The sequence below is a fragment of the Suncus etruscus genome, chromosome 10, assembly GCF_024139225.1.
Source record: "Suncus etruscus isolate mSunEtr1 chromosome 10, mSunEtr1.pri.cur, whole genome shotgun sequence".
Classification (NCBI taxonomy): domain Eukaryota; kingdom Metazoa; phylum Chordata; class Mammalia; order Eulipotyphla; family Soricidae; genus Suncus; species Suncus etruscus.
The window spans coordinates 31171882-31460239 of record NC_064857.1 but is presented as its reverse complement, the minus strand read 5'-3'; the positions used below and the strand labels follow the sequence as shown (position 1 = coordinate 31460239).

General features: G+C 35.8%; 2 protein-coding genes across 2 annotated transcripts; one reads left to right on the top strand and one right to left on the bottom strand.

Annotated features, from left to right (window-relative positions):
* The first annotated feature begins 25728 nt into the window (after nucleotides 1-25728).
* On the top strand, nucleotides 25729-27538 carry BHLHE22 (basic helix-loop-helix family member e22). Its single transcript, XM_049782186.1, has one exon. The coding sequence runs from the start codon at nucleotides 26379-26381 to the stop codon at nucleotides 27480-27482; it is 1104 nt and encodes a 367-aa protein (XP_049638143.1). The 5' UTR covers nucleotides 25729-26378; the 3' UTR covers nucleotides 27483-27538.
* Nucleotides 27539-45125: 17587 nt separating this feature from the next.
* Nucleotides 45126-280963, bottom strand: LOC126020116 (cytochrome P450 7B1). Its single transcript, XM_049781592.1, has 7 exons — nucleotides 280784-280963; nucleotides 262975-263213; nucleotides 89895-90031; nucleotides 73493-74080; nucleotides 72828-73031; nucleotides 57160-57335; nucleotides 45126-45413 (listed from the first exon to the last, which is right to left on the bottom strand). Exons 1-7 carry the CDS (start codon nucleotides 280961-280963, stop codon nucleotides 45126-45128), a joined length of 1812 nt encoding a protein of 603 aa, XP_049637549.1.
* Between the last annotated feature and the right edge of the window lie 7395 nt (nucleotides 280964-288358).

The following is a 288358-nucleotide window of genomic DNA, read 5'->3' as shown; positions in this document are numbered from 1 at the left end:
AGCAGGTACTTGCTTGGCATGCAGCCAAACTGGTTTTTATCCTAGACAACCCACACAGTTCCCCCAGAGAGATCCCTTGAGTACAAAATCAGGGGTAAGTCCTGAACACCATCAGTTGTGGTCCAAAAACAAAACAAAACAAACAAAATCAAGACAAAACAAAAAAACATCACTAGAAACTTTATAGAAAAATTACAAAGAAAAATCATCATTAGGTTTTAAATTGTCATCAACCCACAGCATGCCCTTTACATTTAATACTTATTGCTACTCTTCAACCCAGATAGCACTGATCTACTCTTTAATCTTTATACACTTGCCTTTTACATTTATATATTATTCTGAGGAAGCCTCATGCCCCAATCCTCAGGGATGGGGGAGCATGAGTCTGGAAGCAAACACTGGCTCAGAAAATAACCTACATAATACTAAAAGAGAATAAAACAGGTTCAGGAAACTTCCACCACAAGTTTTCTGCTCAATAGCAAAAGATACCAGCAGTCAGATAGACTAGCTGTGGAATTGAAACTTCTCCCTATAACCTGAGTTCTTTATTGGGAGAGAAGTACCATTCCTATGGGTAGAAAACAGGTAGGGGTAAGGGACCAATACAGAGTCCATCAGTGGCAAGAACAAGCAAAGATGAATTATCCTAAATAGAGTGAAAATTGATTACTCCAACAATATTCAACTTACATATAAATTTATTCTACCAGTCCTCCTTTCATATGTATTAAACATGTTTCTGATATTCTGTGACAAATAATAACTGCAGATAATGCAATAGCTGTACGCAACCACTGTATGTACATAGCTTATCATATTTTTACCTGGGTATATTTAGATGGTTCTCAGAAACAATAATTCTAAGTAAAGATATAATTACTTAAGATTATAATCATTTAACATATAATTGATTCCATATTTCTCTGAAATATTGTGACAAAGTACTTATTATTGCTGCATAGTTATTTAGATATATCACTATTTAGAAATATCAATAAAAAGTAAAATGCCATATATAATATAATAGCTTTCCTTAGAATACCATCTTTAACACACAATGATTTAATTAAACAATACAAAATTAAATAAGACAGAGGAGAAGAAAAATACTTAAAAATGTAGTCCATGGAGAAGAGCATAGTTTCAAATGAGATTTGAAAAAAGAGGGTGAATCAATGAGGCAGAGTGACACTAGAAAGCTGTTTTACTCAAGAGAAGATCTAGACAAGGTCTCTCTTAGACAATCTGCTACATTCCCTGGGATCTCATTAAAACATTAAATGCATCAGCATCTCAAATAACACTGAATGATAATGGTGATCATTGGTGAGACACAAAAGAGCACTTAATTACCCTTTGGGAGAGTAAATGAAATCATTACAGAGAATTGTTTGAGTCATATAAAAGTTGATAAATGTAATAGATTGCAACTATCAGTGAAAATCTCTACTCCCCTTCTGTAGTAGTTGAGTTACTACTACAAAGCACTGGCTCAAATAAGAGCTCTATTTCTCTTGCCACCTTGCAACTAAGAGACCAAGTGGCAGATTCTGGCAGACATAAAAGTTTCATTGTCAGAGTAAGGTAGATAATTAGTCTTTGCGATCTGATTGGAATGATTTACCTACCCTCAAGGCTTTGGAACCAATGTTGAATGTATTGGCATTAAAAAAAAATCAGAAAGAAATTAGGGGAGATGATACTTGGATGAGATCACAAACATGTGTTTGCATGTGTGAGGTTCCTAGTTTGATTTCCAGTGCTTTGGGTTCCCCATCCCAGCACCTCTGTGTTTGGCCTTGGGAAGATTAAGAGCAAGGAGCTGGAGAGATAATACTCACATAAGGTATTCACATGCATGAGACAATCTGGGGGTTAATCCTTATGGTTCTCAGAGCACTCCATAAATTATCCCTAAGGGCACATAAAATAGGAGTTAGCCCTGAGCATAGTCAGGTGTGGAGCAAAACTTAAATAAATAAATAATTTTAAATCAGTTGAAAACAAAACATTGAGTTCATTGTTCCCACCGGGAGCCAAAAAGATGCACTTTGAGATCATATGCAAAGAGATCACTATGTAGCAGTCAGGTGTTTGCCCTGCACGTAGTTGACCTGAGTTATTTTACCCCATATGTTCCTCCCAAGCACCACCAGGAATATTTTCAGAGCATATAACCAGGAAAAAGTATTGAGCACAACTAGATGTGATCCTAGTCCCCCTCTCCCTACACACATCCAAAAATAAAAGAATTCAAAAGAACACCTGCAAAGTAAAAACAATCCAAAAGAAGTGTCCAAGTAAGAGCATCCTCTTTGAACCAAGAATGGGTAAGAAATAACATTTTATTTTTAAACTGTAGATATTTTCTGTGGGTGGCATGTTACTATTTTTATTAATAAAAATTATATGTTAACATCACTACTATACATGTTTTAATTTTTCAAACTGGATTTTTTTAACAAAAAATCACTTATTAGAATACGTTGTTATCACTATGCAAAGAGTAGAGAGAAGGGAAAGGAATGAAAGAAAAGTTCAGTTGGTGATAATTCCTGTGCAAAATAAAGAAGATAAAGCAAATGTAAGAGAGCACTGCTGGGAATAACAAATCATTTATGCTTAAATGAAGATTGAGAAGTTGAAGCAGACCTGCCCACCAAAAGCAGCAGTTCAGTGCTCCACAGAGAATCTAGGAGTTTCAGAATCAAAATCTCTTCTCAGTTCCCACTTGTGATTTTTTTTAAACCTTCAACTACAGTTTTTAAAATTATTTTTGACTTCTTAAAGAACTGAATAATGGCTAGATAATGGCCAGAAATGTTATCAAGAAGTCAAATCTCACCTCATAAACTCTGTGCCTCCATTGAGAATCTGAATCTTTTGGTGGTCAAGAGGTTGAGAAATTTGATGTGGAGGCAATGTCTAAAATATAGGAAAACTGTAGGCTATTCTGTTTACAAGGGCTTTGTTCAATATATTACTGGAGACATTATTTTCCTGCTGTGGCAGAAGTTTATTGAATGATTGCTAGCCAGGTTTTAGACATTAGTTTGACTGCAGACGAACAGAGGAAAAGCAGGCATAAAATGATCGGTGGCAGAGGTATATGAGTTAGCACCATGATACCCTTCCTATCCCCTCTATTAATCTCTTCTGTTTTGGATTATGATTTTCAATGGAAATATTATGGCATGAACAGTTCCTCCTCCTCCATATTTTATGGACTATAATGCACTCAAAATGCCATCATGTATTAGGACACATCTCATAAAGGAACAGAGTGGTTTCAATTTTGAGTAGACAGTGAGGATGTTCCAAGTGTAGAAAGATAAAATATATTGTTTTAAAGACAATATTCAGGTTATTAAGTATTTGACACAGATAAGACAAGCAGTAGAGATAAAGAAAGAAAAGTCAGCAAAGGTGCAGTGTATGGTTCCCTGAAGAAAAGACTAATGTGGAATTTGAGGAGATGTGTAGATGAGTCCGCTGAGGAGAGGGACCTACTTGATGATGATAATGAAGAGGATGAAGATTGAGGAAATATCAGATGAAACCCTTGGAAACAAAAAAGAGGTGGAAGATGGGATCAGGGCCAAATGGAGTGCATCTATCCTTATACTGTTTGTGTCTGTTCTTACAACTGGGGTTGAATAAGGATGATGAAAAAGAGACTGAGGAAGGAGAAGAAGGCAGACAGAACCAATGTCAAGGATGACACTTAAGCACATGCTGTGGTTCAGAAAATTGTGCCATTATTTCCTTATCTAGGAACTTGTCGAAAATCAAAATTTTTACTAAATTCTTTCCCCTGTATCTTCAGCACATCCCATCCTGGACCTTCCCATGTTCTTTAATTTATATTGCTTCTACATCTACTCCTATTTTACTTCCTTTGTCATTCTTGTAGTTAGTTATGTTAGGGTTTACTCTATTTTGCATTCTGTATATGTATATGATTTTTATCAATCTCTCCAAAACAAGTTCTTGTTATGCAAGAGTGCAGTGCCTTTCATTCATGCATAATCTCAGTAGTTGGTTTCCTAACTTCAAAGGCAATCTCAGTAGGTAAGTCATACTTGAGCAGATTTTAGTTAGTGACATGTACATTTTACCCCACATAAGAATGCAATGTAGGGGGGCGGAGAAAAGTGATAGTGCAGTGGTAGGGCATTTGCCTTGCACATGGCTGACCCAGGATGGACTTCAGTTTGATCCCCCACATGCCATATGTTTCTCCAAGCCAGGAGAGATTTCTGAGTGCATGGCCAGGAATAACCCCTGAGTATCACTAGGTGTGGCCCCAAACCCAAAATAAATAAATAAATAAATAAATAAATAAATAAATAAATAAATAAATAAATAAAGCAATGTGGGGCTGTTCAACACAAAGCTAACAATGTATTTGTATTCAATGAGAGTTGGAACATAAATTATACTCTTTGTATGATAGTCTTAATATTTTTTTCTTAAATTAATACTGTGGGTGTTTTGTGAACAGCCTGGTTTAGAACACCTCCTCCAATAAGCCAGTTCTTATTAAGCAAAGAATTTAGAGAAAAAGGTATTCTACTCATTTTAGATGGTGGCTAAGATAAGAGAAATTTCTCTCAAGTGACTGGAATTAAATTTCAAAACTAAAAACCATAGTTGTCTTCCAGAAAGCAATTCACTGAAAGTTGGTAGAAAAGTCATACTATAGTGGATGGAAGACTCAAATGTAACTGAATTTAAAAAAAGAATAGAAAATGCTATTTCTAGAAACTTGAAACTAAAGTAAAGAAAGACAGGAAAGTAATTAGAAGAGTTTGTAAAATTAAAAAACAATTTAGCTTATTTTTTTAGGATTAGTGACTAGTGAAAATGATGAAGCAAAACATAAAAGGTATAACATCAAGTAGAATTCCTGAGAAAATGAGTGAACATGGTATAATATTCATGTGGAATTTTCAGCCCTGCATCTCAGGAAAGGTATCTACCTCTAATAAATAAAAGGACAAAGCAGGTGTTGCTGAAAACTGGAAGAACAGCCACTTGCTAACATAACAGAGACTGCAAATATTTATAATATTTAATATAATATAATAATAATATAATAAATAAAAGCAATCATGTTTCCATTACTAATAAAAAGAAAATGAGAATATTGTCAAAATAATGTACAACCAAACATAAATAAAATCATATAGGACCAAGTAAAATATAAAATAGTATAGAAATAGAGGAGTTAGGTTCCCATATAGAGATGTAAGTATAAATTTAGTACACTAAACTATTGGAAGATATTATACTCACAGATATGAGCAATTGATTTCATAGTTATCCTGAAAATATTGAATAAAGGGAAAAGAATATTTTCAGGGGAATACATTGTGCTAAAGAGTATCCTTGTTCTTAACATATGCTCTCATTTATTCCACATCACAATTACATAATATATATATTTTGGGATTCTGAGGCCAATTTCACTTATGGAGAGGTATTTTCAGTAAACAATTTTTGAAACACCAGCCATGTGTCCTATTGTTCAACTCAGTTTAACCCTTCCTACCAGAAGTTATCAGAGCTTAGATCAGCCTTACAAAGCTGCTTCCTATCTCGGTTCAAAAGCTAGTTCTAACCCCATGCTATTTATCTGGAATTCAGACTTACCAGCAATAAATCAGAGGTTCCCAATATCTTATTTTTTTTTATTTATTTGCTGGAATGATTCACAGAAATAAGAAAACATTTTGTTACTGATGATAATCACTTTATTATATAAAGAATTTAACTGAATTATGATTGGGATTATAGAAAAGACAAAACCATGGAATTTACAGCTATATGGATGAATTTGGAATGTATCACGCTGAGTGAAGTCGGCCATCAGGAGAGGATCAGAGGATTGGACTGATAATACAGCAGTTAGGGGACTTGCCTTACATAAAGCTTACTCAATTTTGATCCCCAGGCCTCACCTGGTCCCTTGAGCACTGCCAGAAGTGCGCCTTTATCTCAAAGCCAAGAATAAGCCATTAGCATATTAGGGTGTGGCCCCAAGACAAAACAAATTAAGACATAAAATAGGAAAAGGGCAGATACAGAAGGGTCATTCTCATGAGGAATATAAAGAAGCATAGTCAGATAACAACAAATGATCAAAGGCAACAGAATCCGAAAACTTGTCACAAAACTAAGCTCACCATGACTGGGAGAAGAGGAGCACCTGAGAGTGGGCACCCAGAGACAATGTTGGAAGGAAGTAGATAAGTGGAATCTGGTAGAGGGTGTGGCGTTGTATTGGAGTACGATATACACAAAACCCTGAGGCCAACAGTACTATAAATCACAATGACTAAAAGAAATTTAAAAAGTTTAATGCAGAAACGGCCAAATAAAAAGGATACATAGCCACAAAGTATTTGGGACAAGTGTGGATTTCCTATGCCCTCTCTAGGGGCACCTTTCTCCTTTGGTTACCAACCTGAAAGTCATCTATACTTTCTTCTATTGAGTTTCATGGAGGCTTCACTACAATGTTGTGGCTGATTATATCACTGATTATGGGCAGTTGATTTAATCTCTCTGATCACATTCTCTTCCCTCCCTCTGGGCCTGGTGTAGGTGGTGGGAGGTGATGCAGTCAGTGCTACTGAAGGGAATGCCAGGTTCCTCCAGTCACATAGTTTGTTCTGCAGAAAATTAATCATTTCCTCAGCAGCTTCCAGAAGTTATCTTAAAATAATAGATGTCTTAGTCACTGTCATCATTTAGGGAAGTCCAAGGATTTTTTAAGAGTTGTGAATCACACACAGGCTTACACACTTACAGAAATAAGGCACTTCCTTGCATGCTACCAACATGGTTGAACTCTCACACCCCATGAGATTCCCTGAGCACAGACACAAGAGTAATCCCTGAGTACTACCAGATGTGGCCCAAAGAACAATGACTTGTGAGTCAAGAGCTGTGGATAAAGATCAAATATGTTTGAGAATATATATGATAAATATTTGTTTTGTCATATGAATGGTATTTATATTTCTTATAATTTTCAATGCTACAGAATTGATGTTTTTTAACTTGAGTAAATATGAATGCAATTTGCTGTTATTGAGCAACAGGGCTCGGGTATAAATCCCTATCTTTATGATTTGAAAATTCACATTTTCAAAAAAAAAATAAAAAAAAAAGAAAATTCACATTTTCCTTATAACTATAAGGAAATACTGATAAAAGAATACTGCTATTGTTTTAAGCACTGAAGAAGCTTTCCTTTTAGAGACAAATAAACCCAAATTGATGTATTTTTTTTACATGTTCTTTTCACCTTTGTGTCATTTATGGACCAGTGCTAAGTATAGGGATGGTATTCAATAATAATTGTGTACTAAGTTCAATTTCCTCATGCCTATTTCAATAATTTCAGCAGAGTAAAATGTAAATATTATGAAAGACAGAGAGAAAATAATTTTAAAGAAAAGTTTAATAATGATGTATCAAGAATAATGAAAATATAAAAGTAATTGAATAGTGCAAATAACTGCAAGGCTTAGACTCAGGAACTTGATAATAGTACCTAAGCTACTGTCAGTGGGAAAGAATTTTATTTTTCTATTTGATGCCAGATCTAAGATTTTTAAGTGGGTACACTTAAAAAGTCTAAACAGCATATTGTTGTCAGTTAACCACTATCAAGTATTCTGGAAACACTTTGTTTTTTCCAAAACCTTTATCAAACTTTAAAATTACACTTCCATGTTCACACTGAAAACAATGATTTTTTTGCCTGATTTCATTTTAACTCTTTCATTTGAGAAGTCTTCATTTGAGAATTCCAAAGCATTTAATTAACAGATTTGAATATTACAGATTCAACAACAATGAGTTAAGAGTTTGGAAGCAAAATAATGCATATTCTAACAAAAGTTCACAGTTTTAGGTATCATAGGAAACGATAATATGCATAATGCACAATAAGCAGCATTTGCAAACTACACGTATGGAGCGTGGGTACATCTGGTACAATATTTAATTTTAATACTATCTTTTGTAATGCACTTAGCATGTCAAATAGTATCAGTAATTTCAGTCTCCATCTTAACAAAATATGTAAGTGTTCACTCTAAGACTATAACCAACAAAACCCACAAACCAAATACCATAGGAAAAGGAATGCTAGAATTAAGTTAAAATACCAAATTTTATTTTATTTTATTGTAGTGTATTTTATTTTATTTTGTGAGTTTGGAGGCCCAGGGTTACTCCTGGCTCTGTGGTCAGAAATTACACCTGGTCTTACTTGAATCAAATAGGGAATCAAATAGGGGTCAGTCCAAAGAAAGGTAAGAACCTTAAATATTATCTTTTTTATTTTATTTTTTATTTGGAAAACTGCTTTTACAGTCATATGTTTTATGAAAGAAATAAAAGAAAAAATGAGGGGGGATAAAAGAAAAGGAGAGGGAATAAAAAGGAAGGAATAAACAAAGAAAGTTAAAGGAAGAAAGAATGAAGAAAGAAGGGAAAGAAGAAAAGGAGAGGGTGAAAGGGAGGGAGGAAAGATGAAAGAAAGAAGAAGAAGGAAGGAAGGAAGGAAGGAAGGAAGGAAGGAAGGAAGGAAGGAAGGAAGGAAGGAAGGAAGGAAGAAAGGAAGGAAGGAAGAAAGGAAGGAAGGAAGGGAGGGAGGGAGGAAGAAAGGAAGGAAGGGAGGAAGAAAGGAAGGAAGGGAGGAAGGGAGGAAGGGAGGGAGGGAGGAAGGGAAGGAGGGAGGAAGGGAGGGAGGGAGGGGGGAAGGGAGGGAGGAAGGAGGGAGGGAAGGATGGAAGGAGGGAGGGAGGGAGGAAGGGAGGAAGGGAGGGAGGAAGGGAGGGAGGGATGGAAGGAGGGAGGAAGGAAGGATGGAAGGAGGGAGGGAGGGAGGAAGGGAGGGAGGAAGGAGGGAGGGAGGGAGGGATGGAAGGAGGGAGGAAGGAAGGATGGAAGGAGGGAGGGAGGGAGGGAGGGAGGGAGGAAGGAGGGAGGGAGGGAGGAAGGGAGGGAGGAAGGGAGGGAGGGAGGGAGGGAGGGATGGAGGAAGGGAGGGATGGAAAGAGGGAGGGAAGGATGGAAGGAGGGAGGGAGGAAGGGAGGGAGGGAAGGAAGGAAGGAAGGAAGGAAGGAAGGCAGGAAGGAAGGAAGGAAGGAAGGAAGGAAGGAAGGAAGGAAGGAAGGAAGGAAGGAAGGAAGGAAGGAAGGAAGGAAGGAAGGAAGGAAGGAAGGAAGGAAGGAAGGAAGGAAGGAAGGAAGAAAGGAAGGAAGGGGGGAGGGAGGGAAGGAAGGAAGGAAGGAAGGAAGGAAGGAAGGAAGGAAGGAAGGAAGGAAGGAAGGAAGGAAGGAAGGAAGGAAGGAAGGAAGGAAGGAAGGAAGGAAGGACGGACTTCAAATTTAACTAGATAAAAGTTAGCTCTAAATAACCAAAGAGGAATGATCCTAAATCAAAACACCTCAGGGCCGGAGAGCTAAATTGCTTGCTTTGCATAGAGTCAACTCTGGTTCAGTCCCAGAAACTGCAGGAGCAAACTCTGAGCACATATCAGGTGTAAGCCCTAAAATCTGCTGGATATGACCCAATACCCAAATAAAATGAAGTAAAATTTAGAAAATGACCTCTATGTGCATAAATTTATATAAAATATAATAGCTTAAGATATACATGATTATTAATATGAGTTATCCTATGAATTTAATATTATTTGTACTTAACAGTAGTATAAAATTGAAGTATACATCACCCAAATTTTAGATAAAACTTTTGTTATCAAAACTAAGAAGAAAAAATAGAATGGTTAGAAATATAACTATTTTTCAACAATGTTTAATTTTCAAAATACTACTTATTGATATTATTGAAAGTGTCAACTTACCATACTTAAAATTTCTCATTATTTTGTTATGTATTTTGTTAGTTGAATAATAACTTTGGGACATCAAGGTTTACATTCTGTCCCAAATTTAATAACCCTTCAGATGTTTTGTCTTAGTTTTATTTTAAAATGAATGATACTTGCCTCCATTCATTTTACCAATTCTCCCACCTTCGAGAATTCTTTATTTTATTAATTGTATAGTTGACTGAATTTCAGCACCACTTCTTTTTTTTTTTTTTTTTAGGAAGAATTCAACAATGTTGAGTTTGTTCCTGTTTAGAAATGACAGCTTCCTGACTTCATGCCTAATGGACAGCATTGATGGGATCACATGCACTGCCTCACTTTAAATTTTCTTTAACTTTATTGGATTTGGACATTAAGCATTGCTATGAAGAAATCCAAGAATAGATTGGTTATTCCACCCTCTGATAGATATCAGATAGAAAAACACATACGTTTTTATGGATTAAAAAAACTGAAACTCAGTGAGTTTAAAGTTTAAATAAGGAGAAAAAGAAACAAGTTCGATGACTTCCTAAAGTTTATAGTAGAACTATCAAGTGAAAGTTAGGATTAACTAGTTATGCCTCTTATTTTTTCCCTCATAAACTCCATGTCTTTATGTATCAGCGATCTTGATATATTTAATTAAGTGCTCTTAAATGTGAAAGAATAAGCAATAGGGTCTTGCTGGATATGGGTCTCAAATATTTTTCTCTTTAAGAGAGAGATAAAGCTTGTAATTATTTGCAGTTATAAGCTAAAATAAAATCACAATGAAAGTGAAAAGAAACTTATAAATATGTCTTATAATTTATAAAATATAAATATATGTTATATATCTTCTTTTTACAATTTTTATTGTTATATATATCTTTAAATTTTATATTATATATAAAATTTTGTGCCACAGTATGATCAAAAGAATTTTAAAAATCAGAGAAATAGGGGCCGGGCGGTGGCGCTAAAGGTAAGGTGCCTGCCTTGCCTGCGCTAACCTTGGACGGACCACGGTTCGATCCCCCGGTGTCCCATATGGTCCCCCAAGCCAGGAGCAACTTCTGAGCACATAGCCAGGAGTAACCCCTGAGCGTTACTGGGTGTGGCCCAAAAACCAAAAAAAAAAAAAAAAAAAAAAAAAAATCAGAGAAATAAAAAAGCTAGGATGTTTGAAGGTATTTACCAGTCACTTTTACAAAGCTAAACAACTACATGAATGTTAAGTGTTGTGATTTCAATGCATTTGAGCAACAGAAAATCTATATATTCGAATTTACATATTAAACTTAAAAATTAATTTTTAGGGGCCCAGAGAAATAGCACAGCGGTGTTTGCCTTGCAAGCAGCCGATCCAGGACCAAAGGTGGTTGGTTCGAATCCCAGTGTCCCATATGGTCTCCCGTGCCTGCCAGGAGCTATTTCTGAGCAGACAGCCAGGAGTAACCCCTGAGCACCGCTGGGTATGGCCCAAAAAACCAAAAAAAAAAAAAAAAAATTTTTTTTAGGGGCTGGCGAGGTGGCGCTAGAGGTAAGGTGTCTGCCTTGCAAGAGCTAACCAAGGAAAGGACCACGGTTCGATCCCCTGGCATCCCATATGGTCCCCCCAAGCCAGGGGCAATTTCTGAGCACGTAGCCAGGAGTAACCCCTGAGCATCAAACGGGTGTGGCCCGAAAAACCAAAAAAATTAATTTTTATAAAATTAAAAATTTATAGATGATTTAAGTGTTTGTTTGTATAATGTTACATTATACCATAAATTTTTCTTTAACAACCAAATGAATTTACTAACCTACCAGGCTACAATTTTTTAAGTACTTTTTCCAAAGTAAACTGTAAATGTGATTGTAAGAGCAGTGAAGTACACATTTAAGAAAGCAAGATTCTGATTCAAGGAAGTGTACTTTCTTGGAACAAAAAGAAATAAATTAATTGCTTTCAACCAGTAGTATGGAATTTCTTTTATCTTTGATGATACCTAGTGTAATGGTTTCTGCTACTGAAATTATCTTGGAGACTGAATATGAACCATGTCTACAAATCCATATAATTACCACTAGGTGGCAGTGGCGCCATCCAGGGTAGCATTGACCTCGTGCAATTTAGCTTCCAGTTCAAAGCAACATCTTTTCTCCTCTACAGTACCTAGAGTTCCCAACAATGTACATTTCTTGTTCAAAATACTTCAGTTGTTAGTAAAATAAAACCTATTTCATAAAATCCTGATTAACAAAACTAAGTGTATATTTTCCCTAAACAATAAAATATCATTATGAATATTTAAAGAAAGGTAAAGGTACTCAACCATTATTAGCTACATCGCTCAGCATCCAACTGAACTGAATCAATTTAAATCTGGTAGATGCATTGCTGGAATGTTCAAATAAGTTTTTTCATCATTTACCTTAATTTAGTTTACAAAATTACTCTGATATGCTTCTCAAGGTTAGGTGCTTTTCCTCTTTGGGTGAGTTTTAAGCTCCTTGCTGCTTACACTTATCAAGCTAAAGATCACATTTTTATCCTACTAATGATCTTTACAGCAGAGTTATTCATTGCAGGACTTTAAAAAAATAGACTACAGGGGGAAGAATGACAATATAGTAGAGATGGTGTTTCCTTTGTGCTCAAGTAACCTCGGTTTGATCTCCAGCACCCCATAAAGTCCCTCAAGTTTGCCAGGAGTAATTTATGCATCCAGAGCCACGTGTGGCCTCAAAATATAAGTAAATAAATAATAAACTACGAGCTAAAGAAAACTGTATTTGTAGTAAATGTATAAACAATTTGTATTTTTATATATAGTTTTCCCTCTTAAAGCTCTCCATGTTCCAAGCTGTCATCTTTGTTATGAGTCATACTAAGAATCAATGCTTCCTTAGATCCATTGTCATTTGTAAGTCTCTCAAAAACATTTCTTCTTGTGAAGCATCTTTCAATATAGTGGCTTCCTCCTCCCCAATCTGTATAACTTAATAGCTTAGATATTCTTTATTGTTGTTGTTTGTTTGGTTTTTTGGTGCCATACCCGTTTGATGCTCAGGGATTACTCCTGGCTAAGAGCTCAGAAATCACTCCTGGCTTGGGGGGACCATATGGGACGCCGGGGGATTGAACCGCTGTCCTTCCTTGGCTAGTGCTTGCAAGGCAGACACCTTACCTTTAGCGCCACCTCATCAGCCCCAATAGCTTAGATATTCTAATAAATATTTAGTGGCCTGAGAAGTAAAAAAGTGGATAGGACACTTGTCTTGTACCAGGCCAACTGAGGTTCCATCTCCAGCACCTCTTGTGGTCCCTAGAGCCCACCAGGAGTACAAAGCAGGACTAAGCTATGAGGGATGGCTTGGAATGGCATGCCTCTTTCCCCCAAAATGTCAGTAGTTTTCAGATCTCTTCCCATCTCTCAGATAAGAACTTTTGTTTTCTTGTCTTTCATTATTCCTCAATATATGTTAAAGTAGACATAGATTATATTAAAGATTTCATAGATAATGATATCTTCACACCTTACCAACATCTGTTTCTATGAAAATAGTGTCTATCTTCATTAAAGAAAGAAGTCTTTTTTCACTGTAGTGTAAGACTGTTTTCAACAGGTCTATTTCTGTACTGCAATGTCTTTTTAAAATTAAAAAAGAAACCCATCCATTTTTAAGAAGCCATGCAAGACCAATATCAGTAACTAGAAAGTATAGGGAGTTTGAAAGAACAAAAAAAAAAATGAAATGAAAGATCTAGGACATTAAGTGGTATGCAAATTGCATTCTTTTAAATGGTAGCATGATCAACACAAATGCTATTTCTGGATCTTGGCACATCAAACTGCCCACAGATGAAAAATGACTTAATTGATTTGACCACAGTCCCGAGTCTAAAGATCTCAATTGGCAAATATAAAAATAGCTTGGTGCTATTTACATTTGTATTTGTGGTTGAGTAAGGAGTGATTTCACTGTAATGCTCCAAGTCTAGGTAGCAAGCAACCCACAGATAGAGTGGCGAAGTAGCATTTCTTGCAAGCAACAGATACAGCTGCTGGTCAGAGAATTAGTAAGAGCAGAGGACACACTGATCTTGTCAGCTCAGTCCCTGTATATAGGAAATACAGCTGTCAGCAGCACCTTCAAATTCACATCACAGTATAGTGAGAGTTTATATCTTTAGAGGTTAAGCAGTTAAGCATTCATAGAGATTTGTTGCCTGTCCCATCACCTTTAAATAACCTTCTTAAAAATCTTTTTAATAATTAATTATTATTCTGGATGTCTAATGTTCCTGTTAATAGCTTACGTTTCTTCTAGGAATTTTTTCTAACCAAGTATTTCTACCATGCAACAGAATAAAACTTGTAATTTTTTAGCCTTTACTCTGTAGCAGAATAGATAAAGAAAAAATGTATAGAAGGGGAAAAATATGACACAAAGAATAGAAAATTTCTCCAGGCCTTGTAGGAAATGTGATTCGAAAGCAAGTGATGGAGAAATGTAGACTATCCACTCTCACTTCACTAACCAGTAATCTGAGCTATGGGGTTATGTTCATATTTTCTAAACTTTGTAATATAAACACCAAACTTAATTCAGGGGGGAAAAAATCTGCCATCGCTGATTACCATAGCTCGGATCACAGACATTTAAATCAAAAGTCATCTAAGTTGGAAAAGGTTTAAGTTTTTTCAATAAATTATTTTTTATAATGACTATAAAAGTTATATAGTATACTGAGGCAAGCTGGAGCCTGATACTTTACTGTATGTGAATTGCAGCAAATACTTTCTGAGACATAAAGCTGACAATCAGACATTGGAGTGTGGCTGGGAAATAGCAGTCCCTGAAAGATTAAAGTCAGAATATCAGTAACCTTGAAGGCAAAGCCATTGTTCTTTCACTTTTGAGCCAAAGTGGTTTAAAATACTCACATAGGTAAGATCAGTGGAATAAGGTCAGATACTTAAAGCTCAAAGAATTCTGCCACACGGTGCTGTGGTGATGCAAAACTCTATTCATAAAATTATTTCATTTACCAAGTAAAAGGGGGTGATATTTACTGAAATTTAGTCAGTAATAACATAGCAATATCATCACCATGTATTTTTTATCATCCTATGGACGCTTGCCAACACCAATGGAGTGGTGAAGAAGAATCGCATGTATAAAACAATAATATATAGATTCATAAGTCACGATATCTTACTTCAAAGAAAAAGAAATTTAGTGGCTAACAAAAAAGGGTAGGCATCTGTGGTGATGCAAAAATGCATTATTCACAAATGCCATGATTACTTTGGAATGAATTCTGCTTTAGAGACATCAAGGAATGGATTTTAGGTAATAAAATCAGGGGAATTAAACTATGGGATGGGCCCCACTAATGAGCAAAACTATTGTTATATTTTGTTCTTAATTTTGGGTCATATTTGGTTATGCTCAGGGCCTACTCCTGGCTCTGTGCTCAGGGTGAACACCTGGAGGGACTCAGGGGACCCTATGGAATTCTGGAAATGGAACCTCATGCCACTTCTTACAAGGCAAGTGTACTATCCATTGTATCTTCTCTCAGATCCTACCATTATTATTTTTAAATGGAACAGATTAAAATTAATACATTTATTTATTTAATCTCATATTCTTATGCTATTTTAGTTGTTATAAAAATGAAACTACATATTAACAATAATTATCTCTTTGTCACCATAATCACTTTCCATTTTGGTCTAAATAATCAAAGTACCAAATAATAAATTCTGCCCTTGACCTTTAGTCCCTTTTCCCAAGAAGAACAAGAACTGTTTAATAAACCTTTATTCAGAATTTTTTATTGCATGTCATCAATCACCTGCCTTTTATATTGGGTGGTAGACTCTCAAACAGTGCTCAGAAGGCCTGGGGGCCCATTAGCAATCTAGTCCAACCAGGCTGAATTCCACAAAAGGGCCTGGGGACGCAGGGCTTCTCAGGCCCTGTGGTGCTCGGGATTATCCAGGTCACCCTGGGTGATGCTCTAGCTACCTCCAGGGCTACATCTACTAGCACTTGTGAAATTATAGTGTGAAAGAAACACAATCTGGTTTATTAGGCATAAATAATACTCTGACCACCACATACATTTTTCTAAATACCAAAATCCAAGGTTATATTCTACATCTTATTTTTTAACTTAATTATCTATGTATTACATCAGTGTATAATATAGATGCATCTCATTTTATCTCTATCCTAGTATTCTATTTAGATTTAGAATATAGGCATCTCATTATGCAATTATTTGCTGCAGAATTTCAGGGTTTGGTTGTTGGTGCTGTTTTTGTTGTTTTGTTTTGATATATATTGTTTCTTTCAGGGTTTATTTCTTTCTTTTAAACTTATCTCCCGCAATTTTTTTTTTTTTTTTTTTTTTGGTTTTTGGGCCACACCCGTTTGACGCTCAGGGGTTACTCCTGGCTATGTGCTCAGAAATCGCCCCTGGCTTGGGGGGACCATATGGGATGCCGGGGGATCGAACCGCGGTCCTTCCTTGGCTAGCGCTTGCAAGGCAGACACCTTACCTCCAGCGCCACCTACCCGGCCCCGTCTCCCGCAATTTTTATTTTATTTTATTTTATTTTATTTTTGTTGCATTAAATAATTAACGATGGGGCTGGATGGCAATGGATGGCGATGGATTTCTTTCTGCCATCCCAGGCCACGTGGCTCAGCAACCCCCATGAACCGGCAGGTTCCAGGCCCAGGTAATTGGCATAATCAAGACTCACTCACATGCAGGCATTAGGAAGCATCATCTTTATTCATGCCCTGACCACCACAGGTGTGTGGCCTATCTCATAACCTTTCAAGCATTCGGCCATTCTTAGCCCTGCATCTTATAATTCAGCCATCTTCCTCCGAGAGCCCTTCACTCCCAGGCTCCAGGGTTTATGTACCTATTCCAAGACCCCTCCCAGGAATGGGCCGGGTCTTGCAGGTAAGGTCCCACCTAATATCCGGTTCCCAAGACCCCTCCCATAAATGGGTGGGTCTTAGGTATCTGCACCAAATTCAGGGTCTCAGGTACACTACAATTTTTTTTTGGGGGGGGGTTCACTCCCAGCTGCACTGAGGGATTCCTTCTGGCTCTACATTCAGAAATCACTCCTGGCAGGTTCAGGGGACCATATGGGATGCCGGGATTTGAACCACCATCTTTCTGCATATAAGGCAGATGTCTTACCTCCATGCTATCTCTCCAGCCCCTCGGGGTTTATTTCTACCACTTAATAAAATTCAGGTATATAGATAGACAGGTGGGTAGGTTTTATTTATTCATTTATTTATTTATTTAATTATTTTTTTTGGTGGGTTTTGGGTCTTACCCGGCAGTGCTCAGGGTTTATTCCTGGCTCCAGGCTCAGAAATTGCTCCTGGCAGGCACGGGGGACCATATGGGACAACAGGATTCGAACCGATGACCTCCTGCATGAAAGGCCAATGCCTTACATCCATGCTATCTCTTCGCCACCCTCCCCAATGTTGTGAAATTTTTAACCTATAGAATTTAGAAACATTTTTAAAAGTTTGTACTATACTTTTGTTAGTCATCCTCAACATCTTTTTCTTTTTCTTTTTCTGTTTATAAGGTCACACATGACCACTTATAGCTTGTTCAGTGCTAAGATCCAACCAGATCAGTACAGAAAATTTAGTTTTATGATATGTTGTAATTATGGCAATGTGTTTGAATTTTTGTCTTGCTTATGACTGTTTTTCTACTTTAGGATGGTTACAGCCATATCTTTAAGTATTGTAATATTACCATTGTGTTATTTTAAGTATTTCTTAAGTCACAGAGAATTGATATGGATCTCCATATAAAACAGTCAAACAAAGTTTAAGTAGACTTTATTTTTATCTAGAAAATGAAACCTTAATCTGGCTAATAGTGAAGCTAATTCAAACAAATATTTGGAATATCTAAATAAAAATAGACTTCGCATCAAATCCACTTTGCATCAAATCCAATTCTTTATCTATATGTTAATTCATTCACCCAGATTACAATATGGTGAACATACTAGAACTAACTAGAAACAAACCTTAGTTTAAGATAAAAGGTGAATAACCACTTTAGAAGGTTAGTAGGGATATAAAGGAGACCATAAAGATAATAGGGGCTAAAGCCATGGACAACCTTCAAACAGAAGTTCAACTTTGTTGGTACTTCTCCCATGCCCCTCAAACATGGTGCATACTATTTTAAAAATTTCTCTAAATTCTCCTAGCTTTTGGTAAAATATAAATCAGTCATGATTAAAGGCATCTAAACAAGTTTTATCTGCAGAAACCAAAGGAAGCAGAAAATGCCTATACAAAGAAGTATTACATTAAAAACACATCATTTTAGTGTTTGCAATAGTCTCAATATTCAATAAGTTAGAAAAGTCATGCTTAAGAGATACATTTTTATCCTGAAGTTAAGTAAGATTAAGAATTTTGCCAAATATGGCATAGTTACTCTTCTGAAAATTTGTTATTTCTATTATTCCTAGTCATCTCAGACCTATTAAAGCAATTACAGAGAAGTGTAGTGTATATAGCAAGGGCATGTGTAAAGTTTAGTAAAGTTATTTGTAAAAGAAAAGAAGATGATCTTCATGAAATATGCAATTTCTACATACACTTAATGCCTGAATGTATTCTTTAGCTTCAATCTACAAACTTTTTATTTGATAACTCAACTTTTCATTCATAAATAAAATAGATAGATGATAGATAGATAGATAGATAGATGATAGATAGATAGATAGATAGATAGATAGATAGATAGATAGATAGATAGATAGAATTTTTCATACATATGTAGGGCCCAAGAGGCTTTAAAGTCAGTTTTGAAATCAAACTTAAACTCTTCATGCCATCTATTAGTGTTTGCATTCTCACAGGGTCATTAAACTACAATAGACAGAAAAGCTGATTCCTTTATTACCTATTGAAAACAAATGATGGCCCTTTCAGGCAGCTTGAATACAGCCTTTAATCATTGGGAACCTTTTATTAGCAAATGTTTTCAAGCTACCACATTCTTGTACAGGTCCTTGGCACTTCTTACTTTCATTTTTATTATATTTGCTTATCACTGAGTGTATATAGCACAAATATATATAATGATATATATGTTTGTGTTTATATTTTACTAAGTGGACAACCCAATCAGAAAGTCTCAGCCAAATAAAGAAACCCAGATAACTGTTTCATAAACATAACTTTGAAAGATAATGTGCAACAAGACTGCACTGCTAGAAGAGATGAAATGACCTCATCAAAAAAATGTTTGAAGTGTCAAACTTATCTATGTTAAACTTCAAGATTTAGCTGTGAAGAGTTCTCTAGCTACCCATCTGTTTATCAGTTCCTCCTACTTATAATCAAATTGCTTTCAATTTTTTTTCAAATAAAACAACAACCACACACTCACAATGACAGAATAAATGAGTCCAAATATTTGGCTTACTAAATATTCATTTTAATTATTCAGATAAAATTAATCTTTCATTTTACATTTGTCTGTTTAATGTACAATTTTTGAAAGGTATTCATAATATTTTGTGTAGTGCAAAAAGCATAGTTACTTTTATTTGTATTTCAGTCATATGACCTGTAATTATAGATGAGAAGAATTTTAATTAGGATATATCTTTAAGTCTTAGCTATAAAAGAGAGTAAACATGAAAAATATACTTCAGAAAGATTTTATTAAGTGTCAATATTTCTTTAGGTCCATTAAACTTGAAAAAAATAATTCCACTTCACATAGTATTTCAAGTTCAAAGAACTTAAATATGATATTCTGAAAGATATTGAGAGTGAGACAAAGTTGTATTGATAGAATACATGCATCATATGCTCTGAGAATCTGGGTTCCATCCAGCACCCACAACCCAAAACCACATAAATGTCAAGGAAATACAGTAATAACTGGGAGAATAAGTAGAATAAGTGGTAAAATCCGTGGTTTGATTGTGTGAGACCTTGAGTATGACCTACCTACCTATAACCCCAAAGAAAATAGCAAGTAGGTTCTTAGAGATTGTGGAATGAGAAGACTATTAAAGAAAGTGAAGGGACACTGAATAAAATAGGACAGGCTATTTCCTAATGATTGTCAATTTTGGCAAGTTAGTAGGTAATTCATGTTTCAATCAATCTTTTCATATTTCTCTACCTTTTATCATATAGGGTAAGCATCAAATCACAAAAAGTTAATAAAGAGAACTGCTCTTACTGTTAATACCAGAAAGAAATATTTTGAAGGCTAAGTCCTGAATAACCACTGAGCACATTTCACTAGTCAATTTCTGAAATCACTGGAGTACTTGAAAGTTATAATTAATATTTACATAAATAACAGGTCTAAATACTTATCTAGAGATTAATCTATAATTTCATTTATTCTATCAAATTATGTATTCGTGACTAAATAAGACATAATTTATAATCTATATTTAAATTAATAACTATATCTGAATCTGTAAAAATGGTGTGCAAAAATATTACACACAAACTTTGTGAATAACTTAAAAGATTGTTCCTGACAACTTTTAACAATCATAAATTTCCACTTCATTTTAAAACCATAATAAATTTATCACCGAAATAATTTTCGAAATGTAAACTAAAGTGATATTCGAATATTTCATATTCAAGTCATCTTTGGCATCAGCTGTTCAACTCTCCTTAGCACCAGCAGATGGAGCTGTGGGTTTTAAATCGCAGAAATAAACGTCCCAACGCCTAGCTGGTCTCTTAAGTTTATTCCTTCGTTAATTCGTTAAAAGTGTTCACTTTTTATTAAGCAATTTTCTTTTTTCTTTAATTTTTTAGTTCTAAAACTGTCCGATTCTGGTGAGGAAGGAACACAAATAAGTAGCAGTGTCTTGAATGCAAAATTTCTCAGCATCAAAGTAGAGCCTGATTCTTAGACTCAGAACTAGTTTTTTTCTATTCCCCACATATATCGGCCGCAATTCTCTGGAAACGGGCTGGGAAGGGTCTCTGGCATTAGGACCAAATTTTTGCATTCAGTGCAGAGACCCGGTTAGAGTTTGCGGGAAAACCCACCCAAGTCCAATGAACCCAGTGTTGCAAACTCGGGGTTCTTTTGGCCATTCTTTTGGAGTAAATCTCAGGCTGGGAAAGCGGTTTCTCAGAATCTGGCGGCTTCTCACAGGAAGTGTTTTCAAATTGAGGCAAATTTGAAGCTTGAAGGTGGCAGAGACCACAAATAAATTGTAGTAGATCTGGGAAAGGGGAATCTTGCAAAGAAAGAACTTTTCATCAACAGGTTCCAACTCTTTGGCGGTTGAAGGAAGTCCTTGTCATTGCCAAGTACTTGGGAAATGGCATTTGGGCGCGGTGGCCTGGGGTGCTCCGGGTGCCCTAATTCTGCACCCCCTAAGAAGTCTAAGGTGGCCTCTGGGTACAAATAAATCCATGGCAAAATGCCATGGATAGGTTAACTTAGGGAGTTTTCCAGGCTTAAATCTCACAGTCCTTAGAAGGCCGGCTTTCCAAGGTCTAGCAGGGGTAGGGAGGGGAAGATGTGTGTGTGTGTGTGTGTGTGTGTGTGTGTGTGTGTGTGTGTGTGTGTGTGTGTGTGTGTGTGTGTGTTTACAGATAATGAGTCCATCCTCTGCCTCCTCCTGAGCAGCAGGTCCGGCAGATAGCTCCGGGGTGTAGAAAGGACCCCGAAGTAGGCAAACAGATAGAACAAGATCAGCCTGCAGAATTGCCAATGGTGCACCTGGAGATTTCATTGCATTTTGGCTTCCGCGGATGAGCCTCAGCCAAAACCTAAGAGCTTCATAAATTGCTCCTCCCCGGGCGTTCTCCTTGGAAGGTCCCTGGTTGGGGGATCTCTGCCACCGGGGCCACATTGAACTTTCCAGTCTGGACAGGTCAGCAATGCGGGAAGCGCAGTAGAGCTTAAGGTTCCACTAGCTCTGGGTGAATTTTGCTTTTTTTCCCAAGCGAAAGTTCGTGTTAGTTTTTGTCAGATTTTGCTTTGACTTTATGAGAACGTTCTCGCATAGATGAAACACGTATATAACAAAGACAAATCTCTTTTTTGTCTCTTTTTAGAAAACACACAATTCATAACATACAAAGTCACGAGAAAGAATAACGTGCATATTGAAGCTATAAAAAAAAAAAGACTGACTCTGCTCTTAGAAAGTTCATTGGGTCGTGTGTTCCGTTGTATTTTACTAAATTCCCTTTTCGAATTTTAAGGAAATCTTAGAAAAAGACTTAGAAACGTAATGACCTTTTACAAAAACTGGTTTGGCCCGAAGCTCGACGCTATCAACTGAATGCAGTGCTGTTTGTAGAATATTTGAGAATTGTTTTCAAATCCGCAGGTACTTTTCTCCCGAGACATCCAAACTGCCCCGAGTTTTGCACAACAGGCTGCAGAGTCGGTAAATTTGGTACCCTGGAGCGCGCGGCGAGAGATGCTTGCATCCTAAAAATCCCTTGCATCCTAAAAAGCCCCTCTTCACGTCTCCCGGCCCGCCCCGCCCTGTAGTCTTTAGCTGCCCCCCCCCAACTGGGTTACGAACCCGGGGGACGGTTCCCCAAGTTTCCTGTTGCTCAAGTACATCCCTAATTCACGGTGATCTCTGAAACTGTACAGAGCCAAAGGATCACACTTTCAACTCTGGTTCTCACGGGTCATTTGTGGGTCATTTTCAGTCACAGGCTAATTTCCCACCCTTTCTTTCCCACCCCAGGCCACACGAAGGTGTTTATTAGGGTTTTTTCTTTCTCTGCTGCTTTTTTTCCCTTTTGCTAGCTTTGTGGCAGAAGCCTCGGTCCTTTGCACTCTTGTTGGCTGTGTGGGTGGTGGTGAAGGTGTGGGATAAAAGAAAATTGAGTCCACAAATTTTTCTGGGATCCTGTAGCCCAGATGGGCACGAATAGAGCCGAGGGTGTTAGCCCTTCTAATGGCCCCAAAACGAGGCGGCGAGTTCCCACTGCCCTGGAACACTGCGCCTAGGCCACGTTTTAGGACTGGCGACTATTAAACCAGGTAAAGAGACACCAGGCAGATGTGTTTTCATTGCCCTGTAAGATAAATGCAGCGTTAAGTGCCTGACAACTTCCCAGAAGCAATCAGCAAAAGTTTACGAGTGCATAAACCTCAAAGACCATTCCCCGACGGTGGTTATAAGGCCCGCATTTAGAGCTTCTATAAATCTCCCCAAAGCTAAGTTGTTCGTGATTCTTGGGCAAGCCACCTCCTTCGAGGAGACCCGGGGGGGGGGGGTCTTCTTCAAACTCCCAACAGTTTTGATACTGAACGCAAAAGTTTGTTCCACAAGTGTGGAAGGCCAACTGCGCAGAGAGGCGGAATGGAGAGTAATGGAAGTGAAGAGAACCCTGGAATCGAGGACAAGTTAAAGGGGACAGGGGGCAGAAAAGGGCCACCTGGTTCTCCCAGGTGATTTATCTAAAAAGACAAAAGGAACAAATACTGCTCCCGGATAGGTATGTAGTGTTGCCATGTAGCTGTTCATTTGCAGGTTTGGGTGTCCGGCTATGCGGTCCCCACCCTGTTGCGTGTAGCCCCTCTTCCCTACCTAAACCTGAGCACCCCCTCTCTCCGACCCACACACTTATCCTCATGTCTTTCGCCTTCTAAGTGTTCCCTGCGCGGAAGATAGAAAGAACCCTGAAATAAAATGCCAGCTCACTAAAAAATTCCAAGCTGGATTGAGGGGCACTGAGCCAAAAAACCGGGGTCCTGTGGCCACGCCACCTAGAGCCACTGTGGTGCTTGCTTCTGTGGTGTCAGGATCAGTAGCCAGAGGACTGACAGTGTGAGGTTCGTCCCAGGCACACACGGCTCACCTGTGTTTATAGAGAACCTTTGTTTATGATCTCAGTGCAAACAAAGCTGCTAATTGAAAAACAATAAGGGGAGCATGTCTTTAGCTTCCTAAAGAGAGAGGTTAACAGCTGGGAGCGCCAGGGGAGGGAGAGGAGGGGAGGCAAGCAGAGAGGCGAGGGGCCGCCCAGCGCGTAGACGTGCTTTGGGGTCCCCAGCGAGACACGTGGGCTGGCTTAAGCCTTCCAGAAGCGCCATCCTGGGTTCTCCCAGCAGCTGCCTATTCATTCTCAATCTTGGGGTCTCCGTAAATCCAAAGACGCGGGAGTCACCGAGGGAGGCGTCGTATTTCTGTCCTTGTGAGATTGCATCTCAAGCCATTCTTTTTGGAAAGTTACTGCTTGGGTCCCTTTCAATCTTTGCAGGTGAAAAATACAGATGCTTCTGGGTCGCGTTTTCCCCGTCCTTGATGAAATAAGGCGCCCAACTGTTCTGATATTACCATTCAAAAACAGGGTCTGTGGCGAACCTCATTTGTGAATCTATTACAGAGATTAATAGATTATTTCTCCTTTTTCAACTAATTCTCAGTGGGGAAATTTAACCATATGGTAAGGAGAGAATTAGAATTTCATCACATTAGAGCAAAATGTAATGAAAAGAGTCCAACACCTGGGGCCAACTCGGAAAGCCACAATTAAAAGGTTTTTAATGAAACCAGAGAAACCGAAGGAAAAAAAATCCATAGGCTTCAGAAACTGCCACATAAGCGAGATTTATAGGAGATACTCAGGAATATTGTTTTTACTTATGTCTTAAGGATGGAAAGCAGTCGCTAAGTACCATGTGTTCCCTCGCAGACAGACAGCGGGGCTTAGGTGCCAGAGGACAGTCAGCGCCGCTCAGCACCCGGAGAGGAACGCGTGGTCCCCCTCCTCTAGTCTCTGAGAACAAGCCAGGCCAGTCCAGATGTCCCCAAAAAGCTTCTGAGGAAACTCTGGGACATTTCCGGGCCAGCAAATAGACACCAGTCACTAGTGCCCCCCCCCCCTGTGAGACAGACAACGTTTGGCACCCGATGAAGTGGACTCTTGTGAAACAACTGGATCCAGCAAAGTTTGAGAGACCTAGCCTTAACCATTGAAGAAGGGCAGGTGTTCTCCATCACCATCAGGGCAGCAATTTGGGGGAGATTGCTGAGAGGGCGGGGTGCACACCCGTCCCCTCTTCTAATTTTGTTCCTATTTAATGGCTTGCATAATCAACTTACTTTTCATTTTCTTTCTTTCTTCTTTTTTTTCCCAATCCGGGTAAAAATAAGTACTTTGGGGGAGTGGGGGGCCAAGAAGCGGGGGACCCTGTGAAAATAGGCAATGTTTTTTTTTTTTTTTTGGAGGGGGCAATGACTATGCCTTGCTACTCTTTGGGAATCTTTGAATGTGGGGGGGGCAACCAGCAAGGACAGACAGCACTTATACCCCCAAGAAAGTCCCATCTCTACACTCCAGTTGAGCATCCCCCTCCCAGGAACAAGGGTGGGTGTCATTTTCGGGCCCGAAAGGATAAATTCAGCCAGAGGAGCGACAGCAGCAGCAGGCAGGAGGAACGGGCAGCAGGGGGGTGGGGTGCGGTGGGTGGGTGGGTGGGTAGGTGGGTGGGGGGCGTCTGCTTTTTCCGGAGGACTCGGGGGGTGGGGGGGCTGCAGTCAGTCGCTGCGATTTGCAATTTGCTGAAGGAGCAAAGAACATCCCGGGGCTCTAAGTAGGGCTTTTAGTGTGCTCATTGATGAGTGAAAGTCGCCACACATGTCAAGCGAAAGGCAGTTGTTGGGTTACTAACAGGACCCAGCGCCTTGCAAACATATGCGCTAAGCTGTGGATACAGATGGCGGGTAGAATAATGGAGCAGGCGCCTTTTATAAAAAAAGCTCTAGCTGCTTGCCTTGTCTTCCAGACCTGGGGACTTGAAAACTATTGAGAGACGCGCGCGCGGGGCCAGAGAGAGCGCCCCGCGATTGTTTGTTACCCGTTTTTAATCCTATTAATTAAAACGTTAACCTGATTGGGTAGCCAGCGCGGCCATTCCCAACAGGCGAGTGAGTCTTCTCCATAAGAACCTACTCAGAGATAATGATGTAAAAGAAAAAAAAAAAAAAGAAAGACTCCCCCGTCTTGCGGATAGGGCCGGGAAAGCTCCAGAAGGTGAAGCCAAAAAAAAAAAAAAAAAAAAAAAAAAAAAATTAAGACAGCCAGATCCACCGTGCAGCAGCGAACGCGGAGCTGAAGGCAGAGCGGGTCTCTCCATCCACTCCACTCCCCGCGCGCGCGCGCCCAGCCAGCCTTCCATCATGCGGGGTAACGGTCCATGGTAAGCCCCAGCAGCGGGCACCGTCGGCTGGAGACGAAGAAGACGAAGAAGAGGAGGAGGAGGCGGCGAGCGCGGGGGAAGGCGAAGAAGAAAAAGAAGGAGAGCGAGATAGAGAGACAGAGCGAAAGCGGCTAACGGTACCCGGAGCGACGCGCGCGCAACGGAGGAGCCCAGCTTGGGCGCGTGTGCGCATCGCGGGCGCTGCCTGGGAACCCCGGGAGCCGGCGAATCCGGGTTCGGAACCGGCCACTATGGAGCGTGGGCTGCATTTGGGCTCGGCAGCGACAGCCACCGTGGGGGACGACGACCTATTCCTGCACAAGAGCCTGAGCGCAGCCGCCACCGCTAAGCGCCTGGAGGCGGCTTTCCGCTCCACGCCGCCGGGCATGGACCTGTCCCTGGCTCCGCCACCCACGCGGGAGCGCCCCGCGTCCTCTTCATCCTCGTCGCCTCCGCTGGGCTGCTTCGAACCCGCAGACCCCGAGGGTGCGGGGCTGCTGCTGCCACCGCCTGGGGGTGGAGGAGGCGGCGGTGGCGCCGGGGTGGGCATCCCGGGGCTGCTCGTGGGCTCCGCGGGCGTGGGGAGCGAGCCCAGCTTGAGCAGCCTCCCCGCCGGAGCCGCCTTATGCCTCAAATACGGGGAGAGCGCAAATCGGGGTTCGGTGGTGGCGGAGAGCAGCGGAGGGGAGCAGAGCCCCGATGATGACAGCGACGGCCGCTGTGAGTTGGTCCTCCGGGCTGCAGCCGGAGGCGCAGACCCCCGGGGGTCCTCGGGCGCCGGAGGAGTGGGCGGCGGTGCCAAGGCGATTGAAAGCTGCTCCAACGCGCATCTCCAAGGCGGCGGCTCCAGCGTCCCCACGGGGGTCTCCGGAGGAGCCGGCAGCGCGGGCAGCAGCAGCAGCGGTGGCAGCAAGAAATCCAAAGAGCAGAAGGCTTTGAGGCTGAACATCAACGCCCGGGAGAGGCGAAGGATGCACGACCTGAATGATGCCCTGGACGAGCTGCGCGCCGTTATCCCTTACGCGCACAGTCCCTCGGTGCGCAAGCTCTCCAAAATCGCCACGCTGCTGCTGGCTAAAAACTACATCCTCATGCAGGCGCAGGCCCTGGAGGAGATGCGACGCCTCGTCGCCTACCTCAATCAAGGCCAGGCCATCTCAGCCGCCTCCCTGCCCAGCTCCGCAGCCGCAGCCGCCGCCGCCGCCGCCCTGCACCCCGCGCTGGGCGCCTACGAGCAGGCGGCCGGGTACCCGTTTAGCGCGGGGCTCCCTCCGGCTGCGTCCTGCCCGGAGAAGTGCGCCCTGTTTAACAGCGTCTCCTCCAGCCTCTGCAAACAGTGCACGGAGAAGCCTTAACTCCCTGCCCCCACCCCCATGCACCCCATCAGCATCCCGAAAGAAAATAAAAAGGAAAAAAATCAGATTGATCCCCCTCCTCCCCAACTAAAGGAAAGTGGAAAGCTCTTTATTTGTACCCCTTTATTTGAAATGGGGTGCTGCCCTACTCTTCACCCCTTTCTTTGAAATGGGCTCAGCTAGGGGTGAAAGGCAGCCGAAAAAAAAAAATACCACAAAGCCCGGAGACCAGAACTAAAGCTGAAAGCATCCCAGAGACGAAGGATGGAACGCGAGCGGGACTTGGAGCCTGGACAGCCCCCCCTCCCCAGAATCTTGGTCTGCAGGGCAGGGAGGGAGGGAGCTAGGGTGGTGGAATTGGGATGGAGTGTGGATGTCTTTTTTATTTTTATTTTGTTTTATTTTATTTTTTGGCTTTCCCCAGAAAAGTGGCAACTTTCGTGGCCATCTAAGACAGCGAGGAAGCAGAGTTTTTCCTTGAAGGTTCAAAATAAGTTGAGAATTTAGTCCCTCGTTTTATTATTTTTTTTTAAGCGTGGAAAGTATGACATGGCAAAAAAAAAGTTCTAATCCTACTCAATAATTGTGAATTTGGCTACTGCGGAAGAGGACAGGAGGAATCCGGGGTTGTGGTGGTGGCTCCTGGGACGACTATTCATTCAGACAAATCAGAATGGGCACTTGAAAATGAATTTTGATTCTGAGCCAGGAAAGAAAAAAAAAACTTGAATTGTAAGACTTATTTAAATGGAAAAAAAAAAAGCAGAAAGAGACAAGTTGCTATGAAAGACTTGTATTTTTTATTGTTTCTGAACTTTAATCCTGTGAACAAGCTCAAAAGTTTTGGAAAGAATGATATATTTAAAAAAAAAACTGATGGTGGCTGAAAGAATTGCATTTGCAAATATTTGTATGCACCTTGTTACTTTCCACTCTGCGATGTTATATTAACAATCCATGGTATTTATTTGTTCTTCTTCAATGACCCTTTCACATCAATAGTATTTATCATGTGTTAAGGTCATGGGTCTGTGTGCAGATTTTTTTTAAATGCCTCAAATTCTGTTGATAGATTAACTTATGCTGTGTGCCAACTGTTTAAAAGGTTTACTTGCCAACAAGAGATATATTGATGTATCTGAGCTGCTTAGGTTCATAAAGAAAAAAAAAAAAAGGTCACCTGGATATATTCAGTTGCATCATCCCTGTATTCTAATTGAGCTTTAATAAATTGCTTCAGTCCAAAAATTACAGGAAAGGTGTATTCTTAATTGACGAATGAATTGATCTTTTTTTTTTTTGGATAGGGATTCCTTTACATTCTAAAAGGGAAAGACATCACAGCAATAGATTCTCTAAGTAAGAACATGCTAAGCAAATATTTCCCTGCTGTGCTTTTTTTTTTTACAAAAAAAGTTCTAATTTAATTGTTTTTAATATATGTACATATCTAAGTTATTTTAACTGTGAGACTTATTTAAGTTAAAGGACTGGTTTGATTTGCCAATGGTGTGAAATCCTTTTGTTATTTTTCTAAAAAAAATTAAAATTTAAAAAGTAAGAAAACTAAGGAAGAGCAAGAAGCTATTTATCCAAAGTGAGCTTTCAGTTCTAGCTTGCATGGCTGTTTGCCTGCCTTTCTAGCCTATGGAAATCAAGAAAACCTTTTTTTAAAAAAAAAAAAAATTGAGTCCTGCTATTTTCCACTCCTTGAATATAATACAAATTCAGTTTGTCAGGTTGGATGGTGAGTTGGGAGCTGTGATGGATCTATTGGAGGGTTTTGGATGTGTAAACAATGATATATATAAATATATATTAAGTAGGTCAATCAGACTATGACAGCTATGTACGACCATTTGTATGTGTATCTATGTCAGAAAGAATATTTATTAAAATATTTTGATCAAACATTTTATTATACTGTGCTTTGTGGAAGGAGCAATCACCTCTCTTCTGTGTTACTCTGCTAGAAAGGTAACAAAACAGAAAGGAGTTTCAGAAGTTTTGGCAAGGATACACAAATTGAAATAGTTCTTAGTCAGTTGTCTACTTGTCAGAGAAATGTTTACTGGACCCTGAGAAAAATGGGACCAGTGGTGAGATATAAGAAAGGTCTGAAGTTTTTGTTATTGGTGTGAACTTTGAAGTTAGGTTTCTTTCCCACTTCTATATCATTTTTAACAATCCAATTGCTCAACAGAACAAGATCAAGTTTCTGGGAAAGTTTTATCAAAATTTCTCTCTCCAACAGCCTGAAAAGCAGAGTTAAGAGGCGTATTTGGGGTCTCTGATAATAAATTCTGTTGTAATTTTACACTTTTTGTGTGTGTGAGACAGGGGTATCAATCTGATTGAATTATAAGCATAAATAATGCCTCGGGATTTTCAACATTTATTACTGTATTGCTTGTAATGAGAGTTTTAGGGATTATACTTGGATTGGGTCAGCACTGACTCTGGAAAATAAATCTGTTTATATTTGGGCCTAGTGATCCAAGAAGGGTCACTCACAAAAGGTTTGGTTTCCTTTACAATCTAGATTATGGTGCTAATGGTGATGTTGTAGTGTTGATGAAGTTGCAGGGAATTCTCTGTAGGCAGGATGCTAAATGCATTTTTGTCTGCAAAAACCTGAGCTCATAATGATACCCCTAAATGCCATCAAACTTAGTGGGGGGTGAGGGGGAATATTTTCTGCTCCACTTGCCATCAAAAAAGATTAATCAGAACCTGTAACTTTTCAGAAAACATAATGGCAAAGGGCCTTCAAGCTAGAGCCCTCCCAGTCTGGGGAGTTGGGGCAGTGGGAGGGAAGAGGCCAGGGCAGGCCCCAGGCAGGAGGAGATCAGTCTTTCAGCATTTACCAGACAAAGCCTGGGTGCGTCTAATTATGATTATTAAAACAATTTCCATGACGATGTCTAATATTATGTTAATTTGAAAACAACTGTGTATGAAAACTGTCGACTATAATACCTAAATTCATTTAATGAAACACATCGTTAAGGCAATTAAACCTCCTGGATGTGATTAAGAAACATAATTACGACACTGTTCTGCGCCATAATTGGGTGTCTTTAATCAAGGGGTAAAGTGATCAGCAACACAGCCATTAGTTTGTATTGTTCTGGCCATGCTGTCCATCATTCTGATTAGGAATTAACCACAGCCATCATCAGTTGGATTTTTTTTTCCCTTTTGCATACTAATATTGTAGGGGACACATTTGCTACAAGATTGACTGCTTAATATTTCTCAATATGAAGAAGACCTCTGGAATACTTTCCCTGCAACCTCTGGACTGTCTAGGGACTTTTAAAATCTGTAAAGAGAAACAGCAAAATCTTCAACTTCAAAATTAATTAAAAGAAATACACACCATCTTTTAGCCTGTCATAATTCGATTTTCTGAAAGAGAATTGAAATAGATAGGGGTGGGAGAGAAAGGCAAGACTATTTAGAACAAGTTGAGATGTCAGAACATATGTGCAAATATAAAAAGCAGCAGTCAATGTTTATTTTTATTTAAAAAATAACAAACAGTTCATTTTTTTTCTAAGTCCAGAAGTTGAACAGCATTTTCTTCTAGACCAAACCTGTAGTTGAAAGGTATAGGAGAGGTGGATTTAGTAAGTACTTGGTTGTGGTTGATTGGCTCTTCCTGCTCAAGACAAACCATTACAGAATTCTGTCCACAATAGCTTTTCATTTCTTTTTTTAAGAAACCTGGAGAGTGGAGAGAGAGGGGGGAGGGAGAGAGTTAGAGAGAGAGAGACAGAGAAACACAGAGAGACAGAGAGAGAAAGAGAGAGAGAGAGAGCTTTTTTTCCCCCACCCAGCCAATTCTCAGCCAGCTTAACCTCCTGCTCTTATAGATCCCAGATGTTCTTATAACATGAAGCACTGGATGACTAAACACCAGAAGGATGAGTATGGTCTTGCTGTAGTACCCATGAGCCTGACCAGAATGATCTGGTACTTAAGACTGCACAATATTCATGAATACTTTGTGCACTCCAGAGTTAAATCTTGGATCAGGACACTCCTCTCCATGCCTTGGCCTTGGCAGAGTCCTCCTCTCTCTCCCCAATGCACCTTGATGCCCTTCTCAATTGCTGAGTTTCTTAGAGAACACGTGTAAATAGATTGAGGCTAAACAAGCGCCCAGCTCAACCACTTTCTTTTCTGTGGAGTTGCTTTTCTAACTTCTAATTCCAATGTCTTTCTCTATCAACTACTTTCTGTTTAAGTTCAATGTCCAGCTTTGGCACTGGGCACAGTTAGAAGTGTCAAGGATTTTGCTGAACTCCTACAGGACCAACAAAACATCATTTTCAGCAAGTAGTTCCTTCCTCTTCCTCCTCCCTCTTTGCCTGTGTGTGTGTGTGTGTGTGTGTGTGTGTGTGTGTGTGTGTGTGTGTGTGTGTGTGTGTGTGTCTGCACGCGCGCACGTGCATGGCGCGTTCTTGGGCGCGCTCTGCGGTGCGTTCTCCACCTTGGAGCCTCTGAGTGTCCCTTCCAAGACCTGTGTTGATCTTAAATTCATCTCCTTCCTCTTGTACCAAACTCAGCACCCATTCTTAGTACTAAGAGTTCACTAGGGAAGGCAGATGCTCTACAGGTTTCCTTTCTTCCTGTACCCAGAGTCTGGACGTTGGAACCGAACCCTTTCTCCTAATGTCCTGCTCTCTGAGACTGCTCCAGCCACAGTGGCATTGACTTTACCAAAGTAATGTCTTATGAAAGATATAATCATGTGTTAAATTGAATCCTCCGTTTAACTGTTAATGGTGTGCTCTGGGCACATTTACGTATTAGATGCTATGGTAACTAATTACCACTAGGCAAAGGGAGACTACATTCCCCAGACTTTGAAAAATAATGAGAGTTCACTTCCCGGCTCGGAGCACATTGTGGCAGCGCTGTCCCATGGAGCAACAAGAGCCAGAGGAGAGGAAAAGTGAGCGTTGGGAAGGGGGAGGTAATGAATCCTGGTCAGTAATGGAATTAGTGACTCTGATGGGGAAGGGGGGTTAGGGGGTGGGGGAAGGAGGCCAGCAACACAATGGTGCCTCTAACTGAACAAAATTAAATCGTAAAACACAAACAGCAGAACATAAATAAGTTTTCTTGCAATTACGAGGCAGGTCAGACTAAATTATCAGCCTGCCAAGCACTTTTTACATCAATGATCTTTTTTTTTTTTTTTTTTTTGTGGTGTGGCCAAAATGAATGAGCCCATCTCCTGCGCGGTTTGCTTTGCCACTTTAAACTCCTGTGCCCTCGCATTTGCCAAGCCAATGAGCTGTTGGTTGATTGAAACTGAGTCTTTTACTATTAGAACTTGAACCAGAAGAGTAAGAAACTATAAGACTAAAACAACTCCCTGTCGAACGTTTTTTTTTTTTTCTCTTCGCTGGATCTTCTGGTACCTCACTCCCCATCTATTGATAACTTTACAACCTAAAGTTGGTGCTGAAGAAATAGGGGTCTGTTTGGCCCTAAGTGTCTACACTAGACACTTGGGAAGGCTGGAGAGAATCCGAAAGGGAGATTTTCAGACATTCCTCAAATGGCTTGCAGAAAGAACCACATCCACAGCATGCATGCCTAACAAGCTGCTAAGCTCTGACAGCGCTAGGGTAAGGAGGTGAGATTCGAACCCGCTGACCATCCCTTCTCTGGGTACTTCCTCTAAAATGGCTTTCCAGGCCCATCCTGCTGGCGCAGTGCCCTCCAACCTCGAGTTCGATTGACAAAGAAGACTTCAAGAGCTTTGTGCAACTTTCACCTACTAACCCTAGAATTGACTTGTTTCCCCCTTGCTGGTAGTCTGGCTTGCTCATGTTCTGAAGGTCAGGTATGTCTGGAGCACCCCACAGTCACGCCAAACCCCCAAGAAGTTAGAAAGCAGATAAACAGCTCGCTCTCCCTAAGGTTTGGTTTAACTGAAATTCTACTTCTGTTTTCTGAATTATTTGTCTTAATACCCTTAATACCAGGAAGTTTCTGGACAAATGAATGCAGGATACTCAGGTATCTATGAGTGCCTATTCGACTGGTTTTCTGTTCCCCATTCTTGTTTAAATCGGACACACAGAACTAGAGTAGAGACTCCCGAATGAGAACATGAATGAATTGGGAACTTTAGACTGGAAAGGGAAAGATTTTGCTCTCTTCCCCCTCCTTTCTACCCCTCCAAATATGGTGGACAGGATCATCTTACAAGGCACTGGGTTGCATTGAGGGGAGTTGGCTTGAATGGCTTGAGCACAATGGGCTCTGAAACTCCTTCCCAGCTTGGGAAAGAGTTAATTCTTTCCCAAAGAGCACAGTTGCCCTTGTCTTCTCAACCTAATTCAGAGATGCAGTAAAATATGAAGCAAATTTATGATCTGTTTCAAGCATTTTATTGCTGTATTTTTAAATTCATATATGCACATATAAGAACTATGATCTGTGAATAATTTGAAATGTTATAGTAGAATGATACATCTTAGATAAAACATAACCATATCTTTATATAATTGTCTCAGATTAAAATAAAAAAGAAAAATAGATTTGTAATGTGGACCAAACTGAAAAAGTAATGACAGCCATAAACTGCTAACCAACCATAAATTAACATCTTCATCAAATGCTAAAAAGGTTATCAGTGGTTATATAAAGCAATTATTATTTCTCTTTCTATATTTTAGAATAAAGTTCAGGGATATTTGAGTGATCCATTATTTACAAATGCTATGTGCCTTTAAATTTCATATTTTACTAGGGGAATGATTGCAACTCAAATTCGCTATGTTAATAGAACTGTTTAGAGATGAGAATTAAGAGTTAGACATAAAAGTTTTTCATGGCCTAACTTAATTTTAGGTATTTATTCTTCTTTGACAATTATTAAAGAACTTGGTATAAATGTTTCTTGTTCAATAACCTTAGACTTCCTAGAAAAGTGCAGAAATGATACGTTATTATGCACTTAATTGGTTAAAAAATATTAACTCGTGCACTTTGTACTCACATAAGAACAGCTATATTTGGCATGTTACAGTCTTCTCTGCAGAAGTCGGGTTGAGATTCAGGTGCTAAGTTGAGTCTATGTCTCAAGGTGAGACTTTATGACAAGAAAAGAGTTTCTCAGTCAGGCCTCTACAAAAGTCTCAAGAGCCATGGAGGAGGAAAGGAGAAATTCCTATTCAATTCTCCACCAATCAGAAAGAAGGGCCTGGGAATTATTTACTGAAAATTTCTGTTGGAGATGCAGAGGCATTATGCTTCATGAACGAGATATCTTAAGAGTGAACTGAAATAAATCATGAGTTACTTAAAAGTTATCTTGCAATTTAGATTTTTTTTTTTTTGGTTTTTGGGTCACACCCAGTAGCACTGAGGGGTTACTCCTGGCTCTACACTCAGAAATTGCCCCTTGCAGGCATAGGGGACCATGTGGGATGCCGGGATTTGAACCACCGTCCTTCTGCATGCAAGGCAAACGCCTTACCTTCATGCTATATTTCTGGCCCCAATATAGATATTTTTAATAAAAAAAATAATTCTTTGGACACAAACATCTGGATGGCATACACTCTTGATTCATTTTTGCTACTCAGTTGTTATGTACACAGTATTTTGCCCATTCTAGTAGTTTTATGGAGAACTGTCTCCCAGGGGAATATTAAGATTTTCAAAAAAACTCTCATCATCTTGCAAGCATAGTTAGTCTGAGAACCTTTTTTTATTTTAATTCTTTTTGGTTTTTGAGCCACACACAGATGTGCTGAGGGATTATTCCTGGCTCTGCACTCAGAAATTGCTCCTGGCAGGCTCAGGGGACCATATAGGATTCCAGGGATCAAACCTGGGTCCATCCTGGATTGGTCACATGCAAGGCAAATACCCTACACTATGCTATCACTCGGGTCCCTAAATGAAAAAATTTTTTAGAAGAAATCAATAAAAATAAAACTTTGACTGGGTTTACTAAATGAATGTTTTTTATAACTTCTTTAAGTCTAAAATTACTTCAAAATAGTTTTCTAAAATGAATACCTTATTTCAAAACATAAGGAAGCTCCTTAGTGTGTATATATATATACACAAATACTTAGGGGGCATCAAGAGTGCTCAGAACTTATTCAGGGCTTACTCATGGAAGGCTCAGGGGATCATACAGGATACTGAGGATTATACATAGGTCTGCTGCACACAAGACAAATGCCCTATCTGCTGTTCTATTGCATCAGCCCAACGAGCAAAGATGTTTTAAGGGAAATAAAATGCAAGGTCTCTAAATACATTATATGTAGTCAAAAATATATCATGTATGTCCATATAAAAATTAAAACTTAGAACTTGATTTCAAAAACAATCCTCAAGTAACAGTAAACTATATCAAATGTACTTAAGTGATCTATTATAATGTTTATTCTATTTAGATATATATTAAATAAAAATGACCATTATTACATGATCATGACTAACTCAAAACAGTATTGAATTCTTTTTATTGAATAGATAAATGAATATTTTAACAAGAATTGAAGGCAAATATAATCGTTTAATAAATTTTTCCATTTGACATATTTTACCTCAACTGTTTTTTTTTTTTTTGCTTTACTCAACAATTTCTTTTAATATCTTTAAGCACCATGATTACAAACATGTTTGTAGTTGGGTTTTAGTTATAAAAAAGAACACCCCTCCTTCACCAATGCAACATTCCCACCACCAATGCCCTTCATCTCTCTCCTCCCTGCTCCTTGCCTGTATTGAGACATGCATTCTATTTCTTTCACTCACTACCACTGTCATAATAGTCAACTGTTTTTTGTTTGCTTATTTGTTTGTTTTTGGTGGGGTATACACAATGGTGCTCAGAACTTACTCCTGGTTTTTCACCCAGGGATCACTTCTGGTGGTCTCAGAAGACCATAAGGGATGTTGAATACTGAATCCAGATGAGCTGCCCTATTTTTTAAAATTTTTTTCTTTATTTAAACATCTTGATTAAATATATGATTGTGATTAGGTTTTGGTCATGTAAAGAACACCCTCTTCACCAGTGCAATGTTCCCACCACCAATGTCCCAAATCTCCCTCCATCCCAACCCACCCCCACCTGTACTCTAGACAGGCTTCCAGTTCCCTCATTCATTCACATGATCATGGTAGTTCTCAGTGTAGTTATTTTTATAACTGCACTCACCACTCTTTGTGGTGAGCTTCATGAAGTGAGCTGAAAGTTCCAGCCCTCCTCTCATTGTCTCTGAGGATTGTTGCAAAAATGACTTTTATTTTTCATAAAACCCATAGATGAGTGAGACTATTCTGCGTCTCTCTTTCTCCCTCTGGCTTATTTCACTCAGCATGATAGATTCCATGTGCATTTATGTATAGGACAATTTCATGACTTCATCTCTCCTGACGGCTGCATAATATTCCATTGTGTATATGTACCAAAGTTTCTTTAGCCATTCTTTTTTTTTTTTTTTTTTTTTTTGGTTTTTGGGCCACACCCGGCAGTGCTCAGGGGTTACTCCTGGCTGTCTGCTCAGAAATAGCTCCTGGCAGGCACAGGGGACCATATGGGACACCGGGATTCGAACCAACCACCTTTGGTCCTGGATTGGCTGCTTGCAAGGCAAACGCCGCTGTACTATCTCTCTGGGCCCTTCTTTAGCCATTCTTTTGTTGAAGGGCATCTTGGTTGTTTCAAGAGCCTGGCTACTGTGAATAGTGCTGCAATAAATATAGGTGTGAGGAAGGGCTTTTTGTGTTGTATTCTTGTGTTCTTAGGGTATATCACTAGGAGTGGAATAGCTGGGTCAAATGGGAGCCCAATTTCCAGATTTTGGAGGAATTTCCATATCACTTTCCATAGAGGTTGGACTAGATGGCATTCCCACCAGCAGTGGATAAGAGTTCCTTTCTCTCCACATCCCCGCCAGCACAGATTGTTCTCATTCTTTGTGAAGTGCGCCAATCTCTGTGGTGTGAGGTGGTATCTCATCATTGTTTTGATTTGCATCTCCCTGATGATTAGTGATGAGGAGCATTTTTTCATGTGCCTTTTGGCCATTTGTATTTATTTTTTATCAAAGTGTTCATTTCTTCTCCCCATTTTTTGATGGGATTAGAGCTGCCCTATTTTTTCTCTCACTCAGGCCCTTACCATAATTGTTCATCAAAATGACTAAACTGACTAGTTCAGATGAAGATGTATATCTTCACAATCTATGGCAAGTTGATGCAAAATATAAATGACTCATGGGACTGTTTTTTAGAAATGCCAAATGTCCCAATAAATACTGTATTTATAATTAGTAAAGGAACCACATTTCATTTGCATAAACAACACTCTATGATATGGTTTATTTAGTATTTGTATTTCAACTTCATGAACAAATAGAAAACTGTCCAAGTACTTATTATTTTCTGTGATACAATGTTCTAGAGATGACACAGACCACATTTAATAGACTCACATTCTCATTGTCTTTTGTCTAGCATATATTTTCACAAAATATTCATGATTATTATGAATTATGAACTCTAACAAGGTCAGTCTGGTTAAGGTAAACATATTTAAAAAAACTAATAAGTCACAGAAATTTCTCAGATATGTTTCTGTTTCCCACCATAAAAAGTTGAACTTTTAGGGAGAGCATCAGAAAACAAAATTAAGTATAGTAATGGGGGGACAGTGGGGACATGAAGATATTCATAGAACAAGATTACTTCCCAAATAATATTCCAAATAGTTTGCTATTTGTAATACTATATTTTGTTACCCTAAATGCTTCAAAGAAAAAAGGAGACACAACCACTCATCTCTTCTTTTAAAAATGATTTATTGACTTATTATTATAACTTTAAAAAGTAAAATATCTACAAACTACATGCATTTCTCAGATATCATATTTGAAATATAATTCACTTTCTCTTAATTCCATAAAATACCATTTTAAAATCAAAAGACAATGCTAACCAAACAATTCAGGACAATTAAAACTAGAAAATTTCTTTTGCTTGAACATACTATTGACAAATTATCTTCTATTTAAAATTGAACAATAGGTTTCATTCTAATATTATTTCTAAAGAATTGACAAAATAAACATTTAAATTAAAATGACTTAAACACCAATGATCACTGATTTAGATTAACATTATGAAAGATGAGTTAGAAAATAATAATTGCTTTAGATATATTAGAGTTTTATCTGATTGCTCATTATAATTTAAAATAACACTACAGGAAATGTAATCTAGGCTTGGCAACTTTTTTTTAATTGAGTATGTGAGGATGAATACCTAATAATGGAGTTCAAGTAAATAAGAGTTTGCTAAATTGACAAATTTTATAGGTTAAATCATGTGTATTTCTTAGTGTATGTAATTTTTATCTTGTAAATCTTGGCATTATTTTCTATTTAAAACCCAGATTATTTTTGTACTTTGATCTTTAAATTGGTGTTAGTATTGCAACACTAAATTACAAGATGCAGGGCCAGAAAGATAGCACAGCAGCGTTTGCCTTGCAAGCAGTCAACCCAAACCTACAGAGGTTGGTTCGAATCCTGGCTTCCCATTTGGTCCCCCATGCCTGCCAGGAGCTATTTCTTAGTAGATAGACAGGAGTAACCCCTGAGCACTGCTGGGTGTGGCCCCAAAACTAAAAACCAAAAAAAAAAAAAATTACAAGATGCTTAAGGAACTGATACATTGATTACTTTCTATGATTAAGTAAATTGAAGTAATCATGCTGATTTTGTATATGGAAGTTCCTTTGCACCAGCCTTTGATCCAAAATTTAATAATAAAATGGAGATATAAAGCATGCTGAGAAATTCAAAGAAGGTTATGATACAGGCTCCCCAAGATTTATAATCGGCCTGCTTTATTTAGTGATAGTTTTTATCTCTTAATGAGTTCAAGGTAGTTCAATTTTTTTAAACTAAATGTTTCACTGCTGTTGGTCATTGATATAAAGCAATATTATTTGCCTGAGAAAAATCATATACATTGGTATCTACCAGAGGGGCCCAAAAACTATATTAAGAAAAGACATTGCACTCCAATGCTAATATCATCAATATTTACAATAACTAAACTTTGAAAGAAATAAAAAAGTGTCTAATATATAAAAAACTATGGTACATATACATAATGAAATACTACTCAGATATAAAATGAAATCATGCAATTTGCTGCTATGTGGATGGATCTGAAGTGTATCAGTGTGGCTGAAGTTAGTCAGAAGAAGAAGGACAGAATTGGAAGTTTACCAGAGAAGGGAAAGTGGGCAGATGGCACTGAGACAATACTAGAGACAAGTGGACACTCCGTTGTAGAGTGTCATGCTGTAATACTTTATGCATAAAACACCACTATTTGGTTTTGTAAACAATGGGACATACAATAACAATTAAAATATTATTATTTACTTCTTATAATTTGAAGCTTATAGAAGGCTTTAGTAATAAAATGTGATTTTATGACAAATACCGTATTTTCCGGTATAAAAGACAACTTTTGAAACAAAAAAAAAGTCAACCGAAAATCGGGGTCGTCTTATAGGCCGAGTATATCCCGAAAAATGTTTCAATATGCCGCTAAACAAAAATTGTCTGAATATTGCTACAAAACGAATTTTCCAACTCGATCCTGCACCAATCACTGCCAGGCTGCTTGGACGGCTTCTCTAACTCATCCAATCCAAGCAGGCTTTTTATGCATGCAAATTAGACAATGTTCTGTACCGAATCTACACTGTCAAAAGCCTGCTCAGATTGGCCAGAGTCAGAGAGGAAGTCTATGACAGTATAACCTTTGAACATTTGCTTGTTGTGATTGGCTCACTGTGGTACATACAGCTGCAGTACAGGAAAGTTTTGTCTGATACAGCGAATATAGGCCTAAACCTATGTTTTAACTGCAAAATTAGGGGGTCATCTTATACACCTAGTCATCTTATATGCCGGAAAATACAGTAGCTTAAAATATGTAGAACATCAATGACTGCGTTTGCTTTGGGTTCATTTTATCATATGATTACATACCTGATATATGATATCATATGACATCACATAACATATAACATCATATAACACCATATAACATATATGTTTTATTGTGTGTAATTATCACATAAAGTGAAATACGTGATGGAAGGTTAATAAGAGCAAATGATCAATAAAACATTTAGTATAAATTTAAAGATATAAATGTATTATTTACAACTACATTTTATAGTAACATAACTGTACCTGTGTGGTTCTGCCTTATAAATGGTCTTTTTGTGAAGAGGAATAATCTAGTGCATAGCATCATTTTTGAGCAAAAGAAATAGCCAATGAATGTCCGATGAAAAATTAATAACTGATGAATGACTAAAATTACTTATTTAGGAGCTGATGAGGTGGCGCTAGAGATAAGGTGTCTGCCTTGCAAGCGCTAGCCAAGGAAGGACCGCGGTTCAATCCCCCGGCATACCATATGGTCTCCCAAGCCAGGGGTGATTTCTGAGCGCTTAGCCAGGAGTATTCCTTGAGCATCAAAACGGGTGTTGCCCAAAAAATAAAAAAAATTTACTTATTTAAAAACTAATGAGGACATATTTAAATTATAAATATTCTTTTTGGGTCATCCTAAAAATTATCTGTGGTCTGGGCTGCTCAAGTGATGCAGAACAAGTTAAGAGGTAGGGGCCTGACTGCTGAGTGTCTAGGCTTGGTGGTGTTGCTCAAGGACTACCAGTCAGAGGATTGGTGGCTACCAGGGATAAACTTGCTATAAATCAAACTAAGGACTTCTTATATTCTGAGCAAATAGTCCATTACTTTGAGTTGACTCCACAGAATATTTTTAAAAATACAAAATGTTGTATTTACATATTACATTATACTTTTCAAATTAAGTTCACCTCTCTTAATTTGTTTAAATCTCACAAGAAACCTAGTATTGAGTGGCCTTATTTTTATTTTTCAGATAAGGAACTGGAATACTTAGAGGCAAAGTGACTTTTTGATTGTAACTATCTAGTTTTGACACTTCTAAAATCTTGGACTTTTACTTTACTTCTTTATGATTTTTTTCTCTTGAGGCTATACTTGGTGACGCTCAGGGGTTACTCCTGGCAATGCATTCAAAATCGCTCCTGTCTTGGGAGCACATAGGATGCCAGGGATCAACCAAGGTCTGTCTTAGATCAGTCATGTGTAAGGTAAACACCCTGCCTCTTGTGCTATTGCTCCAGCCCTTCTCTATAATTTTTTAGAAGATTAATAAATAGATTTTACTAACAGTTTTTGGTGGGTCTGCACTCAAGAATCCTTCCTGGTGTTGCACAGGAAACCACATGGGGTACCAGGGATCGAACCTGGGTTAGCTATGTGCAAGGCAAGTGCACTACCTACTGTACTCTTGCTACAGTCACTATAAATGCCTTTTAGTTACTAATTTCAAGCCATTGGTAGGTCATTGATTTGGTTCTACTCTTTACTACTTTGTATATATATTTTTTTTTAACATTTTGATATGTATTTTAACTTTCTATTCTTAATTCCTACAAACTAGAATTCACTAATTGTCTTTATAAATTAAGCAGAATTTGACCAATATAATCCATGAAGTTATGTCTAATGTTATTTTTAATCATAAATGTTATGATTATGTTATTTATAAATGTTATTCTTTTAAAATATTTAAACTAAATTTTTTAAGTGAACTGAGTTAACTCTCAGTAGCATCAGTGATCAGATAAAATCGAAGATAAATCCATTCTAGAGAATTAACTTTAAAGTCAGATTTTAAACATTTTCCAGAAATTATATTTCAAGGAATATGGGCTTGGTATGGTGAGAAATGAGTGAGAGTTAAGCAAAAGTCAACCATATTTAGGTCTTCAAATTATTGTGATTTGAAGATATCAAATGAAGAATATAAAGTCTTCTACATAGTTTTTAAGTTAGTAAGAGCATATGAGTATATGATGATGGAACAGCATATTATTATAAATGACTGGAAAGAACAAGAGAATTCTCAAACTGAAATGAAAGCCACTAAACTCGGCAAACTAGGTAGAATTAAAACTCTAAATACCTTGACCCCTGACTCAAAAATTAACATTGGAGAGACCCTACAGAAGAGAGGGAGAAGACTATAGGGATCTAGAAACAGATAGAGCATAACAAGCAGAAACCATTTCAGAAAATTGAAGGCTTGGGGATCTGAGCAATAGCACAGCGGTAGGATTTTGCCTTGCATGCAGCCGACCCAAGTTCAATCCCCGGCATCCCATATGGTCCCCTGAGCCTTCCAGGTGCAATATCTGAGTGTAAAGCCAGAATGTAGAGCCAGCACTCTACCCTGAGTGCTGCTGGATGTGACCCCAAAAACAAAACAAACAAAAAAAAGAAAATTAAATGCTTAATCATGAATTAGGCGAGGAGGAGAAAAAGGAGGAGAAAGAAGAAAGGGGAAGGAGAAGAGGAGGAGAAGGTGGAAGAGAAGGAGGAAAGAAGCAAAGAAGAAGAAAGAGAATGAGCTATTTGGAATAGGGTTTATGGCAGTTCAGTGGAAAGGTGACTATGCACTGCAGTGGGAGGATAGATGGGAGGAACATTTATTATCAGGCTTTGTCCTCAATTAGTGGTACTGTCTACAGTTTTCATTATTGAGCTAAATAAGTTGGAGGCATATTAGAGAGATGTTATATAGATGTTAGAAGCAATAACTCCGAGCTTGGGTATTACTTCGAGCTGATTCCCTTACCCACTATACTATCTCTGGCTCCTAAATAAAATACATTTTATATCAACATGTCTTAACTAAGGGATATGTAGCTATGGTACATCAGTGGGGAGACTATACATTCTAAAAGACTGATTTTATTATTAATTACTGTATTTCATGTTGGTATTTAAAAACTACTTTCCTTTATACATTTGTACATTTCTGAAATATCAAAGGTTCCAATTAATAAGGCAGAATGATCTGGATTTTAATACTTGCTTTGTCTATGTTTATATGGCACCATCATTTATATCAGAAGTAAGGCAATCCTACGTTAATTGTTATAAGGCATCTCTGAATCACGGACACAATACTTGTTCATGGTATATTAATTTGTACTTAGCACATAATACTATAACTCAAAATATGACAACGAAGGGATAGTAACAATAGTACAGTGAGCAGGACACTTACACACAACCAACTTGGGTTCCATCTCTGGCACCCTAGATAGTTTCCCCTTCCCAAGCTCTGTCAAGAGTGATACCTGAGTGCAGAACTAGAAGTAAATCTAGTTATGCCATTTCTGGATGTGATTCCAAACAAACAAAAAAATTAGAAATAAATCCCAACTCTAATGGTTGAGCTATCAAGAACAAATCTTGTTATCTAGCTTCTATTTTCAAATTGGAGGCATTTAGGAAAAAGATGATTTGTAATACTAGCCTAAAAGTTTTAGTTTACACTAAAACCAAATGCTACAGTCAATAAAGTATTGATTTTAATTTCCATATTTGATCTTGCTCCAATAAATCTGATTCTAATGTCTAAAAGAATTTGTGGGTGTATAACAAGTTTTGTGTTATACATTAAATTTATCAGTAACTTAAATGTGAGTTGTCTTTATAATAGGAATTTTTTCTATTGAACAAAGTAAGAAAGAACATTTATGGATGATTAAATATTAAAATGAATTTGAGTCAATTAATCTATTGCAAAACTAATTTAACGTAAGCTGTCCTGGCAATATAGATTATATTTGAGAGGTACATTTTCATCTAGCCTAATTCAGGAAAATTTAATTTCTTTCTTTAAGAATTTAAAACGGGGCTGGAGAAATAGCATGAAGGTAAAGAGTTTGCCTTGCATGCAGAAGGTCAGTGGTTTGAATCCCGGCATCCCATATGGTCCCCTGAGCCTGCCAGGAGTGATTTCTGAGTGTAGAGCCAGGAGTAACCGCTGAGTGCTGCCGAGTGTGACCCAAAAACAAAACAAAACAAAACAAAACAAAAAAACAGAAAAAATAATTTTAAATGTTAGACTGTACTATTTCCAGTACAGATTTCCAGTTGTACATAAAATATACCATATATATATACATATATATATATATATATCGAAAGGACTATAAAAGAAAATCCACAGTGCCAAATCTATTACTGTAAAGATACATTTACTATAAGTGAAATTCATAATAGGTTAAATCAGGAAAGCTACTTTTATGCTTATTATTTTGATTTTGATGTCTATTTTATGTCACCTGCTTTGTATTATTGAGTTCTGTATCCAAGTACAAACGTGAGTAATAAGAGATCAAATACAAATTATATTGTCCCTGTTTATTATTATTATTAAATTAATTTTAGTGACATTATTAGTGTGCAATATGGTACAATTTCATGTTTTAGCTTCATTTATTTCTCTACATATTACCACTCCTCTCCTACCAAAGTTTTAGTGCCATACAACCATCAAAAGGACTCTTCTGCTCATCACCCATAATCACTATAGTTGCCTCTAAATTTCACAGAAATTGATATATTTAAAAACAAACAAAAACAATTACAACCACAGGATTTAAAACAAATAGATAAGCTGAGAATTGATTTTCCCCCTTTAGCTTCTTTAAGATTTTACTTTATACCTAAATAGGACATCAGAATTTGGACGCTGAACACCAATAAAAAAATAGTCCTGATTTAGTTCTACATTTGTATCGCTAATTATTTCTAAGTCAAAATAAGTTAAAAATACAATCAATAACAGCTTTATTTCATTAAGTGCCACATATCTGCCTGGACATTTGCTGATTCCAAATCCAAATGGTAATAGGTAATAGCGCAGTTTTTTTCCTCTTTTGAAAAAGGTGGTTTTCATTTTCCCATCTTCTACAAAACGATCATATCTAAACTCCTGTAAAGAAGAAACAAAGTTAAAGTTTATATGAAAATGTTTGAGTTACAGTTCACAATGCTGTCATATCTCCTTTCCTTTCTTAATATACTCTTTTTAATCTTTATTTTGGGGGGTACACACCCTGTGATGCTCAGGGGTTACTCCTGGCTATGCACTCAGAAATTGCTCCTGACCATATGGGCTGCTGGGGTAGGAGGGTTTCAAACTAGGTCATCTAGATATGTGCAAAGAAAACACCTTACCACTGCGCCACTGCTCCAGTCTCTCTTTTTAATCTTTTTAATAATTAAAACTTGACTAAGTATAAATCATGTATGACTTTCAAAAAACTCAGTACTAAAAGAAAAATTATTTTTCCTTGTCAAATAAATTCCAAACACCTATAAAGCTTTACACTCCAAAAACACTCCCTTTTCCATGTTGACTTCCATAAGTACAGAAATATTTTCTTTTATTTCCCTGAGATGCATCCTAACATTGTCATTTAATAGTAGCACTGGGTAAACTTTTTCTTTTTTTTTTTGGCCACACCTGCAACACTCAGGGGCTACTCTTGGCCCTGATATCAGAAATCGCTACTGGCATGCTCAAGGGACCATATCCAATGCCAAGGATCCAAACCGAACTCATCCTGGGTCGGCCACAGGCAAGGCAAATGCTCTAAGCACTGGGTAGACTTAACCTGTTCTTACACTGCCCCCATTTTTTTATTTGGGGTTGAGGCACACCCAGATGTGTACAGGGTTTACTTCTGGCATGGTGTCAGGGATCACCCCTGGCAGGGGATCATATAAATTGCCAGGGATCAAACCCAACTGTGTGCAAGCCATATGCCCTACCCCTTGTACTAGTTCTCTGGCTCATTGCTTCCATCTTTAACATACAATGATAAATCTTATTGGCCACTGAAATTTGCCTAATTTGAATCCCTTAGATGTTTCTATTCTACCCATTAAGCTACTGAGGGATAATAACTATGTGTTTAGAGTCCAGTTCTAATATTTGAAACAAAGAGATAAAATAATAAAGTCCAAGCAAAGAAACAGAGATTAAATAGCTGTTGTACTGAGAAGTAAAGATGTATCAAATTTCTCCTATAATAGTTCCAAGTGGAATAAACTTTCTCTGGGTTAGTTCTAGGGAAGCAGGTATTGCTGTAAGTGTTTCTTAGTAAGTTGTAGTACTTGTTACAGAAAATAACGAGACAGGTTTATCTATGGTGTTTGACCTGCTATCTATTTTTTTCTCTGCCTTCTTTTTTTTAATTTTTTATTTTTAATTATGAGAACAAAAATGCAAAGAAAGAGGACAATCACCCATAAACAGAATTCTCAGAAGAAGTCCCCTTGCTGATATCTTAACTTTGAACTTTCAGCCAAAGAACATTAAGATAAATAAAACAGAACCCATGTACAATTACTTTGTCCCTCAAGTCCCCAGATTGTAATACATTATAATATTTATTAGCAGCACACAAAGCAATCTAAAGCCATAAAACTTATATAACTCCTTAAACATTAAAGGCATAGTATTTTTTTACATTTCCATGCACATGCATATTAGTTTAAGTTAACCTCAAAAGTTTAAGTGGTTTTTTTTTTTAAGGATTACAGTCAAAGAAGCACAGTAAAAATGGTGTTAGAGTGGCAATTATTGTTTGCATAGGTCCAACAAAATATGAGGCACGTGGAAAGCAAAAACCTTGGCTTAAATACAAGGAGACCCTACCCCTAAAGTTTCCTAGCATAAGACCAACTCTAGGCTCCAGGCAAGCTAGTTTGTCCAATCCAAGACATTATCTGTAGTGCCAAAACTTATTTTTCACAGTCTCTGTTGTTGGTATCATGTTTCTGTATTAAAGATCCTGGAATCTGCATATCCTACACTGACATCAGGAAGTGGAGTGTCCTCTAGTTTCACCTCACAAAGGTCAATGCAGAGAGCCTTGTTCTGTAAGCAGGACATGTTGTTAAGTCTTCTCAGTGTTAAGGGAGGTCTCTTTTGAGCAAGTTGATATCAGAGCAGTGGTAGGGTCTTCCCTGGTAGAGTATTGCTTCCAGGTGATGTTATAGACAAACTTGGATGTTTTGTGGATAGCTTCCCTGGTGCAGGGGTGAATGGAGAATGCCCATTCTTCTGAGGCCTGTGCCGGCCATTATGTCAATGTTCAGGGTGTAAGGTCTCATTGCACTACAAGATTTGTGTGTTCCAATCTCTATTAGATAAGATCTTATTTGTATGTATAGTATTTTCCCATTTCAATGTGCCTATGCAAACAAGGAACAATGCCACGTGGCATTATTGGCGCATATGGGGGCCATAAGAACAAGTCCAACAATCCTTATGACATGATTCAATCATAAGCATTAAACTGGGGGACTCTTTCACCAAAATTCCTTATTGAACAGCTCACAAAGAGAAGAAAAGATAAAAAGTGGTTAGAATCGTCACTGTATAAGAGAATATTTAGTAAGACTTATAGCTGTCAGAGAAAAAACACATAAAATATTCAAAAGACATAAGTGTCCATTTTAAGTCTTTTGAAATAGTTGGGGGTTGTTAGATCCAAGGCACGGCTTTGGTCTGTGATTAGGATTGTGCAGTACTGAAGATAAAAAGAGTAATGTGGGTTACTGATAGATGTGGGATGAGAGTTAAGGAGTAAAAATGAGCTGTGAAGGGGTGTGTGAAAGGGCAGAATACAAAATGGACATTCTGCATTCGCAAAAGAAAACTTAAAGATAGGGAATACTCTTTTTTTTTTTTTTTTTGGTTTTTCGGGCCACACCCATTTGATGCTCAGGGGTTACTCCTGGCTAAGCACTCAGAAATTGCCCCTGGCTTGGGGGGACCATATGGGACACCGGAGTCTTGGTCCTTCCTTGGCTAGTGCTTGCAAGTCAGACACCTTACCTCTAGCACCACCTTGCCGGCCCCGGGAATACTCTTAATATATACTGTACACACACACACACACATACACACATACACACACACACACACATATATACTGTGTTTTGAACATATAGACTGTTGAGAAATTGCCAGTGACAACCTTAGTGCAACCTAGCAAATCTCAGCACACCCCAAGTTAGGACCCACATTGTCTGACCGCCTGGGCTGTCACCCAGGGAAGGCCTGGAGGCCGGGGGCAGAGAGGGGATGACTGGGGGCCTATCAAGGCCCCCAGAAAACCCGAGTTAGGGAGAAGGCCTTCGACATGGGGTCTCCCCAAACCCCATGCCTGGCCTGACATCTTAATTTACTCTCATTTGAGATGCCAATGGAGACTGAATGACCTTATCTCAGTCCATGATAAATTAAACTTTTGATTACATTAATGCATGTGACTTACAAGAAAATGACCAAGTGTATCCTGTACTTGATTCCAATTAATATTATACATCCTCATCACACATCTATGATAGAAATTATATCATATCAAAGATAGGGTTGGAGGAAAAGTAAAGTGAGTGTGATTTTTATTTTCCATGCTGCTGGCCTAGGTTTGATCCCTGGCATGTAATATGGTCCCCCTGAGCATTGTCAGATATAACTCAAGGTAAACAAACAAACAGACAATAACCATCTAAGCAATAACCATCTAAGAGATAAAAAGCATTTTTAGTTAGTGTGAAAATTCAACAATATATGTATGGATTTAGAAAGTATAAAAACTCTATAATACATGTATATATTTGGACAATATTTAAATGATCTAATTTTCTTAGTCAATATCAGTGCTAAGAACAGCAGAATTTATCTCTTTGAAGGTACTGAGAATAATTATCTTTTATGTAGGATATTTATTATGATAAATATTCAAGATTAGGAAATATACTTTGGATAGTTTCTATTACACTAACTTACAAGTTGAAAGTCTTCGAATCAAGTGCATTTTCTCACTAACTAGGTATTTATCTGGATAGGATTTAACTAGAACTAAATTTAAAATATCTGTTTATCTCTTATTAATAAATGAGGAAATTCTTTGTTAACCTATAGTTAGTTACTAGAGACTGAATTATTATACAGAAAAAAAAGAGTTGCTATATAGCATGCTATCTTTTTTTTTTCTCCCCTATCACTGTGGCCTGCTTAGCTAACTTAGGTTCTGTTGTTTTTGCCTTCTCATTGAATAGTAAGAAGGAAGCATCTGACTCCCCTAAAACTCCTGGTCTAGATCACCTCAATCTAAATCAACTTTGCTATGAAATAGTTTGTTAATGAAGATTTCACTATAGCTCCACTATTTAAGTCAGGAAACATGCAAAAGAAAAACTGAGCTTGGGAGCTGGAGTAATAGCACTGCTGTAGGGCCTTTGCCTTGCATGCAGCCAACCCAGGACGGACCATGGTTCGATTCCTGGCATCCCATATGGTCCCCTGACCCTGCAAGCGGTGACTTCTGAGTGATCCCACCCCCCAAAAAAATCACAAAGAAAAGAAAAACTGAGCATGGGAATGACTTCATAGTGTTCCAATAGCATGGAAAATGTCAGGGCTCTCCAGTCCTTTATGAGTGATGGAGACTGTGATACATTTTCAGAGGTCTTGGTGACCAACACTTAATGTGTGAATGCTCCCTTTCCTGTGACTTATGATCAATGCTTATATTCAATTTTCTCAAATTTCTAGCCTCTCAGTAATGCCATTTTTAAATTGTTTCTTATCTTAAATTTTTACCTTATTTTGAATTTCTTCATAATATATATCTTTAATGTTTCTATACTGTTATTAATATCCTAAACAAGAAGGAACAACTACCAGAAAGTTCCAAGATAAACATCTGGGCATAAATACATTGTTGAATTAAAATGTATTTAATTATTTATTTAAAATTTTTATTGCCAAGCAGAGTGTTTCCAAGCAGAATCTAATAGAATGAAAGACCATTGATGGTTTCAAGAGAAGTGACCTGGTTTTTAGTCAAGATAAAAGGAGGATAAACAGTTTCACCCTTGAGATTTTGTTGGCCTTTTGTTTACCTTATAAGCAAAAGGTAAAGTAGATCATAATATAGCTATCAAAGTAGCTTCACAGTAATTTGGAACAACTTAAATGAAGGATTTGACATATTGGTTAAAACTTTATCCTAACAATTCTAACTTCATGTTTAACAGTGAAAGAAGTTCAGCAAATGGATGTGCATAGAGAAATCATAAGAAAAGCATGAGATGCTGTAATCTTCTGTTGTTTCTCTAATGACTACGGTGGTTGTATATATATATATATACATATATATACATACAAATATATGTTAAATTAATAAGTATATACATGAGAATAAAGCATATTTTATATAACTTTTTGGTTTTGGTGTCACAAGAGGCAGTACGCAGGGCTTACTCTCTGCTCTCTTTGCTCAGGGATCATTCATTGCTGTGCTTGGGGGAGATATAGGGTACTGACGATTGCACCCAGTGGGTTGCATTCAGTGCAATCACCCTGCCTGCTGGACTCTCTCTCTGGCACTGTAAAGTATAATTTAAAAATTCATTCCAATTTCTCATGAAACTACAGCTATTCAATGAGTAAACAAACATGTAAAGAATGAAGAATAAACTTCACAACCAGAAAAGTTATCATAGTTAGCTGATGCCCCTGATTTACAGTCATACTGTTCTCACAATATGACAGAACACAGAAAACCCTTTTTATACTAATCCACGGTACGTTGTGGCTAGTTTGTATCAGCTTCAGAAAATGCCCATCTATTTTCCTCAATTAAATTTTAAGGGTTCAAATGCGTGTACGTGTTTACAGTAATAAAATAATCAAAATCAGGGCTAATCAGAGTACTGAGACTAGCAAATTGTTGGTTTCAATGTAGTAGATATAAAGTGTTAATGAAATGGTATTGTAAGACCTTCCTAAACATGAAGTATTTAGCTAGATATAGCTATGGGAACACAGCCATCTTATAGGGTCAAGTTCAATGTTTTAGTTTTGTTTTAGGCTATATCCTACTATTATCAGGAGTTATCCCCGACTCTTTGCTCAGGAGTACTACAAGGGATGAAAAGGGGGTTGCTTGGATATATGCAAGAGAATTGCCTTTTTTTTTTTTGGTTTTTGGTTTTTGGGTTTCACCCAGCAGTGCTCAGGGGTTACTCCTGGCTCCATGCTCAGAAATTGCTCCTGGCAGGCACGGGGGACCATACGGAATGCCGGGATTCAAACTGATGACCTTCTGCATGAAAGGCAAACGCCTTACCTCTATCTCTTCGGCCCCGGGAATTGCCTTTTATACTATACTATCTTTAACACAAGACCAAACTCTTAAAATATATGAATTCTCGGGCCCGGAGAGATAGCACAGCGGCGTTTGCCTTGTAAGCAGCTGATCCAGGACCAAAGGTGGTTGGTTCGAATCCCGGTGTCCCATATGGTCCCCCGTGCCTGCCAGGAGCGATTTCTGAGCAGACAGCCAGGAGTAACCCCAGAGCATCGCCAGGTGTGGCCCCAAAACCAAATATATATATATATATATTATATATATAATATATATATATATTATATATATAAATTCTCAATCACAGGAAACTTTATGTTTTATCTTTGTCACTCATTATTCACATCAAAATTGCCTTTGGCATAATAGATATTGAGTATGTTTATTTTCCTGAAATATGCTGGTTGTATAATGTCTTGTCCAGTTTGAAAAACAGTGAAATTTATTTAGGACACTTGTTATTTAAAATGACTAGTACACATTCTAATAAAAATGAAAATGATCAAAATAATATGGATATAATTTGTATTGTGATTTTGAATTTTTTCCAAGGGTTTTTAAATTCATTTACCACTTTGTAATCCCTATGTCTCTGAGACATGGCAGATTTGCATGAGGTCAAATAGGGTCTTTCAGCATTTGAGGGTTTTTTGTTTTTGTTTTTTTGTTTTGTTTTTTGGGCCACACTGGTGATGCTCTGGGGGTATTCCTGGCTATGCACTCAGAAATTGCTCCTGTATTGGGGGACCATATCGGATGCCGGGCGATTGAACTGGGGTCAGTCCTAGGTTAACGTGTGCAAGGCAGATGCCCTACTGCTTGCGCCACTGCTCCGGACTCAACATTTGAGTTTTTGATAATATTTCCTTCAGTGTTTTGTTATTTCACTGTTTTCTTACTTTGGGATGCATTGTCATTATAAAAATGTTATCATATTAGGATATGCTACTATCTGTAGTATCTTCAGTTCAACTGTATTTATAGGCCTTCCTTTACAGTTTAGCACCTCTAGACTACGACAAAATAATCAGAAAATTGTCTTTATTGTCTCAGATTTTTGAATACTGCATTCATAAAAGACAGACCATCATCATTTGCTAATTATTTAAGGGCCAGTTTAAATTCTGAGGAATAAACCTAAATTTGCCAGGCTTCGGAAAAATGAAAATGATTACTTTCTAGTTAATTAACATGTTATCTAGACTTTCTTAATATGTCGAACATAAAGAGGAAGGAAAAATTGACAAAGGATATTTCCTTTGCTCAATTTCTCTGGCTAATTGTGAGAGCTGTCTGAGTGGCTGATATTATCATCAGCTAAGCAACCAATATTTAGGAAAGGAGTAATTGTTAAGAGTGGTTACATGTTGGTAGCACAGGGACCTAAATAGGTTACCAGTTTTGCTTAGCTCACTTTGTGTTCATACTTTACTTTTCTAAACATTTAAACATTTTAAGCCTTATTCAGGAAGCTGTTTATTAAAAAATATCTTGGCCACACCAGGTCCAACAGTTTAGAGGAGCTGACAGTTCAAAAGTCAACAAATAGGTCCGGAGAGATAGCACAGCGGCGTTTGCCTTGCAAGCAGCCGATCCAGGACCAAAGGTGGTTGGTTAGAATCCCGGTGTCCCATATGGTCCCCAGTGCCTGCCAGTAGCTATTTCTGAGTAGACATCCAGGAGTAACCCCTGAGCACCACCAGGTGTGGCCCCAAAACCAAAAACCAAAAAAAAAAAAAAAAAAGTCAACAAATAGTCCCATTTTCAGACTTTTTGGCATTCCTTTCATGATAGACCTTATTTTTTTTTTTTTTGGTTTTTGGGTCACACCCGGCGGTGCTCAGGGGTTATTCCTGGCTCCATGCTCAGAAATTGCTCCTGGCAGGCACGGGGGACCATATGGGATGCCGGGATTTGAACTGATGACCTTCTGCATGAAAGGCAAACGCCTTACCTCCATGCTATCTCTCCGGCCCGATAGACCTTATTTTTGATGGCATTGTTATCTTTATAGAAAAATAACTCCAGGTCGTGAGACTCAATACAATATTTGTCCTGAACTAACAATTTTAACAGAAGTGTATTTTCACTTTTTTTTTAAATTTTATTTATTTATTTATTTATTGATTGATTGATTGATTGATTTTGGGCCACACCTAGTGGTGCTCAGGGGTTATTCCTGGCTCTACGCTCAGAAATTGCACCTGGAAAGCTGAGGAACCAACAATATGTGATGCCAGGAATCAAATCAGGTCCCTCCCAGGTTGGCCTCATGCAAGGTAAATACCCTACCTCTGTGCTATCTCTCCAGCCCCATATTTTCACTTTAAGTATCTTTATCCATCCCAGTATCCTCCTATTTATTCACCCTCTATGAACACCCTGTTAAACGTTTACTAGGCACTGAGAATACAAAGAAGGTGATGACAGGCTATTTTCCCATATGGATCTTACAGCATATGGTTGCAGAGACAGGTAAGCAAATAATTGCAAATGCCATGTGGTATGCACCAGGAAAAAGGTACACAGAGAACACAGAGTGGGCAATAGCAAAAACTCTGAGGAATGAAGTGGAATAACTGATACAATCAAAGAAAAAAAGTAATTAAGGATAAATCTTGTGAAGTACTTGAAGCTTGCTATGTGATCAAATGAGGCCACTTCAGGTAGAGAGACAGAAGAAGAAAGATCATGGCCTGGCTTTCTTCTATGCTCTGTTGTGGTTGAATGTCCTAAAAGCTGCTTCATTTGACTAAAATAATCTTAAGTGCCACTAAGGATTTATGCCTCCAAATACAACTTTTATTTGTATAATTAGGCTTCCTCATGCTTTTGGCTGGTAATGAACATTTCCTTATTGCTATTCTAAATTGCTAAGAACAAAAGGAATCTAAATGGTTTCGCATTATAACATTTCTATGTCCATAATTATAAACATTCTGCAATGACCTTAAAAAATAATGCCATAAAAACTTAGCTAGCTAATTTTAACCATTTCATTATAATTAGCCAATGTTGTCTATAAAAATTAGAGAGAGCCAGGCTAATGGTGTTAAATCACCATTAACAATCTTGTAATTTTGTTCTTTTATAAATATAGGATGAGGCAAATCTTTCAAATTATTTTTAAGGTTGGTCAATTTAAACGTTGGGAATTTCTACTTAGCATTTAAATCAATATATTTTCATTATTAAACTTAAAAAATTTTTAAGTTAGATGACTCTATACTATCTTTGTTGACAACATAAATAGAATATAGAAGATGCCCCCCAATTACTACCATAAAAACAGTGGTGATTTGGTGAATATTTTTATTTCTTGTCACTTCAGTGCTTATTTTGTTTGATTTTGGGCTACATGTAGTAGTGCTCAAAACTTATTCTTGGCTTTGTGCTCAGGGATCACTCCTGGTGGGCTTGGGGAACTACTTTGGTGCTGGGAATATAACCTGTGTTGGCTATATGCAAGGCACCCTACCTGCCTTACTATCACTACGTGTCCCTTACTGCTTATTTTACTATTGATATGAACAGCAATGAAATTATTATGCAGCTGTCAGAAGAGATGAAGTCATGAAATTTTCCTATACATGGATGTACATGGAATCTATCATTCTGAGTGAAATAAGTCAGAGGGAGAGAGAGAGAGAGAGAGAGAGAGAGAGAGAGAGAGAGAGAGAGAGAGAGAGAGAGAGAGAGAGAGAGAGAGACGCAGAATAGTCTCACTCATTTATGGGTTTTAAGGAAAATAAAAGTTATTTTTGCAACAATCCTCAGAGACAATGAGAGGAGGGCTGGAACTTCCAGCTCACTCCATGAAGCTCACCACAAAGAGTGGTGAGTGCAGTTATAGAAATAACTACACTGAGAACTACCATAATCTTGTGAATGAATGAGGGAACTGGAAGCCTGTCTCGAGTACAGGTGGGGGTGGGATGGGATGGAGGGAGATTTGGGACATTGGTGGTGGGAACGTTACACTGATGAAGGGGGTGTTCTTTACATGACTGAAACCTAATCGGAATCATATTTGTAATCAAGATGTTTAAATAAAGAAAAAAAGGTAAAAAAAGGAAATTGTAGCACAATAAAAATAAGCAGACATTAAATATATAAAATTGTGACTAGATTAAAACTACTCTAAAATATTTTAAAATATTAACATGTCCTAATTTTAAAATATCTACTTATAAATGAATGTTTCATGTTTGCAGATGTTGCAGATAAAAGTGATATCTGTAAAAAGCTCATTTACTCACAAATACCTTACTTCAAATTGGTTAACATCATAGTGTTGCTTTTTCTGAAACATGAAAATCATATATATATTCTCTCCTCTCTTTAAATTTTTTTCTTTTGGTGACAAAATAGATGCAAATTATGGTTTTGAAGTCTGTCCTCTTCCTATTTCAAATTCAGTAATATTTTAATCCAGTCTGACTACAAAATATTTTACTTAGAAATCGTATTTAAAAGTGGTTTACCGATGAACTGTTCAAAAGAGTATAGAAGTTTTTCTGTGGAAAAATATCATTTGATATAGAAATGACACTGCAGCAAATCTACTTCAATAGATGCCCAGGCAGAAAATCAGTACATTAAATTTGCATGCAAGTGGTGAACCTCTGAAGTAGTATTAAGGGATGAACCAAGGTGGATTAATTTCCAGCCTTTGATATTCATTAACTCCAGCTTCAAAAAAAAAAAAATACAAGAGGATGACACAATTACCCTCAGAGCTTCACCCATGAGCATCGGCTTTAGAATTTCAAGTTCACAATGCCACCCTAGTGGATCAAGAGGAGGGTATGTACCCTAAGTAAGTGGTGAAATGTATATAGATCTAATCATGATATTTGATTTACAAGAGTCTGCCCTTTTCTGAAATGACCATGCAAAAGAGCTATTGTTATTTTTGTAATTTTTTTAAACTTGATTGATTGATTGGTTTTTGGGCCACACCCAGAGGCAACACAGGGCTTACTGCTGGCTCAGAAATCACACCCAGCAGGCTGAGGGACCATATGGGATTCCAGGAATCAAACCAGGTTCCTCCCAGGTTGGCCACAAGCAAGGCAAATGCTCTGCTATCTCTCTGACCCCTATTGTTATTTATTATCTAAAATTGCTTATAATAAACAGGAAAATTTTCTCATTAGGAAGAAAAATAACTCATGAAGCTGTCTCAAATTCTTTCTGGAATTTGGTGGTGAAAGAAGGAGCTAGAAGTCATGAAGTAAATGAACTCAGAGAAGTAGTACAAGAGACAAGGTACTTGTTTTGCTTGGGAATAATCCTGGCATCAGTGGCATTGCGAATGATCCCCTGAGCACCACCCCAAGTCACTTCTGAGCACTGAACTAGTAATAGCCCCTGCGCACACCTGAGTCTAGCCCATACCACTGTAGGCCACCCTCCCTAATGACCCTGCTAATAAGAAAATAACTTATGAGGAAGAGTTAGATGCGTACAGTATCTAAGACATGCAGTGACTTGATGTTTTCTTACCTCTGGAGCTTCAAAGATTTCAGGGTCAACATGTATGACTGGAGGATAGATAGCTACTAAGTCTCCCTTTCGCAGAGTATACTTTCTGGTCTCAAAATGTAGAGTCATATCTTCTTGAACAGCACGAAAGATGCCTGATAATGAGCATAGTCGTAAAGACTCTAGAATGGTGCTTTCTGTGGAAAGCAAAAGAGCAACAGTTATTAGAATAAAAATGCAAACAACAAATAATAAAACCAAACAACAAAAACTACCAACCTCAGTGCAGAAAAGTGCTCTCATTTTGCCATAAAGTTTACTGCTGATTACTTTGGTTGAAAAAAGAAGCACTTTAAGACTCAAATCCATTTGGCATCAACCTCCTGACAGCGAGAAGGGGAAGGAGCAAGACAGCCCTCACTTGGTCCAGCACAGCTCAGGGTTGTTTCACAAACAACCAACAAACAGTGCTGGATTTGGGCAGTCATTAATTTTGATTTAGGTTGGAAAGAATGGGTTGCAAAAAAGGAGCGCTGAGTTATGAGCATGCAACTGTAAATTGAAACCATTGTCTAGTCAAAGTATACGTCTGGTGAGCTATTTCACCAACCTTCAGAACAATGATACCTTGGAAGCAGAGCTCAAACATTTAATAACCACTTAGGCAGCTAATAGTAAAGTAATTGTAATAATGCTTTCGGAGACAGCTTCACACTTAATACCTTCATTTGAGCTGTAAATAAAATGTGAGTCAGCATTTGCTAGAAAATTTAAAAAGGAAAAGACTTCTACTGAATTTCAAATAAACCCATATTTTTTTTTTACCATCCAGGGGAAAAAAAATAACAGCCATCATCATAACCTGGAAGATTCCAGAAGCTGAATGTCCTTGCTTTCCCAGTGGCCTTCACCTTTTGCTCCTAGCACGACAGATTTTATGGCTAATTTCCGGCAATTTATCCTGGCAGTTTGAGGAAGAATTCCTTTGGGAATAATATGCATAATTTGCATAAATCATTCTGATAGCATGCATATCAGCATGTAGCTCCTGTCTAGGTTTGCATCTCTGCTTTCATAATCAAAACTGACTATGTTTTCACCAGTGTGAATGGGTCCTAGAATAGAGAACTTGATTCTTTCTAATCAGCTATGTGATAAAAGGTTCAAATTGAGTTTCCTTCTCTCTTAACCTGGTAACGAAAGATTATATTTGTGATACAATTAGCCCCACTCCCCCACTCCCATCACAAATACAAACACATAGTCTGGTTTCTGGGTGTTCAGCAAAACTCTGAAAAAGAGTTCTCAATTATTTCATTAGAGGTGTAGAATAGTCATTGAGGATTAAAATCAGCCAGAAAATAAAAATAAATGCTACTTCATGAAAATTCAGCAATGCTCACAGTTTGTATTGCACTAATAGGTTTGAGTGTCTTTCCCAGGAGGGTTTTTTCCTAAGCATGCATTTGTCTAAAGAAATGAGGTTGTGGTCAGCTCTGTGTGGCCAGTGTGGTGATTCAATGTGACGTACAGTGAGGCTGTGCATATTCTTTTGGACTGCCTTCGTTATTATAATCATGAAGAGTCACATCAGTTTGTTGTTTGACGAGGCCAGAAAAGAACTTTGGTTTTGGAATATGGACTCTACCAAATAGCTACAAGGCACCTGACATGACAAATTTCAGCTGGCAGGACACCACGAACCAATGTTTCTATGGTGAGGAGCAAGGGTAGGCTACCCAGGCACTGCTGCTGGACTGTTCGATGAATTCACAGCAGCACAACATCAATTTAGCCTGTGGTGTGAAATGGTGGCCGACATATGTAGCAGTGTTGTTCGTCCAACAAGTCCAGTAGGAGTGTGGGAGGAAGAAATACAAAGGCAAAATCATCGTGGGGCGTCTGCTATGACAGACAGGCATTTAACAGTCTGAAAAACATGGTCACATCCCATTGGCCATGTGCTTACAGGAATGCACGGCAGCTTGCACCCACTGCAGTCTCACAAATGACAATTGGACGAGCATATCTTATGCATAAGTTAATCACAATAATGGGGCACAAAATGTGGCTTAGCGGTCAGATCGTAAATGACAAATCTATTTTACCTTCCAGTACCAGTTATGTGGGCAAGATGAGGTTGGCTCTTGTGCTAAGCCATTATGCCGATAATCATTAGATGACAAAAAACTAATGAGTTGCATTCTTATCAACGATGGAGAGAAGAGCCTCTGTGACTCTGGGTTACAACATTCAGGCAGAAAAGCCAGCGTCTTTCCTACCAGTCCCAGTAAGAAGGCAGACAGAGCTATATGTTGAAAAGAATGACAACTATAAAATAAAAAAAAAAAAAGATTGCAGCCTCTACTTGTAGTTGTCATAGTTGAGCAGACACCAGCCAGTGCCACTGACAGACCAGCTGGGCCCTGGGAGGACTTCCACGCTGCACCAGGAGGTACAGTAAATTATCCTGCACGGTAGAGCAACATCTGTTTCTGTGCTAGTGCCGAACAAACAAGGCAATTTAAAACATACCAAGGGATAACCAAGCAACAAATGAACATGACCCTCATTTTTCCCCCCTTCTCACACACGAGGTGCTAAACTTCATTGTGCAAGCATTGCATGAAAGAGAGGCCAGGTTGGTATTTGATAAGGTGTTGTCAGAGAGATTTTTACATATTTCCAAAATGGAAAGGAAAAGCTTATAGTATTGTTATTCTTAGCATCTTCCTTCCCCCCCCTTCTATCTTCATTTCTTTTATACCAAAGCTAGCACTCAGTTCTCAATTTGCTCTAGAATTAAAAAAAAAAACTTTCCATATACTTATAAATATTCAGTCTTTAAACCTAATTTGCTATACTTAGTTCACATGCCTTCAAGCATTTGTCTTCCAATTTCCACTGAATAAATGCGTACTAATGAGCACTAGAGCAAGCTGCTGAGGCAAAGCTGGGTGACTTGGGTCTGGCCTGCCACCAGCTTGTGATAGGCGGGCAAATTGAGTTAAAATGAAAAGTCTTGTCAGCTAAAATTCAACATGGTAGCCAAACAGCAAGCTGTCAATCATCCAGCCAAAACAAGGGACTGCAGGTAATAAAAGGTCATTGTGATCATTAGTGCATTTGGCTTTCATAGGCAAGTTAATTTTAATTAAACATGATCTCTATCTGTAAATGTTTTATAAAACTTATTGTGCATAATGGGTTGCTAATTCATACGAATGTTTAGCAGGTAATAGAGCCCTCTATTTATTAAATGCATTGTAGAAAAATGGCCATCAAGAATGCAAATATTTGGAGAATAATTCACACCAGGTAGTCCAAGGTGCCAAGGACTGCAATTCTGATTAAGATAAGATAGCCTATGTTTTATTAAGAGCTGAGTTTTACTGACCAATACAGTAATTATTACTCACCAAATAGGAATCATTTGCTTCCCTTTCTGGGTTTCAAACCATCTTGATCATTTTGATTAAATATAACTCCTAGGCAAATATCTGTGTATTTAGTGTTGGGTGAAGATGGTTTCCAATATCATTGTGAAGGAAATGGCAAATGAAAGTGAATTCCACTAAACAGGGTTTTCTCTTTTTACTTTTCCCTTAGATCCCATTTCTGGCTATAATAATTGACAAATGATTTTCATTTGCAGATTTAAAGTGCTGAAGCAGCTTATGACAATCAATAATGCATGTTACAATGCAAACACAACTAAGCTTATCCACATTTCTCTCTCACTCATACATGTCTGTATATGGAATGAATGTACTGTGACATGGGCAGGCTGTTAATTTGGGTCATCTTAATGAATGGTGCAGACTGTCATATTCTGATTAGCTATGGTGATCAGTGGATCATAGTGATGGTTGAGGTGAAATGAATAGCCAGGCTTTTTGCAGTCTGCTGGAACTAAACAGTTGAGAATTTTTTAATAGCACTGTAAGGGGGACCTGGAAAATATGTGCTAGAAGGTGTGGTAAAAAAGTAATATTTGAATCTGTATTCATGTTTTTACATAATTACCTGAAGAGAGGTGAGAAATAAGATAAATCATAATAATCAGATAATTTGAAACAAAATAATTTTAACTCAACACTTGAATTGGGGGGTTGTTGGGCCACACACAGCAGTGCTTAGGAGTTACATCTGGCTCTGCACTTAGGAAATCACTGCTGCCATACTCTAGGGACAAAATGGGATGCTGGGGGTGAAATCAGGCCTTGTTTAAAGCAATCGCCCTGCCTTCTGTACAATAGGTCCAGCTCCAATACTTGCATTATTTTTGGGCCACACCCATTTGATGCTCAGGGGTTACTCCTGGCTAAGCACTCAGAAATTGCCCCTGGCTTGGGGGCACCATATGGGATGCTGGGGGATGGAACCGTGATCCTTCCTTGGCTAGCAATTGCAAGGCAGGCACCTTACCTCTAGCGCCACCTCTCCGGCCCCAATACCTGCATTTTTAAAGTGAAGTAAAAAATAACTCTGAATTTATCTGAATGTATAAGTTAATTCTGATGAGATGCCTTGACCCTTGGTTTACTATTAAAAATACAGATATAAATTAAACAATCAGATGTTTTATGCAATTTGCTGCAACATGACAGAAGGCATTATATTAAATGAAGTAAGCCAGAAGAAGGATAAATGACTGTATGAAGAAATGCAATAGCTTAATTGGGGTTGTTGACAACACTCTAGCCCCAGAATATGAGTAGAAGGAAAGAAATTGAGCAGGGGACAAGAAAGACACATATAAAATGATAGGAAACAGGGGCTAAGGAGCCTCAAGTACATTAGTGATGTTAAGAAAGGATAAAATGAAATATCCAAGCTAGAGTCAATAATAATGGAATCATGAGACCCAAACTTTAACAGCCAAACTTAAAAAAATTGTTGTCAGGGTGGAGCAGTGGTGCAAGTGGTAGGGTGTTTGCCTTGCATGCGCTAACCTAGGATGAACCATGGTTCATCCCCCAGCATTCCATGTGGTCCCCAAGCCAGGACAGATTTCTGAGTGCATAGCCATGAGTAACACCTGAGAGTCACCGGGTATGGACCCAAAACAAAAGAAAACAAAATAATGGCTGTTAAGATGTCAGGCTGGGATGAGGGAGAGTGGCTTGGGATGAACTCTGGGAACATTGGTAGAAGGAGGTTGACACTGGTGGTGGGATTGGACCTTATTCATTGGATATCTACAACCCAGCTATGAATAACTTTGAACTTCACAATGGTGTAAATAAAAAAATCAAATGTTCAATAAATGTTTATTAAGGTTTTATTCTGTCAGGGTACTGAGCTACAACTATAGGTGGAAAAAGACCACATAATATATAATATGAAATTGAATTTGGCTTTGTGAACAATATAATCAAAGTTGGAATATATCTACAAACAATCAGGAATGTTCTCCTAATATCCTAATGAATTTTTTTTTTTTGCTATTTGAGCCACACCCCTATGATGCTCAGGGATTACTCCTGGCTATGTGCTGAGAAATAGCTCCTGGCTCGGGGGACGCCTAGGATTAAAAACCCAGGTCAGTTCTGGTTCAACCTCATGCAAGACGAATGGCCTACCACTGTGCTATTGCTCTGGCTTCAAGATCCTAATGAATTTCTGTTGCATAATTCCATTAATGACATTGAGAATGTTCATTTTCCTTAAAACATTTTGTTTTCTCTTTTCAGGAGGAGCTGAAATTGCCTACCTTGAGTTTCTGCTCTTTATAAATACCAAGGCTAAAAATTTCTAATCTCTCTTCTGTGTAATAGCCTTTTAAAAACAATGACTATTACCTTGCCATTTTATATTGTATGTCAGAGATAAAATACAACATTTAAATATTTTGCATTCTAAAAGAATTGAATTAGTCAATACATCTCTTAAAATAAGGCAGAGCTGGGTTTGATTTCCAGTTAGAAAAGTAGAGAGGAGCTATATTTTTTACTTTTATGACATGTTCTTTTGGATGTCTTTTGAGATTAGATGAGAAGCAGATTTTAAAACTAATATAATCACTGATTTATTTCAAATTTTCTGACACCTCAGAGGCTATCAGTCCTGCTATCAACTAGAATCATCTTAGTAAAAAAATACAACTTCATTTCAGACCAATGGATTCAGAATTGTGGCATTAAAATGAAGCCTTCAAATTAGTCATCTTGAACTTTGGATACACATTAGAATTATCTGAGGGCTTTCAAAGCCATCATCAGATACCCAAGGCCAATAAAATCAAACCCAATGGAGTAGGACCCTCTATGATACTCCTAAAAGCTCCCTATATGATTCAGATGAGGTTGAAAACCATTACTTTAAACCTTTTCTTCAAAGCCAAATATCCAACACTTATGCTTTTTAGACCTAAATCTGTTAATTTAATTCTAATGAATTCCCTTTGAGTTCTTTAGCTTTAATTTCTATCAGTTACTGTAGTATCTCTTAGCTTTGTGCTGCTAAAAAATCTGATAAATGTCCAAATCAATATCTTTCATGCTCTAGTCAATATTTTCTTAGGTTACCCATATTCTATATTCAGGTTCTATTTCATTGTGGAAAATGCTTTTCCCTGCTCTTTCATGCTAGCTTTTGTCTTTATGACAAACAAAAAGAGCATTTTTGTGTAGTAAGTATGATACTTTAATACAAAGTTAGGTTGGTTCATACACAAGCAGAAATAAACAGAACATTATAAATATTGTAGGGATATTACTGACGCTAAATATTATTTTGGCGAGAACAACAGATAACATTTATTTAAACCAAACTTTTAGGGGCCAGAGCGATAGTATAGTGGTAGGGCATTTGTATTGCACGCAGCTGATCCAGGATGGACCTCAGTTCTATCCTCCTGCATTCCATATGAGCCCCTGAGTCAGGAGCAATTTCTGAGTGCATAGCCAGGAGTAAGCCCTGAGCATCACTGGGTGTGGCCGAAAAACCAAAAAGTAAAAAAAAAAACCCATACTTTTAGTAAGTTATTCACTTACCTTATATATGTATAATATATATGTGTTATATAATATGTATAGTTCATATTTTACAAAATTCTAGTTTATGTAACATGGTTATAAAAGTATTAATGTTTTGGTTTTGATATACAAAACTATTGGATCCCTCACCACAAAGTACTCTAGATTCTCCACTACTATCCCCATGATAACAATCTACCTCTTAATACTCCATCCACACACAACTCATCACAGTGCTTGAAAACTTTTTAAACATTTTATGTACCCAGAAGGGACCACTTATACTAACAGCCTGGGGGCAAAGGAGGGAGGGTATGGGACGCATGCTGGGAACAGGGGTGGAGGGGGGAACAAAATTGATGGTGGGAATGCCCCTGATTCAATGTCACTATGTACCTAAAATATTACTGTGAAAGATTTGTAATTCACTTTCGTCAAAATAAAAATTATTTAACAAAAAATTTTTTTGTACTGGGACCACAAAGAAAGAATTTGGAATTAGAAAACTTAGAGATAGCACAGCAGCGTTTGCCTTGCAAGCAGCCAATCCAGGACCAAAGGTGGTGGGTTCGAATCCCATGTGTCCCATATGGTCCCCGTGCCTGCCAGGAGCTATTTCTGAGCAGACAGCCAGGAGTAACCCCTGAGCACCGCCGGGTGTGGCCCAAAAAACAAAAAAAACAAAAAAACAAAACAAAACAAAAAAAACTTAGTACATCTGAAGCCTACATTTGATCTTATGGCAGAATGCTTCATTGGTAGTGTCCCCCTGTTTTTAGGCCAAAGATTTTTCCTTTCTATTTTTCCCATCTTTTGCTACACCTATATGAAACAAACAAAATACCAAAAACACAACAGCAAAAATCACAAAAACAAAACAAACAAAAAACGTGACACACAAATTCTTTATTTCTTTTCTTTTCTTTATTATCTTTTCATTTCTTATCTTTTAAATAGTGCTCCCACATTTTACATAGAATCTTGGAACATGGCTTACTTTGTTTACCATATATTTCTGCATTTTTCTATAAAACTAAGGGGAAAGGAAAAAAAGATAGGCTGGGGGCCAGGGCCAAGTGGTCTCAGGTGCATTAATGGAGAAAAAATAAGGACAGAACTAGATAACCAAGCCAAAGTAAAAAACAATAGAATCAAGAGACCTAACCTTTAACAATCTAAACTTAAATGAGCCTATTATACTTGCAGGCCAGGGAGCAAAGGGTGGTGCTACAGGATGCACTTTAGGTTCACTGGTGTTAGGAATGGCCCTGACTCACTGTATATCTGAAATTCAACTCTGAAGGACTTTGTAGATCACAATGGTTTCAATAAAATAAAATAAAATAAATGTATGCACTAGGATTTATAATATATATATATTTATATATATATATATATATATATATGGTATGGGATAATAATTTCTATCATCCTAGCCAAGGATTCTTCATTATTTGGTACTGTCTATTCCCTTGTTTCATATCTAAATATACTCCGGTTATCTGATGTTATTCTTTTCCCTTTCACTAGTTCATTTAACATGATAATAAACAGTTATAGCCACATTGTAGATAATTTCAAGATTTCCTATTTTCTTTTTTTTTTTGGGGGGACCACATCCGTTTGATACTCAGGGGTTACTCCTGGCTAAGTGCTCAGAAATTGCCCCTGGCTTGGGGGCACCATATGGGATGCCCGGGGATCAAACCGCGGTCCTTCCTTGGCTAGCACTTGCAAGGCAGATACCTTACCTCTAGCGCCATCTCGCCGGCCCCATGGATTTCCTTTTTCTTATACAGAGTAGTATTTTACTGTGTCCAAACATCCTAATTTCCATATATATTCACATTTAATTGAAAATTTGGGTAGTTTACACATTCTGATTATTGTATTTAATACTACAATGAAAAATATATATCATATGTCTTGTTAAATGAATATGAGGTTTGTGTGTGTGTTAGATGTTCTAAGAAGTGGAATTGCTAGATCAAATATAATTAAGCTCCATTCTTTTTTTTCTTTTCTTTTTGGGTCATACCCTGTGATGCTCAGGGGTTACTCTTGGCTATATGCTCAAAATTGCTCCTGACTCGGGGGACCATATGAGACATTGGGGGATCGAACCAAGGTTTGTCCTAGATCAGCTGCATGCCAGGCAAATGCCTTATCATTGTGCTATTGCTACATCCCCTAAGCTCCCTTCTTAACTTTGAAAAATCTCCATATTATTTTCCACAGACTGAACTAGATGATATTCCTACCAACAGTGAATCAAATTTCTTTTCCATTCTTTGTATATACATCTTCTTTGAGATTTTATTTCTTTTTTTGTTTTTGATTTTTAGGTCACACCCGGCAGTGCTCAGGGGTTACTCCTGGCTCTACACTCAGAAATCGCTTCTGGCAGACTCGGGGGACCATATGGGATGCCGGGATTCGAACCAATGACCTTCTGCATGAAAGGCAAACGCCTTATCTCCATGCTATCTCTCCGGCCCCCAATTTCATGTTTTTTAATTTTTCTAAACATTTCTTAAATTTGAATTTACTAAAAATTAGTGAGGATGTACACTTTTTCACATGCTTGCTACCTACTATTATATGTATCTACTTTGGGGAAGTGTCTACTCACCTTTTCTCCCCCTTTTTGATAAGATTATTGTTTTTAATTGTTGAGATCTGTGAATGTTCTCTGCATCTTAGGTATCAGGGCTGAATCTGGTGTATTATTTACAAATATTTTCTCTCATTCTGTGCAATCTTCTTATTTTAGTTTAAATTTCTTTTACCACATACAGTTTGCAAAGAAAGAACCAAAAAGAGAGCCTCCTTCAAGAAGCAAGAGAAATGTAAAGCCTCCATTACTAAAAAAAAAATAAATAAAAAAATAAAAAGTAAAATTCACATCAGCTTTCTCAAGTAATAACCTAAAAGTAAAAAAAGATTACAATGATATATTCAAAGTACAGATGACAATAATCCGTACCTGAAAGTCTGCCCTACAAGGTTTTCACTCACATTTGAGGTGGTGAAATAACATAAGATAAACAACAGCTGAACATTTTTTGTTCTAAACTAGTTCTGCAAGGAGTACTGAATAGACTCATCTAATAAAACAAATTGAAAATAAAATAAAATCCTTATAGAAAAAATAGCAAAAAATTCTTCCACAACAATAATTTCTCTAAATGCCAATGACTTGAACACTCCAATTAAAAGGTTCAAAGTGGGGGCCGGGCGGTGGCGCTGGAGGTAAGGTAAGCCTTACCTGCGCTAGCCTAGGAGACGGACCGCGGTTCGATCCCCCGGCGTCCCATATGGTCCCCCTCGCCAGGAGCGACTTCTGAGCGCATAGCCAGGAGTAACCCCTGAGCGTCACCGGGTGTGGCCCAAAAACCAAAAAAAAAAAAAAAAAAAAAAAAAAAAAAAAAAAGGTTCAAAGTGGTCTATGAATCAAGAAACAAAAATCCAACTTTCTGTTTCCTGTAACAGACATATTAGAATTCTCATGATAAATATAAGCTCATAAAAAAGGTTGGAAAATTCTTATGCACTAGTAGACTAAAAATGCTGGAGGCCATCATTGGTTCAGACCAAATAGTGTTCAAGATAAAGAAAGTAATGAGATAGAATGGACATTAAATACGAACTAAAGAGTAATAGATAATTAGAATTAAACTCATATCAACACATATGCATGAGAAGGACCAGCAAACTATCCAAAAATAATTACCAACAGACCTGATGAGATAGTATGACAGCAACACAAGAGTTGTGGTTTAACATCCAATTTTCATTAATGGAATTAACCAGAGAGATCAGTCAGAAGAATTCAATAAAGAAATAAAATGCCTATATGAGGAAGTGCAAGATTGTGACTAATATATATATATATATATATATATATATATAAACCTTTCTACTCCATAGCACATTCTTCTATATTCTATATAAAAATTTCCAAGGAATGATCAAAGATCATATACTAGAGCACTGTTTGAGTGTACACAAGGTCCCAAATATAGAAATAATACCAAGTATCTTTTTAGACTACAATGCAAGGAAGGAATAAAATAAATTAAAAAAGAACACTGGGAGAATTGCTGGCATTTGAAAATGAACAAGATTCCATTAATTAACAACTGTATCAAATAAAAAAATCAAATATTAAAAATATTTCTCAAAATGAATGACAATGAAAAGACATACTATTGGAACCAAAGGAACACAGCAAAAGCAGTACTAACAGGATTTTTTTTTCCTAACAGGATTTTATAACAAAACACATTTACACCAAGAAATATAAAAAGATGAAATTAAAAAACTCACACCTTGATAAACTAGAAAAGGGAACACAACAGGACCAAGAAGCATAAATTAAGTAATAAAAAATTAGTACAATTAAATCTTGAAGAAAGAAGTAGTAATCATTGAGATTTGTTTTCCATGCATCAAAATTTTAATTTTGAGAGTGTCCTTTCGAAAAAAAATTATTTTTAAATTTTTGTGTCACATCTGGTAATGCTCAGGACTTACTACTGGGTTTGTACTCAGGAATTATTCCTAGTAGTGCTCAGGGGATCATATGGAAAGCTGGGTATTGTACCTCGGTAGGCCATGTACAAGACAAATACCCTACCTACTGTACTATTGTTCTAGCTCAATCTTTTCATTTTTTTAATCGGTGAATTATCTTTTATCTTTTTTTCCCCTTTACTGGCAACCTGTATGTCTACCGTAGGTATTTTTTCTTTTAGGAAAACAAAAATTTTTACTTTTCTCTGAATTTCTCAAACCTCTGCTCTTTAATTATTTTTATTATTGTAGTTAAAGGTAAATGCTTAAAATAGTGTTAACGATAATGATCTTTATGTACAGTAATAGCACCTCATCACCACCAAAGTGCTCACTAACCCTCCTCAATGTACTTTATTACCTCTAGTATACATTTTTATTTCCCCAAACTTCTGATCTATAAGTAACCTCCATATTAAATTTTAGGTTTCAAATAATAGTTATATAAAACTATTTGTATTTACTAAGATAGGCAAAACTTTTATTAGAATCTTTCTATTAAACTTTAATAGATACAAATTTTAGTGAGGACAAATAAACTGAATCTTGCACTATTACATGAATACAAAAATATAGTTATATTTTTCTTTTATAAATGTATATCCTACTCCTTTATCAAAAGAATCTCAAGGGCATTGAGAGAAGCACAACTCTATTATAATATGATTAATCTGCACTACATAAATAAGACTTAATATTTAAAGGTAGCATGACTCAAGGATATCAAGTTAAAAGAAATAAGTCTGAAAGACATGTATAAATCTGAATGTTCTCTTGTGGTATATAAAACAATAGATCTAGGGCATGAAAGATATCAAAGGTGGAAAAAAACATTAACTCTAGACTTCAGAAACAAAAAATCCAAGGAAAGACGAAATGTAGATGGGTAGTACATGAATATAAGGTTTGGAAGTAATATAGAAACAAAGATCAGGGATCTGGACTAATTTATGTAAAAGAGGCAAGGTGTCTGTATACATCTAAACTATTACATCCAACATTACTGAAAACATGGGGCCCAAACTGCAATAATAAAACTTAAAAAGGAATCTATCAAAAAGTGAGGTTGGGATGTGGGAGGAAATCTGAGGTCATTGGTGGAAAGATGGTTCACAAGATGCAGGAACTGGAAGTGGGAACACTGTATGCCTGAAACCCTATTGCAAACAACTTTGCAAATCATAGTGACTAAATTAAAGTTTAACAACTAATTAAAAAAACTCATCTAGGTGACTAAAAGTGATATAAAAGAAGTGATGAAGTATCTTGGGCCCTTTGGTGATAATGAATATGCAATAACTATGTACATAAAAATTTTCACTTTTGTAACCTGTTACCTCTAAAATACAGCTGAATGTTCAATTTACACTTTATGTCTTAACTTTTGCTGACATTGTGTATTAAAGTTAGAAGAGATCTAAAATATACTAGGCCTGCAAGACTGAGCCCTTACTATCAATAATCTATGCATGATAATTTATGTCATGATAAAACTATGTCCCCTTGAACTGTCTACAATCATTCCAAATAAGAAAAATTTATTTTGTTCATGAATAATACATCTATTTCTATGGCATTTTGATTTTCTTTTTCATCCTTGTTCTAATAATCAACTTATGCTCAGAAAAACTTTTAAAGTCGATTTGCTATAGTATTAACAAAAATATCTTTCTTGATTATAAAACAGCAGAATTCTTTCATTTGTTTCATTCATGTGACCTTTTCACTATAATAATAAAACTAAATATTAAAAAAACACCTATACTTAGAACAAAACTCTTAAAGAGTGTAGAATGGTAAATATATACACTCATACTGAATAGTTCCCAAATCTTTGACTTTCACTTTTTATATTCTCCAACACTAATACAATCAAATATTTAATTCCTCATTTGCATATGTTTAGTATATAGAAAAATTCATAATTTAGCTGTGGCCAGATGCAGAGGTTATATGTTGTTTAAATGTTTCTTGTAAATTTTTCTTAAATCAGGCAGAAAAATGCCAATCTTGCAAAAGAAAAATTGAATATAATTTTCAAAACGATTAAATTCTCATAATGAACAACACTGGCCTCTGCTGGTATTCAAGGTTTTGGTGATCAGAAGTCTACCGTCTAGATTGCTAAAGACACTGCCTCTATGCAAGTTGATCTATTACTAACTTAAAATTGTCTTTACTTATTACTAAGTATAACTGGACAGAAAATTTATGAAAACTCCAAAGACAAAAATCCCTAGTTCTATCTATAGACTCAGTCCAAATTCCTAACCCCAGAACTTTGTTTCTTCTGATAAAATTAGTGAAACATTTTTTGTTTTAATTCAACATTTTGAAAATTATCTTTTATTCCAATAACAAAGACATAAAAAGTAAGGAGTAAGGAAATAAATTTAAACCTTAATAAAAAGAAGAGTAACAGGGGGCAGAATGATAGCACAGTGGGTAGGGTATTTGCATTGCATGTACCTGATCTGAGTTAGATTGCTTTATTTTCCTTAAACTCGAATTATTTATGCACTTAACCAGTGTTAAGTGCAATTAAAATTGCTTGAATATATGGGAATTTAACCTTGGTCTTCACTGAAATTAAACATTTTCTATCCTTCAAATACTGTCTATCCAAAATGAAGATAACTACCCATATTTTTTGCAAGATTTCTGCATTTGTTCCTCAGTAATAATGCACATAAAATAAAACATTTGAATTGAAATAAAATTGGAATTATTTTCTTGTTTTTACCAAATTATAATTTCTTTGGTAATTCTAGTATATTATTCTTAATATATCCCATAATTATATTCTATAATATATAATTCTATATTATTTTATAAACTACAAGGTAACACCTGTTTCTTAGTTGACTTAACAAGCTAGACAATACAAGGCAAGCTTCATGCTATTGCTTCTGGTGGATCCAACTCTACCAGTGAAAACAATCCCTAGAACCACTATTTGTAAACTGCTGTCAATATTGATCAACACCTATAGAGAGCTGTTGCTGACAGACAACATCATCACAGAACCTGGGACATAATTAATAGATAAGAAATGGAGGACAACAAAGGTTAATATACTTGCCTATATAGTAAAACAATATGTATGTGTGTGTGATAGTGAGCGAGCAAGTGAGCAAGAGGGGGGGGGGGGAGGAAGGGAAGGAGGGAGGGGAGGAGGAAAGGAAGGAAGGCAGGAGGATGAGTGGGAGAGAGCCAGGGAGAGAATACTTATTCTTTACTTTTACAAAGTGACTTGGGATATTGTATAATAAGGGATATCATAATTCTGAAGGATTTGACAAAAACTCACTGATATGGGACTTAACTTTGGGGACTAAAGTTAATCTACATAATGAAAGTGAAGAGTCTATTAAAACTAATAAAAGATAATGCAATAACCATCATCAAAAGCTCATAGATGTATAAGACTATAAAAATTTTAAGAAATTAAGTTATTCCTAACTTCAAGCGTCTTTGAAATAGGTACCAGGAATATGATTCACTGAAAAAAAAATCAAATACTTTTTTAAAAGTGTAGCTTTCAATTATTGCCTTTTCCCCTTCTCTTCCCTCCCTATTTTTTCTTTTATCTACTTCCTATGTGTGTTTATATCATGATCTTTCAGTGAAAATTTCTTTTAATGAGTTTAAAATTTATACACACCATTCAAATCTGTATAAGACATCCTAATCGCAGTCTGCAAGAAAGGACACTTTAGGGAAGAATAAATACATTTTGTGCATGGGTTGACTTTTGAAAATAATTTCTTCTTTGAATCCTCAACTACTGCTTTTCTTGTCAAGATAGTGCAGCAATATTTAAAAAGCATTAGCATACCAACAGATGCTCCGAATCAAATGACTTAATAGGCATAAACTTTTTTTTCCTCCAAATAATTGCAAAGCTTTGGTTTAGCCTTTTGCATACCTTGCATAGTTAATTACCTAGGTCTTAATGTTTACATGCAACGAGAATATCTACAGCTATAAACTACATAATTTATAATTGATGTAAATGGGTGTTATTATGTCAATTAGGCAGCTGTGTCCTCCACCTCTTGGTAAACAGCTCTGAGTGATAAACTGAGTTTGTGGAGAGCTACCTTCTTTTCGTAACAGATAAAAATAAATTACCTAGGTAGATCAGGCTGTCCAATTGTTCTCTGGTGAGGTAGATGGAAAATTCAGATCTGTTGTGACCTGTTGACTGCAGCAAATGGTCAATTTCATTACGAAGCCCCGCCATAGCTTCTGGGTGCTGGAGAACATAATACAGCGTCCAGAACAGAGCTGGAGCAGTGTTTGCCACAGAGGCCCAGAGAAAGGCTAAATGATGTGCTGGGAGAAAATAAGTGAAAAGGAAGATTAATAGCGTTTATTACACTGATTAGATTTGCAGTGTGCTAATTAAAAGATGTTAGGACACAGACCCAGCCAAGGATCAGTGCATGCTAATGAGGACCAATAGGCTTCTGAAGTCTAATTTTCTGCTTAATGAGAATAGTTTAAAATGTAATGTGTGTGGGGGTAGGGGTGGGAGATATGGGATGAGATAAGAGGAGTAAACGCAGCTTAGTTATACTTTTTCTCATTATCCGCCATTAAGTATCTTGTTTTACCATCTTAGCAAAAAAAAAATCAATTATCACAGAGGGTTGTTTCAGAGTAAAACATTTTTTTTTCATTAGCCAATTAGAAAGAGCATAAAAAATTTCAAGGTCATCATTTTGTCTTTTTATTTCAAAGGTCTACTGTAAATTATTTTATTTCAGACAAGTAATCATTCAGAAGTTTCTTACCTCCTATTTCAACGTCCTCAGGTGAATAGTATTTCTCTAGGACAGTTTGCCTCATTTGAAGAATTTCTGACCATGCCTGCATCTTAGAGAACTGTTCAGATGCAAAACATTGTATAAGTTTCTTTTTAATTGACTTGATGTTTCCTAGAAACTCAGAGGGTATGCTTGATAATAAAAATGGAAACTTGCCATCAAATTTATAAAAATTATCTTTTATTTCAGTAATCATCTTCTGATCACCATCTAAACTTTTTCCATAGAGGGTTAAAAATGTGGTCTCAAAAACTAGTGAAGTGCAGAAGGAGAACATTTGTGCTGTGGTCCAAGTTGTGTTTTTTAATAGTTGAAGTTCAAAAGTTTGCTTCAATTTCTCCATCATTTCTTCTATGAATGTGTCCAAAGGCTTCCCTTGTAGACATCGATAGCAGAGATGAAGATCTTTATCCAGAGAATCATTGGTAATCAATTGTTTGATATCAAATACTTTTAATGATATTTCATTAGTAAATTCTCGAAAAGTTAATTGTTTATAATTTTTCTCCACTATCTGGAACTGGAAAGGGTCCAAGATAAATGTTATGTACTTTCCTAAAAGAAATAAGTGAGAAGTTAGGGTACTTTAGTGGGAAAATATAAGAACTAGAATTTAAAAATATTTTCATCAAAAATTGTAAAAATTTAATAACTAACATGCAGGGAGGTTCAAATTTTAATAAGAATTCATCATTCTGAGATCAACTTTATATTTTCCTTTAAAAGAGAAGGACAAAAAACTTGAGAAGCTTAAAATGAAATATTTTTAGTCCTTAATATGCACAAAATAAATTAAAAATTTAAAAATTGTATCCAGATATTTATACTACTTCACAAACATTTTAAATGATAGTTTCTAAATCATTGATTATACTTCTAATATCCTCCTTCATCCAACAGTAATACAAATGAGTTTTTTTTGGGGGGGTCACATCCGGCAGCTCTCAGGGGTTACTCCTGGCTCTATGCTCAGAAATTGCTCCTGGCAGGCTAGGGGACCATGTGGGATGCCGGGATTCAAACCACCGACCTTCTGCATGCAAGGCAAACACCTTTCCTCCATGCTATCTCTTGGAACCCCACAAATGAATTTTTAAGAGAACTTATAAACAAATCAAATTGGTAAGATCTTATACTATTAATTCTATACATTTTGATACATGGGATTAGTTTAACTTTGGTTAGATGAAAAATTTATTTCTATTTTCAATTTTTGGGAGGCTATACCTGCTGTTGCTCCAGGTTTATTCTTGGCTCTATAGTCGGGATTACTCTTGGTAGACTCAGGGTCCATATATGGTGCCTGGGATTGAACCTGGGTCAGCTGTATGCATGGCAAATGTCCACCCACTGTACTATGGCCCCTAGATACAGTAATTTTATCTCAAATTCAGTCATATAGTATAAAGTCATTCAGTATAAAGAAGTCACAAATACAATTTTAATTCAACACTAATAGTGAATCATTTTTTCAAGATGACATATGCCGGCATCTTCATTTCTGTAGATGAGAAAATCCACAGTGAGGAAAATTTAGTAACATGTCCAAGCATATGTCCAAAGTATTCTGGATTATGACTAAACAGGACATATAATTAGAATCCATACACTAGTGCCCTCTTCTATATATTTATGCACTCAACATTTTTTGATGTTTAGCTATTTAATTGGATTCTTTTTCTTTGAGATATAAAGCATTAAGGGCATCATTATGGATAACAATATAGTAGCTCTGTGAATATAATATAAGGAAAGCAGAAAACAACAGTTGGTCTAGGCTGGAATCAACAACAAGAAGGGCTCTCGAGGTGTTCTTTGCTCCTTCCATATATAAACCAATTAGTCACTCAAATATGTATTGTCCAAAATTTTCAGATTAAAAAGTTTCTGGTTAGGAAACTTGATTTTTACCTAATTTTGTTTCATAAGGCTTATAGCTGGTACCTATGAGTCTATCTTATTTTATTATATCTTTATGTTAAAAATGGGGTGAGGAGTGCACCCCAAATACTGTTGAGGAAACTAAGGTACCCTTCTTGGCAATCTTGGTCAACTAGTTAGTTCAATATGACAGCAGGATTTGGCGGGGGCCAGGGATTAGCTGGGCCACTTTAGTAAGAACTCAAGGCCTCCAGTAACACAGCTGTCAGCACACTATAGACCTGGCTGCACCCAGTAATGCAGGCTAGAGGTAAAACGAGGGTTTCAAAGCTCTGCAAGTCTACTTTAAAGGTTTACAATGTTTTAATTAAAAATGGCTTTACTAAGTTATTGATATTAGGTATATGACATTTTTAACACCAATCCCACCACTGTGTCAACTCACATCATCAGTGCCCTCATATGCCATCGTCCCCCATCCCCTGAACCCCTTTCACACCCTCTTGGAAGGCACATTATTAAGTTCAATTATATCTCATGTTTTCAGTCTGTGCTTTGGATATGTAGCTATATCATTCTCCTGGATCACTAATAGAACTAAAGTCCTAACTCCTGTCATCCTATACTTCCTTTTCTCATCTTCTTCATTCCTGCCCTTATTTACTATCTTCTCTCAACTTCTACTCCATAGGTTCTGGGATCAAGGATGATCTAGGCATCCCCCATTTACTACATTACATTTCTTCATCCAGTTATTCTATCAACCACAATTAAGTGAGATCATCCTATGTTTGTGTTTCTTCTTCTTCTGGCTTAGTTCACTCAGCTTGCTATCTTCTAGTTCCAACCAAGATGCAGTCAATTACATGATTTTATTATTGTTTTTGTTTCCCCTGAAAGTTTAATTTTGACAAATGTCTCAGTGACATGTATTATGAGGTACTTTCTGGGACATATTCATACTTGTGCAGTATCTCTTTCAAAATTTACAAGGACATTGAAGAGATTCCACCCTTTTCCCTTTCCCTTACCCTAAGCAGAGCTAGGGCCAGAAAGATAGTATAGGGACCAGAAAGAGAGCATGGAGGTAAGGTATTTGCCTTTCATGCAGAAGGACGGTAGTTCGAATCCTGGCATCACATATGGTCCCCCGAGCCTGCCAGGAGTGATTTCTGAGTGTGGAGCCAGGAGTGACCCCTGAACACTGCTGGGTGTAATCCAAAAAACCAAAAACCAAAAAAAAAAAAAAAGAAAAAAAAAAGATAGTACAGAGCACTCGCCTTTCATGCAACTGATTCAAAGATTCACAGATTCAGATGTGACTCCTGGCACCACATATGGTCTCTAAGCTTGCTAAGAATGATCCCTGAGCACAGAGAAAGGATTAATTCCTGAACACTACTGAGTGTGGTCCAAAAACAAAGGAAGAAAAGGAAAAGAAAGAAAAAAGAGAAAGGAAGGAAGGAAGGAAGGAAGGAAGGAAGGAAGGAAGGAAGGAAGGAAGGAAGGAAGGAAGGAAGGAAGGAAGGAAGGAAGGAAGGAAGGAAAGAAGGAGTCAAATCTAATTCATGCTGCCATTTTGGGGTGTGTTTGGGTCACACCCGACAGTGCTCAGGGGTTACTCCTGGCTCTACACTCAGAAATCTCTCCTGGCAGGCTCAGGGGACCATATGGGATGCCAGGATTCTGCATGCATGGCAAACTCCCTATCTCCATGCTCTATCTCTGGTCCATGCTGCCATTTTTATGGCAGAGATTGAATAAGAAATTAAACCTAATTCACTATTGAACAAGAAATCACCCCTGACTCGCTTACACAGTGCAGATTTCTTCTCAACAGAACATTGTTTTAAGTTTAAGATATAGGCAAAACACTCCAGGACATTGAGACTACAGGCATATTCAAGGAGGAAACTGCACTCTCCAAGCAAGTAAAAGCAGAGATTAACAGATGGGAACATATTAAGCTGAGAAGCTTCTGCACCTCAAAAGAAATAGTGCCCAGGATACAAGAGCAACCCACTGAGTGGGAGAAACTATTCACCCAATACCCATCAGATAAAGGGCTAATCCCCCAAATATACAAGGCACTGACAGAAATTTACAAGAAAAAAAAAATCTAATCCCATCAAAAAATGGGGAGAAGAAATGGACAGACACTTTGACAAAGAAGAAATACAATTGGCCAAAAGACACATGAAAAAATGCTCCACATCACTAATCATCAGGGAGATACAAATCAAAACAACTATGAGGTACCACCTCACACCACAGAGAATGGCACACATCACAAAGAATGAGAATAAACAGTGTTGTCAGGGATCTGGAGAGAAAGGAACTCTTATCCACTGCTGGTGGGAATGGTGTCTAGTTCAACCTTTATGGAAAGTGATATGGAGATTCCTCCAAAAACTGGAAATTGAGCTCCCATACGATCCAGCTATACCACTCCTAGGAATATACCCTAGGAACACATAAATACAATACAAAAACCCCTTCCTTACACCTATATTTATTGCAACACTATTAACCAAAGCAAGACTCTGGAAACAACCAAGATGCCCTTCAACAGACAAATGGCTAAAGAAACTGTGGTATATATACACAATGGAGTATTATGCAGCTGTCAGAGAGATAAAGTCATGAAATTTTTCTATACATGGATGTACATGGAATCTATTATGCTGAGTGAAATAAGTCAGAGAGAGAGAGAAATGCAGAATGGTCTCACTCATCTATGGGTTTTAAGAAAAATGAAAAACATTCTTGCAATAATAATTGCAAGAGAAAAGAGCTGAAAGTTCCAGCTCACCTCAGGAAGCTCACCACAAAGAGTGATGAGTTTAGTTAGAGAAATAACTACATTTTGAACTGTCCTAATAATGAGAATGTATGAGGGAAATGGAAAGCCTGTCTAGAGTACAGGCGGGGGTCGGGTGGGGAGGAGGGAGATTTGGGACATTGGTGATGGGAATGTTGCACTGGTGATGGGTGGTGTTCTTTACATGACTGAAACCCAAACAAAATAATGTATGTAATCAAGATGTTTAAATAAAATATAAAAAAAGATATTACCTAATTATCACCACAAAGAGTGGTGAGTGCAGTTAGAGAAATAACTACACTGAGAACTACTATAACCATGTGAATCAATGAAGAAACTGGAAAGCCTGTCTAAAGTACGGGTGGGGGTGGGGTGGGATGGAGGGAGATTTGGGACATTGGTGGAGGAAATGTTGCACTGGTGAAGGGGGGGGGTGTTCTTTACATGACTGACACCTAATCACAATCATATTTGTAATCAAGATGTTTAAATAAAGATATTAATTAAAAAAGATGTTATCTAATTAGAAGTACTTTACAGATAGCATTCAATGATGATCTTTTATGGGGCTTTCCTTTGTATGAAGTTTAAATGATTATAGAGGGTTTATTTTTTCTGAAGTATTATTCTTTTATTTCTTTTTTGTTTTGTTTTGTTTTTTAATAATATCTTTATTTAAACATCTTGATTACAAATATGATTGTGATTAGTTTTCAGTCATGTAAAGAACACCCCCTTCACCAGTGCAACATTCCCACCACCAATGTCCCAAATCTCCCTCCATCCCACCCCGCCCTCACCTGTACTCCAGACAGGCTTTCCAGTTCCCTCATTCATTCACATGATCATGGTAGTTCTCTGTGTAGTTATTTCTATAATTGCACTCAGCACTCTTTGTGGTGAGCTTCATGAAGTGAGCTGGAAGTTCCAACCCTCCTCTCATTGTCTCTGAGGATTGTTGCAAAGATGACTTTTATTTTTCTTAAAACCCATAGATGAGTGAGACTATTCTGTGTCTCTCTCTCTCCCTCTGACTTATTTTACTCAGCATGATAGATTCCATGTACATCCATGCATAGGAAAATTTCTTGACTTCATCTCTCCTGATGGCTGTATAATATTCCATTGTGTATATGTACCACAGTTTCTTTAGCCATTCATCTGTTGAAGGGCATCTTGGTTATTTACAGAGTCTGGCTATTATGAATAGTGCTGCAATAAATATAGGTGTGAGGAAGTGGGTTTTGTATTGTATTCTTGTGTTCCTAGGGTATATCTAGAGGTTTTAATACTTAGAAAGCAACAGACATTAAAGTTTGTAAGAGTGATCTACACTTTCCTCTTCACATCACCATTCTTGTATGTGTGTGTGTGTGCGCGTGCGCGCATGCACATGTCTGTGTACTGATAAGTAGCTACCTTTTATGAACAGTTTCTCACTTGTTATTTATAATAATTCAATCAGCATCATGGAAATTAAATTCAGTTTGGTACAAGATTTGAGATAACATTCTTTTGTTGTTGTTGTTGTTGGTGGTGGTTTTAGGGTCACACCTGGAAGAGCTCAGGGTTTATTTATTACTGGTTCAAACTCAGGAATTGCTCTCTGTGATATATGGAAGACTATGGCATGCCAGGGATAGAACTCTTGGCAAAGCAAACACCCTACCCATGGCTCCAACCCTGGGATGAAGTTTTGAATAATTTTCAATATGATCTTTTTTTTTGTTTTACAAGTTTATAAAACAAATAATCTTTTAATATCCATGAATATCCTTGCATTATAATATTTTTCTAAAAATAAATAACAAATTTTATTTATATTATTTCTCCTTGATTTATTTAATACATCTGGGAATGAGAGAAAGGCTCTTTATTTATTTTAAATTTTTTTAAATTTTAAATTTTAAATTTTTTTAAATTTTAAATTTTAAATTTTTTTAAATTTTAAATTTTAAATTTTTTTAAATTTTAAATTTTTAAATTTTAAATAGGATAAATTTTATTTATCCTATTTCTCCTTGATTTATTTAATACATCTGGGAATGAGAGAAAGGCTACCTATAGTTACTTATCCTAATCATATCCCAAAACTGTCTTTTTGTTTGTTTTGTTTTGGGGCCACACCCAGAAGTGCTCAGAGGTTACTTCTGGCAGGTTTAGGAGACCATATGTGATGCTGGAGAATGAACGCAGGTCAATCGCATATAAGGCAAATTCCCTACCCACTGTACTCTTGGTCGGCCCCTCAAACCTAGGTCTTTAAATTAAACTATTCTTTTTAATTTTTGTCCTATAAAAACAAAATGGATTCAACTGTATTTGTCACATTTTATGACACATGATTTACCATAGAATTTTAATTAAATAAATACCAGCATCTGCCTGACAAATAACTTAAAAGGAAAATTAATTCTCTTATTTTGCAAAAAAATATCATTTAAGGCAAAACTGCATTTTCACAGGTGGTGAATCATATTTTTTACTGTCACTAAATAAAATTATTTGGCTAAATATCTTTAAGATTATTTAAATTGTTTACTAGAAGTTTTACCAATTTTTTACATACAGCAAAAAGAGGAAAAAGCAAGACAGAAAGATGAAACCATTTTTAGCCGCCAAGCACAATCTACTGGTTAATGGGTTTACTTCAGTCAAGGTTGTATGCAATGTAGAGTTATTGACTACATTCACATTGGTTCCTGTCCCTCTCCTTCTTCTCTCTGCTCTCTATCTTCCTCTCCTCTTCTCAGTCTCCCTTTCCCTCTTTCTGATAGACGAGAAAGGATGAGTTTTACTTCAAGTGAAAACAATAAAGTCTGAATGTAGAAATTGATTATGGTTACCAACAAACCAGTGTAAATAATTTCCTCAAGTAACTAGTCATTTATAAATTTATTTTTTAAAGTTATTATTGATGGCCTGGAACTATATTGTATAGCAGGTAGGACAATTGCCTTGCATGTAGCTGCCCTGGAATCAAACCCTGGCATCCCACATAATCCCTTAAACCCACCAAGAGTAATTCCTGAGTGCAGAGTCAAGAGTAACTCTGAGCATCATTGGGTGTGTCCCAAAGGGGGGAAAATGTTACCATATTTTCTGGCGTATAAAACGACTTTTGAAACAAAAAAAACGTCAACCGAAAAAAAAATCCGGTGGTCGTCTTATACGCCGAGTATATCCCGAAAAATGTTCCAATATGCTGCTAAACGAAAATTGTCTGAATATTGCCAGAAAACGAATTTTCTAACTCAATCCTGCACCAATCACTGCCAGGCTGCTTGGACCGCCTCTCTAACTCAGCCAATCCAAGCAGGCTTTTGATGCATGCAAATTAGACAGTGTTCTGGATCCGAATCTACACTGCCAAAAGCCTGCTCAGATTGGCCAGAGTCAGAGAGGAAGTCTATGACAGTATAACCTTTGAACCTTTGCTTGTTGTGATTGGCTCACTGTGGTACATACAGCTGCAGCATAGGAACGTTCTGTCTGATACAGCGAATATAGGCCTAAACCTATGTTTTAACTGCAAAATTAGGGATTGTCTTATACGCTGGCAAATACGGTACTATTGATCTATTCTCATCACTATTACTCAACATGAGGAACTCCTGGCCCATAGCAATTCACTAAGGAAGTGATATTAAAGTGTTTTAAATTAGAAAAGATAGTCAATTTATCAATAAATATTCAGAGATGATATGATATTAAAGATAGAAAAATCCTCCACTCATCACCAAAATTCTCCTAGGGGCAAAATGTACACAATAAGGTGGCAGGATACAAAATCACTATGTAGAAGTTCCTTGCATTTCTACTTGAAAATGATGAAGCTGAAGAGAGAAATAAAACAAACCCCTTCAAAATTGTGCCCCCCTAAATCTGACACCCAGGAATCAATTTTACAAGGGAAGTTACACGCTTATACAAGTAAAATGATAAATCAGTCTAAAAGAAATAGAAGACACAGAAAATGAAAACATACTCCTTCATGGATTGGAAGCATTACCATTGCAAAAAAGACAATCCTTCATAAAGTACTACACAATCTCCATCAAAATCCCAATGTTATTTTTTAGATACATGACATAATATTGCTAAATAATATATGAAATGATAAAATTCCTCCAAATAGTCAAAGCATATTTAAGAAAAAAGAAAATGGAAGCCTTTTATTCCCCTGACTATAAATAATCATATAAATCTATAGTAATAAAAGTTGTGTGGTACTGGGACAGAGACAGCTCAAATATATATAATCAGTTTATCTTTGACAAAGGAGCTGGGTGTATAAAGTGGATCAAAGCAAACCTCTTCAACAAGTGGTGCTGGGAAATTGGGTTAACTACATGCATAAAAGAAACAAAATCCAACAACATTGTAGTCCTATCTCACACTACATACAAAGGTTAATTCAAATTGATTAAAAACCTCACTACTAGATGTGATTTTAAATAGTATATCAAGGAAAAGTTAGGCTGAACTGAATTTCAGCGGCATCACCTAATATCCAATTAAATATCATTGGTGAAGAAAACAGAGGCAAAAATTAAAAAATAACTTCTCAAATTAAAGTTTCTGCACTGCAAAGTAGTAACAACTAGAATTAAAAAAATAACACTGAGTTGAGTGGCAGAAAATATTTGCTTAGCATACATGTGACAATAGACAAAAACCTTAGATTAATAAGGTACTCAAAGAACTCAATAGCAATTAAACATTCCCATCAAAAATGGGGGGAGGCTGAAGAAACATTTCCTTAAAGAAGACATAAAGATGAGCCATGGATTTATGAAAAAGTACTCTTCATTACTGTTATTAGAGAAATTCAAATCAAAACAATAATAAAATATTGTTTCACATTAATCAAAATCTATAAGGCTGTAAAAGAGTATAGAAAGCCTAAGACTTTCTCTGACCTTGCATGAGTTCAACCCAGATTTGGTCTTGGGCTCCTGATCATCACTAGTACTGTGACTTCTAAGCACAGGGCCAGGAACACCACTGTATATGATCTCCAAACAAAAAGCAACAAATGAACAAGCGTATAAAAATAAAATGACAGTGCTTATGGGATTTATTTAGGGAGCGTGGCGGACCTCACCCGGGGACGCTCAGGGGTTACTCCTGGCTATGCGCTCAGAAATCGCTCCTGGCTTGGGAGACCATATGGGACTCCAGGGATCGAACTGTGATCTTGTCTGTCCTAGGCTAGTGTACGTATGCAAGGCAGACAGACATCTTACGGCTTGCGCCACAGCTCCGGTCCTGCTTGTGGGATGTTTTAAGTAAAAGAATTCACATCTACTGTTAATGAGATTGTCACTCCTGGCAGGGCTCAGGGAATCATTCAGGAAATAAGAGACTGGATGCTGAACTGGATCTGGACTGGATATTGACATGCCAAGCACCCTAACTATATACTATACTGTCTCTTTAGCCTCCAAAGCTGTATTCTTGATACATTAATATTAAAATAGTGTTCTAAATTATGGTGCCTAAGTAAATAAGTTTGGACAATAGAGGTGTTTTGTAATTGCAAAAGAAATCATTATTAACTAGAGTAATTAATAGTGCTGATATTCTCACTCTTTTCCAGCTTCTTTTGCTTTGTGAACTATATTTTCCATTTCTCATTCATATGTGAATTCTTGTCACTGTCAAGCATTGTGTTGCGCCTACTATCTTCCTAATTAAATGCATATTGCTTCGAAAGTAGATATCTTGATTTTCTGGATTTTACTTTTCAAGTGGGTTTGGAAGTACTAATAACCCTGGAGATGTTAGTTGGCTTTCCAACTTCTAATCTTCAGTATAAACAATTTAAACTAAGTTTTCCAAAATTAATATTAATTTAAACCATCTGTCCACCATCTGCTAATGTGAGATGCAAAACCAGAGTTTCTTTGTAATCCTTAATCAGACACTTAGGAAAACACATATACATTCATAAAATCAATTTAAATTTCTTAACAAAAAACATCTTAAAAGTTCTACTGAAGGTCATGTAGGCTGAGAAAAAAATTAACTTTTATACCAGTGTCTTTTTTAGTACATGGTTGGCAAGTGTTAAATAGGCAAGTTGCCTAGTTCACAAAGATCAGAAGGCAGAAACAATATCTTGCTTTGCCATGTATTCAAAAGAGATAAGAATGCTGTTGGCAGATAATATGAAATATTGATTTAAAGAATTTTAGAATTTTTATTTGTCTGAAAATATAAAGATTAAAATGGGGTTCACTTCTGATATATGTACATAAACAAAGTAAGTTTGAGTAGTATATTTACAATGGAGTACATTTTTCAATTATTTTCTTTGTCAAAAATGTTAGGGCCTAGTGAGATACTTCAGCGGGTAGTGTGTGTTCTTTGCACTCAGCTGAGTTTCAATACCTAGCATCCTTATGGCCTTTAGAAACACCAGTAGTAATTTCTGAGTGCAGAGTGAGGAGTAAGCCCTGAGCAACACTGGGTGTGGACCAAAATTAAGCAATAAAATATTTTCCTGTCTAGAAGCTGACTAGATCGAGAGATACTCTAGCATTTGCATATGTCCTACCTGTACGTTTTACTTTTAATAACATTATTTTTACTATTTTACCAACTCAACATTATTTTTACAGACAAATAAATTCTTTTAAGAAGGCGAAGCTATAAGATGCAAAGCATGTCATTAATTATTAACAAAAATTACAATGAATCATACGTGTAATACATTTTATATCTTGATTATGTAAGTTAAATTTTGATATTTTATTTTCAGAGATTTAATGAACAAGACAGAACCTTGAGGATTCAACAGAAGTATTTGACTCTTAGAAATAGTAATGTTCAAACAACAATCAAGAAATAAGTGTGAATTTAAAAATAGTTTCCATAATTATGAACTTGTAATCTTTTTGGTAAGCTGATTTTCAATAAAACTTATTGATGTTTTCAGCTACAAATATTGGTTTCAAAATTGAACATGAAATAGATTTTTATTTTATGAAAATAACCATTTCATAGTACTCTTCTTACTAGGAAGATGTCACTAGCTGTTGACAATCATGTACAGTGGTGCTTCCCTAGGATGACATCTAGGGAAAATGACTCTGCTGTACCACCACACAAAACCAATTAGAGGACTATTTTCTGTGACAGGTCACGAATTTACATGGTTTCACATGAAAAGATGCACCTTTTAATTTCTTTATTAAGATGACATCTACGTCCCTTGAGGCTTTAAGGATGACAATCATTTGCTCATCATGAAAGAATATATACTCAGTAAAGTTACATTAGAAGACAAAGGTGGAAGACTGTTGCTCATTTCATATTTCCCATATGAGATATTATGTAAATTGATAATCAGAACCTTATATATGAACAGGACTTCTTAACTGGAATGTATTTAAACTCTAGTAAAGTATGAAGGAACAGCTAGTATAAATCCAGCTATAGTTAACTTATTTACATTGCTTAAATATATAACTCTGGTCAAATTATTTAGAAATTAGAAATTCATGGGTCCAGAGAAATAGTATAGTGGGTATGTGTTTGTCTTGCATGTGACTGATCTGGGTTCAATCTCTGTCTTTTCATTTGTTCCCATTAACCATGCCAGAAATAATCCTTAAATGTAGAGCCAGGAGTACATTCTGAACACTGATGAGTATGATTCTCAAACCACAAAAATGTAAGCAAAAGTAAAATCAAACAAAGAAAAAAGAAATTAAAGAAACCTCTCAGTCTCTAAAATGAAAATATCAAACATATTTTTATATTTTACATATATATTATTTGAAAACTGAATAAAATTATTCAGTTATCAAAACCTATTACTTGGTCATTTGGTTTGTTTTATATAATATATTAAAATGAAAATGGAAAATTTCAATAATTTGTTGTATCTACATAGGATTCAAAAAAATTTTTGGTTACCTTGGCAGTGCTCAGGGGTTACTCCTTGCTCTGAACTCAGTGGTAATTCCTGGTGGTGCCTGGGGGACCATATGAGATGCCAGGAATTGAACCTGAGTCACCCACATACAAAGAAAATGCCCTGTCTGTTGTGTTATAGCTCCAGCTTCAGGATTCAAAAGTGTTAAGAGTGAAGAAGTTAAAAATAAGATGACTTTTTCTTTGATTTTTTTCCCTAGCTCTGCACTCAAATCACTCCTATAGGTGCTTGGTACCATATGGAATGCCGGGTTCAAACTCAAGTTGACTGCATGCAAGGCAAGGGCCTTTCCTACTGTACTGTCTCTCCAGCCCCAACAAGTGACTTTTAAAGTAAAAAGTATTTCTTTATGTACAGTTAAAACTTCATTAAAACATGAAATACCAGTTATGGGCTTTATTTAAATTATAATATGTATTATGCCAGCTCTAAATTATTGGGAATTTTCTTATTAAATATTCATTTTGAAGTCAGTGTTAAGCTTTGAACTAAGAAGAGGAGTTAAAAGATAACAAGGAAAAGCAAGGAGATGGTCTAGTAGCCTGAAGCATATTCTATGCATGTGCAAACCCAGTATTTACATCTCAATACCATACAGTATGCTCCCAACACTATTATGTGTATTTCCTTCCCCCCCAAAAGCCAGTAGATTAAATCTTGCAAGCTGTTACAACTCTGAATGGAACGTAAGGGTATCAAGCAAAGTAGAGTGAAACAGAAGTAAAAGGACAAATACTTGGTAATGATCTTGCTCAGATCTAGAGTAAAACAAGCAAGCAAGGGATTAGACAATCCCCAATAAAAACAAATGGGATATTGCAACAGAATTTTGAACTGAGGTTGCAAAACTGGGGAAGGCGCTGGAAGAAGATGTAAGATTATTGCACGTTTACGTAAGATATGACAGCATTGCATGTTTAAAAATATGGAATCTGTGTAAACCATATGACCTCAATAAAATTAGAGCAACTCTTTGAAACAGACAGTAATAATTTTGTAATTGTCAGATACTAGAATAATAGTGTGATATTGGAGTCACTGGAGTCAGAAAATTTGTACCAAACTTAGTGTAAGGAGGAAATAGGGCCAGTCATTTGGGAGGGAGTGATGTGAGATTATGGTCTCAAATAACAAGTTCATAGAAGTTACCTGAATAATAACATTTTTTTAAAAAGAACAGATGAGAAATCACAGAGCTAGCTACAAAGATATTAGCGATTGTTGAGGAACTTCCAATAATATGGTGTTTTAGTGGTAAGTACATACAAGTCCAATACTAGTCAGACAAAAAATTGAAGAAACAGGTGGAGACCTAGATCTCTGGTTTTAGAATTAAGCCAGAACATATTTTTTTTTTATTTCTACTTTTCAGAATCAGACTGCATAGAATTATCATTAGAAAAAGCTCACCAGATTTCAGATAAAGGAATAAGTTGCGATCAAATGAATATGAGAACTAAAACATCCTGGCAATTTCATTCAGGTGGATTACTTTTTTTCTTTCCAATTACATTAAAATGGTAGCATTAAAATGAAATTACTCTATACATAAGAGGTTGCTTTAGATAATTGGCAAGGTAAAGTAAAAAGAGATTACTGGTTCTTTAGGAATAGATCAAAACATTTCAAGGCTGGGTAGAGAAAGATAAAAGAGGTCATGTAAAGAGGCATATATGCATAGAACACCCAAATATGCAGAGTAAGTAAAAGAACCAAGAGATTCAGTGTCACTTCAGTGAAAAATAGTGTTTGAAAAAAATAAAAATGAGATCAGCACTGTTAAGACAGGGAGAGAGACCAATGACCTCAGCAGGACAGAGAACTAGGGACTTGGAGTAAGTCTCTAGGAGATAATAAGATAGATAACTACAGATGTGTGACAAGAGGCAATGAAGAGAGAATAATGAAACACCAGCTCAAGTACGGGATCAGAATGTAAAGGTCATAAGAATACACAAATGTACTGTTTTGATTATTTTTTAAAATTGGAGAAAATGTGATCAGGTTATTTGTGAAATATGTATATTTGGGTAGCATAGGTAAAACTTTCCCCAAACTACTTCTGAGTGAGGTTTTACTAATTGTATTCAAATTCTTTGATAATGAAAGAAAATAAAAGTGAACTGTGTTACCAGAATATACTTAGAGACAGAGGGAGAAACTCTGCACATCTAACTAGAAGTGAGAAGACTAAAAAACGAGATTATCTAGTCTGTATACCTCAGGCTTCTAGGACAGATGGGACAAAAACAAATGAAGAACAAAATAGCTAGCTCATGTTATAGTTTTGGAAGTTGTGTGCCAAGGATGACTATAGAAAATCCCCACAGATTTTGGACATGTTCTCCTTTGCATTTGGACAATGTAGCTCTACCCATGAAATGAGTCTATATCACCCTGAACCTGCACTTGCCTGTGATGTGCATTGACTAGAGTAATGGAATATTTCAGAAGTGAGATTTTATTTCAAAAAAAAAGACATAAAGAGGTCTTGTGGCCTTTTATCTAAAAAAACTGGCTACTAGGTAGAGAAGTCTTCTAGAGAATAAGAAGAAGCAAAATTACATGAAAAAGAAGGCCCAGTTAGGACTATGGTCATGCTTGGTCTGTGAAATTATTGTGCATAAGCATTCAACTCTAATTAAACACTCATGATAACACAAAAGTGACCCAGGTAAGATTAGTTTGCTGCTTTAAGGCATTAAATTGAAAGAAGTTTAATATAATAATTGGCTAATTGATGGTCAATACTACTGGATAGAGTAGGCCTTCCATGAAGAACTAAGATAACAGGCCTTTCGAAAAAGTGGTTGTGTCTACAACTCTGGTTCAAATTCTCAGCACCATATAGGGTTCCCTTAGAACCAAGCACTTCTGAGGGGCCCACCTCTCCCAGCCTCTTCTCCAATCAAAGAAAAGATGATGAGCTAAGAGCATCCAAGCATTTCTTTTCGTTTTAACCCTAGCATAAACATCTACAGAAGGCTCAAGGGAAAAGAAAGAAGAATGAATGTGAAGTATGTAGATGTTTATGTTAGGGAAATTTGCTTACATAATATGAAACTTGAACATATCGAATTATGTTTTCATGAAAAATATTCCAACAAAAAAGTAGACCCTACTGCAAGTCATAAACTGCTTTTTGTTTGCTTTTGGACCACATCTTGTTGTGCTCAGGGATTAATCCTTCCTCTTCACTCTGAAAATCCCTACTGGGGCTGGGAGGATATATTGGATATATAAGTAGAACCTGGAGGAATTTTAAGTCATACACACTGTACACTATTTACAGTCTAACCATAAACTTTTAATAATATTAATATTGGTATATCACTTATAACATCTAATATATGAATTAAGAAAACTATCAATGTGAAAACTCCCTATACAAACTGATCAATTTAATATAAAATTAAAACTACACTAAATAGTAAAATGCATGAATACATCTTAACATGAATTTTGGTTGTTTAACCATTATTAGGACTAACTAAGACAAAACCAATGTAGTCGGGTTCTCTAGGTACTCTCAAGAGACTTCTATACTGTTTTTGAACTTGAGAATTACAATTCTCAAAAACATTCCTTTCTTTTTTAATTTTACAAATAAAGTAGTAATTTAGCAATACATTATACCTTACATAGAGAAAAAAGAGCAACATTTAATAACAAGTGAATAATTATGACATATGTACAGTATTTATAGAGCTAATGCTTACCACCAATGAGAAGAGTGAAAATGTCTCCATGTTTGCTTTGATAGGTTTTAAAGAAACCAACAGGATCTTTTTTTATTTTCAGGGCCTGTCCAATGTAAGGAAGCCATCCTTTAATCAAGGGAGGTTCACCAGGTTTCCTATTAGAAAAAATAACACAAAATATTTTTTGTTTTGATAATATAAGACAATTAAATTTCAGAGGTTTTCCCCAATTATCTAATTCAAATACTTTCTTGAAGAAAAATCTATATATACAAGGACCTATATTTATTAATCCTTGCCTAGTCTGTGTGGATCTGGAGTAGATATTTCTTTATTATTATCTTTTTTGGGGGGTAGGGCCATACCCAGTAGTGCTCAGGGGTTACTCCTGGTTATGTACTAAGAAATCTCTTCTTGTAGGCTCGGGGGAGCATATGGGATGCCGAGGATCAAACCCGAGTCCATCTCGGGTTGGCTATGTGCAAAGAAAATGCCCTACCATTGTGCTATCCTACCAGCCCCTAGAAATATTTCTTATGCATACTTTTTATAAGAATTAATTTCAAATAAACAGAAGGCCTAGTTGTAAAGTGCAAAATTATAAAATAAACACAGGGAGTATCTAGGTAATCTTTCTTTTTTTTCTTTTGCTTTCTTTTTTTTTTTTGCTTTAGCACCTGGTGATGCTCAGGGGTTACTCCTGGTTATGAGCTCAGAAATTGCTTCTGGCTTGGGGGACCATATGGGACACCAAAGGATCAAACCATGTTCCATCCTAGGTTAGCATGTAAAAGACAAACACCCTACCACTTGTGCCACTGCTCCGGTCCTGTATCTAGGTGATCTTAAAGCTGACAATGACATTTAGATGCAATACCAAAAGGATGATCTATAATACAAGAAGTCACTGAAATAAAATATTTCTACTCTCACATTTACTATTGGGGCCGAAGAGATAGCATGAAGGTAAGATGTTTGCCTTTAAGCAGAAGGACAATGGTTCGAATTCTGGCATCCCATATGGTCCCCTGTACCTGCCAGGAGCTATTTCTGAGCGTAGAGCCAGGAGTAACCCCTGATGCCACCGGGTGTGACCCAAAAAACAAAACAAAAAAAATTACTATTAAGAGAGAAAATGTCTTGCAAAAACACATCTCTGAAGACTCAATAATAGAAAATAGAAAATCTTTGAATAGATTTCTTATCAAGAAAGAAATATGACTAATAGACACATGGAAAGATGTTTCACATTAAACTATAAATTTTAAAATTAAAACATTATTGATTATCACTAAATACCTACTAATATGGCTAAATATAGACAAAGTTCCAAAATCTGACAAAGATGTGAAGGAGTGATGGGCACAATCAATACCAGTGGTAAAGGGTAATGGAACACAATGAGAGTTTAGCAATTTCATAAACAACTACCATCACCATTTGCCCACCAATGGTGACCCTTTGTATTAACTCAAATAAGTCGAAAATCTGTGTCTACAAAGAGATCTATACACAAATTCTATTTAACTTTATTAAAAATTGTCAAAACTTGGGAACAGTCAAAAGGTTCCTTTGTATGAATGTTCAAATGGTGAGTGGATATTCAAACCAGGATTAATTCATCTCAGGGTGTATTGTTTGGTGATAATAAAAAATGAGCAAAAATGCATAGAATAACATCAATTTCTTGATAAATGCAATTCTGAAAACTTTATACACTGTGTGGTTGCAACTCTACATTCTGAGAGGCTAAATCATGCAGATTGTGTGTGTAGGAAAATAAGTTTGCCAGATGTGAATGAAGAGTGAAGTAAGAAGGAATAAAATATTGAGATTTTACAGTAGGGAAACTATTCTGGTGCTATGTAATTAGAGATGCATATGCACTACACACAAAGTGAATACTAATGTAGACTTTATAAATCTCGTTATAAATATTGGTTTATACTTATATCAATATAATATATCCAACATAAAATAGTGCCTAAATTTGCCTCAATTGTACCACATTAAATAATTAGATTACTAATTTGGATTAAGGGGAAGTTAAGTATTTGGAAACTTTAATTTTTCTCAACGTTCTGTAGATCTCTGATTTATAAAACAAAGAGTACACATACATACAATATTAATTTTAAGCAGTGAATGTATATACTGGTACACGCTTTGTAAACAAGTAGAAAAAATTTGGGAGGTACTCTAATATTACGCCCAACAACAGAGAAGGTATAATGCTGCAAATTCAATCCCATCCTATGTTGCTGAGTGTGATCTTCAGCACTACTGGTGAGATCACTGGTACCACGAGTACAAAATATATGGTAGCACCACCACCAAGTGTGTGACCCTGGATTGTGTCAACACTGACAACAGCAACAAACAGACAAAGGAAGGCTTTGAAGGGTCTTGGATAGAAGACTAACCAGTGACCACCTACAGAAATCTTTCCACCACAGAATTTGGTGTACTAAATTCTGGAGGTACAGGTGAAGGATTTTTTTTTCTATCATCTTAAGAGTGAATGGACACCCCTAGAAAGAGAGTAGTAAGGAAAGTACACTCTCCAGGTACAGGCAAGGTATTGGGCAGAAATAATTACCCTGCAGTACCACTGAGACCAAGATGTGCATTTATGCACAAGAAACTCCCATTGAGCTGGTAGAGGAACTCAGAGCCTGCAGGGAAACAAAAGATTTTCTCCATGGCTGGTGACATGGTGCCAAGCCTGTCCTGAAAGCCTGAGGACAGGACGCACAGCTGCATCTCCAGACCCTGTTGCCTGTTTCTAAAGGGGTATCACGGGGCTCACTTAAAACTTTAGTGAGGCCCAAAGCAGCAGATACATCAAGTGGAATGAAGCTGATGCATAGACAGATTCCTGAGAGACTGCAAATAACAGTATAGTCCCCCAGGCCCCTGTAAAGTGAGAAACAGGTGGGTGTTCTTTCCATTGCAAACAAGTGTCCCAGTGCCTGCTAGTGGCTCCCTGGTCACCAGGAACAAAGAAAGACACACATGCATTGTGCTGCCCAAATGTGAACAGACAGTCTTGGTTTACAGTCTGTCCAGAACTGAGAAACAGCCTGGTCACTGCTTCAACATTGGTTTGGGTTTGAGTGACTGTGGGAGGAAGGTGTACCAAAGGAGAGAACTCTGGGTTAGATATATGATTGATGACGCCCAGGCTACCCAGAACTACAGATCAGTAATGTGCTCAGAAATATAGCAGCTGTCAAAACAAGGACATAAATAGTTCCTAAATAGATAAATAGTTCTGAACATAGGGACTCATGAACTTTGGGATAATTCTGACCTGAAACAGCCTTTCCTTACCCCCTAACTTGCTCCCTCCCCTTCCTTCTCTCTATTTTTCTTGCTTGCTTGTGTGTGGCAGTTGATTACTTAGGGCTTACTTCTGACTCTGCATTCAAAGAGCAATATGTGATGCTGGAGATCAAGCCTGGGATAGCAAACACCTTACCCATTGTACTTTATCTCTAGCCTCAGGATGAGCCTTGATTTCACCGGTAGTGTCCAAGAAGCCCCTTTAAAGTTGGTAAAAGAACATCCATTACTGCTAGAAATTAGTAGAGTCACAAGTATCAGTCTGATCTTGAGAATGGGAACACTTGGTCACTGTTAAGGGCAACTCAGAACTGTTTTAGCTCCCAAGAAGAAACAGGAACAATAAAAAAAATAAGGAATTAAGCAACATCACTGGAAAGTGACAAAAGTCTATGAAGGTCTGCAACTACTTCAGGTCTTTTCTAAGCTTCCTCAAGAAAACTTTAGAATAATTCTCTTATTTTTAAGTTATCTGAAGGAATCATGTGAACTAATATATGTGTAAATAGAACAGGAAAAAAAAGCCAGGATAATTCCAGGAATATTAACAGTACCAGGAGGGATAATATTAGAATGACAAAAATTCCAGGGGAGAAAGAGAGAAAGTGGGGAGAAAGGCTGGTTGAAGAAATAATAATAGATTAGGATTTACCCAAACTGAAGAGGGAGACTAGGGCACTGATCGATAAGACCCCAAAAGTGGCAATCCAAATAAAACCAAAAAGAGTAATGTAAAAAACTATTATAGTCAAAATTACAAGAACCAAAGACAGAGACAGACTCCTAAAAATGCAAGGGGAGAAAAATTAGTGCCATATCAGGATTCTCAAATGGAGAACTTAAAGAGAATGAAATAGTACATTCAAAGCACTGAATGTAAAAGACCCAACAAAGAATCATCTACATTGTAAAATCATCAATCAAGTTTGAAGGAATGTTAAAAACATTTTCAGACAAGTTTTGATGACATCTTTTGTATCTATAAAACTGACTTAGGAATATTCAATAACTTCATATTTAAAAATGTGCCAAATGAAAAAAGCAAACAAAACCCAGTAGAGATAGAGCCAAATTCCTGTATGTCAGTAATTTTTCTAAATGTCTATGAACTGAACTCATCCATTAAAAGACACATAATATCTTCATGTGGATAAAAAATAAAATGCAATGCTCTGCTGCATAAGAAAAATACTCAAACACTCATTATGAATACCAGCTCAGACTACTGGTTGACTAAAAGCAAAGGAATATCAGAAATGACTTTTTTTTGGTATCAGATTAAGTAGTGTTTAAACTAAAGAAAGTAAGAATATATAGAAATGTCATTATATACTGATTAAGAGATCAAAATCAGTAAGAGTATCCAATAAGTAAGTATTCACCAAATGAAGAAACAGCAAAGTATATTACAAAAACTGCTAATATATATGAGGGTCCATAGATGCTTGTCTATTAGAAGTGGTAGAATTTAACAGTAGTTTACTATAGCAGTGAACAGAGGTTCCTTTTTCACCAAATACCTCTCTATCTCCAGCACTGTTTTCAGACTCTTCAATATAGGTAGTTCTCATTAATATGAGGTTATATCTCATTGCCATTTTGATTTGCAGTCCCTGATAATCAGTTATTATAAACACCTGTTTTTATATTCTACTGATTTCTGCATGACTTCTTTGGTGAAATGTTAGTTTAGCTCCTCTCCCCATTTTGATAAAGTTGTTTTTGTTGCTGCTGAAATTTGTGAGTGTATAACATATATTTGGTATAAGAAAGATGTATGTCAGCCAATGCTTTCTCTCAGTGGAGTATATATTTTATTTTACTGTATTTTCTTTTGCAGTGTAGTATTTTTGGTTTTATCATTTTTTTCCAGTTTTGAGCTTAATTTGTGCGTAAATCCAGGATTAAATGGGACCAGCTGATCATCATCTCTGCTAAGTAAGATACTCAGATAGGCAATTCACACTGATAAAGATATTTTTTTGGCAAAATTAAATTGCCTTGATGCATCTTGATTGTGAAACAAGTGACCAGGGAGATAATTTATGAGTCAACTAAATGCTGGGATCCAGGTACTATTTCACCAAAACAAAATACCCAAGCTTGAATCATATCAACATGGTTAAATTTGAAGTGATGGAGACTAACAACACTCTATCTTGTCATGATTTTGCAAATTGGGTATTTGTCTACTTAGTGGAGTGTACTCAGATGAAAGTAAAAGAGGACCTAAGTAAAATCTGCCGGGAAGTACTCACTTTGCTGTATAGCCAGTAGACGGGTGTTGTTTATGGACCCAAATATAGAAATATTGCTCTTGGATGCCTACAGGAATATCAAATTAGCAAACACTAAATTCAAAATAAAATCATTTTGAAAATACATTAGATACCTTGTGAGACAACTTCCTCAAAATTTCCTGAAAATGTAAGAGGATCAGTGAATGTGCAGGTTAAGATTTACACACTCTTCGGTAGTTAGTGGATTTCTACATTTAGACAAATTGAATTAAAAGGAGGGAAGCAGGTATTGGTAGAAAATATTGCATTTCCTTCTACTTTTTAATGAATTGTGAAGGCCAGCTCAAGAAGTATATTTTCATCTTTAATACCGGCATGAAAACCAGTACCTGACTAAAAGAACCCTCATGGACTGAGCTGATGATATGTTTGAATATAGTATAATGGTGAGTGAAAATATGTGATATGGAAATGAAGACTGTCCATCCAAAATCTGATTCTGGAAAGAAAAATATGGAGAACCAGATAACACTAACCATGCAAAGTCTATTAATATTCAGATAATTTTTCTTTTTTTTTTTTTTTTGTGGTTTTTGGGTCACACCCGGCAGTGCTCAGAGGTTATTCCTGGCTCCAGGCTCAGAAATTGCTCCTGGCAGGCACGGGGGACCATATGGGGCGCCGGGATTCAAACCGATGACCTCCTGCATGAAAGGCAAACGCCTTACCTCCATGCTATCTCTCCGGCCCCCAGATAATTTTTCTTGAAAAACATTTCAACTTACTATTCATTTATAGATTTTTGTATATTTTCAGTAGTTTAGCATAATAATCTATATGTGTGAAGATATAAATATCTCCAAAATATTTTTTAAAGATATCTCTTACATGTGAAATATAAAGAATCATAGTAAGGGTAAAACAAATGGGCAGTCATTAAAATTGAAAATTCTGCATATAAAACTGAATTTATATAAATAAGGGTATGAAGTGTCTGAGAAGGGCCTTTGGCATAACTGGCAAAGGAAGATGGGCATTCTGAGGATAGGTGTGATGTTAAAAAGACATATATGTATATGAAAGTTATAATTAACAATATTATAAATCTAGTTCTTAAATAAAAATGGTAAAATAGTAAGTGCTTGTCTACAAGGCAGTTTGGATAAGGGATGGGGGTTGGAGGTGGTAGGAAGCTGAGGAAGTTGAGGAAAGCTGACACGGTGGTGGTATTAGTATTAGAAGATTGTATTCATGAAACTTAATTATGAATAACTGTGTAAATAACGTTACCTTTGTAAAAAACTAAAATTGGGCCAGAACAATATCACAGCAGGCAAGAGCATGTGGCTGACCCAGGTTTGATCCCTGGAATCCATTAGATCCCCTAAGCCTACCAGGAGCAATTTCTGAGTACAAAGTCAGTAATAACTCCTGAGCATTGCCAGGTGTGGCCCCCCAAAAAACAAAAAAAATTAAAATTAAAATATTTGTATAAATATTTATACAATTTATAATATTTATTATATATTTATAAATTTTATATATTTATATATATAAATATATATATAAATTTATATATATATTTATATATATAAATATATATATAAATTTATATATATTTATAAATATATATATTTATAAATATTTATTTTCACAGTATACCTTTACACCAATAAAGCAGTTAGTTAACCTTGCACATAATAGTATATTATATTTCCTAAAATATATAGAAATATAAGTGAAATGAGAAATATTTAGCATACTTTAAGATACTAAGTAAGATTCATCATTTTGGGGTAGTGAAATTTCAGAGCTTCGCTCATCAGTATCTTCTAATTGCATTCCATTGTTGTATTGCTCTTAAAGAGTGCTTCCCACTTAGTTTGGAGACTATATTGAACATCTTTATTATTATACATTGTCTATCTAGTATTTGTTGGCATGGGGTTGTTCTTATTACTGGATTGAGATGATTGTATATTTTGAATGAATACCATAAAGTGACATGTCCTTCTTAGTACATGGCTTTTAATTTCTTTTAATTGCTATTTTGTTGTTTAAATGAAAGTCATGCACAGAAGGCACTGTCTTCTAAAAAAAAAAATAGCCAAAAAAATACACTCTAGAAATCAAATGCATATTCTAAAAATGAGTCCAACATCCTAAGGCAGTGAGTAAAGAAACAGTTTGAGATTTACCAGAAGAATAAGCAAAGCCCATTCCACCCACATTCCAAAAATCAAGAGCAGACATTGTGTGGGCAGACTCTAACTGTAAAAAAATATGGCTGCATGATCCACCCGGGATACCCTCAACACTTCCACAGAATTCCAGGCAACTATCCTGTGACAGACAGTTAAATTCTGTAACTGGAGAGAAGGGTATGATTTACAAGTGAGGGAGCAAATGCTAGACTTGACAAATACTATCTGACATTGCTCTTTAAAAGCTTAGTTGAAAAAGTCTGTGGCACAGAGACGAAGTCTTCACCCTCTCAGAAAAGCCCAGTACACTCACATATAGTTAGGGGTAAGTTAGTTTTCTAGATCATGATAAAGCTTTAGGTTTCTTGACTCATGCTGAAAATTATCGGCTAAATATTTGTTTACAGTAACAATAAAAAGCTAAAACAACCTTTTTGTTAGGATGAACATTAATCCATCTCCATCTAGAAAAATTATAACATTCATTAGCATAAGTAATCTCTATTGTACAATGTGCTTAACCTTCATTTTTTTCCTCAGGCCTATAATCTCACAAATCCACTAGTGCTCTGTGAACAGCATCTGGTATTCAAACAATCTGTGCCACACAAGGAAAAAAAAAACAAACCTTGATAAAAATGCCACTTTTCAGTTCATTCATGATAAAACTTTGCTTTACATTAACTTTTGTACCATTCTATTATGTCTGTTACTCTGAAAGTCCTAATAAGAGAATGCAATAAATGTTTTGGCTTTAGCAGAATGGCAATTAATTTAAAAATGGATTGAACCTGCTAATAGCACAGAAAGCTCATATTAAAGCACTTTTAGTCAAAGATTTAAATGTAATGGCAATGTAGAAACAAGAAATGTAGAATGCTCACAAATTTCTCCGTCACTGGCGTAGGAGCAGAACAAAGTCAATATGAACACAATGAAATGTATTTTCACACCAAAGTATATAAATTTTCAAGTTCTGTCTTAGTCAAAGCTTCACGAGTTATCTATGCAATTGTGAAATCTAAACAAAGCTTTGACTTTGGAACTCAATTACATTAGCACATTATACTAATGCCTTGATCAAAGCATATACTAATATTTTGAGTGATTTATCAGTGCTTCTATGGATTAGAAGCCAAACTAAATCTACATATTTTAAGTATTTTTTTATGCCAGAACAGATATTCAGGTTGATAGCAATGAAAGAATCAAGCATATTTTGGAAATTTTTTAAATTTAACTGAGACTTAACTAAGTCCCACAAAGAAATACCATAATACTTGAGAATATTTATTTATGAATATGGCTGTTGGTTAATATCACATTAATTTAAGTCCTCAGTCTCATGTCAACTGCTACTATAGCCACTAGATTAGTTTTGCCAAACTGTTTAACTCAGATCTCAGGTTCCACTAACCTCCCACTAGCTCTTTGACTTGAGCCAATTTACTTAATCTACAGGTTATTCATGTAAAAACTGATGTATTACTGCCCTTTCCTCATGTGAGAGTCAGTTGATGCATACAGAGAATTGAAGCCAATGACACAGATAGAAATTACTCAGAATATTAGTTGACAATAATTAAGATAAATTATTATCATTACCATTGTAATCATTATCTCAACACATCACTTACTGGAATCATCCAGGATACAAATTTTTTCATGGTTTTCTCCTGATTTCTTTTTTTCTAATAGTTTTTTAAATAGAGACTCAATTTTAAAGCTATTTTTTTATTTGCTTGTATACCTTATTTATTTTTCAAATTTCGACTTAGATTTAGGGCTGCCATATACAATTTGATTGTCAGGGGTTGTGGTACAACCATCTTTCTACTATGATATAAACTACATTGTTTTTTTAGCTTTATATTCTCAGAATGAACATATTTAAAGAACAAAAGTAAATTAGAAAAGTACTGGATCTTCGGAAAAAGCCAAGCTGAGAATGTTTAATTGGCTTGGACTATTCTAAAAGAGGGAAATCAACTCATAATTGAAAGTTATTTTGGCTACTAGTTAAAATATAAAGTCATGCAACTAAATTTCTAATTTTTGAAATTATCAAATGCTGTTTTATTTTACATAGGGACTTGATTCTATGGAAGAGATATAAATTCTGTTAACTCATAGATATTAATTCACATAACTCACATGATGAAATAATTTGATTTTAAAATATTTAATAAAAATCAGATTCTATAGTTTTATAAGAGAAAAGCCTATACACTATGATAATTACAGATAGACACACACACACATATATATATATTAATTCACATAACTCACATGATGAAATAATTTGATTTTGAAATATTTAATAAAAATCAGATTCTATAGTTTTATAAGAGAAAAGCCTATACACTATGATAATTACAGATAGACACACACACACACACACACACACACACACACATATATATATATATATAAAGAGACAGTCTAGTTTTCAAATGTCATTTCATAAAAGCAAGCCAATGAAGAAACCAACACTAAAGTTTTCAAGCACAGCTTATCAGAACTATAGCAAAGATAATTCAAGGGTACTCCATTTTCTAGATTGGGAAGCTAATGAAAAGTTTATGTGGTACATTCTATATATTTTTAATAAAAAATTCATAACTATAGTATAATACTAAAAAAACGTATTAACCATGGCAAAAGATAAAGTACCTCAACAATTGTAACAAGCATGTGACATTAAATAAGGAAACGTCTGAGAACTAAGCGATAGCACAAGAGTAAGATGTTTGCATTTGCCTTGCACGCAGCCAACACAGGATGAACCCAGGTTTGAATCCTGGCATCCCTTATGATTCCCTGAACCTGCCAGGAATGATTTCCGAGGAACCCATGAGTGCTGCCGGGTGTGACCCAAAAACCCAAAAACCAAAACAAACAAACAAAATCTAGTCTTGAGTTCAAGAACTTTCCAAGAGGTAAAATATTCTTAACATTTTTATATAATTAAACATAATATTTATAAACATAATATTTATAAATGTTTATATTTTACAAAATATGAATACTAATGATACATATTTTATAAGTATTATGCATAATTATAAACACTGTATTCATAAATATTATGAATATATCATAAATATATTTTATATTATATAACTATATTTTATATAGTTTAGAAAGTTACAATAATGTTAACATTTATGGAATTGATATATAAATTAGTATTAACCCTTCCACCCATTCCCAAAGTGCCCATAACACTCCATCACTTTCTCTATATCTTTGTTTTTCAGAATTGCTCCTAATTTTGACCGATGATTTTTCTAGTCAAGACATTAAAAAGAGCATATTACAACTCCAGATAACCCACCGTCCTTAATATTATAGTGCAAAATAGAAAACACAGCAATATATTTACATACAGAAATCACTATACTTTGCCAACTTCATTTATTTAGTGTTTGGACTACAGCTGGAAATGCTCAACTATTACTCCTAGCTATTTGATCAAGGATTCTTTTTGCCAGTACTCAGGGGACCATATGTGATCCTAGGGATTGAACCCACATTGGAAGTATGAAAGTTATCTGCTATTTTCATTGTACTACCCAAGGCACCTAGGTTTGCAAAGTTTCAAGATCTATTAAATCGATTACAGTTGACCTTTACAAATTTTAAGCATAGTCCTTGTAACATTTTTGATCATGCTACTCCTTTCATGTGTGCATTTCTTTTAATAATATATTTATATATTATAATTATAATATATATATTATATATATATAATAATATAATTATACCACAATACTTATATCATAATTATTGCTTAGGTGTTTGGGCAGTATTCAATTGTTTTGTATTCCTAGTTTTCTACATAATGCCACCAAATCTAATCAATCTCTTTTGGTACTCTCTAAAATCTCTCAGTATGTCAAACATATGATCCTCTAATTCTCATACAATTCTTTATTTCTCCATCATTTTTTTCTTCTTCTTCTTTGTTGTTGTTGTTGTTATTTGTTTGTTTGTTTTTGGGCCACACATGGTAACGTTGAGGAATTACTTCTGGCTATGTGCTCAGAAATCCCGCCTGGCTCAGGGGACAATATGGGACACCCGGGATCGAACCAATGTTCATCCTGGGTCAGCTGCTCCAGCCCCTTTTTAGTTCTTCTAATGAGCAAGTTTACTGATTTTACCACTTTCATAAATTATTTTTAGTTTCTGATTCCCAAGATTTCTTTTGAATTCCTGTTATACCTCACACAAATTGTGTTCCTGTGTTAATTTATAAATATAATTTCTTCTTTCATTGAAAAATATTAAGCATTGTTCTAAAGAATTTTTTCCCTGTTCCTGAATGTTCCCTTTGTTCATTTGTTATGGTTTCTATCTTCCACCATGGAAGTTTTATTTAAAGTTTCATGATCTTTAGCTTCTTTACACATTTGAAAACAAAATTGTATTAGTTTTTCTGGCGAACTTCAACATATTATTAATGGGAAGGTGACTTAATCATTTAGATGAACTACCTATTTTTAGTAGTTAAGTGGATGAGAGCATATATTTTTTATGACATGTAAGTGTATTTTGAGGCCTTTAAGAATGGAACAAATTGAGGGCAGAGAGATAGAACAGTGGTAGGGCAATTGCCTTACACGCGGCTGATTTAGGACAGATGGTGGTTCGAAACCCTGCATCCCATATAATCCTTTAATTCTGCCAGGGGCGATTTCTGAGCACAGAGTCAGGAGTAATTTTGAGGGGGCAGTCAGTTGTGACTCCAAAACAAAAAAACAAACAAAAAAGAATGGAACAAATTAGGCAAATGCGATTATATCCCGAAACAACATTAATTTTAAATTTGTATCAATTGTAATTTTTTGAAATTACTGTGAAAGTCACTTGAAGCAATGTTTGTTCATAAAACAAAATTAGAGCTCATTCTAATAATTCTAGATGAGACTAGATGCTATCATAAAATGGAAAGCTGATATTAGAAGAGTATGCAAGCTGTCAATTAAAACTTCATTACAGGGCTTTCATTACTTTCTGTACTGCCTTAAGTTACTTCAGAACTGTTATTAGTGTCAATAATTTGTTTCAGAGGATTAAAGGCTTAGAGTGAACTGGGAACAACAACACAGACATAGCTGTTGAAGAGACAGTTCAGCGGGCACTTGCCTTGCATGTGACTGATCCAGGTTCAATCCCTGGCATACTATATGATTCTGCAAATCAATCTCAGGAGTGTATGCATTCAGCATACACACAATTCCTTTTTTTCCCCTTCATATCCAGTGCTGCTCAGGGCTTATTCCTGAAGTGCCGAGGATTGAACCTGGGCTGGACAGATTTAATTTGCAAGGTAAACACCCCATCTGTTGTACTTTGTCACCTGTATTTATATTTTAAATATGGATTTAGACAAAGTAACATTTCTATAAATACTAATGATTTCTTTTAACAGTCTACTTTCCAGAGGACATGTATCTCAACACCTACTGCAAGATAAAGCATTAAAAAGGCAAGGATTTCAGTGTCTTTCTTTCTATTTCCTAGAGTACTTCCTTACCCTCCTCAGAGATAATAGAATTAGACAAAACTCTGTTTTTTCTTCTCTATAAATAGGACATACACTAAGGAATCATAGCCACTATACGATATGTAAATAAGCATATATGTATGGACAACAACAGATAAAAAGTACATGATGCATCTTTAGGAAAATGCAAATTTAAAACTAAAATGAGCTACTACTATTCACTTGTTAGAATGGTAAAAAGCATGAACAAGAATTTGAACTCAGGCTGAGAATGGGAATTTAAAATAGTTCAATAACTAAGGGAGAAGAGCTTGAAGTGACTTATATTATTCAATATACATTATGTACATGATAAAGAAATTCTGACTTAGGTATCATTACTGTGAGAATTGAAAAAATAGATTTACATAAGAGATTTACATATAAGTATTAAAAAGCATATAAATAATACCCCAGATATTTTAAAAAAATATGACTCATATAAATTATAGAAGATTATCCAACAATACAATACAGCTGATGCCTACAACACTGATAAATTTTAGAGGCAACATGTTAGGAAAAAGCACTCAGACACTTGATTCATTTACGTGGAATTTACAGGAATTATGTCAATAGAGGCAAATAGCAGATAAATTTCCCCTTGAGTCTGAAGGATAGGGCAAGGATAATAGCAAAATAATCATAATTTGTAATTGATAAAAGTCTTCTAAACTGCATTGTGCAATTATTGCAGATCTGTAGCATTTTACTGAACTTATCGAATTAAACACTTAAGATAGGTGAATCTCATGGTCATATAATACATCTCAAATTGATAAAAAAAGAGCATCAGGCATTAATTATTATGTTTATATTTCAATTATTATGCATTGAAGTATTTACATAAAATATATAACATAAAGACTATATTTAATCTATTAGTATTAGTTAATAAAAAGAAGAAATCACTTAAACAATCTAAACATTAGGGCTAATTTTAGATATAACTAGCAATTTTAGTACCTTTATTAAATGTAAAGATAATTATATTATCCTTATGTTATAATACTTTTATGAAATCTTGTTTATGAAAAATTCTAAAACAGAACAGAATCATGAAATAGAATGAGATTTGGCAAAGTTATCATATGGTTTATAAGTAGAAAAAAAGGCCAGAAATTTAATACAACAGGTAAGGCACTTGCCTTACATGAAGCTGATCCAGGTTTCATCCCTAGCACAACCTATGATCTCCAGAGCACCACAAAGAACACAGATCCAGAATAAGTCTTGAGAACCAGCCAGTGTGACCCAAAAATCAAAACCAAAAACAAATAAGAAAACAGAATCCAAAAAAATACTTGTGACAAACTGCAGAACAACAAAACACAATAACAACAAATCAGACAAGGTTCCTTAATTTTCAATTGAAAGATTTAATTTCTTGGTACCATACTCTGGAAGAAAAGATCAGCAAATCTCAAAATTAAAAAACGCCTGACTTTTCTGAAATAAGATCTGTTTTTTTATTCTGATGTTTTGCACTTGCAATGAGCCCAGAGGTGATAATCCTGTAAAGTAAATAAACATAAGATGTTATCTCCCATCGGGCAACTTCTGTTTGTGGCTAAATGAGCCAAGATGAAGAAACACTTCAAATAAAAGACTCAGCTGGAATAACATAGCAAAGAGGCTGCTTAGCTTGAAAGGGAGTCTGGCACATAGCCACTGCGATTCATAAACTATAATGTAATAAACTTGTTTGAACAAAAATCTAATTTCCATATTCAATACTGGTTACCTGAATGAGCCATATGAGAGCTAATTTTTGGAAACAGCATTAATTCTCTGGAAACAAAAAGAGCCGCTTGGTACCAGCCAGAGTGTGGTAACTCAAGGGCTTCAAACTTATAATATTCCATTTATAACTTTTTCCAACTCCAGATTTCACGGAGTACCTCTAGAAATTCCTTACATTGAGTTAGTCTAGTTTAATTTCTGTTTATTTTGAAATAACCTCTGATTGATGAAAATAGGTTGATGAAATGAGAGTATGGAGCAAAACAGTCCAACATGTTAAAGTCTTCATGTGATTATCAAAAAATGCTGTATTATTCACTAGAAAGTGACAGAGAGATGAATAAATAGATTTATAGCACCAAGTTCTTAGAAAGGAGCACTTCTATTTACCTATTAGAAATTCAGTCAAACTAAATCTTACAACAATCTCAGTAAATCTTACAAACAAGGAACATAAGTAGGTGTAATTCTTGAAATATATGTATATATATATATTCTTTAAATATATGTATGTGTGTTTAAAGTAGACAATTTAAGGAAATATTCCTTAAGTATATCTTATTCAACCATCCACTGCTTTCTCTGTAGGATCATTTTTCTTCAATGCCCCCTATTTTCTTTGGCAAATGTTACTTTCTCTTTACCAATTTTCTTTGGTCAGGTTACTTTCCTTGGCTAATAAAATGTGTATAGGAATTGGGGCCGGCAAGGTGGCGCTAGAGGTAAGGTGTCTGCCTTGCAAGTGCTAGCCAAGGAAGGACAGCGATTCCATCCCCCGGCATCCCATATGGTCCCCCCAAGCCAGGGTAATTTCTGAGCGCTTAGCCAGGAGTAACCCCTGAGCATCTAATGGGTTTGGCCCCCCCCAAAAAAAACAAAACAAAAATAAAATAAAAATGTGTATAGGAGCCCATGCTTCTTCTCAGCAGAAGCTTTTTACAGTTTTCTGTTATATTGCCCCATTAAGTTCTTTTGCCACTTGCACAAGTGAAAAAAGTATCTCATAGAAGAATCTCTTGAAAACTAGAACCTGCAACGAATACCTTGACTCATGATAAACATAGATTGAAGAAGTCATACATTTTCAGTTTAAAGTACTGAATTATTCATTATTGTAGTATTACTTAGCCATGATGACTGATATAAGAGCAAGACAAAAAATATATTTATTTTGGTTAGTGAACTAGATAGCTCTTAGCTGATTTCACATGCATTGCAAAGTAAATGTTGATATAACATCATCCTAGAATGATGTTACATAAATACTTTGTACATTGTATAATACCAGGGGTGGCGAACAAGTTTGACACAAAGAGCCAAAATTTTCAACTGTGAGAGTCAGAGAGCCACACCACGCAGTGACCTGCCCAAAAAAGACAAACACTCAAAAGCATATAATTTTGCCACGTTGAGTGAGGGTAAACATCCTGCAGTGATGGCGAGGGTGTGCTGCGTCCTCCACACTAAGAACTAACTGCAAGATGTGACCCAACATGTGACACACGGGTTCCCCGCTTGCTGGCCTGTGCAGTTGTTTCCAAGGGATGGGAGATGGGGATCCACGCTCGGAGATCTCTCCTCAGAGGTCCCTCCTCAGAAGCAGCAGAACAAAATCCAAACTTGGCAAAGAGCCACAGTAGACAAAATCATGAGAAGAGGCAAAGACCCGCATTCATTTTGGCCGTAAGCCACATAAAGCTCCAGAGCCGCGTGTTCGCCACCCCTGTATAATATAATACACATATATGTACAATATGAGAATAGAGCGCAGAATGATCATGCAGTGTGAATGATGCTTGTCTTTCACATAGTCTACCAAGGTTTGATCTCTTGCACTCAATAACATCACCTAAACCTGTTAGAAGTGACCCCTTAGCAGAACCAGGAGTCACAAAACACCCTCCCCTCACCAAAATAATAACCAAACAAATTGTAACACAAGGATATGCAGTTATAATTTCAGTGACACAAAGCAGTATAGTATTCTAAATTATTCTCTGATGTTTTCTTCTCTATTCAATTAAATTCACTAATTTACTTTTAGACACTTGGGCCACAATTAATGGTACTCAGGTGCTATTTCTGAATCTATGTTCAAGAGTGAATGACTCCTGGTGGTGTCTAAGGTTCTGGAGTTTTTGAACAGGGGTCAGAAAGAAATAATGTTAAGAACCCTGTCCCCTCCCTATACCATCTCTTTGAACCAGGAACTCTTTTTGCTAAGGAGAGCAGCTTGTTTAAGTTTTATTTTTTGTCCACAAACCCGGCAGTGTTCAGGGCTTCCTCCTTGTTCTATGCTTTTGGGATCACTCCTGATAGTATCCAGGGCATCATTAAGTGTTGTTGGGAATTGAACCAGGGTTGGCTCTGATTAGTACCACATCTTCTGTACTGTCATCAACTCTCCCTGTTTGTTAAATGTTTGATGGAACCCATTAATTTCATTTTAAGCCCTACTAAACGGCCGTACTCCATTATCCTACTTTCTATCCAGTGATTAACTCACTGCATGATCCTTAAATGTACATTCTTATTACATTTTCCACCTCAATTTTATGTATTTGTATTTTTACCCTAGATTCACCATAGTAACTAGAATTTTTTTTTTAATATTCTGCTTCCAGATCTCAGAAATTGATTTTTATTTAGTGTAGGCTGAAACCATTACTTTAAAGTTGAAGAATCTCGGTATAGTCTCCTCAGAGGAAGACAAGATAGTAACTCACTGGTGCATAGTGAGCTTAATGCTTGATGATATTACATCTAAACGACCCATCCTACATGATCCAGGAAGGTTTTAGACTCATATTTTATGTACAAGTTATAGTCTGCTATAGAATATTTAAGAAATGAATTATAATGTACATTTACGTATCAAATTCTATAGGAACCATTAGATGCACATTTGTTTTAAACAAACACTCATGCCTTAATTCTGCCACTTTAATTTAGCCTCTGAATCACAGAAAACTCGGGGATTGCCCCTTGTATTATTAGACCATTCCTTTTAAATGCAATGATGCCAAATGAATATTGGCTACTTGTAGCAATCTCAATTAGCAGGGTGTCCCATTAATCATTGAATCAATCAATTCATTACTTCACACAATTACTCTGTCCTCAAATTGTGTCGGGCAGAAAGCTAGCTGACAAGAAGGAAAAAAAAGAAAAGATACAGCATTTTCTCTCTAAAAGCTGGCAGTTGATGCAGGTTCGTGCAATGTATATACAGAAATATAACTAAGATACACTGCCACTAGAGTAATAAGAGGCTGTTATTATGAATTATTTGCTCTCCCTCTTAATTCACTTCTTAGTTTGACACAGAACTTATAGTAAGCTTCTTTAACTCAATTATACTTGTCACCACGCTGTTGAATGGAATACCCTATTCTATACAATTGCTCCACTTTCCTGAAAATGAGGTCTCCATATAGCATCACCAAAGAAATTCTATTGTTTTAACAAAAATATTGTGGTATTTAATGATTTGTTCCTGTTTGTGCCATGCAAAATTATTCTCAAATTCCTATTTGCATATGTAATGTTTATAGTGAATCTATACAAACCTATGGCATATAGTTTTATCTTTTCACACAGGTCATTAACTCATTGTTTGACTTTAGGATTAGTTGTTTGTTTGTTTATTTGTTTGTTTTTGCCTCACATTGCTTGCTATCTGTATCTCCTGTGAAGTAGTATCATCATGATATTAAGTGATAGTAAATTATTTTATACTTAAACTAAACACAGATTATTTAATTTTTGTTTCTTTTGTGATGCTTAGGGGTTACTCCTGACTCTGAGCTCAGAAAGAACTCCCAGCAGGCTCGAGAGGCCATATGGGATGAAGGGGACCTAGGTTCGCTGCATGCAGGGGTCTCAAACTCAATTTACATGGAGGTCACAGGGGAAAAAGTTGGGGTGATCCTTGAGTGCAAAGTCAGTAGTAAGCCTTGAACATTGGGAGATGTGACCCAAACAACTAAAACAAAACAAAATAAAAAAAAAGATTCCTCTAGGGCAGGGCCACAAAATGTTGTACAGAGGGCCGCAAATGGCCCGCAGGCCGTGAGTTTGAGACCCCTGAAAATGCCTTTCCCATGGTATTATTGCTCCAGTCCCAGGTTCTTTAATTTTATCTTACTCTTTGCTATAACTGACAACTTCATAAAAAGTTTCCTCTAATAATTGTTTATAATAATACAATAAGCAGATTATGGTAAAGCTAACATAGACTTATGGGGATAATTGTCTTTTCTTTTATCTAAATGGCACTTTTTCAAAAGTTAAGTCCTCAAAAGCATAATGCACATTTAATGAATGAATTATAAGCAAGCAAGTGACTATTTAATTCTATACTTATCTATGAATGTTAACTACCAGCCTTTCAAGGTGATCAAATATAATTACATATAATGATACCTTAACATGAATAAGCATTAGACTTCCACATTTTCTAGACTCTGTAAATATGTTTAAAATAAAATAACTTTTATTTTTAAATAAATATGAGTATAAGCTAATAGAAGTTTCTTTTGAATAATAACATTTCCCAGAAGAGGTGTTTCTGGGAAGTGGCATGCTGGGTGGTCTGTACAGCTTAACTTTGTCCAAACTATTAATTTGCTCCTAATAATGAATGAAAATAAATAGGTATAACTAGATATATTACTATAAACTGCCTAACATCCTAAAATAAGACACTCAGATCATTTATATTTAAAATATTTAAGCTAAAGAGAAAATAATTTACTAATCACCTAGCAAATGTATTTTGTAAAGTTTCAGTATCTTTAAAAATTATATTTTTAGTATTTGAAAAATAATTAATTAAAAATAGCAACTAAAAACAGGGTTTTTATTTCCCTTTTGTCCCTGTACAAGACTTTTATCCAAGAAAATATACATTTTTTTTTTAAATTGTGGACCACACCCGGTGACCCTGAGGGGTCACTCCTGGCTATGTGCTCAGATATTGCTCTTGGTTTGGGGGACCATATGGAATGCTGGGGGATTGAACCGTGGTCTGGTCTGACTCAGCAGGTGCAAGGAAAATGCCCTACTGCTGTGCTATGGCTCCAGCCCCAAGAAAATATACCTTTTTTTAATGCTCTTGGATATGTCTACAATAGAACCCAGAAAAGGCAAATGACTATAGGATAGTTTACTATTTTCACTGAGTGTAATTATAAGTAACAAAAAAGTTAAATGTAATTACAAATTCTGATTTATTATTTTAGAAATATATATCGAGAGTATATTTCAGATATGAAAAATTATGGAAAAGAGGAAGAATGATCGAGATGGCCCACAATGTATTCTCATGGCCAGAGTTGGGGGAGCTCTTAGTGGTTTTTATTGCTCCAGAACTTAGTTCTTCTGGAGTGGTTTTCACTCCCTCTAACAGCACTTGGAAGATGCAGTTAATTCTACCCTGAAGCCAGAAAAAGGTAGTTGGCAGATTGAGAGGCCTTTTACTTTGGACTGCAGGTTCCAAATGATTGTCAAAAATTATTTTCACAAAACAAAATGGTATGTTGAAAGTAATTTATGAAAAAATGTATGTACATAATGAGATTCTGGAATTTAAAACGAAGGATGCAATGTTTATTGAAAACCTTGACTGGAAATGTTAGTACCTAACAGCACTGGACCTTTAATTCTGAGCTTACACCTCCTCTCTGTAGTCCAGGAACAAAATCTCTCTGTATCTAGATCTACTTAATGCAAAATAGGTTTATAATATCTCTGACTTAACTAAAGTAAAATAACTAAATGTTATTTTATAAAATAGAGCATTCAAGTGAACGAGACTGTTTCTATCACTTTATTGGGAATCACAGATAACTTAACCTGAATAAATATTAACAAATGAGAATAGAAAGATTCAAATATACTGATAACAAAACTGTTATAAATTATAGAAATAAAATATAAATCTGGACTTCTTTACTCCTAGTCTGTTATTTTTTTCCTAAATTGCTGAGAATTCCAAATTTTATTTCTTCAAACACCACAGGCAAATGTTAATCAGATCCATGAAACACCTGCTTATGCTATTTATACTATCTTTATTCAAATGGACTTACCTATTTTTAGACATAGAAGTCATTACCATACAAGAGAAAAACAAAGTATTGTTACTATATTTTATTTAGATATTTCTAATCTGCTGAGAACTACAAGTTGAGTTTGTTCTTGATTAATGAAGATTAAAAACTAGGGAGATAGTTGAGGGATTAAGGTGCATATTTTGGTTGTGTTTGAACTAAGCCCAATCCTGGCACTAAATGATACTCTGAGCACCAATTATTATGGCCTTGAAGATACCCAAGCATGACTAAAGTGTCTCAGGCAACTCCCATCTCATAGGTCTGGGTATCAGCACTGAATTCTTGGACACTAACATTGACCTAGTTTGCTGACTGAGAATCACCAGGAAAGAAGTGACTCTGTTTCCATGATTACTACTTGGGAGGTCCCCAATAAAAAAGGGAAAATGAAGAAGTATTAGGGGGAGGAGAGACTTCTAAGGTTTAAAGCAATTTGTAAATGGGTCAACTTTCTGACAAGATAGTCACAAGGATATCATATTCACTATTGCTTCCTGCTGAGAATAGACTCAGAACTTTGAGAAAAGTTGTCTATGTTTTGTAGCCTCTTTGTAGCAAACACCAGAGAGGCAGGAAGGTCTGAAAGCAAGCATGTCTTTCTAGAGACCAGCACAGTTTGTCATTCACAAATGATCTCAACATATGAGATTGAAAGAAGTGTTCTCATTTTTTTAAACTTGATTGATTGATTGATGATTGATTGGTTTTTGGGCAACACCCAGCAGCACTTAGTGGTTACTCCTGGCTCTGCACTCAGAAATTGTCCCTGGCAGGCTGGGCGACCATATGGGATGTCGGGAATCAAACTGAGTCCCTCCTGTTTTGGCTATATGCAAAGTAAACACCCTACTGTTGTGCTATCTCTCTGAATCCGAAAAACAAGTTCTAAATGAGATCACATTACAATAGAATAAAAACACTAACAAATATGCAAAGCAATTCTAAGATAATTCCCCATTGTACACGCCTTTCACACAAAACTAAGCTTTTGCTTCTGAATTCTACTTTATTTTTTTTTTTAATGATTGAAGTAATGTCTTTTTGTAACATTATGTGAGTTTCAGATGTCTAGTTTTTAAACTTGTGAGAACCAAGATCCTCCTGGGTCTATGATAAGGGTCCTAAATAAGACGAGTCCAAACCTTAGTAAAAGTAGTTTTATTCTGATAATAATTAAAAGTAATTCTTCAGGCAGATTAAAAGTTTAGGTACTTTTCCAGTCTTAGTAAAGCTTCCACTCTGAGGCAAGGCGCCAAAGTAAGGGATTTAACTCATTTCTACTCTGAGCCAAGGTGGAGGGAGTTAAATAAGAAATAAAACCACAGAAGGAATGCAGGGATGTCAAGATCCTTCCTATTCTGTTAGATAGAGGAACTATGTGGGTATGGAATGTTCCACCTGATAATGCCCCCTTGACAACAAAAATTGAGTCAGATGAATTATAAATAAGTTGAAACACCAATGTTAAGAAATAATGTGCTTTGTGTATCAAAATGATAAAAGCCAATCATGTATGCGATGAAAGTTATAGACCAATCATGTATGCTGTAAGGGTTGAATTGCTTGTATTAACCAATGAAATGCGTATGTTATTAATGCTTGTGGTATCTATATAAACTGGATAAGATTTTGTTTCGGCATTCTTGTCTTATAACACTGGTTGGATGAGACTTGGGCCTGACTAGTTTTATAAACTCCCTTTTGCACCTTGCATTATTGGATGCCATATTTGACTCTCAGCACTGACTTGATTATCAACTCAAACCCTAACAAACTCAGTTGTACAACTGATCCATAAATTCAATTTCTCAATGTTAGAAAACTATTATTATTCGGTCAAATAGTAAGGGAATCTCACACATTAAAATGATTGGAAAAAATCACTAAATTAGTTATCTTACATGCATTATTAAATTTTCATGTAAAAAGCTCAAAATTGGAAGCAAAATATAAAAGAGATGACACAGACAGGAGGCACAGGAATTCTCTGAGTCACTCTGCTTCCTGTCCCAGTGCAGGCAAACTGCCCTTGTATCCTTCCTTACTATTGAATATTTTATTTACAAAGATTTGTCATTTCTATAAAGCAGTGTGATTAAAAACACAGAAAATAAAGACAAATTAATATGAAACCCTTTAGTCAAGCTTCAAAGACCAAGGAAGCAAATTAAATAGGTATCTGAATAATTTTGTACAAAACATTGACCAAAATACAGTGTATTTTTCTTTTATAAGCTTTCCTCCCTCCCTGTTCTTCTCTTTAATTATTTTGTTGAAGATTGAAATTCATACAACCTGGATTTCAATGTTCACACACTGAGTTGAAGTGCTCACCAGGATTGCAAATGGCAGTGCTGCTAGGATAACGCTTGTTGGGAAGGGCACTGTTGTGTTTGAACTCAGGGCCCCATGTAGACAGGGTAAGTGCTGTAGCAATGAATTATCCCTGAACTCAGTCCTTCTTCTTTTTTTTTGTTTGAGCTTCATTGTTTTTTGTCTTTAAGACAAATTCAAACTGGTCCTTTAGGAAGTCTTAAATTTTTCAATACAAAGTGTTATTTAATCTAAAATGATGTCATCAGTTAGGATTCATTTATCCTGAGACTGGAGTTTGATCCTGGCACTACATGATTCCCTGAGCCACTTATGTCTGGAAGTAGTAACTCCCAAGCACTTACATAAGGAAGATCCTTTTTGTACTGCCCAGTGTGGCCCAACTTAACCTCGACTTCCCAGATATTTCTTTGATAATTCTATTTAGGAATGACTCTCACTATCATCATCATCATCATCATCATCATCATTTTTTGTAGTTAATCCCTACTTTCAAATACTTATTTTCTAACATAAATAATATTACGGGGATAAAAGATTGCTATAAAACTACATATCTATAAACTGAATAATTGATGTAGTTGTGTAGGCACCAGTTACAAACAGACTCTGCAAAAAATTATAACTGGACAAAACATTGTTTTTACCATAATATGAATTTCATTCACATAATGAGCTGAGGATTAAGAGTAGCAAAGTGTGTCGCTTTTTTCACAATAATATACCATAGTAACAAATAAAAACAGTTTTGTTGGGAAGTGGTATTAATTAATTAAATTATAGCAACAAAAATTTTGTGCATACTGAAAAGTGCAAACTGCCAGCAATGAAAAAGTATTAGACTACATAATCAAACCATTATATAGATGTGTTTTAGTGAAGTGCTATTAAATGCATATTCCATAATTTTCTTCCCTAATTTTATTGTATTTCTTGAATATTTTATACCATTAAATTCACACATTTTTCTTTAAAATGTGTTCTGTGGCTTCCACTAATGAGGAGAAGCAGAGTTGTATACGTGATTTAAGTGATACAAAATACATACAATGCTTTTAGAATATAGTCATAAGCAAGGACTAAACAAATGTTAATATTACCTTATGTTTGTTTTGGGACCACACCTGCTGTGCTGTGCTCTGCCTTCAGGTCTGACTCTAGAGAGGTTCAGGGAGCTATCTGGGGTGCCAGGTATGGGATATGGGTAGAGCGAGGCAAGTGCTCTACTGCTGTAATATCTCTCTGGCCCCATAAAATGTTAATTATTATTTATGAGTATAATTTATAGTATTATCTTTTATTGATGCTTAGATTGTTCCCTGCTTTCAGTACTAGATGAGTACCCCTAACATTCTATGCTTATAATGACTGTTTTAATAGACTCATAATCTTGGCTACTCAGACTCAGTATAAGGTTCTTAGATTATGACTCCTGCCAAATAGGAACAGAAGTAATGGTTAATTTGGGTTTAGAAGGAAAAATGGGAGATCAAATTCTTAATTTTTGAATTGAGGTATTTATAAGGGAACAATCTGACAAAATTATTTAAATAACAAAAAATGATATATTTCATGTTTGTAAGAGATTCAAAGACTTAGTGGACAGTTGGAGAAACCCACAAACATTGAGAAGGGAACAGATCTGAGCACCACTGGATGTTATTCCCAAACAAAAAGAAATATATTAATATATAATAAAAATAACTGTTAAACAACAGTTACTAAATACTTACAACCAATCCCAAACCCATATTAATGAGAAGAGACTATTATTGTTACAGGTTAGTAGACTGATTTAAATTTCTGGTACAGATTTAAAGATTTACAGAAGTTAAGTAACTTGTCCAGGCACTTAACTAAACTGTACCCATAAATTTTCACTTTATATAAATCACTTTATAGAAATCACTTTCAAGAATATAGTGAGTCTATAGAGCTCGCCAAATGTAGACATGGCAACTGGATTTGTCAACAAGCATTTATTATCTATCAACTTCTGTTGATCAGAATTTAGAAAGGGTTTTGAGCATCTCTGGCCCAAGAACTAATGAGGTTGTACCCAGTACTGTCTAGGACTGGGGTCTTTGCTGAAGGCTCCATATTGAATGGACACTGCAGATTTCTTTCCATCTCACCTCTCCATAGGCTTCTTAAAGACAAAGGATTTTGGAAGTAGTAATTTAAGAGAGAAAGAGGGAGTGCCCAAGGCAGAAGTCATAATCTTCTTTTGACAATGACATGCAATTATATCTGCTGCATTCTACACGTTAGGAGTAAACCTCTTGACTACATTCAAGAGAACTTAGAAAAATCTCTTTCCCACTTATTTTCTTTCCTTTACTATTGTTGTATGAGAGCTGAGATTTCAATGCATGCCATGATGTTTGCTATTGGGTTACAAGCTATTATGGAAGTGCTAACGCACATGCATACCAGAGATCACACTCATTTTGCTGTGGTGTTTATGCACATTATGGATACAGTGATTTCAGTTTCAAATGCTCACACATATGCTTATTGGAAGGTCACACTACTGGCTCATCCATTGCTTTTATTTGTAGTGCTAACACATACCTGGCTGTGTATTGGGCTTTCATATGGTTTCATAGCACAGGGAAAATCCAGACATCAGAAATGCTCGGACTGCACTCAATGCATTCTGGAAGCATTGAAGATGTAACTCAAGGTCTCACTCTTACAAATTGCACATTAAGCCACCTTCAGGTCAACACCAGGGCAACTGTCAGCTCCCCAACATCTTTGACCAGCAGGAATCAAGAATTGCCTAGAACAATCTTATAAGGACAGTTTATTACACGATTCCATGCATATCAAGTTATTTCAATGGTAAGGATTCAAAATTTACGGACTAAGAAAAGCACAGTACATTTTATTGTGCAAAACTCAAGAATCTAGGTTATCATGACCTAGGAAACAAGATAATTAACAGCATGAGCAACTAAAAGATTAGAAAAACACACTGAAATTTTCTGAAAATTTAGGCCTTAATAGAGGCCTGTAAGTGTGAGAAAATATAAATACTTAAAATTCTTCAAATTAATGGAAACATGGTGACCTTTAATAGCAGCATGTAGAATTTCATATAAGCATAATAAGTAAAATTGGATAAAACTGGTAAGTATATGATAGAAGATTATTCAAATAAATTATATACTAACAGGTCTCAATAGTGTGAAGTCTGCCCTTACTAAAGGGATTTAATCAAATGTTACTGACTTTTTTCCTATATTAATATTATGGCAAGAACTGAACAGGATTTTACAAATGTTAGCAAGAGAGCAGCCTAATCCTTTATTCAAAACCATTTTAGTCTTATTAAAAATTATTTCTTGCAAGTCAAGAAATCTGATATAGAAACTAGAGAGATAAGGTAGTACAGTGGGTAGCTTTGCTTGCATTTGACTGACTTGATCTCAATCCCTGGCACCAACAGGATCACTCCTTTAATCCATGCTAGGAGAAATCCTTGGGTGCAGAACTAGGAGTAAATTGAGCATAACCGAATGTGCTCCCAAACAAACAAACAAAAAACCAGAATAAAACCTCTGATATAATTGATTAATCTTTGTTTATAAGAAAACTATTTTCTAGATATAGTGAAGTCAGTGCAGTTGATAACCAGATGGATTGAATTGTTGTGGATGATTTCTATTAAACTGCTGAATGTATAAAGAATCCTTTAATATACTTAAATTTTGCCCAAGTAAAGGGGGTGGGGATCTCATATACATTAGAATTCATGGTTCCTAGAAGACTGATAGTGGTTTGTGAATTCTAACTGTGGTTTCTGCATTTGTTCCAATTTTGATGAATTCCAAGTGACCTCTTCTTTTAAATTATGATACGCAATTACAGTGGTTCAATGATAGGAACATACAAAGCATGTGGATTTCTTTTGGAAGTAAATAGCTTCACATGAAATGCACACTTTAAAAACAACCTAAATATCTAAGACAAAGTCAATGATAATAGAATCAAGGAACCTTAAATGTAAACAATCTAACCTTAAAGGGGCCTGTTATACTTGCAGGCCAGGGGGCAAAGAGTGGTGGTGTAGGATGCGCGTTGGGAACATTAGTAGAGGAAGGTTGATACTGGTGGTGGGAAGGGCCCTGACTCACTGTATGTATATCTCAAATTCAACTTTGAAGGATTCTGTTGATCATAATTGTTTCAATAAAACAAAATTAAAAGAAAAAAGAAATAGAAACTTTTACTACTAGTAGTGAAACAAAGTACATTCCTGTTAAATTATTCCCATTTTCAATATGCCCATTTCAATGGTTTGCACATTTTAACTTTTCACTATAAAATATCTGGTCTACTAGCCCATCTCATAAGTGATGGCCCCATTTTCCTTCCCAGCTAAAGTTTAACGAAAGTTTCCTACTAATTAATCACTTTGCTTTCAATCTAACTCCTATAAAAAGAAAAAAAAACTAACATTAATGATAGTTACTGCTGGATTATGTAAAAGGCATTCTAAAATAATTTTTAATAATTTATTCATTCTTTGTAAGGTGAAAATGTAAATATTCTTCTACTTAAAAGACTCAAAGAAGCTATCTAAATTGCTAAAATCAGAAGTTATCCTATTTTTCGCATTCTTCCAGAATATGAAAATAAACTACTGAATTGATTAAAATCCTTACTGGTTCCTTGGAACAAATCAAATGAAGCACAGAATCCTTATCATATTTAAATATTCATATTTATAATATTAATAACAATAAATCTATGTACATGCTGCAAGTCTAGAACTTATTTACATGGCTTCATCTTTACTGTATTCCTCTGAGATACAAGTGCTTTTCCATTGAGGTAGATGTAGAAATGAAATATTGTTGTGGATTTCCAAGGACAGAGAGCTACTGTTAAGTGGTAGCAATGGGAACCAAAATAGTTCTGTTTTAATTCAGTCTTGTATTTCTCTTTTGCCACTCTTCCTTACCGCCCAACATGACTAATATGCAATTTCCTCTTACTCTGTTCTTTCTTTTGTCTTTTATTTTACTTCTCATTCAAATAATTCTGGAGCACAGAATCATTCTGAAACAGGATCTATAAGATCATATCTATAGGATTAATTCTTTTTTCCCTGTCCTGTTATTTTTGTTTTTGTTTTGAGGAGCCACACCCGGTGACACTCAGGGGTTACTCCTGGCTATGAGCTCAGAAATCGCTCCTGGCTTGGGGGATCATATGGGATGCTGGGAGATTGAACCGCCGGCCAGTCCTAGGCTAGTGCAGCAAGGCAGATGCCTTACCACTTCGTGCCACCACTCTAGCCCCTTTCCCCTTGTTCTTACCTGTGCCATATTTCATAGGTATCATTAAAAACATGACATCAATAAGCTTTCTTGCAAGAATCTTTTGTATGAGATATGTAAACCCTCAGCCATAGATTATAGAAATAAGAATTACAAGAAAAGAAGGGGAATGAATGAGGAGGCAGACTGCTGATAATATAGGACAATGACCAGGAATCTTGGATATTTCAGAAGTATGGTGTTGATGTAACCATGCATATCAGAACCACAAGAGTCAACACTAGTGAAAATATATGATCCAGATTACAGTAAAAATGTTTAAACACACACAAATCTTTTTATGATATTTTTCTCCTGACCCCATTATTGTTCGAAGAGTATAATCACTTTCTTTTCAATGACAATGTGCAAATATTTGTGAGTGGGCTGCTATATTATTTTATTGCAAATGTTAATAATAGTAATGAAGATTATAATATTTTTCTTGAAAAGTATTTATTATTTACAAAAACGTAGTCATTCCTGTATGCCAACTGGTGTGTTTTATATTTGTATACACAATTGTTGTATATATAGGCATATATATGTATATATACCTAGCATAATACTTGACAATACGTTTTAAAAAATTTGCTGCATAAATGAATAACAAAATAAATGGAGCCTTTACTCAGGAATGTGCAACAGCTGAATCAACAACAGCCATTTCTGAAAGGGACTATAAAGCTTTTGATATACAATTTTCTCTTTATTTTTAATTAATATTTTATTTTTAATTATGAGAACAAAGATGCAAAGAAAGAGGACAAGGTAAAGTTACAGTGGAAAGACAATCACCCATAAACAGAATTCTCATTCCCATTGCTGATATCTTAACTTTGAACTTTCAGTCAAAGAACATTAAGAAAAATAAAAACAGAACCCATGTACAATTACTTTGTTCCTCAAGTCCCCAGATTGTAGTACATAATATTTCTTTTTTTTTAATTCATAATACACAATTATTTTTTTTAAGATTGTAACACACTATAATATTTCTTAACAGCACACAAGGCAATCTAAAGCAATAAAACTTACATAACTCCTTAAACATTACAGGCATAGCATTTTTTTTACATTTCCATATTCATGCATATTAGCTTAAGTTAACCTCAAATCTTAAGTGGGTTCTTTTTAAGGATTAGAGTCAAAGGAGCACAGCAAAAATGGTGTTAGAGTGGCAATTGTTGTTTGCATAGGTCCACCAAAATATGAGGGACATGGAAAGAAATAACCTTGGCCTAAATACAAAAAGACCCGACCCCTGAAGGTTCCTGGCACAAGACCAACTCTAGGCTCCAGGCCTTTCACCATTCCTGGACAGGACACCATGCTTTGAAAACTTAATTAAACTGTCCAGGAACCCTTCTACCTCCTGAAAACTAAAAATATAAACTTCTTCTATGTAATTCTATGTAATTCTTCTATGTAATCCTTTACTTCTTAGGTTCTTTGATGATTTCAACCATTCTCCATCAATAAGCAAACACATGATGAAAAATGCACAAGGCTGCCTAACAGAGAGAATTAGAAAAGAACTGGGACATTTTATTTTATTTATTTTAATTTTTTTTTGTTTTGGGACTATGATCAGGGATTACTCCTGGATCTGCACTCAGGAATTACTCCTGGCAGTACTCAGGCAACCAAATAGGATGCCAGGGCTGAAATCAGGTTGGCCATGTGCAAGGAAAATGCCCTATCTTCTGTACTATTTTTTGGCCCATTTTCATCTTTTGTTTCTACCATGTCTTATGTGCTGTTCTTTTCAACAGTTGTTTTACTACAGTGAGAAAATTGAGTTCTGTTTTATTCCTACATTCTGAAGACTGAGAATTTTCTCTTTGTGATCTCACAGTACTTTGCTTCTCTCCTACTAGAGTTCTAGCCACCTAAACTTTCCTCCTACTATCTCAAAAGTCTGGCTCTCAATAGTACTGTTTCCACTACAGCTGTCTCTAGTCATACTCACTCTGTTCCTTCAAGAAAGATGTGAAATAATTTGGGAAGTTAAAAACATTGCTTGCTTATAACTACTGTGTCTTAGGCCACATATTCTTATGTTCCTAGGTTAGCTGCATATGTATATGTTTATGTGTGAGTGTGTGAGGAGAAACAAATTCTAAGTCAATACTTGAGATCTTACTATCTAGATAACAAGAAAGTTCACCAATTTTCAGTTATACCATATATACTTATGCAAACATAAGCACACATAAAGCTATTGTGGCTGGCTCAATTTTCATAATATCTATTACTTAGAGATCCCATTGATGTCAGACACTGTGTTGAATGTTTTGAATACATTTGTAATTTAATCTTTACAATCAATTACCCCGGGATGCATCATCTCTTTTAGAAACGTAAAAAAGTTGTTTTATCCTTCCACACACTGCTGGTAAACTGGGATTGGAGTAAGGCTGAGTCTCCACACTTACTGCTTCATAAATTGGCATTTGGCTAGGAATGTACATATTGAGTGGTTGATGATTCTCTTCTACCCATGTTTCAGTGACTCTAACTTGTTGAGTAAAAACGTAAGGGTACATGTGCAACTACTTGCAAGATCTCCAATGCTTGTAAGACCTCAAATCTTCAGGCTGTGTATGAGCTTCAATTTTCATTGCATCTGCTTTTTATATATGTCAGACTGTCCTAAAGATATTTGAAGCATGGGAAAATTTAAGACTACATAAAGAGTTGAAATGCTAACACAACAATTGTATAATTAGTTAGTCTAAAGAAACTCAAGCCAACTACAATTTGGCTTTATTATGCACAGAATTAAATTTTTCTTGCCAATCATATTGGCATCATCATTTACAAAGGAGCCCAGACTTTAAATAGACAGTGAATTGAACACTGGAAACTTAAATAATTATTTCCTAAGCTTCATCGATGAAAATTATCCATTACTGGTTTACTTTGTGAGTGGGCTGCATGTTAATATTTCTTAATTTAGCAACATTTATTGAATATCTGCTGTCTTATAAGTACTGGGCCAAGTTGCCTATAAAATACCTAAATTAAAAACTATTATTTTTTCCTTTTTCATGAATTATGTGTATGAGTTTAAATAAATCAAATAAAGTGTATGTCGGGGATGATCAGGAAGATTAAGGTTATCTGGAGTATTGTTACTTTTGAGTTTTAGTTATAAAACATAAAACTAGTTTTTTGCCTCCGCCCCTCTCCCTGTCACGTCTGTGAGGCTTCTAGAGGAGGCACCAGGGGTTCCTGGATACAAAGTGTGAACATCCTATGGTGGTACCTCGGTGCTCAGTCACGCGAGGCACCATACTCTGCTTGAAGCATGAAAATGGCCAGATAAAACTCTTTAACATACCCTTTATCTCTAGATTATGCCTTCTTTTAGGACCTGAAGCACAGGACCAGCCAGATCACCAAAGCAACAACTGAAACCTACAGATTTTTACCACAGGGCCCAAGCATCGAACCCTTTCAACCAAACTAACATGCCCTTGCTCTCATAGCCTCTCTTCTCATTACTTCATATTTTTGTTGTTTTTGGTGTTTGATTGTTGGGTTATTTTGTTTTGTCTTGTTTTTCCTATTCTCTCTTCTTGTCTCCCTCTTCTTCCACCTTCTCCTCCTCACTATCATCAACTCAATCTATGTCAAACAAAAACCACATGGTTACCTCCTCTATAGGAAAGGAATGCTGATATATAGGGTGCTGTGGACAAAAAGGAAAAGGGTAAACACCTATATAGATAGACCTCACTAACATAATGGTCAGTACTCGAGACACAAAACCTATATATACCCAAAATTTGATCTTTTAGTTTCCTTTTCTTACAAGTACTATATTTAGTATTCAGTGCACCTCTTTCATTCCACACCTCTCTAAATTAATATACATCTAAACTAACTTCTATATGTTTATATGTGTATAGGAGCACACAGAGACAGAAATTCTCCTTAAGGGACAAACCTAAGCCACAAACAACTCATACCTATACCCTATGTAACCCCTCCCATATACTATCCCCTCTCCCTCTTCCAGAAATCCGACTATTTCTTCACCCCTCAATCTCACCCCCAATAACCCTACCACACTTTAACTCCTCACCCTCAGCTCTTAATCTACTAGGCACCAAGAAAGACCTCCTACCACAACGAGCCAGTACCCACTACCCAAGTGAAGAGACACCCACTCAAGCTCTCACCTCGTTCCCGCCAAGAAAATATAACCAACACCCTGACAGACTCATGCAGTGTGGCCCTCCTAATCACCTCTCCCTAATGTGGACTGTGGCTTGATACAGTTACTAACTCCAAAGGACCCCACTGCAAGAACTCTACCCAAGACCTCCCTGCCTGGACCCCACACCTCACAAGAAAATCTCAAAAGACAAAGGGGAACCCTATTCTTTCATCATAAGTATAGACCTATATAAAACTAGCTCTTATCCTGTTTCTCCCCAAATGTAAAGTGATCTCCTGCATCACTTTCTCCCCTTTTTCTTTGTTTTTTCTTTTTTATTCTTGTTAGTTTCTTTTGTTTGTTTGTTTTGTCTTGTTTTAGTTTTTTAATTTGATTTGATTTGGTTTTGCTTCTTTTGGGTCACTCCTGGCAGCGCTCAGAGGGTGCTTTTGGCTCTATGCTTGGAGAACGTCCCTGGTGGGCATGGGGGACCATATGGGATGCCGGGTTCTGACCCACCGCTCTTCTACAGGAAGGACAGATGCCTGATCTCCATGCAATCTCTCCTGGTCCCACTTTATCCCTTTAATTACATCTTTTACTTAATCTTCTTTTTTTTTTTAAAGAAACTTTTTTTCCTTTAGATATGTGTGAGCATATATATCTTAGTTTTTGTCGGGAGTCTGGTTACTTTTCTCTCCAACCCCCAAATCTAGCAGCAATATAATGTAGCACCACTTCCTCCTGCAAAGACATAATAAACAAAGGGGAAATTGTATGTATAAAAACAAGCTCTTATCTACTAGGGATAAGAACTCACACTTGTTTACAACACAAGGACATCTTCTACCCTGAATGTATGTCATGTGGAAACAACTTAGGCTCCAGGGAACTAGACACTGACTGTTCAGCCTTAACTCCTGGATCCCGGACATAGATACGACAGAGTTCTCCGCAACAGCTCAAGGAACCAAATCCCCTCCAGGGCATTTACAATGCTGCTCTGACACCAACATGAGCCAGTTCTAAATTGATAACCTGACAATGAGGAAATGGGAAAAACTTGATCTAAGAGCAAGTTGTCCTTCCTCATCAGCTATTGATAAGACAAAATCAGAAAACACGTACTACTGTGAAAGATATGTAAGCCATTATGGAAAAAAATTGTGTTTTTAATCAGAAACTTTCTTTGACTTACATGTATTATTATATCAATTATATTATATGTTATGTTATGTCACTATATTATGTTATGTTAGTTTACCTCATTTCCATTTTTGTGCATTTCTAAGTTCAGTTTTCCAGTAAGTTAAAAGATATAAACCCTTCTTAGGAAAAAACTCAAAAAATAAAATGCATTCCTCTTTAAAAAAAAAAAAAACACTCTGTTTAGCACCACTATTGAGTAGCATCTTGATTCTCCTTTTAAAAAATTTCAAAGAAAAAATAAAAAAATATTATATTACTTAAAAATCTACTCACTATTGGAGCTGGAGTGGTAGCACAGTGTTAGAGCTTTTACCTTGCATGCATGGTCCTGGGTTCAATCCCTGTCATCCCATATGGTCAGTCCCCCAAGCCAGGAGTGATTTCTGAGCCCAGAGCCAGGTGAAACTTTTGAGGGCTATGGGGTGTGGCCCAAAAATAAAAAAAATCTATTTACAAACAAAGAGATTTAGTTTAAAAATCTTACTTTTGGTGAGTTAGATTTTGATTAAAATAAACAAACTTGAATAAATATAACTGCTCTTATCTATAAACACACATGCCCATATGTGCCTTTTCTTTTCATTTCAAACAATTACGGCAGGTAAAGCGCTTGGCTTTCACATTACTGACCCTGGCACCAGATGGTTCCTCAAGGAACATGTGGAGTTCCTGAGTCCCTTACACAGATAGTAAATTCTCAGCACAGCTAGGCACAGTTCAAAGATCAAACATAATGAAACAAAAACAAAACAAAAAGTCGAATTATTTTAGGTGTGCATGTTTAAAGTTATTGAGTTCAGTCTAAACAAATATACTTAAAATATCTGGTATGCCTCGCTTTTGTTTGTTTGTTTTTGGGCCACATCCAGTGGTGTTCAGGTGTTATTCCTGGATCTGCACTCAATAATTACTCCTCGTAATTTGAGAGGAACATATGGAATGTTGAGGACAGAATCCGGGTCTTCCATATGCAAAGCAAGCACCCTATCCATTCATTGTATTATTGCTCCAGCCCATGATTAGCTAGCTTTATTATTACAAATGCATTTTAGATATCTCTAAAAGTGATGTCTTCCAGAGACATGCAGATGGCAATAGAAAAGTTTGTAATGACCACTAAGATTCTTATTATGCACAATGGTTAGTATTAAGAATGACACCAACTTGCAACATCCCTATTTAAAAGAGTAAGTAGAACTTTACAGAATATAAATAAATAAATAAATAAATTAAATAAATAAATAAATAAATAAATAAAGCAGGGTAGTATCAACTATTTGCTATATAAGCCCTTCAAAAGAATAAGTTAATGGTACTCCTGGAGTACTCACAGGACCAAATCAGGTGCAGAGATTGAATCCAGGTTGACTGTGTGCATTTAAGGCAAATGCCTTATCTGCTAAACTACTGCTCCAGCCTCACATCCAAATAACACTGTTGGTTATTAAAAGTTATGTCAAAATACATTCATGCCAATTCAGCATAAAAAAACACTTACCTTATAATGTTAATTATTCCACTTTACTTGATGGCCTTACAAAAGAATATTTATATTGTAATTATCTTTTCTCTATTAAGCACCTCACCAAACACTTTCAAAGTTATTCAAAGTTCTACAGGGGGAAAAGTCAGTTTGCCCAGGAGGTACCCACCAAAGCAAAGATTTTGGATTTGTAAAATGACTTCCTCAATTCAACACAGTTATTTATCCTTAAAGTGAGGAGAGTGTTATCGATGATAAAGAATGTAGAAGGAGAGGTTCAGGAGAGATAATAAAGTAGCTAGAGCAGTTTCCAGGCATGCTGTGAACCTGGGTTTGAAAATGCCATCATCCCAGATGGTTTCCCAAGTGCACCAGGTATGAATCCCGAGTGCAGAGCCCAAAAGTAACCCCTCATCATCACTGGATATACCCATCCCCTTCCAAAAATATAGAAAGGAAAAATGTCCAAAATATACCACTTGGTGCTAAATTGTCCAAAAAGAATTATAAACTTGAAACAAACAAACAAAGGTGTTAAAAGTGAGAGCTTCAAGATAACTAAGCAATATAAAATTAGGTAGAACTATACAATCCCTCCAAGTCTGACATTAAATTCTTGTAGCAGAAAAGTATGAAATTTAAGAAAGCATGTTGGTCAGAAAGGAAGACATCCCCCCCTAAAATGACAGTCATCTCTGTCCTAATGTTATCTTACCTACTTAATAGTTGAATTTATATTGATAAACAAGAAAATAGGTTCTTAGGAGGCAAAAGATATATTCCTGATAAATTCTTGTTTAGTTAGGTCACAGGACACAGTTACAACAGTGACCTCTAAAAACTTGAGCTGCTGACTCTGACAGGGGTTATAATAATTATTATCTGATACTTTTCTACTGAAGAATACTGTAATTCGTTAGTCTACTTATCAATTTTGAAAGGAACTTGCTTATAGGAGTGAAATTAGGACAGTATGTCCCTTATCCATATTACAAACAACTGTTATAAAAGACCTACCTCTTCTGGGGATCTCTGAAGCAGAATCAGTAGACCTTTTTATATTTTAAATTAGTGCTTTCTTTAGTTCTCCATTGTAATCTATAATCTAGCTATAGAATACTAGCTAATAGGCATTTTTAACTGAACTTGTAAACCTACTGTTAGTAAGACCATCATGATGTCATTTTATATTGAAATATTAATATAAAATCCTATGTATAATTCTAAATTCAATCTCAACAATCAGCTGCTTAATCTTCCAATGTAGTCTTATACTATAGGAATAGTTTTACAGGGTAATTACTTTTTTCTCCTAATATCAGCCTTCCTATCATCAGCAGTGTTTGAGATGTTTGGGGCTTTACCTTTGATGAATGCATGATATGCCAACTTCTATGGGTCTGCAGATTCATCACATTCTAAATTTATAGGGATGTATGCAGTGTGATTTGATAAATTGTTTTGTTTTGCTTTTCATCACTCACACGATATTGAAAGGACGCTCCCTGTATATCTTAGACATCATCTATCAAAAATAAGACTTGAGGGAGAACAAATAAAATGCAGTAAAAACTTGTTGAACTGATAACTGTATAATATGAATGTGTCATCCCTGAATATGAAGGACCACTATATGAGGCTCATATTTTATGTTTTTAGCAATTTTACATATCTGTATCCTAGTGGTTTAAACTGTATTTTGGTTTGATGTTTTCAAAGCTTCCCAAGTATCTTCACGAGAGAGACTACTATAAATTAAAGTGATTATTCATCTTACTAAATCTATTCCCTTTTTACTGGCATTTGCTTAGGAGATCCATGTTTCCTTATGATGAATTGGTTGGCAACTCTCTTGATGCACTAGTACATGAAATAAGAAGTTGGAATTTGATATTCATTTTTGCTTCAGTTTATCTGTAAAACTAAACCCCAAGTAACCTGGAGTACATTGGCCATAAAATGGTTAAAAATGAATTATAAAATTTTGCAATTGCTGGACTTGATTATTAAAATCAAGGTGTGATTAATTATTGCATTTATTAATTAAAATTCTATTCACATTTCATCAAGAGAATGACAAGTTTTTCCTAATTAATAAAATGTTCTCTCTCCAAGGTCACTAATGACTATGTGTCCATGAAAATATGTTTGAATCCCAGAGGAAAATTACTTTACAAATTACTGGGCTTAAATTTCTTATCTAAGACATAATGCATGACAATCAATAGCCCTGTCAAACAGACTTCCTGGTTTAAATATTTAACTCCCTTTTTATATCTTATTCTTTAACATAACCAATAATAGAAACTCTACCTTGCTACACAGTGCTCAAATAAATGAGCAATCAGAACAGATAAATTATAACAACTGCAAGATTTCAAATTTGCCTTTCTTATAAGTAATGTTTTCAAGACTGGTCGTATTCAGGGATGTTAATAGCATGGGATAAATGTGAATTCTTACACCCTATTAGTCCTATTTAGTCATTAGTAAGAATGAGACAGATCTTACTGATACAGAAAAATTTCAGACACATTGTGAATGAAGCAATTTTTATAACACTCATCCCAAACCATTTAATTTATATGAATGCTTTTTCTCATTATGTAAATATAAATAAATATAATAAATAAATATCCAGGGACTTCAAACTGAATTTCAAATAGGCTTTGGGGTAAGAATAATGAAAGATGGCAAACTCTCCTCATTTTCATTTTAGATACTCTATATCAATGAAAGGGGGAAAAACACCTTTTATTTAACCTTAAAAAGGAGTCACTACATTTATACTTTTTCACAAAATTATAAATCTAACGATGTTATTGAATATTTTACTTGCAAGCTATATTTTAAAGTATTAAGGTTTTGTAGAATCCCTATATTCCCTAGAGATGTTCTCCCTCTTTCTCTGTCTCTCATTCTCTTCTTTCTATGTCACTCAATCTTTCACAGACATACAAGTGTGCTTCAAATTTTCCTTTCTTTGTTTCACATATTAGAAGTAAATGCTAGGTTTTAGGTGAACAGAAAATTTGTAGGGACAGTGATGGAGGGTCATGGCCACTTGGAAGGTATGGGTATAGTAATACTGTATATAAATACCATAAATTTTGACACTACTGTAATGTAGTAAACTATAATAAATAAAATAAAAATAAAGATAGTTGAAAAATTTTAAAGGTTAAACTTCATTTTGAATTTTTTCATAATGATAGTATAATATGTCCAAGGCTAGTCTCCATTGGAATGATAAAAGCATAGAGTAAAATTCTTCAGTAAAGTGTTATTAATTTCATATACATATAAAGTAGGATAATTAAGCAAATACTAGTGGATATATGTGAGTTACTCTCAATACAGCAAAAAAGTATTTAAAGTTCTATCATTGGACGCATTCATTCTCCTTAGAAAGAGTAATAAACACATCACTATTTAAAAGATATATAAATACGGTGAATGACAAAGCTGTATAAAAAATAGCAAGGTTTACAAGTGGTTGGAGATTACAAGTGGTTGGAGAACTACATTTCGGTGGGGTGAGTTGAGAGGTCTTCACCTAAGTGGGGACTTTTAAGCAGAAACATAAGAAGCTAATGGTCTTAATATGGTGTTTTTTTTATAGAACTTGCAAAAAGTGATTTATATACCATGCATTCAAGATATTTTTAATTAATGGTTAACACATTCATAATATTTTATAGGAGATTGACCATTCTAATTTTGGATAACTAAGAAACTAGCCAAGTTTGGGACTTCTGTGAGAAGAAAATCTCTCTTCTAAACTGAAATTACATTAGTATGGAGTTGGAGATTCTTGCTTCTAACTTGATTAACGAATGTGATGACTGATTAAGTTTTTCTAGGTATACAATCCTTTTATCTGTACTAATTTTAAAAACAATACAAATATAACAAAGCTAATAGATAAAGAACAAAGAATCCATTCTAACCTAATCTGTCTCGACAACCGTATTCTTCCTCTTTTCCTCACAGCATATAAATGTTCACCTTAAATCGATTATACTCAGTTGATTATTATCAGGGAGAAAATAATTCTGCATTTCATCATTCTGATTCATAATTTCTACTATGTGGTCAATCACATAGTTATTATTAAGTGGTATATAAATATATATTTATTAATATAGAGGGGTGTATAGAGAGGACAGAAGTGCAGTTTGGGATTTCTCCAAATTAACCTAAGAGATGCCCTTGTCATTCTAGAGTTGTCACTCATATCAATGAGGAAACATCTAGTTCAAAGATTTCAGATGGAGCAGTAAGACACATGGTGGTGGAAATGTTGCACTAGTGAAGGGGCAGTTTTCTGTTTATGACTGAAATCCAACTACAAATATGCTTGTAATCATGGTGTTTAAATAAAGCTTTATATATTACAAAAAAAGGACACAAATCTTACTCCCAAGGAATACCTACTGGACAATTATTTCCAATCATATGTACTCTAACTTCAGAATGTGAGAGTATGAGGCGAATGGTATGCCAGAGAATGAAATAGTGGGGCCGAAGAGATAGTACAATGGGTAAGATGCTTGCCTTGTATTAGGTCAGCCTGGGTTTTGATCCACCCAGAACTATCAAAAGTGATCACAGAGTGCAGAGCCATATGCGATTTAAAAATAAAAACAAGATCAAAGTAGACAAAAATCTAGGCAACCATTAGATAGTAAGTTCCCTTTTATTTGTGCAGTGGAGTATTTCTTAGAGCACAGGGTTTCAAGTGATATAAGGAATTGGTGTTTAACATTGCTTAAATAAATTCTTTTCTCTTTAGTTAGGTATAATTTATAGGATCAAATATGAAGAGTATTTTCTCAGGTTATAGGAGAAATTGGAAACAAAAATGAGGTATACTGACTAAATTAGAAGTACATTTTAGGGGGCTGGATAGAAGCATGGAGGAACGGCGTTAGCCTTGCATGCAGAAGGACAGTGGTTCGAATCCCAGCATCCCATATGGTCCCCCCAGGTCTGCCAGGAGTGATTTCTGCGCATAGAACCAGGAGTAACCCCTGAGCACTGCCAGATGTGACCCAAAAACCAAAAGAAAAAAAAAAAGAATTACATTAGAAGCTATACATAAGAAAAGCTGGGTGTTCTAACTGCCACTCCAACAGTATTGTCTGCCTTCTGTCAGTTCAAGATTGAAAGATCTAGAATGGGTCTTTCATAAAGCCAGCTCAGAATTGAATTTTGGAAATGATGGAGAACAATGCGGCACTTGCTAGAGTGCCGCAGAGAGAGCACAGCAGTAAGGCGTTTGCTTTGCACCCAGGCTAATTCAAACAGACAGTGGTTCCAATCCCGGCTTTCCATATTGTCCCCCGAGCCTGCCAGGACTGACTTCTGAGCGCAGAACCAGGAGTGACCCCAGAGCACTGCCGGGTGTGATCCAAAAACCAAAATCACTCCCCGCCAAAATAAAGACGTCTTGCTAGAAAAATCAGATCACTATTAAAATGATAACAGAGTAAGTGAGGTCTGTGCTGATGGTTGTAGCTCAGTGGTCACACTGAGTAAGTTTTCCTTCTTATTGGGATGTGATGTAAATAATGTAAGTTGAGGCAAATGCTCTGAGCAGAAAGGTGCTTTAGAACATTTTCAAACAGACACAGGAAATAAGGATGACCTCAAGAGGCTAGTGGGATAGGGAGTGTGCGCAGAGATAAGAGGTGGTGCTAGAGACTTAATGTCATACTTGCCCTCAGGATCAAACAGAATACCTTGCAAACAGAATTGAAAGGGATTTCCATGGTGGAAGGACTATTTGGGGGTGAGTTCACAGGTGAGGATGAGAACCATTTTCCCCAGGAATAAAGAGAAAGGGAAGCAGATATTATCTTTATTTAAAGTTGAGCATAGACTTTTGGGGGGTATTGTTTTGTTTGGGGGCCACAATCAGCTATGCTCAAGTATAACTTCTCATTTTGCACTTAGAAACCACTGCTTTCTGGAGCAAGTGGTATTATATGGGATGTCAGGAATTGAACCTGGGTCAGCTACATGCAAGGTAAATGTCCTATCCACTGTAATCATAGACATAATTAAAATGAACTCCAGAAAAAAGTTATCATCATTTTAATGAGAACTAAACCAAAGAGAAACACTTTCCACCTAAAAAAATTCCTTTATTGGGGCAAGAGATTAGTATAGCAGGTAGGACACTTGCCTTGCATAAATAAGGGTTAAATACTTGCTGTCACACCTGGTTTTCCAAGCCCCACCAAGAGTGAACACAGAGCCAGAAATGTTTAAACCTTGATGGGTATGCCCCCAAATAAAATGAACAAAAAGAAATCATTTTCTTCTTCTATAAATAGGTATTTCTATTCTTAGTTAAGGCACATAAAAATGTCTTGACAGAAAACCTCTATAGCTCTTTCCCTAAGTTTCAATGATATTGCAGTCAGATACCATTAAAAAAAGTTTTCTTTTACATTTTGTATCATCCTGCTGTGGTTCCTCCTATTCATATTCACACTAATTCTAATAACATATACTTATATATTAATTATACTACTATTGCTAATAGAGGCTCAAGAAAAGTAATTTCCTCTATGCTAACCCAACATTTTTATTATCAAGTATGTCCAAAATATTCTTTTTTTCTGTCTGGGAAGAAGCAGGCACTTGGTGCAAAATCAGAAAAGAGTTTTGCTATGTACCTACACTGACTGAGCCACATTTTCCAACTCAACTAAAGATTTTTATTTATTTATTTATTTTTATAATATCTTTATTCAAGCACCATGATTACAAACATGTTTGTAGTTGGGTTTCAGTCAAAAAAAGGTTCACTCTCCTTCACCAGTGCAACCTCCCCCCCATCAATGCCCCATCACTCCCTCTTCCCCCACCTACTCCCTAAATTCAAGACCCACAATCTATTTCCGTCACTGACTACCATTGCCATGATAGTTGTCAGTGTAGTTATTTTTCTAACTGAACTCACCACTCTGTGGTAAACTTCAAAAGCATGGGCTGGTCCTTCAAGCCCTCATGTCTATGGTCTCTGAGTATTATTAAATACTGTCTTTTATTTTCCTTAAATCCCTCAGATGAGTGAGACTATTCTGTGTCTTTTTCTCTCCCTTTGTCCAAAATATTCTAAGTCCCACTATATATCCTCTCTCTGATCTCAAACACAAGTGTGTATACGAACTTTCACGCATGCACATATCTTGACGGTTCAAGTCACCGACTATACCTACCTTCTCTTACCTCTGGTCTTTTCTTGAAATCTCCTGAAATCTATCATTTTTTATACTCCTCGGTGCCTCAAACATGTTTTGGGGACTTTCTTTTTTGAAGCTCATCTCCTATTCTTTCTGATGCATCTGCCTAGAAAATAATATTTTCCATGTACATTTTATCTAATCCTCACCTTTGTTCAATCTTCCCCTAGCCTTCAACTCTGTTCAGAAAATGCCATTAGCATGTTGTGTCTTAAATGTAATTTCAGATAGCTTCCTACTTCCTCCATGCCTCCTGGGTTCTTTCCCATTAATAACTTTCTACCTTGAGCAAGTTGGCACGGTTACACCTGCAGTTTATATTCCCTTTCTTTCTGTCGAACTGCTTCTGATTCTGTAGCTGCTACACTGACACTATAGCCTTTTCCTGTGGGTGAGAGTCAACAATCATGTGTCTGAATTTCTGCAATTTTCACCATTGCAAGTTAAATGTGGGAGCCCAAGCGGAAAGCATAACTCACACAAACCAGTATTTGGAGCAGAATTATTACCTGCAGGTAATTCATGACTCTATTAATTGTTTGTTCTTTCCTGCCCTCTGTGAGATATTAGCCACTATTGAGTCTTTAACCATAATAAACAGGCAAAGTGATAGTGAAAACAGGTCCTTGATTAAAAATCCATGCCCTAAAAAACTGCAAATTAAATCATCAGAGTAGATGGGATGGGTTTTCTCAGCAAATGTACCATAGAGCTAAGTTTAAGACAAGTGATGCTAAAAAGGTAAAAAAAAAATGTGCTTTAAAATGTTTGTAGTAGATTTTCTTTTAAAATCTCAAAAACAGTGCAAAATATTTGACTCTGAAGAATGCCAAATGCTAACTTGAGTGCTCCTTTTTTTTTTTCCTTTGCCCCCTCCCTCTTTCCGTGACTCCGGAACTAAGCTAGGTTTTAGCACCTTGTTGACACGGCCAAGAAGTGAATGATAGACACTAATGGGATTTTTAATCTTCAACCTAATTAACTTAGTTAAAATTAAGGCTTCCTAGGAAGAATCAGCACAAAAAAAAATTAATTAAAGCGATGGAATTTTTGCTGAATTTAACAGCTGAATACCAACCACAGCTCGAACACACAAAGACACCGACCATTTTGAATCCTTTCCATTTTTCAGTGGTGTGCTTTTATGCTTCCAATTTCATAGAGACTCTTGCTAAAGTGGAGAGTATCCACCTTGTGATTGTACAAGCCACACCATAGGACAAAGATTCCTGTTGATCAGCAACCACACACCCTTGACCTTGTTGGACTTAATTTGCCTGGAACTGGAAAGGTATCTGTCTTATGACAAGTGTTTAGGTAGATATCTGTTGAAAGAATGCATGTGTGAATGCTTTAGTTTAAAAATTAATAGTGGTAAGTGATGACATTGAAGTTTCAGCTTTCTTTGCTCACCTTGTGCTGCATTTTAAGAAAATGAGCAAAGACAAATAATATGGGCATCTTCTTTCTTAAAGAAGAGAAACAAGCTAATGTTAAAACATTAGGAAATATGTCTGGCAATCTTTCAGAGAAACATCGCTCAACAAACTACCCACTCTCTACCACTACAAATAAAAATTCATGTGTACTTTAAGTAACAGATAAAATAAAGTAATATCTTTGTTTTGGATCATAAATAAAGTATTTTGGATAAGTTTTTTTTTTCATTTCATTCTGGCTATTGCGATGCCTATAAAATTTATTGCAAATTTCCCTGCCTCAATCTAATCACACAATAAACACAATTTAAACATTTTTAAACTGGAGTTCTTAAACATAAATAGCAACTACTAAATAATGTTTTATATCACAATGATAGTTTTAATCCACTGAGTTAGATAGAACTTATCTGTATTCTCTTTGGTTTCTCTAAACTTGGCCATTTGGTATCTTTTTCTCTAACTCCAAACTTAGGAGGAAACATATCATTAAGTAAATATTTTTATGTTTCAATTTATAAAGCAAATTGGATTTTTATTTATAAAATAACTCATTTTTAACATGTTTTTAAAAATTAAATTATTAACAGTGCAAGATAATGTATGCACAGAATGAACAAAACAGACCCTCTTGCAGGCCAAAGAGATAGTACTGCAGGTAGGGTGCTTGCCTTGCACTTGGCCAACTTGGGTTTGATGCCAGGCACCCAATATGGTCCCTTGAACACTGCCCCAACTCTATGGTTATGGCCCCAAACAAACAAAATAATTCTACCAACCAACCAACCAACCACCACCACCACCAACACCACCAAAAAATAGCAGTCCCTCTTGCAAGAGATCTATAGCAGTTATGGGAAAATTACAATTCAAAGCATGGTATGAGGTAGGCATTGCTTTACAGAGGTGTCTACAGATGGCAATGGGGGCAGTGAGGCTGTGACAAGGACACACCTGGGGTATGAAGAGAGAATTGTGGAGGTTTCACTGGGCTTTGTTTCCTTGGAGGGTAAGTAGAATTTTTAGAAAAGAAATAGGGGACTGTATAGAAGAAACTAATACTAAACGAGCATAGAACATAGGTTGGGAATGGAAGACAGAGAGGTCAGGCTACATTCTGGAAGTCAGTTAGAAATCTCTGAACCAACTTGAAGGGTAAAGTCACTTAAAAATTTTAATTAATGGTAGGACAGGATCTACATGTATGTAGATATGCATGCATGCATTTTTTTAAAGGGGCAGAGTGAGTTCAGTGGATAGGGGCACATGGTTTGCATGTCCCAGACCCAAATTAAAATCCTATTAATCTATGCCCCCCAATACCACTGAGTATAGCCTCCATCACTGCCAAATGTAGCTTTGGTGAATTCCCACACCCCATGGAGTTTGGGTGGTCTCTATATTACAGGGGGTGAGTAACTTCTGCATCCTAAGGCCTTAGCACTAAAATGACAACTGGTTGATTGAGATCCCAGGGAGGACCATCTGAGTTCCTAAGAACTGCTTTTGAGGTTTATAAGAACACTCTACCCCTTCATGCCCCTGGCATCACTTGTGAAAAGCAAATAAGTGAGAAAAGACTGCAAAGTTTTATACCAGAAATCCTCTACCAGGGTCACTTCAGTGAGAAAGAACAGCAGGGAGAGAGTTGGAGAGACTAGGAACATACTCTATCTTTAGGACCTTATGTTTCATTAGTAGGCTTCTTTTACTGGTCTCAGATAATGAAAGCAAAATGGTATCTCACACCTACTTAAAGACCTACTGGAAGATATCTACACATGTTTAAATCTACACATACATATCTTGATTTATCAATTTTTACTTCTTTTTTGGTTATTTTTGTTTGTTTTGGGTCATACCCAATGGTGCTCAGGGGTTACTCCTGGCTCTGCGCTCAGAAAACACTCCTGGCAGGCACAGGGGATCACATGGGATGCCGGGATTTGAACCACCGTCCATCTTGAATCAGCTGCATGCAAGGCAAATGCTCTATCGCTGCACTATCTATCCAGCCCCAATTTTCTACTTCATTTGAAAAGTTTTTCAAACAGTATTTTCTATTTTAAAATTTTACTTAATAAAACTTTAAATTAACTCATCATGATATAGTTATAAAGTTGTTCATAGTTGACTTTCCATCATATAATGTTCTAAAACCAATTCCTTCACTGCTTATTTCCCATCACCAATAACACCAGTTTTGCCCACCACCTGCTTCCATGGCAGACATTTTTCTTATCCCTCTCAAACCCCTCTCTCTAATTCTCACCTTTTGTTTTCCCTTTTAGGCACTATGGGTTGCAATTACTAATGGTATATCATGCATATCACTTTATCTCTTTTCAACACTCAGTTCTTTTCCAGAGTGATCATTTCCAGCTATCATTACCATAGTGCTCCCTTCTCTGCCCTGCCTGCACTCCCCTGCTATGTGTGGCAAGCTTCTGGCCCTCCTCTCTATTGTCTTTCAGTATTAATGCCATACTATCTTTTCTATATCCTACAAATAAGTGTGATTGTTCTATGTATGTCCCTCTCACTCTGACTCATTTCACTCAGCATAATACTATCCCTATCGATCCATGTATAAGAAAGGGCGACACTTAGCAGTGCTGTGAGGTTATATTCTTGGCTCTGAGTTCGGAAATTACACCTGGAAGGCTGGTGAACCATAGGGATGCTGGGAATGAAACCTAGGCCAGCAGCATGCAAGGCAAACGCCCTATCTGTTGTGCTATTATTGCTCTGTCCTCTGAACATAGTATTTTTAATGGAAAATAAATTTGTTTATGTTCTCTATTTATTGCTAAATATACTATCATGACTGTAATAGTGAAGAAAACAGAACCTTTGTTTAAACTCTGTCATTAGAGGTCAAAGATATAGTATAAGTACTTTAGGCACTTACTTTGCATTCAGCCATTCCTGGCTCAGCCTGAGCATTACCATGAGTGATTTCTGATTACAAATCTAGGAGTAAGCCCTGAACACCACTAAATGGGAACCTTAAACCAAAATAAGTATAAACAAACAGTTAATCAATTAATGAACTCAATAAATTTAACCCACTGAATTTTTATATGTTTAAAATGATAAGCAAGGAAACTGCAAATTATAGTGTGTAATATTTTGCTTTGATTATGTAAACTTTAGCTCTTATATAAACCATTTATTGACTAAAATAATATCTATAAAATTAAGTCTTATTAGATAAATATTAATAAAACACTTATTGATATGTACTTTGATATTAAAATGTAATGTCAAATAGAGACCTGCTTTTTAAAGTTTGATCACCGGGATTGCATAATTGAATGTGGTGTTCTTAAAAAAAATATGGCAATAGTAAAACATTTCTGAATGAAGAAGAACCAAAAATTAACTCAAAACTAACCACATAATAATCCAATGTTTTTTAATCTAGGTGTTTCTGGTTGAAATTGCCTATATTGTATTTTTCAGGCAAAAAGGAACCTTACATCTCTAATTCCAGAGACCTTACTGTGACAACTGCCATAGAGCAGAACTTCTGGAAACATAATGAAAGACTCCATCCTAGTCTTTGACCTAGGATTCATGCAAAAACCAAGACCAACTACAGAAGACTAATTAAAACAACAGTGATGGAATAGAACTTTTAGAACCATAAAGAAAGACTCCATCCTAGTCTCCATCCTATGACCTGTGCAAATATCAAGACCTCTAGTTACAGAGACCTGATCTTATCATCCATGACTGAGTGGATAGTTTCCAGAAACTACAAAAGCACCTAAGGGAGAGTAAACAAACATGTACAGAACCTGGAATTATGCACATGACAGTATACTGCAAGGGCAGAGAAATCCTGTATCCCTTAGGCCAAGGGAATTCCCTTTCTAATCTCCCCAATATTTACTGTGCCTAGGCAAAAAACAAGCACAAATTAATTTTTTATTGTTATTGTTGTTGTTTCTGTTTTTTATTTTGTCTTTGTATTGTTTTGTTTTGTTTTGATTTATGTTTTTGAGCTCTGTTTTGTTTTTATTTCGGGACCATGGTAATTGTTTGGTTGTTGTATTTATTGTTGTGGTGCTTTTTGGGTTTTTAGTTTGAGTTTTTTCTTTTATTTGCCTTTTCAGTATTGTTGCTATGTTTTTCCTTTTTCCCTTTCTTCTCTTAAACAGATATTTATAGCCTCAAGAAGGACTCTGCCCATTTTTTGCTTGATTTTTGCCCTCCCCTTTTCTTTTTTTTCCTTCTTTTCTTCTTTCCTTCAAAAAAAACTACATAACTTGAACCATCATGCTCTGCCTCTCAAACTGAGGGGGAAATAATGGAGGTAACCAATTCCAAACAGTTGTATGAATATTGAGTAGAAATAAAAAATGATCAGACTTAAACACCAAATCCAAAGCCAACGACAATAGAATCAAAACCCAATCAACACCAAGCTAGACACAAAGGGGACCACTTACACTAGCAGCCCAAGGAGCAAAGGAGGAGGATATGGGATGCATGCTGGGAATGAGGGGACAGAGGGAGGATAACATTGGTGGTCAGAATCCCCCTGATTCAATGTCACTATTACCTAAAATTTTACTGTGAATGATTTGTAATACACTTTGGTCAAAATAAAAATACTTACTAAAAACATTTAAAATTGGGACCTGGATTTGAAAATGTTTAAGAAATTCAGATAAGAGTAATGTATATTAAAAATACACTTTGGATGCTAAATACACTAAATACAACAATAATTATTTTAATAAGTAATATGAAAATGTGAAAAAATGAAAGTTCCTGACCAGAGTATTTAAATTTTTAGACATAATTTCAGAATTATTATTATGATTCTAGGCCTTGAGGAAAAATATATATTTCCTAAATATATTTACCTAAAATAGGACATAGCAGCTCTTAGAAATCTTTGATACTATATATATATATATATATATATATATATATATATATATATAGGCAAACTAGGAGCTTCCTGTGGGCAAAACTGCATTTCTCTGTGTTTGAGGCACGGGAAGGGGAAGCATATCTGGCAGTACACAGGGCTTACATCTGGCTTAACCCTCACAGATCACTCCTGGTGGAAGACCATATGAGGTATCAGGGATGTAACACAGATTACCTGCATGCAAGGCCAGTACCCTACCCACTGTACTATCACTCCAACACAGGGGCTACATTTCTCAACTCCTCAGTCCTATTAATTGCGTGGAGCAGTTTAGGTGTAACAGTGTCAAGACAAGAATAAACAAATAATTTCGAGCCAAATAATGAACTTCTCACATAACATCTCATATTTTTCTTTAAAAAAAAATAACATGGTTACCAACAGCTTCTTCAATAGGCAACTGAATTCTTCTCTTAATGACTGATGAATGAGTCTTTATTGTCCCAATTTGAGGCAGCACTATTTTAAACTTAAGATTATAGTAACTGTATATATATATATATATATATATATAACTATAGTAATTATAGTGTTTAGAGTGGTGAACAAAATTCTTCTTCCATGTTGAGTGTGTGACACACCATATATATCATCACACACACACACACATATATATATATATATAACTATAGTAATTATAGTGTTTAGAGTGGTGAACAAAATTCTTCTTCCATGTTGAGTGTGTGACACACCATATATATCATCACACACCTCTAAGAAAACTGGTTAAATCATTCAGAAAACATGAACTAAAATGGAATTACTCTTCTTTGAATCATTTCCAGTGACCTGGGTTTTATGCAGTGAGATACCCTCTTCTCAAACCTTTGAAGAACGTCTTAAAATATTTATTGTTGAATATTGTCCTGCTAATTATAAGGGGAAGTCACATTGGGGTTGAATTTAGCATGTACCCTCTCATTAAATTTACCACCTGGCATGTAGTAGAAACTCACTAAATATTTATTAAATAAATTAATCATACAATAGCTATATAACTTACTTGTGTTATAGTAATTATATAAAATTCTTCATGAGATTTCCTATAAATGTTTATACTATATTCTCCCTGGCAATTATCTTGCTTTTACACCCTTCTTAATTCAGTCATAAGTGGTTGTTCATTCTGCTTCTATTTTATTTTTCACCACATTAAAACAATGCTTTCTTCCTCCAAGCTTCCCATTTAAATATGCCAGTAGAAATTCCTATTAATTCTATTTCAAGTATTTGCACAAAACTGATCCACCATAGCCGTCTGCTAATGATGCATCTGTCATTTTATTGACACCCCTAAACAGCTTTATTCTCTTTTCTAATTAAGAGACAAAACTGGTATTGTCAGCTGATGGGCCGACATTTGGGGGCTTTTGTTCTAATGTAAAAGGCAGCATATTATGAATCTAAAACAAAAACTCCGGGATGTTAGCAGAGAAGCCCACTAGACAAAATATATTTACATGCACGATTTGAATTAAGCTTCTTAGACACCTAATAGGCATGCAATATTTTGAGTTACAGAAACAAAGCACACATCATATCCTCAAAGTCAAAAGTCATGTTTCCTACTCGAACAGGCTATTCAGAACAAAGCAGTCTCATGAACTCACCAAACAATACAAAACCCTAAGAACTGAACGTTTTAAAATTCATCAAGATATGCTATAATGTAACTTTCCACAGAGTTAATAGTAACAGTTGTAGCAAATCTAAATAAAAATTAAAACCCCCAAAAAAGAGGCAAATAGGACATATTTTAGTCTAAAAAAGCAAGGATTTCCTGATGAGTATATTAGTCAATTGCCAGAGAAATGACAATTCTATAAAATTATAGGACTAACAGTTCAACAGAACATTCTCAAGCAACTGAGAACAAGTCGTAAAAGCTCTCTCACCATCACATTAAAAATCTAATCTAAAATCATTACATGTCAGAAAATTAAGGATTCATCAAAATATTCCCAAAGGTTATTAGCTGAAAGGATTGCATACTGGGGAGCTACACTCCTTAATTTTTTTTCCACACTAAAATGTACCTGAGGAACTACTTTTTAAAAAAATAAAGTAAATATAAAATCTGGTCTGCTAAGTGAGAGCACTGTTATAAAGCAGTTAACATACATTTTGGCACTGAGTTAGTGTTTGATAATGTTAGCTGCCCTTATCATCATCATGATTATTGTGGTGTCAGAATCAGATCATTGCCTTTTATGATTTCCCTCTCAAGGTTTAAAAGAACCCTAGAAGCATTCCTTGCAGTTCTAGCTAAACCTTTTTTCTATGTATTTCTGCTCTGGTCTGACAGAATAGTTCCCATCCTCTAAATTCTCCCTTTCTTCCTGAATTGAGTATTGAGTTCTGAGCTGCAATTCTTATTTTTATTTCTAATTTTATGCCCATCTTGGTTTTCATATCATTCTCAGTTTTGTGAACTGAGTACAGTGAAAACTTAGTAAAAACTTAGTACATAAGCCATCCAGATCTTTGCTCAAAATCCTTTCATTGAGAAGCAAAGTTTGGGTCTCTCAGAGGAAATATCTTTTGAGTAGACCAACTGTCTACATGTACCAAGATTAAGAGTTCACAAATTGCCTTGTGCTAACTATCTAAGAGATTTAGTCCCTGGTTCTCTGTTTAAGGAGCTCAGAGTTAGTATTTTGTAAAATATCAGCTACTAGGGATGACTGATACTTCTACCAACTAAAAAATAAAGAGAAGTTACTGTTTAAAAACAGAAACTATACAGTGATCTACCACATATGTGCAAAGATAGCTGCTATTTTAGAGAAAGAATATTCACATGTGAAAAGTATTAAATAGGCTGCCCCATCCCAAAAATTACAAATTATAAAGAGACCACTTTTGCTAAATTGCAATGACATATATGCAATGCTATTACATATTATCCATCTATTCATCTATCCATTCATCCATCTATCTACCTCTACCTACCTATCTATCTATAAGAAGCAAAAAAAAAATGTGAATCCGGTTTCTAAAAAACAAGGGAGCAACATGGTAATGGGAATGATAAACATGTTTTGTTGAATTTATAGGTATATGAAGTCTTTCAATGTTTTGAAATTCTAAGGGGCAGAAAACCTTTTAAGATTCTTTTAAGAACTTTTAAGAATTTTTAAGTCCTAAGTTGATTATTAATTTCATTAAGATTGAAATTAAAAATTCTTTTTTCTTCCCTTTGCATTCCCACAAAAAAATATTTGTTATTATAAGCATATATAAAACTTTAACTAACATCTATTAGCCTTGACCATCTCTGGGGTTTCCCTTAACCCCCCAAATTTCTCTGGGATTTGTGCTATGTAGATAGGTGGAAACAAGCTTTAAAAATGTTTTCTTGGGCCGGGAGAGATAGCACAGCGGCGTTTGCCTTGCAAGCAGCCAATCCAGGACCAAAGGTGGTTGGTTCGAATCCCGGTGTCCCATATGGTCCCCCATGCCTGCCAGGAGCTATTTCTGAGCAGACAGCCAGGAGTAACCCCTGAGCATTGCTGGGTGTGGCCCAAAAACCAAAAACCAAAAAAAAAAAATGTTTTCTTGTGGGGCCAGAGAAACAGCTCAATGAATTGAGTTCAAGCTTTGCAAGCACACAGCTGGGATTTGATCCCCATCAACGCTTGTCCCCTCAGCACGAGGCTGCAGTGATCAGCCACACCCCCATTTTCTTGCATTTAAAACTATTTGGTTACATTCAATTAAATATAATTCTTTAAAATTCATTTTATGCAAAAGGTCCAACTCAGCTAAGCATAGACAATTCCTTAAAAATGAGAAATTAAAAAGGTTTTCAAAGGCTTTGTGTATATGCTTTCTAAGAAAAAATTATTAAAGCACCATGATTTACAAAGTTATTCATAGCTGAGTTTAGACAAACAATGTTCCAGCACTGATCCTTCCACCAGTATTTCTTAGCTTCCCTCTCCTATCCTCCCACCTCTCCAGCCTGCCATCTTGATAGATATATATTTTTTAAGTTTAGTTGTTAAAGTTTTGGTCTTATGATTTTAGTTAGTTTTGTTGGCTCTGTGATTTGGATATTTAACTCTATCATAAAAATATGGAACACTTCACAAATTTACATATTATCCTTGCTCTGGGGCCATAGTAATTTTCTGAGTGCACCAGGTGTGACCCAAAAACCAAAAACCAAACCACACCAAGCCAAAACAAAACAAAACTTATTTCTCTTTACACACTTTGATTTACATCATTATTAATGAATATAATGTTGCTATACCACATCTGCCACCCATAAACCACCATTCTATTATCTTTCTACTAGGTCTCTAGGTACCTTCTTATCCCTCGTGGCACCACTTAGTCAACTGGTGGGTTTTAAGAAAGACTGAAGTAATGATGCTTTTAAAGTATTTGCAATAATACCTGACACACAGTAACCATTCTTTAAGGTGTTAATAAATAATGAGATAAATCAGTAAAGATGTCCTAAGTATAGATTAATTAGACCAGTGATGATTTAAAGAGGCTGGTGTTAAAAGTAGACAAATGCTGACTCAGTCCTCAGAAATGCATATGATCTCTAAAGCTCAAAGTGATCACTCTAATCACAGAGCCAAGGGCAATCCCTAAGCCCTATTGAGTGTGACCCAATCAACTCCACAAATAGCTAAAATAAAATGTACTATACAGTTCATATAAAATAGAGATTTACTTTCAAGATATGTCAGGTGACATTCAACAATCAAATATTTCTCGTAACTTCAAAAAAGAGCTGACTTGAAAGTCCTAATGCATGTCACGTTCCCAGGAAAATACCAGAAAATACAAATATTCAGATGTTTGGGACTAGATCAAACTAAAGCATGATTAACTTTTTGTTAACTGACTAAATAAAAAGTGCATAATAATACCAAAATAACTTAGAGGTATTCATTCAAAGAAGATATACAAATGACTAAAGAGCATATGAAAAAATGCTTGATGTCAATGTCTATTAGAGAAATCCAAATTAATACTAATATTTGATACCACTTCCAGCCCACTAAGATGGCTGTGAAATAAGGTAGTCACTCTGGGAAACAGTCTGGTCGATTCTCAAAGAGATATACAGAATTATCTCATGTCCTCACAATACCCACTTCTGGGTAAATATCCAAGAAAAATAAAAAGACATCTATATGAAACTTGCATACAGATGTTAATGTCAGCATTATTCATACTAGTTCAAAAGTAGAGTGTTACAAGTGGTCATTAACTGATGAATGTATAAAACCTGGTATTTCACATAACAGTTTATTATCCAATCATAAAATAGAATAGGATACAGAAATATCCATGTTAGAGAATAGCAATGCCCCTGAAAACTTGCTAAGTTATAAAAACTAGATAAAAAAAAATAAAAATCTTACAATCATATTGTAAGATTTAATTTAGGTAAATGTCCAGAATAGAAATGACCAGAGACAGTGAGAAAGTAGAACAGTGAAAGGATGAATAGAAATTGATGACCAACGAACTATCTTTTTTATAGGGGAGGAATAAAACATGTTTTGGAGAGACAGCAGTGATGGGTTATAAAGCCTTATGAATATATGAAAAACTGATGTATTTTACACTTTTACTAGATTTGGATAGTTTTGGAAGACCAAAACTGATAGTTCACATAAATTCATCATGGCACTGTTTAGAGGACCAAGCAATATCTGGGAATCAAGCCTGGGCCTCCTGCACGAAGACATACACTCAAGCCCATTGAGTTATATCTCTAGTCCAACTGCATGCTTTTAAAAGGCAAATTTGAAAATGTAAATATATATCAAATGTTAGAATAAATAAAGATAAAGAAGTCTCAATTTAGTATCAATAAAGTATGTAGGATATATCAGATACTTAGAAATATTCATTTAGAAAATTAGTCCTTCAATAATGCAAAGTTTTTTCCAAGTATTTTTCAAGTGTTTTCTTATGTATTTTTCAAGTTTTCAATATTTTTCTCCATATAGCTGGGAAAACAGCTCCACCTGCTTTCAACATTGTGAAAGAAAAGTAATAGAAATTCACTCATTATAGGTCTTTTTCCTAATAAAATAGTTTTCAAAGTAATGTGGATTTACTGAAGTCTGTCTTTCATGAGACACCATACTTTTAGCTGAAAACTGTGAAGTGCCTTCAGGAGCTGGGTGGGCAGGATTTCTGTCCTGTTCTGTCATCTGCATCCACACCTCACAACTGAAGATATGTCAGAGGCCCAATTTCACTGCTTCACCACTAACCTCTCTAGAGACTAACCTAACCAACAAAATCCCCAGGTACATTGATTTTTGTGCCTATATTTCTGGGATCTTTTTGGGAGTAGGGACAGGTCTTTTCATCTCAGACAACCCCCCTTTTGATTTTTCTGAAAATTCCAGCAGCCACATCCACAAAACAGAACCACCATATTAGTTCACAAGCCCATTTCACAAATTCTGGGGTTCCTTAAGTTACTTCTTTAAATTCCTCAATACTGTCACCCCAGTTGGAGCACACCAGATCAGATGGGAAAGTATTATTGAAGCCAACTATATTCAGTAAACAAAAATAATACAGGATGCTCAAATAGAAACAATTGCTTAGTTAAACACTGGACAATGTCTCGCAAATTTACTTTTACTGAAGTATCTTTCAATAATTCCATTAGAAACTCAGTTGTAGTAGTAATATATAAATAAATTATTTTGTGCCTGCCAACGGGGTGATTTTTTTTGTAGGAGGTGGTAAGGGGGAACTGGGATAATGGTAGAGAGAATGTTAAATGCCAGAGCAATTGTGTTATTAACAATTTTTTAAATCCCGGTGTTTAAAGAAATTAATTTAAATACTTAAACTAGCTTTACACAAAGTCCTATAATTTCCATCATATGAGTATGCAAAGAAACAAAACAAACAAATGAACTCCATAAAGTTCCAAATTAGTGACTATAGGGAAAGCAGGAAAGGTGGGTAAGCAATGAAAAAGACATCAACTGTATGAATGGTGAAGGATGGAACTGGGCTTTTCACAGTTAATTAAATGTAATATATATACACATTGGCTTAGGATGCATATATGAATTTTATCTAGTGCCATAATATGATGTTATATCAATAAAATTTAATTCAATTTACTTCTTTTTTATATCCCATCTTTTATGTAGACTATCTCCCAAAGAGTGCTCAAGAGGTCTGGAGTCCCTTCTCACAACTTTTGGTAAATTAGATCACTGGCTCAATATAAGGCCCCAGATAGACTGGCAATGACCTGGGACATTTCAGAATTATTTTAGAGGTCTTAATGGCTGCAACCTATAGAGCTAAGGGATTGATGTGGTTCCAGGGATCAAACTAGGCTAGGTTTCAGGCAAGTATAGACTTAAGTCCTATGTTATATCTCTGATCCAAAATTAAAATTTTAATAAATAAAACAACACACTGTGGGAACACAGGCGTCTCCTGCTCAAAGAAACAAATCAGCAGGAACTTCAGATTGGGCTAGGGTTGGGAGAAGCCCTGAGAAACAGAGAGTGAGTGGTCCCTAACCTAAAGGATATATTTAACCTGAGAGGTGATGCCCCCTCATTTGCTGAGGGGGGGCACAGGATGCTCCTGCCCAGAGATACAAGGGCAGAGGAGTGCAGTCATGGAGCTTTTGTGGTTGCACTTACCCCCTAATCAATGTACACTAGCACAATGTAGAAAAAAAACACACTTCAAAGAAATCTATGGGTAAAAATCACAAAACACTACCACACTTAGAGAATGAAAATGATGAATCTGAAGATCCAAAAAGTACCAGCCACTTACGTAACCTCTCAGAGAAAGACTTTAGAAAGGAAATTTGGAGGATATTCAAGGAACTCAAAGAATCCACGGAATGAACCAAATAAACTACAAGTCACAGTCAAGAGGACATGAAAGTAGGAATAAGAAAACTCCAAATAAATATCAGGACTACCATGGTAGTCAAAATGAAAACCTTACTGGAAAGCCTCACTAACAAAGTAACAACTGCTAAAGACAGAATCAGTGAGCTGGAAGATGAGATGCATTACGTCATACAACAGAAGAGGCTGGAAAAGAGCCTTAAAGCAAATGATCAGGTGATGGAAGAAACAAATCCTCAAAAAATGTGAACAGATTTTTTTTTAAAAAAGAGGTCTACAATAAACCCAATAGAAACAACTTAAGAACCTTTGGAGTTCCAGAGGCCCTGAAAGAAAATCTCCATGAAAAATCAATAGTCAAGGACACCATTTCAGAAAACTCCCAGAGCTAAATAGGGCATGCAGAAAAATACTACATACCCAAAGAGTACCAACTGAAAAAAGATCCGAAGGCACCCTAAGGCACATTCTAGTGATAATGACAATCCCACAGATAGGGTTGGAATATTGAAGGCAGAAAGATCAAAAAGAGAAATTATATACTAAGAAGCATCCTTATGGTTTACCACAGATTTGTCAAAAGCAACCATCAAGACCCTGAGGCAATTGTAGAATATAGTGACAAAATTCAATGAACTGAATGCTTTGTCAAGAATATTTCACCCAGCCACACCTACATTTTGGTTTGACGGAAAGATACACAGCTTCACAGTTAGACAACAGCTAAAAAACTTTAGAGACTCAAACCAATCTTAAAAGAAGAACTGAAAGGTCTACTTTAAAGCAAGGCAGAACCAATAAACACAACAAACTCTTAGAAAAAGGTGACACTAAATCCTATAATGATCATCTCTCAATGTCAATGGACTAAATGCATCAGGTAGGAGCCACTGAGTAGCAAAATTGATAAATATATTGAACCAAGGTTTTGCTACCTCCAAGAAACATATTTGAATAGTCAGAGATAACATAGACTAACAGTCAAAGGTTGGAGAAAAATCATTCAAGAAAACAACTCCCTTAAAAAGATATAAAGAGTCATACTTATATCAGATGACACAGACTTTAGATTTTAAAAAAAGTGATAAGGGACAGAGATGGACACTCTTTGATAAGGGATATGTGCACCAGATAATTCATACTTATAAACATATATGCACCAAATGAGGGATCAGCAAAAATATTTAAAACAATTGCTGATGGATCTGAAGAAATATAACAATATAAATGACAAAATAATATTAGAAAATTTTAACACTTCCTTGTGGTACCTTAATAGGTCAACCAGGCTAAATCCCAATAAGAATATACTAGCTCTTAAAAAATAAATGGAAGAGAACAGCTTAGTATGTATATATATATATATGTGTGTGTGTGTGTGTGTGTGTGTCTGTGTGTGTGTCTGTGTGTGTGTGTCTGTGTGTGTGTCTGTGTCTGTGTGTCTGTGTGTGTATAGGGCAATCCATTCCCAGAAAACTGGATACACATTCTTCTCCAATGTACATGGGTCATTCTACAAGATAGACCACATGCTACGCTTTAAAACATACCTCCATAAAAACAAGTGGATAGAAACTGTAAGAACTAACTTTTCAGAACATAATTTACCAAAATTAGAGGTGAATCAAAAGCAAACATAGAGAAAAAATTTAACGACTGGAAATCAAAAAACTTACTATTGAACAGTGACAAAATCAAAAAGGAAATAAAAAGATTCCATGAAAAAAAATGAAGACACAAATTATCAGAATTTGTGGACAAAGCAAAAGAGGTTTAAGAGGAAAATTTATAGCTCTACAGGCATTCATCAGGAAGGATGATGGGGCCTACATACATAATTTAATCATACAGCTTAAAAATTTAGAAAAAGAAAAACAGTATAAACCCAAAACAAACAGACAGAAGGAAACAACAAAGCTTAGTGCTAAAATTAATGAACTAGAAATATAAAAAACACTCTAAAAGTTCAAAAAAGAAGAATTTGTTCTTAAAAAAAAAGTATCGACAAATCATTAGCCAAATTCACAAAAAAGGGGAGAGAGGGAAACTTAAAAATATTAGAAATTAAAAGGGGGAGCTTACTACAGATAATATAAAAATTCAAAGGGTAATCAGATATTACTTTGAGAAACTCTATGCCACAAAACATGAGAATCTGGAAGAAATGAATAAAGTCTTGGATTTCTATAACCTCCTAAAGTTAAACCAAGATGATGTGGCAAATGCAAACATGCATATCACTATTGAGGAAATAAAAACGCTTATCAAAAGTCTTCCTAAAAACAAAGCCCAGGCCTAGGTGAATCACTAGCAATTTTTTCAAACCTTTCAAGAGGACCTACTGTCAATCCTTTTTAGGCTCTTCCAGGAACTTGAAAAACACATATACTCCCAAATAATTTTTTTGGTTTTGGAGTCACATTTGATGGCACTCAGGAGTTACTCCTGGCTCTGTGCTCAGAAATCGCTCTTGGCAGGCTCGGGGGACCATATGGGATGCAAGATTCGAACCACTGTTTGTCCTGTATTGGCCGCATGCAAGGCAAACGCTTACCGCTGTGCTATCTCTCCAGTCCCAACCCAAATAATTTTTATGAAGCTAACATAACCCTGATACCAAAAGCAGAAAGTAATACTACAGAAAGAGAACTATAGATGAATATCTTTGATCAACACAACCTCAACAAAATCCTAGCAAACAAGATCCAAAATTTCATCACGAATGTCATACACCATGACCAAGTAGGATTCATCCCAGAGATGCAAGGATGGTATACATATGCAATTCAATCAATGTACTATGTCATATCAATAAAATGAAATAAAAGCTATATGATCGTATCAATAGATGCAGAGAAAGCATTTGATAAGTTCTAATACCCATTCATAACAAAAACTCTCAACAAGATAGAAGTGGCAGGAATGTTTTTCAACTAAAGCCATTTCAACTAAGACCATTTACCTCAAGCATATGATAAATATTATACTCAATGGGGAAAACTAAAAGTCTTTTCTTTAAGATATGGCACAACACAAGGCTGCCCCTCTTATTACTCCTATTCAACATACTGGAATTACATGTCTGTTGGAGGCTATTAGAGCTAGAGAGCAAAATGGAGTCTCTGATGCCTGAAATCTAAGGCCTGTGTACCTGACAAGGCGGCCACTGTGGCATTTACCCCCTGGACCTAAAAGAAATGTTAACCAAACAAGTCACAAGATGCTCCAGTAAATCGCCCGAGTTGCTAAGATAAGATCACATCCTGTTAAGCTACCATTGTGAAAGAATGTCTGTGCGTTATAAGTCTATGCGATATAAGGGTATGTTGTAAAACTGGAAAGTCCATCCTGTACGACCCCCTACTTTTCTATACCATGAAAAAGTACTGAAAGCTACTTCCTTATGCTGTAGAACTATATAAGCTTGTCTTGCCTTAATAAATTCAGCTCTTGATCAGCCAGCTTAATTTGAGCTCATTTCTTTCTCAGCCTCTTTCCTCCTTTTCAGGTCGGATCCCGCTCGTGACCCACGAATTACTACGTGATCCTCAGTCCACCCTGCAGGCAGGGTCCTAGGGGGTCACAAATGTCTTAGCAATTAGGGAAGAAAATAATATCAAGGGTATCCAGATTGAAAAGATAGAAGTCAAGCTCCCATCATTTTTGATGACATTATACTATATTTATAAAATGCTAAATATTCTACCAAAAAGCTACTAGAAACAGTAGATTTCTATAGCAAAAAAAGGCGGGCTACAAAATTAACACACAAAATTCAATGGCCTTCTTATATACAAATAATGACAGAGAAGAAATAGATATTACAAAATAATTCTATTCACAAGAGTATCACAGAATCTCAAATACCTGGAAGTCAACTAAACTAAAGAGGTAATGGATCTATACAGAGAAAACTATAAAACACTGTTTCAAGAAATAATAGGAGGATACAAGGAAATGAGGCATGTATCCTGCTCCTGGATTGGGAGGATCAACATTATTAAAATGGCAATACTTCCAAAAGCATGGTTCAGGTTTAATGCAGTGTAGTGGATCAAACATTCCTGAAGTTAATTTGGAAAAATAAACAACTATGAATTGCTAAAGCAACCCTTAAAAAAAGAAGATGGGAGGCAGCACTTTTCCCAAATTTAAATTGTATTTCAAATTAATAGTTATCAAAATTGCATGGTATTGAAATAAAGACAAATCTTCAGATCAATGGAATAGACGTAAGAATTCAGAAAATGAACCTCAGTGACCGGAGTGATAGCACAGTGGTAGGGCATTTGCCTTGCATACGGCTGACCCAGAAAGGACCTGGGTTCAATCCCAGGCATCCCACATGGTCTCCCAAGCAAAAGTGATTTCTGAGCATATAGTCAGGAGTAACTCCTGAGCATCACCAGGTGTGGCCCAAAATCCAAAAACCAAAAAAAAAAAAAAAATTAAGCTGAGACATACAATCAATTAATCTTTGATAAAGGAGCAAAAACACAAAATAAAGCAAGGAAAGCCTCTTCAACAGAGGTGTTGGGACAACTGGTCAACCACATGCAAAGCAATGAACCCAGACGTCTATCTAACACCATGCACAACAGTCAAATTAAAATGGATTGAAGACCTTGATATCAGACCTGAAAGTATATGGTATATGGAAGAAAATGTAGGTAAAACACTTTATGACTCTGAGACTAAAGGCTTCTTCAAAGAGAAAAAGCACCACTATCCAAACAAGTGAAAGTAGAGACAAATGAGACTACATCAAACTGAGAAGCTTCTGCACCTCAAAGGAAATAGTATCTAGGGTACAAGAGCTACTCATTGAATGGGAGAAATTATTCACCCAAAACCCATATGATAATGGGCTAATATCCAAGTATATATATACAAGGTACTAACAGAACTTAACTAGAAAGAATCATCTAATCCCATCAAAAAGTGGAGAGAAGAAATGGACACTTCCTCAAAGACAAAATACAGGTGGTCAAATGAAACATGAAAAAATGTTCATCACTAATCATCAGGGAGATGAAAATCACAATAATAATGATGTTTCATCTCATGGTACAGAGACTGGCACACATCACAAAGAACAAGAACAACCAGTGCTGCAGGGATGCAGGGAGAAAGGGACTATCATTCACTATTATTGGGAATGCTGTCTAGACCAGCCTTTCTAGAAAAAAACATGGAGATTCTTAAAAAAACTTGAGCTTCCATATGTCCCAGCAATACCAGTCATAGTGATATAAGAAACACAAAAAAACACAAAACAAAAAAATACCTTCCACACACCTATATTTATTGCAGCACTATTTACAATAGCCAGAATCTGGAAACAACCCAGCTGCCTTTCAACAGATGAACGGCTAAAGAAACTGTGGTACATTTACACAATGGAATACTAAGGAGCAATTAGGAAAAATGAAGTCATAAAATTTGCCTATACTTGGATGGACATGGAGAAAGGAGCTGGAGGGAAACGGATAAACATAGAATAGTCTCACTCATCTGCAGGATATAAGACAAATAAAAGACAGTATGGTAATGATATCCAGAGACAACAGAGCTGTATACCTGGAGGACCAGCTCATGACATGAAGCTTGCTACAATGAGCAGTTAGTGCAGCTAGTTGTCATTAATTATAACTACCATGACAATGATAGTGAGGGTGAAAGGCACAAAACCTGTCTGAGAGACAGACATGAGTTTTGGGATTAGGGAGAGAAATGGAGGGACTTTGGTGGTGGGAAGCTCACACTTGTGAAGGATGGTGTACTGAAAGAAAACTAGTATACAAATTTTTGTAAACATGGTGATTAAATTAAAAAATTCTAACCATGACCCTAAAACTAACTCTTAACCTAACTTAACCCTAACCCTAAGCCCTAACTCTAAATCTAAGCCTAACCCTAACAACAATCCCTAAATTTCACCCTAACAAAACTCGAATGCTAAACATAAACATAACTCTAAGCCTAACCCTAACACTGAACCTTATTACCCTAACACTAAGCCTAACAGTAACCCTAATCCAAACCCTAACATTACTCTTTTTTTTCTTTTTTTTTTGGGGGGGGAGGGCACACCTGGCAGCGTTCAGGAGTTACTCCTGACTCTACGCTCAGAAATCGCTCCTGGCAGGCTCATGGGACCATATGGGATGCCGGGATTCGAACCACTGACCTTCTGCATGAAAGGCAAACACCTTACCTCTATGCTATCTCTCGGGCTCCCAAATATTACTCTTAACACTACACTAATCCTAACAGTAAACCCTAATCTTTAATATAACCCTAAAATAAGCCTAACCAGTCCCTAAATTTTGCCCTAACTTTAAACATACACACACAAAAAATAAAACTCTCTTAAAAAAAATAAAACTACATTTATATGAAGTTTTTTTTTTATATTTTGGTTTATTTTTGTACTTTATCCCACCTCTTAATTTTAAAAAATTAATAACTTTTAAACTTAGTAATCAATTCAGATTTTCTTTATACTATATTGTAAAAAATAATGCAAGATCTTGAGAATGCACTGCAGGAAAAGACACATCTCAAAGGAATTTACAGTCTCTTAAAGTCACCTCCTCCTGTGAGCTTTTGTGACTTCTCCATTTAGTGAAGTACTGGTTTTCTAGGTACTGAGTGCCCAAAATTTATTAAATGCAAAATACATTCTAAAATGTCATTTCCTTTATAATGTTACATTGCTTTTGCAAAATAGATATATGAACCATTTTATCTTTGAAAATATAAGAGCATGCAATCGGTAATGGTATTTGCTCCCATATATTTTGCAATATTTTGAAAAATATTTTAAATCCGCAGGAATGTGAATTTTAAAATATAAGTTACAGATATAGTGTCCTACCAGATATCACTATGTAAAAGATAATAAGTATTTAGATTAAAAATACTCAGAACTAAATGGCAAATTCAGCTTTGATGGGGGTTTCCTTGAAGAGAAAAAGGGCATATTAATAGCTGTATTTTCTCCACAGCCTCTATTTTATTGAAGAGAATGAAAATATTTATCCTATATTGACACAGGTACATATTCAGATATATTACTGACTACTAAGTCATAAAAAGGATAATACCATACATCTGTCATGGGTGAGGGGATTTGCAGCCATATTCAGTGATGTTCTAGAGTTATATATGATCTGTGTTCAGGAGTGACACTTGACAGTGCTCAGGGTACCATAAGTGGCACCCGGGACCCAAAATCAGGATTGGTGTGATGAAAGGTAGGTGCTATAATTCTGGTGTTATTTTTCCAGTGTCATAATGACCTAATTTGTATTGTTACTTATTAATTAAACTAATCCATGTAGAATCTATCTAATGAATTCATAATTTAGGAATAATTTTATTCTGGCCTTTCAACTGGCATTTATTCTCTGTGAAAAGGCCTTCAAAATATTGGGGATGTGTATTTATAATGATAAATATATATTCCCCCATACAGAAAAAGATAACTATGTCTTTACATTAAGCTATAAACTTTTTGCCTATTTTTGAGAATGTCCCAACATAGCATCTTCCTTAAAAGAAAAATCAACCATTCCACACCATCATATTTCCAACATGATAAAACTTCCTATTAAAATGTAATAAACTCAAAGGCTGTGTATTCTTGGGGGATAGTGATTAAAACTATAATTACACATAGACTAATTTGATGTCAAGAAGCAGTAAGGCTCTTGTCATTTCTAATCTCCCTTCTCTGGACTTGATTACAAAATCCTTTCTTCTCTTCTCTCTTTTTTTGTGGATTAGTTTTTAACACATTTTGAGGTAACACCTAGCTGTGCTTAAGGGTTACTCCTGGCTATAAGAACAAGGCTCAATTCCAGAAGGGGTTGTGGGACCAAGGGATTGCAAGGCAAGAGTCTTACAAAGTGTACTATATTTCCATGTGCAATATTCATAGTTTTAACTCTTGTTGAAGAAATATGAGATTTGTTCTGTTAAAAGAATGTAAATAAAATGTTTGAGATGAAATAAAAACTTTAAGGTGGATTTTATATATGTTTGTTAGTAGGGACTGTTTCTACTGCTTACATGAGAACTATTTCTCCATATATAGCATGGATACAAATGTCTACAGGTGTTCATTCTAGGCAAGAACATTTTTAGTGGCTTAAACATGTTCATATCCAATGAATCTTATGCCTTCCAAAGAAATGAAATCAAATACACAGTAGCATTGCACATATATCCCTGTACATGGAGTCTAGCACTCCATTCCCCCCTTCTTGAGAAACTTTTTGCATGCAATTACCATTTTGTTGGATGTATAAGACTCCGATACCTTAAGAATATAGGTATCAGTGATGAGCAGTAACAAACCATTGCATGTAATTCAAAAAAGACTTGGAGACAATCCACCTTTCATCTCTAACTACCACTATCCATCTCCCAGTTCCTTCATAACTCTATGTTTGTACTAATGATGTCTTATTTAGAAGTTAGATCAATGTGCTGCTGAATTCCTGATTTCTGTTGATAAAATAAACAAGATAAAATAAGAGAAACTAGATATCCATTTGGTATCTTCCTTCTTTTATTTTAGAGGTTTAGAGAAATCGATAAATATTTTTTGCTGTGGTCATGAAGTTAACTTTCTAAACTCTAAATAGCAACAAAGATATCTGCAAAAATGCACTCTTGATAACTAGACTGAAAGTTACAGTGAGTAGTATAAAAGGTAAAGAGGCTAGCAATAAATTTAGAATATCAACTTCAAGAAATAAAAAATTTGATTAAAAATAAAGAATAAGAAGCAGAGAAAAAAATAGGAGTTAACTATGGTGCTTCCCTTGCCTGTGTTCAATCCTAGTTCCATTACCAACGTGACTTATGACTCCCCTACCTCCGGTGGGGACAATCCTAAACCTACACAGTCATGAATGCTCATTGAGTAATACTGGTCTTGACCTCTAAAAGCAATCCCTTTCACAACAAAGAAAAAGGTAATGAATGTTACATATATTTACACACACACACATATATATATAATTGTGTGTGCAGGCTTAAGATTCCTATTGAAATCTAATGCCTACTGTGTAATGAAATTATTTCTCAGTAATCACGTGAAGACAGTGAGGTCATAATCATTTCAGTTTAAAGAGAAAACTGAGGTATGAAGTGATTTTCAGAAGGCCAGATGGTTAGTAACCAGTGACAAGATGGTTCCTGGTTTCTAGACCAATGTGTTTATTTAGTTAATCTATCTTCAATATGTGTTAAGGCTTGGGCGACATTACTGTCAGGTTTCAAAAGGGAAAATCAAAAGAAAGAAAGAAGGCAATGTGCTCAGTCTATTATTTTACTATGTTCTTCGGATTCTTTACCTATTGAATATTTCATGAACATGAAGTCTTCTTAATTGCTTCATTTCTACCCCAAATTCAAAGACAATTTAATTTAGAAGCTTTTGTAGTCTGAGGTGATTAGAAAATAACATCTGCAACAAACTTTCAATTAAATGCTCAAGGTCAAACATTTGAAACCTTATTTTCATTAAACTGACTAGATCATTGACTCTCTTTTTCACTTTTTTTTTTTATTTTGGGGCCACACTCGGCAATGCTGAGAGGGTACTTCTGGCTCTCTGTTGACCCAGGTTTAATCCCTAACAGGCTTGGGGGACCATATGGGATGCTAGGGATAGAACCTGGGTCAGCCCTCTGCAAGGCAAACACCCTACCTGCTGTGCTATCACTCTGGCTCTTCTTTTTATTTTTTAATACAGTGCATTTTCTTTGTACCCCTATCTTAGAGCCAGTATGGAAGCAAGAACTTCCAACTCCTCCCTTACTTCAGACAGGAGGAATAAGCTCCCTTTAGCTATGCTAAAATTTCTGATCTTTGTTGGTCTACAAAGAAATGCCATTCACCTTCTGTAGAGATGGTAAAGAGGACATGGAGTGGCACTAGAAATGAGAATGCTGTCATCTCAGCATGATTCAGATGTGATCTAAAGTCTGTGTGCTGATCCACACAAAGATACACAAAATGAGAGGAAGTGTATGGAAACTCATCACAATTTCACAGCATAATTTTATATATCTTGAATATAACAATAGGTAACATTTCAAATGCTTTTTATTTCACCCTTGTCATTTATTTTATTCATCTATTAGATCTACAATCGGAAAAAAAATTTAAAAATAGGTGACATGTCATGTGCTTGTCATTTCACCCTTGTAGTCATTTATTTCATTCATCTCATAGATCTGCAGTTGGAAAAAAAAATATAAAGAAATTGTTTCATTGCCACAGAATTTTGGGAGGTTCTGAGGGTGTCAAAACTACTGTGCTGGGCAACTCAGATCTGAGTCCGAGTGTTTGGGGGAAATATTTTTTCTCATAACATTAAATTTCCCTGCACCTAACTGCAAGAAAAAAATTAAACATGCTATGTTTCTGTAATCATAACACTTGGGGTTATCTACTGTGGGGTGATTCTTTATCTCTGGCACATATGAGTAATGAGAAGCAAATGACCAAGAATAAATCAATTATCGATGTCTATGATAAGAAGTTTAAGTAAAATAAACTAAAGGAGAAACTAGACATGTGAAATTTAAAAATAAATAAACTCTTCAATAGCTAAGACACTATCTGAAAGCAGCCAAGCAGAGAAAAGGACTGATTGTCCCTTTTTTTTTTAGTGTGGTAGTGAAGGTGAAAGAAATGAGCAGGTGGTTTCAGTTCAGTTCCTCATTTATAAACTGGCTTTGCGAAAATACACATACAAAGGCACTTGTTTGGCAGTCTCAGAAGAGGGGCTAAGGACTGACCGGACATGAGGCACAATTACCCTCTCACCCTCAAAGGAAGTCCCTGCAGATTCGGGGTGATGACTACGAACAGGTCAGGATAAAAGCCTATAGCACAGATGTTGCCAAAGTGGTGCAGGGTCTGAGGGAGAGAGATTTTAATTTCAAGATTACTTTTTTAAACTGACACTAAATTTAATCTAAGAAAATTTATGATCTGATTATCATGAATATGTCTTTAATCCTTCATGTTCTTTCTCATGGCTGAATCTGTGTTTGAGAAAGCATTTAAAGTGACCACCTTTTGAAAGTTGTATTTGGAAAAAGAGAACAATTAGGAAAATTTAATTTCCTGTTGGAAATTAATGGACTAAATAAAAGTGTATTTAATTCTCGGCATGTTTTGTTTGCTTCTATATATTCTCGCAGACAATGTATTGTCAACAGTAATAGTGGTTGTTTCCTTTTATCAGAGGGTTATCAGGCATTCGGGACAATGCGGACTCCCTCTAGTGGCCAAAATAACACACACACACACACACTTAAAGGTCTACATAGATTTATTTTCAATAATCTGGCTCTTGCAGTGGACATTTTAAATATAAAATGTCTTTAAAGAAACTTCATATTAATTAAATTTAATCAAATAAATAAAAGTACATATTTTATTATTATATACATGTAAACTGTAAATGTTTTAGTTATGTCTTATAATGTCTGTGACCCTCCCTATTCTGTTTGTAATAGTAAATATTCAGAACCAAAAAGATTCCTTCCCACATTTATTTATAGATTCATGCTTATTCTTTACCAATATTAATGTTTATAACTTTAAAGAGTAAACTTATAGACAAATTATTTCCAAATCAGGTATCAGTTCATAAAACAGGACCATTTTATTAGGATGCCTCTGTTAGAGGTTGTACTTAACATGACAAGTATATGCCTTTTAAAGTGAAATTATATATATTAAAATATCTGGGGAAAATCCTGTCAATAGGAGATAAAATATGTAGAAATTCTATGAGATACAAAGCAAAAAATCAGATATAAATTGTTATTTTAATACCTAATCCTGAGGCCTTGCTTTAAAGATGAAAATAAGGGCCCGGAGAGATAGCACAGCATTGTTTGCCTTGCAAGCAGCCTATCCAGGACCAAAGGTGGTTGGTTCGAATCCCGGTGTCCCATATGGTTCCCCGTGCCTGCCAGGAGCTATTTCTGAGCAGACAGCCAGGAGTAACCCCTGAGCACCGCCGGGTGTGGCCCAAAAACCGAAAAAAAAAAAAAAGATGAAATAAAAACTTGTTATTAAAACAGTCAAGAGACTTCCTCATTATCACCAAAGTGGGAAGTTGACAAAAGAGGAAGCTGGAATCCAGTTTCCCTGACTGACTAGTCTTTTTGGTTTACACTTGATGGAGGAGACGTCTTAGATTTGTCAATGTCTTCCATTACATTTTTTTAAATCTTAGCTTAGACTTTGATCATAGTGTTTAAACTGATTTCCACATGGAAAATTCTCATGTCTTAAACATATCGCTTATATCTCTTTTACATTTTTTCGATTATTTAAGCACTCTCAAAATCATTTGTTAACGGATAAAACAAGCTCCTAGGGAATTCCTTTTATGGAATGAAAATTAGAAATTAATAATTCATAATAACAATAATGTATGCAGATTTCTGGTCCTAGTGCTATGTTACCCTGGTCCTAGTTACTATGGATTAGAGATTTTTAAATAGAAATTACTGAAATCTAACTAGCCAAAGTTAAATCACATAAACAGTGAAACTATTGCTTTAGTTTTTAGAAGATGTGGGAAATTGAAGAAAACGTAAATCTTTCGTGAAGAATGAATAATAAGGCTAGAAGAAAATTATGAATACCATGAATACTTTTCACAATTGTATATTAAGTGACAAGTCCTGTGCTAGGTGTTAGATTATCCATTATAACGTCCTTCCAAGAGTTTTGGCATTTGAGCTGCACTATTAAAATTTAATTGAAATTAATTAAAATATCATTAAAATCATAGCTATTAACTGTTATACAATACCTACTCATACAAATATAGTAATGCATTCTAATTCCAGAGGAAGATCATTTTGAATCATTGATGTTTCCTCTCTTGAAAGTTTTCCTTTTGTCAATATATGATGCAAATTGTTGAGAATAAAAAGCTTTTCTTTTTTTTTTTTTTTGGTTTTTGGGCCACACCCGTTTGATGCTCAGGGGTTACTCCTGGCTATGTGCTCAGAAATCGCCCCTGGCTTGGGGGGACCATATGGGACGCCGGGGGATCGAACCGCGGTCCTTCCTTGGCTAGCGCTTGCAAGGCAGACACCTTACCTCCAGCGCCACCTACCCGGCCCCGAGAATAAAAAGCTTTTCTGACCTGTTCACCCAGTATATAGGATAGTATCAGGCATAGAATAGTGACCCATTATGTGGTGGGGTGAATTTGAACTGAATGTGAACTCCAGACTGCAGTTCATAAGAATTCATGTAAAGAGCAAAGGACCGAAGGACTGAAAGAGACATTGAACTAAAGAAGGAAGGAATATCTTTGTGCCTATCCAGGAAATGAACAGTCTTTGTAAACAGAATACCTACCCACATGCGACAGGAGAAGGAGATTCAGTTCAGTTCCACTTTTTAGAATATTGATTATATTCACTAATTCATTTATCCAGAAATTTTGCAGTCTGCTTAATCTGGCCTTTATATTCCAGGAGATAGATGAGAAAATGAATGCAATAGATGTAATATTGATTCTTTTTTTAAGCATACATTAATACAGTCTTTTATTTTTACCAATGTATTTACCTTTTCTGAGATTAGTTCATTTTTATAATTTTTATTGTAAGCAAACAAATCTTTCACAGTAATATTTAAGTACATAGTGACATTGAATCAGAGGGATGGCCACTACCAGTGGTGTCGTCCCTCCACCCCTGTTCCAAAACATGCATTCCATATCTCTCTCCTTTGCCCAAAGTGTTACTATCTGATTTTTAGTCTATGACTATTGATCAAAAGTGATTGGCAGGACTTATATAGATTAGTTGTATTCACATGTTGGACCTGTGACAATGTTTTGGTATCAAGAAGTGAATCACTTTCCTTCATGTCTTTGTGTCAAACATAATAGTTGTATTTAAAGAAACGCCAAGAGCAGAAAACACAAAATCATAACAATTTTTCAATGTCTTGTGTTTTTTAAAGTTTCCTTTAAAAATGAAAGCCTAACATGCAATGGGTGATAGAAGCTTCTTTTTACTGTCAGAGAGATCAAAGATAGGCTGAAAAAGAATTTATAAGCAGATGCTGTCCAGTGGCAAACCTGAAAGAAGCAGACAGTGGGGCCAGATGTTGGGGTGACCTTGGCTCTGCAGAGCACATTGACATGGTGTTGATTTAGATGGCTGTTGGCAGAAGCTTTAGGTCTGGCAGCAGGGGAAAAACTAAACTATGGAATTCTTTCTTACTTTTTCCCATCACTAGTCAACTTAGAAACACTGGTCAGTAGTGTTGATGATTGTCAAAGAAGTTGAATTCACCATCACAACCCTGCCAGTAGGTATCACATCAAACAGAAGTTAGTTGTATGAAGAAGGGTATCTCCAGGCTGTGCCATTTTCCATGAACTCAACATTCCACAGCTGGTTTTTGAGTGAACACAGATATAAGATACTGATATGAAAATAACTACTTTTAATGTGGGGATAACAGTTTTACTTATTACAAGGTCCTTATTAGAGGATATCACCAATACATTGAAATAAAGACAATGACATAACTGAGAAATGAGTGGCCCTCAACAGGTCTAATTAAAGCAAATAAAAGTTCTCAGAAACTGATCTCTGAATTGTCAGCTCTGAAGAGTGGTGGGAAAGTAATTCTCAGTCCAACAGAACTACTCCAATTAGTAGAGGTGATGCAAAAAAATCAAAGAATAAATAGTGTAATTAGATTTATAGATTTCTATGCATTCATGTGGTAATTCCTATTATTCACTCAAAAGAAAGAAAAAGGAACTTTTTCAATCACAGAAATGTTTTTATTATGGCAAATGTTCCCAAACAACACAAAATCTCAGTGCTAAAACACAGAACATAAATAGCAGTTTATTTTATAATATTACATAAGATTGAAGAGCACACAGTTCCTCTGACGCTTTTAGACATTTTGTCACTTTACCTGGAGAAATAAACACTGCTTATTCTGCTTTGCTGCCAATGTCCAGCACTTGTCACAACCTCTATATGTCAAGGCCCTCACAAAGAGTTGTAAAATGACATATCAGGATGTCTGAGTTGATGGAGCCCCAGGAAAAATGGAACAGATAGAAAATTCATGACTCTAAACTACATCAAAGTGACTTCTATCAACATCATGTCAAAAGAACTGTTCATTTTTAGAGGGATTTTTCCCCCTAAATAACATAAACTTTTTTAAAGAATAAAGTAATTGCAACAAAATCATGTTCTTGGTGTAGAATATGATCATCCAAGTGTTCCAAAAATATACTTTAGATCATCCAGGAATAAAGAAAATTCTAATAGTAGACACTGTCTGCCAGTTAAAACCAATGACATTCAAAAGAGATGTATGAAGATACTATCAGCTTAAAATAGGGCAAACCATCTGGCTATAAAGAAACAAAAGACTATTTTTAACATATTTTTGAACCCATCATATTTCTACAACTGGATTATATTAAATTCTTTTACTATCAGTTTTGATCCCTTATTTTGTTAGTGTGACAATAATCATTCAGTACTATTTTCCTAAGTGCTTCCCAAAATATCTGACATGATTTTAATTTTTTTAAAGTCACTGGAAAATCATAATGCATAATTTTCTTCAATTATTGTTTTCAGAGGGAAGTCAGAAAATAAATGACTTATAATATGCAGTCCTGCATATGCAGACCCACTCCATAATCACATTCCAAGAGTCACTCACCAAATGAAATATGAGTTGCATAAATCTGGAAATGACCAGGCTCCTGTTTTAATTCCAATACCTTTCAGGGAGGATGAGTGGCACCTGGTACTAGGTCTCAGACAACTTGATTCTCAATGCTCATATGTCACTGAAATTAACAGCATAGGTGACCTTGCAAAGTAAAGACTGTGGACTACCCAGCACGTGTGTATACAAAGCAGACAGCAGGGGGAAATATATATAATCTGCCAGACACATATGCAATCACATGTGAGACACACATGCCGGCACAGGTATGCATGCACCTGAAAGGTTTATACAAACCTTCTAGTCGCTACCTACCCGCGATACTGTCTCATCACTTCCACAACTCTATTTAGCAAGGATATGATTATTTGTCTATCAGATCTTTCTAACAGCTATCCTTAGAGAGACTGTGTAAAATCCCAATAACAGAGGCTACAGATTTGATGCATTTGTCTAGTGGCAAATCAAACCACCATTGTGTCTGACTAAAAAAGATCTGATTAGCTCTAGATGCCAAAAGAGCTCAAAAATAATGACCATTTTCAGTTCCGAAGCAGCAGCTTGCTCCAGAGCCGCGCCCATTGCATTGTGCCTAAATATGGATGGGAAATACCATCCATTAATACAAACATAGAAAAAGACGGTTGTTTTCTTATTATAGGCAGAACTCAATATATCTTGTGACCTACTTATGGAAAGATGTTTATTACCTGTAAGTGTACAGAGGTGTGGGTTTCACAGCAGCCGCGACTGGTAATAAGCCTCTTTTTCTCATTTACATTGATAGCAAACATTAGTGAAGATATATGCATTTCATTTCATGGTTCAGAAAGAACAAAGTATATGTATATGTGATAGCAGTGGGTGGTTAATGAAATGGTCTGACAAACATAAGCTAATACATAATCATACCAGAATGTGAACTGAACACCTGTTCCTGCTTCACAGACTCGCAATTCTTAAGGAAAAGTTGCCATTCTCAAGGATGGAACCACTACAATTTAGACATCACTATGCTCCAAGGAAATTTTAGTCACTTTTTTGTTGTTGTTGCAATCACTAAAGGGCGGCTATTTTAATGATATCAAATCTCTTTTGCTTGTGTCCTAAGAGTAATGAAAACTTCACACATGCATGAAGCTCCAGTAATTATTTTAAACTGCCTTCTGTTGTCCCCCTGAGGAACACGGTGGTATTTGTTTGATGCAGTTTAATTAGTGTCAGGGTAATTAATGCTATGCTATCTACATGAGATCAAAACCCTTTCTTTGTAACACTCTGGTAACTAAGAACTAAGAAAAGGAAGCGTTTTGAAAACGTCAAGGCATGGTGTTAACCTGAGTTCACGAGTGAACCGAATTGCTCATCTCTTCTTATTCCACGCCTCGCCTAAATGGCAATTTCTGTGCCTCCCAGGACAAGATCAGATCTGTGATGCATTGGACCCACACTGCCAGGCATCAGACCTAGTGGTTGATATGGAATATGGAATGAAAATGTTTTAATGGGCATAATCAAATTAACTAAAACGTTCACAGTCACCAGGCACCTTTTGCCATAGTTTAATCTTATAATCATGAAATTCTAAACTTTTGCCCTGACAGAGAAAACTGGTCCCTGGTAAATTGAATGTGATATTACCGTCTTTGGATATACTTTTATATATTTCAAATAAAGAAACCATTTGATCTAATGAATGAATGAATGTTATCCTGCCTAAATGCCAGCATAAAATTTGCATTTAGTGGTAGATACAGAAATTCTTTCTGACAATATTGTTCCAAGAGAAAAAAGAGAGATAAGCAAAGAGGGAAGCTAAATACACAAAAATTCCAGACACACACATAATATGTACTACCATAAATCCTTTTTAACTGTTTCTTTGGTAATAAGCAACGGTAGTATAAATCTCCCCACACACAAACTCAAGCTGATCACCGGCTTAAGGAAATAGCTCCAGTTATCTTGACTGGATAAATTATTATATTCTAGAGGTTATTCCAGTTTCTAATACTGTGCAATGGCTAACAAACAAATAAAAAGGATCAACCACTTTCTTTACTTAATAACATATAAAAGTATAGGCTCCATAGCATAGATACAATGGTATTAACATTATTTTTACTCTCCAAAACTAACCAGGCAATATTCATTTTGGAGTAAAACCAGTTTTTAGCATAATAATGATCACCAATATTATTTTTTTTATAAAAAGGGAACACTTAATAGCACATATCTAAAAATAAACATGACTGGTTAAAGTCTAATCAAATGGATTTAACTCATTTTATAAGTATATTAAGCATGAAAATAACCTCTGCATTGCACTAGAAATGAACAAAGAAAATACTTCTAGAGGGTTCAAGCATTACGTCTAAAGTAGTTATAAAATTGTGTCACCATCCATCAGTGACTTAAATTAAGGTCCATATTATAAAATGAAATTTTACTAGTTCAGGGTGGTGTCACACCACAACCTCAGAAGGATCGTACCAAGCGTTTCTTTTTGATGTCATTCATGACAGATCCTAGTAGGATTAATGATGAGCAAAATATGTTTTTTTTACCATCTTCAACATAGTTGTTTATCAATTAAAGTAATAAATAAAATTGACTTTGATACACAAGAAACACATTATGTAGTAAAATCACCGCCGGGAACCCTGCAATAAGAACTGTGTGCAAAGTTCAACAACTGTGAAGGAACTATTAAAGAGGACACACAAACAAATGACCTTGACTGACAAACGCACTTCATTCCAGCAATAAACAGCGGTGGTGCTGATAACTGTTCATTGGCGCAGAGAGTAATTACCTATCTGTCAGCATTGCTGGTGTGTGCGAAATAGTATAAATGAAACATACATAATGTACAGCAATAATATCGGGCATGCAGAACCTAATGTATTATCATCATTCTCGGGACCCAGGTTTATGTGGCTGCCACCACTGAGTAAATGCCTTCTAGCCATGATAATTTCATTCTAATCTCTGTTCCATATTATAATTTTCATAGCTAAAAGATACTGAGGAGCAATACTTTTCAATCAAGAGCTAAATAGAACACAACCTGTAACTGGGTGTTTTATACACCTATATATTCCTTTTCTTTCAAAAAAATTTAGTCAATTTATATAGATACTGGAATAAGCTGCAAATTTATGGGTGACAAACCCTGTTTGTAGCAATGTCACCATGCTGGAGATTGACTTATGAAAGAGTTGGAAGCTTTGTCTCCCATTTCTTCCAATAATACATCTAGTCTATTTTTAATTTTATTTTAAATGTCTCAATTCTACCCCAAAAATAAAAATGAATTTTTAACAAAACAAAATATAGCCATTATTCAAAAGGAGTAAAACAAGGGTCTAATTTCTAAGACAAGTTATCTGGATTAACATGATTCATTTAACTAGATAACAGAAACATACAGTAAACTCCATTACTGAGATGCTCTACAATTCCTTGCAACTGTTTGAGTGCTAGTTTTATAATTTTTCCTTTAATGAACATATAATTTGATTGTCTCTCTAGGTCACCTTTAAGACCATATAAAAGAAAGTAGAAAAATCTATGGAGAAACTTGGTCATTGGCACAAAGCTTTTGTTTCAAGGATGAAACACCAAAACCTACACAGGGTGAATAAAAAAGTGCATCATATCTCCAACTATGTAAAAGAAACAGCTATTGATCAACAGGCTCAGTCATTCAGAAAAGGATGAGAATATATGACTATTAAGAAAACATTTTGACATGTTTAACTTGTTAATCTAGTCCTATATTCACAGCAAGAGTCCATAGTTTAGAAATTTCTAAGTAGATTTACGAATAATACAACAGAAGTTCCTTGTGAAGATGCATTTTAATTGTTTTCTTTAATATAGTTCTCTTTGTAGTTAGTTGAAATTTTGAAGACAGTAGTGTAGATTAAACTGATAATGCAATACTTCATTTTTTAAAGGAAGCATTTTATTTAACTGTCTAGAGTCACATGTTAAATCTAAGTGGTTAAGTGTAGATGAATCATGTATTATTTATTTCTTTAACTTTTGGTTCTTGGTCTCAAATTAATTTTGCAAATTATTCTATAGTTGATAAACATACAGTGATAGTCTTAAATTAAGAAAATAACAATGGGGCCGGCAAGGTGGCGCTAAAGGTAAGGTGTCTGCCTTGCAAGTGCTAGCCAAGGAAGGACTGCGGTTCTATCCCTGGCGTCCCATATGGTCCCCCCAAGCCAGGGGCGATTTCTGAGCGCTTAGCCAGGAGTAACCCCTGAGCATCAAACAGGTGTGGCCCAAAAAACCAAAAAGAAAATAACAAAAAGAGCTCAAATTTTCCTTTCGCTTTTGTTTATATTTTGTCTGTTATGTTAGTTAGAGAAATCAATATAAAAATTCAGATTTAGTTTTTGGATATGGGGACCCATATTAACTCACAATTCTAGTTTACAGAAGAGACAAGGTTAAGATAATCTTTAACACAAGAATTTTTTTTTTTGTGGGGGGGTTTGGGTCACACCTGGCGGCGCCCAGGAATTACTCCTGACTCTGGCTCAGAAGTCTCTCCTGGCAGACTCGGGGAACCATATGGGATGTCGGGATTTGAACCAGGGTCCGTCCGGTGTTGGCTGCTTTCAAGGCAAATGCTTTACCGCTGTGCTATCACTCTGGCCCAAATTTTTAATTAACTTTTTTAGTTCTCAAATTATTAAGTAATTGCCAGTCCATGCACAATCACACTGAACTATATAGCTAGTCTAAGAAAGAAAATGTTTTACTCAATTTCAAGTCATTCAACCAAAATTAGCATTTCAGGATACTCTATTAAATGCATAATAGAGGACTAGAGCAATAGTACAGCAGGTAGGGTGCTTGCCTTGTATATGCCTAACCTGGGTTCAATCCCTAACATCCCATATGGTTTCCTGAGCCTACCATAGTAATTCCTTAGTGTGGAGGCAGGAGTAACTGCTGAGGACTTCTGTGTGTGGCCCAAAACAACTAAAAAGAACAATTTGAAAATATAAAATATCTATTGATTTTATAGATCTTAATAAGTTGGTTTTCCAATTGATTCAAATAATACTCCTTACCTAAGTCTTTCTTGATACATACTGTGATATGTACATACTGTGATAATGTATTTTTCATATTAGTTTAAAACTTATAAAATCATTGATTTTTAAAATTCAATAAAATATACTATTATATTTATTTTTAATTTAAAATATTTTTAATAATATCTTTATTTAGGCACTATGATTACAAACATGTTTGTAGTTAGATTTCAGTCATAAGAAATTATCCTATTTAATTGATGTTAAGAACAACAGCACATTTTCAGATCTTGCTTCTGAGATAGTTTCTTAAAGTCTCCACCAGCAAGGTGACAGCGATTTACATCTTTGATAAGATTAAGAATGTTCAATATCAAAGCATCTTAGACTTGAATCTAAACTCTCAAATTTATGAGGTACAATATTTTATGCTATTCTTGCTTTCAGGAACAAGTTATACATTTCCATTAAAATTGTCCTGATATTAACTATATCTCAACAAAATATTGAGCAAAATAATGTATTTGCTTTATGCTTACACCTGGATTATATCAAACACAAAAACATCTAGCTAAGTGTTTACATAAAACAGCCAGATGATTTAGTGGAAGAATTAATTAAGCTACTTCTGTAGATTGCATTAGCATTCCATGTAACTTGCTTTAGGTAGGACAGGACAATTATCTCTGTGATCTGCTTAATAATTAAGTATGACTTTATTTACTGGTGATTCTCAAACTAGGAAGGGAGCAGAGAGATAAGGGGCTTTCTTATTCAGCTGCATTTTCAGTCACAGAACAAGTGACTGCCTACTATCAACTGAGAATCACTGCCCTAGAGGTCAAGTGTTTGTTGTGGAGTGTCTCTCATTATGGTATGGTAGGGTGGCAAGAACAGTGAGTCCCAGTAGAGAACATGCTCTTCATATTCAAAACAAGTTGGGAAGAATTTTTATGTTCCCATGACTTTCTCAAATAGTTCTATAGATATTTATTGTTGTATTTTTATTATTGCCATATTACATATCAGGAGAAAAGTTTATTCTCAATGCTTGAAACTTATTTTTTTCAATGAGAACATATTGAAACAGGCATTCTACTTCTCTCACTCATTGACACTGTCACCATAGTTGTCAGTGTTGTTACTTTTCTAACTGTACTCCCACTTTGTGAGCCAGTCCTGCCAGCCCTCATCTCTATTTTTTCTGGATATTATTACAATAATATCTTTTATTTTTTCTTAAAAACTCTAAATGAGTGAGACTATTCTGTGTCTATCTCTCTCCCTCTGACTTATTTCACTCAGCATAATTGTTTCCATGCCCATCCATGTATAGGAAAATTTCATGACTTCATCTCTCCTGATGGCTGCATATTTCATTGTGGATATGCACCACAGTTTCTTTAGCCTTTCATCTGTTGAAGGGCACTTTGGTTGTTTCTAGATTCTGACTATTGTAAATAGAGCTGCAATGAATAAAGGTGTGAGGAAGGGATTTTTATATTGTATTTTTGTGTTCCTAGGTTATATCCCTAGGAGTAGTATAGCAGGATCATATGGGAGCTCAATTTCCAGTTTGGAGAAATCTTCATATGGTTTTCCATAAATATGGAAATGTGAGAGCTTTGATGATGGGAATATTGCACTGGTGAAGGGGGGTGTTCTTTATATGACTGAAACATAAGTACAATCATGTCTATAATCCTTTATTAAAGATATTATTTGGAACTGGAGAGATAGCATGGAGGTAGAGCATTTGCCTTGCATGCAGAAGGACGGTGGTTCAAATCCTGGCATCCCATATGGTTCCCAAGCCTGCCAGGAGAGGTCTCTGATTGTAGAGCCAGGACTAACCCCTGAGTGCTGCCAGGTGTGACCCAAAAAAACAAAACAAAATTAAAAAAAATATTATTTAAAAAAAAGCAGTGCAGCAGCTTAATAGAGGAATTTTTCACATATTATTTATTTTGAATAAATAAATTAATGAACATATAGATTAATGAACAAACAAATGACATTCTTCAGATTAGGTTAATTATTTGTAAGAAAAACAACATATGCTAGTTTTCTGTTGCCCATGTCCAAAAACTTTCAAAAAAAAAAAAACCCTCAAAATGTTAAGCACAAAATACTCTCTCTGTATCATATTCTTTGATTTTTTTATAAGACCTTTATTTGATGATAGAATTATTTGGGATTGATGGCTTTGTAGTTAAGTTATACTCTTAAATCAGAAATTAACCTTTAATATATAGCTCAGTGATGATAACACGGAGGTATGTAAAGTGTACTTGTCTTCTTATAGGCAATATACTTGATTAATTTTGAACAATTTAACAGTGAAAGATTAATTAAGAATTTCATCCAGTATAGGCCATCTTTCTTTTCCAATTACATTCCTTTAAAGCCACTATAACTGTTTTAATTGTGCTGAGAATGCTAAAAGTATCAAGATAATACGGTGATTTAGACAGAACAATAAAATTCAGTAACATAGCACTTTGATGTTACATTGTAGAATATCTATGTATATGTCTTCTGCATGCCGATATTTTAAGGTAAGTTTGGGTGTATAAAAAGCCTCAATTTAAATTAAATCTCCATGTGGATTATAATTTAATAAATATCTACTTAAAACATTTCGCTACAAAAAGAAAAAGTAATCAATAACTCAGAGCACATATAATTAAATGCTGGAAGGATTAAAGTTTATAATAACATTTTCTGTAAAAATATATTAAATAAAATTGTCTTTGAAACAAAAGTACTCTTTATAAACTTGAGCCAAATCCAGCCAAATTCATTTTACACCAAAATTATTTTAGTGTTAAAGGGAATAAAATTGAGACTATGAAATTTGAATGAAGTACATAAATAAAATGTGCTAATAATAATCCTAAGAGGGGAAAACTTTTAATTTTGTTGTCTTTTTTTACTCAGAAAATATCACTTCAATCACTTTTCCTTGTAATAACAGCAAAACTTTTAGTAACTTAAGTGAATCATTGCACATCTTGCTAATTTAGATTTTAATTCTAGCAGAATAGGAAGAGCTGTGAAAAATTTAGTGATTCTAAGTTCTAAGTTCTCTTGTTTCATCCCCTAGAAAATAAAAACATCCCAGTAAGACCAGGGAAATAGCATAGGCTTTGCATACAGGAGCTCCACGTTTGATCCCTATCACTGCATGGGCCCCTGGGCACTGCCAGGAGTAACCTCTGAGTTCTGAGTTGGGAGTAGCTTCTGATTCTCCCAGGTGTAGATTATAAAACAAGAAAACAACAACAATAAACACAAGATAAAATAAAATACCCCAATAAGCAAAACATCCTGCTTGATACAATATCTGTCCAGCATCACCAAAAAATGATTTGGGTTACCTTTTTCTCAGCTAGTCATGTTACACATGTGAAAACCTACTGAAACCTATCTCTAAACTTATAAAACCATGGCACAACCTCCACAGGCACATGATAAACTCTCTAAAAGTGAGAGCAAACATTATCAAAACATAAGAAAGAAGGTATTTAGATTATTACCCAAAACAGAACTAAGCAGTTATCATCTTCTAGAAGCTCACAGAATTAGAATGGATATTAGAAATGCATCTAGAAATACATTTAACTAACCCATAATGCATATGCTCTGCAGCATATGTGTGTACCAAACAACACTTCAGGAGAAAAATGAAAGTCTGAAAGTTCTACTAAAATAGTACTTTTATCCTTAATAAAGTTCATTTCCCTTTAGTTCTGATGTTCACCAGAGGCCAAGAAAATAAATATCTAAGTGAAAATTATACCCTAAATATCAGTCCAAAATATATATTCCGTATGTTTATCTCATTGTCATATCTCTGATCTACTGACTAATAAAATGGACTTTCATATGTTATTTGCTAGGCTAAAGCATAAACCATGTAGGAAGGACAGTTTGGACCTGAAACTAACCTCCCTCTCTCTTTTCAGTGAACAGAAACTATACAGATCTGATCTTAGAAAGAAGGCTTCATTGGAGGATATATATCTACGATGACATGAAAATGAGATACACATAGAATGAGGCTATTTTTAATGATTTACACTACCAAAGTATGTCTGGAATAGAGAGATACACATTGATGGGGGTGGAGGATCAGGAAGGGAGAGAAAAGGGAAAGCTATGTCAATAGTCATCACTGCTATCTAATTCGAATTCCATGAGATAAATCATTGTATCTCTTGCAACATCCAAATAGGTAGAATGGCTTCTGCAAACTTAAGAACGAGGCAAAGGAACTGTACTTTTCTTCCTCAACTGACTGAATGTTAGTCTCTTGTCTCTCTCAAAGTCAGGACACCTGAATTCAGTGCACATGCTGGACAGGAGTGAAAAAAATCTTAGTTTAGCTAAATGTTAAGTTTGGTATAATATATGTTTTTCTTAAGATTAAAAGACATTTTAAAAGAATCAACCTCTCTCTCTCGGGGCCGGAGCTGTGGCGCACCAGTAGGGTGTTTGCCTTGCACAAGGCTGACCCAGGATGGACCTGGGTTTAATCCCTGGCGTCCCATATGGTTCCCTGAACCAGGAGCGATTTTTGAGCATATAGCCAGGAGTAACCCCTGATCGTCACCTGCTGTGGCCCAAAAAACAAACAAACAAACAGTATAAAATCAAAGTCAAGATATTGGGACACACCAGTCATGTGTTTACTTTTTTATGAGTTTCTACTGACATCCTCTAACTATTTAATCTGGAATACTTGGGAGTTTCTAGAAGGTGACTGAAGAGATGGCATATGATTACTAAAAAGAAAAGGTGCGTGAAAAACCTCAGGACAGATAATGAAAGAATAACAATATACATTGGCAAGTCTAATCTAACTTAGTTTGTGATTATTGGGAAATAACTTCATATTGATCATCCACAAGCTCAAGTAAGATTTCTGAAAGAACAACCTAATCTTCAAATTCAATATTTTGAGAGGGCCTGAAGATTAAACACAAGGTATCATATATTTAAGCCATATGCTCTACTGCTGAACAATATATTCAATATATATTCATTATATTATATTATTATATTATTCTAATATATAGTCATTAGAAATTCATTGTGTTTTAAAATAAGTCATTATCTTTTGAAAAATAGTTTTATTATTTGTGCCTTCTCAATGTCTGTCAGTGTATATAAAACATGTGTTCTGATCTATCAAAATTTTAACATTGGAGCTATTAGCAATTAAAAACATTGACACATGGGGCCAGCGAAATAGCATGGAGGTAAGGCATTTGCCTTCCATGGAGAAGGACTTTGGTTTGAATCCCAGCATCCCATATGGTCCACCATACCTGCCAGGGGCAATTTCTGAGCGTAGAACTAGAAGTAACCCCTGAGTGCTGTCGGGTGTGACCCAAAAACCAACAAATTAAATAAAAATAAATAAATAAATAAAAACATTCACACATAACAAAATCAGGATAAAAAATAGTCACATAAATTTGTCCTTCAAATAGAGTCTTAAACAAGCTAGACAGAGGGGACCACTTATACTAGCAGCCCAGTGGGTAAGGGTTGGGGATACGGGATGCATGCTGGGAACGAGGTGGGGTGGAGGGAGGACAACTTTGGTGGTGGGAATTCCCCTGATTCAATGTCAATATGTACCTAAAATATTACTGTGAAAGATATGTAATCCACTTTGGTCAAAATAAAAATTATTATGATAAAAATGTGTATATGTGTGTTTTAAAAGATACTTCCATTCCACCGACTTTATGTATCTAGGTACATAAGATTTCAATAAATATGAAATGCTAATTCTCTCTACCCTGTATTTGCCTGTTCCTTGTCTCTTCCAAAGTACTGTTAACTTTTCTTCCTTTAGATGAAATTGTCTGACTTGTGCATAGTACTGGAAATAGGAATAGCCAATCCTGAAAATGAGAAGTAAGGGAGACTATGTTTCCCCCCACCAAAAATTATATCCTTAGGTCTGCAATCTCTTCTGTGTGCTGGCCAAAATAGTCAAAATTAGGAAATGCAATGCAAATAGTCTTAATTTTAAGAGTCGAGCCTCATTTGCCAAGCAACTTGATTAACAACAAATTTGATATTTTTCTGTCCATCTTTCACTTCAAGTCTTATTTCTGAATATAAATGAATAGAGGGAGAAGAGGGGAATACTATGTGTTGATTTCTCCCAGTTCTCCCAAGGCTTAATTGCTATGAATGTAGATTCAAATCTAATATGCATTTAAAGAAGAACATCATTACTACACAAAATATATAACTATGTTAGTAGAATGGTGAAAATTATTAACAAAATAAAGAATTCTATGGTTTTTAAGATTATCCTCGAGAAACTGGATGGGCTGTTGTCTATATTCATTTTGTTTGTTGTACAAAGATTGAAACAGTTTTTAAAGACATTAAAAGAGACATTCTTCAAGACTAGTCTAAATGAAAGCATACTTGGTGTTATAAACACATTGTGTGCCCTTTTCAGAGAAGAAAACAAAGGAAGAATCAACTAAGAAAATACTTTTTTTTTTTAAGAAGCACATATGGTGATTGAATATTAAGTAGAAAAGAAAGAAAAGGATTTGGTTTCTGAATAAGTTTACCTTTTCTGACTCTTATTTCTCATGAGATACTGTTACCTAACATTTTACCAATTGGGAATAACTTTGGAAAGTTTGATTTCATGACATTGTGTTATGCTGCAGTATTTGGTTAACACTTTCATTGTAGGCTGCATTAAACAGTTTTATCAACAGACTATAGAATTTTTTTCATTTTTTTATAAAGAAATGTCCAAGCACTAACCATACTCCATGCATGCTCATTGCCTGCGTGTGTCTCATAACTAAGCCCTGTGATGTTGGCACCTCCTCTCCCTTCCATCTTTACCTATGTCACCAGATAAAGCTTTATAAAGAATATCTATGAAAAAAAAAAGAGCACACTCTAAATCAACCACAAACATGTTTGTAAACATGGTGAATAAAGATATTAAAAAATAATATGCCATTAATACTATGCCATTAAAAATGATAATAACCATGCCACTCATTACTCCTCTCAAAAACTCAAAGACTCCCCTAATAACACAGATAAAATCGAAATTATTTAGTGTGAGGCATCAACTCTTTGGCTTTAAGCTAGTTTTTAAACACATGCAAAATGGCTTCTGTCATTTGTGTGATATAAAGAAACTTCCTAGGGAACTATCAAATGCCCAAAGGCAATAGAAACAAAAGAGCAGATACAAGAGGAAGCCTGCCTCTGAGGCAGAGGTAGAAATATGTTGCCAAGGGAGCCTGGGGCTCAAGAGACTGGGATCTTTGATGGAGGGAAATGGACACTGGTGAAAGGATTGGTGTTGGAACACTCTACCTGAAACTCAATCAAAAATATCTTTGTAACTTTGTAATTCACAGTGATTACATTAAAATAAATAAACACACTTATTCCTGAGGTCAAGTTTGATCCAATTATTTGCCATTACTCAACTTACTTATAATGTATTTCCTCTTTTTCTTTTCTTTGTTTTTATGATTACCAATGCTCTGGTACTGCTTGAAATTTAATCTACTTATTATAGTGAACCAAATTCTCTTGTCTTTCATTTCTTTACTCATTCAAAGAGCAAAGTCTAATTGGTTCTTTTGTTTTGCTATACAGCAAAAGCACCGTTGAGACACTTACTCTATAATACCTTTCTTACATTTCTGATTCTGCTCACTACCTTGGAAGCAATTTTGCTTTCTGTGAATCAGTGGCACTTTGCACCTTACTTAGGAACTGACCATATTTGGATTTTGATATTCAGATCTTTATATTTCTCAATAGGCCGATTGTGCTGGCATATAGTCGAAACAATTTCATAAATTGCTCAATTAATAGTTGAGTTAAAAGTAAATCATGCAAGAGCAAACCTAATTATAATTGGGATAATGTGTATGTAAATATTTTAACTATATATTTATATGAACATAAAACTTATTCAGATAAATTTAAATCACTTTATGCAAACAAATTAACTACCTTACTTTTTAAGTTAAATTAAAATTATGGAAAAAATTAAGTATCTAGTTTTTAAAGGAACTATTAACTTCATAGTAGTTTATAAAAAAGAAAAGACTTCCTCAAGATCTTAAAAATACATTTTTAAATACTTTTTAAATTGTTCAGTTTATAAAATGATCTTCTCAGAGCTGGAGAAAGCATATATTGTGTCTAGCTGACCAAGGTTCAATTCCTGTCATCCCATATGGTCCCCGGTACACTGCTAGGAGTGATTCTTTTGGTGAAGATTTAGGAATAAAACCTGAGAATTTATGGGTGAGTCCTCCACAAAAATACTTTACCTGACATCATAACAAATTTCAGATTGAGTAATGAGTTTATTGTAAAATAAGTTTCACTGGGGGCCGGGCGGTGGCGCTAAAGGTAAGGTGCCTGCCTTGCCTGTGCTAGCTTTGGACGGACCGAGGTTCGATCCCCCGGTGTCCCATATGGTCCCCCAAGCCAGGAGCAACTTCTGAGCACATAGCCAGGAGTAACCCCTGAGCGTTACAGGGTGTGACCCAAAAACCAAAAAAAAAAAAAAAATAAGTTTCACTGTACAATTTTGGGACAGGTAGGGAATTTGAGTTTAGTGAAAGTAAGAATAATATTTTCTTTTGAACAAATAAAATTTAATACATTAAGGATTACTTTAATTTAAACCATTAATGCCAGAAAATTTAATTATAATATTGATCATATTTTCTACATTTCATCATAAATAAATCACTTTCATGTTCTGGAAACATTAAAAACCAACTATCTCTGCATAGTTTACAAGTGAGTAAAATGATTTCATAGCTGCAAGGCTGACCTACTGATGTCCAAACTGAGGTTGCTCATTACTCTTAAATAAGTCACTGCTGAGTCCACCAGGAATCATCTCTCAGGGAAGGGACAAACAGACAAGCAGGAAAGAGAAGGTGTCTGTTCTTTGCTAATCTTGTCATCTACCATATGCCACTTTGAAAGAAACCCTTATTTTAAAACATAAAGTCAAAGGTCTGTTCTGCAGAAAGGACACTAAGTTTATCCACCGACCATTGTTGCCTTTACTCTAAGTTAAGTGAAGCATTTGCTGTTAGAAAACCGAAAGACTTGAATGGCACTAACATGAGAATTCTTTTAAATGATTAATATTTTCATAGGATGTTTTTCTTCTAGAAAATAAATGGAATTTGATTGAATCTTCAAAACAGGGCTTGCTCAGAAAAGCATCTATTCAGTCATCATCAACAAATGCTAATTGCAATTTACAATGTGCAGTGTAGCATGTACTCATAACCTTATTATAATACTTTCAATAATGCAGATTTAAAATGATTTCTGTCTTGATAACTATGCTTCATTTTCAGAAATACTTTTACAAAATGACTTTATAACCATTCTCACATTTCTCTTCCATCACTGACTTGCCTTTAAATTGTCTGTTTTGAATATTAAAAGAAATTAAGTAAGAAAGTTCATACATACAAAGCTAATGCAAAAAATTCAAAGTTATAGCCAGCAGCAGCAATAATAGTAACATTTAAATTAGCAGTAGCATGTGTGGCCTTTTCTTTAATTATTTCAAAGGTATTGATAGTTAGGTTTTAGGCACATAATGTTCCAGCTCTAATCCCACCACCAGTGTCACCTTTCTTCCAACAGTGTCCTATATTCTTTCCTGCCCATACCTCCCTGCAGACCATAACCTTGAAAAGTATATTTTAAAATTTGTTGATCATGGTGTTTTGATTTCATGTTTTCAATGCTGTTGAATCTATGCTTTGGATATGGAGATATACAACTCCTCCATGTTACCAGTATATTCAAGACCTTTTTCTCCGCTCCTGTCACTTTTATTTCTCATCTTCTCTCCTCTACTTATTTTTTTTAAATATAATTTTTATTTTGATCATAGTGGTTTACATGTTGTTGACAATAATATTTTAGTTAAATATTTACATAACATCTGGGGGAATTCCCATCACCAAATTGTCCTCCCTACACCTCTGTTTTTGTCCTATCTCCCGTATCCTCTTCCCTCACCCCCAGGGCTGCTAGAATATGTGGTCCCCTATGTACCTATCCTACTACATAGTAGTCTTGCATCTGATTGGTCTAGGTGCCTCCCTAATTTCCCCCTCTAACTGGGAGGCAGGCCTAGCTAGTTAAATTTGCGTGGTTTGGTTTGAAGAAGAGAAAATTAGTAAACTGGGGTAAAAGTCTAATACTCCGAAAGTGGGCAGAGTCCTTCTAGAGGCTCTTATCATTGATTTGAGGGGTGAAGGAGGAAAAAGAAAATGAAACATTCCATCAGTACAAAAAAAAAAAAAAGGATCCAATATCCAGTGAGGACTCCAACAATAATGGTAAGCACCACACACACACACACACACACACACACACACACACACACACACACACACACAAAGAACAAACAAAACAAACAAAAACAAAAACAAAAAACCACCATGGTCTTGAGATAAGAAACATGACATAGCCCATAAAGAAAGAAAAGAAAAGAAGAGAAAAAAAATAGGTATATCTGGGGACAACAGCTTCAATAACCACACCCAAACAGAGAAATCGACCAAAAATAGTTAGGTAAGTAAAATAATAATAATAATAATAAATGAAGGTAAAAAATAATATATAAAATGTAAACAATGTTTTGTGCTTTTTTTTTTCCCTCCTGCCCTGGCACAGTAAATATTGGGGTCATTCGAGAAGGAATTCACTTGGCCTAAGAGTTATGGGTTTCTCCGTCCTTGGAGTATATTGTCATGGGATCAACTATAGACTCTGTTCAGGATCATTTACTCTCCCGGTGGTCTTTTGTCTGTTTGGGAGACTTCTGTTTTGGGTGGTACAATCAGACCTCTGTGTCTAGAGATCGCAGTGTCTGCACAGATTCAGGGTTGGGACTTATGATGACGTCAGTCTTTGTGGTTCAGGAGTTCTGTTCCCTCAGTGTCATTTTAATCCATCTTCTGTGGTTGGTGGTCTTGGTCTTTGCACTGTACCTAGGATGGCACTTAGGATAGCATCTTTCTTTGTGCTTCCAGAAGCCAGATTCCATTACAATTGTCTCTTCTAGACCTTTGGAAGTGGGGTTCATGGTTGTTGTGCAGGTCGTAGTTCAAACCCTAGACTAGGGTTTTTTTATTGGTCCCATGGTGTATACCGTCTGGTCATGGTTCTAGCAGCCAGTCATCTGTAAATCGCGATCTTGACTTCTGGATCTACCAAGGGTGACAAGTCTTCTGATTTTGTCTTATTGTTAGCTGGTAAAGTAGAGTAACCTGCTCTTAGGTCAAGTTGTTCCCATTTTTCTCGTCAGGATATCATATTGGAGCTGGGACTTGTTGGTGACCCTGCCGTATTAAGGCTGTCCTGGCTGGGATCTGTTTCCTGTAGTTGTGTTTCTATGTCTGGGATCCAGGGTTCAAGGCTGGACAGATGGTATCTAATCACCTGAGGTCTAAGTTGATTCCACATGATATTTTTTCGAGGTAGGAGATATCCCTGTATTGTAAACAACTATGAGTTCCCATCTCTAGTAGATAGGAGCTCTTTTTTTGTATGTAAGATTTCCCCTTTTTTTAATGTGCCTTTGCAGGGGGAAATGGCGCTACATTATATTGTCGGTGCATTTGGGGGTGGACAAAGGGGAAAACAAAAACAGGTCACATACCCAGAGAAGGTAAAAAAAATATATATATATATATGTATATATATGTATATATAGGAATAAAAATATATGTGTTCACATATGTATATGTAGGACAGACATATTTAAAAATATAGTAAAAAACAAAACAAACAAACAAACAAAAAAACGAAGTAAAGAAGTATTTAAAGGACCAAAGTGATGCAATAGACTACTTTACATTTGGGGAAAAGCAAGTAAAGAGGTGGTGTAATACAGGTCTTATGCTTATGTTGGAAGTTTTTAATTCTCTGTACTCTTCCCTATACTCTAGTGTCAAGTCTTTTATTCTAAAATTAAGAATTTTCTTAAACAAATAGTTGGAGATGTTAAGAAGCTTGACTTGTATGCAACTAACCCTGGTTGGATTCTGAGCACTGCCTAATATCCTTGTACATTGCCACGAGTGACTCTAGAGCACAGAGTTGGGATTAGCCCTTCAGCATAAAGTCTTCTTAAAATTTAGGAGCCAGGAGTGGTAGCACAGCAGTAGGGCGTTTGCCTTAATGCAGCTGACCCATGATGGATGTGGATTTGATCCCTGGCATCTCATATAGTCCCTCAAACCAGGAGCAATTTTTGAGCAGAGCCAGGAGTAATCTTCGGATACCACTGGTTGTGCCCCCCCCCCAAAGAAAATAATTATACCCTAAAACACTTTTAAAAATCAAGTTTGTGAGCCTTTGCATGCACCAACTGGGGTTTGATTCCCAGCACCTCATATGGTCTCCTTAGCAATGTAAGGAGTAATTCATAAGCATAGACCATGAGCATTCCCTGAGTATAGCCATCTAAAGCCCCAAACAAATAAAATTCAATTTTTATCTATGAAAATAGCACAACATACAAAATATAGATATATCAGCTATCCTTTTATACGACACCTATCTGAAATTAGTTATTTTTAGCAGTATTTCTAATCTGGAGCTGAAACTAGAGAAGCTGACCCGACCAGGTATAATTAAATTAATTTTTCTATAATTAATTCAATGAAAGAATTACACATAACCTTAAATGTAGAAAGATAAATATAGTCATTGCTTTTTTTTTTTTGTGGTTTTTGGGTCACACCCGGCAGTGCTCAGGGGTTATTTCTGGCTCCAGGCTCAGAAATTGCTCCTGGCAGGCACGGGGGACCATATGGGACGCAGGGATTCGAACCGATGACCTCCTGCATGAAAGGCAAACGCCTTACCTCCATGCTATCTCTCCGGCCCCAAATATAGTCATTGCTTTGTAATACAGTTTATGAGTATGCATTTTGAATTCATATTTTGAAATTACTTTTTCACATTTGTATTCTAAAACTGGCAAAATCAAACTATATCTGTTGATTACTAGAGTTTTTATAAAAAGTGGATACATTTTTATATAAATGTACATATTTCACAGTACTGACAATTTCTTAAACATTATGAGGTTAAGAGAAAATAATCAAAATAAAACTGGGAATAGGGGTGGAGGGAGGACAACACTGGTGGAAGGAATGGCCCTAATTCTTTATCACTATGTACCTTAAATATTACTGTGAAAGATTTGTAATTCACTTTGATCACAATAAAAATTATTTTTTTAGAAAAAGAAAACTGGGGCTAGAGTGATAGTGCAGCCATGGGGCATTTGCCTTGCATGCAGCTGACCAAGGACAAACCTGGGTCGATCCCTGGCATCCCATATAGTCCCCCAAGCCAGGAGCGATTTCTGAGTGCATAACAAGAAGTAACACCTAAGTGTCACCGGTGTGCCCCCAAAATAACCCCCAAAATCTAATTATATATACACTAAGAGTAACAGATTGTGCAAATATTTGGCATATAATATTAGCACCTTATAATACTCTCTAGCACCTTTTTGTTCTATCATTTTAGAATGCTCAGGTGCTATTCTTGGCTCAGTGCTCAGAAGTAACACCAAGTGGTAATCAGGACCATATCCAGTACTGAGGATTTGAAACAGGCTTGATGTTGTGCAAGTCAAGCACCTTATATCCTATATTATCTATAGGGCCATATATTGCTCTTATCTTCAGCAGATAAGCTCTTAGAAGATTATTGCCTTCAGATAATATGCATTTCAGACAAATAAATTCAAATCTATATAAGGAATATTAACTATAAGTCAAATCAAAGACCAACAATAATAATAACAACAAATTGAATACAACATAATTACTTCCCCTAAATAAAATTCTTATGTCAAGCATGCAACAAAATGCTAAAGAAAACAACAACAAAACTTTTGGAGCAGAATTCTTAGCGTGGTATGAGTCCTGAAAATGTCTGTCACCCTGTTTTCTTGCCTCATTGATTACCATTGGTTTCTGGAAACACTGAACCATGACATTATCAAAAATGTAAGACAATTATAATAGTAACTAATATGGCCCCCATCCTTTCTGAGCCCTTTCTTAGAAAATGCTACGTGGCTGTGGTCCTTGAACTGTGGAGAATGGGAGAGTACATGATCAAGAACTCTAAAGGCAGGAAACCAAGTCCTATGATCAGAATACTGACTGTGCAACCCCTTCAGCAGTACTCAAGCTGCTGAGTAACACTCAAATTTAGTTCACATTTTGCTGTAGCAAATAATTTTTCCATTTTCCCAAAAGCTTATATTCCATGACTTGGGTTGGAGAGATTGTACAGTGGGTAAAGCTTACATTTATCCAACCCAGATCCTGTCCCTAACAACTCATGAGGTGCTAGAGACACAGAATTTTGTATCGAGAAGGCAGAAGTCCAAGCACTGCTCCATTCCTATGTGTATAATCTCTGTCTCACCAGCATCCAACCATACCACCCTGCTCTACTGCAAGCCCAGAAGAAAGCCAAAGAGGATGCTTAAGGAGATAAAGACAAGAAAATGGAATCTCAAGGAAAACAAAAATTATTTGTTAGAGCTGGTCATTCAAACCCAGAGCCCAAATCAATAGTGGTCAATAATAAAGAGATAGAGGTACGCAAAAGGAAAAGAGGGGGATCTGATGCTGGCAAGGATGAGATTAATCCCACAGAAAATGGATATGCTAGAACAGATCAAGTACTTAATTTTGAAGGTTCTAAAGATACCAAGTGAAAAATATAAATTTTTGATAATTGCACAATTCTGGTTGTTGTGTATGTAAACATTCCAATGGGATTATTATGTAACTGACCCTACCCTGATTGGTGATTGTGCCCTACCCTAGGTTGTGACCTGGCATTCTGCTCCCACCCTAGGGTGGTACCTGATTCTTCTCCTACCATTGGGTGGTACCTGATTCTGGGAGATAAAAGCAAGGGTCTGTGAAAGGCGGGGGACTTTTTGGCTGAAACTGATGCTGAGGCTTTTGGCTTCAGTCTTGTCCTCCAAATACAGCAGGTATTTTCACAAGCCTGACTGTCTGCTAGCCTTTTACCCGCCACTTAATCTCAGAACCGCTGGCTGAACAGGGTGGCAGACGCGGGCTCTGAGCGGGAAGGGAAAGACATCCTCCATCCCTGCATCAGTCAACCCCATCAAGGGCAGTATTGCAACACTGGTGACCAGCTTTTTAAATCCTATTTAATGTATTTAATTACACTGTTTCATAAAAAATGGATGGGTTTTTGCCTCTTTAATTTCTCTTGAGGTCATATTTGGCAGTGCTCAGAATTACTTCTAGTTTTACATGCAGGGATCATTCCTGGTTGGCTCAGAGAACTGTATGGGTTGTCATGAATTAAACCTGGGTTAGCTACATGTAAGGCAAACACTTTATCTACTGGACAATCTCTCCAGCCTCTGAAATGAAGAATGTATTTAAATCCATGTTGCTAGTTAATAGGACATTGTTGTCTGGGGGAGAAAAGGCATATATCACTAACAGAAATTTTCTGGAAGTAGACTAGCCAGTTTGGGGGGAAACATACTTTTCTGTATGTTCTGAGAGGCAACCATGGTTCCTATGAGAAAGGATTCCTTGATGCTGTCACGTAATAGACACCTGGTACAACACCTTAATTCCATTTTATGTCTACACTTCTACACCTCCATTGACTTCACTTCCTTAACTCCAGAAATATTTTGTGCCTGACCAAAAAAGTGAATATCAGGAAATCAGTATCAGAATTATCCAGTGTCATCCTCAAGATGACATCCCTTGGAAGAGTAATGTTTCTGTTTTTAGATCATGCATTTTTAGACAGATCATTCTGACATTTTCATTTTGGTTCCTGAAAGTCAGGGTCAGCTGGTGAAAAGTGTTTAACAACATGATAAATAGAGACTGTCACCCTTATTCCAAACATCCCTTACTTAGCCCGCACAACAGTACAGAAGGCAGAGTGCTGCCTTTTCATGCAGCCAACTTAGGTTCGATCCCCAACACCAGATATGGTTCCCTGTGCACCACCAGGAGAGACTTCTGAGCACAGAACCAGGAATAAGCCCTGATGACCTCTGGGTTTGGTTTTAAAATTAAAATAGCAACAATAACAACAAAAACCTTCCCTTTTCAGAGAATCAAATTATTTGTATATCATTATGTTTTATTGTAGCTGTGTCTGATATTTGTAGCCTGCTGAAGTAGGGAGTCTGAAAATTGTATACTGATAACTATTATCAGCGCATTTATATCCTGAAAGTCTATGACTGTTTATGAAAAGTATCTTTAATGAAGCTCAGAATAGTTTGGTATAAAAAACCCTGAAATTTAAAGTTAAAGAATAAAATATAAACTACACTGAATAATGGTAGATTATTAGATACCAGAAAAGAAACTAGTCTTTGAATAACAATATAATCATCAAAAAGGATAAAACAGGAAAGAAAAACATGGGAAAAACAAAAGCATTGTAATGAAATGACTTAAAGGATAGTATAACACAATATAAAGGAATTAGAATCCAAAGAGTGGGCAAAATAAAATATTTTCAAACTTAGTTACCCACATTTTTCCAAATTTAATGAAAACTATAAACTCATGGAGCTTGATTTTATGCTATCTCATAGAAATTACATATTAGGTATATAAAATTCTGCATCTTAAGTAAATAATAATTTCTAATACCTTTATGACATGAACCATCTATCTGTCCTAAGTATCCCACAGATAGTAATTCAGATAATTCTTACAACCTAGGAAAATAGGCTTTTGTCTTCATCTTACAGATGAAGTCACAGTCTGCCAGAAATATTAAGCAGAATATGAAGTATAGCCCAGGCCTTAAATAAATTTGAACTTAACCCACATAGTCTAGCTTCAACATCCAACTCTTAAGTACTAATATATATATACCTTCTATTGGAAGGACAGCCATAAAGCTTTAAGACTCAAATTTGAACCAGAGTGTTATTTTACTGCAAATACAATTTTAAAAACCATTTAATCACTATTTTTAAAATAAGATTAATTCACAAACCATATCACCAAGGACTCAGTATTATTTCAATAAAAATGATAAGCTAACACATTCAATAAATATTTGAAAGTTAACAAACTGACAAAACAAGTAAGCTAGAACATGTTAGTATTCATATTTGTCATACCTATCCTTTAGCCACTGACTAAATCAGCAGGAAAACTATGAGTCTAGAAGAAGGAGGACAGGTGATTTTGTAGTCATATTTATTAACTTTAGTTTGGAGTCAACATATGGCTGTGCTCAGAACTTACTCCTGGCTCTGCATCAAGATCACTCCTGGCAGAGTTCAGGAGATGATATGATCAAACCTAGGACAGCTGCATGCAAGTCAAGTAGTCTATGCATCACACTATTTCTCCAGCCCTGATCACCTTCCCTTTATTTATTTGTTTGTTTGTTTTGGGGGGCATACATAGCAGCATTCAAGAGTGACTCCTGGCTCTACATTCAGAAATTACTCCTGGCATGATGTGGGATGCCAAGATTGAACCACAGTAGGCCGGCAGCCAGGCAAATGCCCTACCTGCTGTGCTATTCCTCCATCTCCTTTTAAATAAAGGAAAACTGAAAACTTCTGAACACCAAAGGTTCTGCAACCAGACACTTAGCTAATACCATATGGTTCTGTGGCTTCTACTTATCTATGGCCACATAGATGCTCTCCCTGTAGACTATTAGCAACTTATCAGGGTTGATCAGGAAGTCTATGGTCATTTTTTAAAAAGGGAAAAAATCACATCCTATCTCTAGTTCTGTGTCACAACTCATATATAAACCGATACCCCATTCACTCTTTTCTCAGGATAATTCACCTCATTACACATGATGTCTTACAAAAAGATGTCTTACAAATGAATATAAAAAGTTTCTTCTTTCTACATATAAATTTAACTGCCTTTGCCTCTTATTTATAAATTCAAACTATTAAACAACTTAACTCATGAATATGAGAACAAGGGAATCTGGTAAAAGACTTAAGACCTTGATGCCTCCTAACAACTCTAGTCAATTAATTAAACACTAACAATTTGAAGCCATCATGTGTTTTCTAATGTGTGAAACATGATATCCTGCAGAATGGAGGCTTTGTGCTACTCTTTAAAAACCACTGTTTCGTGACTCCCCCCACTTCCTTGTTTTTTAAATTTTTGTTTAGTTTTGATTTGTTCTGTTGGGTTTTGTTTTCCTTTTTCTACTTTGGTCCCTCTTCTTTTAGATTTATATTCACAGTTCTAGATAGGGGCTCCACCACGATTTTTTTTTACTTACTTACTTATTTTTTTTTCTTTTCTTATCAACAGAACCACAGAATTTGAATCATCTTGTTCTACCACATAAATTGAGGGAAAAAATGTGGATGGTAGCTGGGGCAAGAAGTGTCACAAACATTGAGTGGAAATAAATAATGACCAGACCTAAATACCCAAACCAAAGTCAATGACAATGGAATCAAGAGATTCAGACCACAACAAGCTATACACAAAAGGAACCTGCTATACCAGCATTCCAGGGTCTTAAGGGTGGAAGTACAGGATGCATGCTAGGAACAAGGTCTGTGGGTGGTCAACAGAGGTGGTGGGAATTGGCCCAATTCACTGACACTATGTACGTTAAACTAACTGTGAAAGATTTGTAATTCACATTGGCCTCAATAAAAACTATTTAAAAAAATACCAGTTTTTTTAACGAAATCATCATTCCTATTTCATATTTGTAATCAAAATAGAATCAAGTCACCATCACAGACCACATTATTACTACTATGAATAAGGTTTAATTTTCCAACAATATTGATGCAACATTTCAGAAAGTGAAAATTATTAATCTTTTTTTAACATGCTAGCTCTAAGTTTTTCATGAGAATCATTATGTATTTTGTTCTTTTTGTTTTGTTGTGTTGTGTACAAGCCAGATCCTAGTCAGAAGGATATATTTGCTAAATAAAATGAAATTGTATTGTTCCCCTAAATTATATTTATCTGGCATACTTTTAGGACACATTAAAGTGTGAAGTTACATAGTTGGCACTAAAACAGGATACCGTATTCATTCTAATGTATATCCCTGAATTTTTCTTTGGTAATAGAGTAACTAAAATGTTTAACTTTCAATTAACCATTGTAGCATTAATGGTATGAAACAAGTAAAACTATATTATTACATTCATCACCAAAACTATTTTATAAACTACTCTATAAGAGGCACAATGTTTATCTACACAATCAATAACTAACATGTTATATAAGATTTTTGAAGGTACCACTCAAATCATGTATACATGTTGCTACAGAGAACTTAAAAGAAATCTAAATAAGAAGGCCAAGTGCACTGTGAGTAGGGCATTTGCTTTGAACATGATTGACCCAGAATTGATTCCCAGCATTCTATAGGTTCCCCGAGTCGGCCAGAGTGATTTCTTAGTGAAGAGACAGGAGTAATGTCTAAAAGCTGCTGGCTATGGCCTAAAATCCAAACCAAAACAAAGAGACAAAAAAAAACACCCCAAAACACACACACACACACACACACACACCAAACAAACAAAATCCATATAATGTATGTTACTGATTTTAGTAAATTTCAATGAAGTTTTATTGGAGAGGTACAGACAGTTTAAGGTGTATTAAACAACTCTTCTTAGTACTATAAGGTAAAATAAAGGCAGTAAGCCTTTTACCACTAAAAACTCAAGGTGGGAATTAATTACCTCCTTAGTCCAACTTACATGCACATTAACAGTGCATCTAAGGAATACCCCCTTGCTAGTATTTGTTTAGAACTAAGAACTGAGTCTTCTGCCTAGGATTCTGCTCATAGGCAAGAAAACCCAAAGTCAAGGCCTGTGCCTTTGCACTAATGATCCAAGTGTCAGAAATTGGAATTCATTCTCTCAGTGGCAACAAGCCACTCCCAGGGCTTATGAAGGTCTCCTTCTTGGGCATGTCTTTTGAGACCAGTCACACAGCTAACATTAACTGTATTCACCTACGGATATGAAGATAACCAACCAATAGGAGATATTTGTGGTGGAGGGAAATTTCATAGCACTTCTTATGGTCAGAACATTCATTTTCAGGCATAAAAGTTCCCTTCTAGAATGGCAGATGCACAAGTCCAATCTGTTACTTGTGTCCCTACCTCAAAGTTTTCTGAGATGGATTCTCCTCAGATAACTTGAAAGGTTAGAATTTCTCAAAGCTGTCATTTTAAATTCAGTGACAAGGGTCTGATGGACAGGGTTGGCCCTCAGAGATCCAGAGAATGCAGCGCTACTTGTAGTGGTACTGAGAACAACTCAGGCTACCTGGCAGTGCTCAGAGCCTCCAAAGGCTCCAATATTCAGAGATATTCAAGGGACCATGTGGTGCTGGGGTTCACAGCTTGGAAGGTGCATACCTTCATCCCTTTACTCTCTCCAGCCCCTACAATTATTTATGGGAGAGAAGGCACCTGACTGTGCTCAGGATTTGCTCCTGGCTTCATGCTCAAGAACCATTTAGGGTGATACTGGGGGACCATGTGCAATGCCAGAAATAAAACTAAGGTGAGTGAGATGTAAGGTCAGTGCCTTGTCCACCTTTACTCTTTCTAGTCCCCTAAAGTTGCTTTTTAAGTGCCCAGTTGATATTTGTTAAGTTTGATGTCACTAGAACAAAATTTTAAGAATCTTCAGCTCATGTAAAACAGATTTGATAGGTTCTTAAAACCTATCAAAGCAATCAATGATGTTCTAAATCTGACCAAATCCATCACCCAGAAATTAGTTGGATGAAATTTGGGAAAATAAAAATTTAGAGAAAAAACAAATATTGTTTAGATGAGCAGCCTACTTTTATGACGTTTAAAATGTTTCTTCAGCTGAAACCATTTGTAAAAGAACCTCTCTTCCTCCATAACACCTTAAATTCAACCACTTGAAATTTACTACTAAATTATTAATCATATTCATTAAAAACCCACAAAGACAAATCCAAACTACTTCTTCTTGTTTGTGATAAATTAATAGACCAGAAATTGACATAATGTTGTCATTATATTTATTTACAGTGTTGATACCTTTTTTTTTTTAAAAAAAAGTCTAGATTTTAAAATTTAAACCAAGTTTATCAGCTTGAACAGATTGTTTCTTGTCTGAGATCTGACTTTGTGTGAAAGAGGTACAAGCTGCCTTTGAGTTCACAAGTCCTTGAAACCAAAGTCCACACTAATGGATCTTTTTAAGCAAGCTTTTTAGCATAAAACACCCAACAATTAGACATAAAGTTTTATTTATTGGCTTTGACCATCTACTTTTGCTATCAACCATAAGGACCCATACACTTCATCAACCCCTAACAATAGCCGCAAGCTTGGACAATCTGTCTTGCATCTTCATTGGGGAAGACTTCAATGGAACAGCCTGGATTAAAGAACAGCCCACGCATAAAATGGAAACTCATTAAAATAAACTTTCTCAAAAGGGAAACTTCAGTTCCAATTCAACTGAACTGTTTTTATTTCAAAGATGAAAGACCCATTACCCAGTCATACATTCATGTGCCCTTGGCCTAAGTGCTTTCTATTTGAGGACTTTTAACTTTGGGTCCCTTCCCATGTCTTTTTGGAGACTTCAGAAACATAATAGGAATTCAGGCCTTATTGAGCCTGATTAGAACATAGTATCTGTGAACCTCTTAATAATACTTCAGACTTTTATGGTTTAATTTGCAATGGTGTCTCTTTTGTCTGCCTTACAGGCCTTTAATCTAAGGCACAATATACCCACTTTACATTTATTTGCAGAAAAGTACTGAATACCTAAGGATTTTTTTAATGCACTTATTAAATAGAATAACTTTTGGGGAGAAAAACATACAGGTATTGCTATTTACGTAACTGAATGCCAAACAATAAATAGAGGGATGATGTCAAAGATGCTGACAAGTATTTACATGGAAATTAACTTACAATTTCAATCCTAAAATATTCACCTTGAACTTATTATGAAGGTATTTTCAGTGACACAAATAACACAACAAAATGAAAAAGTCAAGAGACTGTAAAAATCTGTAATGTAAAAATATCAGTGGTTCTATAAAAGAATAATGTAACTGGTATTAGCTGAAGCAAATAATACTGTTCTCAAAGCCTTAATTTTATATGAATGACCATTAAATGAAATGAACCACAATCATGGTTACTTAGATACATGGAGTATTCAGAGAAATGTTAATGCTCAAAGCAATACAAACATCAACACAGTGGTTGTTACATACATGCCATCAAAAGGAAATTAAACTTTAATACTTGCTGTATGTCACTATATAATTTCAATTCTTACATGTTTGAAGAGAAAATATTTGTTGTGTACATGTTTTTAAAAAATGTACTATTTAAATGTAAATCTTATAATACAAGGTTCCTCTAAATCATATAATTATAAAGCTATGAGGATGCCTTTAAATTTTTAACCTAATTAATGACTAGGATAAAGAGCAATACAATTTCAAGCAAATTTTCAGCAAGATATTTCTACAATCTTCTAATATACTTGGAATTTAATCTATTTGTAAATAAGTTCCAGGTAGGTGTTTCCTTATACAAAATCATATTTCATTAAATATATATATTATTTATATATATTATATTTTCATTAAATAAAAGTATATTTCAAAGCTAAAAAGATCCGATCTTTAATGCAAAGCTACACATAATCACAATGGCCAAGTTATAAAAATCCTTAGATTTTAAAGTAGTTTTTTTTTTACTGTGAAGTCAGTCTTAGCTTTCATGTATATTATAATTTTGTGGTTATAATTGGTTTTAAGAAGTAATGGTTTAAATTTTATCATTAATTTTAACTGCAAAATATGAAAACAAAAACTCACCTTCCCTAAAATTACAAACAAATTTTCTGTCATTTATCAATTACATACCTACCCTAAGTACGGAATTCATACCTGCACTGGATATGAAGAATTTCTAAGATAATTGTGTCTTTGCTTAATCAGAATCACAGAGACATCTTTATTCATTCCTCTTTATTTATTTTATAAATTATGAATGTCTACAATTGATTTTATACTACTTTTGATCTTACCACATCAACATAAAATAAAAAATAAAGCACCAACAACTCAGGAAAACTAAAACAACAAAGAAATGTCTACATATATAATACATAGGTCATCTCAAACTAGCCTTTAATTCTAAGCATAGGATGATTTTACAAAGTAATATTTATAAGATCCCTGTTAGCAACAGGAATTTTTCAAGAGCGAGCTTTCTTAATGAAAATGATCATTTTAAAAATCACTAGAAGATGGTGGAGGGGAATGTACATTGGTAAAGGGATGAATATTAGAACATTGTATGACTGAAGCTCAACTATAAATAACTTTTTAATTCCACTTAATGGTGATTTACTAAAAAAATTTAAACTAGAGGATATCTAAAATATAAGAAATGTTATTTTATATATATTTATCTACTGTAAATATTTTTATTATGGTATTACTCATAGTCTGATAATCTTCATTATGGCACTAGATGTTAGTTTCATAAAAGTATATAATTATAACTATTTTGTCCAGAAAGTTAACTTATAAAATTCATATTAAATTTAAGCATTTATATCTGAGACATAGAATGAAATGTTTCATTTTTTTTTAAATGCAGTGCTTTCTTATTGTCAGATTGTTGTGTTATAGTACTTGAGGAACTGTGAGGAATATTTTATTTAATAAGGTTGGCTAATGTTATACAGACTCACAGTGAGACTAGATTACTCTGTAGATTTGTTTTGGGGTATAAAATCATTTTTCATCTTAAGAAATATTACTTATGCATAGATAACAAGGTAAGTAGGATGCTGAAAGCTAAGGTCTCTCTAGTTGACACTTGGAAATTGAAAATAAGAACAGACAATGACAGTCCAGTACAAGCTTGCCAAACTATATAAAGTGACCCATTAGGAAATACTCAAAAACAAACTCAGCATCAAAAATATGATAATAAATATAATCACAAAATTAAGCAACTTTTATTTATAAGCCAAGCTATTTACTTTTGAATTCAAACAATGTATTTTTATTTAGAAAAATCATATAAATGTGGAATAACTTTTAATAAAGTGATGACATATATTTTTAATTTAGACACAGAACATCTGTTTAAAAAAAAGGCTGGCTGTAATTAATATGATTTCATTTTTATATTGACATTTGTTATTTTATAATATTTTAATTTAAATACCGTGATTACAAAAATGATTGTAGTTGGATTTCAGTCGTCAAATACTGACATTTGTATGAGTGTCCAAAAAATAAACTGGAATAGTTCTTTCGCTTTACATTAATTTATGTTAAATGCAACCTGGGATGATTGTGATTTTCTTTTCATGATGTTCTCTTCTGATACTCTCCTAAGAAAATAGGGAACTGTATTAATAAATCTAAGGATAGCAAGTGGATGATTTCAAGGGTGTGCAGTGTGCTTTTTGGGGGGTGGAAAGGACTTAAAATTTTTCTTGCTGTCTTTTGCCTTAATCCTCTCATTTGGTTTAGAAACATAAGGCCCTGTTCACTTCATTTAAGCCTCACAATGGCTAGAAGCCTGATCAATCTGTCTTGTGTCTTCTTAGGGTGAAGCCGCAATTGAGCGGAAGCAACAGATGAACAAAGCCCACATTCAAATCTGTAGCTCATTAAAATAACGTTAAACTGGAGTAAAATCTCAATTGCAAGTGAATTGTTGCTAACTTTTTTCCCTGCTAAATACATTTGATTAATAAACTATACAATCATTAGCTCTGAATCACTGGTCTTTAAAGTAAATTTAAATTACTGTCTTATTCTTTACAATGTGAACATTTTGAAAAACATGTTGGAAATAGTCTTTCAGCAAAGCACTCAATGAGATAACATTGTTGCATGCTCCAAAATCACATTGCGTCACCACAATTCACAGAAATTTATACGGCATATGGAGAAATCATCAATATAATAGTTCCAATTTCAAATTCCTAAAATCCTATTAGGGTCCTTCAGAAGGAAGAGTTTCCATAAAAAAATAGAAATTGTATTCGCTATGCGATAATCAACTTACTACTAAAATAAGCAATAAACACTGCTGTTTTTAGTTTAAACACCCAGTAACACGTTTTGGGGGGGGCATCTAGAAGTAAATACATTATTATCTGGAAAGAAGTAAATACATTATTATCTGGAAGGCTTTTGTTTAGTTTTGGGCTTTGCAGAGCTTGAGGGCTGACACCTGGCTCTGCTCTCAGGAACAATTACTGGCAGGCATCAGGGGACCATAATGTTGTGCTGGGGATGAAATCTAGGTAGGCTACATACACATCAAGTACCTAAAATACATAATCCAGTTCTAACACATCAATAACATGTAGAAGGGAGAGTGCGGATTTGTGAAAGTCAAAGTTTCGTTGAGAATAACATACATATCCCCTCTATACTTGATAGGCTTTGGATTAAAAGCATAATCTCATATTCTAGAAACTGCTTGAATAATTCAAAACTATTTAAAAAACACATATATTGTGCCTTAGGATATATTTTAGAATGACAGAATAATGCACTTTTTCCTGTGAAAGTCTCTGTGTTAGATCTTAGGCATCCAGTGGCTCTTAAAGCATTGCTGGGTGTAGACCTGGTGGTCTTCGTGTAGCCCCAGATGTGGTCAGGTTACCCCTAGAATCACAGGGATTAGCACCAAACTGTCAGGCCTACAATGCTGAGCCAAATATTGTCTTGAGTAGCTCATTCTGGGAATGCTCCCTCCACACACCCCTCAGTGCATATACTCTTCAATACAGACAAAAAAAAAATATCACCTCTTGGAAATCTCTCCCTATGAATAAAAGCACTAATAGGATATTATGTTCAACCAAAGATAGTCTTGATTTGTTTCTGGAGACAAAGAAACCAAGAAACCATGAATCGAACAAGCAAAAAACCAAAACAGAAACAAAATAGCAAAATTATGCACTATCCAAAATATGAAATGCACATAACTTTCAAAGGAATCAGGGAAAGAGAGAGAGTACAGCAGATAGTACAGCCTTGCATGCGGTTGACCTTAATTTGGTCCCCAATAGCCACATGGTTCATAGAGTCACATCAGGAATGATCCCCAGGAAGAGAGCTAGAAGTAAGACCTGGGTATTACTAGGTGTGTTTTAAAAATTAAACTAAACTAAAAGGACCAGTTAAAGGGCTGCAGCAATAATACAGTAGGGAGGGCATTGACCTTGCATGCAGCCGACCTGGGTTCAGCTCCTGATACCCTATATGGTCCCTGCAAGTACTGAAAGGAATAATTCCCGAGTACAGAGCAAGCAAGAAGTAAGTCATCCCAGGAATGGCCCCCAAACAAAAACAAAACAAAGCAGCAACAACAAAACTATATGTTACGTTATTATCAGCGGAACAAGAAATGTTTTCATGGTCTTTTTTTTTTGATTATTACAAGCATAGTACATAACAAAGTCCTTAAAATTCATGCATGTGCGCACTCACACAAACCAAGGTTTGTTTTGATCATTTACCTTTCAAGAAAATTTTGAAAGGTATTATAATAGGCTGTTGTTATGAACAAGATAGGACTCGGAAGAATAAGGAGGCAGGTAGGAGACTCGTAAAAGCTTGGCTGATGCTTAAATAATAAATTGTGGAGCTGTACAGATAGTATAGTAGGTAAAATCTTTGCCTTGCATGCAGTTGATCCCAATTTGAATTCTCAAGCACCACATATTATCCCCCCAACACCACCAGGGATTACTCACGAGTGCAAAGCCAGGTAATGCTAAGTGTGGTTCAAAAATAGTACCTAAAATATATATACACATATACATATATGTGTGTTATATATATTACGAATGTAAATATTCCTAATGCATACTTATTTAAGGGGTCTTCAATAAAAAGTATTTTGACATATAATTTAAATTTTTATACGATGGGATTAAAATAAGAAATCTTCCTTCATTAAAAAAAAAACAATGGCTGGGCAGAAGTGATAATACAGCAGTAAGGCATTTGCTTTGCACCTGCCCAACCAGGTACAAACCCAGGCTCGATCCATAGCATCCATATGGTCCCTTGAGCCTGCCAGGAGGGATTTCTGAGCACAGAGCAGGAGTAACCCCTGAACGCCACTGGGTGTGCCTCCACAAATGGCTAAGATACAAGTCTTATTGGAAACTTTTATGTTATGTATAATTTTGCAGGTCAATTCCTAGCTTCTCAATTTGTTTGTTTAAGAATCTGGGGGTACCTAAATAACTATCTTACTCTAAATCTCAATTTTCCACATTTATGTAAAGTGAGGTGATAATAAACTGAACACTGAATGAAATCATGTAGCTGAAAGCTCTAGAAGAGATATTGGTTACAGTAAATCCTAAATACTCTGTGACTCTAAAATTCCCTCAGAATCACATTATTTTGCCCTAAGTTTTAGGGAAGTGACTTCTGAGTTGATCTGTGTCCTCTCTAGCATCTCTTCATTGTGTCCTGAGACTGCTTGCAGAGATATCCAAGACCCACTTTTGCTTTCCCATGAGAAACTAAATTCTGCCCACTGCATCCTTCCACCCTCCTAGTGGGCGCAGGGTCAGAGATTTCTGAATAATAATAAAGGAAGCAGACGGTATATTTCAGATATATTGGGTTCCCCTGTGAGAATGATTGCCTTTTTTAATTAAACTGGTTCATGGAGTTTAATTAAGTGGTGTCTTTTTTTTTTGAGATAAATTAAAGGAAAATACATTCCTGTAAGGATCAAGCAAATAGGATAGAAAACATCCTTTTTTTTAGTTTTCTGTTTCTTAAAAAACAAGAAGAGCAAGGTAACAAAAACTAATGCACCAAAAAAGGTTTCCCATTTGTCACTTATTGCCTAATTCTAAAGACATTTTATTAATAGCAAAACTGTTCCAGAAATGATTTAATAGTAAAGATGTTCTAGAAGTGAACTGTAGAACATCCCTCTAAAAGCTACATGTGTCTATGCTGGAAAGAAAGCTTAAAGGGATAGAGTAACTTCATATGTGTGAGAATTTGGGTGGACATGATCCTTAGGACCATATGTTCCTCTGAGCACATTCCAGGAGAGGGAACCTGAGCATCACAGAATATGGTCCACATCAGAAGCAAAACAGAAAGAAAAAGAAAAATGAAACACTTGTAAGTAAGATTTTTGCAGAGACAGATTTATACAGATTTAAATGAATATGTACTGGAGATGATCAAAACCTTCTTCATTGTAATATGATTCAGAAATCCTGATTAATGACACTATAACCACACAATCTATAAATATACTTTTAATTTAACAGGGAAACATAATATTTTTTAAATTACATAATAAAAACAATGTCCTAATTTGGAAAAAATACTGGACTTAGAGTCAAGAAGTTTACTTTAGCTTTAGGACTGCCGTTTTCTAGTTAAATAAGTTAATCTCTCTGAACATCAACTATCCATTCTCCCTGGGTGGTAGGAAAAATGAAATGGAATAATGAATACAAAAGGTCATGTGAAGTATGTGGCACTGCAAAACTTCAGGGAATGGTCATTATTATTTTGGAAATAGATAAAAAGGGTTCTGAAACACAAATACTTGTACCAAAGTGGTTTACAGGAACAGAAAAATACAGCAGAGATTTTAGAGGCTGTCAGACACGCACCTGCATTTTAAATGAACCAGTTATTTACTTGCTTTGGTTTTTTTTTAAATAAAAATAGTGGATAATGAGGCCAGAGCAGTAGCACAGCAGTAGGGCGTTTGCTTGCACGCAGCCAATGTGGGAGCTGGACAGACCCAAGTTCAATTCCCACATCCCATACGGTCCCCCAGGCCTGCCTAGAGCAATTTCTGAGTGCAGAACCAGGAGTATTAATTCACTGAGTGCCACTGGGTGTGGCCCCAAAACAACAGTAACAACAAAAGAACAGTCGATAAATATATACAGTCAACTTATGTATTTATTTCAATACAACATATTTACTCATTTTCTGATTCAGAAAGGGTCTTTGACATATCACCTTGATTGGCCATGGGCATACCTTCTCAGAATCATATAAATAGTTCCCAATATCACTGTCCTAAAAATCAGACTTAATATACTGAAGTACCTGGCAAGATTACTTACTTACAGTGGGTACTTAATAGCAGCACTTTAACTTTTTATTAATTTTGGTTTGTCTATCGTTGAGAAAATTAAGACTATTCAATAGTTTCCTGATATGACTTATTTGATTTTTTCTTTAATTGGGAAAAATACAGATAAGATATCTTCATTCAATTTTTTTTCAAATTATTCTTAAGCAATTTCAGATCACTTGTAGAGTAGACAAAAATTGAAACACCCATCCATTAATTTTTACTTTTCCTACATACTCCACCCCATCCTTTCACATTTTTAATCTGGTGTTTTGATGACTAGGCCTGCAGTTCTCTTGGACAAAAACTATCAGGCAACTAAAGTGACTTTATTACAGATGTAGACAATGGGAAAATATGAGGGTTTAAATCTTTCCACACACTCATATTGGCCACTCAGTGCTGAAGGGATAAAGAGTATAAGTCTTTAACACATATTAATATAATTCATGTTCTAAAGTTCTGCAGGTTTAAGTAGAGGCTACTTTCTGGAAGATGCTGATCTTCCAGATCCTGTCTTGCTCTCTGCACCTTTTTTTGTTTTGTTTTGGGGGCCACACCCGGTGGCACCCAGTTATTATTCCTGGCTCTGTGCTCAGAAATTGCTCCAGGCAGGTGTGGGGGACCATATGGGATGCCAGGAATCGAACCCAGGTCAGTCCCTCATTGGCAAACCCCTACCGCTGTGCTGCTGTGCTATAGTTCTGGTCCTGCTTTCTCTGTACTTTTAAATTTACCCTAAACATTCTTGCAAAAGAATTTGGGGGGGGGAAGGTTTGAGTTTTTTTGTTTGTTTATTTGTTTGTTTGTTTGTTTTGGCCATATCCAGTGATGCTCAGGATGACGCCCCTGGCTATGCCCTCAGAAATCGTTCTTGGCTTGGGGGACCAATGGGGACACTGGGGGATTGAACCGTGGTTGTTCCTAGGTCAGCCATGTGCAAGGTAAATGCCCTGCCACCGCAATTGAATCACCATGAAATATAATTACAAAGTTGTTTATGATTGAATTTTGTTCATACAATACTCAACATCCATTCCTTCACCAGTGCACATTTCTTGCTACCTCTGTCCCCAATATCCCACCACCCTTTCTCCTGACTTTCCCTGCCTTCCTCTGGGGCTGACATCCTCTCTCTCATTTTCTCTCTCTCTCTCCATCTCTTTATATCGCTCTCTTTCCCTTTTTCTTTCTCTCTTTAAGTTTTGCTTTTAGGCACTGTAGCTTACAATATTGTTACTGAAGGCATATTATTTCCTTTCAGGAAGCACCTAGTTCTTGTCCAAAGTTATATTCCCAGTTATCACTGTCATAGTGGTTCCTTCTCTAACCTAACTGCACTCCCCAACTATTTATGAAGATTCTGGCTATTGTGAAAAGTTGCACAAGAATTTTCCTTCTAAAGAATCCTTTGTTACTGTCAGTCATTTATACTTGATTTACTTAATGTTGGAGCTAAAATTTTCACACTCTGTTATTTATTTTAAAAAATAAATATACTAGGGACCAGAGTGAAAGCACAGCAGTAGGGCATTTGCCTTTCCGTGGCTGACGCAGGATGGACCTGGGTTTGAGCTCCAGGATCCCATATGGGCCCCCAAGCCAGGAGCTATTTCTGAGTGCATAGCCAAAGTAACCCCTGAGTGTCACTGGGTGTGGTCAAGAAACAAAATAAAAAACAAAACAAAACAAAAAATAAATGCACTAGTTCTATATTTTTCTTTGCTTATTTGAGACCTTTCAGATGAGATCAGGCATATTCAGGGTAGTATGGCCATAAACTAGTTAATACCTTTCAATGTATACACAACTAATAAACTACTTTTCATAATAACTTTTATGAACCATGTAGTCATAAATATATAGAATGCATATAGTATGTGTGTATACATATATGCATGCATAATTGTAAATGACACAAAAATATTTATTTTAGAATGTTAATCATGAATAGCCTGACATCAAAATGTCATTTGTCCCACTGTTTTATTATTAACAAATAGCTAACCAAAATATACATCTTTAAGAAAATATTATACTTGCCAACAGAGTCAGAGTACACCAGTCTATAAAGACTGAATTAGTATGAATCAATTTTTTTGGAATTGAAGATGGAAAACCAATACTCAAATTTCATAGACAAGACAGTGTGCTTTGCCAATTCTATGTCCAGTGTGAAGGTAGCTTCTATTTACAAACACAGGAAATTAAGCAAATTTTTGTATAAGTAAAGTTTTAATCACACATGGATTGCAACCTTTGAAGAAGAACAAATAATTTGGAATGTATTTGAATATTTAAGCAATGTATGAGGCAAGAATATTTAAATAATCCCTTTTTACTGCCATCTTTATCTCTTCATCCTCTCTTTCACCACACAATGATGAAGTTATGCTTGCCACTCATGTGGACAATAGGGTCATAAGTCTTGAGTTTAGCATGCAGTACCTGCTGTGGGATATATTCTTCTGTTAATGACCATGCATAATTCCTCATCCCAAGGAACTGTCTAGGCACATAAAAGGATACATAATTTTCATAATGCAAGAAAGAAGTAAATACAGCTCATTGAGCTTTCTATGGGAGGACTCCCAGTTTAATTATCATGCATTGCCAAGTATCTCCAGGCAGTCGACAGGCATCTTTCATAAACCAAGATCAGGTTTAAGCTTTTACATCTTACTACCAAGTTACCAAGCAAGTGATTACTAAGTATAAGTGGGTAACAGAAAATTATATTTATTCGTTTATATTTATGTTTATTTATTTGGGAAGGAGTCCTAAGTTGTGCAGGCAAGTGGCTCATTGCTAGGGGCTAAATATTGCTACTCTGCTTTGCAGTCCCAGAGATTAACTAGCAGAGAGCAAGGCATGTGTCCTAACTTCTATAATAAGATCTTTCTTGACTGCCTAATTTTTTCCCTTTGGGACTTTAAGTGAGCAAGCACCATTTGCAGCAGCTTTTCTCTGGGGAGCAAGTGTCTTGCCTCTGGCCTCAGATACTTAAAAGTAGTATTTGACTATTTAACTGACACTTTATCATATTGTGATAACTCCCTGAGATTAGGAGAAAAGTCAAAGATATATTCACATCATCAATATTGTTATGTTAAAGGTTTTTTCTTTTTACAATGTATTAAAACTTTAAATTATCTGTTGAGAAGAAAAACATTATATGCTTTCATACTATAAATGAAGTTTCTGCAAAAGAGCTAACACATACCAAATATTTAGTAAAATATTATATTGCTATTATTGGAATTATTAATCTTATTAAGAAAATCTCCAGGGAATTATCATATGCCTTTAAAAAACATCTTGAAAATTACTGAAGTTCAGTTTCAAAATGTTTGGGGAATTGCTGCTGTTTTCTAAATTTTACATACATGCAATTAGTAAAAATGCATATTTAGTGAAAAATTTTACAAAACTATTTCTTGCTCAATAATGATCTGAGAAAATGTAAACAAAGATCCATATTTAAATTAAAAAAGACAGATGTGAGTAGAGAGATAGTACAAGGTCTATGATACATGTTTTATATACAATATATCTTGATTTCATCTCTATCATCACAGATTCCCCCAGCATTGCTATCTACAACCCTAAAGGCCCTGGAAAATTAAAAAAAAAGGAGAGAGAGAAAAAGGAGATAAAAGAGTCTATCTATATAATGTATTTACATATTATATACATATATATTTAAGACATATTTATGCCACTTGGTACACCAAAGTAAAGTGAAAATCAATCCTTAAATTCCTATGTTACGTACTTCATTACTTAAACAGAAAACGCACACAAATTGTACAAAAATGTTTTTTCAAATGCCAGAAAATCTGAAACCAGGGAAAATTCTTAATAATAAAGAAGAAAATAAAGCATCTCTGAACTGACAATAAAACCTCAAAAGCAAACTCCAATATGGCATTGATGTAGAATTTAAAAGAGAACTTAAAACAATTGTGATAAATATGCTGAGTTGAGTTTGAATTAAAAAAAAGTACAACATGTAAGAACAGATGCATAGTGTAAACATAGAAATAAAATTCAAAACCAAAAGAAATAACAAAATTCAAAAACAATGTAGCAGAAATAAAGTCTGCTTTCAATGGGTTTATCAACAAACTGGACACAGCTAAGAAAAGAATCAGCGATTTTAAAGAGAATTTAATAGAATATAGAACTGAGAAAGGTTAGGGAATAAAACAGAACAAGGTAATGGGAAGTAAAGGCAGAGAAACATTGTCAGTGTAGAGGTATAATAAAACTTATATTTGAATTAAAGAATCAATAAAACTGAGAGTAGCAGGTTCCAACTACAACCAAACTTAAAAATGTACCTATCAAAATAGAAGGCTTGGATGTGAGAGGAAAAAGTTTCCTTACATTTGAAGAAGAAAATTGACAGACATGAGAAAATTGGTTTGGAAAATTTATATACTTGAAGCTCAACTGAAAATAAGTTGGCAAATCGTGATGCCTTGATAATTTTGTTAATAATTTAACACAAAGAAGAACAAAATATCCAAGACAGAACTCAAGAACTGTAAGTAGAACAATCTCAAGGTAGGTAATATACATAATTGGAATATTATATGAATAGAGAAAAAAAAAGAAAAGAGAAGAGAGAAAAATATTCGATATGGTAATGAGTAAGAATGTTCTAAATTAATGACAGAAACAAATACATTTGTGCAAAACACTAAAAACCATGGACCTAAGGAGTAAAACAATCTAGGCAAGGGTCTTGCCTTGCATATAATGATCTCGGTTTAGTCCCCAATACCACATATAGTCCCCTGAAGCACCAATGCTAGTGATTTCAGAGCACAAAACCAGGAGTAAGCCCTGAGCACAGAGTCAGGAGTAAGTCTGAACATCATCAGGGGTTTCCCAAACAAACAAATATTAAAAACAATGAAGTTATTCTGACAATTTATGCTATTAATATTATATTCAAATTGAAAGGAAAAAAGAGAAAATACTGAAATGCATTAGGTAAGAAATACTTACCTAGAAATGAGCAAGGTTAAGAATTATAGCATATTTTAACATGCAAATAAAGTGGAAAAATAGTTTCAAAAAATCATATATTGACCAAAATTATCCAAAAAATAGAAGAAATATCGAATAAACAAAAACTGCAAACTCAATAACAGTCATCCTGCCTGCAAATAACTGCTAAAAGAATTTATTCAGGGACTAAGATGATATAGGTAAAAATCTGAACTGCATAAAGAGAATAGTGGAAAAAGAACAACATAAATGTAAGAATACTTTTCAGGCTTACATAGGATTTTGCAAAGATGAACTACATTATGAAGGTATAAACAAGGCATAAACACAAATGAAAGACATAGGAAAAAAACACACACAATCTGCGTTCTTATACCACAATAGAATCAAGCTAGAAATAAGTAACAAAAATGTAGTTGGGAAGTCCCCACATATTTCAAGCTTAAACAACCCAGTTCCCAATTAAAAAAAAAAAAAGAATAAAAGCAGCAGTTGAACATTTTACAATCAAGTTACATGGAGATAGAGAGACAGTATAGACGACAGTGTTCGATCATTGGCATGACATATAGACCCCCCCAGTAACTACCAGGGGTCACTCCCAAGTACAGTCAGAAATAGCCTCTCATTGCTACTACATGTTGTCCAAAGCCCTTAACCACCCCTGCCCCTTCCAAAAGTAACTAGCACTTCAGCAGGATAAAGAGGAAAAGTTATATTATCATAATTGTTGGATAGAAAATTTTTGACAAATTCAGAATTCATTAGAGTGACAATATGTAAAAATGAAAAGCTATCTTTTAATTTAGTAAATTTTAATTTTTAATTTTTCTTTTCGGAGGGGGCACATCTGGCTGAGCTCAGGAGTTACTCCTGGTTCTGCACTCAGAAATCGCTCCAGGCAGTCTCAGGGGACCACATGGGATCCTGGAGATCAAACCCGGGTCCATCCTGGGTTGGCCATGTGAAAGGCCAACTCCCTACTGTTATGCTATTTCTCTGGTCCCAATTTAATAACTTTTAATAATAAAATATGGAATGCCCTCACTCATTGTCACTATGTGCCTCAAATATTACTGTGAAAGAATTGTAATTCACTTAGACCACAATAAAAATAAAATAAATAAATAAAAATATGGTGCTTAATGATGAAAGACAATGTTTTCTCTCTTGGAGTGAAGAATGAAGGATGTCATGTCTCTCATCACTTATACATATATGAATTCCAGGTAGTATAATAATGTCATAAAAGAAAATTTAAGTCATATGTATATGTGTTCTACATATTTATATAGAGAAATTCTGAGATGAAGATAGAATAGTACTTATAGATAACATTATTTTCTATCTTCAAATTCTAGAAAACCAAACAAAAACTGTTCAAGCAAATAGTTATAGTAAGATTTCATGACATAACAGTAACTTACAAAACCATTTATTTCTTATATGCCAGCAATAAAAATTTGAAATAAAAGCCACAAAACTATTTACAAAAGCACCAAAAGAAAAGAGAAAAATAATTAAGTATAAATATAACAAAATATGTATAGGACTTACTTATAAAAATACAAATTCTGATAAAAAATTAAACATTTAAATAAATAATGGACTATTCTATGTCCACAGATTAGAGGGCACAGTATTATTAAAACATTTTACAACTTAATCTAGGAGTTAAGCACAATTAATATTTTATATGTTTATATCCCATCAACCTATTTTTATAAATCAATAGCAATAATTAATATACATTTCATATCTGGGAAATTGTTTGGCCACATGGCAGTGTTCAGAGATATCTAGACCTAAAGTTTGGTGGTTATTCCCATGGTGCTGTCATCCTATGAAAAACAATGCCAAGGTTTAAACCCAGGTTTTCCACATACTAAGCATGAGCTTCATTGTTGTGAATGTAAACATTTAAATGGGATTATTATGTTACTGACCCTACCCTGATCGGTGATTGTGACCTACCCTAGGGTGTGACCTGGCATTCTGCTCCCACCCTAGGGTGGTACCTGATTCTGCTCCCACCATTGGGTGGTACCTGATCCCACCATTGGGTGGTGCCTGATTCGGGGGGCAAAAAAGCAAGGGTCTGTGGAAGGCAAGAGGCTTGTTTCCTGGGGCCTATTCTTAGGCCTTTTGGCTTCAGCCTCTTCACGAAATAGAGTTGTTTTCTTCGGAAGCCAGACTGCCTGTTGGCTTTCTTCCTGCCACATTCACCTCAGAACCGCTGGTTGAACAGGGTGGCAGATGCGTGCTCCGAGCTGGAGGGGAAAGACCTCATCCTCCATCCTTCCATCAGTCAACCCCATTAAGGGCTGACTTACAACACTTCAGTTCTTTGAAATATCTTCCTTGCCTTAATATAATTTTGTTTTTTATATTTTGGTTTTGGGTCACCCCAGCGGCACTCAGCAGTTACTCTTGGCTCCGCACTCAGAAATTGTTTCTGGTAGGCTCAGGGGACCATATTGAATGCCAGGGATCAAACTCAGGTAGGTCCTGGGTTGACAGCATGCAAAGCAAATGCCCTACCACTATACTATCAGCCCCCAACTTCTTATCTTTTAATGTTATATAATGATCAGAGAAGTCCCCATTACTCTCACATATCTCTAGATGATAAAAATTAGATAATAATGTGATAATAATGTATTCACAAGTTTCAACTCAATACATAATAATGATAGAAATGATGTTCTGTTCCATGTCAATTTAAATCAATCTTTCAAATTTTTAGTTCATGATAAGACCCAGACAAATGTGAAAGTTAATAGTAGATAATTTTCAAATATTTGAGTATTTCTAAGTACATTATAATACTAAATCCTTAGTAGAAGCACAATTTTTATGTTTGTATCTTTTGTTTTTAGCTGTTATTTTTAGAGTGATTTTTATCACTGATTCATATTAATAAATGTTAGTATGAACCACTTAAAAGGATGGTAAGATCAGTACTGGTGGTTTGAACTATCAAATTGTTTCTACTCAAGAGCTCTGCTATTAGCTAGTATGCTAACATGTGAAAAATCACTGTTGATCATCAGTGTTTCTGAGAAATGTAAATTACATTGGGCAAAAAATATCATTAATAGATGATGACTAGAAGTGGTAGTAACAAGAGAAACAGTTTGCTATGTAAGACATTTTGTTTATCAAAAGTGTGATTTTTGGGGGCCGGGGCGGTGGCTCAAGTTGTAGGGTGTTGCCTTGCACATGCTAAGCTAGGTCAGACCGCGGTTCAATCCCCCCGGTGTCCCATATGGTCCCCCAAGCTAGGAGCGATTTCTGAGCACATAGCCAGGAGTAACTTCTGAGTGTCAATGGGTGTGGCCTCAAAAACAAACAAACAAACAAACAAACAAAAAAAGAGTGATTTTTGTCCTCAAGTATTTGACTATTTCTTAGTGTAAATAGAGGATAACTAATTTGAATAAGGAAACAAAATATAGCAATTTTCTAAAAGGCAGCTGTTATTTGTTTTATAAATATTACTACAAATAATAAGACGAAAATTAAAATAGTCCAGGACATTTTTAGCTTTGATATTTAGCATGAAATAATATTTCTAGTTATAATTTAGTATTAGTTATATTCTAGCATTTTACTGAAATATATGGTTTTAATTCTGTAAAATGTGATAATGATCTTACCTATGTCATAAATTACAGTTTTCTCTATATCCTTCTATATTTTCAAAATAATGAGCTATATATTTTATATTTATTATTTTTAAACAAGCTTATTAAAACTTTTCATTTTTAGGAAAAAGGGATAGTTTTTATGTGATAGTTTATGTGAGAGAGCATATTACTAACATGTCTCCTCTTCCCCTCGCCCCTGTGCTCCTCTATGAAGGCTTCCCATAGTCCCTGAGAATCACTGGACCAAAACACTAGCGTGTTAAGGAATGAACTCAAGCCATCAAATTTGGGGTGAGCACTGTCCTGTCAAGAACAACTTCTTGAACCATCCCCATCCTCATCAGAACTGCTGGGCGTGGTCCTTATTTTTTCTTAAGTTTTGATTTATTTTTTAAATTATTTTCTTTTAAAATAAGATTTTAATTGAATTTGATTTTTTAAATTTTTTTCTTTTAAAACAAAACTTAAATTGAATCACTGTGAGATACAGTTACAAAATTAAAATTGAGTTATAGTTATACAATGTCCAATCCCTTCTTTTTACCAGTTTTCATTTCCCACTTTCAATGTCCCCAGTTTCCCTCCTACTTATTAATCTTTGATTCTCCTCCTTTTTCTCTCAAACTCTCTCTCACTCTTACTCTCTCTCTCTCTCTCTCTCTCACACACACACACACACACACACACACACACACACACACTTTCTGTCTGTCTCATTCTTCCTTTTCCCCCCCTTTTCATCAGTGTGGTTTGAAATATTGTTATTGAAGGGGCATCACGCATAACACTTTGCCTCATTTCATCACCCAGTTCTTGTTCAGAAAAGCCATTTCCAACTATCTCAGGTATGATTTGAAGCTATGATGTAAACTATAGACAAGAAATGGGGTCTTCAACAAAGATGAAGAGTATAACATAAAGTAACAGAAATTCTTAACTATTGACATGTTAAATTTAGAATATGGCTTCAGACATCCAACTCAATACCAGTGGATAACAAGTAAGTTAAACATACGAGGTCAGATTTCTGAAACATTTTAAATCCAAAAGCAGATAATTCAGAAAAAGTCATTCAAGAAAACTGCTGATATATGATTAATAATTCCATGGAAACAGAAGAAGAAAATCCAAGCATGATTGCTTTCTTTAGAGTGCTGGTGATATTAATTTTAATGTTTTATCTGCCTGAGAAAGCTCTGCTCATTTCCTTGAATTATCTCATAAACTTAATAGGCTAATTTTGGGTACCTTAAAGTAAGCATTGTTTGCATTTTTAGAACATTTTTAAAGCAAGTTAGTTTTCTTTTCTTCTCTTTTATTTAAACACCATGAAACAAAGTTGTTCATGACTGTGTTCAGTCATACAATATACATCACTCTTTACCCGTGAACATTTCTCATAATGTCCCCAGTTTCCCTCCCACTCTCCCTCCTGCCCTCCTCTCCCAAAGGAAGGCATTTTACTTCTCTCTCTCTCTCTCTCTCTCTCTCTCTCTCTCTCTCTCTCTCTCTTTCTCTCTCTCTCTCTCTCTCTCTCTCTCTCTCTCTCTCTCTCTCTCTCTCTCTCCCTCCCTTCCTCCTTCCTTACTTCTTTCCCTGCCTCTCTCTTACTCTCTTTCTCTCCCTTCCTGTTTTTTCTCCTTTTAGACACTGTAGTTTGCACTACTGTTAATGAAGGATACTATGCCTATTACTTTATCTCCATTCAACACCATTTTATTGTCCAGAGTGACATTTTCAACTTCAACTATCATTGTTCTAGTGGTCCCTTCTCTGCCCTAATTGCATTGCTCCACTATTTGTGGCAAGCTTTCTACCATGATCTCCTCAGGCCCTCATCTCTATTGTCTCTGGATATTATTACCATGCAGGTCAGTTTCCTAAATGCTTTTTATCTCCACACATGTTAAAACAACAGTGATACAGGATGTAGAGCACTGAGAGACAATATATCACCCTGCCCATATTTTGGATAAATTATCATATGCATCCCACAAATATGTAATTTTGTTGTTTCTCCACTTCTAGATCAATATTTTCTCCCAATAAAAGGTGTGGCCTGAAAAAACCAAAAAAGAAATAATAGTACATAACATGTCCTTTGAATACTAATTTTTTTCATTTATTAAATTGGAACACTAAATAGTTTTCTTTCATATAACGAAGCTGAATTTCTTTCTGAACACATTTAGTAAACATTCAAACAGTGATCTCATGTTAGAGAGGAAGCTCAAAAGGTCAGAGCACATGCTTTTGCATGCACAAGGCCCAAAGTTAGCTGTTCCTTGTCCATAATCTCCTGAGTATCTCTGGATATAATTCTAGTGGTACTTAGTCCCACTAATCCTTAGCAGTACCATATCAGTAGATCAAGCATTAAACTGGAAGGTCCCCACCACCTGGCAGAGAAACACAGTGAATGACCCTGGACGCTGAGCAATGATAGGACGTCTCCAAATGTTAACAATTTTTGACATAATTTATTTTACATTAGGCTTAATTTTTCTTATAAGTTTATACTTATCCTAATACAAAATAGACTAGAGAATTTTTAATAATTTATCTTCTTATGACTTACATATGAGATAATTAATACACATGGAGTTTCTCCCCCCAAATTCATTAATGAAATAAAGTAACCAAAGGAAGACACTTAATGTGTAATATTAACTTCTGCCAACAAAAATGTTACGTAATATATCACTTTTTTTTTTTTTTTTGCTAATTAGCTTTTTAGTTAGGGTTAAGGATTTAGAGTTCTGGTTGGGTTATGTGAGGGGGGAGAGAGAATGAGAAAGAGAAAGTTTTAGGATTACACTTGTGTTTAAGGCTATTCCTGAATCTGCATTAGAAGACCAAAGTATGTATGCTTCAAATACATTAATAATTTCTCTGTCCCCATTTGAAGAGGTTTGTTTGTTTGTTTGTTTAGGTTATGGTCTTTAGGGCACCGCTGGCAGTGCTCAGGGGTTCCTCCTGTCTCTGAGCTCATAAATTACTTCTGACAAGTTCAGGGACCATATGGGGAGCCAGGATCAAATTTGGGTCTGCTGCATGGAAGGCTAATTCCCTACCCACTAAGCTATGTCTCTGGATCCGAAGTTTTTAATCTTTCTACATTTGTTATTTAAATCCCTTCTAAATTACATATATTTCTTTTCTTTGTTAGACTGTGGGCAGCATATTGGCTATAGGAAGGTTCTGGAGCTACATATAACTTCAAAGTCAAGTTTCCCAATTACTTTTTATGGGAATTTTGGCAAAATTGAACTTCTTAAAGTCTAGTACTGGAGAGAGTGCAACAGATTATGTATTTGCCTTGCATTCTGCTGACCTCAGTTAAATTTCCTATATTTCACAGGGTTCCCAGAGTACTTCCAGGGGGTCACTTCTAAGCACATACTCAAGAATAGACTCTGAGCATGGTTAGGTATACCCACAACCTCCATCAAAAAATACTTGGACTGCAAAGATAGTATGAATGTAAGAGCTTGCCTGCATGCAACCCAATCTTGGTTTGATGTCTTGAGCATAGGTGGATGTGGCAATATCCAAAGCCAATGACAACAGAATCGGTACCCATTCTACAACAAGCTAGACACAGAGGGGACCACTTATACTAGCAGCCTCGGGGGCAAAGGAGGGAGATATGGATGCATGCTGGAAACGGGGGTGGAGGGAGGACAGATTTGGTGGTGGGAATTCCCCTGATTCAATGTCAATATGTACCTAAAATATTACTGTGAAAGATTTGTAATCCACTTTGGTCAAAACAAAAAATTATTATTATAATAATAAAATAAAAAACATAAAAATATATAACACTAAAAAAACCTGAACCAAAAACCCAACTGAAAAGCCAAGCAAACCACAGTATAGCTTTATAATCTCTATCTCTTGGTTAGGGATTCAAAATATCCCATAGACAGAAGAGCTTAAACAGGAATCTATTTTTCACAATATTGCAGCCCAGAAAACCAAGACAGTATATGTCATTCTTGGTTTCTTGAGACCTTGTCCTTAGTTTGCAGATGGGCATCTTCTCATGCTATTCTCACATTGCCCTTGGTTGGGCTTCCACATCACTGAGGGTGTCTCTTTTTATCTTTTTTTATAAGACAGCAGTCAAATTGTATTAAGGACAGCCAACTACATTTAAATTTAATTACCTCTTTAAAAGCCTTATATCCGATATAATTATATTCTAAAATATTGAGGATGGGTGTCAAGTCTTTAACCATATAAGATGAAAAGGGCAAAGCAATGGGAGACAGAATTTTTCATTTTGTAAATTTGGGTCAGACATTTTTCTCAATATAAAGGAGCCAGACTTTTAAGCATTCTTTCAGGGCATAAAAGAAATTATTTTGTAACCCTCTGGGCTGTTTAAGGTTGAACAAATAAGTATCACAATGTGGATAAGAGAAAAAGTAGTTTGCTAAAATCAATAACACTTCCTCCAAGGTTGGCAGGAGAGAGGAGAAAATTGGGGAGTCCCCAGGAAAGCATAGGAAAATAACAGTCTGTATGTTCTGACTTTTCCATGAAAAAAAAAAAAAGATATCTATTAGGTTCACCCCTTACAGAGAGTAAGAAACTCTGAGTGCTCCTTTGTACATTGGAATTGTCTTTTAAGAAATGTTTTGGCTAGTTCTTAAACCAATTTTTAATTGAAATAAAAATTCTGCCAAAAATATGTTTTGAAGTCAAGATTTTTATCTCCCCTATGGTACATAGTGAAAGTCCTATAATATAAGTTGTATTGGTAGGTGAGGCATGTAAAACACTCAAAGGCCTTTTATCCACTCTGGAGAAGCCCAGGTTTTTGTTTTGTTTTGTTTTGTTTTGTTTTGCTCTCTCAAAACATCCTCTTTCTCTCTCTCTCCTTATTTCTCTAAGTAAACTTCTTTCAAAAGAATGTGCTTCCCTAATAATGAATAGATAATTAGAAAAAATTACAGAAAAAAAAAACAAAACACGTTCAAGGGTAAGAGAGCTTGCACAAACTTTAAGGCACATGTCTTTGGAAGTGATTCTGGAAAGCTCCAAGAACCACTAGGGGTCCTGAATAATCCCCAATTTCTCAGGGCCTGAACAGCACCACCTCCTCCAGTCTTAGCATTAAACCATACTCAGCTGGCCTGGGCATTACTTAGGAGACAATCTCTACCCGTTCTTTTCCCTTCAAAATAATAAATTTTAAGTACAGTAAAATAAAATAAAGAAATATAAATAAAGAATTAAATGTTTGAAAATATTTTTGATAATTAGCAGGTCAAGATGGCATTTCAACATGCAAAGTATAACTCACCAGTGGTAGAGTTATTTCACAGGAAACCATGAAAAATTTATGCAAATGTTTCTTATATTAAGAATACAATCTGGAGGCTGCAGTTAAAAAGTTAAGTCCTTTATGAGCTGAAGAGATAGTACAGCACACAGTTGCTTGTTTTGCACTCAGGCAACCCAGGCTCAATCCCTGGCACCCCAAATGGTATCTCTGGCAATACCAGGAGCAATCCCTGTGTACAGAGTCAAAATTTAGCACAGAACTCTGCCAGGTAGAACCTCAGAAAGCAAAAGAAGAAAATAAATAAGAATATAAATCTTGAGGCAGGAGCGGTGACACAGTGGTAGGGTGTTTGCCTTGCATGCAGCTGACCTAGGACAGACTGTGGTTCAATTCCCCATCATCCCATATGGTCCCCCAAGCCAGGACTAATTTCTAAGCACATATAAAGGAGTAATCCCTGAGCATCACCAGATGTGGCCCCAAAACCAAACAATATATATATATATTTACATATTTATATATATATAAATGCTTTATATTAGATTCTTTAAATGTGATTGGCCTAATTCTCCCAATAATAAGGGCAAATGCAATCAATTGAATAATGTTAGAATAATGAAATAATATCCTGTCTATTTCATGCATAAAAAATTTAGGAAATTTGAACCAGTCAAGTTATTTTATAGATAGCTCTGGTCATTCACCACACATAAAACTCAAGTCAAGCTAATGTCAATGTTCAGCAATTTTGATATCACCTTGGTCTGCCAATTTAGGAATAGACTGAGATTGCAATGCTAGTATAGTCTACACACTTCACAGGCCATACTAACTGAGATACCAAGACAACTGATGTTTTAAATATTCTTAAACTGATTATTGAAGAATTGCTCAGAAATAATTACTAAGGCAAAGGAAAGCATGGAAAATTGAAACATTTTCCTAAGAAAAACTCACAGCCTGATTGATCATAGCCCATACATTTGACAATAAATTTTGGATGGTTGGTTGATTGGTTGCTCTTAAATACATTTCATATAAGGTACAGTGTTGGCAAGTTGTATGCATAAACACTAACATTAACAATATTGTAAATTATCATGCCTAAAATAAGTACAAATATAAAGTAAAAATAAACAGATTCCACAAAACTATTGGCTTAACTTTACCTTGTTATATTTTTGTTTTCTTTTTGGGGCCACACCTGGCAGCAATCAGGGGTTACTCCTGGCTCTGCACTCAGAAATAGCTCCTGGCAGGCTAGGGGAACCATATAGGATGCCAGAAATCAAACCTGGGTCTGGCCCAGGTCAGCCATATGCAAGGCAAATGCCCTACCACTGTATTATTGCTCCATTCCTCTACCCTATCATTTTCTTATTTCCATTATAACATCAAGCAAAATTTCACCCACATGAAAATTGATGTGATTAGAGGAACTTCATGTTTTATATTAAACCATTTAGGAATTTTAAAAATTGATAAACTAGATGTCTATATCTATAGCTACTTAATCATTTTAAGCATATTATTTAGTAGAAATCTATTATAAACAATAAGTTGAGGTATAGTAAGCCCATGACTAAAATGAATGGTATGCATGTTATAACTGGTTGATCATACAAATAATTATTAAATATAAATACATATGCTTTTGTAGATTTGTTGGAGAGATTCGTTAATTGCCTAATGAAAGATGTCTTTCAGATACTAATTCCTTCATTTAGTTCAATAGATTAAATTTTATATGAGAAGATATTAGCATGCATGCAATGAAGTGACAAGGACAACCAAAAAGCTTAAATGTTAATGGATAAAAGATGACATTCAGGTTATTTTAAAAACTAAACAGTATAATTTCCATTTCGTATGCTTCCATTTGCTCTCTGAGTAGAGATAAATTCTTTTTAATATTCATGAAAATATTACACTATCAAAACTGTTTCTACAATTTTCTGAATTGTAAATAAATTACAAAACTTGAACAGAGTGTGAATAATTCCAAATAAAGTAAGTTTGTGCATTTCTAATTTGCAGAAATCGTCAAGACTTGACATTTGCAACCAAAGCAAATCACTTTTGAACTAGTTTTAATTGATTACCTAATTTTATGGAAATTTTAGACGTTTAGTTTTCACAAAGCTTTATCACTACAACTGTGTGAAAGAAAATGACTACTAATACCAATAGACTTGTGCCTTCATTTCCCCCAGTTAACTTAAACTTCAGTTCAATCTGGTCTAATCTTTTTCTTCCCCCAGTAGGGTGCAGAGAGCACTCTAGCTTCCAAGTCTGTTTCCTACTGAGGTCCATATTGGCCAGCATACAGCTGCTCAGAACAACTATTTGCATCTACAGTGGGGTCATCCCACCACGTTCTTTTCAGATCAATATGATTGGTACAAACAATAGTTTGATTTTGATTGCTCTATCGTACGCTTGGGTAGAGTCTCTGAATGCAAGTGAATTGCTTAGAAACAATGGGCTGGTTCATCATCCAGAGCGTCCCTTTTCAAACAGCTGCCTCTGCCACACTCACCCTGACAACGTCCAGAAAAACAGATGGTTTCAGCATTCATGGCCAGTTTAGTGAAAGCCCCTGAGTCAACCATTCAATGCATGTTTTTAATCTATTTGATATCAAGGAGCCATTTCTCTCCATTGAAAATTTCAAACATATTTAAATTTTCTTGCTGAGTCTATGAATTTAAAAGAAAGGTATTTAGGAGCTAAGAATAATGTGCCTTTCTCAAGTCAATATAGCCAGGACTTTTGCAAAAATGGTTGTGTATACTGTCATGTATGTTATATACAGTTATTATCCACTATATGTAGATAGACTAATAATACAAATAATATCAATATTGATCTACCTAGCTTCTGTGGTCTATTAAAAGGTAGGCTTTAAAGCTTTAAAACAATGTAGCCCAACTTCCACCATAGAGGGATTTTTTTTTTAATCACAATAAAAATTAGATCTGAGAATTGCTTAGGGAATATCATAAGAGGCACTATGATTCCAGTGTGTTATCATCACTCATTTAGAGAATATATAAATAGGTACTTTGCATTTAGTTTGTTGCAATGGCTGTAGAGGCTCAAAGTATTGATTCTAAATGCAAACTTGTTTGGTTATTTTTTAAGGAGCCAAATAGTTCACACTGTTTTTCATGTGCGGAATTATTATCACAGTATTATTTTGCTTTCGTATTTTTGGGGAGAGCATTAAGACAAAGAACTCTTTACTTATTTTCCAGAAAAAATTGTTTAATTTCAAAAATAAATGATTAGAAACAGAATAGAAAGAAATTCAATTTTTTTCATTACTTTAAATACAAAATTTTGGAAAAAGCATCAAACCCAAATGTTAATCATTTTTTGCTAAGTGCCACTTGTGTATATCTGAGAACACAAAAGCATATTTTGGTACATTCATATCATTAACAGCCTTCTGTAGAATATATTTAACTCCAATCTACACTTGCGAATCTACCATATTGTGCATACCATGTCTTTGTGTAAGCTTTTATTGTAAAAATTTAAATGCAAGTTTATCAGAAGTCTATTTTATCAATGGTTTATTGTATTACTTTTACTGGCTACAAACTGAGGGTAATAATTTGGGGTATAGGCATTTTTGGACTACCTCGAATTATGCTTTAGTCTCATCATGATATGAGAAAAACACCATAAGTCCTCTACTATACAGTCCCAAGTGAAGAATAATTTTATGTGTAGCATTCTTTTTTATTTGCTTATTTAATTGCTTATTTGAAACCGTGGTTTCAAATGTGTTCATTATTCGGTTTCAGTCATACAACATAACACCATCCTATGCCAACGCACCCTTCCAGCCACCAACGGCCCCATTTCCCTTACATTCTCCACAACTCCCTCCCCCTTCTCTCTTTCCTTTTGACATTGTGGTCTGCACTATTTTCAATGGAGAAGTGCCTTGTGTGTCACTTTCTCTTCTTTCAGCACCAAGTTCTTGTCCAGACCAATCAGTTCTAATTATTGTCCTAGTAGAATCTTGTCTATTCTAACTGCACTAACTGCTCTTTGTGGAGAGCTTCATACCCTGGGCTGGACCTTTTGAACCTTAATTCTATTGTCTCTGAATATTGTTACTATACGTTTTTTTTTTTTATTTTTCTTATATCCTGCATATGAGTGAGATTATTCTAGGCCTATCCCTTTCCCTCTCGCTAATTTCACTCAGCATAATAGTTTACATGTAATCCATGTATTAGCAAATGTCATGACTTCATTTTTCCTAACAGCTACATATTATTCCACAGTTTCTTTAGCCAAAAATCTGCTGTCAGGTACCTGGGTTGTTTCCATATTCTGCTATTGTAAATAGTGCTGTGCTGAACATAGGAGTGCAGAGGGCATTTTTGTATTGTGTTCCTGGGGTATATCCCTAAGAAAAGTATTGCTGGATCATATGGGAGGTCAATTTCTAGCTTTTTGAAAAATGTCCATATTGATTTCCAAAAAAATATGCACTAGTCGGCATTCCCAACAATAAATAATCAAAGAATGCCCCTTTTCCCCACATGTCCACACCAACACTGGTTGATCTTGTTCTTTGAGAATTGTGCCAGTCTCTGTGGTGTGATGGTACCTCATTGTTGTCTTGATTTGCATTTTTATGTGCCTTTTAGCCTTCTGTATTCCTTATTTGCAGAAATGTCTTTTTATTACCTCTCCTCGTTTTTTGATGGGATTAGATTTTTTTCCTTGTAAAGATCAGTCAGTGCCTTGTATATCTTAGATATTAACCCCTTGGTTGATATTAATACCCTTGATGGGTATTGGGTGAATAGTTTCTCTCATTCCATGCTATCTAGTCAATATTTCCTTTGAAGTGCAGAAGCTTCTAAGTTTAATGTAGTCCTGTGTAGTCCCATGAAGCCCATGTTTTGCTCTAAACACAGTGAACTGTATCACTAATATAGAAAATAAATATGGACATACTTTTTACTTTTTATTTTTTGCTCTGAGACTAAAGATGACTGGAATGTATCAAGGCCAGATTTGATAAACAGCCAAAATAATAGCCATATGAATATCTTGCTTGCCTCCATTTTAATATCCTTCTTGTCTGGGTCTGAAGAACTAGAATGAAAACATGTCCTCTGTATCTGTGGATAGAAAGTCAAAATGGAACCTATAACCCCCAGTTAGAAACTCAGTGGTTACTCCTACTTGGGATATGTATTGCCTGTTCTTCTTTCCATAACCATTTAAATAAAATTGCTTGGGTCTGACAACTCTTCCACTCTTTCTTACAGTGTTCTTAGCTACATAACCACCAGTAGTGACCGTAAGACAAAAGTCAGAAGTAGACTCTGAACACTGCTGGGTGTGACCTCTAAACCAAATTAAACAAAGAAAACTAGATTGTCCCTAAAGTCCAGTCTCTCCATATTCTGTGAACCTGGGTGTGTTTCTTAGCCTTTCTTCACTCTTAATCTCTTTAACAGCTCATGAAACATAGAAATAATCACATTTGTAAGCAGAAAATTCATAACAGAAGTCATTTGCTGCCTACAATATGTCAAAACACCAGCAATATATAAATGATCGGTGCCACTCTGTTTTGTTATTCATCTTTCTATGTGTATGTTTGTTCTAAAAGGACCTCCACCATCATCTGCTTTCCAGGAAAGTATGGTGATAAAAAGTGAAGCCACCCTATAGAATTAGGAAGCAATATTTCACATTGCCAGCAGATGCCACTACCTGATCCATAATGTGTTCCAGAAAAAAATATATTTTAAAGTAAGGGGTTTCAGGTACAGTGAGCAAATTAATGCAACGCTCTACTTATATCCCAAGTAGTAGGCAGCTGAAAGTGTATGGAAAAGTATGTAAAGTAAGTTTTCTTATAAGCAGGCTATATACTTTAGAATACATTTTCATAGTTAAATGTCATGTCCAACTTTATATTAAAATAATTTGTGAGTGGGGGTATATATGTGTGTATGTAGATGTATATGTCAAGATAAACTCTAAATTTTTCTTAAGAGGTTTATATTAATTATGAGCTGTTCTCAGTGTATTTCTGCCATCCACAGTTTTAATGACTTTAAAATATGCTAGTAATGAGGGAAGACATATGGGATATTATGTAGAGCTGAGGTATTTTATAAGAGATACAGAATGGGTCTCAAGGAGAGAATTTTTTTTCTAATGTTCTCTGTGTGAAATTATACACTACATCATTTGAAGGAAACTGAAAAACCTTATGTCTTTTTCTATCTACACATACATATGTAAATCTGCAACATTGACCCTATATATAGTATATATACACATATATTTGTAGTTATAATCTCTTCTGCATTGTATAAAGTATAATCTGAGAAATTCCTTTATATCCATGGCCTCCATCAATGTCTTCTTATTCTTAAACCTACCTTCATTTAGGTTTTTATATAAAATCGGAGACTCACTACATACATACTATTTATATTACAGTCTAAAGAAATAAGAATGAATTTAAATAACCTTCAGATTGTGCACATTAATACACACAAATAACAATTTGGGAAAGCTTAGAATGTAGGAAAAGCAAAGGCCAAATATGAGTTTAAAACATTTAACTGAATATGAATTTAAAATGTTACTTTAGACTGGGGATTCAAAAAGAAGGCTTTTGTTCATAATGTACCAGCATCTAATGTTACATAAACAACACTTTTTTGGGGGATACTGGGGGAGCCTTACCCAGCAGTCTACAGGGGGAATTCCCATCTCTATGCTCAGAAGTAGCCCCTGGTATTGTTCTAGGACACGTGTAGATGTGGGCACTGAACCAGGGTTAACCACATGCAAGTTAAGTGCCTTAACACCTATACTATCTGTCTGACTCCAGTGGTCAGTATCCTTAAAATGAAAGACTCAGGTTTGGACTGACTGTCAAAAAAAGCTCATCAACTTACTCCTACCAATGTTTCAAAACAAAGTCAAGAAAGTCATACTTAGGACTTTTCTATATTTATTTACTAATATACTACTAAATATTTTTCACCTTCTTGAAATATGAAGGTCTCTGTGAAGATTTTGGCATCACATCAGACCCTATGTCTTTATAGATAACCCTATGATTATACCAAAGATTAATGTTGTCTTTGAGGGAATTTAAGCTATTCCCCACAAAGAATAAATCAGATCTTATGACCTGAAATTTTCTCTTTAATTCTAAAAGATGAGTCAGGGCAACTGAGAAAGCCCAGCAAGCATAAAGAGATAAGATATTTATTCTCTTGAAGCCCTCCCTTTTTGGAGCCTCCCAAGTGATGCTCAGGAGACTAACAGATTTCATCTATGATATACTCTGTTGATTGGGCCAGGAAGTTCATTGCAAAGACCTGAGAATGCAAAATGTGGTGCTACTCAGACTCTGTGGACACAAGAATTGAGTGTAGGTTAGGCACATCCTAGCATCCATATAATATTATCCTGTCCCCACATTTTTTGTCATCACAAACAAGCAGGCAACCCCCTGAAGCAGAACGTTTCAGATTGTGATAAATCTCTAAAGAAAACAAAAAGGATTCGTTGAAAAAAGAGAACTTTAAATATATTGATAAGAAAAAAATCTTGCTGTAGAAATAACATATTAAATCTATTTTGGATGACAAAGCTTAAGTTTGTATGAGAATGTGAGAGCCTAGCTATAATCCAAAGAGCAAGGGTAAAAGAGAAACAGCTGGGTGTTTCTAATGAACAAAGAGGTATCCTGTTACTGTCCCTAGTCAGTGTACAGTTGGGAGAAGACTGGAGGCTTCTGGGGTGCAAGAAGAATGTGTGCTCCCTACCAAAAGTACTGAAAAGCAGAGTGTCTGATACAGGAGCACAATGCACATGATTTGATTAAGTTATAACAAGCCTTCTAGCATGAGACCACTCTTTTACTACTGGGATACTTGTTTGTTTGCTTTGGGGCCGCACTTGACACTGTTCCTGTCACTTCCTGGCTTTGGTTCAAGGGTCACTCTAAGCTTACTTGGGGGTAATGAAAAGGAACCATGTCAAGACTGAAGGAATGAGATATTAGAAGGAAACGTAAAGAAAGAAAGATAAAGAATCGAAGAGAGAATCTTGGACCAAGCTTCTAATTATGTAAAGAATTTCAGAATAGAGGATTTAGTAAACACTTTGGAGAGAGGCATCTGGTAGCAGAGATGAAGTCAGCCAGAAGGAGGACAGATACAGCACCATGGCTCTTCTATGTGGGATGTAAAGAAACATAGTGAAAGAATAACAAATGGTCAAAGATGACAGAATCTGACAACTGGTCTACAAAACTGGAGCTCACCAAGGCAGTGGGTGGGAGAATATGAATCAGAAGTGATCCTGAGACACTCGGTGGAGGGTGTGGTGCTGAAATTCTATCATTAACAGTATTTCAATCACAGTGTTTCAAATAAATTTAAAAAAATTAAAAAAAACTTTTGAAGTAGGAAAACTCACTCTTCTTATGATAGATCATGTCTGCTAGCAACTTTAAGTAATGTAGATAAGGTCAGAAGAAAAAGAACGCCACAAATCACATGGTAATTTCTCAGCAGAAATAGGTATTCAACACAGAGAATATTTGGCTCGAGTATGTGTACATGCAAGCATGTACATGTGTGGGCGTGACCATATTTTAACACAGAAAATAATGTTTCACAGAGTAGAAGAAAAGCAGTCAGTCGTTAAAATTTTCCTATAATTAGAGGCTTGGGCTGTGGTTTAGTGGTAGAGTGCATGCTTTACTTGGGTTACATTACCAGCACTGAAAAAATATAATTCAGTTAGGAATAAAAGAATTTTGTTTAGAGTTAGCTCAAAAGGTGGATTCCATACTTTGTCATCAGGAGGCTTGGGTCAGTCCCTGTCAGCACACTGTCCCAGAGCATAGCCTGGAGTGACAGTCAAGCAGAGTTAAGAGCAATCAGTGTACTGTCAGTTGCCACCTACATCTTCAATGAAAAACATTCCACATACATGTTTCATATAATAACTTCCCTAATTTAATTTGTAGCATCATCTTGCACTTTATATCTTATCACTTCACATTTTAATTTCTTTTTATCTTTTCTCCCTGTCCTACTGATCTTCCCACTTCCTGATAGTTTGGTTTCTTCTTCCCTTAATGAGAGGCTAGCAAATTTTTTTCTCTGTGAATTTGAAATTTTGTGAAACAAGAAGTAAAATGATTTTATATTGTGGGTATTTATAAAACCAGAAGAAGTCAAATTCTTTAAATATTTTTCTCAATGAAATGTAAAAGATTATCACTTGGTATGATTTAGTTTGGTAATAAAGCTCTTCTAATGAAAGGAATGGGTTTTATTTTCCATTACTAATGATATCCATGTCACTGAGGCACAGAACAGTGGCTGACTGTCTCTGGAGAAGATTTTCAAGTTGTTTTTATACATAAGCACCACATTCATGGGAAATAGGTCAGGTTTCAAATTGCATCATGTGGGGACTTTTCTGCAAATTCTTAGGAATGGAAATCTTTTCTTGGGGCTGGAAGGTAGTAATATTTCAGTTACTGAAGTTGAAAGCTATTGTTTTTAATTCATCAAATAAGTTGCAATTATTAAAACCCCTCTGAGAGGGGTTTTACAAAGATTATCTCCCTTAATATAAAGATTAAAGAGTCTGCCTTGATTACAGCTGGACTCTTGTTCCATCAGGTACAGTATTATTTGTGCACAGAACCAGGAATAGCCCTTGAGCACAATAGAATATACAGTATTATTTGTGCACAGAGCCAGGAATAGCCCTTGAGCATGATAGGATGTGGCCCAACACACACACATACACACACACAGACACACACACACACACCACAGAAACAAGCAAGCAGAGTTGGCACCCTATACAAACAACAGCAGCATGGAGGTTGAGCAGTGACTATACCACAGACTTGTCATTTGCCTACTTTCTGTCTTTGTACCTATTGAGTTTGTGGCCTGTAACTTTTTTTTTTTTTTTTTTTTGGTTTTTGGGCCACACCCGGCATTACTCAGGGGTTACTCCTGGCTGTCTGCTCAGAAATAGCTCCTGGCAGGCACGGGGGACCATATGGGACACCGGGATTCCAACCAACCACCTTAGGTCGTGGATCAGCTGTTTGCAAGGCAAACACCACTGTGCTATCTCTCCGGGCCCTGTGGCCTGTAACTTAATGAAGGAATGCCTGACTCCTTTTTCAGTAAAGTCCATTTTAACTTCAGGTTTAAATTTTCACTCTCTTTCCTCATCATTTTATCTTTGATAGAAAATATTATTCCCAGGAGCACAATGTAAGCTAAATAGAATACTTTATAACTTCAAAAATAAAATTAACTAGTGGATGAAATATCTTTTATTATGAGGAAAAGAGAAGTATACAAAGATGCATCTTAATATATAAATAAACTTGATGAAAAGAACCTGAGAGCTTCACATTGAGTAGCAAGGTATTTTTTCCTTGTTTTTGTCAACTTTTTAAAAAACACAGTTGTTTTATAAGCAGAATTTATAAGGTGCTAGAATAAAAGAAAGAACTGCCAAAGAAAGGGAGGAATGAATACAGAAAGGGGAGTTTACAGCTTTGATACAATCATTATGCAAAAACAGTTTTGCAATCAATGATGTACTAAATAATGAGGAGACAAATGATGAAACCATGCCCCTGGCCTCTAGCTTTTCATACTGTGCTTCAGTGTAGATCCTGACTCATAATTTTGCTTGGAATGGAACATAGAGACCATGAAATTCACATCCTTATTTTATAATGTGAAAACTGTGACTCACAAAGATTGAAGCAACTTTTCTTTGTAAAGTGAGACTTTATGTCTCCTCATGAGTATTTGATAAAAAGTTGTCTTTGAGCACATCTGTGAGGGGAAAGCTGTAGTTTCTAGGAACTCTTATTACAGTTTGTGTATACTTAGATCATTTGGAAATGTATGGATTCAGAAATTCAGCTCTGGGTCAAGAGACATAGGGGGAATTTCCAGCGCTTCTCATGGAGTTCAGCCAGGTCTTTAGTTGACTTGATAGGAACATGTTGACAAGCCAGTTCCAGAAGTGGGTTCAATTAATAGAAAGTTCAAGCATTGGCCAGAAAAGAGACCAAATCTGTCTGTTTTAACCTCTCAGATCCTGCAGACAGAGAAGTGAATGCATGCTTGGAAATTAGCTGATGGAGCATGGAGATAGCTCAGGACCAGGTATGCATACAAAGTGATAGACTGAGTTCAAATTCTAACACCCCACAACATCTCTCCACTCCAACCAGCATGATCAGCTATATTTTGGAGGCCCCTAAACAGAGCTGGTATAACACAGATGCTCCCCAATTATGTAGATAAGGAATAATCCTGCATTGTCAGGCACTCACACTTTAGTTGATAAACTATACAGAAATTGCCAACAGGTTCCCTTGAGCACTTCCTGGGAGCACCCCTCCCCATAATACCATGATCCCCTCCAAATTCCTAAAAAGAAACTAATAATCAGAGTATTTGTATTCTATCTTAACAGTTCTGTGAGAACCATAAATAAACTTAAGAAATTGGTTTGGATTTTTAATTTAATTTCCTGCTGAGCAGGGAGCAGAAAATACCTACTTCACAACAGTTAAAGAGACCATGGGACTCATTCATATGTGGGTACAGAAGATTTGACATGAAGACTAGAAGGTCAATTTGTAGGACAGAGGAGGAGTTGTAAAAAGAAAATGGGTTAAGAGGATTAAGGTAAGAAATAGGTTGAGAAACACTGTTCTAGATAACTGTTCTAGATAACTTAGTCTTTATCTAGATTAACTCAAAAGCCTTTGCTGTAGAGACCTATGTGCTGGTAGTTTATTTGAGAATGTAACTCTAAGAAACAAAAGCAAAAGATGGAGGAGTGCATCCAATAAAATGGTTTGCTATGGGAACGGAGCAATAGTGCAAGCAGTAGGGCATTTGCTTTGAACACTCTGACTTAGGATAGACCGAGGTTCGATCCCACAGTGTCCCATATGTTCCCCCAAGCCAAGAGTGATTTCTGAGTGCATAGCCAGGAGTAACCCCTGAGTGTCACCGGGTGTGGCCCAAAAACCCAAAAAAAAAAATGTGGTTTGCTATGGAGGTGGACAACATGTAAATGCCATGTGGTATTACTTCATGAGGAATTCATCAAATGTGCCTATGAATAATCTAATTGAGAGGATAAAAGAGGTAAGAAGCATTTATAAAGTGACCCACATGTCATATAAGAAACAATTCAGTAATGCTCAATTTTCCATCCTAGTGGAACAAGTTCATAACTTCAAATAAATGAACTAAGACTTGCATCTAATGTCATGCACAAAAGTCAAAGATATATAAAGATAAAAAGACCTTTATATCAGCCTAACACATAGGTACATAAAAGGATAAGTAGAAAGAACTCTTCATAACAATGAAGCTAAAGGTATCCTCAAGAATATAATACCACTAATCATCTAAGTGGGAGTTAAGATAAACAAATGGGACTACCTTAAACTAAGAGGCTTCTGCACCTTAAAGAAAAGAATGAGCAAGATACTAAGACTTCCATGTAACGGGAGAAATTATTTACTCAATGCCCATATGGCAAGGGGTTATTATCCAAGATATGTATTGTACTTGCATAACAACAAGAAACAAAAAAGCTAACCCATTGAAAAATGGAAAGAGTAGATGAACAGAAATCTCTGCAAAAGAGAAATACAGATGATCAAAAGGCACATGGAAAATACTCCACATCATTAACCATCAGGAGATGTAAATTGAAATGATAAAAATCATCTCTCATCAAAGAGATTGGCATAAATCACAAAGAGAAAAGAATGAGCAGTGCTGGCATGGCAGGGAGAAAGAAATTCTTATTCATTCCTGAAGGAATGTTGATTGGACCATCCTTTTGGCAAACAATATGGACATTTATTAGATAACTAGAAATTTAATTTCCATGTTACGCAACAATACCACTCCTGGTGAAATACCATACAGGTTCAAAAACACAATTCAGAAAAGATGTCTGTAATCCTATGTTCATCACAGCATTATTCCAATAGCTAGAATCTAGAAACAATCCAAATGCCCAAGAACAGATCCATGGATAAAATACTATAAAATACCCACAACAATGGAAAACAAATTACACAGCCATTAGAAAAAAATGAAGTCGTGAAATTTGCATATACATGGATATACATGAAAGGTATCATGCTAAGTGAAATTAATCAAAAGGAGAGCGACATAGAATTATCACACTCATCTGTAGGATATTAAAAGGAAAAAACCAAGAGCATGAAAGTAAAGACAATAGAATTTAGAGTAAGGAAATGAGACGGGAAGCTTACTAAAAAGGAGGAAAGGGAGATACTGTTAGGACAGAGAAGAAACCTCTATGACAAGGATAATTGAAAATTATCACTGGACAAAAACTGGGTACTCAAAGGTAGTAAAATGATTTAGTGATTTAATAGTACTGCAAACCATGGTGCCTAAAAAGGGGGGAGGATTAGATAGGGGAAAGAGAGAGTGAGTGAGTGAGTGAGTGAGTGAGTGAGTGAGTGAGTGAGTGAGTGAGTGAGTGAGTGAATACAAGAGTTAGGGAAAGAGTGAGGAAGAGAGAGAGAAAGAGAGAGGAGAGAGAGAGAACATTGTTTGCTATAGAAGCAGTCATAGGGAGACATATGAGAAATTGGGGACATTAGTAATGAGAAATGAACACTGGATGAAGAGATGGGTGTTGCAACACTGAAAGTGAAACACCAACAATGTTTTTATTCTGTATCTCATGCTGATTCAATTAAAAGGAAAAATGAATGAGTGGTGCTTGCTCTTTTCTCTTTCTCTTGGGACAAAAATCACATTGTTTCCCAGTGTGCCCAAACAAGCACCAGACACTATACACTGCCTCAGACAATCTCCATCAACTAATTCAAACTGATGCTGAGATGAACAACATTTACAATCTTGGCTTTAGCAGATTTATTAACTGGTTCCAATTTGCTGTGCCACTTACCATGTAGCCTCAAAACTATTTGTTTTCTTTTATTGGTTATTCGTATATCTCCAGTGGTTCTCATGTAACTCCTGCAATGTGCTCAAAGATCACACCTGGAAGGACCCAGAATACCCCCTGGGTTCTAGGATTTGAACCCAGGTCAGCTTCTTGCAGGCAAGTTCCCTACCTGCTGTTTCTGGCCCTTGAAATAACCTTCCTAACTTTCTGGAACTTCATTTTTCTCACCAATAAAATAGGCATGATAATTTCCATTTCATATTTTTATTAAGAACATTTATTATTCTTCATTTAATTTAATATATCATCAAATATTTCTTAAATATTTAATAACATAATATAAGAAATTATTAATGGAGATTTTTGCCACAAAGTGGGAACTCAGTAGCTACACCAAGCAGTGCTTAGAAGGAATTCCCAGATCTATGCTGGGAACTGAACTGGGATCTATTACAGGCAAAGCTAGTGCTTTAATCCCTGGACTATCTCTTTGAACCCTCTATTTCACAATGTCATTAACATGTAAAGGTAATGAAACATAGTTCTTCATTAGGTAAACTTTATAAGTAAATCTTAACCTTCATATTTTACATCTGTAAATATTTTACATCTCTAGAGAGTCATGGCATCTTTTTTCTCATTGTAGATCTCATTGAAGATCAAATAATGAGTGAATCATAGTATTTTTTAGCCAGCAATAATATTTGTCATATAATTTCAAATTAAAATTTCTAAAGTTTAATGAATATATTAAACATGTCTGTGTATTCTGTCTTTTCAATGCATTCTTAATATTTTAGGACCCTGCTGCTCTAACAGGCTGCCTGTTCTGGAGCCAGCCAGTTCTTTGAGATAGTGTCTGACTCAAGAGTATTTGCACATGCAAACCAACCAGATATTCAACTTCTGGTTCAGTCTGCTTGCCAGTATTGACTTGAAGAAAGTTCTTAATCTATACCCTTAGGATATATGTACATTGTGTAGCATGTTATACTTAAATGGAATTTTTTTCTTTAGGTAAGAAAGCAACATCATAAGAAGCATATGCAAAGTAACTAGATTCAAAATTCACATACATGATTAAGTCTTACTATCTTACTATCACATACCTGATTAAGCACCCATACTCTGGGAAAATCTCGAAGAAAATATGGCAGGACTAAGCACCAAACAAGTAGGGACAGTCCCTATATTTCAAAGGCGGCTTACTTTATTCAAATTAGCTAATCTATATCTGCTCACCCCATGACTTGCCAGTGACTTTCTATGGAAATTAAAATCAAGCCCGTTTGCATGACTTTGCCTTGTTGTTTCTACCTGTTTCATAGTCCTAGTAAACTTTCCCATGTGAAGTTTTTCAGCTCTGCATGGTTTTATTCATATCATATTGAATAGTAAAACTTATATTTTAAAATAGTGAATATAATAACCTAGTGATTTATAGTAAGGCTTGGAATCCTTGGTCTTACATAAATATGTTGCCTTTCCCCCACCACATAGGGCACCAAACATGATGACAAGTCCAACGCAGAATGTGTTGATGAGCAAGTGACGAACAAATAGTGCACCAGAACCATGGGGTTTCACTGGACTGTGGGAAGAGTTTGGTAAAATATATATATATATATATATATATATATATATATATATATATATATATAATCTAAGAGTCTGAAAAGAAAAGTGAAGATCAAAAAAGTGATCTTCCATAAGGGCTGGACTAAATGGCATTCCCACCAATAGTGAATAGAGAGTTTTTTCTCTCCAAATCCCTGCCAGCACTGATTGTTCTTGTCTTTGTGATGTGTACCAGTCTCTGTGGTGTGAGAGGGTACCTCACTGTATTGATTTGCATCTCCCTGATGATTAGTGATGTGGAGTATTGTTTCATGTCTCTTGTGGTCATTCTTCATTGAGAAATTGTTCATTTCTTCTCTCCATTTTTGATGGGGTTAGATGTTTTTTTTTCTTGTTCAGTTCTGTCAGTAACTTGTATATCTTAGATATTAGCCCCTTATTTGATGGGTATTGGGTCAATAGTTTCTTCCATTTTTTGGGTGGAAAACAATATGGAGATTCCTCAAAAAAACTAGAAATTGAGCTCCCACTTGACCAAGATATACCACTTCTAGGGATATACCCTAAGAACTCAAAGACGCAATACAAAAATCCCTTTCTCACAGCTATATTCATGGCAGCTCTATTTAGAATAGTCAGACTCTGGAAACAACTAATATGCCCTTCAACAGATGAATGGCTAAAGAAACTGTGGTTCATACACACAATGGAATATTATGCAGCCACCAGGAGAGATGAAGTCATGAAATTTTCCTATATATGGATGTACCTGGAATCTATTATGCTGAGTGAAATAAGTCAGAGAGAGAGAGAGAGAGAGAGAGAGAGAGAGAGAGAGAGAGAGAGAGAGAGAGAGAGAGAGAGAGAGAATAGTCTCACTCATCTATGGGTTTTAAGAAAAAAAAACATTGAAATAATTCCCAGAGATGACAGCTGGAAGGACTGGCTCAAGATATGAAGCTCACCACAAAAAGTGGTATGCAATTAGAGAAATAACTATGCTGATAGCTATCATAACAATGCCAGTGAGTGAGGGAAGTATAAAACCTGTCTCTAATACAGGTGGAGGGGTGGGTGATGGGAAGGTTGCATGGGTGAAGGGGGGTGTTCTTGTTATGACTGAATCCCAACTACAGTCATGTTTGTAATCACAGTCTTTAAATAAAGATTATTAATAAAAAAAAAGGTGATCTTCACGTTTTCATCAGTTTTGAAACCATGATGAAAGAAGCAGCCAGAATCTTGGTCAAAGAAATCTGAACTGTTGAATGCAAGAATAAATTATTTATTTTTAAATATCACAGACTATTATATTCCATTATCATGGAAACATTACAGTGATAGTTTGCAAAACTAAAAGGCAGGTTAAAACACTAGAGGTTATCTAGTTCCCAATTTCTAAATTCATATTTCCTCCCCAGAACTAAAATAAAATTCTTAGAAAATACTGCCATACCTTTCATTTTTTGCACTCATTTTAATGAATGATTTTGATAATATTTTCTAGGTTTCTAATTTCTAAATATCTATACTTTTTACCCCTTACAAAAAAAGGAATTCTAATCTATTTTACTCAATATCTAGCAACTAAATCATCAATAATGACATACTAATAACTCAAAACTAGCAAAAGCTGACAATTTACAAAAAATTAATGAGTAAACTATAAATATGCATATGATGCCCCTTTTTAGAGCATGAAAATTCACATATGAAATGTGTGTTGAGAAATCATGAGGTACAACATTTTTTATTCTTTATTTTGTGAATAAGTTCAGTGAAGCTCAGTGTGGTAAAATAATTTGTACTAAGATGAAGCTAATTAATAAGAAATATATTGATGTTTGAAAACCAAAATATTTGAACCCTGTCTATCATAGATTCATTTTATGGGTAAGTAGATTATCTGGGGAAAATATTAAAATTACAATGAATTTATTTTCAATCTTCTAAGCTCAAGAAATGACAAATATCCCAGGGAATATTTTATATGACAATTTTTAAAAGTGAGAGATAGGATAAACCTACCGTCATCATTTATAATCAAAACTATTGAAATTAACACTTATCCTTAAAAGTCTAACAATATTAAAATATTTATTTATAAATATGCATTTGTCACTAGAGTATAAAGAGTTAAAATACTCAAAGTAGGAAAGAGTAACATCATTATTTTAGGTCAAAAGATATAAGCTTTAGGTAGGAAATATGCATGTCCTCTTTGACCACCTAAAACCCTATCTTGAGACATGTGCTTTATACCGGAATGTATAAACCAGAATATATAAATATATATAGGAGTTGTTCTATTTCTATTCACATGAGTTTTGTTTCCTAAATAAGACTTTAGATTACCATTTTGGTTTGTTCCCAAAAATTTCAGCACTCCATATGGTTGAAAATGTAGTCCCATCTTCTTAACAAGACCTTGTGTGAACTGTGTACAGTACTTTTCTTCAAACCGTTCATTCCTATGCATATTCCATGTTGAAGAGAAATGTAAGGTTTATGAGGAAGGCAGGAAATGAGAAAGACAGTTATGTTACAAAGTTAAGATTCTGAATTGGTTTCCAAATTTTTAAACGAGAAAATTTCTTTAGTTTAAAAAACTGTTATAAATGATAGCACAGAACATACACATTCAGCTTATGGATAATCACAAGATATATTAATTTTACTATTCACAGTACAAAATGTACTAAGACACTTCATCAATAACAACATTATAGTTGAAAGTTTATTGTGGGTGAAATTTTATTAATAAACATACACAAGTCTAAAAGAGGTTACTGGGAATATTTTTATCTGATGTGAGAATATCTTACTTTTCTTAGAATTGTATTGATTTTCTTTTCTCGCTAGCTCTTAGTTACAGGTTCATTGGCCAATTTTACTGAAATTAACCAAATAACTAATTCAAACATTTCTAGAATTTCTATAGCATTGATAATAATTTAAATTCAAGGAAATTAAGCAATGTATTCTCAATACTAGAGTGAAATTATTTTGAGGTACTGTCACATATATGAAAGAAAATATAATACTTAAGTTTTATAAGGTCTTTGAAATTTGGGCTAAATATAAAGATCAGGGACAATAATTGTTTTTTGTAAATATATCAGCATAATTTAAAAGTCTATGTTTATTTGTTTGTTTGCTTTTTTAGCCACATCCGGTGATGTTCAGGGGTTACTCCTGGCTATGAGCTCAGAAATCGCTCCTGGCTGGGGGTTCGAACTGCAGTCGGTCCTACGTCAGTGCGTGCAAGACAAATACCCTATCATTTGCGCCACTGCTCTGGCTCCAAGTCTAAATTTAATGGCTTACATTTTCCTTCTTCTGGGAAAGTCTGAGTGCTGCAACCACACCCACAAATGCAGTCGCCATGTTCAAATTGGGCCTTCTTCCAGGAAGCCCTGCAGCTGAGTATATGTCCATAACATTCGTAGTATTGTAAAGCTTTGAATTTCTGGACAATTTCATCTGTTTGATGCTGTCATCTCAAAAGGAACACCCAATTTAACAGACTGGACATATAACTATAAGACCTTACTAAACCTCTGCCATTGTATCAATGACTTCATTGGTGACACAATAATTACCACAAATGAAGCTTCTTACTGTACTTTCTTTTTTTTCTCTTCTCTTGCTTATTTTTCTTTTCATTTTTTTCAATAATTTTGCTTTCCCTTATTTGGAAACAAATGTATGGTGATCATGTATGCCAACTCTATAATGCATTTTCTCTAAATAAAATTTAAAACAAAAAATTTTAATAAAATTATTTTTAAAAAGAATGTCTTTGCTGAGAGATTGAGAAAGAAAGAGGTAGAGAGAGAGAAAGAGTGTATGTACAGTGGATAAGGTATTTGCTTTGAATGCTGCTGACCTGTGCATGGTCCCCTAAGCACAAGCATGACTGTTTCTTGAGCAAACAACCAGGAATAACCCCTATGCACTGTTGGGTTTGACCTAAGAACACCCTCCCCAAAGTATTCTGAGCTAAAGTTTCATAAAATTATTGCAATTGTTAGTAGCACATAATTCCATCATCATTAAATCTAAAATTTAATGTGAGCAAACCTCTTGAAAGAAATATATGGGATGGTTGGGACCAGAGCAGTGGCGCAAGTGGTAGGGCATTAGCCTTGCACCCACTAACCTATTAGGATGGACCTCGGTTCGATCCCCCTGTGTCCCATATAGTCAGTCCCCAAGCAGAGCGATTTCTGAGTGCATAGCCAGGAGTAAGCCCTGAGCATCACCAGGTGTGGACCCCCTCCAAAAATAAACAAAAAAAAGAAATATATGAGAAGGTATAGTGCAGCAATTTGAAAAAGACGAACATTTGATTCTTTATTTTTTCTTTAATTTTCATATTCAGAAACAATGGAAAGATTAAATGAAAATTAAACTGGACCTTGATAAAAGAGGAGGCAGGAAAGACCCTTTGGGTACTTAACCATGTTCTCAGGCAAAGCAACATTGTACTGAAAGTTGATAAAATTCTGACAGTTGAGAGATTATATTCCCTCCAGCTATCATTTGCATGACCTCCAAGGGGTATACAAACTTCATTTTCCCTTTTATGTTTTTCCTCCCAAAATTCCATTCACATATTTTATTTATTCAATCATTTCAACAAAATTAAAATATTGATACTTGACTAAATGAGTTTCATCCATTGCATTTCATATCAGTATCAACTATTGGTATACAGTTTAATATATACCTCAGGTATTTCTGATCTTTCCTTCTGTTTCTATAAAACAAACATATTCTTTAGAAATGTAATCCTCTGCTCCAGCTCTATGCCTCTACCTTCTTTTACCTCTCTAACCAAGCACAGAGAGAATGTTCTTTTCTCCCTGAAAAATAAGAAACCAGGCTACTCTGTAAATGGGGTACACTCAGGACAACATGGATACAGTGCTCTTGCCTCTCTTCCTATGTTCTTACCATTCTTTTTATCTTATCTTTTGTATTTAGCAGTAACAGAATTATAAATAATTCAGTATAAATATATTATATTTTAATTTATATATAATTTACCATAGTAATTAACTGTATTTAGCATTGTAATTGGCTTTATCTTGTGACTGGATATCCTCAGTTTTCACCACATAGCATCATTCCAAAGCTAATCATCAAGCTCATTCCCGTTTCCCACTTGGTCCCATACAATACATTAACACTAAGTCACGCACACATCAATAACAAAATAAAAACATGCCTATTCCCTCAAAATATAGGATCTTTTTGGAAATAAAACTATGAATTAAGTCACAGGTTTTAAGGCTAAAATGAATTTCAGAGCTTGACTACAAAGTACAATTCCCCTCACTTTACAGATGGATTTACTAAATGTACTACGAAAGTAAACTTGTCCTGAATTTTGTAGCTAAAATGGGTAAGGGATTTAGCACACTTCAGTTGCTACACAGACCTCTTTTTTGGGGTACTCTACTGTCTGTTAAGTGCCTATTTAAGGTGATACTTTACACACTGATTATTTAAGGAGTCCTGCTTTTCAAAAAGCATTCATCCACCATAAAGAATAAAATCACTGAACCAGAATCTAAAGACAGTATCCTTCTTATGATAAACATTAAAAACATAAATAAAAATTCCATGTGAACTTCATCAGAATGATGTCCGTAGCTCTGTCTGCATGTGGCCAGCACAGAAGTGTCATACATGCTTTAGAAGGAACCACAGCTCATCATCCATTAAGCTTCACATGAGAGTGGTTGCTAGAAATATAAAACCTATCCAGGAAAAATCTGAACACCATTTCTTTCCCTCATAAAACTACCAGCAGCATGGAGATAATATCCAAAAATTAATTTATCATTTACTTCAAATATTAATTTGAAGCACCTAAATAATTTGAGGTTGTCATGGAAGATCTTAGATGGGAGGACTTAGAAATACCATTCTCAATCCAAGCTGAACATCAGTTTATAAGGAGGGTTTTTAAAACCATATCTTCAATCCTCACCAGCTGAATCAAGATCTCATCAGAAGGATGTACACATATTTTTTGAAAAATGATGCTACTTAATTTTAATAATTCTGATACACTGTGAACATTAAGAACTACTTATTTGGCAAGTCTAACTCAGTTTTCTTTGCCATTTCTTTGTAAATTTGGAAGGTTCTTTTAGATTAAGACACAGAAAAACGGGGCCGGGAAGGTGGCGCTACAGGTTAGGTGTCTGCCTTGCAAGCGGATGGACCGCGGTTCGATCCCCCGGTGTCCCATATGGTCCTCCCAAGCCAGGGGTGATTTCTGAGCACATAGCCAGGAGTAACCCCTGAGCGTCAAACGGGTGTGGCCCAAAAACCAAAAAAAAAAAAAAAAAAAAAAAAAAAAAAAACACAGAAAAACAAGCTACTTAGGCTCAAAGGAATTTGCTTAAATGATTAAAGACAGGAGTGAAACTTATGCCAATAGCACTCTTAACCAAGGACCTGATTTTCTCAGCATTCCACATTTTGAACCTTCCACATTTCTGAGTCCTTCTTCCACTTGATGTCCTCCTTCCTTGCTTGTTTTCTAGCATGAATTTCACATTTGATCACTATAATTAATCCTGAGCTTATCCCATCAACTGGCTTGACCCTATCAAACACTATAGGGAATTCATTGAAAAGACCACAGCTTCATGAGTATGATGTTTTGTTTTCTCTACATTTGGCCTATGCAGTGGGCATGATCAAAGAAAGTACACATTCTTGCTTTTAGTTCATATTTTAATGACTCAATCTAGAAAAGCCCTTAACTCAGAAATCATGCCACATTATTCCACTCCTTGCACTTTTTTAAACAATTGATTCATATCTATTTCCATGTCTTAATATCTCATATCACTAATATCTCATTCCCCATACTCATTTTCATCAGAAAAACTATTTCTGGCTTTTTGAGGAAATGAAGGTAATATAAAGAGAACTTTCACACATTATCAGCACCATAACCTCCTACCATCCAGCACCATGTTTTCCTGTTCTTCCTACTGTGTTCTAAGAAACAGCAATCAATACTCTTTCTCCTAACACTCTTGCCTATGAGCTCAAATATTATCTGGATCTTTCTGAGAAAGTTTTGGATAAGATTGATATTTAAGTTGGTGGACTTTGAGTAAAGGAGATTGCCTCCCCAAAATACTGATCAGGCTTAGCCAGTCAGTTACATAGCTCAATAAAACAAAAAAGTTCACTTCTCCTAATTTAAAAGTCTGCAGCAGATGGCGTTTGGACATTAATTTCAACATGGTTTCTTTCCTGTCTTTAGTCTGAGATCCACCCTCAGAATTTGCTACTCATTACAATCATGCAAGGCAATTCTTTAGTAGTGGTGGTAGTTGTCGGTGGTTATATTATTGGGTAAGTTGCACTTGATTTGTAGTCCCAGTGGCTGTACCAATGGGGTTGCTGGTAACTGTACTTAGCACTGTGGATATGGTAGCAGAATTTACAAGCATAGGACCTTATCTGTACAAGGCAAGTACTCTACCAAAAAAAAAAAAAAAAACCACTTTCCTGGGCATTTTATCAACCAATTCTTTATAAGAAGGGGGTGCATTTTCTTCTTTTTTCACTGTTCAAGAATTGGGAATGTTCTCTTCTTAATACAAGATGTTCTGTATGAATATTCTCACATTCCAGAATTATTTTATAACTTTCTTTTTCTATAGGATCTTTCTTAATAATACTAAAATATAATGTCATTTTTAGGTAAGTAGAAGATACATAGCATTAGAGTCAGACTCACACCTTTTTCTTTCATCCACAGGCAATCCAATAGCAAAATCCAATAGTTCTTATGCTAAAGAATTCATCTGATTTATCCCTAACATCAATATTTAATTTTATGTGACTTCCTTATTTTGGAGGGGAGGGGCATACCGAAAGAGGCCAAAAGGTGGAGGTAATTTTCAGAGGCTACTCTTGGTACATTGGTTTGGGATATGCCCAGAGATGCCTGTTGGGCCATGTGGGCCAGGAATTAAATCTGAGTCTCCACACAAGCAAAACACACACACTATCTCTTTGAACTATATCTTCAGCCCTGTGGATTATTTCTAAACTGATACCTATCACATATTGCAACAAACTGAAGAATTATTTATGTATCTACATGTTGCATTCCATGAAGACAGAGTGATTCATCTCTATGTATCTATCTACTGGCAAAAATTAAGCATGAATACAGTGGGCATTCCATAGATATTTATTGAATGAACTGAAGAAAAATACATGAACACGGGAACTAATGGATTTGAGGTCTAGATATCAAGGTGCAAAAGCCCGTTTCTTGCCCTGATCACTGTAGCGAAATATGGCAGTGGCAACAGTTGATACTAGTAGCTTCAACGTCCCCCCAGTGCAAATCACGGTCTTCCATGTGAAAGAAACTGTGTAAACACTGACAAATATGTGTTAAGCAATGTTGAATTAATAGAGCAGGGAAGTGAGAACATTTAAAGATTAAGGCCTATTTATATACATCTTCCCAACTCAGCTATAAATTGCTTGAAGGCAGAAATAGTAACTTAATATGCTTTCCGCTCTCTTTAGAATTTTTCTATATTGTAGGAGTTTACTAATTATTGGTTGAATAGTTTCCATTAAGACTTTGAGCAAATAAAACCTTTCACAATCATACATCCATCTGCCTCCAAAACGTCTATCCTCAGAGGTAAAAGTACCTAATGGGGAAATTCTTCAAATCCTTACTAAATTGAACAAGTAGTATTCAAATTTCTTATCTTAGATTCCATTTGTTTTTGGCCTAACTGCCACTAGCAATATTCTGAACAAATGTCAGTGCACATGATAGAATCTTATGCACTTTCACTTTGCTTTTGTTTAAAAAGTATCAATTAAAATTTTGTGGGATTTTTTTACTTTTAGTCTTCTTGTCTCTAATCTGGGTTCTTCAGGACATGCCTAGATTCTCAAGTGTTCTGACAAAAGCCTGTTCAAACAACTCTTACTTTAATTCTCAGAAATGAGATGTTTCTGGGCCAGAGAGATAGCACAGCGGTAGGCCATTTGTCTTGCATGAAGCCGGATCAGGACTCACGGTGATTCAAATCCCAGCATCCTGTATAGTCCTTGGAGCCTGCCAGGAGTGATTTCTGAGCTCAAAGTCAGGAGTAATCCCTGAGCACTGATGGGTGTTACCCAAAAACAAACAAACAACCCCCCAAAAAAGAGAGATGAGATGTTTCTCATTGCTCTGAATTTACTTTGTTATTTCCATCCTAGACTGAGAATTTACAAGTAGAAGGAATTCCTAATAATTGATTTAGTTGTGATTCTTGCAAAGCCTTGAGACATATTCTGTTTAGATTTATTAGGTTTTTGTGAAGTAATGATTACAAAGAGAATTGCCTATAAGCTTCATTTTTTATAATATGATAACCCTGATTCTATTTAAGGGTAGTTCTTTTCCTAATTGTTAATATAGTAATTAATCACTGTCTATAAACACTTATTTTTTTCCATTTCCTTATTTTTGCTAGAAATTAGGGCCATATGCATGCTTGGCTGTGATGTTCAGACACTTGGTTATGGTCCTTACCACAGGATCTCTGAAGGATCAGTCAGTTGTGATGACTGCACACATATTTGCCAGAAGTCATATTTTTTTTCACTGTGGTTTTCACATACATCTGACTGTAATGTTTTCTGGGGATCACATACCTGGTCACAGAGCTTAAACATTTTTAGTTTGGGAGAGGTTGATATTTTTGTTTGCTTGTGTTAGAGCCACACACAAAAGTGCTCAGGAGTTACTACTGGCTCTAAACTCAGGAATTTCTCTTAGAAGTGTTTGGGATGTTTAAATAAAGATATTAATAAAAATGGGGTGTTTGGGGGTATTTAAATAAAGGTGTTAAATAAAGATGTTTAAGTAAATATATTAATAAAAATTAAAATATAAAAAAGGAAGTGTTGGGGGGACTATTTGGGATGATGGGGATGAAAAGCAACCACACTACCTGCTTTACTATCTCTCTGAACCCTCAAGTTTTTTGCTTTTTAGAGTCAAAGGCTTTAGATATAGTGCTCACATATAACTAGCTGCAATGTGCTCAAGACTCATACCATTTATTCCACTATAAAGATGCCAGGTAATCCGTGAGCTACCAGGTAATCCCTGAGCTACCAGGACCATATTTGCTGCTTGTAGAAAGAACCAAGGATCAAACTCTCATCTTAACATTTGTGCCAGACAGACACTTTTGTGTCTAAATTACTTCCTTGGGTCCTGCAAAACCCTCATTAATTAGAAGACCCTTGCAGGCTGAGTCCATGGACTTGGATAAGAAGTATACTCTGATTTCCATACTAGTTGCTGGCATGCCAGAAGTAGTTATATAATCTCAGGGCATGAGGTTCTGAGGTGATAGTGAGCATTAAGAAAGTACTAGAAAACTCCAGAAATGTGAATGTTTTAAATACTTTTTTACACGGCCGACATGGTGGCACTAGAGGTAAGGTGTCTGCCTTGCCAGCACTAGCTAGGAAGGATCGCGGTTCGATCCCCTGGCATCCCATATGGTCCCCCAAGCCAGGAGCGATTTCTGAGCACATAGCCAGAAGTAACCCCTGAGTGTTACCAGGTGTGGCCCAAAAGCCATTAAATAAATAAATAAATAAATAAATAAATAAATAAATAAATACTTTTTACGCAGGATTTCATATAAGTAAGTCAAGTAATCGATCAATGAATGGCATTCCCTACTCCTACAGTGAACCCTTTCTGAAGTGGACAGAATAAAACAGAAAAGGTGTTGCAATGGAGTAAAAAAAATGATGTTTTCAGGAAGGACACATACTATATAATTAAAATATGAGGAGTTTGTGGGTGAATTAGAGAGTGGTCAATGTTCTTGTTAAATGAACTAATTTCCAAAGTGTTTATTTATACCTGATTGCCTTATTTACACATGGAAAGAGTGAGTTACTGAGAAATGTTATCATACTATTTCCTGCTGTGGGAGTACCATTATTGCAGATTTCATAAATATTATGATTAATCATAACTGTTCTCTTTTAATAAGAAGCAGTATTTTCGTTTTTTGTGGGGGGCCCACAGCTGTGGTTACTCATGACTTATTCATGGCTCTCAGCTTAGGGATTCACTACTGGCTGTTCTGGGGCAACATATAGGGTGCTGGAGATCAAAGTTACATTAGCCGTATGCAAAGCAAGCATCTCAACTATTGTACTACCTCTTCTGTAGTACAGTTTTCTTGACTTGTTTATGTTGTGTCATGTCAATGAAGGCTTAGTAAAAGTTGTTGGAAAGAGAAAAATCACTTAGTGCTCTTAACTTTTCTTTACTTGATCATACCAAGAACTTTCTGAAGATCTGCAGAAAGATTCTCTGGATATAACCAAAATTTAGTGGTCTACAAAGACAGATAGAAATAATGTGCTTAAATGGCTTCTTTATTCTTTTATTGCTTTTTATTTTATTAATAATGACTTGTTCTAAGGGAGTAGGTTTGAAAATATATTTTCATATATCACAAATACAGCTAGAAAACTATTGTTTAAAATTATTGATAGAGTAAACAATTTTAAACATTCATTAGGCTAGTATTCAGAATTTGCTACAAAGACTAAGAAATCTCCTACATATCTACCATCCTCAAATGCCTTAAAGCCCATTTATCCTATTAATAAGCATAGTATTTGAGACTTTGAGCATGATAATTTTTAATTATTATTATGTTTTATTTATCTTCAGGTTTTATTTACTTAGCTATCTATTTATTTTAGGTTTTGAGATAAGACCTGACTGCTCAATGGTTAGATCCAGCAGTACTCAGGGGACCATATACTTTTCTGTACCAGGGAGCACACTGTGGCTACTAACTGCTTTCAAAGCAAGTGTCTTACCTCTTGTACTCTCAATATAAACACTGATATATACTTTTATATATCAGCACAATTTTCAATTTGCAAAATGGACAGTTGAAGTTTTTTTGCTTGATCAGCATTTTTTAAACATTACTTTTCTCAAGGCACAAAGTGTTTCACAGAGGGATTGAGTTCACTTACTACCACATATATTGATGGAGAAAAACCAAATGAACAGTCACTCAAACTCCTGCAAAGGAATATAAGCCCTAACAACAGTATTGTTGCCTATACACACAATTTGTATATATCCACCCATGTCATGTATTTCAGATCATTTTTCCTATCTAATCAATTTTTATTAACTTACAGATGTAACTAAGTAACTATTCTAGAGTAGATTTTCAGTGGAAGATAAAGATAAAAAAATCATATAAGAATAAAGAACATATAGGGACTCTGTAATAAAATTTTGTTTGAATATATTTTATTTTATTTTTTGGCTTTTGGGCCATACACAGTGACTCTCAGGGATTACTCCTGGCTATGTGCTCCTGGTTTGGGGAATCATTTGGAACACTGGGGATCAAACCAGGTCTATTCTGGGTTAGTCACATGCAAGGCAAAATGCCCTACCACTGCGTTATCACTCAGGCCCCTGAATATATTTTAGAAGCATGTTTATCCTGAGCTAAGGAAAACATTGTCAACGTAATTATATTATATTAATATTACAATATCTCAAACATAAATCAGGTAAGAAGGAGGGGCATTACTAGATATAGCTAACAACACTACCATTGATTCATCAGCTATCCTGTAAAAACAAACTAAGCTTTTAAATAAAAAGAGATAATTAAATATAAAAGATGAAGAGAACCATAATAAAGAAATGAAAAATTGGGTCATTGTCATGCAGCTTGGGCCTTATTATAGAAAAACTACGCAGCACTAATTTATTAGATGTAGCTTACCTTCTAGTAAAAATATATTAAACCCTGGCTAGAAATCAGATAGTAAAGTGTGCCATTTACTTTAAGTAGTAAAAAATAACATCCACGTTGGCACAAGGAACCCACATAGGTATACTTGGAGAGCTAAAATTCGTGAATTCTTAATGGCCTGATAATGAGCACTTGCAGACCTATCATTGCTTATTTATTGTTGGAAAACCTTGAATCATGACCTTAGGACTTCATTTCATAGTTCTTAGGAATGAGGTGGAACTTGGTTTTTAGTACCTTTCCCTTTGCACTAAGCCATATATGTTGTTAGAGAAATAATTAAATAGTAAGAGAACTATATAGTAGCCACGTTATCTACAACCAGAAAATTCCTCTACCTACAAGGTTATGGTCTCCTGAGTGGTAATTTTAGGTAATGTAATGAGTGAAAAGTTCTAAAAAAATAACAACGGAGAATTCTGATATATAAAGAAGAACCAATTTGAATAAATTTCTCTAGAACAATAAAAACTTTAAATACTTTACTTTTTGTTTTTATCCCTTAAATTAAAGTCACTGTAACTTCATTCTATGTCCTATTTTAAGAACTAGGGCATTAAGCTGTATAAGGCCACCCTCAAATGCATCAGAGTGACAAAAACTATGGTCAGAAACCTTTTACCCTTCTTCAGTTGATTTCATATGTTCTTGGAATATTTTTATCTTTTGGCATGATGTTCTATACCATATGGTACAACACACTGAGAAGCAAAAGTGTAGAACTAGTTTGAAATATATATGAATCTATACACATACATATATTTATACATTTATATATTCACACACATACACTGCATATATAGCAAAATAGGTTGCATGTATGGAAAGAAATCTAAGTATAAAGTAACACATTCTGCATACCATATTAAGATTATTTACACATACAAAAAAGGTCATTCAAAATCTAAAACACGGATGGATACAAGTTCACTTTAGAATTGAGAGTACTTAAGACAAATCAAGTAATATTTGAACTGTCTATATCAGTTTCTCACACAATATTTAATGTTGTTTTTCTAAGTGCAATAGTAACTGCAGCAGTGAAACATGCAACAGCTTGAATCATGCATTTAAGGATTGTTAAAACAGAAAACACACAACTGTCTTTAATTGATTTCCCAAGGGTGATTCCATTTGACTCCAGGTTTCCTTACCATGATTTTTCCTGGGGAAAGTGAGTTTTATTTATTTATGTATTATTTATTTATTTATTTAAAAAGTTTCCATTCAGGAACCGAAGGAGTGGCGCAAGTGGTAGCATGTCTGCCTTGCATGCGCTAACCTAGGATGGACCGAGTTTGATCCCCTGGCATCCCATATGGTCTCTCAAGCTAGGAGCAATTTATGAGTGTATAGCCAGGAGTAACCCTTGATCATCACTGGGGGTGGCCCAAAAACAAAAACAAAACAAACAATAATAAAAAACTAATTAAAAAATTTCTATTCAGATTAAGTTAAAACTCAGTCTGTTCACTGTTTTGTTGAAGATTCTTATAAAAACACATAAGAAAAATTTCTCAATAATGATATGTTCAATATGACACCAAAAGCAGAGCAATAAAAAAAAAAATCAGTGTGTGACTTCATAAAGCCAAAAGAGCTTCTGCTTGCAAAGAAAAGCAACAAAAAAGTGAAAAGGAATGTGTGAATAAGAGAAAATATAAAATAGTTGCAAATGCCTCAGAAAAGCATAAATATATTATAAATATTAACAGATGACCCTAAAACAAAAAGAAACAAACCACAAACACATGCAACCTATGCAAACAAATGCACTAAAGATTCAAAAATTAATGTAATGTGGTCAGAGGTAAGGTATGTGCTTCACATTACTGATCCAGGTTCCATCCCTGGCATCCCATATAGTCTGAGTATAGGGATTGAGCATTTTTTTTAAAAAATATACAAATTTCCAAGAGATATACAAAATGGTGTTATTCAGGACCTAATTATTGGGGAAGTTTTAATCAAAAGCACAATGAGTTACCAACTGCCATCTTGTCAGGATGGTTATCATCAACTTTAAAAAAAAAAAAACAGGTAAGTGTCAAGAAAGTGGAGTATAGTAGCCCTTAACATAGTGTATAAAAAGGTGTAATTGCTATGGAAAACAGTATGGAAGACCCTCAAAACATTAAAAAAAGCTACCATATGATCCCAATACCACACTTCTGGGTACACATGCAAAGTAGTTGAAATCAGGATACCAAAATATGTTATTATCTCTCCCATGTTCATGGAAACACTATCATCTGTAAGGCATGCAAGTATACTAAACATCCACTGGGAAATAAGTAAATGATAACATAAATGTATGTATTTTGGTATGAATTTATACCATAGAAATTAATACCACAGACTTATAAGGACTAGTAAGACTTATAAGGAAGCATTATTGTGTCAATAAGACGGAAACTCTACCATTTGCAAAATACAAATGAATACAAATAACCCCATGCTAGAGTAAATTAAATTTGAGATAGAAGGACAAATATTATATGATGGTACTTATAGGAAGACCAAACAATCATATGAACATTGAGTAGAAATAAAATATGATCATACTTAAACACCAAATCCAAAGCTAACTACAAAAGAATCGATATTCAATCTACAATAAGCTAGACACAGAAGGGACCACTTATACTAGCAGCTCGGGGTGAAAGGAGGGGTAATATGGGATGTATGTTGGGAATAGGGAGGACAACATTGGTGGTGGGAAATGCCCCTGATTTAATCAAATGTCACTATGTACCTAAAATACAACTGTGAATGATTTGTAATCTACTTTGGTCAAAATAAAAATTATTAATAAAAAAAGAAGACTCTAAAAAGGTTAACTAATAGAAAAGAATATAATAATGGTGGCTTCTGGGGAGGGGCACAGGCAGAAATATATTATTTGAACTATATGAAGTTGAAATTACACAACAATTAAAACCCTAGAGCATTAAGGTGCACCATAGTGCCTACAGTCAATGAAACTATTATGTTCTTAAAAGTTTGCTAACATAAATTTTATTGAGTATGCTTATTATTATATAAATAACATGTAATATAAAACAATAGTAATTAGACTAAAATTATTTATTCAATAAAATGACTAAATTGTTTATAACACAGATTGAGGTATCAGCTTCATGAATGTATATCCGAATTCATCCATCAGTACCCATTAAATACACCAAGCATTTTGCATGTCAAAAAAGAAAGTCTGGGAAATAAGCATTACTTTTTTTTCTTGATATCATTGATCTGATCATACTGCAGTTTGGGTACAAAACGAATCTCAAATCCTGTGCCAAGACATTAAGCAAAAGAGTGCAAACCAGTTTTTAAAGAAAGGAAAAGAGATGTTTACTCACACTATGTATCAAATGTCATTTTTATGTAATCTACTTCAAAAGGAAGATTGAAGTAACATGTTATGAACTGCTTTTTAAAAACTTAATACATTCTTCTTGTAAAATTAAAGTATACATACTTAAAATTTCAACTCTAAATGCACTAAAGATTCAAAAATTAATGTAATGTGGTCAGAGGTAGGGTATGTGCTTCGCATTACTGATCCAGGTTCAATCCCTGGCATCCCATATAGTCTCCTGAATACCACCAGAAGTGATCCTTGAGAGCAAAGCCAGGAATAAACCCTAAGCACTGCTGCATGTGACCTGAAAACTAAATACGGGGTTGGGGGAGAGGAGTAAATTTTACAATCAGTTTAGTGCTATGTCAGAACATTATTGCATGAAAAATTTAAAAGATTAAGAAAAAGAAAAAGCAATTAAGTAGTTAGGAACCCCTGTTGAGTTTGAATGCCAACTACATGCCAGTGGATATGGTTGCAAAGATACTTTTAAATATGACTTATTAAAATATTACTAAGGGAGGATTCAATTGGTGAAGAGGGTGCTCTTTTTTATAACTGAAACCCAACTACAAACATGTTTGTAATCATGGTGGCTTAAATAAAGATATTATTTAAAAAAATAAAAAGTAAAGAATCCATTTAACACAAAAAATAATATAAACTTTATTTATATTGTTGTGTTGGTCTCAAAGGCCATACAAAGTGCTCTGAATTTGACTCAACTATTTTTTATCTGACAAAAAATAAAAATTCTATAGTACTTTATATGTACAAATATAATCAATATATAAATGACAATCAACAATATTGTGGCACATAATGGTAATTGTCACTGTCTATTAAATTATGCTGACACATATTATGAAGATATTAAATCTTCACTGGATATGACTGACCACCCAGCCATTGTCATTAATTCATCAATTCATTCACTTATTCATTTTACTTATATAAAATATTTGCTAAGAATTTACCATTCATTCAGTACTCTTGTGCTAGGTGTTAAAAGTTAAAGCTGCTAAAATTTCTTCATTATTATGAACTATGTAGGATACAATTATGAAGAGAAATGACAATGGATTTAAATCTGTTATAGATGTACTTTTATTAAATTTTCTATTAACTTTTGTGGTAAGCAATTAAATACTTAATTAATCCATTCCATTTTCCTATAGACAAAAATATCCCACCCTAAATACTTTTGTGTTGAAAAAAAAAAGCCAAAGCCATAAAAATGAGTGCTTCAAGCTATAAAAATGCATGATATAATAGATGTCACCTTCTCTTATGCTGCAAAGTAGTTTTCTATAATTTGTCCTTTGCCTTTCACAGAACAGTAACTTGAAGTACTTTCATTGAAATTTTACTTTGGCTAAAGTACAAAATATTCTCCTATAAGAAGCAGTTAATCTTTCCTCTGTGGATGACTCTGTTCAACTTTTCTTGAGAAATCACTGAAGTACAGTATTTTGTTTCCCTAGATTCCTTCAAATCCTCAGAGTCATCTTCAGCTTCCTCCTCCAACTGTATGCAACAGCCAGTAATTGTGCACCAAATATAAAAAATATGACCTCTCCCAGCAAAATCATATCTGGGTCACAGTCCCTAAATTTATTTTCAGACTTTAAATATTCATGAAATTATTCTACATTAAAAATTTCCAAATCATATACCAGTATAGTAAACAAAGGCCTTGTGTCCAACAAAGCCAGCCAAGGCCTATCAATCCCACTGCACACTTTCCTGAAAAAATTTGTATAATTTCATATAGAGAAAATGGAGGATAATGCTATATTTTTCAATTTCTATGGCTATTTTAAGAAAATATTCTAAATGTGTGGCAAACTAATACAAATCTTTAAGATTTTGCAGGACAAAAGTCCAAAATGAGATTCCTAGCCCCAAAGTCAAAGTATTAGCACTCTTGATTCTTTTCTGGAGGTGCTAGAGGAAAAATTATTGTTCCACCATTCCAGTTTTATAAAGGTTCCCCACTTTGTTGGATTTCTTGAGTCACCTTTAAGGTCAGCAATAATCAATCCACCTTCTATATTGTCTTTCTTGTCAGTATAAATTTGAGATAACATTTTCCACTTAAACGATTCAAAATATCCTTCATTTTAACATTAACATTTTAACATTAACTGATTATATTTTTCATTTTGTCTGTAACCTAATCACTCTTTGCCCAGTTACACTATATTTTGTAGGCTTGGTGGATCAAGTCATGAACAACGTTGGGCTTAAAGAGTTTTGTTTTGTCTGTCACAATTTTGACAGACTAGAAACCAACCCAATTCCACTCCAGAATATCTTTGCAATAATAGACAAACTTTCAGCCCTATTGACAACTTGGTATTAGCCAAGAATATCCCTGACCCCAGAAAAATAATGGAATAATGGGAGAAGTCTGTGTTGTGCTGCACCCCTAAATTTGTGGTAATTTGTTAAAGCAACAATAGGAAATAAAATTAACTTAATTGATCTAACATTGTGTTAGTCTCCTTTTCTGAAAATGATGAGTCAAATAGTCTCTTAAACCAAACTGAAAAATAAATCAGACAACATATGCAAATCACCTACACAAAGAACTTGTTATAAAGTAGAGCCTCAAAATGATTCATTTTCAGCTTTGCTTAAATTCCTCTCAAAACACAGTAGGATAGAGCTAGATTTTGGTAGTGGGTTCATTTTGGCTTTAGAGTCCCATCTTCACTCAACACTTGCCCTTCTATAAGAGGGTAGCATAAAAGAGTGCAGATATAAAATTTTTTACAAACATAAATGTCATCACTTTATTTAATTAACAACTCCACTATTTTAACCAGCATAGCTTCTAAATTTATTTATGTCATGTTGTTATCTGAGGATAACAGAAAATTATGAGTTGAGTGTTATTTCATCATTCAATTTTAACCTGATTTAGAACTTAGAAATGTCCCATAAACTACTCATACTTAAGTGAAACAAAAAATAAATAGCAAAATATTATTCATATGTCAGTTATATTACACTGGCTATATTATAAAAATATCCTGCACCTTAAAGAACTATTATTATGCTAAAAAAGAAAATTGTAGCAAAACTGAAATGTGTCTCAGATGGTAACAAGACCAATCCAAATCCTAAAATTTTAATAAGGATAAGTCTAGTATCATGTAGTAACTGATAGTTGTTTAATTAAGTACTGTAAATATCTCTGGAAATCTCATCATAATCTTTATGTAAAAACAGGAATATCCAGATATTATATTCAGCACTTGTGTAGAAACTGACTTTTTTTTGTCTGCACATACTTTTTCTATATAGAGGTATGAAGAAAAAGAAATAAGTAATAAAAAATTCACTAAAGATGGCAATCTTGTCAGTGTTAACAATGTGAGGGATCTAATATATAATTTATAATGTTAAGGTATAATTATTTGAAATAGGAAGTAACTCGTGGATAAAAGACAATAATGTGCAACAAATCAACATTTCAAAATAATTCACACACCTACAGAACATCAATATTTTATAGGAGCATCACTGAAATTTCACTTCAATTAAAATTTATCTTAATAGCATTTTAATGTTAGTTATTTTTATTTTTTACTTTTTACTTTGCTTAAGGAAAAATGCAAAACATAGTTGACTATAATACATAATTTGTTTCCAGATAAGTAAGGACAAAGTTATTAAACAAAAGACTATGAAGAAAACAATTTTTTGTTTGCTTTTTTGGGGGCCACACCAGTGACACTCAGGGGTTACTCCTGGCTATGTGCCCAGAAATCACTCCTGGCTTGAGGGACCATATGGAATGCCAGGGATTGAACACAGGTCCATCCTGGGTCAGCCACGTACAAGGCAAACACCCTAACGCTGTGTTTTCACAATTTTTTAAAGGAATAAAAGAAAGAAAATTAAAAAAAAAATAAAGGGGAAAAATGGCAAGCAAATTTGTGAAAATTATTTTCAATGAAATAATAATACAAGGGCAGAAAGTTTAGTAAATTTTTGTTAGCTGTTCATTCTCTTATTTCAATATCTCCAAACTCAGGTGATCTAAGTTATACCTTGTCATCTAAATTGGCATATTCCTATAAGGATGACAGCATCAAACAAATGAAGTTGTCCAGCAATTCAAAATACTATTACTGATACTGTGACTTTTGTGGGTGTGTTTTCAGCTGCCAGGCCTCCTAGAAGAAGGATGATGTAGTAGGAGGGTCCTTGCATTCACTCCAAAAAAAGCCCTGGTGATATCAGCCCAAATATCTGCATACTTGAAATTTGGTTAGGTTGGTGATTCCAAAGAGAATAGTAAAGGAGTGGTGAGGTAGGGCCAAAGACAAAGTGACAATTATGGGTGATAGATGCATCAGGTATATGGCATAGGCTGGGCAATGGCTTTGCCCAAGTTCTCCTGAGATTTCCAGCTTTCTGACCTGTGGCTGGTGTATCCATGATTTTTCACTGCCACAGCAGCTCCAGTGAAGTCTCTTGACATAGTGAAAGCAATGCTCTCTGATCTGAGGCAAAAGCTTCACGGAAGTTAGTCTCCTGGAACTGTCATAGGTGGTCCTGGAGCAAGGAATTATTCCCCATGTCATGTACTACTTCTGGGAACAATGATGATTATTTTTCTTACTCTATGCTACAGTAACCTGGGAACACTGGGTTCTATAGAAATCCATAGCATAACCATTTGAGAGCACATTAATTAATGATTTTCTAAATTATACAGAAATAGTCGAGAATGATTTCTTAGAATAAAAGACTTTAGCAGAAAATCAAGGACTTCTGCTTAGAAGCTATCACCAATACTCTTAAGAATAATAAAAATAAGAATCATTTAGCCACAACTTTGGATCAGTTACAAGTAGAAGAGTCTCTCATAGAAGAATCTAGGGAAAAGCCCATAGCACAAAACCTGACATCTGGAGACAGTTTGACTGTGACTGATTCATATGGTATCCCTATAATAAGGCAGAAATAGATTAGGTAAAGAAAATGGGATTTTTTTACGTTCCCAAGAAAAAGCGAGGCCCATGATGGTTATATCTAATATAGGGCAAATAATGGAAACCACCTATAAGACTAAACTATGTCTCACTTAGCATAGGATTAACTACACCTGATCCCTTACCTTATGCAGGAGTGTATGAGGCTGGTAACAGAGGAGTGGTGTATAAAGGAAAAAGAGTGTCTTATTACAAATTGCCCATTTTAGAAAAATTAATAAGAGCAAAGCTTCTTTAGTGTCATTTTACATAGAAACAAAAGGATTCACTAAAATGGCAAATAAAGAAGGCTGTGGAAGGCTTGGACCCAGGCAGTACATGACTGGATACCTAAACCTAGACCCAAAATACAAACTTAAAATGGTGGACCTATAAATATAAATATATATTAAAATATAACAAAAAACCTGCTTTCACAGCTCAGGCTGGGCAGGCTTCCTAAATCAAGCAAAGATTAACCACATTAACCACCAGTCTTAGGTCGTATAGTAAATGCAGACAATCACCAGAGTGCCATAGCTTAAAAATAGTAAGATTAGGGGGCCAGAGAGATAGCATGGAGGTAGAGCATTTGCTTTGCATGCAAAAGGACGGTGGTTTGAATCCCGGCATCCCATATGGTCCCCCAAGCCTGACAGGAGCGATTTCTGAGAGCAGATCTAGGAGTAGTCTCTAAGCATTGCTGGGTGTGAACCAAAAACCAAAAACAAAACAAAACAAAAAGTAAGATTAGATCTAATTTTGATAAGGTCAGCATGCCTAGAAAATTGCTAATGTGTGTTAAATATATGTTGAAATGAGAAACCAGTAAATCGATGTATTTTGATTTTTTGCCAATATCCTGCTGTTAGATGTATAAATAACCTAGAGAAATAAATGCAGTTGCTCTGTAGCTGAGGCTCAGGCCAAAAGCTCATAGCCACTTTCCAGCACTCAAGACTTCGAGTCTTTTGTTTTGCCCATCCCTTGCCCACCTGTCTTCCAAGGAGGACCCTAGTGCTGCCCTCTGAGGACTGAGTGGTCTGAGGCATTTCACAACTTGGTTTACATCTCTACTGAGAAAAGAGTGAATCTGTGCAGCTGTTTCAATGTGAGCATGGTGACTGCCCAATCATAGTTCTTATAGAATTTCAGAGGTTAGGGATAAAGCTGTAGGTGTGAAAGAAAGAAAAAAAAATGAAGCAAACCCATAGTTTTTTGTTTTTGTTTTTTGTTTTTTCCCAGCCTGAGAGCAACTAAAGAAAAGTGTCTCTGTAAATTTCCAAGAAACCTACTGGTATAAAATACATTCTCTCCTAAATGACTTTATCCTTCACAAAATAGGATCACAGTTGCCATTCATATTGCCTCCTTGTTCATCTGCATTGTGTGGTATCTATTAATTTTCTGCTTTAGGAAGATAATACAGAGACGTTAGTCAGACTGGAAGGGCATACAAAGTTCATGGACAATTTGACTCCCCTGCTGAGAAAAGGGATTTTCTTCTGAGGAAATCTGAGAAAAGGTTGATGAGTCAGCATCAGATTAAACTCAGTATTTGAAGTGTTTGATTATTGAAAACCTTTTTCATCAGTTCTGAACTCAGTGTTTACCATGAATTTCCAAAAAATCTTAGGCTTGTTGACACCTTGATTTTGAAACTGCTATATGAAACTGCTATAAAACTTTGTTAATATCTTTTTCTTTTGACCCACCTCCCAGTGTTAATTTCTTTTTAATTGCTTTATTTATTTATTTATTTATTTATTTATTTATTTATTTATTTATTTATTTATTTATTTATTTATTTATTGGTTTTGGAGCCAACCTGGTGATGCTCAGGGGTTACTCCTGGCTATGCGCTCAGAAATTGCCCCGGCTTGGGGGACCATATGGGATGCTGGGGGATCGAACCATTGTCCATCGTAGGTTAGCACTTGCAAGGCAAACTCTCTACTGTCTGTGCCACCGCTCTGGCCCCTTAATTGCATTATTTAAGAACCATGGCTAAAAAATTGTTCATTGTTGGGGTTTTGGTCATACAATATACACCATCCTTCACCAATTCACTCTTCCCATCACCAATGTTTCCCATTTCCCTCCCACTCACCCCCATACCTGCCTTGCTATGATTTGCAGCTCCTGATAATTAGTGATGCGGACCATTTTTTACATGCCTTTTGACCATCTGCACTTCTTCTTTGAGGAAATTTCTGTTTATTTTTTCTCCCCATATTTTGATAGGGTTAGATATTTTTTTCTTAAAAAATTCAATCAGTGCCTGGATATCTTAGATATTAACCCCTTGTAAGATGGGGATTGGGGGAATAGTTTCTCCCATTTTAGGGGTGGCCGTTGTATCCTAGTCACTATTTACTTTGAGGTTCAGAAACTTCTAGTTTAAGGTAGCTCCATTTGTTTATCTTTGCTTCCACTTGCATAGCAGTCATGTTTCACCCTTGAAGATGCCTTTAGCTGCAATGTCATGGAGTGTTATGCCAATATTTTCCTTTATGTACCTTATAAGATTTCAGGTCTGATTATCAAGATCTTTAATCCATTTTGATTTAACGTTTGTGCATAGTGTTAAATAAAGGTCTGAATTTTTTTTTTTACTTTTTGCATGGAGTTTGCCAGTTTTCTCAGCACCACTTGTTGAGGCTTTCCTTTCTCCACTTTGCATTCCTTGCTCCTTAACAAAAATTAATTGCCTTGCACTGAGTTAAACCAGGTTTGATCCTTGGTATCCCATATTGTTTCCAAAACCCTTTCTATCCCTTAAAAACGAATAGGTTGCATAGTTGAAAAACTAATTCAAATATGTATAAGCTGTTACATTAATTTATCTCTGCTGAACATAAAACCAGACCCAAATCCTTTTCTCAAAGTTGGTCACCATTTCATGCTGGAGGGAATTTTTCCCAATGCAAGATGTTTTCTTGCCAATGAAGCTCTCTTTTCTGTACAGTTGTTCCTTCACCTTTTTAAAGGACAACTTGTCCATATGGTTAGTAGAAATATGGGTATCAACAACTCTTCTAGAGAGGACTCAGAGGAAGTTGTGAAGGTGAAGTCAGATTGCTAAATTGGCAGTTTCTTTGTCATCCTTCCATGACATAGGCAAAATTTCCAGAAGAAACTTGGATTTGGGGGATCATTTTGCCTTCGGTCCTATTATCATTCAAAAAACAAGGCAGCACCGAGACAGAGTTGAATGGGTTGAGCTTCTTATCGTGAATGTTCTTTAAGCAACGACTGCAGTTCAGAAGGGAATGGCAAAGTGTGGAGCATGGCTATGGAAAACATGCCAGAACAAACTTCTAAGGTATGGCACAGGATCCCTGGGAAACAGAACTATAAGAAATACATTTATCTTCCAACACCCTGACTCTGTAATTCTATTATTGCAACACTGCAATAAATGTGGCAATATTACAAATTAGGCAATGCCTAATCAGCCTTACACCTAGATTCAGAATTAATTGAAGGCATTTTCTTAGAAGTGACTCAGTGTTATAGGAAGACTCCACTTTCAATCCTTCTCGAGTCATACCCTGAGAGAAAATTCCTGAGTTCAGCTATAACCATCCCAAACTAATGCAGAGCAAACTGGCAGCTGAGCAACCCTTGCTAAGTCTAGTCAAACAGACCTTGCCTATTGCTAACTAATAGACTATGCCCTCCCAAATTATAGTCAGCGCACCAGGGCAAGTTTATATTCTGTGCTGCCATTCAGTCCCAGAAGGGCATGCTCCAGTAGCTGTTTGCTACCCTATAACCACTATAGGTAACACAGCAAAGCAAGTATATGTGGCCACAGCAAGGCAGCCCAAGGAATGATAGACTCTTGTGACTTTTTTAGCCTAGAGTTGTCTCTCAGGCCCTCTGAATATTGTTATTCAAGTGCACTGGGGGTAGTTGTGATCTTGAAGATGTAAGACTGAATAAACTGGTACACAGCAAGATTCAGGTACATGCAATTACAAATTCCTAATCACTGTTGCTCAGACCCTTAGTGTAATGGTGCTCTCGGATGATAGGAATATCAACTATACCTTACCAAACAGGTCTATTTAAATATGGTGCAGACCTACCATTGGGTAATTGTGATTGCAAACCCATCATCATCTTCCAGATCTGTTCAACTCTGATAACAATTGTATCAGTGACAGAGGATTTCTCCGTTTTCCCTTGTCAGATGAGAAAGAGAAACTCCATTTTAAACCACCTTAAAACTCTCACACTCTGTTGTCCTAAAATCTAGTAGATTCTGAAAATACTCCTCAGACAAAGACAGTGATATTTTTTTACAATTCTTAGAAGACCAATGCAAAAAATATACCAACAACCTTCTTCAAACAGAAATAATCATAAAGAATATTTGAGGGAAAATATAGTCTTAACATCCCTATGACCTCTGAACAGAGCCTTCAGTTCCCAAAGGGCTCAGCTAAAATTATAAACAAAATTACGTAATGTAGCTAAATAAAGTGTTTGATATTTCGATCAAAATTCCATCTAGAGATATCAAGATACTTTAACTCAGTCTGTTGATCAAGAATAACAGATAACAACATCAGTCGTAGTAAAGTAGTGTTACTGTGGAAAGGAGGTATTATAAAATCCTTAGGTGAAAGCTATTAACAGCACTCTTGTCTAATGACTCCTCTATTAGGAAATTCCTCCTTTCTTTGCACTCATTAAACATCCAAAACTTTGTGACTTTGAATCTTACTTTCAGTAGCCATTTTTTTATTGGCAAGATGAGAGAGTAGAGATTTACAACTGCCTTTATTTGTAATATCAGACACATGGAAGTTCAAAGTGACGGTAGTACAGGCCTATTCAAAGTTGATGTTGCATACCTAGTCAAACTTTCACTATATTGCATCATTATATACCTTAGTATAGAAAATAAAGTGATTTCCTTTCAAAAGTAGCCAATCCAGGTTTAATTCCCAATACCACAAACTTACTATAAGAAACACTACTTACTGTAAATCACTTCTAAATCACTGAGCCGAGACCAATCTCTGAGTACTATTCAGGGAGTACCACTCTTCCTGAAAAAAAAGTTCATCTTCACAATAACTGAGAAATACAAATTAAAACAACAATGAGATAGAATATATACCAGTGAGCCTGGCTAATATGAACAAGGCCAGAAACTAGTGCTGGCAGAGATATGGAGAAGAAAGGAACCCCAGTCAGTGTTAGTGGGAATGCAAACTGGTTGAGCCTTCATGGAAAACAATATAAAAGCTTGCCAAAAGTTAAAAATAGAATTACCATATGATTCAGCAATTCCATCTGTGTCGTCTTTCCCAGAAACAAACAAACAACACACACAAAAACTATTTCTCAAAGATATATGAAAAACTTTGTTCACTGCAGTATAATTTATAATAGCCACGATCTGTAAAAAAAAGCTTAGAGGCCCAATGACAGGTGAATGGGTAAGAAATTGTAATGAAGAGCCACCAGTAAAATGCTACCAAGTCCTAATTTAGAGATGAAATCATTGCTTTTGGTACTATATGAATGAAACTAGGGATGTTGTACCAAACAAGTCAGAGGGGAAGAGACAAATATCAATCTTATCTTAGGTGCTATGTAAAGAAACAGAGTGAGAGAATAAATGAAACTCAATGAAAAATAAACCCTAATATGATAACTGCAATGACCAAAAAAGGGATTTAGGGGAAAAGGAAGCACACATAAAAGGTTCTAAAAATAATGGTGAGGGATCAGACAGATAGTACAGCAAGTAGAGTGACTGTATTGCATGGTGCTCATCCATGTTCCATCCCTGCAATCCCTTATGATTCCCTGAGCCCTCCAGGAGTAATCCATGAACACAGAGTTGGAGTAACCCCTCAGTAGAGCTAGTGTGAGCCAAAAACCAGAAGGAAAAAGAAAAGACAGAATGGAAGAATACTAGGATTTTTGGTAGTACTTATGGTATCCTAACATTGTGCCCCCAAAGTCAAAGTGCCCCCTCACTCAATCTGAGCGAGGTCAATGTAATAAGAAAATTCACTTTTTATTAATATCTTTATTTAAAAACCTTGATGACAAATATGACTGTAGTTGGGTTTAAAGTATTTATCATTGTTAAGGTAATGTGTTTACAATGGTGCTGATATTTATAGTGTTGGTATACATATTTACCTTTCACCATCACCAAAGTGTCTAAGACACCATACTCAGATACTGTGTCACATTATATCTACCTCAGAATTCTTTTAAGAATGACTGGAGAGGGAAGCCAGAACCATAGCACAGCCGTAGGGTGTTTGCCTTGCATGAGGCTGACCCAAGAGTACCTATCCCTGGCATTCCATATGGCCCCCCAAGCCAGGCGTGATTTCTGAGCCACAGCCAGGAGTAACCCCTGAGCATCACCAGGTGTGGTCCAAAACAACCACAACAACAACAACAACAACAACAACAAAAAGAAGACTGGAAAGGAATTACAGGAGATAAGGTGTTTGTTTTACACATGGATGACTCCAATTTAATCTCCTGCCCTTCAAATGGTTCCACAAACACAACCAGGAGTGACCCTTTTAGTAAGTGAAAATCCCCTAGGCACTGCCAGGTGTGACACAAAAACAACATAAAAGGAAAAATCTAAAAAGCTATTTGATATCAAATTAAACTTAGACCCCCAGCTAACATCATGTACAAAGGTAAAATCCAAATGGATTAAAGACCTCGATATCAGCCCCAAAACCATAAGATATATAGAACAGCACATAGGCAAAACACTACAGGACATTACAGGCATCTTCAAGGAGGAAACTGCACTCTCCAAGCAAGTGAAAGCAGAGATTAACAGATGGGAATATATTAAGCTGAGAAGCTTCTGCACCTCAAAGGAAATAGTGCCCAGGATACAAGAGCCACCCACTGAGTGGGAGAAACTATTCACCCAATACCCATCAGATAAGGGGCTAATCTCCAAAATATACAAGGCACTGACAGAACTTTACAAGAAAAAAACATCTAACCCCATCAAAAAATGGGGAGAAGAAATGAACAGACACTTTGACAAAGAAGAAATACGCATGGCCAAAAGACACATGAAAAAATGTTCCACATCACTAATCATCAGGGAGATGCAAATCAAAACAACGATGAGATACCACCTCACACCCCAGAGAATGGCACACATCACAAAGAATGAGAATAAACAGTGTTGGCGGGGATGTGGAGAGAAAGGAACTCTTATCCACTGCTGGTGGGAATGCTGTCTAGTTCAACCTTTATGGAAAGCGATATGGAGATTCCTCCAAAAACTGGAAATCGAGCTCCCATACGATCCAGCTATACCACTCCTAGGAATATACCCTAGGAACACAAAAATACAATACAAAAACCCCTTCCTTACACCTATATTCATTGCAGCTCTATTTACCATAGCAAGACTCTGGAAACAACCAAGATGCCCTTCAACAGATGAATGGCTAAAGAAACTGTGGTACATATACACAATGGAATATTATGCAGCTGTCAGGAGAGATGAAGTCATGAAATTTTCCTATACATGGATGTACATGGAATCTATTATGCTGAGTGAAATAAGTCAGAGAGAGAGAGAAAAACGCAGAATGGTCTCACTCATCTATGGGTTTTAAGAAAAATGAAAGACACCCTTGTAATAATAATTTTCAGACACAAAAGAGAAAAGAGCTGGAAGTTCCAGCTCACCTCAGGAAGCTCACCACAAAGAGTGATGAGTTTAGTTAGAGAAATAACTACATTTTGAACTGTCCTAATATTGAGAATGTATGAGGGAAATGTAGAGCCTGTTTAGGGTACAGGCGGGGGTTGGGTGGGGAGGAGGGTGATTTGGGACTTGGGTGATGGGAATGTTGCACTGGTGATGGGTGGTGTTCCTTTTATGACTGAAACCCAAACACAATCATGTATGTAATCAAGGTGTTTAAATAAAAAAAAAAATTAAAAAAAAAAAAAAAAAGCTATTTGATATCACTTATTCTTCTACTTATAATAATTTAACCAGAATTTTTGTTTTGGTAGGATTATTATTTAAATCACTGTAGTACAGGATGAAAACATAAAGAAAAATAAAGACATATTTGTTATCATGTTGATCTTGAAAGCAGAGTCTTTTATTCTATGCTGTATTCTACAATAATTTAAACTGTATCTACAATAATTTGAAATGTATATACAATACCTAAAAAAGGTATCTCTTTGGGACAAAAGAGATAACACTATGCTTTTTGGTGCTTTTTAGCATGCATGCGGCCATCCTATGTTCAACCCTTGACATTCCATATTGTCCCATGAACACTGCTAGGAGTGATTTTCTGAGTGCAGAGCCAGTAATTACCATGTGCATCACTGGTTGTGGCAAAAACAAACAAACAAACCAAAATAAATATTATTGAAGCTACATAAGCAAGGTACGAGATAAACAGATTACATCAACTATTTTATATGATATAAACAATCATTATTTAAAATAAGTGCCTAATTATTAGACAAAAAAGCATTCCATATTAGTAGGGATTAATTGGAAATGGACAGGGTTTTAGCAACACAAATGTCATATATCTTTTAAATTAAAAATCAGTATCCCAAAATATTGGTTCTTCCAGAAGAAACACAGATTAAAAATGTTAGGGGAGAAAAATCCCTCCTTCCTTAGGGTCCCCAGGTACTTCAAGAAGACACTTACAAGATCTTGCAAAGAATAAGGGTGAGATTTCTTTTTTATTTCTGGCGCATCAGGGTCAGATGCCCAAGGCCCTCTCTTGGATTAGGCCAGTGGACAAAAGACCCTGAACAAAGATCAAGCAGGGTTTTTATAGGGAACCTTCAAACAAGAACAAACAGTTTTATTTTATCTTTTTTTAGGTTACGTCAATCTTGTACCCATTACATTTTTGTGACACTTTAACTTCCTGGAAAAACATACCATTTCTATACGTCAATCTTGTACCCATTACATTTTTGTGACACTTTAACTTCCTGGAAAAACATACCGTTTCTATAGAGGGATGTGACTAGCCATAAATCGGGGACTCTGTCTTAGATAAGCAGAGCCTACTCAACTTGGTGGGAAAGCGGGACTTAAGGATATGACTAGCCATAAATCGGGGGCTCTGTCTTAGATAAGCAGAGCCTACTTAACTTGGTGGGAAAGCAGGACTTAAGGATGTGACTAGCCATAAATTGGGGTCACTGTCTCAAATAAGCAGAGCTTACTCAACTTGGTGGGAAAACAGGACTTTAAGAGAGTGAAGCGCATAAAACTGCAGGTAGGCTTAAAGGTGGCTGAGGTTACACAGTATTATATTAAGTGTATTGGGGTCCTTTAATATTTGCCCCTTTCAAAAACACTGAAAGAAACTTTCAATGTTTCATTTTAAAGGCATCAATTTTTCTATCATAAAGTAAATACATTTTTGAATTTTTATTGAATTTGAGACACATAATTACAATACTCTTAGTAGTATAGTGTACAAAGTTACTGCACAACCACCACCAATACAGTGCCAAAGACCCTCCAACTAAAGAATAACCAGCATGCCTTTAATTGACAGCAGTAATTCATTTTTTCTTGTGTGAGTTGATAACCTCATTGCAGTTTTTATTTTCACTAACCTAATAGTAAGTGATGATAGCACTTTATACACCTATTGGCCAACCTGTATGTCTTCATTGAGGAAGTGTCTTTGCATCTCTCCCCAGTTATTGATGTGGTTGTTGATCTTTTTTGTTGCTTTTTTTTGTGTTGTTTTATATATCCTCAATATTAGGGATTGTTGGATATATGGTTTACAAATATATTCTCCTAGTCATTAGGTTGACTTTTAATTCCAGCCTTATTTTCTTTTATAGAAAACACATATATTTTATAGAAAATACATATGGAAAATAAATGCAATTGGAAAGATATAGGAGCAGGGAGAAAGTTCAGCAATTAAGAGCACCATATGACCCCCTCCAAGCACCATCAGGGTGACCCTAATGACCATACACTGTAAAATTTGAGTATGTTTAGGATAACCATAAAGTTATACTTGGGGCCGGAGCAATAGCATTAGCAGTAGGGCATTTGCACACCTGACCCAGATTCAATTCCCAGCGTCCCATATGGTCCCTGAAAGCCAGGAGTGATTCTGAGAGCATAGCCAGGAGTAACCCCTGAGCATCACTGGGTGTGGCCTAAAACAAACAAACAAAAACAAAACAAACAAAAAAAATACTTGAGTATCCTCACATCCTCCAAGAACCCATTAGGCTGAGTATCCAGAAGAGTATCTCCAGCACTTCTGAGCACTGATGGAGGGTTTTTATCTCAAAATACATATATAAACATTAAAAAAAATTGAGATCACCTCACAAAAATATATCACTTAGACATGATCATTGTTAAACCTTTGGGGTTAGGTTACACAAATTTTGAAATTGGTTAAATTAAACTATGATTTCCACAGATAAAGAAACTGGAAATAAGGACCATAATTATAGTACATAAAGTGGGATAGTGTCCTGCACTTGGCCAACCTGCTTTTGATTCTAGGTATTCCAAATGGTCCCCTGAGACCTGTCAGGAGTGGTACCTGAGTACAGAGCCAGGAGTAAAACCTAAATTCCTCCAAGTATGATCCAAAGTATGGATATGGATCAGTATGTAGCTGAAAGTCAACACTTAACAACAATATTAAAAAAGATCAATAATGAATAAGATAATGGTAGTAGACCACATTTCTCCTAATGGGACTTTCTGCCAGTAGGATGGGTGACAGCTTGAACTTATATAGAAAATGAGACTGGTTAAAGCATCAGAGTATGAGGCTACTGAAGAGGCTCTAGAACAGAGACAAATTAGGAAATTAGGCATATAAATACCCTTCAAAATCTTGGCCAAACAAGGAAATACAACTTCAGAAGAAATTCTAAATAGTCTGGTGGAAGGAGTTAGTGGAGACTGAGCAGAGATTTCAGCTTGTGCCCATTTCTGGACTTAATCCTATCAAGTTTAGGGAATACATCCATTAAAGTGAAGCTTGAATTTCAGTACATTTACCTTTATAAAGGTTAAAACTGAGCTTCTGCAAATAGAATATAATCAACCAGAAATGCACTTAAAACTACAACAAAATTTAATACTTTAGGGATAAACAAAAGGTTTAAAATCTGAAAAAATCATGTTGATAACCAATAAACTTTCCACATCAGATATGGGAAGAAAAAGAAGTTATTAGAAGAGTTTAATGCGGGAAAAACTAGACATATACCAACGAGTCTTTATTAAGAGAATATTTGCAGAAGCTTTTATTCATAATTATCTCAACTTGAAACTAAATATTCATGAAGAGAACAGATGACCAAATCTCACACATAAATATGCCATAATTGATATATGATCTACATGATAAATTCTTATATGTAAAAACACATAAATCATAATTAGTATCTATTATACATGAAATACTTTAGTGAAATAAAGTCAATGCTACTGATAATAGAGTAACTTAATATGTGTAAATATAAAAATCTTTATGTTGAGAAAATATTTCACATGAAAAAGTAGATTTATAATCCCATTCATATGAAGTACATAAAAAGATAAAATTAAATAAGAGGAGAAATTGACTGTTTACAGTCTAAGAAAACTTTTTGGGTGTTAACATTATTATATTTTGGTTGGGAGTCAATTACACACATATATAGGTTTTTAAATTCATCAAATTGTAAAATCAAAAATCTATACATCTTATTATATATACATTTCTTATAAAAATCTAGCAGTTTTTTATATTCTTAGGAAACACAAGATTTAAATAAAACATAATATCAGGACACTAGCTTGAAATTTTCAGTTAGGACACTCAACTCTTTGAGTTTTAAATATCAACCACTATACAATACATGTAATATCAAACAAAACTACTCATCACCTTTATGGAAAAAGACAAAAACAAATCTACCCAACAGAAGAATTTCCAGTTTCTAGTAGTATTTCACAATAGAGCAAAATTCTACTTCCTTACAATCTACCCTAAATCTTGTATCACTTGTTCAGATCCTGTCAAAGTTCTTTACAGAAAATAAAAGTTTGGGGCTACATCTAGCTATTCTCAGGGCTTACTCCTGGCTCTGCACTAAAGAACTACTTAAGGGACTGGTGATAGAACCAGGGGTCAGTTGTGTGCAAAGCCATTACCTGCTGTTCTCTATCTCTGACCTCTATAGTTAAATCTTTAGGAACCATTGTGACTATTTCAACAGAAGATATTCTTTTAAATAAAATTATTGGAATTATTGGCCCAAGGAATAGGAAACTGCACTCAACTCAATAAAAATGTATAATCTGTAGGATAGCCCTATAATCATTTTATACAGAGGATTCATTCCTTTAGAACTCTAGTCATAGCTCTGATCAATTCTTCATCTTATCTGATGGTATTCCTTTATCTTCAACAAATTAACCTTCTCAATAGCATCTGACACAGATAATTATTTGTTGAAAATAAGTTCTTAGCTGGCAACCATGATGCCATATTGGTTTTCTTTTCTCATCATTGGTTTTTCTATCTACGTCTCCTTTGTAAGTTCCCTTTCATCTGCCAGATTTTTCAAGAGAATGGACTGGCACAATAAGCAGCAGGTTGATAAAATAAAATTAATACCAATATTGGCAGGTGAGAAATTGGCATTTAGTGAGGGTCATTAGTAAGAACCAATAGCTTCTATTTTTACAGTTTCATGTTGCACAGTCTCTGACAGAACACCTACATTAATATCTGTTTTGATAATCAAAGAACACAAAGAAGAGTTTCTCTTTCACAACAAAAGATGAAACTTGAAAAACAACATTCAGATTTTCTTTGGCAACTGCTTTCTTAGATGCAGCAGAACCCAAGTAGGCAGGAGGACACTGCCAAACACCTTCCTTAGGCACTACCATATAGAGGAGACCTTATTATTTATTACAGCTCTGAGTATATCAAAGTGTTACTCTAGGCTTTCTGTGTTATTTGGTAAAGTTATTTTGGGAGGAGTTTGGGGTCACTCACTTTTTTCACATCAAATAAATTACAGGTATTACTTTTTTTCCTTGCACCACTTCCACTTAGAAAAGGACCTGGTGGAGTGTTCGAAAATTTGTAAAACACATTGAGGCTATCAGATCTATTTTAATAAATATAATGTACACATACATTTTGAAAACAACTCCACAATCTTTTCCTCCAGGCCCAAAGTATTTGATGTAAATTATTTTACATACTAAAATACTAGACCATTTAACTTTTTTTAGAATGCCAAGAATTGTAGATTGACCACATTAAATATAGTTTTCTTAGGTCAGAGTGATAGTACAATAATTAAGATACATGCTTTGCCCACATGTTATGTTAGACCCCCAGCACCATACACAGTTAGACCAGGACTGCCAGGAGTAATCCTCTGAGCATAGAGCCAGGAGTAAGCCCTGAATACCTCTCTGTGTGGCCCAATTTACCCCCCAAAGAGTCCACATCCTTAGATGAAATAGGAAGGTTCACGTTATGAATATTTTTCAGTAGTGGGTAAAATAATTTTTAGTGTTATAGAAAAAGATTAGCCTAGTATCAAATGCTTCAGAAGGAGTCTATTTTGCCCTTTGCCATCCCAACTCTTTCCTACATCTACCCATACTTCCAGTGCACTATTCTCACTTTGCATTACATTACCATCAGTGTAATGTATTGATTACATTCCTCAACTTGTCTGTTCCTGCCCCGTATATAAAGTGGGGAAAAAACAAACAGACTTATATACAACACCTTTTAAAAGTATATCTCTAAAAGTACATCTTTAGTGTCTTGGGTTATGATATTAATAAAAGACAGGCAGGCCAAATTTACATCGAATCAAATAACAAGAAAGTTAAATATCCTAAATCCTCATAGTAGGCTCTGAAGAAGAAAATCAAACATTGGAAAAGGCAAGGACAGGGAAGTCGCTGAACATTCCAGTATAATCTATGGAAATCTGCCTAAGGAGAAAAGTAAAGCAGCCTTCTAAGAGTATTCAAACATGGTATTCTAGAAATTCCATGGTTGTTGATTGAAAGTAATACAATGGTGCACTTTCTCTCAAACTGCTGAGAACCATGGCATAATAAATACGTGATATACAAAGCGGTAATTATCATTAAAAAGAACTTATTTACTTGTATGTCAAAAGTTATGAATAGCCTAGTGGCATGGAAAAACTAATGAATCTCCAGAGTTTTCTAAACGAATTTTTTTTTGCCTTTGAACTTGTTTATCATTTTTGAAATAAGATAAATATGTGTTTTTTGTTTTGTTTTGTGCTAATAAAGTGCACGGTGTAAATTCACTTACTACCCACAAAAAACTCCAAGAGAGATTGTTATTTCTTTTTTCCAGATGATGCCTAGTAAAGTAAACTGAGGCATTGAACAACATCCAGAGCTTCTATTACCAATATAATTATACTGGTTTTTTTCTTTCGTGAACTATTACACTCTTAAAGGAAAGAAATGTAAGAAACTCATCCCTTCTCTATCAGGGGTCTAAAACATGAAGTCACCAAAAGGCACCCAAAATATGCCTGATGCATGACGTGCAGACTGCAAGCAGGATTCAATACAACCCACACACTGAATTCTGTTCAATTCAGTTTAATCTGTCTTTGAAGCAGCGGCAGAGGCAAAAGAAGCCTTTGTTGGAGCTCAGGACCCCCAAAGACGCCCTGCAACGTTGCACGGTTGTGTGCCTGCAAGAAAAGAGCGGGTCTGCCTTGGCAAAGCCGAGCTGGAGCCAAAGGGGGGCGCACAGAGCGCAGGCGTGGCCTGGACATGGGGCAGTGGCTCCAGGCCACGGGCAAACTTACCTGGTGCGCCAGGAGCGCAGGCACCCGGCCAGGAGGAGCAGTGCCACCGTGATGGCTACGCCCTGCAAGGTGAGAGCTGCCTGCAGCAGCGACTCTAGCGACAAGAGGCCCATGCCAGGGGACTGTGGATCGTCGTCCGGTACCCGAGCTGCTGCAGTGGGCACTTTGTCTTCCAAGCGCCCCTGGAGGCGGTGGCTCTGCAGTTGTGCGGGACTTTTCGGGGTTGCGCTCCCAGTGTCCTGGGAAGGGAGAAGCTGTGCAGCCGAGTACAGTCACCGCTGGCCCTCAAAGCCAAAAGTCTGCAAAGTTCCTGGACTCCCCGCCCCCAGGCCCACCCCCCCACCCACATGCACCGCCCAAATCTGTGACCGCCCCCAACCCTGTCTTTCTGGGATTAAAAACAGCATCCTGGCTCTCCCTTGGGTCAGGGAGAGAAAAGGAAGGGTTTGTTTATTTGGGGGCTGGGGGCTCAGGGTTTCTGGTCAAAGTCTGGAAAAGGGATATATGTTTTGAGTTGGAAGGGAATCATGTGAGTCTTTCTAGCCTAACTGAACTGAATTTGGAGAAGCAGCCTTGCACCTCTGGAGAGGTTTGGGACTTTGACCCTGGAGATCTGGCCCTAGTGATATAAACAGGTCCTAGGAAGCTGAGCCTGGGGCAGGATCCAGACTGCTTCCTGCGCCTTCCTGGTCCTATATGGTGATAGTTTTTTTTTTTTTTTTTTGTTAAGAATCTACTATGCAAATATCCCAGAAGCAGGTACAGAGAAATGGGGCTTTCCCAGGTGTGATAAGCTCTGATGAGGGATAGGATCCAGAAAAATAGCAGAATCAAGCTTCTGTAAATCAACACCATGGGCCCAGATGAAAATAGTAAAAGACTTGTGGGTGATAAAAAATAAAGGAGAAAAAAGCAAAATACCTGGTCCTGAGTAAAGACTATTCACTGAGTTATTTCAAAGATTGTTTACTCTTCAGATAGAACAGTGATTACTTTTTGGCAGTATTTTAGAGAGTATTCATTGAAAGCCAGATGAAATACTTTAGCCTGGATATTTATGTGATGGTGGGAATAATAACAATTACCAGGTTAGCCACAGCTCTTCAGATCACCTGTGTTCTTGCCTTTGTGAAAAATTTATCACTACTATATTATGTTGCATTGTATAACAGCTACAGAAATGGTTTATGTGAGCTTTCTTTTTAGCCTATCCTCAGTTACTGCCTTCCTGAAACACAGGCCTAACGTACTTTACAACTCTTCAGAACTCATTCATGGTTGTTCCTGTGGTAAATTTATGTCTCCTTGCAATGAAATCATTGCCTCCACCCTCACTTCCCAGGACTAGCAAATTCTACAAATACCGAAGGTAGAGCCACTGGCCTTCACAATCAGTCCTTTACATCACTGGTTTTCTTTTTGGGCTTTTTTTTTTTTTGAGATTTTTGTTTTGTTTTGTTTTGGGATTTGGGGCCACACAGTTAATGCTCAGGGGTTACTCCTGGCTATGCGAGTTCAGAAATTACTCTTGGCTTGTGGAACCATATGGAATGTAGGGGGATCGAACCTAGGTTAGCCCGTGCAAAGCAAATGCCCTACTGTCTGCATCACCACTCCAGTTCCCTTTACACCACTGATTATGTTATCTTAAATGCCCTTTTCTCTAAAGACTACAAAACTACCGAGGCCCAAGTCAGCTCTAATGTTTTTTTTTTTTTTTAGGGACTATACCTAATGCTTCATTCATAATTAATCATTCTTGTTTTCATACCTCTATTTCTCATTGCTTTTTTTCCCCCTTCAGAGCCAGAACTATTTCTAACTTTTGTATCCTGCTGTAGAAGGCAATTATGTTTGCATCCATGTCTGCCTCTGAACTCCCATTTTCTCCCCTGAAGTCAAAGCTATGTAGTTAAAAATACTTTGGGGTCTAGAGAGATAGTACAGTTGCTTACCTTGCACATACTGACCTAACATTTGACCTTGGGCACTCCATATGTTTTCCAGCTTAAGTCTGGCAAGCCTGAAGTGTTTCCCAGGTGAGCTCAACCTCCCATCACAAAAAAAGCATTTCACTTTTATCTGACTCTTCCCGCTCCACTACTAAGTTGCTGTTCTTGACCCTAAGGATATGGACAACTGTGCTAACATTAGAATCCTGATATTTATGAGCATCTTTCCTTATACTTCTAGTTCAATATCATTCTATTGCCTCTCTTTTTTTTTTAAAATGTTGGTCCACACAACGTGGTGCTCTAGGCCACTCCTAGCTTAGTTCTCAGTTGGCCAATAAGATCCTGATTTGAACTATGGTCATGGTCACAGCCACATGCTAGGCTAGTGCTATTACTTTTGTAATGCTTCTCCATTCATTTGATGCCTTTCTTTGTCCCTGTTGTAGAGTCAATTTCCCTGGAAATACAAATAAGTAAAGTGAGCCAACGTTATTCTGTCCGCCAAGAGGAAGAAATTTTGTTTATTGTGGCACAAGCGTACAGAATGACTTCCATGTGTACTTTTCTCTAACTATCTCTACTTAGAGTCCACTGATATTCACATGAAGCCTTAACTTCAATGAAATTATTTTCCATTTAATCTCTCAAGTGATATTTCTCTTTGAACTTACTGGTATATATGAAGCAAAAATTCATTGAACTTTTATTATATATAATAATATAATAAATCTGTATTTATTACATACATTATATATTATATCCTATATAAGTATCTATTAGACATTTATGTTCAGCCTATAACAATAGCAAATATTTCCTCTTATTATGGAAATAAAAGGAAAAAAAACTATGATTACCTATTAGACTTTATTAGCAACAACATCATTTTTCCTATGGTATCTGTATAGACATTTTAAGGTACATTTTCAACCACAGCCAAGAATGTATAACTCTTATGTTTCCAATTTCATTGGAGGATATCTTCATTCTAAAAACTAGTCTATTGGAAATGAAATCCATAGACACTTTTTATTCCTCTGTTGCTTTTATAACCTAAAAGCAGCAAAAATTCAATTCCGTTTTACCTCTGGAGAAGTAAAGTGGCTAGAGATATCAGTTTTTCTCCATTTTCTTATAATCTATACTTAGATTAAATTATAGTCTATCATTCCTTGAGGCTTTCTCTATTTATTCTAAAGAATCTTCATGGAAGCTACTAAAATCCAAAAAATAATTATTTCTCCTGCTTTTCAAGAAATATACCCTACTCTCCATCCTGTTGGTATTTAAAAATACTGACACATTGAGCTGAGGCTTCCAAGTCCACTATTTTGTCAGCAGTTTATATTAAGTGCAAATTATGTGCATGGCATTGTACCTGACTTGCTAAAAAACTATAAGAATGAATAAGAAGAATGAATGAACCATGCCTTTTTTTACAAAGAGTTGGGAATATCAGTACTAGAAAAACTGGTTCTAAAAAGGAGAGAGTAAAATAGAAGAATCAACATGAAATTGTGAAGAAATAATGGGGTGTTCACAGCCTCATGGCTTCAATCTTGTGAGTTACTAGTAACTCAATAATGTTTTGGAAGAAGATGTAGATATGTTACAGTTGTAAGAAAATATTTAAAAGTATCACTGTGAAAAATATTAGAGTTGACTTTCACATACTCTTTAAGTCTTTGGGAGTTTTATAAAATTAGGTTTAAGTATTCTAGCTAAAATGCTCAATCAAATTAAAATAAAATACATATTGAGCTTTAAATTATTTAACATCTCAAAAGAAAGGCTGCTGTGTTTTTCTTTTCTTTCCAAAACAATTCATTTTACATACATTTAATTTTCTATCACAGTGTTAGAGTTAATATCATAATCCCCATGCACTTATTATTTTGCCCTATAGGGTTTTCCTTCACTAACCCTTTACTTTATCTGTCCAATCATTCTTTACCTCATTTTACTGGACCCTATTTTTACTTGGAACTGCCCAAGTTCCAAGTAAGGTAACTTATGGCAAGAATCTTGTCTCTGTTCTGTACCTTCGCCTATCTCAGACTATATCTTACTCTAAAGGTAGTCACGGTTTCCATTTGAGAAATGGTCTAAAACACCTTCCCCATAGGTGATTAAATTGTGAGTAGTACATATAGGAATGAAAAAAAGTCTAGAGTCTTTATTTTTATTTTTTCCAAATCTGAGAAAACTTATGCTCCATTGGCATAGAGAATAAGAAATGAATTTATCAAATTCAACCCAGCTAAGATTTTTAGATGTTAATATAATTCTTCTGACCAATTTAAATCTGAAGTGTGTTAGTCTTTTCTTTTTCAGATGGCTATTTTTATTGCAACTGAGAGAAATAACAGAATATACTAAGACCAGAGACTTCAATAGACTTAAAAGACAACTTAATTGGCACAGAATAAACTGCAAGGCAGGATGGTCACAGGCTCTGAAACTGTCTAAAAATTTTTTTAATCAGAAATGTGTCTTCTGATGCTGTTTTTGCAATTTTGAATGTTACACTTATTTTCTCTCTGGTTTTCCCTTCCTTCTATAAAGCCAATTTATAATGTTGACCTAGCACTCAGCCTACACATATAGACATAGCAGGCAAAAATACTTATTAAATAAAATGTGTTGAGTGAAAGAGTGATCCAACAATAGGGAGTATAATTAGATTCAATATTTTTTATAAAGTAAATTTTAGGTAAGACCTGAATATCATTTTGAAGCAGCTTTAAAAAATGGTAGAACAGATGGCTTTGATTATCTCCAAGAGGAGGGAAAAGATTCAAGAGTTTTGTCATTTCTTGTTAATAGTCTTGGCATTACCAATACACACTTGAATTTTGAATACTCTGCTTAGAAATTCACAATCCATACTAAGCCTTTGTTCATTCTCACGATGAAATCTACCTTCCCATGCCAAGATTCTCATTTTTCTTGTCTCTGATTCACTGGCTTTACTAACATTTCATTTTCTGATCAGCCCTGGAAATAGAGTTTTGAGGCCAACAAGCGCTAAGACTCTATGAGCCTAGAACTCTTCCCTCCACTCTTAGCACATCTCCTCTGTTCACTAAAGTTCTACAAACTCAAGCATTTTATTTCTTTTTTTAAAGTTGAGCCAGCCTAATTCTTAATGAACAATAAAGAGCTCTGTTCTGAAATAAAATCTCTTCACAACCACCACTCCCATCAGTTTCTGTTTTTGCCTAATAATTTAAGAGTTTTGAGAACCTGAGAGAGAAACCAATGAAAGACTATTATTAGGCAGGATCTCATTAAGTCAGCATGGGAGAATGACTGAAGGCAGAGGGAGATGTGGATTGGGGTACAGTCTCAACAACAGAATCCGTTAAGACAGAGAGGATATCTATACCTGGATGATCCTTCAGAATTATTTCATGGCAAAGTGAAAGTCTCAGCACCTTTGAAGATTCATATGTTGATGTTATTGACTGTCCTCAAAAAGGGGGTGCTGTTGGGTAAAAGTTGTTCTCTTGAGCTGAAGGAAATTCTTGCTGCTGCTGCTGACATTCCATGCTCCCTAAAGCCTAAGTCCTCCTGTTATCAAAGAATAGGAGTGGACACAAAGAACACAGAGTTCACCGGGTCTTATGTCCACTCTAGTTTCACAGCTATATACTGAGATTAGGTACCACACAAAGAGTGATGGCTCATGTTTTTATTTACCTGAGAATTGATCTCTTCTTTACTAGTAGAATTAGATAGCGTAATACAAGTCTTTCAACTTCTGAGATAACATAGAAATTAGATATTTTAAATTACTCTAATGCTAAAGAAAAAAGCTTTACTCCATTTATAAGTTAAAGTTTTTTTCTAAGTACCATAGGAAGAATGTTTATTAAAGAAAGCCATTTCATAACAGGGAACACATCTCTACTACAGAATGTAACCAATTTTGATGTAAATGGGTATTTTTAGGGAATAAGTTGAAGTTGTATCCTACATTTTAGATAGAAAATACTCTAAAGGCTCAATTCAGACATTAACTCCTATTAGAAACATGTATAGATAGAAACATAAGGTAAGATTTTTTTAGATTAGCCACCCAACCCCTATCCAGGATTTTAAATCACTTGATTCTCAGCTACAGGTGGATAGTCAAAGAGGGTGAGAAACTGTTACCAAAAATAAGTCTAAATACATAAAATTTGTAATTAGAAAACCACTAAAGTATCTTTAAAAAATGCTAAACTTGAAATTGGAAAGGTAGTACAGTATTAATTATGCTTGCCTTGCATGTGGCCAGACTGGTTTCAGTTTTTAGCCTGAATTTGATATTCTGTATGGTCTCCTGAACACCACCAAAAATAATCACTGAGAGCAGAATCAGGAATAACCCCTGAGCACTTCTGGGTGTGACTCCAACCCTCTCCCCAACTCTCCCCCACAAAAAAAAAAAAAACTTTTCCCTAAAGTAGGTTATGTTGCTTCCTTAAGCAAAATGCTTCTAATATAGAAACAGTTTTGAACAACTATTTATACTCAGAAGTTACATTGAATTCCTCACTCTGATACCACATTCTACCCAGAATTCTCATCTCTGTGTCAGACTAGTTGGGACAGCTTTAGACTCTACTATGCTTATCATTTTTTAAGGATTCAAAACATCATAATTTAGGGAATTTATGGGGTGATTGCCCAACTAGTAGAACAAAGATTTCTAATGATTCACAAAAGTAGACAGTTTACACATCAAGCTAGAAAGATAACTAAGAAAACTATACACAAATCCCGTATTAACCAGGAACTTCATGACATTTGTGTCCAAGGCAAGTCATGTTTGACCATACACAACTGCTATTTATAAGGCATGGTTCTGTATCTTTACTTATTTCTGTAAAATGCTCACACACAGTAGGAACTGAAGTCATTGCAGCAGGTTTGTGCAGTCACGTTGCACACACAGTGTGCCATGCAAAAATCCCTTCAAATTCTATATTATCTCAGTCCCCTTTAATCACGTTGCAACAGGAAGTTCGCTTCTCTTCTCTCTGACAAAACCTAGCCCCTCTGATCTGTTTTTCCGATAGATATTCCTCTTTTTATATAAAATACCTCTTGTCCTTGTAATGCAGAGTAATTGAATTTACATCTAGTATTTTAGGAAAGCACTAATCTGTTATTTCAAAAAGCTGTGTAAATTTTTCATCTCAACAATGAAAGCAATATTTTAAAACTATAATAATCAACATTGATTAAAAGTAAAATTAATCATGTTGTCATTTAGGAATACAAATAAATATTAGGGAAGTTAGGGAGAAATTATAGTATTGCTTCTCTCCTTTTCTTAAATATATTAGTCTGATGATGATTTGGTTAGAGTAAGAACTGACAAATGTCAACTTGAGTCTATCCTGTATCTATTGGAATCTCAAAGTCCCATTTATAGTCATATTATATTTTTCTCCACTTACTGCCACCCCCCATTTAAACAGGTTAAATTTCTGGTTTAAAACAGTAAGACTAATTCATAGGTATTTTGATTATCACCTGCATGTGCGTGTTCTGAAAAATTCAAAATCCTTTTTCTTGTCCCCTACTCCTTGTTTTCTCTTCTTCTTTTATCTTTAATAACTTCCAATTATATGAAAATCCATATCTTATTACTTTCTCTTTTTTCCAGTCTGAGCAAAACTATTGTTTTCTAGCATTTATACAATTCCTATGCTAAAGCAAACACAATGCATTACTTTCAAGAGTTTCTAGTTTTCCCAGTTCTAACCACATCAAAACATGGTTCTCTTGGGGCCAGAGATATGGCATGGAGGTAGAGCATTTGCCTTGCATACTGAAGGACGGTGGTTTAAATCCCGGCATCTCATATGATCCCCCGAGCATGCCAGGAGCGATTTCTGAGCATAGAGCCAGGAGTAACCCCTGAGCACTGCCAGGTGTGAACCAAAAACCAAAAAAAGCAAAACAAAGCAAAAAACAAAACAAAACAAAAAAGCATGGTTCTCTAAGCATGTCTCTGTGCAGGCATGGAGGTCCCTTGTCACTTCACGGGTAGCCCAAGTAATCAGCTGGTGCTACAAAGCCCAAGCACTTTTGTATTCTCAAGATCTTATTGATCTACTGTCCGTCACAGGAAAGATACCCTCAGACCTGCTGAGCTTGGCTTGGGATAGCCTCTCCCCTTTAAAAATAAAAACTACACAGGAAAAAAAATGCAATTAAGTACACAGAAATCAAATCATATATTTGGATTCTACTTGCTTTCCCAACACATTTATACTTTTATAATTTTGGGCAGCCATTTCCACAATCCAAATCCTTATGTCATGTCTGTACCAGTGACCAATGCCATAGATTTATCTAACTCTCTAAAGAGAGGCACAACTAGCAGGAAAAGAATTCATAGGCATACCAGCCTCATAACTGGGCCTCTATGTAGGACTCCCAGAAACCACTTCTCTCCTCAGATGAGTTCATTAGTCCAACTCCACAGATCTCCAAAGTCCTGGATCTTCATAATTTTAATACTGATTTCCAGCTGGAATGCACCAAATTAGATATAAAATTTTCATGATGCTACTACATAAGCTCAAAAAAAAAAAAAAAGCAACTGAATGTTCAACCAGCAACATACAACTTAGTAGATCTTTAGGTAATTAAATAAGATCCCATTCGAGATATGACAATTTTAACAAATTCTATTTCAATAAAGTTTTTATTTGATAATTTTATTACCATTTAGTTGTACCAAGCAATATTAAAAAGTTACTCATACCTGCTAGAGGAAACGGATGACAAGGATGGAGAGAATGTTACATTAGTGTTGGGATTGGTGTTGGAATAATTAATACCATAAATACTTATTAGGAACAAATATCCAACATAAAGAAATTTAATTAAACAAAAACAGAAATTAAGAAAATGTAGTAATAACTAAATGTTTAATAAGTGCTAATAAACAAAGTAAAAAATGTTTATTTATAGTTTTTCTATACAATGTTTTCATAAGCTTGACCAAGTTTAAGACTCAGTGCATGGAAATGGAATCACTAAATATCCATCTGAATATTAGTGCTAGTTCCTACTATATAAATTTGTCTAAATAGTTGATATAATACATATATAAACATATATACAAAGATCTCTTGGATTATTTATTTTTTTAAATATTATTTCAAATAATAGATCAATAGTCTTATAACATTTTATCTTTAAATTGAGCAAAACATCATGAATACAGAATTAACTCAAGAGGAATAAAGTATAGGTTTCGTTGGTTAGCTCTTCAACATGAAATGAAAAATCAGATGTCTAAAGGTAGTTTATTTTACTGAACTTTGCTTTATTTTCCATAAAAAGTGGTGTGAAATAGAAGGTTTGAAGACTTTGCAATAGTCTCATGCCAAGAATAAAACAAGAATAAATAGCAACAATCTCTCAGTAAGGCACAATTTTAGAAAAACAAAACTTACTTGCATCTACAAGGGCCTCATTTTGACAGTTTCTTTTGTTTACTGTAAGAATTTATAATCTGGAGAGATAATGGAATGATTTTAAGAGTCTTCTTGGACTTCATGGGGACACATTATGTCCATCCAACTTATTTGGACGGTCAAAATACTGTCAAAGACATGAATGTTTTATGAATAATCATATCTTTTTTAACTTCTATCTATACCTCTGGCATCACTTTCATTGGTTTGCTTTTAGAACTTCAAACAGAAATTTAGTAAAGGAGGATTATTAAAGAAAAAAATAACAATTTTGGCTAATAATTATGTAACATATTAATGGCACAAAATAGCATCATTATGTGTCTCAAGGTTTCATATTAAAAAATGAATAGAGTGTTTCCTATTTATCAAGCATCAACCTAGGTGACCAAAATGTAAAGAAAGTAATAGAATTATTCACAAAACTCACAAAACTCCAGGGAGCTGGAGTCATTGTTTGTTTTCCTGTCACATCTCAGTAACTCTCACTCGTGTGCTTTATGTAACTATAATCACCTGAGTGTCTTCTTACCTCTCTGGTTGCTTCTTAGTTTCCTGCCAGTTTTTCTTCTACCCGTGCTCTTTATTTTGTGCTACCAGCTTTAGCTTATAAAGATATCTGTGCTTAATGTTTTTTTCACCTTTGAGGGAGCACGAGAAGGGAGTGATTCCCTAGTGGTGTTTAGGAGCAGACATAGGAGGCTTTGTGCAGCCTTAATGCTTTGGTGTCCAGCCAGTCACTACTGAGTGCCACTAGGGATACTCTGGCATTACTTGGGGGAGCAATGTGATAAGGACCCTCTATTCAAATCAGTCATGCAGTCTACTCCTTTGAAATATCTCTGTGTCCCTGAGAACTGGTAAGCTTCAGAAAAAGGTTTAGTAGGTAAGTCTTACAAACTATATCTTTATAATAGCTCCTGGATGTGTACCTATAGACTTCTTTAAGAGGTCGATTCATACTATAGCATGAGGTAGCCCATGTGTTGTTTAACAAACATCTTAGCCTTGACATGTTTTAGTTTTTAATCATCCCACTACAATCAGTCAAATTCTCATATTCTAATCTGAGGAGTTAGCTTTCAAATTGAATAAATTCTCCTTAGCATGTAACTTAACCCTGCATACTTTTCAATCTTTAGAGACCTAACATTGGTCCAAGATATTCTTAGCTCTCTCACGCATCTGGACTCCTTATAACTTCCAAATTTGATTTGCTTCATTCATATATTTATTTTCTACATCACACCCATAACACTTTTTAAAATACGAATGCCATTATATTTTTTAATTCCTTCATTGACAAAATTATTTTCATTGACAAAATTACACTTCTCAATTACTTGGCCTTTGCTCATCTCTTTCCCTGCAACAATAAATGCCATTTTGTTCTATGAATGAGCATGGTTATCTTTCAGTCTTCACACATCATTTCCCTTATATCTTTAATACAATATCCTTTCTCCTTGGACTAATGATAGAATAAATCTCTTAAACTGAGCATCATCTTTGGACAAACTTTATTTAGAAAAATTTCTAAACTAGACTAGAATCGTGTGTAACTTGTTCTTTATCCACTTACCATATTGGTTTTAATTTAGATAGCACTAATGTCATTGTTGGACACACACACACACACACACACACACACACACTTGAAGAACCACATGTGGTGTCAGAGATCAGACCAAATCAGCTGCATGCAAGGCAATATTTTACCTTCTGTATTTTATCTCTGGCCACTAGTTATGAATCTTAAAATTAAAATACTAATGAAAGTTTCCTCCACAAGAATGTCAGTTTCTGAAAGTAAGAATTTTGCATGCCCAGTTCAATAATATATCTTCACACTGTTTTTTTTTTTGGGGGGGGGCCACACCTGTTTGATGCTCAGGGGTTACTCCTGGCTAAGCACTCAGAAATTACCCCTGCCTTGGGGGGACCATGTGGGATGCCAGGGGATTAAACCGCGGTCCTTCCTTGGCTAGCGCTTGCAAGACAGACACCTTACCTCTAGCGCCACCTCACCAGCCCCTTTACACTGGTTTTTTAATAAAGTTGGCACTAACAAACTTGTGTAGAAAGATAACTAAAATTATTCAGTATTTATTAATTGCATTTAATATAAATAGTTATAATAATATTCTAAATTCCTTTATGTGTATTTTCTCTTGAGGAGAGACTTAGGCCATATCCACTGGTGTACCCACTGATACTCTGTGTTAGGAGTGACTCCTAGCTGTGCTTAGGGATGAAAGGTGGGTCTTATGCTGTCTTATGGGGTCTTATTAATCAGTATTGGTCATATGCAAGGGAATATAGTATCACTCTCATGTTTATTTTTATTTAACTTCACATTAATATTCTGATTACTTTTTATATTCTATTTTACATATGAAAAATATATAGAAAATTAACAAATTATAAATGAATGTTTACCTCTGCAACAATGACCATTTTGCTTAGAGCTCATTGGTCAAGCATGTAAAACTCTTAAATAAAGGGCCTTTTATTTATAAGGATACTCTTCTTAGCTTGCTCTTTGAAAAGCATTCACATGAAGCAAAGATGTTTATATTTTCTGGCCTTTTTGAGGAATTGTATTATCCCTATAGGTATTATCTCTAGACCTTTTTTCAACAGTTTTCCAATCATTTTTCCCTAGATAGTTGACCAAAATGCTCAACAGTTACCAATGAATTAGTGAGATCTATTTCTGCCCAAGTTTTTCAGGTCATACAAATTACTAGGTACATTGCTAATGTTCTGACCATTTGGATATTTTTTCCCTTTTAAGTTGTCAAATCACAGATGATAGTTGCAGATTAAGAAAGGAAGTAACAGATTAGAACAATAGTACAGTGGGTAGGGTGCTTTCCTTGCACGCAGTCAACCTGCATCCTAAATGATTCCCCAAGTAGTCCAGGAGTGATCCGTGAGCAGAATCAGCAGTAAGTTCTGCACATTGCTGGCTGAGTTGGGCCCCAAACAACAACAAAATTTTAAATGAGAGAGGAGGAAACATAACTGAGACTTAAAAAATCCGAGACAAAGTTTATAAAAATTATTTGTGTTTCTATGATTTAGCTGAGTCTGATATACTAATTCCACTTAATGATGAAATTGCTGCTCTATAGCACACAACTTTATAGCATGATGACTCAGTTCCGGTTCACTGTGGGCAGTGCAGATTGTGTGACTATTTGGTAAAACATTGTGCTTTTATAATTATCCAGAGGCAAGTCAAATGTTTATCAAAAGGAAAATAGTTGTATGCAAAGAAGCCTTCAGGTGAAGATGGGAGGATTCTTCTAATTGATTAGTATATTTATTTTGATTCTGCTCATTTTAAGTTACTCATTATTGATTTACTTTCACCAATAAATATAAGCCTACTGATTGTCTATTTTCTATTGTGTAAGTTTTGATAGATGTGATTTATATGAATGGTCCATTTCACTTGGCAAATTTATGGGTATGGAGATATACACAACGTTCTTTCATTATTCTGTTAATTTTGATTGGATATATAGTGTGGCACCATTTTCATTTTAGACTTTAGAAAGCCTATTGGGAAACCTGTAGTTTATTTTTAAAAGAGTTAGTTATTAATTATTAATTTTTCTCTATTTTATGTTTAACGTATCAATTTATTTTTACTATAAACTTTTCTATTTTTTGCCTATTTTGGGGACTAATCTTTTCCTAGTTTTCTGAAATGAAAGCTCAGATGGTTAATTTTATACCTTTTATATTATAATATATGCACTTAATGTTATAATTTTTCTTCAACATTGGTTTCACTAACACTTCATCCTAAAATTTTGATCAATGCATTATCATTTAGTTCAAATAATTTTCATTTACTTTTCTATTGAGATTTATCTGGCAGTGTGCTTATTGAAAGGTATGGCTTATTAAATAAGCATTTAAAATGAAAATTTAAATGACTGGTGATGGGGGTGTTCTGTTTATAACTGAAACCCAACTACAAACATACTTGTAATTATGGTGCTTAAAGATTTATATTAAAAAATTAACATACTTATCCTTTCCTCAACCCCCCCCTTCACTTTATTGTTGTTTATGTTGCTGGCAAAAAATTGGGTTCACAGACATGTTTTCCTTAAATATTTCATGACTACAGAGTTTTTGAAAAACTTTCATGAACGCTCAGGGAAACAATTTGGGCATTATTGATATATATGTGAATCCTCATCAGTTCCAGTTGCTATAACGAATGTTCATGTTTGCAAGGCTTACATACAATTGAAATGTCTTTCCCACAGAGCTTCATGATGAAGATTCATTAGATTGCCTCATCTACACATACTAATGTGACCCTTCTTTTGAAATTCAGGCTGCCAAATTATTGAAGATTTTAATGGATAAGTAGAAAAACAGCACTCTGGTTTCTTTTCATAAGAGTTCAAATACTATCTATAAGAGATCCACTTTTAAGACAAGATTACCTCTGAAAGGCCTATCTCATCACTTCCTAATTCCATCTAATAGGGTATTATATTTTTATATGTGAAATTGGGAAGAGATATATTTAGTCAGTAACAGTGCTCAAAGATAATGTTTTAAAGTATAAACAGCTATAATTTTAATTAGTTGGTTGTGAAGAAATACTTTACATAAATAGTTCTAAGAGTCACATGTGCTAATAAGAATTATGTAAAATGTTACTCATTAATGAAAATTGGCAGAAATAATGTTATAGTTAATTATTTATGTAAAAATATATTAAGTAATAGAAATTATTAGTCATTTATAATTTTATATTTTAATGTTTTGCCTTTTAACACAGAGTTTCATCTTAACACTCAATTTATTGCTGTGATATTATTATCAGTGTTTGTTAAAACTTAGATTTAAGATGCAAACCATTCATTAAGTCTTATTAATAAGAGACAATAAATATTTTTAGAATATTTGACGTACTTAGCAGGTAGGGTACTTGCCTTATATAGTTGACCTGAGTTTGATATCTGGCACCTCATACTTTTTCCTGAGCCCACAAGTAGTAATGTCTGGGCATAGAGTCAGGAGTAATCCCTGAATACCACTGGATGTAGCCCAAAATTCTAAAAATAAAATTAAAAAAACTGGAAGTTTGATTGATTTATTTACCCCAAATAATTGTGTTTTGATTGAAAGCAAAAGGAACCATAATTTAAGCAGGTAAATATCATGTGATTTGTACAATATAGGGTGGTTTTCCAAAATAAAAGACAGGAATCTAGGGTGACTCACAGTTATGGAAGTTAGAGAACCCTCTTTGAAAATGACATATCGGATCATCCAGGAATCAATACTGTGTACCTATGGATCTTTATTAAAATTTCAACATGCTTAGATATAAATACTTGAACATAGCTTGGGTTTTGTTTTCAACTCTGGGTGAAATTTGTGTGTTCATAAATGTCTACCACAAACATAACAAAGAAAATTTCTTTAAGTTTAAAATAAAAGGTAGGGTAGAAAAGAGAAATTTCTACTGGAAGTAAGTAAAAAATTGCATCAAGGTTAGAAAATGCCAACCCCATTTTTATCCATAAACCCAATTCCATATTTAATTTATATTTTGTACAAAAGTTGTCTATTTGTTTTATTAATTTAAATGTTGAAACTGACTTAGCACCTACAATGATTATGCTCTCTTTTCTTCTTTTTCTCCTCTTCTGTTAGTTCTATCTCTTTCTTTGATCTATTTCATATCTTACCATATTCTACAGCTTACCTTGAAAATATTCTTTGTCACCTCTTTATAAAATATATTTAAAAATCAATGCTGTAGGTCAGGTGTGATAGTACAGCTGGGAGGATACTTGTCTTGCATACATCAGATCTGGAGTGATTTCTGAGTGAAAAACCAGGTGTATCCCACCCCCCCCAGAACTGCTAGATGTAACCCCCTCAAAAAAAAACAACAACAATGTTTTACGTTAGTGGAATTGAATTGCTCAAAGGACTATAATAAATGCTTTGCCTCCTGGTTCCCTAGCATCAATCCCTACCACTATACAGTTCCCCAAGCATTGCCAGGAATGAACATGAATAGCCACCAAGAAAAGCCTTTTCTACATTTCTACATATGCTCCTTGAATGTTATTACTACGTAGCACATCTCTGAAAGAAACAAGTCAATAACTAACCAGGTCCTGAAATTAGTGGCTTATTAATGTGCTGAAATAAAAAATATTTCATGGAAACCATAGAATATTTAAAATAAGGAATAGAGATACAAGAAAATTAATGCAATAGGAAAAATAAGCCACTGATTTATTTTTTTGTACTCTCTAGTCATACACTGTTTCTGACCTAGGTGTGATTTAAAAATCTCCTATATTAATATTAATTTCAGTCATTCTAATTAGAAAGATAATTAACAAAAGAGGTTCTTTAGCAAGAAACCTTTGTACTCATATTTTATTTTCAATGTCTGTGAAAAATGGCAAATTTTCTATATTGAACAGGTCTTATTAAATTCCTCAGTGTGAAGCTCATATTTAAAACCATTGTTTTCTAGGTTCATGGCATCTTAATATGCATGGCATGTCTCTCCTGAGTGGCGGCCAAATTTCCCCGAGGCTGGACTTTTAACTACCCGTGGCAAGCCTGCTCAGATTTGCAGTCACATGGGCATCTGGTCAAGCCTAAGTTTCAAATATTCTAGAAGCTATTTGTCCCTTGGTAGTAAACCATTTTCTACACTGTGCATCAGTATCAGGTATCCTTGTCAGAGAATGCCACTTCTGACTTTCCCCAAGAGGCAATCCTTTTCAGATAAACTCCAACTCATTTAAAACTTTCATTTTTATTTTTAGATTTTTTTACTGATGTAAAAATAAGTATTTGAGCTGCCTATTATGTTTAATACTTTCTTACAACTAAAATATGTAAATCTTTGCAGTCCTCTTCTTTTAAAACAATATTTTTGAAAATATATATTATACAATGAATTGAATGGTTTACAATTATGCTTCCTCAATACAACACACACACAGACACACACACATACCTTCCACATACACACACACATATATATATATACATATACATATATATATACATATATATATCTTGTGATTGTACTTAAACTAGACTTTTCCAAATGCACTATAAGAATTTTGTGGAAAAATATCAATCTCTGGGCCCGGAGAGATTGCACAGCGGCATTTGCCTTGCAAGCAGCCGATCCAGGACCAAAGGTGGTTGGTTCGAATCCCGGTGTCCCATATGGTCCCCGTGCCTGCCAGGAGCTATTTCTGAGCAGACAGCCAGGAGTAACCCCTGAGCATCGCCGGGTGTGACTCCAAAACCAAATATATATATCAATCTCTGTTTACAGATGATATGATTAGGAATTTGAGTGATAGTAAAATGGGTTGGTGTTTGCCTTGAAAGAGGTGACCTGGGTTTGATCCCAGGCATCCCATATGGTCCCTGGAGCCTACCAGGAGTAAAGAAAAAAGAAGAAGATATGATTAATGAAATCAAGCATCTTCACATTAAAACTTCCTTACTTACAAATATTAGCATCTCACTATCCACAACATAGAAAACTTTCAAGTTCTTGCTAAAGTCTATGTTTCTTTGAAAATTAAATGACTAAAGTATCAATTAATATTCCCTAAGTAAAACTAACCTCTCCCTACAACTCTCGTTCCCATAGAAGCATGGGAAAACTACAGACTTAGGATATAAATAACTGCTATGTCATAATGACAAAATAGTATTTGTAAGTTTTATCTTACAAAAAGATCTTGAAATGCCAAATGATTGATTATAGGAGAAATGAAGTGTGAGGTATAAAATATGCCAAAGAAATTTCTTTTAATTTTTTAAACCCAAACTCTTTGGTAAACTCCTTATAAAACAATAATTATTTTTATAATTTACTTTATTTAAAGACCATTACATATATTTTTATTACTTAGTTGCTCATAATTCATTTGTTCCAAGACCAGTACCACCACCAATGAAAACTTTCCTCCACCATTGTTCCTGAATTTTACCCATTCCCAAGCCTACTCCTTCAGCAGGCATAAACTGATGCACTTTATATTGCTTGTTTAAGAAATGAAAATGAAATTATTAAAAAGTACAATAATAAGAATATTTTTGAAAATTAATGATTCTCACAATGTGATCCTTAAGTCATTGTCAATAGGTTGGCTAAGTGATTAGTTTCTACTTGATTTTCTGTTTGTTTGGGTGTTTTCTCGGAAAATTAGATGACATTAAAAACATGTTAGTGTCTAAATTGGCATATTACTACTGTGTTTGCACTATTGATAAAAAATAATAGGAGCAGTGTGCCTTCCACCCGGCCACCTCCCCACATAGGTGCCAAACCCCCACGTTCTGCAGCAGCCCCACGCCAGACCCCAAGGACCCCCCGACCTGACTCCAGGCAGGGGAGTGCACCTGCCACCTAGCCATGTCCCCATGTGGGCTCTGCAGCAGCCCCACACCTGAATTCAGGGTCCCCTGACCCAACTGCAGGCAGGGCGAGTGTGCCACCCAGCCACCTCCCCACATGGGCACCCAGAGAACCCTGCGCCTGCCCCACTCTGTGCCGCTGGGAAGGACTAGACTCTAGTCCTCAAACTTTTTAAACAGGGGGCCAGTTCATTGTCCTTCAGACCATTGGAGGGTCTGACTATAGTAAAAACAAAACTTATGAACGAATTCTTTTTTTTTTTTTAATTTTTATTTTTTTATTTAAACACCTTGATTACATACATGATTGTTTTTGGGTTTCAGTCATGTAAAGAACACCACCCATCACCAGTGCAACATTCCCATCACCAATGTCCAAGTCTCCCTCCTACCCACCCAACCCCCGCCTGTACTCTAAACAGGCTCTCCATTTCCCTCATACATTCTCATTATAAGGAAAATTCAAAATGTAGTTATTTCTCTAACTAAACTCATCACTCTTTGTGGTGAGCTTCCTATGGTGAGCTGGAACATCCAGCTCTTTTCACTTTTGTGTCTGGAAATTATTATTGCAAGAATGTCTTTCATTTCTCTTAAAACCCATAGATGAGTGAGACCATTCTGCGTTTTTCTCTCTCTCTCTGACTTATTTCACTCAGCATAATAGATTCCGTATACATCCATGTATAGGAAAATTTCATGACTTCATCTCTCCTGACAGCTGCATAATATTCCATTGTGTATATGTACCACAGTTTCTTTAGCCATTCATCTGTTGAAGGGCATCTTGGTTGTTTCCAGAGTCTTGCTATGGTAAATAGTGCTGCAATGAATATATGTGTAAGAAAGGGGTTTTTGTACTGTATTTTTGTGTTCCTAGGGTATATTCCTAGGAGTGGTATAGCTGGATCATATGGGAGCTCGATTTCTAGTTTTTGAAGGAATCTCCATATCGCTTTCCATAAAGGTTGAACTAGACGGCATTCCCACCAGCAGTGGATAAGAGTTCCTTTCTCTCCACATCCCTGCCAACACTGTTTGTTCTCATTCTTTGTGATGTGTGCCATTCTCTGTGGTGTGAGGTGGTATCTCATCATTGTTTTGATTTGCATCTCCCTGATGATTAGTGATGTGGAGCATTTTTTCATGTGTCTTTTGGCCATTTGTATTTCTTCTTTGTCAAAGTGTCTGTTCATTTCTTCTCCCCATTTTTTGATGGGATTAGATGTTTTTTTCTTGTAAAGTTCTGTCAGTGCCTTGTATATTTTGGAGATTAGCCCCTTATCTGATGGGTATTGGGTGAATAGTTTCTCCCACTCAGTGGGTGGCTCTTGTATCCTGGGCACTATTTCCTTTGAGGTGCAGAAACTTCTCAGCTTAATATATTCCCATCTGTTAATCTCTGCTTTCACTTGCTTGGAGAGTGCAGTTTCCTCCTTGAAGATGCCTGTAATGTCCTGGAGTGTCTTGCCTATGTGCTGTTCTATATATCTTATGGTTTTGGGGCTGATATCGAGGTCTTTAATCCATTTGGATTTCACCTTCGTGCATGATGATAGCTGGGGGTCTACGTTCAATTTTTTGCAAGCGGCTATCCAATTGTGCCAACACCACTTGTTGAAGAGGCTTTCCCTGCTCCATTTAGGGTTTCCTGCTCCTTTATCGAAAATTAGGTGGTTGTATGTCTGGGGAACATTTTCTGAGTATTCAAGTCTATTCCACTGGTCTGAGGGCCTGTCCTTATTCCAATACCATGCTGTTTTGATAACTATTGCTTTGTAGTACAGTTTAAAGTTGGGGAAAGTAATTCCTCCCATATTCTTTTTCCCAATGATTGCTTTAGCTATTCGAGGGTGTTTATTGTTCCAAATGAATTTCAAAAGTGCCTGATCCACTTCTTTGAAGAATGTCATGGGTATCTTTAGAGGGATAGCATTAAATCTGTATAATGCCTTGGGGAGTATTGCCATTTTGATGATGTTAATCCTGCCAATCCACGAGCAGGGTATGCGTTTCCATTTCCGCGTGTCCTCTCTTATTTCTTGGAGCAGAGTTTTATAGTTTTCTTTGTATAGGTCCTTCACATTTTTAGTCAAGTTGATTCCAAGATATTTGAGTTTGTGTGGCACTATTGTGAATGGGATTGTTTTCTTAATGTCCATTTCTTCCTTATTGCTATTGGTGTATAGAAAGGCCATTGATTTTTGTGTGTTAATTTTGTAGCCTGCCACCTTGCTATATGAGTCTATTGTTTCTAGAAGCTTTTTGGTGGAGTCTTTAGGGTTTTCTAAGTAGAGTATCATGTCATCTGCAAACAGTGAGAGCTTGACTTCTTCCTTTCCTATCTGAATTCCCCTGATATCTTTTTCTTGCCTAATCGCTATAGCAAGTACTTCCAGTGCTATGTTGAATAGGAGTGGTGAGAGAGGACAGCCTTGTCTTGTACCAGAATTTAGAGGGAAGGCTTTTAGTTTTTCTCCGTTGAGGATAATATTTGCCATTGGCTTGTGGTAGATGGCTTCAACTAGATTGAGAAAGGTTCCTTCCATTCCCATCTTGCTGAGAGTTTTGATCAAGAATGGGTGTTGGACCTTATCAAATGCTTTCTCTGCATCTATTGATATGATCATGTGGTTTTTATTTTTCTTGTTATTGATGTTGTGTATGATGTTGATGGATTTACGGATGTTAAACCAGCCTTGCATTCCTGGGATGAAACCTACTTGATCGTAGTGGATGATCTTCTTAATAAGGCATTGAATCCTATTTGCCAGGATTTTGTTGAAGATCTTTGCATCGGCATTCATCAGCGATATTGGTCTGTAATTTTCTTTTTTTGTAGCATCTCTGTCTGGTTTAGGTATCAAGGTGATGTTGGCTTCATAAAAGCTATTTGGAAGTGTTTCCGTTTGTTCAATTTCATGAAAGAGTCTTGCCAGGATTGGTAGTAGTTCCTCTTGGAAAGTTTGAAAGAATTCATTAGTGAATCCATCTGGGCCTGGGCTTTTGTTTTTCGGCAGACCTTTGATTACCGTTTTGATTTCATCAATGGTGATGGGGGTGTTTAGATATGCTACATCCTCTTCCTTCAACCGTGGAAGATTATAAGAGTCCAAGAATTTATCCATTTCTTCCAGGTTCTCATTTTTAGTGGCGTAGAGTTTCTCAAAGTAGTTTCTGATTACCCTTTGAATCTCTGTCATATCAGTAGTGATCTCTCCTTTTTCATTCCTAATACGAGTTATCAAGTTTCTCTCTCTCTCTTTCTTTGTTAGGTTTGCCAGTGGTCTATCAATCTTGTTTATTTTTTCAAAGAACCAACTTCTGCTTTCGTTGATCTTTCGGATTGTTTTTTGGGTTTCCACTTCATTGATTTCTGCTCTCAGCTTTGTTATTTCCTTCTGTCTTCCTATTTTTGGGTCCTTTTGTTGAGCACTTTCTAGTTCTATTAGCTGTGTCATTAAGCTACTCAGGTAAGCTCCTTCTTCCTTCCTGATGTGTGCTTGCAAAGCTATAAATTTTACTCTCAGTACTGCTTTTGCTGTGTCCCATAAGTTCTGATAGTTTGTGTCTTTATTGTCATTTGTTTCCAGGAACCTTTTGATTTCCTCCTTGATTTCATCTCGGACCCACTGGTTATTGAGTATGAGGCTGTTTAACTTCCAGGTGTTAATGTTTTTCTTCTGAGTCCCTTTGGAATTCACAAATAATTTCAGAGCCTTGTGGTCAGCAAAGGTAGTCTGCAAAATTTCTATCCTCTTGATATTATGGAGATATGTTTTATGTGCCAGCATGTAGTCTATCCTGGAGAATGTCCCATGTACATTGGAGACGAATGTGTATCCAGGTTTCTGGGGGTGGAGTGTCCTATATATATCCACTAGGCCTCTTTCTTCCATTTCTCTCCTCAGGTCTAGTATATTCTTGTTGGGTTTCAGTCTGGTTGACCTATCCAGTGTTGACAAAGCCGTGTTAAGGTCCCCCACAATTATTGTGTTGTTATTGATATTATTTTTCAGATTTGTCAACAGTTGTATTAAATATTTTGCTGGCCCCTCATTTGGTGCATATATGTTTAGGAGAGTGAATTCTTCCTGCTCTATATACCCCTTGATTAATATAAAATGTCCATCTTTGTCCCTTACAACCTTCCTGAGTATAAAGTTTGCATTATCTGATATTAGTATGGCCACTCCAGCTTTTTTATGGGTGTTGTTTGCTTGGATGATTTTTCTCCAGCCTTTTATTTTGAGTCTATGTTTGTTCTGACTATTCAGGTGTGTTTCTTGTAGGCAGCAGAAGGTTGGATTGAGTTTTTTGATCCATTTAGCCACTCTGTGTCTCTTGACTGGTGCATTTAGACCATTGACGTTGAGAGAAAGAATTGTCCTGGGATTTAATGCCATCTTTATATCGAAATTTGGTGTGTCTTTTGGGTAGTCTTGTCTTAAATTAGGTCTTTCAGTTTTTCTTTTAAGACTGGTTTTGTGTCTGTAAAGTTTCTGAGCTGCTTTTTGTCAGTGAAACCATGTATTCTTCCATCAAACCGGAAAGTGAGTTTTGCTGGGTATAGTATTCTGGGTGAAGCATTCATTTCATTCAGTCTTGTCACAATATCCCACCACTGCTTTCTGGCATTGAGTGTTTCTGGTGACAGGTCTGCTGTAAATCTCAAGGATGCTTGCTTGAGTGTAATTTCCCCTTTTGATCTTGCTGTTTTCAGAATTCTGTCTCTGTCTGTGGGATTTGTCATTGTGACTAGGATGTGTCTTGGGGTGGTTTTTCTGGGGTCTCTTTTGGTTGGTACTCTTCGAGCATGCAGGATTTGATCACCTATATTCTTTAGCTCTGGAAGTTTCTCTTTAATGATGTTCTTGACCATTGATTCTTCCTGGGAATTTTCTTCCTGGGTCTCTGGGACTCCAATGATTCTTAAGTTGTTTCTGTTGATCTTATCATAGACTTCTATTTTCATCTGTTCCCATTCTTTGACTAATTTTTCCGTTGTCTGCTCATTTGCTTTAAGTTTTTTGTCCAATCTCTCCTGCTGTATGGAATTGTTATGTATCTCATCTTCCACAGCACCAAGTCTATTCTCAGCTTCTGATACCCTGTCCCAGAGCTTATCCATTTTGTCATTCACTTCGTTTACTGACTTTTTCAGTCCTGTTAGTTGACATGTTATTTCAGTTTGGAGTTTTGTCATTTCTGCCTTCATATTTTCTTGGTTCTTATTAGTGTTCTGTTCAACTCGATCCATGGTTTCTTGGAGTCTGTTGAGCACCTTCCATATTGCTAGTCTAAAGTCCTTATCTGAGAGGTTGATTAGTTGTTCAGTCATTATCTGGTCCTCAGAATTGTCATCTTCATTCTCTATGTCTGATGCTGGCCTGCGTTGTTTCCCCATTGTCACACTTGTATTGTGGGTTTTTCTACGTGTTGTGGTGGTATTCATTGTCTATATGATGTAGGCAGCACACTCCTCTGGCTCCTCCCTTTCTGGATGGGCTGACTTGCCTCTAAGGGAGGGGAGTCCTCCGTGGATGAAGCCTCACACTGGGTCAAATCTTAGGCCCGAGCATGCAACAGAGAAGACAGTCCAGAGAGAAATGCTTGCTTCTCTGATATAGCACAGTTCTTATTGTGATTTTTTCTTATTGTTGCAATGGTGTTCTTTTCTTAGAAGGAGTGCACGGCCGGTAGCGAAGCGGAGCGGCCATGCTCTGATGGAGCCTCTTTTGCCCCACTCCCAAGAGTTTCACACAAGAGGACAGTAGACAGATATTTACAGTTCACACTCACAGTTGGGCCCCTCTGCGCAGGCTTAGATTCGTGTCTTTTCCCCGCCTGATGTCCCAAGCAGGGAATCTAGCTTCTGCAGCAGTCTGCCGGCCGGTTTTTATGTTCTGAATCCCGCCCTGGAAATGGCCTCCGGGGTAGGGAGAGCAGATTTCTGGAGCTCTTTTGCCCCACTCCCAAGAGTTTCACACAAGAGGACAGTAGACAGATATTTACAGTTCACACTCACAGTTGGGCCCCTCTGCGCAGGCTTAGATTCGTGTCTTTTCCCCGCCTGATGTCCCAAGCAGGGAATCCAGCTTCTGCAGCAGTCTGCTGGCCGGTTTTTATGTTCTTTATGAACGAATTCTTATGCACATTGCATATATCTTATTTTGCAATGAAGAAACAAAACAGACACAAATACAATATGTGGCCCACGGGCCATAGTTTGAGGACCACTGGTCATATAAGCTCTAGTGAACTTTGGTCTACTCCCTAGACCTTGGGGAGCAGCCTAGAGCAGCCTGCCCCCTGAGCCCCGGAGTGGACTTGGGACCCCCAGGGGCGAAGAGAGAACACCAGGTGGGTTTGGCTGAGGGAATTTCCTTGGCTGAGGCTCAGAGGGGGTGGAGCTCCGATGACTCCCAGGGAAAGGAGGGAGGACAGGGAGCTAGGCTCAACAGCGCCCTCCAACATTGTGGCCAAAAGCGGAACTGCACTAGCTGCCAACAAAAGGGAAAAAACAGACCAAACCCTATTAGAGAACATAGGAGGAGCCAAATCTCAGCGACCCCACCCAACAGACCCCTCTAGAACCACGCTCAGGGAGGGGACCCATCTCCACACCACAGAAGGCAAAAGCAGGCTGAACTCGGAAGGCAATGCACTCCAAGCCACACCAATAAATGCAAAGAAATATGGGTAAATTATGGAGAACCCTAATATCTGTATATACAGAGAGAAACCCTAGCAAGTTTCCAAGTCCTCCAAAACGCACAGATTCATTGGAAGGAGACTTAAAAGCAGCCATGAAGAACAAAATGGAAGGGGCCGGAGAGATAGCATGGAGGTAAGGCGTTTGCCTTTCATGCAGGAGGTCATCGGTTCGAATCCCGGCGCCCCATATGGTCCCCTGTGCCTGCCAGGAGCAATTTCTGAGCCTGGAGCCAGGAATAACCCCTGAGCACTGCCAGGTGTGACCCAAAAACCAAAAAAAAAAAAAGAACAAAATGGAAGCCTTGATTAAGGAAATGAAGGAAATGCTAGCCGTCAAATATAAGAAATACATGGAGGAACAATTCAGCCAAATTAAAGAACTGTCAAAGAATATGAGAGATTCCATACAAAGGGAAATAAAGGAGTTAAAAGACAATGTAACAAGCCATATGAGCAGGATTACACAGTTGGAGAAGCACATTAAAGAACTCGAAAGATAACTGCAAACAAAAAATGACCAAGAAACCAGCAAGGAAATAAAAGGCAAAGCACTGGAAGAAAAGTCCAGTATCTATTGAACAAGGACAAAAGAAATAACCTAAGAATTGTGGGTATACCAGAAGGGGAGAAAATAGGAAAAGGGGAAGAACAAGTTGTCATGGAAATATTAACAAAAAATTTTCCCACTCTCTGGAAAGAAGACTCAATGCAAATCCAGGAAGTGAAGAGAGTCCCTAATAAAATAAACCCTAACAAACCAACACCAAGACATATAGT

What these genes read in the sequence shown, in the direction of transcription:
- BHLHE22 (XM_049782186.1), top strand. Translation starts at nt 26,379, where the DNA reads ATGGAGCGTGGGCTGCATTTGGGCTCGGCAGCGACAGCCACCGTGGGG.
- LOC126020116 (XM_049781592.1), bottom strand. Translation starts at nt 280,963, where the DNA reads ATGTGGGGAGGTGGCTGGGTGGCACACTCGCCCTGCCTGCAGTTGGGT. An exon ending in GCGTGGGGCTGCTGCAGAAC is followed by an intron (nt 263,214 to 280,783) that starts GTGGGGGTTTGG and finishes CTCCCTTCCCAG; the next exon opens with GACACTGGGAGCGCAACCCC. An exon ending in CTGCGCTCCTGGCGCACCAG is followed by an intron (nt 90,032 to 262,974) that starts GTAAGTTTGCCC and finishes TTTTTCTAATAG; the next exon opens with GAAACCTGGTGAACCTCCCT.